The sequence below is a fragment of the Sinohyriopsis cumingii genome, chromosome 15, assembly GCF_028554795.1.
Source record: "Sinohyriopsis cumingii isolate HCF-2022 chromosome 15, ASM2855479v2, whole genome shotgun sequence".
In the NCBI taxonomy this organism is placed as follows: domain Eukaryota; kingdom Metazoa; phylum Mollusca; class Bivalvia; order Unionida; family Unionidae; genus Sinohyriopsis; species Sinohyriopsis cumingii.
In genome coordinates this window covers 26,973,108-27,261,465 of record NC_142975.1, presented here as the reverse complement: position 1 = coordinate 27,261,465, position 288,358 = coordinate 26,973,108, and the positions used below count along the sequence as shown (strand labels likewise).

Below are 288,358 nucleotides of genomic sequence, written 5' to 3'. Positions count from 1 at the left end.
CTACATCTGAAATTTAAACGTAATTTTTGTCCTGTTTCAATGGAGTAATATGGCTACATCTTAAACGTAATTTTAGTCCTGTTTCCAAGGAGTAATATGGCTACATCTGAAATTTAAACGTAATTGTAGTCCTGTTTCAAAGGGTTAATATCGCTACATTTGAAATTTAAACGTAATTTTAGTCCTCTTTCCATGGAGGAATATGGCTACATCTTAAACGTAATTTTAGTCCTGTTTCCATGGAGTAATATGGCTACATCTGAAATTTAAACGTAATTTTAGTCCTGTTTCCAAGGAGTTATATGGCTACATCTGAAATTTAAACGTAATTGTAGTCCTGTTTCAAAGGGGTAATATGGCTACATCTGAAATTTAAACGTAATTTTAGTCCTGTTTCAAAGGAGTAATATGGCTACATCTGAAATTTAAACGCAATTTTAGTCCTGTTTCCAAGGAGTAATATGGCTACATCTGAAATTTAAACGTAATTTTAGTCCTGTTTCAAAGGGGTAATATGGCTACAGCTGAAATTTTAACGTAATTTTAGTCCTGTTTGAAAGGAGTAATATGGCTACATCTTAAACGTAATTTTAGTCCTGTTTCCAAGGAGTAATATGGCTACATCTGAAATTTAAACGTAATTTTAGTCCTGTTTCAAAGGGGTAATATGGCTACATCTGAAATTTAAACGTAATTTTAGTCCTGTTTCAAAGGAGTAATATGGCTACATCTGAAATTTAAACGTAATTTTAGCCCTGTTTCAAAGGAGTAATATGGCTACATCTGAAATTTAAACGTAATTGTAGTCCTGTTTCAAAGGGGTAATATGTCTACATCTGAAATTTAAACGTAATTTTAGTCCTGTTTCCAAGGAGTAATATGGGTACATCTGAAATTTAAACGCAATTTTAGTCCTGTTTCCAAGGAGTAATATGGCTACATCTGAAATTTAAACGTAATTTTAGTCCTGTTTCAAAGGAGTAATATGGCTACATCTGAAATTTAAACGTAATTGTCGTCCTGTTTCAAAGGGGTAATATGGCTGCATCTGAAATTTAAACGTAACTGTAGTGCTGTTTCAAAGGAGTAATATGGCTACATCTGAAATTTTAACGTAATTTTAGTCCTGTTTCAAAGGAGTAATATGGCTACATCTGAAATTTTAACGTAATTTTAGTCCTGTTTCCAAGGAGTAATATGGCTACATCTGAAATTTAAACGTAACTGTAGTCCTGTTTCAAACGGGTAATATGGCTACATCTGAAATTTAAACGTAATTTTAGTCCTGTTTCGAAGGAGTAATATGGCTAGATCTGAAATTTAAACGTAATTTTAGTCCTGTTTCCATGGAGTAATATGGCTACATCTGAAATTTAAACGTAATTTTAGCCCTGTTTCAAAGGAGTAATATGGCTACATCTGAAATTTAAACGTAATTGTCGTCCTGTTTCAAAGGGGTAATATGGCTACATCTGAAATTTAAACGTAACTGTAGTGCTGTTTCAAAGGAGTAATATGGCTACATCTGAAATTTTAACGTAATTTTAGTCCTGTTTCAAAGGAGTAATATGGCTACATCTGAAATTTTAACGTAATTTTAGTCCTGTTTCCAAGGAGTAATATGGCTACATCTGAAATTTAAACGTAATTTTAGTCCTGTTTCAAAGGGGTAATATGGCTACATCTGAGATTTTTACGTAATTTTAGTCCTGTTTCAAAGGAGTAATATGGCTACATCTGAAATTTTAACGTAATTTTAGTCCTGTTTCCAAGGAGTAATATGGCTACATCTGAAATTTAAACGTAATTTTAGCCCTGTTTCAAAGGAGTAATGTGGCTACATCTGAAATTTAAACGTAATTGTAGTCCTGTTTCAAAGGAGTAATATGGCTACATCTGAAATTTAAACGTAACTGTAGTCCTGTTTCAAAGGGGTAATATGGCTACATCTGAAATTTAAACGTAATTTTAGTCCTGTTTCAAAGGAGTAATATGGCTACATCTGAAATTTAAACGTAATTTTAGTCCTGTTTCCAAGGAGTAATATGGGTACATCTGAAATTTAAACGCAATTTTAGTCCTGTTTCCAAGGAGTAATATGGCTAGATCTGAAATTTAAACGTAATTTTAGTCCTGTTTCAAAGGAGTAATATGGCTACATCTGAAATTTAAACGTAATTGTCGTCCTGTTTCAAAGGGGTAATATGGCTACATCTGAAATTTAAACGTAACTGTAGTGCTGTTTCAAAGGAGTAATATGGCTACATCTGAAATTTTAACGTAATTTTAGTCCTGTTTCAAAGGAGTAATATGGCTACATCTGAAATTTTAACGTAATTTTAGTCCTGTTTCCAAGGAGTAATATGGCTACATCTGAAATTTAAACGTAACTGTAGTCCTGTTTCAAACGGGTAATATGGCTACATCTGAAATTTAAACGTAATTTTAGTCCTGTTTCCATGGAGTAATATGGCTACATCTGAAATTTAAACGTAATTTTAGCCCTGTTGCAAAGGAGTAATATGGCTACATCTGAAATTTAAACGTAATTGTCGTCCTGTTTCAAAGGGGTAATATGGCTACATCTGAAATTTAAACGTAACTGTAGTGCTGTTTCAAAGGAGTAATATGGCTACAACTGAAATTTTAACGTAATTTTAGTCCTGTTTCAAGGGAGTAATATGGCTACATCTGAAATTTTAACGTAATTTTAGTCCTGTTTCCAAGGAGTAATATGGCTACATCTGAAATTTAAACGTAATTTTAGTCCTGTTTCAAAGGGGTAATATGGCTACATCTGAGATTTTTACGTAATTTTAGTCCTGTTTCAAAGGAGTAATATGGCTACATCTGAAATTTTAACGTAATTTTAGTCCTGTTTCCAAGGAGTAATATGGCTACATCTGAAATTTAAACGTAATTTTAGCCCTGTTTCAAAGGAGTAATGTGGCTACATCTGAAATTTAAACGTAATTGTAGTCCTGTTTCAAAGGAGTAATATGGCTACATCTGAAATTTAAACGTAACTGTAGTCCTGTTTCAAAGGGGTAATATGGCTACATCTGAAATTTAAACGTAATTTTAGTCCTGTTTCAAAGGAGTAATATGGCTACATCTGAAATTTAAACGTAATTTTAGTCCTGTTTCCAAGGAGTAATATGGCTACATCTGAAATTTAAACGTAATTTTAGCACTGTTTCAAAGGAGTAATATGGCTACATCTGAAATTTAAACGTAATTGTAGTCCTGTTTCAAAGGAGTAATATGGCTACATCTGAAATTTAAACGTAACTGAAGTCCTGTTTCAAAGGGGTAATATGGCTACATCTGAAATTTAAACGTAATTGTAGTCGTGTTTCAAAGGAGTAATATGGCTACATCTGAAATTTAAACGTAATTTTAGTCCTGTTTCCATGGAGTAATATGGCTACATATTAAACGTAATTTTAGTCCTGTTTGAAAGGAGTAATATGGCTACATCTGAAATTTAAACGTAATTTTAGTCCTGTTTCCAAGGAGTAATATGGCTACATCTGAAATTTAAACGTAATTATAGTCCTGTTTCAAAGGGGTAAAATGGCTACATCTGAAATTTAAACGTAATTTTAGTCCTGTTTCCAAGGAGTAAAATGGCTAGATCTGAAATTTAAACGTAATTCTAGCCCTGTTTCAAAGGAGTAATATGGCTACATCTGAAATTTAAACGTAATTGTAGTCCTGTTTCAAAGGAGTAATATGGCTACATCTGAAATTTAAACGTAACTGTAGTCCTGTTTCAAAGGGGTAATATGGCTACATCTGAAATTTAAATGTAATTGTAGTCCTGTTTCAAAGGAGTAATATGGCTAGATCTGAAATTTAAACGTAATTTTAGTCCTGTTTCAAAGGAGTAATATGGCTACATCTGAAATTGAAACGTAACTGTAGTCCTGTTTCAAAGGAGTAATATGGCTAGATCTGAAATTTAAACGTAATTTTAGTCCTGTTTCCATGGAGTAATATGGCTACATCTGAAATTTAAACGTAATTTTAGCCCTGTTTCAAAGGAGTAATATGGCTACATCTGAAATTTAAACGTAATTGTAGTCCTGTTTCAAAGGGGTAATATGGCTACATCTGAAATTTAAACGTAATTTTAGTCCTGTTTCCATGGAGTAATATGGCTACATCCTAAACGTAATTTTAGTCCTGTTTCCAAGGAGTAATATGGCTACATCTGAAATTTAAACGTAATTTTAGTCCGGTTTCCAAGGAGTAATATGGCTACATCTGAAATTTAAACGTAATTGTAATCCTGTTTGAAAGGAGTAATATGGCTACATCTGAAATTTAAACGTAATTTTAGTCCTGTTTCCAAGGAGTAATATGGCTACATCTGAAATTTAAACGTAATTGTAGTCCTGTTTCAAAGGGGTAATATGGCTACATCTGAAATTTAAACGTAATTTTAGTCCTGTTTCCAAGGAGTAATATGGCTACATCTGAAATTTAAACGTAATTGTAGTCCTGTTTCAAAGGGGTAATATGGCTACATCTGAAATTTAAACGTAATTTTAGTCCTGTTTCCATGGAGTAATATGGCGACATCTTAAACGTAATTTTAGTCCTGTTTCCAAGGAGTAATATGGCTACATCTGAAATTTAAACGTAATTTTAGTCCTGTTTCCAAGGAGTAATATGGCCACATCTTAAATTTAAACGTAATTGTAGTCCTGTTTCAAAGGGTAATATGGCTACATCTGAAATTTAAACGTAATTTTAGTCCTGTTTCCATGGAGTAATATGGCGACATCTTAAACGTAATTGTAGTCCTGTTTCCAAGGAGTAATATGGCTACATCTGAAATTTAAAGATAATTTTAGTCCTGTTTCCATGGAGTAATATGGCTACATCTTAACGTAATTTTAGTCCTGTTTGAAAGGAGTAATATGGCTACATATGAAATTTAAACGTAATTTTAGTTCTGTTTCCAAGGAGTAATATGGCTACATCTGAAATTTAAACGTAATTATAGTCCTGTTTCAAAGGGGTAATATGGCTACATCTGAAATTTAAACGTATTTTTAGTCCTGTTTCAAAGGAGCAATATGGCTAGATCTGAAATTTAAACGTAATTTTAGTCCTGTTTCCATGGAGTAATATGGCTACATCTGAAATTTAAACGTAATTTTAGCCCTGTTTCAAAGGAGTAATATGGCTACATCTGAAATTTAAACGTAATTGTAGTCCTGTTTCAAAGGGGTAATATGGCTACATCTGAAATTTAAACGTAATTTTAGTCCTGTTTCCAAGGAGTAATATGGCTACATCTGAAATTTAAACGCAATTTTAGCCCTGTTTCAAAGGAGTAATATGGCTACATCTGAAATTTAAACGTAACTGTAGTCCTGTTTCAAAGGGGTAATATGGCTACATCTGAAATTTAAACGTAATTTTAGTCCTGTTTCCATGGAGTAATATGGCTACATCTGAAATTTAAACGTAATTGTAGTCCTGTTTCAAAGGAGTAATATGGCTACATCTGAAATTTAAACGTAATTTTAGTCCTGTTTCCATGGAGTAATATGGCTACATCTTAAACGTAATTGTAGTCCTGTTTCAAAGGAGTAATATGGCTACATCTGAAATTCAAACGTAATTGTAGTCCTGTTTCAAAGGGGTAATATGGCTACATCTGAAATTTAAACGTAATTTTAGTCCTGTTTCAAAGGAGTAATATGGCTACATCTGAAATTTAAACGTAATTTTAGTCCTGTTTCCATGGAGTAATATGGCTACATCTGAAATTTTAACGTAATTTTAGTCCTGTTTCCATGGAGCAATATGGCTACATCTGAAATTTAAACGTAATTGTAGTCCTGTTTCAAAGGGGTAATATGGATACATCTGAAATTTAAACGTAATTTTAGTCCTGTTTCCATGGAGTAATATTTCTACATCTTAAACGTAATTGTAGTCCTGTTTAAAAAGAGTAATATGGCTACATCTGAAATTTAAACGTAATTTTAGTCCTGTTTCCATGGAGTAATATGGCTACATCTGAAATTTAAACGTAATTTTAACCCTGTTTCAAAGGAGTAATATGGCTACATCTGAAATTTAAACGTAATTGTAGTCCTGTTTTAAAGGAGTAATATGGCTACATCTGAAATTTAAACGTAATTGTAGTCCTGTTTCAAAGGGGCAATATGGCTACATCTGAAATTTAAACGTAATTTTAGTCCTGTTTCCATGGAGTAATATGGCTACATCTTAAACGTAATTTTAGTCCTGTTTCCAAGGAGTAATATGGCTACATCTGTAATTTAAACGTAATTTTAGTCCTGTTTCCATGGAGTAATATGGCTACATCTGAAATTTAAACGTAATTTTAGTCCTGTTTAAAAGGAGTAATATGGCTACATCTGAAATTTAAACGTAATTGTAGTCCTGTTTGAAAGGAGCAATATGGCTACATCTGAAATTTAAAAGTAATTTTAGTCCTGTTTCCAAGGAGTAATATGGCTACATCTAAAATTTAAACGTAATTGTAGTCCTGTTTCAAAGGGGTAATATGGCTACATCTGAAATTTAAACGTAATTTTAGTCCTGTTTCCAAAGTGTAAAATGGCTGCATCTGAAATTTAAACGTAATTTTAGTCCTGTTTCCAAGGAGTAATATGGCTACATCTAAAATATAAAGGTAATTGTAGTCCTGTTTGAAAGGAGTAATATGGCTACATCTGAAATTTAAACGTAATTGTAGTCCTGTTTCAAAAGGGTAGTATGGCTACATCTGAAATTTAAACGTAATTTTAGTCCTGTTTCAAAGGAGTAATATGGCTACATCTGAAATTTAAACGTAATTTTAGTCCTGTTTCCAAGGAGTAATATGGCTACATCTGAAATTTAAAGGCAATTGTAGTCCTGTTTGAAAGGAGTAATATGGCTACATCTGAAATTTAAACGTAATTGTAGTCCTGTTTCAAAGGGGTAATATGTCTACATCTGAAATTTAAACGTAATTTTAGTCCTGTTTCCATGGAGTAATATGGCTACATCTTAAACGTAATTTTAGTGCTGTTTGAAAGGAGTAGTATGGCTACATCTGAAATTTAAACGTAATTGTAGTCCTGTTTCAAAGGGGTAAAATGGCTACATCTGAAATTTAAACGTAATTTTAGTCCTGTTTCAATGGAGTAATATGGCTACATCTTAAACGTAATTTTAGTCCTGTTTCCAAGGAGTAATATGGCTACATCTGAAATTTAAACGTAATTGTAGTCCTGTTTCAAAGGGTTAATATCGCTACATTTGAAATTTAAACGTAATTTTAGTCCTGTTTCCATGGAGTAATATGGCTACATCTTAAACGTAATTTTAGTCCTGTTTCCAAGGAGTAATATGGCTACATCTGAAATTTAAACGTAATTTTAGTCCTGTTTCCAAGGAGTTATATGGCTACATCTGAAATTTAAACGTAATTGTAGTCCTGTTTCAAAGGGGTAATATGGCTACATCTGAAATTTAAACGTAACTGTAGTGCTGTTTCAAAGGAGTAATATGGCTACAACTGAAATTTTAACGTAATTTTAGTCGTGTTTCCAAGGAGTAATATGGCTACATCTGAAATTTTAACGTAATTTTAGTCCTGTTTCCAAGGAGTAATATGGCTACATCTGAAATTTAAACGTAATTTTAGTCCTGTTTCAAAGGGGTAATATGGCTACATCTGAGATTTTTACGTAATTTTAGTCCTGTTTCAAAGGAGTAATATGGCTACATCTGAAATTTTAACGTAATTTTAGTCCTGTTTCCAAGGAGTAATATGGCTACATCTGAAATTTAAACGTAATTTTAGCCCTGTTTCAAAGGAGTAATGTGGCTACATCTGAAATTTAAACGTAATTGTAGTCCTGTTTCAAAGGAGTAATATGGCTACATCTGAAATTTAAACGTAACTGTAGTCCTGTTTCAAAGGGGTAATATGGCTACATCTGAAATTTAAACGTAATTTTAGTCCTGTTTCAAAGGAGTAATATGGCTACATCTGAAATTTAAACGTAATTGTAGTCCTGTTTCAAAGGGGTAACATGGCTACATCTGAAATTTAAACGTAATTTTAGCACTGTTTCAAAGGAGTAATATGGCTACATCTGAAATTTAAACGTAATTGTAGTCCTGTTTCAAAGGAGTAATATGGCTACATCTGAAATTTAAACGTAACTGAAGTCCTGTTTCAAAGGGGTAATATGGCTACATCTGAAATTTAAACGTAATTGTAGTCGTGTTTCAAAGGAGTAATATGGCTACATCTGAACTTTAAACGTAATTTTAGTCCTGTTTCCATGGAGTAATATGGCTACATCTGAAATTTAAACGTAATTTTAGCCCTGTTTCAAAGGAGTAATATGGCTACATCTGAAATTTAAACGTAATTGTAGTCCTGTTTCAAAGGGGTAATATGGCTACATCTGAAATTTAAACGTAATTTTAGTCCTGTTTCCATGGAGTAATATGGCTACATCCTAAACGTAATTTTAGTCCTGTTTCCAAGGAGCAATATGGCTACATCTGAAATTTAAACGTAATTTTAGTCCGGTTTCCAAGGAGTAATATGGCTACATCTGAAATTTAAACGTAATTGTAGTCCTGTTTGAAAGGAGTAATATGGCTACATCTGAAATTTAAACGTAATTTTAGTCCTGTTTCCAAGGAGTAATATGGCTACATCTGAAATTTAAACGTAATTGTAGTCCTGTTTCAAAGGGGTAATATGGCTACATCTGAAATTTAAACGTAATTTTAGTCCTGTTTCCAAGGAGTAATATGGCTACATCTGAAATTTAAACGTAATTGTAGTCCTGTTTCAAAGGGGTAATATGGCTACATCTGAAATTTAAACGTAATTTTAGTCCTGTTTCAAAGGAGTAATATGGCTACATCTGAAATTTAAGCGTAATTTTAGTCCTGTTTCCATGGAGTAATATGGCTACATCTTAAACGTAATTTTAGTCCTGTTTCCAAGGAGTGATATGGCTACATCTGAAATTTAAACATAATTTTAGTCCTGTTTCCATGGAGTAATATGGCTACATCTTAAACGTAATTTTAGTCCTGTTTGAAAGGAGTAATATGGCTACATCTGAAATTTAAACGTAATTTTAGTCCTGTTTCCAAGGAGTAATATGGCTACATCTGAAATTTAAACGTAATTATAGTCCTGTTTCAAAGGGGTAATATGGATACATCTGAAATTTAAACGTAATTTTAGTCCTGTTTCCAAGGAGTAAAATGGCTAGATCTGAAATTTAAACGTAATTTTAGCCCTGTTTCAAAGGAGTAATATGGCTACATCTGAAATTTAAACGTAATTGTAGTCCTGTTTCAAAGGAGTAATATGGCTACATCTGAAATTTAAACGTAACTGTAGTCCTGTTTCAAAGGGGTAATATGGCTACATCTGAAATTTAAATGTAATTGTAGTCCTGTTTCAAAGGAGTAATATGGCTAGATCTGAAATTTAAACGTAATTTTAGTCCTGTTTCAAAGGAGTAATATGGCCACATCTGAAATTTAAACGTAACTGTAGTCCTGTTTCAAAGGAGTAATATGGCTAGATCTGAAATTTAAACGTAATTTTAGTCCTGTTTCCATGGAGTAATATGGCTACATCTGAAATTTAAACGTAATTTTAGTCCTGTTTCCAAGGAGTAATATGGCTACATCTGAAATTTAAACGTAATTTTAGTCCTGTTTCAAAGAGGTAATATGGCTACATCTGAGATTTTTACGTAATTTTAGTCCTGTTTCAAAGGGGTAATATGGCTACATCTGAAATTTTAACGTAATTTTAGTCCTGTTTCCAAGGAGTAATATGGCTACATCTGAAATTTAAACGTAATTTTAGCCCTGTTTCAAAGGAGTAATGTGGCTACATCTGAAATTTAAACGTAATTGTAGTCCTGTTTCAAAGGAGCAATATGGCTACATCTGAAATTTAAACGTAACTGTAGTACTGTTTCAAAGGGGTAATATGGCTACATCTGAAATTTAAACGTAATTTTAGTCCTGTTTCAAAGGAGTAATATGGCTACATCTGAAATTTAAACGTAATTTTAGTCCTGTTTCCAATGAGTAATATGGCTACATCTGAAATTTAAACGTAATTTTAGCACTGTTTCAAAGGAGTAATATGGCTACATGTGAAATTTAAACGTAATTGTAGTCCTGTTTCAAAGGAGTAATATGGCTACATCTGAAATTTAAACGTAACTGAAGTCCTGTTTCAAAGGGGTAATATGGCTACATCTGAAATTTAAACGTAATTGTAGTCGTGTTTCAAAGGAGTAATATGGCTACATCTGAAATTTAAACGTAATTTTAGTCCTGTTTCCATGGAGTAATATGGCTACATCTGAAATTTAAACGTAATTTTAGCCCTGTTTGAAAGGAGTAATATGGCTACATCTGAAATTTAAACGTAATTGTAGTCCTGTTTCAAAGGGGTAATATGGCTACATCTGAAATTTAAACGTAATTTTAGTCCTGATTCAAAGGAGTAATATGGCTACATCTGAAATTTAAGCGTAATTTTAGTCCTGTTTCCATGGAGTAATATGGCTACATCTTAAACGTAATTTTAGTCCTGTTTCCAAGGAGTAATATGGCTACATCTGAAATTTAAACATAATTTTAGTCCTGTTTCCATGGAGTAATATGGCTACATCTCAAACGTAATTTTAGTCCTGTTTGAAAGGAGTAATATGGCTACATCTGAAATTTAAACGTAATTTTAGTCCTGTTTCCAAGGAGTAATATGGCTACATCTGAAATTTAAACGTAATTATAGTCCTGTTTCAAAGGGGTAATATGGCTACATCTGAAATTTAAACGTAATTTTAGTCCTGTTTCCATGGAGTAATATGGCTACATCCTAAACGTAATTTTAGTCCTGTTTCCAAGGAGCAATATGCCTACATCGGAAATTTAAACGTAATTTTAGTCCGGTTTCCAAGGAGTAATATGGCTACATCTGAAATGTAAACGTAATTGTAGTCCTGTTTGAAAGGAGTAATATGGCTACATCTGAAATTTAAACGTAATTTTAGTCCTGTTTCAAAGGGGTAATATGGCTACATCTGAAATTTAAACGTAATTTTAGTCCTGTTTCCAAGGAGTAATATGGCTACATCTGATATTTAAACGTAATTGTAGTCCTGTTTCAAAGGGGTAATATGGCTACATCTGAAATTTAAACGTAATTTTAGTCCTGTTTCAAAGGAGTAATATGGCTACATCTGAAATTTAAGCGTAATTTTAGTCCTGTTTCCATGGAGTAATATGGCTACATCTTAAACGTAATTTTAGTCCTGTTTCCAAGGAGTAATATGGCTACATCTGAAATTTAAACATAATTTTAGTCCTGTTTCCATGGAGTAATATGGCTACATCTTAAACGTAATTTTAGTCCTGTTTGAAAGGAGTAATATGGCTACATCTGAAATTTAAACGTAATTTTAGTCCTGTTTCCAAGGATTAATATGGCTACATCTGAAATTTAAACGTAATTATAGTCCTGTTTCAAAGGGGTAATATGGCTACATCTGAAATTTAAACGTAATTTTAGTCCTGTTTCCAAGGAGTAAAATGGCTAGATCTGAAATTTAAACGTAATTTTAGCCCTGTTTCAAAGGAGTAATATGGCTACATCTGAAATTTAAACGTAACTGTAGTCCTGTTTCAAAGGGGTAATATGGCTACATCTGAAATTTAAATGTAATTGTAGTCCTGTTTCAAAGGAGTAATATGGCTAGATCTGAAATTTAAACGTAATTTTAGTCCTGTTTCAAAGGGGTAATATGGCTACATCTGAAATTTAAACGTAATTGTAGTCCTGTTTCAAAGGAGTAATATGGCTAGATCTGAAATTTAAACGTAATTTTAGTCCTGTTTCCATGGAGTAATATGGCTACATCTGAAATTTAAACGTAATTTTAGCCCTGTTTCAAAGGAGTAATATGGCTACATCTGAAATTTAAACGTAATTGTAGTCCTGTTTCAAAGGGGTAATATGGCTACATCTGAAATTTAAACGTAATTTTAGTCCTGTTTCCATGGAGTAATATGGCTACATCCTAAACGTAATTTTAGTCCTGTTTCCAAGGAGTAATATGGCTACATCTGAAATTTAAACGTAATTTTAGTCCGGTTTCCAAGGAGTAATATGGCTACATCTGAAATTTAAACGTAATTGTAGTCCTGTTTCAAAGGGGTAATATGGCTACATCTGAAATTTAAACGTAATTTTAGTCCTGTTTCCAAGGAGTAATATGGCTACATCTGAAATTTAAACGTAATTGTAGTCCTGTTTCAAAGGGGTAATATGGCTGCATCTGAAATTTAAACGTAATTTTAGTCCTGTTTCCATGGAGTAATATGGCTACATCTTAAACGTAATTTTAGTCCTGTTTCCAAGGAGTAATATGGCTACATCTGTAATTTAAACGTAATTTTAGTCCTGTTTCCATGGAGTAATATGGTTACATCTGAAATTTAAACGTAATTGTAGTCCTGTTTAAAAGGAGTAATATGGTTACATCTGAAATTTAAACGTAATTGTAGTCCTGTTTGAAAGGAGTAATATGGCTACATCTGAAATTTAAAAGTAATTTTAGTCCTGTTTCCAAGGAGTAATATGGCTACATCTAAAATTTAAACGTAATTGTAGTCCTGTTTCAATGGGGTAATATGGCTACATCTGAAATTTAAACGTAATTTTAGTCCTGTTTCCAAGGTGTAATATGGCTACATCTGAAATTTAAACGTAATTTTAGTCCTGTTTCCAAGGAGTAAAATGGCTACATCTAAAATTTAAAGGTAATTGTAGTCCTGTTTGAAAGGAGTAATATGGCTACATCTGAAATTTAAACGTAATTGTAGTCCTGTTTCAAAAGGGTAATATGGCTACATCTGAAATTTAAACGTAATTTTAGTCCTGTTTCAAAGGAGTAATATGGCTACATCTGAAATTTAAACGTAATTTTAGTCCTGTTTCCAAGGAGTAATATGGCTACATCTGAAATTTAAAGGTAATTGTAGTCCTGTTTGAAAGGAGTAATATGGCTACATCTGAAATTTAAACGTAATTGTAGTCCTGTTTCAAAGGGGTAATATGTCTACATCTGAAATTTAAACGTAATTTTAGTCCTGTTTCCATGGAGTAATATGGCTACATCTTAAACGTAATTTTAGTCCTGTTTGAAAGGAGTAATATGGCTACATCTGAAATTTAAACGTAATTGTAGTCCTGTTTCAAAGGGGTAAAATGGCTACATCTGAAATTTAAACGTAATTTTAGTCCTGTTTCCATGGAGTAATATGGCTACATCTTAAACGTAATTTTAGTCCTGTTTCCAAGGAGTAATATGGCTACATCTGAAATTTAAACGTAATTTTAGTCCTGTTTTTAAGGAGTAATATGGCTACATCTGAAATTTAAACGTAATTGTAGTCCTGTTTGAAAGGAGTAATATGGCTACATCTGAAATTTAAACGTAATTTTAGTCCTGTTTCCAAGGAGTAATATGGCTACATCTGAAATTTCAACGTAACTGTAGTCCTGTTTGAAAGGGGTAATATGGCTACATCTGAAATTTAAACGTAATTTTAGTCCTGTTTCAAAGGAGTAATATGGCTACATCTGATATTTAAACGTAATTTTAGTCCTGTTTCCATGGAGTAATATGGCTACATCTGAAATTTAAACGTAATTTTAGCCCTGTTTCAAAGGAGTAATATGGCTACATCTGAAATTTAAACGTAATTGTAGTCCTGTTTCAAATGGGTAATATGGCTACATCTGAAATTTAAACGTAATTTTAGTCCTGTTTCCATGGAGTAATATGGCTACATCTTAAACCTAATTTTAGTCCTGTTTCCAAGGAGTAATATGGCTACATCTGAAATTTAAACGTAATTTTAGTCCTGTTTCCAAGGGGTAATATGGCCACATCTGAAATTTAAACGTAATTGTAGTCCTGTTTCAAAGGGTAATATGGCTACATCTGAAATTTTAACGTAATTTTAGTCCTGTTTCCATGGAGTAATATGGCTACATCTTAAACGTAATTTTAGTCCTCTTTCCAAGGAGTAATATGGCTACATCTGAAATTTAAACGTAATTGTAGTCCTGTTTCAAAGGGGTAATATGGCTACACCTGAAATTTAAACGTAATTTTAGTCCTGTTTCCATGGAGTAATATGGCTACATCTTAAACGTAATTTTAGTCCTGTTTCCAAGGAGTAATATGGCTACATCTGAAATTTAAACGTAATTTTAGTCCTGTATCAAAGGAGTAATATGGCTACATCTGAAATTTAAACGTAATTGTAGTCCTGTTTCAAGGGGGTAATATGGCTACATCTGAAATTTAAACGTAATTTTAGTCCTGTTTCCAAGGAGTAATATGGCTACATCTGAAATTTAAACGCAATTTTAGTCCTGTTTCCAAGGAGTAATATGGCTACATCTGAAATTTAAACGTAATTTTAGTCCTGTTTCAAAGGGGTAATATGGTTACATCTGAAATTTTAACGTAATTTTAGTCCTCTTTCAAAAGAGTAATATGGCTACATCTTAAACGTAATTTTAGTCCTGTTTCCAAGGAGTAATATGGCTACATCTGAAATTTAAACGTAATTTTAGGCCTGTTTCGAAGGAGTAATAAGGCTACATCTGAAATTTAAACGTAATTTTAGCCCTGTTTCAAAGGAGTAATATGGCTACATCTGAAATTTAAACGTAATTGTAGTCCTGTTTCAAGGGGGTAATATGTCTACATCTGAAATTTAAACGTAATTTTAGTCCTGTTTCCAAGGAGTAATATGGCTACATCTGAAATTTAAACGCAATTTTAGTCCTGTTTCCAAGGAGTAATATGGTTACATCTGAAATTTAAACGTAATTGTAGTCCTGTTTCAAAGGGGTAATATGGCTACATCTGAAATTTTAACGTAATTTTAGTCCTGTTTCCAAGGAGTAATATGGCTACATCTGAAATTTTAACGTAATTTTAGTCCTGTTTCCATGGAGCAATATGGCTACATCTGAAATTTAAAGGTAATTGTAGTCCTGTTTCAAAGGGGTAATATGGCTACATCTGAAATTGAAACGTAATTTTAGTCCTGTTTCCATGGAGTAATATGGCTACATCTTAAACGTAATTTTAGTCCTGTTTCCAAGGAGAAATATGGCTACATCTGAAATTTAAACGTAATTTTAGTCCTGTTTTTAAGGAGTAATATGGCTACATCTGAAATTTAAACGTAATTGTAGTCCTGTTTGAAAGGAGTAATATGGCTACATCTGAAATTTAAACGTAATTTTAGTCCTGTTTCCAAGGAGTAATATGGCTACATCTGAAATTTAAACGTAATTATAGTCCTGTTTCAAAGGGGTAATATGGCTACATTTGAAATTTAAACGTAATTTTAGTCCTCTTTCCAAGGAGTAATATGGCTACATCTGAAATTTAAACGTAATTTTAGTCCTGTTTCCAAGGAGTAATATGGCTACATCTGAAATTTAAACGTAACTGTAGTCCTGTTTCAAAGGGGTAATATGGCTACATCTGAAATTTAAACGTAATTTTAGTCCTGTTTCAAAGGAGTAATATGGCTAGATCTGAAATTTAAACGTAATTTTAGTCCTGTTTCCATGGAGTAATATGGCTACATCTGAAATTTAAACGTAATTTTAGCCCTGTTTCAAAGGAGTAATATGGCTACATCTGAAATTTAAACGTAATTGTCGTCCTGTTTCAAAGGAGTAATATGGCTACATCTGAAATTTAAACGTAACTGTAGTACTGTTTCAAAGGGGTAATATGGCTACATCTGAAATTTTAACGTAATTTTAGTCCTGTTTCAAAGGAGTAATATGGCTACATCTGAAATTTAAACGTAACTGTAGTCCTGTTTCAAAGGAGTAATATGGCTACATCTGAAATTTTAACGTAATTTTAGTCCTGTTTCCAAGGAGTAATATGGCTACATCTGAAATTTAAACGTAATTTTAGTCCTGTTTCAAATGGGTAATATGGCTACATCTGAAATTTTAACGTAATTTTAGTCCTGTTTCAAAGGAGTAATATGGCTACATCTGAAATTTTAACGTAATTTTAGTCCTGTTTCCAAGGAGTAATATGGCTACATCTGAAATTTAAACGTAATTTTAGCCCTGTTTCAAAGGAGTAATATGGCTACATCTGAAATTTAAACGTAATTGTAGTCCTGTTTCAAAGGAGTAATATGGCTACATCTGAAATTTAAACGTAACTGTAGTCCTGTTTCAAAGGGGTAATATGACTACATCTGAAATTTAAACGTAATTTTAGTCCTGTTTCAAAGGAGTAATATGGCTACATCTGAAATTTAAACGTAATTTTAGTCCTGTTTCCAAGGAGTAATATGGCTACATCTGAAATTTAAACGTAACTGTAGTCCTGTTTCAAAGGGGTAATATGGCTACATATGAAATTTAAACGTAATTTTAGTCCTGTTTCAAAGGAGTAATATGGCTAGATCTGAAATTTAAAAGTAATTTTAGTCCTGTTTCCATGGAGTAATATGGCTACATCTGAAATTTAAACGTAATTTTAGCCCTGTTTCAAAGGAGTAATATGGCTACATCTGAAATTTAAACGTAATTGTCGTCCTGTTTCAAAGGAGTAATATGGCTACATCTGAAATTTAAACGTAACTGTAGTACTGTTTCAAAGGGGTAATATGGCTACATCTGAAATTTTAACGTAATTTTAGTCCTGTTTCAAAGGAGTAATATGGCTACATCTGAAATTTAAACGTAACTGTAGTCCTGTTTCAAAGGAGTAATATGGCTACATCTGAAATTTTAACGTAATTTTAGTCCTGTTTCCAAGGAGTAATATGGCTACATCTGAAATTTAAACGTAATTTTAGTCCTGTTTCAAATGGGTAATATGGCTACATCTGAAATTTTAACGTAATTTTAGTCCTGTTTCAAAGGAGTAATATGGCTACATCTGAAATTTTAACGTAATTTTAGTCCTGTTTCCAAGGAGTAATATGGCTACATCTGAAATTTAAACGTAATTTTAGCCCTGTTTCAAAGGAGTAATATGGCTACATCTGAAATTTAAACGTAATTGTAGTCCTGTTTCAAAGGAGTAATATGGCTACATCTGAAATTTAAACGTAACTGTAGTCCTGTTTCAAAGGGGTAATATGGCTACATCTGAAATTTAAACGTAATTTTTGTCCTGTTTCAAAGGAGTAATATGGCTACATCTGAAATTTAAACGTAATTTTAGTCCTGTTTCCAAGGAGTAATATGGCTACATCTGAAATTTAAACGTAACTGTAGTCCTGTTTCAAAGGGGTAATATGGTGACATCTGAAATTTAAACGTAATTTTAGTCCTGTTTCAAAGGAGTAATATGGCTAGATCTGAAATTTAAACGTAATTTTAGTCCTGTTTCCATGGAGTAATATGGCTACATCTGAAATTTAAACGTAATTTTAGCCCTGTTTCAAAGGAGTAATATGGCTACATCTGAAATTTAAACGTAATTGTCGTCCTGTTTCAAAGGAGTAATATGGCTACATTTGAAATTTAAACGTAACTGTAGTACTGTTTCAAAGGGGTAATATTTCTACATCTGAAATTTAAACGTAATTTTAGACCTGTTTCAGAGGAGTAATATGGCTACATCTGAAATTTAAACGTAACTGTAGTCCTGTTTCAAAGGAGTAATATGGCTACATCTGAAATTTTAACGTAATTTTAGTCCTGTTTCCAAGGAGTAATATGGCTACATCTGAAATTTAAACGTAATTTTAGTCCTGTTTCAAAAGGGTAATATGGCTACATCTGAAATTTTAACGTAATTTTAGTCCTGTTTCAAAGGAGTAATATGGCTACATCTGAAATTTTAACGTAATTTTAGTCCTGTTTCCAAGGAGTAATATGGCTACATCTGAAATTTAAACGTAATTTTAGCCCTGTTTCAAAGGAGTAATATGGCTACATCTGAAATTTAAACGTAATTGTAGTCCTGTTTCAAAGGAGTAATATGGCTACATCTGAAATTTAAACGTAACTGTAGTCCTGTTTCAAAGGGGTAATATGGCTACATCTGAAATTTAAACGTAATTTTAGTCCTGTTTCAAAGGAGTAATATGGCTACATCTGAAATTTAAACGTAATTGTAGTCCTGTTTCAAAGGGGTAATATGGCTACATCTGAAATTTAAACGTAATTTTAGTCCTGTTTCAAAGGAGTAATATGGCTACATCTGAAATTTAAACGTAATTTTAGTCCTGTTTCCAAGGAGTAATATGGCTACATCTGAAATTTAAACGTAACTGTAGTCCTGTTTCAAAGGGGTAATATGGCTACATCTGAAATTTAAACGTTATTTTAGTCCTGTTTCAAAGGAGTAATATGGCTAGATCTGAAATTTAAAAGTAATTTTAGTCCTGTTTCCATGGAGTAATATGGCTACATCTGAAATTTAAACGTAATTTTAGCAATGTTTCAAAGGAGTAATATGGCTACATCTGAAATTTAAACGTAATTGTCGTCCTGTTTCAAAGGAGTAATATGGCTACATCTGAAATTTAAACGTAACTGTAGTACTGTTTCAAAGGGGTAATATGGCTACATCTGAAATTTTAACGTAATTTTTGTCCTGTTTCAAAGGAGTAATATGGCTACATCTGAAATTTAAACGTAACTGTAGTCCTGTTTCAAAGGAGTAATATGGCTACATCTGAAATTTTAACGTAATTTTAGTCCTGTTTCCAAGGAGTAATATGGCTACATCTGAAATTTAAACGTAATTTTAGTCCTGTTTCAAATGGGTAATATGGCTACATCTGAAATTTTAACGTAATTTTAGTCCTGTTTCAAAGGAGTAATATGGCTACATCTGAAATTTTAACGTAATTTTAGTCCTGTTTCCAAGGAGTAATATGGCTACATCTGAAATTTAAACGTAATTTTAGACCTGTTTCAAAGGAGTAATATGGCTACATCTGAAATTTAAACGTAATTGTAGTCCTGTTTCAAAGGAGTAATATGGCTACATCTGAAATTTAAACGTAACTGTAGTCCTGTTTCAAAGGGGTAATATGGCTACATCTGAAATTTAAACGTAATTTTAGTCCTGTTTCAAAGGAGTAATATGGCTACATCTGAAATTTAAACGTAATTTTAGTCCTGTTTCCAAGGAGTAATATGGCTACATCTGAAATTTAAACGTAACTGTAGTCCTGTTTCAAAGGGGTAATATGGCTACATCTGAAATTTAAACGTAATTTTAGTCCTGTTTCAAAGGAGTAATATGGCTAGATCTGAAATTTAAACGTAATTTTAGTCCTGTTTCCATGGAGTAATATGGCTACATCTGAAATTTAAACGTAATTTTAGCCCTGTTTCAAAGGAGTAATATGGCTACATCTGAAATTTAAACGTAATTGTCGTCCTGTTTCAAAGGAGTAATATGGCTACATCTGAAATTTAAACGTAACTGTAGTCCTGTTTCAAAGGAGTAATATGGCTACATCTGAAATTTTAACGTAATTTTAGTCCTGTTTCCAAGGAGTAATATGGCTACATCTGAAATTTAAACGTAATTTTAGTCCTGTTTCAAATGGGTAATATGGCTACATCTGAAATTTTAACGTAATTTTAGTCCTGTTTCAAAGGAGTAATATGGCTACATCTGAAATTTTAACGTAATTTTAGTCCTGTTTCCAAGGAGTAATATGGCTACATCTGAAATTTAAACGTAATTTTAGCCCTGTTTCAAAGGAGTAATATGGCTACATCTGAAATTTAAACGTAATTGTAGTCCTGTTTCAAAGGAGTAATATGGCTACATCTGAAATTTAAACGTAACTGTAGTCCTGTTTCAAAGGGGTAATATGGCTACATCTGAAATTTAAACGTAATTTTAGTCCTGTTTCAAAGGAGTAATATGGCTACATCTGAAATTTAAACGTAATTTTAGTCCTGTTTCCAAGGAGTAATATGGCTGCATCTGAAATTTAAACGTAATTGTAGTCCTGTTTCAAAGGGGTAATATGGCTACATCTGAAATTTAAACGTAATTTTAGTCCTGTTTCAAAGGAGTAATATGGCTACATCTGAAATTTAAACGTAATTTTAGTCCTGTTTCCAAGGAGTAATATGGCTGCATCTGAAATTTAAACGTAATTGTAGTCCTGTTTCAAAGGGGTAATATGGCTACATCTGAAATTTAAACGTAATTTTAGTCCTGTTTCAAAGGAGTAATATGGCTACATCTGAAATTTAAACGTAATTTTAGTCCTGTTTCCATGGAGTAATATGGCTACATCTTAAACGTAATTTTAGTCCTGTTTCCAAGGAGTAATATGGCTGCATCTGAAATTTAAACGTAATTTTAGTCCTGTTTCCAAGGAGTAATATGGCTACATCTGAAATTTAAACGTAATTATAGTCCTGTTTCAAAGGGGTAATATGGCTACATGTGAAATTTAAACGTAATTTTAGTCCTGTTTCCAAGGAGTAAAATGGCTAGATCTGAAATTTAAACGTAATTTTAGCCCTGTTTCAAAGGAGTAATATGGCTACATCTGAAATTTAAACGTAATTGTAGTCCTGTTTCAAAGGAGTAATATGGCTACATCTGAAATTTAAACGTAACTGTAGTCCTGTTTCCAAGGAGTAATATGGCTACATCTGAAATTTAAACGTAACTGTAGTCCTGTTTCAAAGGAGTAATATGGCTAGATCTGAAATTTAAAGGTAATTTTAGTCCTGTTTCAAAGGTGGAATATGGCTACATCTGAAATTTAAACGTAATTGTAGTCCTGTTTCGAAGGAGTAATATGGCTAGATCTGAAATTTAAACGTAATTTTAGTCCTGTTTCCATGGAGTAATATGGCTACATCTGAAATTTAAACGTAATTGTAGTCCTGTTTCAAAGGGGAAATATGGCTACATATGAAATTTAAACGTAATTTTAGTCCTGTTTCCATGGAGTAATATGGCTACATCTTAAACGTAATTTTAGTCCTGTTTCCTAGGAGTAATATGGCTACATCTGAAATTTAAACGTAATTTTAGTCCTGTTTCCAAGGAGTAATATGGCTACATCTGAAATTTAAACGTAATTGTAGTCCTGTTTGAAAGGAGTAATATGGCTACATCTGAAATTTAAACGTAATTTTAGTCCTGTTTCCAAGGAGTAATATGGCTACATCTGAAATTTAAACGTAATTGTAGTCCTGTTTCAAAGGGGTAATATGGCTACATCTGAAATTTAAACGTAATTTTAGTCCTGTTTCAAAGGAGTAATATGGCTACATCTGAAATTTAAACGTAATTGTAGTCCTGTTTCAACGGGGTAATATGGCTACATCTGAAATTTAAACGTAATTTTAGTCCTGTTTCCATGGAGTAATATGGCTACATCTTAAACGTAATTTTAGTCCTGTTTCCAAGGAGTAATATGGCTACATCTGAAATTTAAACGTAATTTTAGTCCTGTTTCCAAGGAGTAATATGGCCACATCTGAAATTTAAACGTAATTGTAGTCCTGTTTCAAAGGGTAATATGGCTACATCTGAAATTTAAACGTAATTTTAGTCCTGTTTCCATGGAGTAATATGGCGACATCTTAAACGTAATTTTAGTCCTGTTTCCAAGGAGTAATATGGCTGCATCTGAAATTTAAACATAATTTTAGTCCTGTTTCCATGGAGTAATATGGCTACATCTTAAACGTAATTTTAGTCCTGTTTCCAAGGAGTAATATGGCTACATCTGAAATTTAAACGTAATTTTAGTCCTGTTTCCAAGGAGTAATATGGCTACATCTGAAATTTAAACGTAATTATAGTCCTGTTTGAAAGGGGTAATATGGCTACATCTGAAATTTAAACGTAATTTTAGTCCTGTTTCCAAGGAGTAATATGGCTAGATCTGAAATTTAAACGTAATTTTAGCCCTGTTTCAAAGGAGTAATATGGCTACATCTGAAATTTAAACGTAATTGTAGTCCTGTTTCAAAGGAGTAATATGGCTACATCTGAAATTTAAACGTAACTGTAGTCCTGTTTCAAAGGGGTAACATGGCTACATCTGAAATTTAAACGAAATTGTAGTCCTGTTTCAAAGGAGTAATATGGCTAGATCTGAAATTTAAACGTAATTTTAGTCCTGTTTCAAAGGGGTAATATGGCTACATCTGAAATTTAAACGTAATTGTAGTCCTGTTTCAAAGGAGTAATATGGCTAGATCTGAAATTTAAACGTAATTTTAGTCCTGTTTCCATGGAGTAATATGGCTACATCTGAAATTTAAACGTAATTTTAGCCCTGTTTCAAAGGAGTAATATGGCTACATCTGAAATTTAAACGTAATTGTAGTCCTGTTTCAAAGGGGTAATATGGCTACATCTGAAATTTAAACGTAATTTTAGTCCTGTTTCCAAGGAGTAATATGGCTACATCTGAAATTTAAACGTAATTTTAGCCCTGTTTCAAAGGAGTAATATGGCTACATCTGAAATTTAAACGTAACTGTAGTCCTGTTTCAAAGGGGTAATATGGCTACATCTGAAATTTAAACGTAATTTTAGTCCTGTTTCCATGGAGTAATATGGCTACATCTGAAATTTAAACGTAATTGTAGTCCTGTTTCAAAGGAGTAATATGGCTACATCTGAAATTTAAACGTAATTTTAGTCCTGTTTCCATGGAGTAATATGGCTACATCTGAAATTTAAACGTAATTTTAGCCCTGTTTCAAAGGAGTAATATGGCTACATCTGAAATTTAAACGTAATTGTAGTCCTGTTTCAAAGGGGTAATATGGCTACATCTGAAATTTAAACGTAATTTTAGTCCTGTTTCAAAGGAGTAATATGGCTACATCTGAAATTTAAACGTAATTTTAGTCCTGTTTCCATGGAGGAATATGGCTACATGTGAAATTTTAACGTAATTTTAGTCCTGTTTCCATGGAGCAATATGGCTACATCTGAAATTTAAACGTAATTGTAGTCCTGTTTCAAAGGGGTAATATGGCTCCATCTGAAATTTAAACGTAATTTTAGTCCTGTTTCCATGGAGTAATATGGCTACATCTTAAACGTAATTGTAGTTCTGTTTCAAAGGAGTAATATGGCTACATCTGAAATTTAAACGTAATTTTAGTCCTGTTTCCATGGAGTAATATGGCTACATCTGAAATTTATACGTAATTTTAGCCCTGTTTGAAAGGAGTAATATGGCTACATCTGAAATTTAAACGTAATTGTAGTCCTGTTTGAAAGGAGTAATATGGCTACATCTGAAATTTAAACGTAATTGTAGTCCTGTTTCAAAGTGGTAATATGGCTACATCTGAAATTTAAACGTAATTTTAGTCCTGTTTCCATGGAGTAATATGGCTACATCTTAAACGTAATTGTAGTCCTGTTTCAAAGGAGTAATATGGCTACATCTGAAATTTAAACGTAATTTTAGACCTGTTTCCAAGGAGTAATATGGATACATCTCAAATTTAAACGTAATTTTAGTCCCGTTTCAAAGGGGTAATATGGCTACATCTGAAATTTAAACGTAATTTTAGTCCTGTTTCCATGGAGTAATATGGCTACATCTTAAACGTAATTTTAGTCCTGTTTCCAAGGAGTAATATGGCTACATCTGAAATTTAAACGTAATTTTAGTCCTGTTTCCAAGGAGTAATATGGCTACATCTGAAATTTAAACGTGATTGTAGTCCTGTTTCAAAAGGGTAATATGGCTACATCTGAAATTTAAACGTAATTTTAGTCCTGTTTCAAAGGAGTAATATGGCTAGATCTGAAATTTAAACGTAATTTTAGTCCTGTTTCCATGGAGCAATATGGCTACATCTGAAATTTAAACGCAATTTTAGTCCTATTTCAAAGGGGTAATATGGATGCATCTGAAATTTAAACGTAATTTTAGTCCTGTTTCCATGGAGTAATATGGCTACATCTTAAACGTAATTTTAGTCCTGTTTCCAAGGAGTAAAATGGCTACATCTGAAATTTAAACGTAATTTTAGCCCTGTTTCAAAGGAGTAATATGGCTACATCTGAAATTTAAACGTAATTGTAGTCCTGTTTCAAAGGGGTAATATGTCTACATCTGAAATTTAAACGTAATTGTAGTCCTGTTTCAAAGGGGTAAAATGGCTACATCTGAAATTTAAACGTAATTTTAGTCCTGTTTCCATGGAGTAATATGGCTACATCTTAAACGTAATTTTAGTCCTGTTTCCAAGGAGTAATATGGCTACATCTAAAATTTAAACGTAATTGTAGTCCTGTTTCAAAGGGGTAATATGGCTACATCTGAAATTTAAACGTAATTTTAGTCCTGTTTCCAAGGAGTAATATGGCTACATCTGAAATTTAAACGTAATTTTAGTCCTGTTTCCAAGGAGTAATATGGTTCATCTAAAATTTAAAGGTAATTGTAGTATTGTTTGAAAGGAGTAATATGGCTACATCTGAAATTTAAACGTAATTGTAGTCCTGTTTCAAAGGGGTAATATGGCTACATCTGAAATTTAAACGTAATTTTAGTCCTGTTTCAAAGGAGTAATATTGGCTACTTCTGAAATTTAAACGTAATTTTAGTCCTGTTTCCAAGGAGTAATATGGCTACATCTGAAATTTAAAGGTAATTGTAGTCCTGTTTCAAAGGAGTAATATGGCTAGATCTGAAATTTAAACGTAATTGTAGTCCTGTTTCAAAGGGGTAATATGTCTACATCTGAAATTTAAACGTAATTTTAGTCCTGTTTCCATGGAGAAATATGGCTACATCTTAAACGTAATTTTAGTCCTGTTTGAAAGGAGTAATATGGCTACATCTGAAATTTAAACGTAATTGTAGTCCTGTTTCAAAGAGGTATTATGGCTACATCTGAAATTTAAACGTAATTTTAGTCCTATTTCCATGGAGTAATATGGCTACATCTTAAACGTAATTTTAGTCCTGTTTCCAAGGAGTAATATGGCTACATCTGAAATTTAAACGTAATTTTAGTCCTGTTTCCAAGGAGTAATATGGCCACATCTGAAATTTAAACGTAATTGTAGTCCTGTTTCAAAGGGTAATATGGCTACATCGGAAATTTTAACGTAATTTTAGTCCTGTTTCCATGGAGTAATATGGCTACATCTTAAACGTAATTTTAGTCCTGTTTCCAAGGAGTAATATGGCTACATCTGAAATTTGAACGTAATTTTAGTCCTGTTTCCAAGGAGTAATATGGCTACATCTGAAATTTAAACGTAATTGTAGTCCTGTTTAAAAGGGGTAACATGGCTACATCTGAAATTTAAACGTAATTTTAGTCCTGTTTCCAAGGAGTAATATGGCTACATCTGAAATTTAAACGCAATTTTAGTCCTGTTTCCAAGGAGTAATATGGCTACATCTGAAATTTAAACGTAATTTTAGTCCTGTTTCAAAGGGGTAATATGGCTACATCTGAAATTTAAACGTAATTTTAGTCCTGTTTCAAAGGAGTAATATGGCTACATCTGAAATTTTAACGTAATTTTAGTCCTGTTTCCATGGAGCAATATGGCTACATCTGAAATTAAAACGTAATTTTAGTCCTGTTTCCAAGGAGTAATATGGCTACATCTGAAATTTAAACGTAATTGTAGTCCTGTTTCAAAGGGGTAACATGGCTACATCTGAAATTTAAACGTAATTTTAGTCCTGTTTCCAAGGAGTAATATGGCTACATCTGAAATTTAAACCCAATTTTAGTCCTGTTTCCAAGGAGTAATATGGTTACATCTGAAATTTAAACGTAATTTTAGTCCTGTTTCAAAGGGGTAATATGGCTACATCTGAAATTTTAACGTAATTTTAGTCCTGTTTCAAAGGAGTAATATGGCTACATCTTAAACGTAATTTTAGTCCTGTTTCCAAGGAGTAATATGGCTACATCTGAAATTTAAACGTAATTTTAGTCCTGTTTCAAAGGGGTAAAATGGTAAATCTGAAATTTAAACGTAATTTTAGTCCTGTTTCAAAGGAGTAATATGGCTACATCTGAAATTTAAACGTAATTTTAGCCCTGTTTCAAAGGGGTAATATGGCTACATCTGAAATTTAAACGTAATTGTAGTCCTGTTTCAAAGGGGTAATATGTCTACATCTGAAATTTAAACGTAATTTTAGTCCTGTTTCCAAGGAGTAATATGGCTACATCTGAAATTTAAACGCAATTTTAGTCCTGTTTCCAAGGAGTAATATGGCTACATCTGAAATTTAAACGTAATTTTAGTCCTGTTTCCAAGGAGTAATATGGCCACATCTGAAATTTAAAGGTAATTTTAGTCCTGTTTCCATGGAGTAATATGGCTACATCTTAAACGTAATTTTAGTCCTGTTTCAAAGGAGTAATATGGCTACATCTGAAATTTAAACGTAATTTTAGTCCTGTTTTTAAGGAGTAATATGGCTACATCTGAAATTCAAACGTAATTTTAGTCCTGTTTCCAAGGAGTAACATGGCTACATCTGAAATTTAAACGTAATTTTTGTCCTGTTTCCAAGGAGTAATATGGCTACATCTGAAATTTAAACGTAATTTTAGTCCTGTTTCCAAGGAGTAATATGGCTACATCTGAAATTTAAAAGTAATTTTAGTTCTGTTTCCAAGGAGTAATATGGCTACATCTGAAATTTAAACGTAATTTTAGTCCTGTTTCCATGGAGCAATATGGCTACATCTGAAATTTAAACGTAATTGTAGTCCTGTTTCAAAGGGGTAATATGGCTACATCTGAAATTTAAACGTAATTTTAGTCCTGTTTCCATGGAGTAATATGGCTACATCTTAAACGTAATTTTAGTCCTGTTTCCAAGGAGTAATATGGCTACATCTGAAATTTAAACGTAATTGTAGTCCTGTTTGAAAGGAGTAATATGGCTACATCTGAAATTTAAACGTAATTTTAGTCCTGTTTCCATGGAGTAATATGGCTACATCTGAAATTTAAACGTAATTATAGTCCTGTTTCAAAGGGGTAATATGGCTACATCTGAAATTTAAACGTAATTTTAGTCCTGTTTCCAAGGAGTAATATGGCTACATCTGAAATTTAAACGTAATTTTAGTCCTGTTTCCAAGGAGTAATATGGCTACATCTGAAATTTAAACGTAACTGTAGTCCTGTTTCAAAGGAGTAATATGGCTACATCTGAAATTTAAACGTAATTTTAGTCCTGTTTCCATGGAGTAATATGGCTACATCTGAAATTTAAACGTAATTTTAGCCCTGTTTCAAAGGAGTAATATGGCTACATCTGAAATTTAAACGTAATTGTAGTCCTGTTTCAAAGGTATAATATGGCTACATCTGAAATTTAAACGTAATTTTAGTCCTGTTTCCATGGAGTAATAATATCTACATCTTAAACGTAATTTTAGTCCTGTTTCCAATGAGTAATATGGCTACATCTGAAATTTAAACGTAATTTTAGTCCTGTTTCCAAGGAGTAATATGGCCACATCTGAAATTTAAACGTAATTGTAGTCCTGTTTCAAAGGGTAATATGGCTGCATCTGAAATTTTAACGTAATTTTAGTCCTGTTTCCATGGAGTAATATGGCTACATCTTAAACGTAATTTTAGTCCTGTTTCCAAGGAGTAATATGGCTACATCTGAAATTTAAACGTAATTCTAGTCCTGTTTCAAAGGTATAATATGGCTACATCTGAAATTCAAACGTAATTTTAGTCCTGTTTCCATGGAGTAATATGGCTACATCTTAAACGTAATTTTACTCCTGTTTCCAAGGAGTAATATGGCTACATCTGAAATTTAAACGTAATTTTAGTCCTGTTTCAAAGGAGTAATATGGCTACATCTGAAATTTAAACGTAATTGTAGTCCTGTTTCAAAGGGGTAATATGGCTACATCTGAAATTTAAACGTAATTTTAGTCCTGTTTCCAAGGAGTAATATGGCTACATCTGAAATTTAAACGCAATTTTAGTCCTGTTTCCATGGAGTAATATGGCTACATCTGAAATTTAAACGTAATTTTAGTCCTGTTTCCAAGGAGTAATATGGCTACATCTGAAATTTAAACGCAATTTTAGTCCTGTTTCCAAGGAGTAATATGGCTACATCTGAAATTTAAACGTAATTTTAGTCCTGTTTCAAAGGGGTAATATGGCTACATCTGAAATTTAAACGTAATTTTAGTCCTGTTTCAAAGGAGTAATATGGCTACATCTTAAACGTAATTTTGGTCCTGTTTCCAAGGAGTAATATGGCTACATCTGAAATTTAAACGTAATTTTAGTCCTGTTTCAAAGGGGTAATATGGCTACATCTGAAATTTAAACGTAATTTTATCCCTGTTTCAAAGGAGTAATATGGCTACATCTGAAATTTAAACGTAATTGTAGTCCTGTTTCAAAGGGGTAATATGTCTACATCTGAAATTTACACGTAATTTTAGTCCTGTTTCCAAGGAGTAATATGCCTACATCTGAAATTTAAACGCAATTTTAGTCCTGTTTTTAAGGAGTAATACGGCTAGATCTGAAATTTAAACGTAATTATAGTCCTGTTTCAAAGGGGTAATATGGCTACATCTGAAATTTAAACGTAATTTTAGTCCTGTTTCCAAGGAGTAATATGGCTACATCTGAAATTTTAACGTAATTTTAGTCCTGTTTCCATGGAGCAATATGGCTACATCTGAAATTTAAACGTAATTGTAGTCCTGTTTCAAAGGGGTAATATGGCTACATCTGAAATTTAAACGTAATTTTAGTCCTGTTTCCATGGAGTAATATGGCTACATCTTAAACGTAATTTTAGTCCTGTTTCCAAGGAGTAATATGGCTACATCTGAAATTTAAACGTAATTCTAGTCCTGTTTTTAAGGAGTAATATGGCTACATCTGAAATTTAAACGTAATTGTAGTCCTGTTTGAAAGGAGTAATATGGCTACATCTGAAATTTAAACGTAATTTTAGTCCTGTTTCCAAGGAGTAATATGGCTACATCTGAAATTTAAACGTAATTTTAGTCCTGTTTCCAAGGAGTAATATGGCTACATCTGAAACTTCAACGTACCTGTAGTCCTGTTTGAAAGGGGTAATATGGCTACATCTGAATTTTAAACGTAATTTTAGTCCTGTTTCAAAGGAGTAATATGGCTACATCTGATATTTAAACGTAATTTTAGTCCTGTTTCCATGGAGTAATATGGCTACATCTGAAATTTAAACGTAATTTTAGCCCTGTTTCAAAATAGTAATATGGCTACATCTGAAATTTAAACGTAATTGTAGTCCTGTTTCAAATGGGTAATATGGCTACATTTGAAATTTAAACGTAATTTTAGTCCTGTTTCCATGGAGTAATATGGCTACATCTTAAACCTAATTTTAGTCCTGTTTCCAAGGAGTAATATGGCTACATCTGAAATTTAAACGTAATTTTAGTCCTGTTTCCAAGGAGTAATATGGCCACATCTGAAATTTAAACGTAATTGTAGTCCTGTTTCAAAGGGTAATATGGCTACATCTGAAATTTTAACGTAATTTTAGTCCTGTTTCCATGGAGTAATATGGCTACATCTTAAACGTAATTTTAGTCCTCTTTCCAAGGAGTAATATGGCTACATCTGAAATTTAAACGTAATTGTAGTCCTGTTTCAAAGGGGTAATATGGCTACACCTGAAATTTAAACGTAATTTTAGTCCTGTTTCCATGGAGTAATATGGCTACATCTTAAACGTAATTTTAGTCCTGTTTCCAAGGAGTAATATGGCTACATCTGAAATTTAAACGTAATTTTAGTCCTGTTTCAAAGGAGTAATATGGCTACATCTGAAATTTAAACGTAATTTTAGCCCTGTTTCAAAGGAGTAATATGGCTACATCTGAAATTTAAACGTAATTGTAGTCCTGTTTCAAGGGGGTAATATGTCTACATCTGAAATTTAAACGTAATTTTAGTCCTGTTTCCAAGGAGTAATATGGCTACATCTGAAATTTAAACGCAATTTTAGTCCTGTTTCCAAGGAGTAATATGGTTACATCTGAAATTTAAACGTAATTGTAGTCCTGTTTCAAAGGGGTAATATGGCTACATCTGAAATTTTAACGTAATTTTAGTCCTGTTTCCAAGGAGTAATATGGCTACATCTGAAATTTTAACGTAATTTTAGTCCTGTTTCCATGGAGCAATATGGCTACATCTGAAATTTAAACGTAATTGTAGTCCTGTTTCAAAGGGGTAATATGGCTACATCTGAAATTTTAACGTAATTTTAGTCCTCTTTCAAAGGAGTAAGATGGCTACATCTTAAACGTAATTTTAGTCCTGTTTCCAAGGAGTAATATGGCTACATCTGAAATTTAAACGTAAATTTAGTCCTGTTTCAAAGGAGTAATATGGCTACATCTGAAATTTAAACGTAATTTTAGCCCTGTTTCAAAGGAGTAATATGGCTACATCTGAAATTTAAACGTAATTGTAGTCCTGTTACAAGGGGGTAATATGTCTACATCTGAAATTTAAACGTAATTTTAGTCCTGTTTCCAAGGAGTAATATGGCTACATCTGAAATTTAAACGCAATTTCAGTCCTGTTTCCAAGGAGTAATATGGTTACATCTGAAATTTAAACATAATTGTAGTCCTGTTTCAAAGGGGTAATATGGCTACATCTGAAATTTTAACGTAATTTTAGTCCTGTTTCCAAGGAGTAATATGGCTACATCTGAAATTTTAACCTAATTTTAGTCCTGTTTCCATGGAGCAATATGGCTACATCTGAAATTTAAACGTAATAGTAGTCCTGTTTCAAAGGGGTAATATGGCTACATCTGAAATTGAAACGTAATTTTAGTCCTGTTTCCATTGAGTAATATGGCTACATCTTAAACGTAATTTTAGTCCTGTTTCCAAGGAGTAATATGGCTACATCTGAAATTTAAACGTCATTTTAGTCCTGTTTTTAAGGAGTAATATGGCTACATCTGAAATTTAAACGTAATTGTAGTCCTGTTTGAAAGGAGTAATATGGCTACATCTGAAATTTAAACGTAATTTTAGTCCTGTTTCCAAGGAGTAATATGGCTACATCTGAAATTTAAACGTAATTATAGTCCTGTTTCAAAGGGGTAATATGGCTACATCTGAAATTTAAACGTAATTTTAGTCCTGTTTCCAAGGAGTAATATGGCTACATCTGAAATTTAAACGTAATTTTAGTCCTGTTTCCAAGGAGTAATATGGCTACATCTGAAATTTAAACGTAACTGTAGTCCTGTTTCAAAGGGGTAATATGGCTATATCTGAAATTTAAACGTAATTTTAGTCCTGTTTCAAAGGAGTAATATGGCTAGATCTGAAATTTAAACGTAATTTTAGTCCTGTTTCCATGGAGTAATGTGGCTACATCTGAAATTTAAACGTAATTTTAGGCCTGTTTCGAAGGAGTAATATGGCTACATCTGAAATTGAAACGTAATTGTCGTCCTGTTTCAAAGGAGTAATATGGCTACATCTGAAATTTAAACGTAACTGTAGTACTGTTTCAAAGGGGTAATATGGCTACATCTGAAATTTTACCGTAATTTTAGTCCTGTTTCAAAGGAGTAATATGGCTACATCTGAAATTTAAACGTAACTGTAGTCCTGTTTCAAAGGAGTAATATGGCTACATCTGAAATTTTAACGTAATTTTAGTCCTGTTTCAAAGGAGTAATATGGCTACATCTGAAATTTTAACGTAATTTTAGTCCTGTTTCCAAGGAGTAATATGGCTACATCTGAAATTTAAACGTAATTTTAGTCCTGTTTCAAAGGGGTAATATGGCTACATCTGAAATTTTAACGTAATTTTAGTCCTGTTTCAAAGGAGTAATATGGCTACATCTGAAATTTTAACGTAATTTTTGTCCTGTTTCCAAGGAGTAATATGGCTACATCTGAAATTTAAACGTAATTTTAGCCCTGTTTCAAAGGAGTAATATGGCTACATCTGAAATTTAAACGTAATTGTAGTCCTGTTTCAAAGGGGTAATATGGCTACATCTGAAATTTAAACGTAACTGTAGTCCTGTTTCAAAGGGGTAATATGGCTACATCTGAAATTTAAACGTAATTTTAGTCATGTTTCAAAGGAGTAATATGGCAACATCTGAAATTTAAACGTAATTTTAGTCCTGTTTCCAAGGAGTAATATGGCTACATCTGAAATTTAAACGTAATTGTAGTCCTGTTTCAAAGGGGTAATATGGCTACATCTGAAATTTAAACGTAATTTTAGTCCTGTTTCAAAGGAGTAATATGGCTACATCTGAAATTTAAACGTAATTTTAGTCCTGTTTCCATGGAGTAATATGGCTACATCTTAAATGTAATTTTAGTCCTGTTTCCAAGGAGTAATATGGCTACATCTGAAATTTAAACATAATTTTAGTCCTGTTTCCATGGAGTAATATGGCTACATCTTAAACGTAATTTTAGTCCTGTTTGAAAGGAGTAATATGGCTACATCTGAAATTTAAACGTAATTTTAGTCCTGTTTCCAAGGAGTAATATGGCTACATCTGAAATTTAAACGTAATTATAGTCCTGTTTCAAAGGGGTAATATGGCTACATCTGAAATTTAAACGTAATTTTAGTCCTGTTTCCAAGGAGTAAAATGGCTAGATCTGAAATTTAAACGTAATTTTAGCCCTGTTTCAAAGGAGTAATATGGCTACATCTGAAATTTAAAAGTAATTGTAGTCCTGTTTCAAAGGAGTAATATGGCTACATCTGAAATTTAAACGTAACTGTAGTCCTGTTTCAAAGGGGTAATATGGCTACATCTGAAATTTAAACGTAATTGTAGTCCTCTTTCAAAGGAGTAATATGGCTAGATCTGAAATTTAAAGGTAATTTTAGTCCTGTTTCAAAGGTGGAATATGGCTACATCTGAAATTTAAACGTAATTGTAGTCCTGTTTCAAAGGAGTAATATGGCTAGATCTGAAATTTAAACGTAATTTTAGTCCTGTTTCCATGGAGTAATATGGCTACATCTGAAATTTAAACGTAATTTTAGCCCTGTTTCAAAGGAGTAATATGGCTACATCTGAAATTTAAACGTAATTGTAGTCCTGTTTCAAAGGGGTAATATGGCTACATCTGAAATTTAAAGGTAATTTTAGTCCTGTTTCCATGGAGTAATATGGCTACATCTTAAACGTAATTTTAGTCCTGTTTCCAAGGAGTAATATGGCTACATCTGAAATTTAAACGTAATTTTAGTCCTGTTTCCAAGGAGTAATATGGCTACATCTGAAATTTAAACGTAATTGTAGTCCTGTTTGAAAGGAGTAATATGGCTACATCTGAAATTTAAACGTAATTTTAGTCCTGTTTCCAAGGAGTAATATGGCTACATCTGAAATTTAAACGTAATTGTAGTCCTGTTTCAAAGGGGTAATATGGCTACATCTGAAATTTAAACGTAATTTTAGTCCTGTTTCCAAGGAGTAATATGGCTACATCTGAAATTTAAACGTAATTGTAGTCCTGTTTCAAAGGGGTAATATGGCTACATCTGAAATTTAAACGTAATTTTAGTCCTGTTTCCATGGAGTAATATGGCTACATCTTAAACGTTATTTTAGTCCTGTTTCCAAGGAGTAATATGGCTACATCTGAAATTTAAACGTAATTTTAGTCCTGTTTCCAAGGAGTAATATGGCCACATCTGAAATTTAAACGTAACTGTAGTCCTGTTTCAAAGGGTAATATGGCTACATCTGAAATTTAAACGTAATTTTAGTCCTGTTTCCATGGAGTAATATGGCGACATCTTAAACGTAATTTTAGTCCTGTTTCCAAGGAGTAATATGGCTGCATCTGAAATTTAAACATAATTTTAGTCCTGTTTCCATGGAGTAATATGGCTACATCTTAAACGTAATTTTGTCCTGTTTGAAAGGAGTAATATGGCTACATCTGAAATTTAAACGTAATTTTAGTCCTGTTTCCAAGGAGTAATATGGCTACATCTGAAATTTAAACGTAATTATAGTCCTGTTTGAAAGGGGTAATATGGCTACATCTGAAATTTAAACGTAATTTTAGTCCTGTTTCCAAGGAGTAATATGGCTAGATCTGAAATTTAAACGTAATTTTAGCCCTGTTTCAAAGGAGTAATATGGCTACATCTGAAATTTAAACGTAATTGTAGTCCTGTTTCAAAGGAGTAATATGGCTACATCTGAAATTTAAACGTAACTGTAGTCCTGTTTCAAAGGGGTAACATGGCTACATCTGAAATTTAAACGAAATTATAGTCCTGTTTCAAAGGAGTAATATGGCTAGATCTGAAATTTAAACGTAATTTTAGTCCTGTTTCAAAGGGGTAATATGGCTACATCTGAAATTTAAACGTAATTGTAGTCCTGTTTCAAAGGAGTAATATGGCTAGATCTGAAATTTAAACGTAATTTTAGTCCTGTTTCCATGGAGTAATATGGCTACATCTGAAATTTAAACGTAATTTTAGTCCTGTTTCAAAGGAGTAATATGGCTACATCTGAAATTTAAACGTAATTGTAGTCCTGTTTCAAAGGGGTAATATGGCTACATCTGAAATTTAAACGTAATTTTAGTCCTGTTTCAAAGGAGTAATATGGCTACATCTGAAATTTAAACGTAATTTTAGCCCTGTTTCAAAGGAGTAATATGGCTACATCTGAAATTTAAACGTAACTGTAGTCCTGTTTCAAAGGGGTAATATGGCTACATCTGAAATTTAAACGTAATTTTAGTCCTGTTTCCATGGAGTAATATGGCTACATCTGAAATTTAAACGTAATTGTAGTCCTGTTTCAAAGGAGTAATATGGCTACATCTGAAATTTAAACGTAATTTTAGTCCTGTTTCCATGGAGTAATATGGCTATATCTGAAATTTAAACGTAATTTTAGCCCTGTTTCAAAGGAGTAATATGGCTACATCTGAAATTTAAACGTAATTGTAGTCCTGTTTCAAAGGGGTAATATGGCTACATCTGAAATTTAAACGTAATTTTAGTCCTGTTTCAAAGGAGTAATATGGCTACATCTGAAATTTAAACGTAATTTTAGTCCTGTTTCCATGGAGTAATATGGCTACATGTGAAATTTTAACGTAATTTTAGTCCTGTTTCCATGGAGCAATATGGCTACATCTGAAATTTAAACGTAATTGTAGTCCTGTTTCAAAGGGGTAATATGGCTACATCTGAAATTTAAACGTAATTTTAGTCCTGTTTCCATGGAGTAATATGGCTACATCTTAAACGTAATTGTAGTCCTGTTTCAAAGGAGTAATATGGCTACATCTGAAATTTAAACGTAATTTCAGTCCTGTTTCCATGGAGTAATATGGCTACATCTGAAATTTAAACGTAATTTTAGCCCTGTTTGAAAGGAGTAATATGGCTACATCTGAAATTTAAACGTAACTGTAGTCCTGTTTCAAAGTGGTAATATGGCTACATCTGAAATTTAAACGTAATTTTAGTCCTGTTTCCATGGAGTAATATGGCTACATCTTAAACGTAATTGTAGTCCTGTTTCAAAGGAGTAATATGGCTACATCTGAAATTTAAACGTAATTTTAGACCTGTTTCCAAGGAGTAATATGGCTACATCTCAAATTTAAACGTAATTTTAGTCCCGTTTCAAATGGGTAATATGGCTACATCTGAAATTTAAACGTAATTTTAGTCCTGTTTCCATGGAGTAATATGGCTACATCTTAAACGTAATTTTAGTCCTGTTTCCAAGGAGTAATATGGCTACATCTGAAATTTAAACGTAATTGTAGTCCTGTTTCAAAAGGGTAATATGGCTACATCTGAAATTGAAACGTAATTTTAGTCCTGTTTCAAAGGACTAATATGGGTAGATCTGAAATTAAAACGTAATTTTAGTCCTTTTTCCATGGAGCAATATGGCTACATCTGAAATTTAAACGCAATTTTAGTCCTATTTCAAAGGGGTAATATGGATGCATCTGAAATTTAAACGTAATTTTAGTCCTGTTTCCATAGAGTAATATGGCTACATCTTAAACGTAATTTTAGTCCTGTTTCCAAGGAGTAATATGGCTACATCTGAAATTTAAACGTAATTCTAGTCCTGTTTTTAAGGAGTAATATGGCTACATCTGAAATTTAAACGTAATTGTAGTCCTGTTTGAAAGGAGTAATATGGCTACATCTGAAATTTAAACGTAATTTTAGTCCTGTTTCCAAGGAGTAATATGGCTACATCTGATCTTTAAACGTAATTTTAGTCCTGTTTCCAAGGAGTAATATGGCTACATCTGAAATTTCAACGTAACTGTAGTCCTGTTTGAAAGGGGTAATATGGCTACATCTGAATTTTAAACGTAATTTTAGTCCTGTTTCAAAGGAGTAATATGGCTACATCTGATATTTAAACGTAATTTTAGTCCTGTTTCCATGGAGTAATATGGCTACATCTGAAATTTAAACGTAATTCTAGCCCTGTTTCAAAATAGTAATATGGCTACATCTGAAATTTAAACGTAATTGTAGTCCTGTTTCAAATGGGTAATATGGCTACATTTGAAATTTAAACGTAATTTTAGTCCTGTTTCCATGGAGTAATATGGCTACATCTTAAACCTAATTTTAGTCCTGTTTCCAAGGAGTAATATGGCTACATCTGAAATTTAAACGTAATTTTAGTCCTGTTTCCAAGGAGTAATATGGCCACATCTGAAATTTAAACGTAATTGTAGTCCTGTTTCAAAGGGTAATATGGCTACATCTGAAATTTTAACGTAATTTTAGTCCTGTTTCCATGGAGTAATATGGCTACATCTTAAACGTAATTTTAGTCCTCTTTCCAAGGAGTAATATGGCTACATCTGAAATTTAAACGTAATTGTAGTCCTGTTTCAAAGGGGTAATATGGCTACACCTGAAATTTAAACGTAATTTTAGTCCTGTTTCCATGGAGTAATATGGCTACATCTTAAACGTAATTTTAGTCCTGTTTCCAAGGAGTAATATGGCTACATCTGAAATTTAAACGTAATTTTAGTCCTGTTTCAAAGGAGTAATATGGCTACATCTGAAATTTAAACGTAATTTTAGCCCTGTTTCAAAGGAGTAATATGGCTACATCTGAAATTTAAACGTAATTGTAGTCCTGTTTCAAGGGGGTAATATGTCTACATCTGAAATTTAAACGTAATTTTAGTCCTGTTTCCAAGGAGTAATATGGCTACATCTGAAATTTAAACGCAATTTTAGTCCTGTTTCCAAGGAGTAATATGGTTACATCTGAAATTTAAACGTAATTGTAGTCCTGTTTCAAAGGGGTAATATGGCTACATCTGAAATTTTAACGTAATTTTAGTCCTGTTTCCAAGGAGTAATATGGCTACATCTGAAATTTTAACGTAATTTTAGTCCTGTTTCCATGGAGCAATATGGCTACATCTGAAATGTAAACGTCATTGTAGTCCTGTTTCAAAGGGGTAATATGGCTACATCTGAAATTTTAACGTAATTTTAGTCCTCTTTCAAAGGAGTAATATGGCTACATCTTAAACGTAATTTTAGTCCTGTTTCCAAGGAGTAATATGGCTACATCTGAAATTTAAACGTAAATTTAGTCCTGTTTCAAAGGAGTAATATGGCTACATCTGAAATTTAAACGTAATTTTAGCCCTGTTTCAAAGGAGTAATATGGCTACATCTGAAATTTAAACGTAATTGTAGTCCTGTTACAAGGGGGTAATATGTCTACATCTGAAATTTAAACGTAATTTTAGTCCTGTTTCCAAGGAGTAATATGGCTACATCTGAAATTTAAACGCAATTTTAGTCCTGTTTCCAAGGAGTAATATGGTTACATCTGAAATTTAAACATAATTGTAGTCCTGTTTCAAAGGGGTAATATGGCTACATCTGAAATTTTAACGTAATTTTAGTCCTGTTTCCAAGGAGTAATATGGCTACATCTGAAATTTTAACCTAATTTTAGTCCTGTTTCCATGGAGCAATATGGCTACATCTGAAATTTAAACGTAATAGTAGTCCTGTTTCAAAGGGGTAATATGGCTACATCTGAAATTGAAACGTAATTTTAGTCCTGTTTCCATGGAGTAATATCTCTACATCTTAAACGTAATTTTAGTCCTGTTTCCAAGGAGTAATATGGCTACATCTGAAATTTAAACGTCATTTTAGTCCTGTTTTTAAGGAGTAATATGGCTACATCTGAAATTTAAACGTAATTGTAGTCCTGTTTGAAAGGAGTAATATGGCTACATCTGAAATTTAAACGTAATTTTAGTCCTGTTTCCAAGGAGTAATATGGCTACATCTGAAATTTAAACGTAATTATAGTCCTGTTTCAAAGTGGTAATATGGCTACATCTGAAATTTAAACGTAATTTTAGTCCTGTTTCCAAGGAGTAATATGGCTACATCTGAAATTTAAACGTAATTTTAGTCCTGTTTCCAAGGAGTAATATGGCTACATCTGAAATTTAAACGTAACTGTAGTCCTGTTTCAAAGGGGTAATATGGCTATATCTGAAATTTAAACGTAATTTTAGTCCTGTTTCAAAGGAGTAATATGGCTAGATCTGAAATTTAAACGTAATTTTAGTCCTGTTTCCATGGAGTAATGTGGCTACATCTGAAATTTAAACGTAATTTTAGGCCTGTTTCGAAGGAGTAATATGGCTACATCTGAAATTGAAACGTAATTGTCGTCCTGTTTAAAAGGAGTAATATGGCTACATCTGAAATTTAAACGTAACTGTAGTACTGTTTCAAAGGGGTAATATGGCTACATCTGAAATTTTAACGTAATTTTAGTCCTGTTTCAAAGGAGTAATATGGCTACATCTGAAATTTAAACGTAACTGTAGTCCTGTTTCAAAGGAGTAATATGGCTACATCTGAAATTTTAACGTAATTTTAGTCCTGTTTCCAAGGAGTAATATGGCTACATCTGAAATTTAAACGTAATTGTAGTCCTGTTTCAAAGGGGTAATATGGCTACATCTGAAATTTAAACGTAATTTTAGTCCTGTTTCCATGGAGTAATATGGCTACATCTTAAACGTTATTTTAGTCCTGTTTCCAAGGAGTAATATGGCTACATCTGAAATTTAAACGTAATTTTAGTCCTGTTTCCAAGGAGTAATATGGCCACATCTGAAATTTAAACGTAATTGTAGTCCTGTTTCAAAGGGTAATATGGCTACATCTGAAATTTAAACGTAATTTTAGTCCTGTTTCCATGGAGTAATATGGCGACATCTTAAACGTAATTTTAGTCCTGTTTCCAAGGAGTAATATGGCTGCATCTGAAATTTAAACATAATTTTAGTCCTGTTTCCATGGAGTAATATGGCTACATCTTAAACGTAATTTTAGTCCTGTTTGAAAGGAGTAATATGGCTACATCTGAAATTTAAACGTAATTTTAGTCCTGTTTCCAAGGAGTAATATGGCTACATCTGAAATTTAAACGTAATTATAGTCCTGTTTGAAAGGGGTAATATGGCTACATCTGAAATTTAAACGTAATTTTAGTCCTGTTTCCAAGGAGTAATATGGCTAGATCTGAAATTTAAACGTAATTGTAGCCCTGTTTCAAAGGAGTAATATGGTTACATCTGAAATTTAAACGTAATTGTAGTCCTGTTTCAAAGGAGTAATATGGCTACATCTGAAATTTAAACGTAACTGTAGTCCTGTTTCAAAGGGGTAACATGGCTACATCTGAAATTTAAACGAAATTATAGTCCTGTTTCAAAGGAGTAATATGGCTAGATCTGAAATTTAAACGTAATTTTAGTCCTGTTTCAAAGGGGTAATATGGCTACATCTGAAATTTAAACGTAATTGTAGTCCTGTTTCAAAGGAGTAATATGGCTAGATCTGAAATTTAAACGTAATTTTAGTCCTGTTTCCATGGAGTAATATGGCTACATCTGAAATTTAAACGTAATTTTAGTCCTGTTTCAAAGGAGTAATATGGCTACATCTGAAATTTAAACGTAATTGTAGTCCTGTTTCAAAGGGGTAATATGGCTACATCTGAAATTTAAACGTAATTTTAGTCCTGTTTCAAAGGAGTAATATGGCTACATCTGAAATTTAAACGTAATTTTAGCCCTGTTTCAAAGGAGTAATATGGCTACATCTGAAATTTAAACGTAACTGTAGTCCTGTTTCAAAGGGGTAATATGGCTACATCTGAAATTTAAACGTAATTTTAGTCCTGTTTCCATGGAGTAATATGGCTACATCTGAAATTTAAACGTAATTGTAGTCCTGTTTCAAAGGAGTAATATGGCTACATCTGAAATTTAAACGTAATTTTAGTCCTGTTTCCATGGAGTAATATGGCTATATCTGAAATTTAAACGTAATTTTAGCCCTGTTTCAAAGGAGTAATATGGCTACATCTGAAATTTAAACGTAATTGTAGTCCTGTTTCAAAGGGGTAATATGGCTACATCTGAAATTTAAACGTAATTTTAGTCCTGTTTCAAAGGAGTAATATGGCTACATCTGAAATTTAAACGTAATTTTAGTCCTGTTTCCATGGAGTAATATGGCTACATGTGAAATTTTAACGTAATTTTAGTCCTGTTTCCATGGAGCAATATGGCTACATCTGAAATTTAAACGTAATTGTAGTCCTGTTTCAAAGGGGTAATATGGCTACATCTGAAATTTAAACGTAATTTTAGTCCTGTTTCCATGGAGTAATATGGCTACATCTTAAACGTAATTGTAGTCCTGTTTCAAAGGAGTAATATGGCTACATCTGAAATTTAAACGTAATTTCAGTCCTGTTTCCATGGAGTAATATGGCTACATCTGAAATTTAAACGTAATTTTAGCCCTGTTTGAAAGGAGTAATATGGCTACATCTGAAATTTAAACGTAACTGTAGTCCTGTTTCAAAGGGGTAATATGGCTACATCTGAAATTTAAACGTAATTTTAGTCATGTTTCAAAGGAGTAATATGGCTACATCTGAAATTTAAACGTAATTTTAGTCCTGTTTCCAAGGAGTAATATGGCTACATCTGAAATTTAAACGTAATTGTAGTCCTGTTTCAAAGGGGTAATATGGCTACATCTGAAATTTAAACGTAATTTTAGTCCTGTTTCAAAGGAGTAATATGGCTACATCTGAAATTTAAACGTAATTTTAGTCCTGTTTCCATGGAGTAATATGGCTACATCTTAAATGTAATTTTAGTCCTGTTTCCAAGGAGTAATATGGCTACATCTGAAATTTAAACATAATTTTAGTCCTGTTTCCATGGAGTAATATGGCTACATCTTAAACGTAATTTTAGTCCTGTTTGAAAGGAGTAATATGGCTACATCTGAAATTTAAACGTAATTTTAGTCCTGTTTCCAAGGAGTAATATGGCTACATCTGAAATTTAAACGTAATTATAGTCCTGTTTCAAAGGGGTAATATGGCTACATCTGAAATTTAAACGTAATTTTAGTCCTGTTTCCAAGGAGTAAAATGGCTAGATCTGAAATTTAAACGTAATTTTAGCCCTGTTTCAAAGGAGTAATATGGCTACATCTGAAATTTAAACGTAATTGTAGTCCTGTTTCAAAGGAGTAATATGGCTACATCTGAAATTTAAACGTAACTGTAGTCCTGTTTCAAAGGGGTAATATGGCTACATCTGAAATTTAAACGTAATTGTAGTCCTCTTTCAAAGGAGTAATATGGCTAGATCTGAAATTTAAAGGTAATTTTAGTCCTGTTTCAAAGGTGGAATATGGCTACATCTGAAATTTAAACGTAATTGTAGTCCTGTTTCAAAGGAGTAATATGGCTAGAACTGAAATTTAAACGTAATTTTAGTCCTGTTTCCATGGAGTAATATGGCTACATCTGAAATTTAAACGTAATTTTAGCCCTGTTTCAAAGGAGTAATATGGCTACATCTGAAATTTAAACGTAATTGTAGTCCTGTTTCAAAGGGGTAATATGGCTACATCTGAAATTTAAAGGTAATTTTAGTCCTGTTTCCATGGAGTAATATGGCTACATCTTAAACGTAATTTTAGTCCTGTTTCCAAGGAGTAATATGGCTACATCTGAAATTTAAACGTAATTTTAGTCCTGTTTCCAAGGAGTAATATGGCTACATCTGAAATTTAAACGTAATTGTAGTCCTGTTTGAAAGGAGTAATATGGCTACATCTGAAATTTAAACGTAATTTTAGTCCTGTTTCCAAGGAGTAATATGGCTACATCTGAAATTTAAACGTAATTGTAGTCCTGTTTCAAAGGGGTAATATGGCTACATCTGAAATTTAAACGTAATTTTAGTCCTGTTTCCAAGGAGTAATATGGCTACATCTGAAATTTAAACGTAATTGTAGTCCTGTTTCAAAGGGGTAATATGGCTACATCTGAAATTTAAACGTAATTTTAGTCCTGTTTCCATGGAGTAATATGGCTACATCTTAAACGTTATTTTAGTCCTGTTTCCAAGGAGTAATATGGCTACATCTGAAATTTAAACGTAATTTTAGTCCTGTTTCCAAGGAGTAATATGGCTACATCTGAAATTTAAACGTAATTATAGTCCTGTTTGAAAGGGGTAATATGGCTACATCTGAAATTTAAACGTAATTTTAGTCCTGTTTCCAAGGAGTAATATGGCTAGATCTGAAATTTAAACGTAATTTTAGCCCTGTTTCAAAGGAGTAATATGGCTACATCTGAAATTTAAACGTAATTGTAGTCCTGTTTCAAAGGAGTAATATGGCTACATCTGAAATTTAAACGTAACTGTAGTATTGTTTCAAAGGGGTAACATGGCTACATCTGAAATTTAAACGAAATTATAGTCCTGTTTCAAAGGAGTAATATGGCTAGATCTGAAATTTAAACGTAATTTTAGTCCTATTTCAAAGGGGTAATATGGCTACATCTGAAATTTAAACGTAATTGTAGTCCTGTTTCAAAGGAGTAATATGGCTAGATCTGAAATTTGAACGTAATTTTAGTCCTGTTTCCATGGAGTAATATGGCTACATCTGAAATTTAAACGTAATTTTAGCCCTGTTTCAAAGGAGTAATATGGCTACATCTGAAATTTAAACGTAATTGTAGTCCTGTTTCAAAGGGGTAATATGGCTACATCTGAAATTTAAACGTAATTTTAGTCCTGTTTCAAAGGAGTAATATGGCTACATCTGAAATTTAAACGTAATTTTAGCCCTGTTTCAAAGGAGTAATATGGCTACATCTGAAATTTAAACGTAACTGTAGTCCTGTTTCAAAGGGGTAATATGGCTACATCTGAAATTTAAACGTAATTTTAGTCCTGTTTCCATGGAGTAATATGGCTACATCTGAAATTTAAACGTAATTGTAGTCCTGTTTCAAAGGAGTAATATGGCTACATCTGAAATTTAAACGTAATTTTAGTCCTGTTTCCATGGAGTAATATGGCTATATCTTAAATTTAAACGTAATTTTAGCCCTGTTTCAAAGGAGTAATATGGCTACATCTGAAATTTAAACGTAATTGTAGTCCTGTTTCAAAGGGGTAATATGGCTACATCTGAAATTTAAACGTAATTTTAGTCCTGTTTCAAAGGAGTAATATGGCTACATCTGAAATTTAAACGTAATTTTAGTCCTGTTTCCATGGAGTAATATGGCTACATGTGAAATTTTAACGTAATTTTAGTCCTGTTTCCATGGAGCAATATGGCTACATCTGAAATTTAAACGTAATTGTAGTCCTGTTTCAAAGGGGTAATATGGCTACATCTGAAATTTAAACGTAATTTTAGTCCTGTTTCCATGGAGTAATATGGCTACATCTTAAACGTAATTGTAGTCCTGTTTCAAAGGAGTAATATGGCTACATCTGAAATTTAAACGTAATTTCAGTCCTGTTTCCATGGAGTAATATGGCTACATCTGAAATTTAAACGTAATTTTAGCCCTGTTTGAAAGGAGTAATATGGCTACATCTGAAATTTAAACGTAACTGTAGTCCTGTTTCAAAGTGGTAATATGGCTACATCTGAAATTTAAACGTAATTTTAGTCCTGTTTCCATGGAGTAATATGGCCACATCTTAAACGTAATTGTAGTCCTGTTTCAAAGGAGTAATATGGCTACATCTGAAATTTAAACGTAATTTTAGACCTGTTTCCAAGGAGTAATATGGCTACATCTCAAATTTAAACGTAATTTTAGTCCCGTTTCAAAGGGGTAATATGGCTACATCTGAAATTTAAACGTAATTTTAGTCCTGTTTCCATGGAGTAATATGGCTACATCTTAAACGTAATTTTAGTCCTGTTTCCAAGGAGTAATATGGCTACATCTGAAATTTAAACGTAATTGTAGTCCTGTTTCAAAAGGGTAATATGGCTACATCTGAAATTGAAACGTAATTTTAGTCCTGTTTCAAAGGACTAATATGGGTAGATCTGAAATTTAAACGTAATTTTAGTCCTTTTTCCATGGAGCAATATGGCTACATCTGAAATTTAAACGCAATTTTAGTCCTATTTCAAAGGGGTAATATGGATGCATCTGAAATTTAAACGTAATTTTAGTCCTGTTTCCATGGAGTAATATGGCTACATCTTAAACGTAATTTTAGTCCTGTTTGCAAGCAGTAATATGGCTACATCTGAAATTTAAACGTAATTTTAGTCCTGTTTTTAGGGAGTAATATGGCTACATCTGAAATTTAAACGTAATTGTAGTCCTGTTTCAAAGGGGTAATATGGCTACATCTGAAATTTAAACGTAATTTTAGTCCTGTTTCCATGGAGTAAAATGGCTACATCTTAAACGTAATTTTAGTCCTGTTTCAAAGGAGTAATATGGCTACATCTGAAATTTAAACGTAATTTTAGTCCTGTTTTTAAGGAGTAATATGGCTACATCTGAAATTCAAACGTAATTTTAGTCCTGTTTCCAAGGAGTAATATGGCTACATCTGAAATTTAAACGTAATTTTAGTCCTGTTTCCAAGGAGTAATATGGCTAGATCTGAAATTTAAAAGTAATTTTAGTTCTGTTTCCAAGGAGTAACATGGCTACATCTGAAATTTTAACGTAATTTTAGTCCTGTTTCCATGGAGCAATATGGCTACATCTGAAATTAAAACGTAATTTTAGTCCTGTTTCCAAGGAGTAATATGGCTACATCTGAAATTTAAACGTAATTGTAGTCCTGTTTCAAAGGGGTAACATGGCTACATCTGAAATTTAAACGTAATTTTAGTCCTGTTTCCAAGGAGTAATATGGCTACATCTGAAATTTGAACGCAATTTTAGTCCTGTTTCCAAGGAGTACTATGGTTACATCTGAAATTTAAACGTAATTTTAGTCCTGTTTCAAAGGGGTAATATGGCTACATCTGAAATTTTAACGTAATTTTAGTCCTGTTTCAAAGGAGTAATATGGCTACATCTTAAACGTAATTTTAGTCCTGTTTCCAAGGAGTAATATGGCTACATCTGAAATTTAAACGTAATTTTAGTCCTGTTTCAAAGGGGTAATATGGCTACATCTGAAATTTAAACGTAATTTTAGTCCTGTTTCAAAGGAGTAATATGGCTACATCTGAAATTTAAACGTAATTTTAGCCCTGTTTCAAAGGAGTAATAAGGCTACATCTGAAATTTAAACGTAATTGTAGTCCTGTTTCAAAGGGGTAATATGTCTACATCTGAAATTTAAACGTAATTTTAGTCCTGTTTCCAAGGAGTAATATGGCTACATCTGAAATTTAAACGCAATTTTAGTCCTGTTTCCAAGGAGTAATATGGCTACATCTGAAATTTAAACGTAATTTTAGTCCTGTTTCAAAGGGGTAATATGGCCAAATCTGAAATTTAAACGTAATTTTAGTCCTGTTTCCATGGAGTAATATGGCTACATCTTAAACGTAATTTTAGTCCTGTTTCAAAGTAGTAATATGGCTACATCTGAAATTTAAACGTAATTTTAGTCCTGTTTTTAAGGAGTAATATGGCTACATCTGAAATTCAAACGTAATTTTAGTCCTGTTTCCAAGGAGTAACATGGCTACATCTGAAATTTAAACGTAATTTTAGTCCTGTTTCCAAGGAGTAATATGGCTACATCTGAAATTTAAACGTAATTTTAGTCCTGTTTCCAAGGAGTAATATGGCTACATCTGAAATTTAAAAGTAATTTTCGTTCTGTTTCCAAGGAGTAATATGGCTACATCTGAAATTTAAACGTAATTTTAGTCCTGTTTCCATGGAGCAATATGGCTACATCTGAAATTTAAACGTAATTGTAGTCCTGTTTCAAAGGGGTAATATGGCTACATCTGAAATTTAAACGTAATTTTAGTCCTGTTTCCATGGAGTAATATGGCTACATCTTAAACGTAATTTTAGTCCTGTTTCCAAGGAGTAATATGGCTACATCTGAAATTTAAACGTAATTTTAGTCCTGTTTTTAAGGAGTAATATGGCTACATCTGAAATTTAAACGTAATTGTAGTCCTGTTTGAAAGGAGTAATATGGCTACATCTGAAATTTAAACGTAATTTTAGTCCTGTTTGCATGGAGTAATATGGCTACATCTGAAATTTAAACGTAATTATAGTCCTGTTTCAAAGGGGTAATATGGCTACATCTGAAATTTAAACGTAATTTTAGTCCTGTTTCCAAGGAGTAATATGGCTACATCTGAAATTTAAACGTAATTTTAGTCCTGTTTCCAAGGAGTAATATGGCTACATCTGAAATTTAAACGTAACTGTAGTCCTGTTTCAAAGGAGTAATATGGCTACATCTGAAATTTAAACGTAATTTTAGTCCTGTTTCCATGGAGTAATATGGCTACATCTGAAATTTAAACGTAATTTTAGCCCTGTTTCAAAGGAGAAATATGGCTAAATCTGAAATTTAAACGTAATTGTAGTCCTGTTTCAAAGGTATAATATGGCTACATCTGAAATTTAAACGTAATTTTAGTCCTGTTTCCATGGAGTAATAATATCTACATCTTAAACGTAATTTTAGTCCTGTTTCCAATGAGTAATATGGCTACATCTGATATTTAAACGTAATTTTAGTCCTGTTTCCAAGGAGTAATATGGCCACATCTGAAATTTAAACGTAATTGTAGTCCTGTTTCAAAGGGTAATATGGCTGCATCTGAAATTTTAACGTAATTTTAGTCCTGTTTCCATGGAGTAATATGGCTACATATTAAACGTCATTTTAGTCCTGTTTACAAGGAGTAATATGGCTACATCTGAAATTTAAACGTAATTCTAGTCCTGTTTCAAAGGTATAATATGGCTACATCTGAAATTTAAACGTAATTTTAGCCCTGTTTCAAAGGAGTAATATGGCTACATCTGAAATTTAAACGTAATTGTAGTCCTGTTTCAAAGGGGTAAGATGGCTACATCTGAAATTTAAACGTAATTTTAGTCGTTTCAAAGGAGTAATATGGCTACATCTGAAATTTAAACGTAATTTTAGTCCTGTTTCCATGGAGTAATATGGCTACATCTGAAATTTTAACGTAATTTTAGTCCTGTTTCCATGGAGCAATATGGCTACATCTGAAATTTAAACGTAATTGTAGTCCTGTTTCAAAGGAGTAATATGGCTACATCTGAAATTTAAACGTAATTTCAGTCCTGTTTCCATGGAGTAATATGGCTACATCTGAAATTTAAACGTAATTTTAGCCCTGTTTGAAAGGAGTAATATGGCTACATCTGAAATTTAAACGTAACTGTAGTCCTGTTTCAAAGTGGTAATATGGCTACATCTGAAATTTAAACGTAATTTTAGTCCTGTTTCCATGGAGTAATATGGCTACATCTTAAACGTAATTGTAGTCCTGTTTCAAAGGAGTAATATGGCTACATCTGAAATTTAAACGTAATTTTAGACCTGTTTCCAAGGAGTAATATGGCTACATCTCAAATTTAAACGTAATTTTAGTCCCGTTTCAAAGGGGTAATTTGGCTACATCTGAAATTTAAACGTAATTTTAGTCCTGTTTACATGGAGTAATATGGCTACATCTTAAACGTAATTTTAGTCCTGTTTCCAAGGAGTAATATGGCTACATCTGAAATTTAAACGTAATTGTAGTCCTGTTTCAAAAGGGTAATATGGCTACATCTGAAATTGAAACGTAATTTTAGTCCTGTTTCAAAGGACTAATATGGGTAGATCTGAAATTTAAACGTAATTTTAGTCCTTTTTCCATGGAGCAATATGGCTACATCTGAAATTTAAACGCAATTTTAGTCCTATTTCAAAGGGGTAATATGGATGCATCTGAAATTTAAACGTAATTTTAGTCCTGTTTCCATGGAGTAATATGGCTACATCTTAAACGTAATTTTAGTCCTGTTTGCAAGCAGTAATATGGCTACATCTGAAATTTAAACGTAATTTTAGTCCTGTTTTTAAGGAGTAATATGGCTACATCTGAAATTTAAACGTAATTGTAGTCCTGTTTCAAAGGGGTAATATGGCTACATCTGAAATTTAAACGTAATTTTAGTCCTGTTTCCATGGAGTAAAATGGCTACATCTTAAACGTAATTTTAGTCCTGTTTCAAAGGAGTAATATGGCTACATCTGAAATTTAAACGTAATTTTAGTCCTGTTTTTAAGGAGTAATATGGCTACATCTGAAATTCAAACGTAATTTTAGTCCTGTTTCCAAGGAGTAATATGGCTACATCTGAAATTTAAACGTAATTTTAGTCCTGTTTCCAAGGAGTAATATGGCTAGATCTGAAATTTAAAAGTAATTTTAGTTCTGTTTCCAAGGAGTAACATGTCTACATCTGAAATTTTAACGTAATTTTAGTCCTGTTTCCATGGAGCAATATGGCTACATCTGAAATTAAAACGTAATTTTAGTCCTGTTTCCAAGGAGTAATATGGCTACATCTGAAATTTAAACGTAATTGTAGTCCTGTTTCAAAGGGGTAACATGGCTACATCTGAAATTTAAACGTAATTTTAGTCCTGTTTCCAAGGAGTAATATGGCTACATCTGAAATTTGAACGCAATTTTAGTCCTGTTTCCAAGGAGTACTATGGTTACATCTGAAATTTAAACGTAATTTTAGTCCTGTTTCAAAGGGGTAATATGGCTACATCTGAAATTTTAACGTAATTTTAGTCCTGTTTCAAAGGAGTAATATGCCTACATCTTAAACGTAATTTTAGTCCTGTTTCCAAGGAGTAATATGGCTACATCTGAAATTTAAACGTAATTTTAGTCCTGTTTCAAAGGGGTAATATGGCTACATCTGAAATTTAAACGTAATTTTAGTCCTGTTTCAAAGGAGTAATATGGCTACATCTGAAATTTAAACGTAATTTTAGCCCTGTTTCAAAGGAGTAATAAGGCTACATCTGAAATTTAAACGTAATTGTAGTCCTGTTTCAAAGGGGTAATATGTCTACATCTGAAATTTAAACGTAATTTTAGTCCTGTTTCCAAGGAGTAATATGGCTACATCTGAAATTTAAACGCAATTTTAGTCCTGTTTCCAAGGAGTAATATGGCTACATCTGAAATTTAAACGTAATTTTAGTCCTGTTTCAAAGGGGTAATATGGCCAAATCTGAAATTTAAACGTAATTTTAGTCCTGTTTCCATGGAGTAATATGGCTACATCTTAAACGTAATTTTAGTCCTGTTTCAAAGTAGTAATATGGCTACATCTGAAATTTAAACGTAATTTTAGTCCTGTTTTTAAGGAGTAATATGGCTACATCTGAAATTCAAACGTAATTTTAGTCCTGTTTCCAAGGAGTAACATGGCTACATCTGAAATTTAAACGTAATTTTAGTCCTGTTTCCAAGGAGTAATATGGCTACATCTGAAATTTAAACGTAATTTTAGTCCTGTTTCCAAGGAGTAATATGGCTACATCTGAAATTTAAAAGTAATTTTAGTTCTGTTTCCAAGGAGTAATATGGCTACATCTGAAATTTAAACGTAATTTTAGTCCTGTTTCCATGGAGCAATATGGCTACATCTGAAATTTAAACGTAATTGTAGTCCTGTTTCAAAGGGGTAATATGGCTACATCTGAAATTTAAACGTAATTTTAGTCCTGTTTCCATGGAGTAATATGGCTACATCTTAAACGTAATTTTAGTCCTGTTTCCAAGGAGTAATATGGCTACATCTGAAATTTAAACGTAATTTTAGTCCTGTTTTTAAGGAGTAATATGGCTACATCTGAAATTTAAACGTAATTGTAGTCCTGTTTGAAAGGAGTAATATGGCTACATCTGAAATTTAAACGTAATTTTAGTCCTGTTTGCATGGAGTAATATGGCTACATCTGAAATTTAAACGTAATTATAGTCCTGTTTCAAAGGGGTAATATGGCTACATCTGAAATTTAAACGTAATTTTAGTCCTGTTTCCAAGGAGTAATATGGCTACATCTGAAATTTAAACGTAATTTTAGTCCTGTTTCCAAGGAGTAATATGGCTACATCTGAAATTTAAACGTAACTGTAGTCCTGTTTCAAAGGAGTAATATGGCTACATCTGAAATTTAAACGTAATTTTAGTCCTGTTTCCATGGAGTAATATGGCTACATCTGAAATTTAAACGTAATTTTAGCCCTGTTTCAAAGGAGAAATATGGCTAAATCTGAAATTTAAACGTAATTGTAGTCCTGTTTCAAAGGTATAATATGGCTACATCTGAAATTTAAACGTAATTTTAGTCCTGTTTCCATGGAGTAATAATATCTACATCTTAAACGTAATTTTAGTCCTGTTTCCAAGGAGTAATATGGCCACATCTGAAATTTAAACGTAATTGTAGTCCTGTTTCAAAGGGTAATATGGCTGCATCTGAAATTTTAACGTAATTTTAGTCCTGTTTCCATGGAGTAATATGGCTACATATTAAACGTCATTTTAGTCCTGTTTACAAGGAGTAATATGGCTACATCTGAAATTTAAACGTAATTCTAGTCCTGTTTCAAAGGTATAATATGGCTACATCTGAAATTTAAACGTAATTTTAGCCCTGTTTCAAAGGAGTAATATGGCTACATCTGAAATTTAAACGTAATTGTAGTCCTGTTTCAAAGGGGTAAGATGGCTACATCTGAAATTTAAACGTAATTTTAGTCGTTTCAAAGGAGTAATATGGCTACATCTGAAATTTAAACGTAATTTTAGTCCTGTTTCCATGGAGTAATATGGCTACATCTGAAATTTTAACGTAATTTTAGTCCTGTTTCCATGGAGCAATATGGCTACATCTGAAATTTAAACGTAATTGTAGTCCTGTTTCAAAGGGGTAATATGGCTACATCTGAAATTTAAACGTAATTTTAGTCCTGTTTCCATGGAGTAATATGGCTACATCTTAAACGTAATTGTAGTCCTGTTTCAAAGGAGTAATATGGCTACATCTGAAATTTAAACGTAATTTTAGTCCTGTTTCCATGGAGTAATATGGCTACATCTGAAATTTAAACGTAATTTTAGCCCTGTTTGAAAGGAGTAATATGGCTACATCTGAAATTTAAACGTAATTGTAGTCCTGTTTGAAAGGAGCAATATGGCTAGATCTGAAATTTAAACGTAATTGTAGTCCTGTTTCAAAGGGGTAATATGGCTACATCTGAAATTTAAACGTAATTTTAGTCCTGTTTCCATGGAGTAATATGGCTACATCTTAAACGTAATTTTAGTCCTGTTTCCATGGAGTAATATGGCTACATCTGAAATTTAAACGTAATTTTAGTCCTGTTTCCAAGGAGTAATATGGCTACATCTGAAATTTAAACGTAATTGTAGTCCTGTTTCAAAGGGGTAATATGGCTACATCTGAAATTTAAACGTAATTTTAGTCCTGTTTCCAAGGAGTTATATGGCTAGATCTGAAATTTAAACGTAATTTTAGCCCTGTTTCAAAGGAGTAATATGGCTACATCTGAAATTTAAACGTAACTGCAGTCCTGTTTCAAAGGGGTAATATGGCTACATCTGAGATTTAAACGTAATTTTGGTCCTGTTTCAAAGGAGTAATATGGCTACATCTGAAATTTAAACGTAATTTTAGTCCTGTTTCCATGGAGTAATATGGCTACATGTGAAATTTTAACGTAATTTTAGTCCTGTTTCCATGGAGCAATATGGCTACATCTGAAATTTAAACGTAATTGTAGTCCTGTTTCAAAGGGGTAATATGGCTACATCTGAAATTTAAACGTAATTTTAGTCCTGTTTCCATGGAGTAATATGGCTACATCTTAAACGTAATTGTAGTCCTGTTTCAAAGGAGTAATATGGCTACATCTGAAATTTAAACGTAATTTCAGTCCTGTTTCCATGGAGTAATATGGCTACATCTGAAATTTAAACGTAATTTTAGCCCTGTTTGAAAGGAGTAATATGGCTACATCTGAAATTTAAACGTAATTGTAGTCCTGTTTCAAAGTGGTAATATGGCTACATCTGAAATTTAAACGTAATTTTAGTCCTGTTTCCATGGAGTAATATGGCTACATCTTAAACGTAATTGTAGTCCTGTTTCAAAGGAGTAATATGGCTACATCTGAAATTTAAACGTAATTTTAGACCTGTTTCCAAGGAGTAATATGGCTCCATCTCAAATTTAAACGTAATTTTAGTCCCGTTTCAAAGGGGTAATATGGCTACATCTGAAATTTAAACGTAATTTTTGTCCTGTTTCCATGGAGTAATATGGCTACATCTTAAACGTAATTTTAGTCCTGTTTCCAAGGAGTAATATGGCTACATCTGAAATTTAAACGTAATTTTAGTCCTGTTTCCAAGGAGTAATATGGCTACATCTGAAATTTAAACGTAATTGTAGTCCTGTTTCAAAAGGGTAATATGGCTACATCTGAAATTGAAACGTAATTTTAGTCCTGTTTCAAAGGACTAATATGGGTAGATCTGAAATTTAAACGTAATTTTAGTCCTGTTTCCATGGAGTAATATGGCTACATCTTAAACGTAATTTTAGTCCTGTTTGCAAGCAGTAATATGGCTACATCTGAAATTTAAACGTAATTTTAGTCCTGTTTTTAAGGAGTAATATGGCTACATCTGAAATTTAAACGTAATTGTAGTCCTGTTTCAAAGGGGTAAAATGGCTACATCTGAAATTTAAACGTAATTTTAGTCCTGTTTCCATGGAGTAATATGGCTACATCTTAAACGTAATTTTAGTCCTGTTTCCAAGGAGTAATATGGCTACATCTGAAATTTAAACGTAATTGTAGTCCTGTTTCAAAGGGGTAATATGGCTACATCTGAAATTTAAACGTAATTTTAGTCCTGTTTCAAAGGAGTAATATGGCTACATCTGAAATTTAAACGTAATTTTAGTCCTGTTTCCAAGGAGTAATATGGCTACATCTAAAATTTAAAGGTAATTGTAGTCCTGTTTGAAAGGAGTAATATGGCTACATCTGAAATTTAAACGTAATTGTAGTCCTGTTTCAAAGGGGTAATATGGCTAAATCTGAAATTTAAACGTAATTTTAGTCCTGTTTCAAAGGAGTAATATGGCTACATCTGAAATTTAAACGTAATTTTAGTCCTGTTTCCAAGGAGTAATATGGCTACATCTGAAATTTAAAGGTAATTGTAGTCCTGTTTGAAAGGAGTAATATGGCTACATCTGAAATTTAAACGTAATTGTAGTCCTGTTTCAAAGGGGCAATATGTCTACATCTGAAATTTAAACGTAATTTTAGTCCTGTTTCCATGGAGAAATATGGCTACATCTTAAACGTAATTTTAGTCCTGTTTGAAAGGAGTAATATGGCTACATCTGAAATTTAAACGTAATTGTAGTCCTGTTTCAAAGGGGTAATATGGCTACATCTGAAATTTGAACGTAATTTTAGTCCTGTTTCCAAGGAGTAATATGGCTACATCTGAAATTTAAACGTAATTTTAGTCCTGTTTAAAAGGGGTAACATGGCTACATCTGAAATTTAAACGTAATTTTAGTCCTGTTTCCAAGGAGTAATATGGCTACATCTGAAATTTAAACGCAATTTTAGTCCTGTTTCCAAGGAGTAATATGGCTACATCTGAAATTTAAACGTAATTTTAGACCTGTTTCAAAGGGGTAATATGGCTACATCTGAAATTTTAACGTAATTTTAGTCCTGTTTCAAAGGAGTAATATGGCTACATCTTAAACGTAATTTTAGTCCTGTTTCCAAGGAGTAATATGGCTACATCTGAAATTTAAACGTAATTTTAGTCCTGTTTCAAAGGGGTAATATGGCTACATCTGAAATTTAAACGTAATTTTAGTCCTGTTTCAAAGGAGTAATATGGCTACATCTGAAATTTAAACGTAATTTTAGCCCTGTTTCAAAGGAGTAATAAGGCTACATCTGAAATTTAAACGTAATTGTAGTCCTGTTTCAAAGGGGTAATATGTCTACATCTGAAATTTGAACGTAATTTTAGTCCTGTTTCCAAGGAGTAATATGGCTACATCTGAAATTTAAACGCAATTTTAGTCCTGTTTCCAAGGAGTAATATGGCTACATCTGAAATTTAAACGTAATTTTAGTCCTGTTTCAAAGGGGTAATATGGCTACATCTGAAATTTAAACGTAATTTTAGTCCTGTTTCCATGGAGTAATATGGCTACATCTTAAACGTAATTTTAGTCCTGTTTCAAAGGAGTAATATGGCTACATCTGAAATTTAAACGTAATTTTATTCCTGTTTTTAAGGTGTAATATGACTACATCTGAAATTCAAACGTAATTTTACTCCTGTTTCCAAGGAGGAACATGGCTACATCTGAAATTTAAACGTAATTTTAGTCCTGTTTCCAAGGAGTAATATGGCTACATCTGAAATTTAAAAGTAATTTTAGTTCTGTTTCCAAGGAGTAATATGGCTACATCTGAAATTTAAACGTAATTTTAGTCCTGTTTCAAAGGGGTAATATGGCTACATCTGAAATTTAAACGTAATTTTAGTCCTGTTTCCATGGAGTAATATGGCTACATCTGAAATTTAAACGTAATTTTAGCCCTGTTTCAAAGGAGTAATAAGGCTACATCTGAAATTTAAACGTAATTGTAGTCCTGTTTCAAAGGGGTAATATGTCTACATCTGAAATTTAAACGTAATTTTAGTCCTGTTTCCAAGGAGTAATATGGCTACATCTGAAATTTAAACGCAATTTTAGTCCTGTTTCCAAGGAGTAATATGGCTACATCTGAAATTTAAACGTAATTTTAGTCCTGTTTCAAAGGGGTAATATGGCTACATCTGAAATTTAAACGTAATTTTAGTCCTGTTTCCATGGAGTAATATGGCTACATCTTAAACGTAATTTTTGTCCTGTTTCAAAGTAGTAATATGGCTACATCTGAAATTTAAACGTAATTTTAGTCCTGTTTTTAAGGAGTAATATGGCTACATCTGAAATTCAAACGTAATTTTAGTCCTGTTTCCAATTAGTAACATGGCTACATCTGAAATTTAAACGTAATTTTAGTCCTGTTTCCAAGGAGTAATATGGCTACATCTGAAATTTAAACGTAATTTTAGTCCTGTTTCCAAGGAGTAATATGGCTACATCTGAAATTTAAAAGTAATTTTAGTTCTGTTTCCAAGGAGTAATATGGCTACATCTGAAATTTAAACGTAATTTTAGTCCTGTTTCCATGGAGCAATATGGCTACATCTGAAATTTAAACGTAATTGTAGTCCTGTTTCAAAGGGGTGATATGGCTACATCTGAAATTTAAACGTAATTTTAGTCCTGTTTCCATGGAGTAATATGGCTACATCTTAAACGTAATTTTAGTCCTGTTTCCAAGGAGTAATATGGCTACATCTGAAATTTAAACGTAATTTTAGTCCTGTTTTTAAGGAGTAATATGGCTACATCTGAAATTTAAACGTAATTGTAGTCCTGTTTGAAAGGAGTAATATGGCTACATCTGAAATTTAAACGTAATTTTAGTCCTGTTTCCATGGAGTAATATGGCTACATCTGAAATTTAAACGTAATTATAGTCCTGTTTCAAAGGGGTAATATGGCTACATCTGAAATTTAAACGTAATTTTAGTCCTGTTTCCAAGGAGTAATATGGCTACATCTGAAATTTAAACGTAATTTTAGTCCTGTTTCCAAGGAGTAATATGGCTACATCTGAAATTTAAACGTAACTGTAGTCCTGTTTCAAAGGAGTAATATGGCTACATCTGAAATTTAAACGTAATTTTAGTCCTGTTTCCATGGAGTAATATGGCTACATCTGAAATTTAAACGTAATTTTAGCCCTGTTTCAAAGGAGAAATATGGCTACATCTGAAATTTAAACGTAATTGTAGTCCTGTTTCAAAGGTATAATATGGCTACATCTGAAATTTAAACGTAATTTTAGTCCTGTTTCCATGGAGTAATAATATCTACATCTTAAACGTAATTTTAGTCCTGTTTCCAATGAGTAATATGGCTACATCTGAAATTTAAACGTAATTGTAGTCCTGTTTCCAAGGAGTAATATGGCCACATCTGAAATTTAAACGTAATTGTAGTCCTGTTTCAAAGGGTAATATGGCTGCATCTGAAATTTTAACGTAATTTTAGTCCTGTTTCCATGGAGTAATATGGCTACATCTTAAACGTCATTTTAGTCCTGTTTACAAGGAGTAATATGGCTACATCTGAAATTTAAACGTAATTCTAGTCCTGTTTCAAAGGTATAATATGGCTACATCTGAAATTTAAACGTAATTTTAGCCCTGTTTCAAAGGAGTAATATGGCTACATCTGAAATTTAAACGTAATTGTAGTCCTGTTTCAAAGGGGTAAGATGGCTACATCTGAAATTTAAACGTAATTTTAGTCGTTTCAAAGGAGTAATATGGCTACATCTGAAATTTAAACGTAATTTTAGTCCTGTTTCCATGGAGTAATATGGCTACATCTGAAATTTTAACGTAATTTTAGTCCTGTTTCCATGGAGCAATATGGCTACATCTGAAATTTAAACGTAATTGTAGTCCTGTTTCAAAGGGGTAATATGGCTACATCTGAAATTTAAACGTAATTGTAGTCCTGTTTCCATGGAGTAATATGGCTACATCTTAAACGTAATTGTAGTCCTGTTTCAAAGGAGTAATATGGCTACATCTGAAATTTAAACGTAATTTTAGTCCTGTTTCCATGGAGTAATATGGCTACATCTGAAATTTAAACGTAATTTTAGCCCTGTTTGAAAGGAGTAATATGGCTACATCTGAAATTTAAACGTAATTGTAGTCCTGTTTGAAAGGAGCAATATGGCTAGATCTGAAATTTAAACGTAATTGTAGTCCTGTTTCAAAGGGGTAATATGGCTACATCTGAAATTTAAACGTAATTTTAGTCCTCTTTCCATGGAGTAATATGGCTACATCTTAAACGTAATTGTAGTCCTGTTTCCAAGGAGTAATATGGCTACATCTGAAATTTAAACGTAATTTTAGTCCTGTTTCCAAGGAGTAATATGGCTACATCTCAAATTTAAACGTAATTTTAGTCCCGTTTCAAAGGGGTAATATGGCTACATCTGAAATTTAAACGTAATTTTAGTCCTGTTTCCATGGAGTAATATGGCTACATCTTAAACGTAATTTTAGTCCTGTTTCCATGGAGTAATATGACTACATCTGAAATTTAAACGTAATTTTAGTCCTGTTTCCAAGGAGTAATATGGCTACATCTGAAATTTAAACGTAATTGTAATCCTGTTTCAAAGGGGTAATATGGCTACATCTGAAATTTAAACGTAATTTTAGTCCTGTTTCCAAGGAGTAATATGGCTAGATCTGAAATTTAAACGTAATTTTAGCCCTGTTTCAAAGGAGTAATATGGCTAGATCTGAAATTTAAACGTAATTTTAGTCCTGTTTCCATGGAGCAATATGGCTACATCTGAAATTTAAACGCAATTTTAGTCCTATTTCAAAGGGGTAATATGGATGCATCTGAAATTTAAACGTAATTTTAGTCCTGTTTCCATGGAGTAATATGGCTACATCTTAAACGTAATTTTAGTCCTGTTTACAAGGAGCAATATGGCTACATCTGAAATTTAAACGTAATTTTAGTCCTGTTTTTAAGGAGTAATATGGCTACATCTGAAATTTAAACGTAATTGTAGTCCTGTTTCAAGGGGGTAAAATGGCTACATCTGAAATTTAAACGTAATTTTAGTCCTGTTACCATGGAGTAATATGGCTACATCTTAAACGTAATTTTAGTCCTGTTTCCAAGGAGTAATATGGCTACATCTGTAATTTAAACGTAATTTTAGTCCTGTTTCCATGGAGTAATATGGCTACATCTGAAATTTAAACGTAATTTTAGTCCTGTTTAAAAGGAGTAATATGGCTACATCTGAAATTTAAACGTAATTGTAGTCCTGTTTGAAAGGAGTAATATGGCTACATCTGAAATTTAAAAGTAATTTTAGTCCTGTTTCCAAGGAGTAATATGGCTACATCTAAAATTTAAACGTAATTGTAGTCCTGTTTCAAAGGGGTAATATGGCTACATCTGAAATTTAAACGTAATTTTAGTCCTCTTTCCAAGGAGTAATATGGCTACATCTGAAATTTAAACGTAATTTTAGTCCTGTTTCCAAGGAGAAATATGGCTACATCTAAAATTTAAAGGTAATTGTAGTCCTGTTTGAAAGGAGTAATATGGCTACATCTGAAATTTAAACGTAATTTTAGTCCTGTTTCAAAGGAGTAAGATGGCTACATCTGAAATTTAAACGTAATTTTAGTCCTGTTTCAAAGGAGTAATATGGCTACATCTGAAATTTAAACGTAATTTTAGTCCTGTTTCCAAGGAGTAATATGGCTACATCTGAAATTTAAAGGTAATTGTAGTCCTGTTTGAAAGGAGTAATATGGCTGCATCTGAAATTTAAACGTAATTGTAGTCCTGTTTCAAAGGGGTAATATGTCTACATCTGAAATTTAAACGTAATTTTAGTCCTGTTTCCATGGAGTAATATGGCTACATCTTAAACGTAATTTTAGTCCTGTTTGAAAGGAGTAATATGGCTACATCTGAAATTTAAACGTAATTGTAGTCCTGTTTCAAAGGGGTAATATGGCTACATCTGAAATCTAAACGTAATTTTAGTCCTATTTCCATGGAGTAATATGGCTACATCTTAAACGTAATTTTAGTCCTGTTTCCAAGGAGTAATATGGCTACATCTGAAATTTAAACGTAATTTTAGTCCTGTTTCCAAGGAGTAATATGGCCACATCTGAAATTTAAACGTAATTGTAGTCCTGTTTCAAAGGGTAATATGGCTACATCGGAAATTTTAACGTAATTTTAGTCCTGTTTCCATGGAGTAATATGGCTACATCTTAAACGTAATTTTAGTCCTGTTTCCATGGAGTAATATGGCCACATCTTAAACGTCATTTCAGTCCTGTTTCCAAGGCGTAATATGGCTACATCTGAAATTTAAACGTAATTTTAGTCCTGTTTCCAAGGAGTAATATGGCTACATCTGAAAGTTAAACGTAATTGTAGTCCTGTTTCAAAGGGGTAACATGGCTACATCTGAAATTTAAACGTAATTTTAGTCCTGTTTCCAAGGAGTAATATGGCTACATCTGAAATTTAAACGCAATTTTAGTCCTGTTTCCAAGGAGTAATATGGCTACATCTGAAATTTAAACGTAATTTTAGTCCTGTTTCAAAGGGGTAATATGGCTACATCTGAAATTTTAACGTAATTTTAGTCGTGTTTCAAAGGAGTAATATGGCTACATCTTAAACGTAATTTTAGTCCTGTTTCCAAGGAGTAATATGGCTACATCTGAAATTTAAACGTAATTTTAGTCCTGTTTCAAAGGGGTAATATGGCTACATCTCAAATTTAAACGTAATTTTAGTCCTGTTTCAAAGGAGTAATATGGCTACATCTGAAATTTAAACGTAATTTTAGCCCTGTTTCAAAGGAGTAATATGGCTACATCTGAAATTTAAACGTAATTGTAGTCCTGTTTCAAAGGGGTAATATGTCTACATCTGAAATTTAAACGTAATTTTAGTCCTGTTTCCAAGGAGTAATATGGCTACATCTGAAATTTAAACGCAATTTTAGTCCTGTTTCCAAGGAGTAATATGGCTACATCTGAAATTTAAACGTAATTTTAGTCCTGTTTCAAAGGGGTAATATGGCTACATCTGAAATTTAAACGTAATTTTAGTCCTGTTTCCATGGAGTAATATGGCTACATCTTAAACGTAATTTTAGTCCTGTTTCAAAGGAGTAATATGGCTACATCTGAAATTTAAACGTAATTTTAGTCCTGTTTTTAAGGAGTAATATGGCTACATCTGAAATTCAAACGTAATTTTAGTCCTGTTTCCAAGGAATAACAGGGCTACATCTGAAATTTAAACGTAATTTTAGTCCTGTTTCCAAGGAGTAATATGGCTACATCTGAAATTTAAACGTAATTTTAGTCCTGTTTCCAAGGAGTAATATGGCTACATCTGAAATTTAAAAGTAATTTTAGTCCTGTTTCCAAGGAGTAATATGGCTACATCTGAAATTTTAACGTAATTTTAGTCCTGTTTCCATGGAGCAATATGGCTACATCTGAAATTTAAACGTAATTGTAGTCCTGTTTCAAAGGGGTAATATGGCTACATCTGAAATTTAAACGTAATTTTAGTCCTGTTTCCATGGAGTAATATGGCTACATCTTAAACGTAATTTTAGTCCTGTTTCCAAGGAGTAATATGGCTACATCTGAAATTTAAACGTCATTTTAGTCCTGTTTTTAAGGAGTAATATGGCTACATCTGAAATTTAAACGTAATTGTAGTCCTGTTTGAAAGGAGTAATATGGCTACATCTGAAATTTAAACGTAATTTTAGTCCTGTTTCCAAGGAGTAATATGGCTACATCTGAAATTTAAACGTAATTATAGTCCTGTTTCAAAGGGATAATATGGCTACATCTGAAATTTAAACGTAATTTTAGTCCTGTTTCCACGGAGTAATATGGTTACATCTTAAACGTTATTTGAGTCCTGTTTCCAAGGAGTAATATGGCTACATCTGAAATTTAAACGTAATTTTAGTCCTGTTTCCAAGGAGTAATATGGCTACATCTGAAATTTAAACGTAATTGTAGTCCTGTTTCAAAAGGGTAATATGGCTACATCTGAAATTGAAACGTAATTTTAGTCCTGTTTCAAAGGACTAATATGGGTAGATCTGAAATTTAAACGTAATTTTAGTCCTGTTTCCAAGGAGTAATATGGCTACATCTGAAATTTAAACGTAACTGTAGTCCTGTTTCAAAGGGGTAATATGGCTACATCTGAAATTTAAACGTAATTGTAGTCCTGTTTCAAAGGAGTAATATGGCTAGATCTGAAATTTAAACGTAATTTTAGTCCTGTTTCAAAGGGGTAATATGGCTACATCTGAAATTTAAACGTAATTGTAGTCCTGTTTCAAAGGGGTAATATGGCTACATCTGAAATTTTAACGTAATTTTAGTCCTGTTTCCAAGGAGTAATATGGCTACATCTGAAATTTTAACGTAATTTTAGTCCTGTTTCCATGGAGCAATATGGCTACATCTGAAATTTAAACGTAATTGTAGTCCTGTTTCAAAGGGGTAATATGGCTACATCTGAAATTTAAACGTAATTTTAGTCCTGTTTCCATGGAGTAATATGGCTACATCTTAAACGTAATTTTAGTCCTGTTTCCAAGGAGTAATATGGCTACATCTGAAATTTAAACGTAATTGTAGTCCTGTTTGAAAGGAGTAATATGGCTACATCTGAAATTTAAACGTAATTTTAGTCCTGTTTCCATGGAGTAATATGGCTACATCTGAAATTTAAACGTAATTATCGTCCTGTTTCAAAGGGGTAATATGGCTACATCTGAAATTTAAACGTAATTTTAGTCCTGTTTCCAAGGAGTAATATGGCTACATCTGAAATTTAAACGTAATTTTAGTCCTGTTTCCAAGGAGTAATATGGCTACATCTGAAATTTAAACGTAACTGTAGTCCTGTTTCAAAGGAGTAATATGGCTACATCTGAAATTTAAACGTAATTTTAGTCCTGTTTCCATGGAGTAATATGGCTACATCTGAAATTTAAACGTAATTTTAGCCCTGTTTCAAAGGAGTAATATGGCTACATCTGAAATTTAAACGTAATTGTAGTCCTGTTTCAAAGGTATAATATGGCTACATCTGAAATTTAAACGTAATTTTAGTCCTGTTTCCATGGAGTAATAATATCTACATCTTAAACGTAATTTTAGTCCTGTTTCCAATGAGTAATATGGCTACATCTGAAATTTAAACGTAATTTTAGTCCTGTTTCCAAGGAGTAATATGGCCACATCTGAAATTTAAACGTAATTGTAGTCCTGTTTCAAAGGGTAATATGGCTGCATCTGAAATTTTAACGTAATTTTAGTCCTGTTTCCATGGAGTAATATGGCTACATCTTAAACGTAATTTTAGTCCTGTTTCCAAGGAGTAATATGGCTACATCTGAAATTTAAACGTAATTCTAGTCCTGTTTCAAAGGTATAATATGGCTACATCTGAAATTCAAACGTAATTTTAGTCCTGTTTCCATGGAGTAATATGGCTACATCTTAAACGTAATTTTACTCCTGTTTCCAAGGAGTAATATGGCTACATCTGAAATTTAAACGTAATTTTAGTCCTGTTTCAAAGGAGTAATATGGCTACATCTGAAATTTAAACGTAATTGTAGTCCTGTTTCAAAGGGGTAATATGGCTACATCTGAAATTTAAACGTAATTTTAGTCCTGTTTCCAGGGAGTAATATGGCTACATCTGAAATTTAAACGCAATTTTAGTCCTGTTTCCAAGGAGTAATATGGCTACATCTGAAATTTAAACGTAATTTTAGTCCTGTTTCCAAGGAGTAATATGGCTACATCTGAAATTTAAACGCAATTTTAGTCCTGTTTCCAAGGAGTAATATGGCTACATCTGAAATTTAAACGTAATTTTAGTCCTGTTTCAAAGGGGTAATATGGCTACATCTGAAATTTAAACGTAATTTTAGTCCTGTTTCAAAGGAGTAATATGGCTACATCTTAAACGTAATTTTGGTCCTGTTTCCAAGGAGTAATATGGCTACATCTGAAATTTAAACGTAATTGTAGTCCTGTTTCAAAGGGGTAATATGGCTACATCTGAAATTTAAACGTAATTTTATCCCTGTTTCAAAGGAGTAATATGGCTACATCTGAAATTTAAACGTAATTGTAGTCCTGTTTCAAAGGGGTAATATGTCTACATCTGAAATTTACACGTTATTTTAGTCCTGTTTCCAAGGAGTAATATGCCTACATCTGAAATTTAAACGCAATTTTAGTCCTGTTTTTAAGGAGTAATACGGCTAGATCTGAAATTTAAACGTAATTATAGTCCTGTTTCAAAGGGGTAATATGGCTACATCTGAAATTTAAACGTAATTTTAGTCCTGTTTCCAAGGAGTAATATGGCTACATCTGAAATTTTAACGTAATTTTAGTCCTGTTTCCATGGAGCAATATGGCTACATCTGAAATTTAAACGTAATTGTAGTCCTGTTTCAAAGGGGTAATATGGCTACATCTGAAATTTAAACGTAATTTTAGTCCTGTTTCCATGGAGTAATATGGCTACATCTTAAACGTAATTTTAGTCCTGTTTCCAAGGAGTAATATGGCTACATCTGAAATTTAAACGTAATTCTAGTCCTGTTTTTAAGGAGTAATATGGCTACATCTGAAATTTAAACGTAATTGTAGTCCTGTTTGAAAGGAGTAATATGGCTACATCTGAAATTTAAACGTAATTTTAGTCCTGTTTCCAAGGAGTAATATGGCTACATCTGAAATTTAAACGTAATTTTAGTCCTGTTTCCAAGGAGTAATATGGCTACATCTGAAATTTCAACGTACCTGTAGTCCTGTTTGAAAGGGGTAATATGGCTACATCTGAATTTTAAACGTAATTTTAGTCCTGTTTCAAAGGAGTAATATGGCTACATCTGATATTTAAACGTAATTTTAGTCCTGTTTCCATGGAGTAATATGGCTACATCTGAAATTTAAACGTAATTTTAGCCCTGTTTCAAAATAGTAATATGGCTACATCTGAAATTTAAATGTAATTGTAGTCCTGTTTCAAATGGGTAATATGGCTACATTTGAAATTTAAACGTAATTTTAGTCCTGTTTCCATGGAGTAATATGGCTACATCTTAAACCTAATTTTAGTCCTGTTTCCAAGGAGTAATATGGCTACATCTGAAATTTAAACGTAATTTTAGTCCTGTTTCCAAGGAGTAATATGGCCACATCTGAAATTTAAACGTAATTGTAGTCCTGTTTCAAAGGGTAATATGGCTACATCTGAAATTTTAACGTAATTTTAGTCCTGTTTCCATGGAGTAATATGGCTACATCTTAAACGTAATTTTAGTCCTCTTTCCAAGGAGTAATATGGCTACATCTGAGATTTAAACGTAATTGTAGTCCTGTTTCAAAGGGGTAATATGGCTACACCTGAAATTTAAACGTAATTTTAGTCCTGTTTCCATGGAGTAATATGGCTACATCTTAAACGTAATTTTAGTCCTGTTTCCAAGGAGTAATATAGCTACATCTGAAATTTAAACGTAATTTTAGTCCTGTTTCAAAGGAGTAATATGGCTACATCTGAAATTTAAACGTAATTTTAGCCCTGTTTCAAAGGAGTAATATGGCTACATCTGAAATTTAAACGTAATTGTAGTCCTGTTTCAAGGGGGTAATATGTCTACATCTGAAATTTAAACGTAATTTTAGTCCTGTTTCCAAGGAGTAATATGGCTACATCTGAAATTTAAACGCAATTTTAGTCCTGTTTCCAAGGAGTAATATGGTTACATCTGAAATTTAAACGTAATTGTAGTCCTGTTTCAAAGGGGTAATATGGCTACATCTGAAATTTTAACGTAATTTTAGTCCTGTTTCCAAGGAGTAATATGGCTACATCTGAAATTTTAACGTAATTTTAGTCCTGTTTCCATGGAGCAATATGGCTACATCTGAAATTTAAACGTAATTGTAGTCCTGTTTCAAAGGGGTAATATGGCTACATCTGAAATTTTAACGTAATTTTAGTCCTCTTTCAAAGGAGTAAGATGGCTACATCTTAAACGTAATTTTAGTCCTGTTTCCAAGGAGTAATATGGCTACATCTGAAATTTAAACGTAAATTTAGTCCTGTTTCAAAGGAGTAATATGGCTACATCTGAAATTTAAACGTAATTTTAGCCCTGTTTCAAAGGAGTAATATGGCTACATCTGAAATTTAAACGTAATTGTAGTCCTGTTACAAGGGGGTAATATGTCTACATCTGAAATTTAAACGTAATTTTAGTCCTGTTTCCAAGGAGTAATATGGCTACATCTGAAATTTAAACGCAATTTTAGTCCTGTTTCCAAGGAGTAATATGGTTACATCTGAAATTTAAACATAATTGTAGTCCTGTTTCAAAGGGGTAATATGGCTACATCTGAAATTTTAACGTAATTTTAGTCCTGTTTCCAAGGAGTAATATGGCTACATCTGAAATTTTAACCTAATTTTAGTCCTGTTTCCATGGAGCAATATGGCTACATCTGAAATTTAAACGTAATAGTAGTCCTGTTTCAAAGGGGTAATATGGCTACATCTGAAATTGAAACGTAATTTTAGTCCTGTTTCCATTGAGTAATATGGCTACATCTTAAACGTAATTTTAGTCCTGTTTCAAAGGAGTAATATGGCTACATCTGAAATTTAAACGTCATTTTAGTCCTGTTTTTAAGGAGTAATATGGCTACATCTGAAATTTAAACGTAATTGTAGTCCTGTTTGAAAGGAGTAATATGGCTACATCTGAAATTTAAACGTAATTTTAGTCCTGTTTCCAAGGAGTAATATGGCTACATCTGAAATTTAAACGTAATTATAGTCCTGTTTCAAAGGGGTAATATGGCTACATCTGAAATTTAAACGTAATTTTAGTCCTGTTTCCAAGGAGTAATATGGCTACATCTGAAATTTAAACGTAATTTTAGTCCTGTTTCCAAGGAGTAATATGGCTACATCTGAAATTTAAACGTAACTGTAGTCCTGTTTCAAAGGGGTAATATGGCTATATCTGAAATTTAAACGTAATTTTAGTCCTGTTTCAAAGGAGTAATATGGCTAGATCTGAAATTTAAACGTAATTTTAGTCCTGTTTCCATGGAGTAATGTGGCTACATCTGAAATTTAAACGTAATTTTAGGCCTGTTTCGAAGGAGTAATATGGCTACATCTGAAATTGAAACGTAATTGTCGTCCTGTTTCAAAGGAGTAATATGGCTACATCTGAAATTTAAACGTAACTGTAGTACTGTTTCAAAGGGGTAATATGGCTACATCTGAAATTTTACCGTAATTTTAGTCCTGTTTCAAAGGAGTAATATGGCTACATCTGAAATTTAAACGTAACTGTAGTCCTATTTCAAAGGAGTAATATGGCTACATCTGAAATTTTAACGTAATTTTAGTCCTGTTTCAAAGGAGTAATATGGCTACATCTGAAATTTTAACGTAATTTTAGTCCTGTTTCCAAGGAGTAATATGGCTACATCTGAAATTTAAACGTAATTTTAGTCCTGTTTCAAAGGGGTAATATGGCTACATCTGAAATTTTAACGTAATTTTAGTCCTGTTTCAAAGGAGTAATATGGCTACATCTGAAATTTTAACGTAATTTTTGTCCTGTTTCCAAGGAGTAATATGGCTACATCTGAAATTTAAACGTAATTTTAGCCCTGTTTCAAAGGAGTAATATGGCTACATCTGAAATTTAAACGTAACTGTAGTCCTGTTTCAAAGGGGTAATATGGCTACATCTGAAATTTAAACGTAATTTTAGTCATGTTTCAAAGGAGTAATATGGCAACATCTGAAATTTAAACGTAATTTTAGTCCTGTTTCCAAGGAGTAATATGGCTACATCTGAAATTTAAACGTAATTGTAGTCCTGTTTCAAAGGGGTAATATGGCTACATCTGAAATTTAAACGTAATTTTAGTCCTGTTTCAAAGGAGTAATATGGCTACATCTGAAATTTAAACGTAATTTTAGTCCTGTTTCCATGGAGTAATATGGCTACATCTTAAATGTAATTTTAGTCCTGTTTCCAAGGAGTAATATGGCTACATCTGAAATTTAAACATAATTTTAGTCCTGTTTCCATGGAGTAATATGGCTACATCTTAAACGTAATTTTAGTCCTGTTTGAAAGGAGTAATATGGCTACATCTGAAATTTAAACGTAATTTTAGTCCTGTTTCCAAGGAGTAATATGGCTACATCTGAAATTTAAACGTAATTATAGTCCTGTTTCAAAGGGGTAATATGGCTACATCTGAAATTTAAACGTAATTTTAGTCCTGTTTCCAAGGAGTAAAATGGCTAGATCTGAAATTTAAACGTAATTTTAGCCCTGTTTCAAAGGAGTAATATGGCTACATCTGAAATTTAAACGTAATTGTAGTCCTGTTTCAAAGGAGTAATATGGCTACATCTGAAATTTAAACGTAACTGTAGTCCTGTTTCAAAGGGGTAATATGGCTACATCTGAAATTTAAACGTAATTGTAGTCCTCTTTCAAAGGAGTAATATGGCTAGATCTGAAATTTAAAGGTAATTTTAGTCCTGTTTCAAAGGTGGAATATGGCTACATCTGAAATTTAAACGTAATTGTAGTCCTGTTTCAAAGGAGTAATATGGCTAGATCTGAAATTTAAACGTAATTTTAGTCCTGTTTCCATGGAGTAATATGGCTACATCTGAAATTTAAACGTAATTTTAGCCCTGTTTCAAAGGAGTAATATGGCTACATCTGAAATTTAAACGTAATTTTAGTCCTGTTTCCAAGGAGTAATATGGCTACATCTGAAATTTAAACGTAATTGTAGTCCTGTTTGAAAGGAGTAATATGGCTACATCTGAAATTTAAACGTAATTTTAGTCCTGTTTCCAAGGAGTAATATGGCTACATCTGAAATTTAAACGTAATTGTAGTCCTGTTTCAAAGGGGTAATATGGCTACATCTGAAATTTAAACGTAATTTTAGTCCTGTTTCCAAGGAGTAATATGGCTACATCTGAAATTTAAACGTAATTGTAGTCCTGTTTCAAAGGGGTAATATGGCTACATCTGAAATTTAAACGTAATTTTAGTCCTGTTTCCATGGAGTAATATGGCTACATCTTAAACGTTATTTTAGTCCTGTTTCCAAGGAGTAATATGGCTACATCTGAAATTTAAACGTAATTTTAGTCCTGTTTCCAAGGAGTAATATGGCCACATCTGAAATTTAAACGTAATTGTAGTCCTGTTTCAAAGGGTAATATGGCTACATCTGAAATTTAAACGTAATTTTAGTCCTGTTTCCATGGAGTAATATGGCGACATCTTAAACGTAATTTTAGTCCTGTTTCCAAGGAGTAATATGGCTGCATCTGAAATTTAAACATAATTTTAGTCCTGTTTCCATGGAGTAATATGGCTACATCTTAAACGTAATTTTAGTCCTGTTTGAAAGGAGTAATATGGCTACATCTGAAATTTAAACGTAATTTTAGTCCTGTTTCCAAGGAGTAATATGGCTACATCTGAAATTTAAACGTAATTATAGTCCTGTTTGAAAGGGGTAATATGGCTAGATCTGAAATTTAAACGTAATTTTAGTCCTGTTTCCAAGGAGTAATATGGCTAGATCTGAAATTTAAACGTAATTTTAGCCCTGTTTCAAAGGAGTAATATGGCTACATCTGAAATTTAAACGTAATTGTAGTCCTGTTTCAAAGGAGTAATATGGCTACATCTGAAATTTAAACGTAACTGTAGTCCTGTTTCAAAGGGGTAACATGGCTACATCTGAAATTTAAACGAAATTATAGTCCTGTTTCAAAGGAGTAATATGGCTAGATCTGAAATTTAAACGTAATTTTAGTCCTGTTTCAAAGGGGTAATATGGCTACATCTGAAATTTAAACGTAATTGTAGTCCTGTTTCAAAGGAGTAATATGGCTAGATCTGAAATTTAAACGTAATTTTAGTCCTGTTTCCATGGAGTAATATGGCTACATCTGAAATTTAAACGTAATTTTAGTCCTGTTTCAAAGGAGTAATATGGCTACATCTGAAATTTAAACGTAATTGTAGTCCTGTTTCAAAGGGGTAATATGGCTACATCTGAAATTTAAACGTAATTTTAGTCCTGTTTCAAAGGAGTAATATGGCTACATCTGAAATTTAAACGTAATTTTAGCCCTGTTTCAAAGGAGTAATATGGCTACATCTGAAATTTAAACGTAACTGTAGTCCTGTTTCAAAGGGGTAATATGGCTACATCTGAAATTTAAACGTAATTTTAGTCCTGTTTCCATGGAGTAATATGGCTACATCTGAAATTTAAACGTAATTGTAGTCCTGTTTCAAAGGAGTAATATGGCTACATCTGAAATTTAAACGTAATTTTAGTCCTGTTTCCATGGAGTAATATGGCTATATCTGAAATTTAAACGTAATTTTAGCCCTGTTTCAAAGGAGTAATATGGCTACATCTGAAATTTAAACGTAATTGTAGTCCTGTTTCAAAGGGGTAATATGGCTACATCTGAAATTTAAACGTAATTTTAGTCCTGTTTCAAAGGAGTAATATGGCTACATCTGAAATTTAAACGTAATTTTAGTCCTGTTTCCATGGAGTAATATGGCTACATGTGAAATTTTAACGTAATTTTAGTCCTGTTTCCATGGAGCAATATGGCTACATCTGAAATTTAAACGTAATTGTAGTCCTGTTTCAAAGGGGTAATATGGCTACATCTGAAATTTAAACGTAATTTTAGTCCTGTTTCCATGGAGTAATATGGCTACATCTTAAACGTAATTGTAGTCCTGTTTCAAAGGAGTAATATGGCTACATCTGAAATTTAAACGTAATTTCAGTCCTGTTTCCATGGAGTAATATGGCTACATCTGAAATTTAAACGTAATTTTAGCCCTGTTTGAAAGGAGTAATATGGCTACATCTGAAATTTAAACGTAACTGTAGTCCTGTTTCAAAGTGGTAATATGGCTACATCTGAAATTTAAACGTAATTTTAGTCCTGTTTCCATGGAGTAATATGGCTACATCTTAAACGTAATTGTAGTCCTGTTTCAAAGGAGTAATATGGCTACATCTGAAATTTAAACGTAATTTTAGACCTGTTTCCAAGGAGTAATATGGCTACATCTCAAATTTAAACGTAATTTTAGTCCCGTTTCAAATGGGTAATATGGCTACATCTGAAATTTAAACGTAATTTTAGTCCTGTTTCCATGGAGTAATATGGCTACATCTTAAACGTAATTTTAGTCCTGTTTCCAAGGAGTAATATGGCTACATCTGAAATTTAAACGTAAATGTAGTCCTGTTTCAAAAGGGTAATATGGCTACATCTGAAATTGAAACGTAATTTTAGTCCTGTTTCAAAGGACTAATATGGGTAGATCTGAAATTTAAACGTAATTTTAGTCCTTTTTCCATGGAGCAATATGGCTACATCTGAAATTTAAACGCAATTTTAGTCCTATTTCAAAGGGGTAATATGGATGCATCTGAAATTTAAACGTAATTTTAGTCCTGTTTCCATAGAGTAATATGGCTACATCTTAAACGTAATTTTAGTCCTGTTTCCAAGGAGTAGTATGGCTACATCTGAAATTTAAACGTAATTCTAGTCCTGTTTTTAAGGAGTAATATGGCTACATCTGAAATTTAAACGTAATTGTAGTCCTGTTTGAAAGGAGTAATATGGCTACATCTGAAATTTAAACGTAATTTTAGTCCTGTTTCCAAGGAGTAATATGGCTACATCTGATCTTTAAACGTAATTTTAGTCCTGTTTCCAAGGAGTAATATGGCTACATCTGAAATTTCAACGTAACTGTAGTCCTGTTTGAAAGGGGTAATATGGCTACATCTGAATTTTAAACGTAATTTTAGTCCTGTTTCAAAGGAGTAATATGGCTATATCTGATATTTAAACGTAATTTTAGTCCTGTTTCCATGGAGTAATATGGCTACATCTGAAATTTAAACGTAATTTTAGCCCTGTTGCAAAATAGTAATATGGCTACATCTGAAATTTAAACGTAATTGTAGTCCTGTTTCAAATGGGTAATATGGCTACATTTGAAATTTAAACGTAATTTTAGTCCTGTTTCCATGGAGTAATATGGCTACATCTTAAACCTAATTTTAGTCCTGTTTCCAAGGAGTAATATGGCTACATCTGAAATTTAAACGTAATTTTAGTCCTGTTTCCAAGGAGTAATATGGCCACATCTGAAATTTAAACGTAATTGTAGTCCTGTTTCAAAGGGTAATATGGCTACATCTGAAATTTTAACGTAATTTTAGTCCTGTTTCCATGGAGTAATATGGCTACATCTTAAACGTAATTTTAGTCCTCTTTCCAAGGAGTAATATGGCTACATCTGAAATTTAAACGTAATTGTAGTCCTGTTTCAAAGGGGTAATATGGCTACACCTGAAATTTAAACGTAATTTTAGTCCTGTTTCCATGGAGTAATATGGCTACATCTTAAACGTAATTTTAGTCCTGTTTCCAAGGAGTAATATGGCTACATCTGAAATTTAAACGTAATTTTAGTCCTGTTTCAAAGGAGTAATATGGCTACATCTGAAATTTAAACGTAATTTTAGCCCTGTTTCAAAGGAGTAATATGGCTACATCTGAAATTTAAACGTAATTGTAGTCCTGTTTCAAGGGGGTAATATGTCTACATCTGAAATTTAAACGTAATTTTAGTCCTGTTTCCAAGGAGTAATATGGCTACATCTGAAATTTAAACGCAATTTTAGTCCTGTTTCCAAGGAGTAATATGGTTACATCTGAAATTTAAACGTAATTGTAGTCCTGTTTCAAAGGGGTAATATGGCTACATCTGAAATTTTAACGTAATTTTAGTCCTGTTTCCAAGGAGTAATATGGCTACATCTGAAATTTTAACGTAATTTTAGTCCTGTTTCCATGGAGCAATATGGCTACATCTGAAATGTAAACGTAATTGTAGTCCTGTTTCAAAGGGGTAATATGGCTACATCTGAAATTTTAACGTAATTTTAGTCCTCTTTCAAAGGAGTAATATGGCTACATCTTAAACGTAATTTTAGTCCTGTTTCCAAGGAGTAATATGGCTACATCTGAAATTTAAACGTAAATTTAGTCCTGTTTCAAAGGAGTAATATGGCTACATCTGAAATTTAAACGTAATTTTAGCCCTGTTTCAAAGGAGTAATATGGCTACATCTGAAATTTAAACGTAATTGTAGTCCTGTTACAAGGGGGTAATATGTCTACATCTGAAATTTAAACGTAATTTTAGTCCTGTTTCCAAGGAGTAATATGGCTACATCTGAAATTTAAACGCAATTTTAGTCCTGTTTCCAAGGAGTAATATGGTTACATCTGAAATTTAAACATAATTGTAGTCCTGTTTCAAAGGGGTAATATGGCTACATCTGAAATTTTAACGTAATTTTAGTCCTGTTTCCAAGGAGTAATATGGCTACATCTGAAATTTTAACCTAATTTTAGTCCTGTTTCCATGGAGCAATATGGCTAGATCTGAAATTTAAACGTAATAGTAGTCCTGTTTCAAAGGGGTAATATGGCTACATCTGAAATTGAAACGTAATTTTAGTCCTGTTTCCATGGAGTAATATCTCTACATCTTAAACGTAATTTTAGTCCTGTTTCCAAGGAGTAATATGGCTACATCTGAAATTTAAACGTCATTTTAGTCCTGTTTTTAAGGAGTAATATGGCTACATCTGAAATTTAAACGTAATTGTAGTCCTGTTTGAAAGGAGTAATATGGCTACATCTGAAATTTAAACGTAATTTTAGTCCTGTTTCCAAGGAGTAATATGGCTACATCTGAAATTTAAACGTAATTATAGTCCTGTTTCAAAGTGGTAATATGGCTACATCTGAAATTTAAACGTAATTTTAGTCCTGTTTCCAAGGAGTAATATGGCTACATCTGAAATTTAAACGTAATTTTAGTCCTGTTTCCAAGGAGTAATATGGCTACATCTGAAATTTAAACGTAACTGTAGTCCTGTTTCAAAGGGGTAATATGGCTATATCTGAAATTTAAACGTAATTTTAGTCCTGTTTCAAAGGAGTAATATGGCTAGATCTGAAATTTAAACGTAATTTTAGTCCTGTTTCCATGGAGTAATGTGGCTACATCTGAAATTTAAACGTAATTTTAGGCCTGTTTCGAAGGAGTAATATGGCTACATCTGAAATTGAAACGTAATTGTCGTCCTGTTTCAAAGGAGTAATATGGCTACATCTGAAATTTAAACGTAACTGTAGTACTGTTTCAAAGGGGTAATATGGCTACATCTGAAATTTTAACGTAATTTTAGTCCTGTTTCAAAGGAGTAATATGGCTACATCTGAAATTTAAACGTAACTGTAGTCCTGTTTCAAAGGAGTAATATGGCTACATCTGAAATTTTAACGTAATTTTAGTCCTGTTTCAAAGGAGTAATATGGCTACATCTGAAATTTTAACGTAATTTTAGTCCTGTTTCCAAGGAGTAATATGGCTACATCTGAAATTTAAACGTAATTTTAGTCCTGTTTCAAAGGGGTAATATGGCTACATCTGAAATTTTAACGTAATTTTAGTCCTGTTTCAAAGGAGTAATATGGCTACATCTGAAATTTTAACGTAATTTTTGTGCTGTTTCCAAGGAGTAATATGGCTACATCTGAAATTTAAACGTAATTTTAGCCCTGTTTCAAAGGAGTAATATGGCTACATCTGAAATTTAAACGTAATTGTAGTCCTGTTTCAAAGGGGTAATATGGCTACATCTGAAATTTAAACGTAACTGTAGTCCTGTTTCAAAGGGGTAATATGGCTACATCTGAAATTTAAACGTAATTTTAGTCATGTTTCAAAGGAGTAATATGGCTACATCTGAAATTTAAACGTAATTTTAGTCCTGTTTCCAAGGAGTAATATGGCTACATCTGAAATTTAAACGTAATTGTAGTCCTGTTTCAAAGGGGTAATATGGCTACATCTGAAATTTAAACGTAATTTTAGTCCTGTTTCAAAGGAGTAATATGGCTACATCTGAAATTTAAACGTAATTTTAGTCCTGTTTCCATGGAGTAATATGGCTACATCTTAAATGTAATTTTAGTCCTGTTTCCAAGGAGTAATATGGCTACATCTGAAATTTCAACATAATTTTAGTCCTGTTTCCATGGAGTAATATGGCTACATCTTAAACGTAATTTTAGTCCTGTTTGAAAGGAGTAATATGGCTACATCTGAAATTTAAACGTAATTTTAGTCCTGTTTCCAAGGAGTAATATGGCTACATCTGAAATTTAAACGTAATTATAGTCCTGTTTCAAAGGGGTAATATGGCTACATCTGAAATTTAAACGTAATTTTAGTCCTGTTTCCAAGGAGTAAAATGGCTAGATCTGAAATTTAAACGTAATTTTAGCCCTGTTTCAAAGGAGTAATATGGCTACATCTGAAATTTAAACGTAATTGTAGTCCTGTTTCAAAGGAGTAATATGGCTACATCTGAAATTTAAACGTAACTGTAGTCCTGTTTCAAAGGGGTAATATGGCTACATCTGAAATTTAAACGTAATTGTAGTCCTCTTTCAAAGGAGTAATATGGCTAGATCTGAAATTTAAAGGTAATTTTAGTCCTGTTTCAAAGGTGGAATATGGCTACATCTGAAATTTAAACGTAATTGTAGTCCTGTTTCAAAGGAGTAATATGGCTAGAACTGAAATTTAAACGTAATTTTAGTCCTGTTTCCATGGAGTAATATGGCTACATCTGAAATTTAAACGTAATTTTAGCCCTGTTTCAAAGGAGTAATATGGCTACATCTGAAATTTAAACGTAATTGTAGTCCTGTTTCAAGGGGGTAATATGGCTACATCTGAAATTTAAAGGTAATTTTAGTCCTGTTTCCATGGAGTAATATGGCTACATCTTAAACGTAATTTTAGTCCTGTTTCCAAGGAGTAATATGGCTACATCTGAAATTTAAACGTAATTTTAGTCCTGTTTCCAAGGAGTAATATGGCTACATCTGAAATTTAAACGTAATTGTAGTCCTGTTTGAAAGGAGTAATATGGCTACATCTGAAATTTAAACGTAATTTTAGTCCTGTTTCCAAGGAGTAATATGGCTACATCTGAAATTTAAACGTAATTGTAGTCCTGTTTCAAAGGGGTAATATGGCTACATCTGAAATTTAAACGTAATTTTAGTCCTGTTTCCAAGGAGTAATATGGCTACATCTGAAATTTAAACGTAATTGTAGTCCTGTTTCAAAGGGGTAATATGGCTACATCTGAAATTTAAACGTAATTTTAGTCCTGTTTCCATGGAGTAATATGGCTACATCTTAAACGTTATTTTAGTCCTGTTTCCAAGGAGTAATATGGCTACATCTGAAATTTAAACGTAATTTTAGTCCTGTTTCCAAGGAGTAATATGGCTACATCTGAAATTTAAACGTAATTATAGTCCTGTTTGAAAGGGGTAATATGGCTACATCTGAAATTTAAACGTAATTTTAGTCCTGTTTCCAAGGAGTAATATGGCTAGATCTGAAATTTAAACGTAATTTTAGCCCTGTTTCAAAGGAGTAATATGGCTACATCTGAAATTTAAACGTAATTGTAGTCCTGTTTCAAAGGAGTAATATGGCTACATCTGAAATTTAAACGTAACTGTAGTCCTGTTTCAAAGGGGTAACATGGCTACATCTGAAATTTAAACGAAATTATAGTCCTGTTTCAAAGGAGTAATATGGCTAGATCTGAAATTTAAACGTAATTTTAGTCCTATTTCAAAGGGGTAATATGGCTACATCTGAAATTTAAACGTGATTGTAGTCCTGTTTCAAAGGAGTAATATGGCTAGATCTGAAATTTAAACGTAATTTTAGTCCTGTTTCCATGGAGTAATATGGCTACATCTGAAATTTAAACGTAATTTTAGCCCTGTTTCAAAGGAGTAATATGGCTACATCTGAAATTTAAACGTAATTGTAGTCCTGTTTCAAAGGGGTAATATGGCTACATCTGAAATTTAAACGTAATTTTAATCCTGTTTCAAAGGAGTAATATGGCTACATCTGAAATTTAAACGTAATTTTAGCCCTGTTTCAAAGGAGTAATATGGCTACATCTGAAATTTAAACGTAACTGTAATCCTGTTTCAAAGGGGTAATATGGCTACATCTGAAATTTAAACGTAATTTTAGTCCTGTTTCCATGGAGTAATATGGCTACATCTGAAATTTAAACGTAATTGTAGTCCTGTTTCAAAGGAGTAATATGGCTACATCTGAAATTTAAACGTAATTTTAGTCCTGTTTCCATGGAGTAATATGGCTATATCTTAAATTTAAACGTAATTTTAGCCCTGTTTCAAAGGAGTAATATGGCTACATCTGAAATTTAAACGTAATTTTAGTCCTGTTTCAAAGGAGTAATATGGCTACATCTGAAATTTAAACGTAATTTTAGTCCTGTTTCCATGGAGTAATATGGCTACATGTGAAATTTTAACGTAATTTTAGTCCTGTTTCCATGGAGCAATATGGCTACATCTGAAATTTAAACGTAATTGTAGTCCTGTTTCAAAGGGGTAATATGGCTACATCTGAAATTTAAACGTAATTTTAGTCCTGTTTCAAAGGAGTAATATGGCTACATCTGAAATTTAAACGTAATTTTAGTCCTGTTTCCATGGAGTAATATGGCTACATGTGAAATTTTAACGTAATTTTAGTCCTGTTTCCATGGAGCAATATGGCTACATCTGAAATTTAAACGTAATTGTAGTCCTGTTTCAAAGGGGTAATATGGCTACATCTGAAATTTAAACGTAATTTTAGTCCTGTTTCCATGGAGTAATATGGCTACATCTTAAACGTAATTGTAGTCCTGTTTCAAAGGAGTAATATGGCTACATCTGAAATTTAAACGTAATTTCAGTCCTGTTTCCATGGAGTAATATGGCTACATCTGAAATTTAAACGTAATTTTAGCCCTGTTTGAAAGGAGTAATATGGCTACATCTGAAATTTAAACGTAACTGTAGTCCTGTTTCAAAGTGGTAATATGGCTACATCTGAAATTTAAACGTAATTTTAGTCCTGTTTCCATGGAGTAATATGGCTACATCTTAAACGTAATTGTAGTCCTGTTTCAAAGGAGTAATATGGCTACATCTGAAATTTAAACGTAATTTTAGACCTGTTTCCAAGGAGTAATATGGCTACATCTCAAATTTAAACGTAATTTTAGTCCCGTTTCAAAGGGGTAATATGGCTACATCTGAAATTTAAACGTAATTTTAGTCCTGTTTCCATGGAGTAATATGGCTACATCTTAAACGTAATTTTAGTCCTGTTTCCAAGGAGTAATATGGCTACATCTGAAATTTAAACGTAATTGTAGTCCTGTTTCAAAAGGGTAATATGGCTACATCTGAAATTGAAACGTAATTTTAGTCCTGTTTCAAAGGACTAATATGGGTAGATCTGAAATTTAAACGTAATTTTAGTCCTTTTTCCATGGAGCAATATGGCTACATCTGAAATTTAAACGCAATTTTAGTCCTATTTCAAAGGGGTAATATGGATGCATCTGAAATTTAAACGTAATTTTAGTCCTGTTTCCATGGAGTAATATGGCTACATCTTAAACGTAATTTTAGTCCTGTTTGCAAGCAGTAATATGGCTACATCTGAAATTTAAACGTAATTTTAGTCCTGTTTTTAAGGAGTAATATGGCTACATCTGAAATTTAAACGTAATTGTAGTCCTGTTTCAAAGGGGTAATATGGCTACATCTGAAATTTAAACGTAATTTTAGTCCTGTTTCCATGGAGTAAAATGGCTACATCTTAAACGTAATTTTAGTCCTGTTTCAAAGGAGTAATATGGCTACATCTGAAATTTAAACGTAATTTTAGTCCTGTTTTTAAGGAGTAATATGGCTACATCTGAAATTCAAACGTAATTTTAGTCCTGTTTCCAAGGAGTAATATGGCTACATCTGAAATTTAAACGTAATTTTAGTCCTGTTTCCAAGGAGTAATATGGCTAGATCTGAAATTTAAAAGTAATTTTAGTTCTGTTTCCAAGGAGTAACATGGCTACATCTGAAATTTTAACGTAATTTTAGTCCTGTTTCCATGGAGCAATATGGCTACATCTGAAATTAAAACGTAATTTTAGTCCTGTTTCCAAGGAGTAATATGGCTACATCTGAAATTTAAACGTAATTGTAGTCCTGTTTCAAAGGGGTAACATGGCTACATCTGAAATTTAAACGTAATTTTAGTCCTGTTTCCAAGGAGTAATATGGCTACATCTGAAATTTGAACGCAATTTTAGTCCTGTTTCCAAGGAGTACTATGGTTACATCTGAAATTTAAACGTAATTTTAGTCCTGTTTCAAAGGGGTAATATGGCTACATCTGAAATTTTAACGTAATTTTAGTCCTGTTTCAAAGGAGTAATATGGCTACATCTTAAACGTAATTTTAGTCCTGTTTGCAAGGAGTAATATGGCTACATCTGAAATTTAAACGTAATTTTAGTCCTGTTTCAAAGGGGTAATATGGCTACATCTGAAATTTAAACGTAATTTTAGTCCTGTTTCAAAGGAGTAATATGGCTACATCTGAAATTTAAACGTAATTTTAGCCCTGTTTCAAAGGAGTAATAAGGCTACATCTGAAATTTAAACGTAATTGTAGTCCTGTTTCAAAGGGGTAATATGTCTACATCTGAAATTTAAACGTAATTTTAGTCCTGTTTCCAAGGAGTAATATGGCTACATCTGAAATTTAAACGCAATTTTAGTCCTGTTTCCAAGGAGTAATATGGCTACATCTGAAATTTAAACGTAATTTTAGTCCTGTTTCAAAGGGGTAATATGGCCAAATCTGAAATTTAAACGTAATTTTAGTCCTGTTTCCATGGAGTAATATGGCTACATCTTAAACGTAATTTTAGTCCTGTTTCAAAGTAGTAATATGGCTACATCTGAAATTTAAACGTAATTTTAGTCCTGTTTTTAAGGAGTAATATGGCTACATCTGAAATTCAAACGTAATTTTAGTCCTGTTTCCAAGGAGTAACATGGCTACATCTGAAATTTAAACGCAATTTTAGTCCTGTTTCCAAGGAGTAATATGGCTACATCTGAAATTTAAACGTAATTTTAGTCCTGTTTCAAAGGGGTAATATGGCCAAATCTGAAATTTAAACGTAATTTTAGTCCTGTTTCCATGGAGTAATATGGCTACATCTTAAACGTAATTTTAGTCCTGTTTCAAAGTAGTAATATGGCTACATCTGAAATTTAAACGTAATTTTAGTCCTGTTTTTAAGGAGTAATATGGCTACATCTGAAATTTAAACGTAATTGTAGTCCTGTTTCAAAGGGGTAACATGGCTACATCTGAAATTTAAACGTAATTTTAGTCCTGTTTCCAAGGAGTAATATGGCTACATCTGAAATTTGAACGCAATTTTAGTCCTGTTTCCAAGGAGTACTATGGTTACATCTGAAATTTAAACGTAATTTTAGTCCTGTTTCAAAGGGGTAATATGGCTACATCTGAAATTTTAACGTAATTTTAGTCCTGTTTCAAAGGAGTAATATGGCTACATCTTAAACGTAATTTTAGTCCTGTTTGCAAGGAGTAATATGGCTACATCTGAAATTTAAACGTAATTCTAGTCCTGTTTCAAAGGGGTAATATGGCTACATCTGAAATTTAAACGTAATTTTAGTCCTGTTTCAAAGGAGTAATATGGCTACATCTGAAATTTAAACGTAATTTTAGCCCTGTTTCAAAGGAGTAATAAGGCTACATCTGAAATTTAAACGTAATTGTAGTCCTGTTTCAAAGGGGTAATATGTCTACATCTGAAATTTAAACGTAATTTTAGTCCTGTTTCCAAGGAGTAATATGGCTACATCTGAAATTTAAACGCAATTTTAGTCCTGTTTCCAAGGAGTAATATGGCTACATCTGAAATTTAAACGTAATTTTAGTCCTGTTTCAAAGGGGTAATATGGCCAAATCTGAAATTTAAACGTAATTTTAGTCCTGTTTCCATGGAGTAATATGGCTACATCTTAAACGTAATTTTAGTCCTGTTTCAAAGTAGTAATATGGCTACATCTGAAATTTAAACGTAATTTTAGTCCTGTTTTTAAGGAGTAATATGGCTACATCTGAAATTCAAACGTAATTTTAGTCCTGTTTCCAAGGAGTAACATGGCTACATCTGAAATTTAAACGTAATTTTAGTCCTGTTTCCAAGGAGTAATATGGCTACATCTGAAATTTAAACGTAATTTTAGTCCTGTTTCCAAGGAGTAATATGGCTACATCTGAAATTTAAAAGTAATTTTCGTTCTGTTTCCAAGGAGTAATATGGCTACATCTGAAATTTAAACGTAATTTTAGTCCTGTTTCCATGGAGCAATATGGCTACATCTGAAATTTAAACGTAATTGTAGTCCTGTTTCAAAGGGGTAATATGGCTACATCTGAAATTTAAACGTAATTTTAGTCCTGTTTCCATGGAGTAATATGGCTACATCTTAAACGTAATTTTAGTCCTGTTTCCAAGGAGTAATATGGCTACATCTGAAATTTAAACGTAATTTTAGTCCTGTTTTTAAGGAGTAATATGGCTACATCTGAAATTTAAACGTAATTGTAGTCCTGTTTGAAAGGAGTAATATGGCTACATCTGAAATTTAAACGTAATTTTAGTCCTGTTTGCATGGAGTAATATGGCTACATCTGAAATTTAAACGTAATTATAGTCCTGTTTCAAAGGGGTAATATGGCTACATCTGAAATTTAAACGTAATTTTAGTCCTGTTTCCAAGGAGTAATATGGCTACATCTGAAATTTAAACGTAATTTTAGTCCTGTTTCCAAGGAGTAATATGGCTACATCTGAAATTTAAACGTAACTGTAGTCCTGTTTCAAAGGAGTAATATGGCTACATCTGAAATTTAAACGTAATTTTAGTCCTGTTTCCATGGAGTAATATGGCTACATCTGAAATTTAAACGTAATTTTAGCCCTGTTTCAAAGGAGAAATATGGCTAAATCTGAAATTTAAACGTAATTGTAGTCCTGTTTCAAAGGTATAATATGGCTACATCTGAAATTTAAACGTAATTTTAGTCCTGTTTCCATGGAGTAATAATATCTACATCTTAAACGTAATTTTAGTCCTGTTTCCAATGAGTAATATGGCTACATCTGATATTTAAACGTAATTTTAGTCCTGTTTCCAAGGAGTAATATGGCCACATCTGAAATTTAAACGTAATTGTAGTCCTGTTTCAAAGGGTAATATGGCTGCATCTGAAATTTTAACGTAATTTTAGTCCTGTTTCCATGGAGTAATATGGCTACATATTAAACGTCATTTTAGTCCTGTTTACAAGGAGTAATATGGCTACATCTGAAATTTAAACGTAATTCTAGTCCTGTTTCAAAGGTATAATATGGCTACATCTGAAATTTAAACGTAATTTTAGCCCTGTTTCAAAGGAGTAATATGGCTACATCTGAAATTTAAACGTAATTGTAGTCCTGTTTCAAAGGGGTAAGATGGCTACATCTGAAATTTAAACGTAATTTTAGTCGTTTCAAAGGAGTAATATGGCTACATCTGAAATTTAAACGTAATTTTAGTCCTGTTTCCATGGAGTAATATGGCTACATCTGAAATTTTAACGTAATTTTAGTCCTGTTTCCATGGAGCAATATGGCTACATCTGAAATTTAAACGTAATTGTAGTCCTGTTTCAAAGGAGTAATATGGCTACATCTGAAATTTAAACGTAATTTCAGTCCTGTTTCCATGGAGTAATATGGCTACATCTGAAATTTAAACGTAATTTTAGCCCTGTTTGAAAGGAGTAATATGGCTACATCTGAAATTTAAACGTAACTGTAGTCCTGTTTCAAAGTGGTAATATGGCTACATCTGAAATTTAAACGTAATTTTAGTCCTGTTTCCATGGAGTAATATGGCTACATCTTAAACGTAATTGTAGTCCTGTTTCAAAGGAGTAATATGGCTACATCTGAAATTTAAACGTAATTTTAGACCTGTTTCCAAGGAGTAATATGGCTACATCTCAAATTTAAACGTAATTTTAGTCCCGTTTCAAAGGGGTAATATGGCTACATCTGAAATTTAAACGTAATTTTAGTCCTGTTTCCATGGAGTAATATGGCTACATCTTAAACGTAATTTTAGTCCTGTTTCCAAGGAGTAATATGGCTACATCTGAAATTTAAACGTAATTGTAGTCCTGTTTCAAAAGGGTAATATGGCTACATCTGAAATTGAAACGTAATTTTAGTCCTGTTTCAAAGGACTAATATGGGTAGATCTGAAATTTAAACGTAATTTTAGTCCTTTTTCCATGGAGCAATATGGCTACATCTGAAATTTAAACGCAATTTTAGTCCTATTTCAAAGGGGTAATATGGATGCATCTGAAATTTAAACGTAATTTTAGTCCTGTTTCCATGGAGTAATATGGCTACATCTTAAACGTAATTTTAGTCCTGTTTGCAAGCAGTAATATGGCTACATCTGAAATTTAAACGTAATTTTAGTCCTGTTTTTAAGGAGTAATATGGCTACATCTGAAATTTAAACGTAATTGTAGTCCTGTTTCAAAGGGGTAATATGGCTACATCTGAAATTTAAACGTAATTTTAGTCCTGTTTCCATGGAGTAAAATGGCTACATCTTAAACGTAATTTTAGTCCTGTTTCAAAGGAGTAATATGGCTACATCTGAAATTTAAACGTAATTTTAGTCCTGTTTTTAAGGAGTAATATGGCTACATCTGAAATTCAAACGTAATTTTAGTCCTGTTTCCAAGGAGTAATATGGCTACATCTGAAATTTAAACGTAATTTTAGTCCTGTTTCCAAGGAGTAATATGGCTAGATCTGAAATTTAAAAGTAATTTTAGTTCTGTTTCCAAGGAGTAACATGGCTACATCTGAAATTTTAACGTAATTTTAGTCCTGTTTCCATGGAGCAATATGGCTACATCTGAAATTAAAACGTAATTTTAGTCCTGTTTCCAAGGAGTAATATGGCTACATCTGAAATTTAAACGTAATTGTAGTCCTGTTTCAAAGGGGTAACATGGCTACATCTGAAATTTAAACGTAATTTTAGTCCTGTTTCCAAGGAGTAATATGGCTACATCTGAAATTTGAACGCAATTTTAGTCCTGTTTCCAAGGAGTACTATGGTTACATCTGAAATTTAAACGTAATTTTAGTCCTGTTTCAAAGGGGTAATATGGCTACATCTGAAATTTTAACGTAATTTTAGTCCTGTTTCAAAGGAGTAATATGGCTACATCTTAAACGTAATTTTAGTCCTGTTTCCAAGGAGTAATATGGCTACATCTGAAATTTAAACGTAATTTTAGTCCTGTTTCAAAGGGGTAATATGGCTACATCTGAAATTTAAACGTAATTTTAGTCCTGTTTCAAAGGAGTAATATGGCTACATCTGAAATTTAAACGTAATTTTAGCCCTGTTTCAAAGGAGTAATAAGGCTACATCTGAAATTTAAACGTAATTGTAGTCCTGTTTCAAAGGGGTAATATGTCTACATCTGAAATTTAAACGTAATTTTAGTCCTGTTTCCAAGGAGTAATATGGCTACATCTGAAATTTAAACGCAATTTTAGTCCTGTTTCCAAGGAGTAATATGGCTACATCTGAAATTTAAACGTAATTTTAGTCCTGTTTCAAAGGGGTAATATGGCCAAATCTGAAATTTAAACGTAATTTTAGTCCTGTTTCCATGGAGTAATATGGCTACATCTTAAACGTAATTTTAGTCCTGTTTCAAAGTAGTAATATGGCTACATCTGAAATTTAAACGTAATTTTAGTCCTGTTTTTAAGGAGTAATATGGCTACATCTGAAATTCAAACGTAATTTTAGTCCTGTTTCCAAGGAGTAACATGGCTACATCTGAAATTTAAACGTAATTTTAGTCCTGTTTCCAAGGAGTAATATGGCTACATCTGAAATTTAAACGTAATTTTAGTCCTGTTTCCAAGGAGTAATATGGCTACATCTGAAATTTAAAAGTAATTTTAGTTCTGTTTCCAAGGAGTAATATGGCTACATCTGAAATTTAAACGTAATTTTAGTCCTGTTTCCATGGAGCAATATGGCTACATCTGAAATTTAAACGTAATTGTAGTCCTGTTTCAAAGGGGTAATATGGCTACATCTGAAATTTAAACGTAATTTTAGTCCTGTTTCCATGGAGTAATATGGCTACATCTTAAACGTAATTTTAGTCCTGTTTCCAAGGAGTAATATGGCTACATCTGAAATTTAAACGTAATTTTAGTCCTGTTTTTAAGGAGTAATATGGCTACATCTGAAATTTAAACGTAATTGTAGTCCTGTTTGAAAGGAGTAATATGGCTACATCTGAAATTTAAACGTAATTTTAGTCCTGTTTGCATGGAGTAATATGGCTACATCTGAAATTTAAACGTAATTATAGTCCTGTTTCAAAGGGGTAATATGGCTACATCTGAAATTTAAACGTAATTTTAGTCCTGTTTCCAAGGAGTAATATGGCTACATCTGAAATTTAAACGTAATTTTAGTCCTGTTTCCAAGGAGTAATATGGCTACATCTGAAATTTAAACGTAACTGTAGTCCTGTTTCAAAGGAGTAATATGGCTACATCTGAAATTTAAACGTAATTTTAGTCCTGTTTCCATGGAGTAATATGGCTACATCTGAAATTTAAACGTAATTTTAGCCCTGTTTCAAAGGAGAAATATGGCTAAATCTGAAATTTAAACGTAATTGTAGTCCTGTTTCAAAGGTATAATATGGCTACATCTGAAATTTAAACGTAATTTTAGTCCTGTTTCCATGGAGTAATAATATCTACATCTTAAACGTAATTTTAGTCCTGTTTCCAATGAGTAATATGGCTACATCTGATATTTAAACGTAATTTTAGTCCTGTTTCCAAGGAGTAATATGGCCACATCTGAAATTTAAACGTAATTGTAGTCCTGTTTCAAAGGGTAATATGGCTGCATCTGAAATTTTAACGTAATTTTAGTCCTGTTTCCATGGAGTAATATGGCTACATATTAAACGTCATTTTAGTCCTGTTTACAAGGAGTAATATGGCTACATCTGAAATTTAAACGTAATTCTAGTCCTGTTTCAAAGGTATAATATGGCTACATCTGAAATTTAAACGTAATTTTAGCCCTGTTTCAAAGGAGTAATATGGCTACATCTGAAATTTAAACGTAATTGTAGTCCTGTTTCAAAGGGGTAAGATGGCTACATCTGAAATTTAAACGTAATTTTAGTCGTTTCAAAGGAGTAATATGGCTACATCTGAAATTTAAACGTAATTTTAGTCCTGTTTCCATGGAGTAATATGGCTACATCTGAAATTTTAACGTAATTTTAGTCCTGTTTCCATGGAGCAATATGGCTACATCTGAAATTTAAACGTAATTGTAGTCCTGTTTCAAAGGAGTAATATGGCTACATCTGAAATTTAAACGTAATTTCAGTCCTGTTTCCATGGAGTAATATGGCTACATCTGAAATTTAAACGTAATTTTAGCCCTGTTTGAAAGGAGTAATATGGCTACATCTGAAATTTAAACGTAACTGTAGTCCTGTTTCAAAGTGGTAATATGGCTACATCTGAAATTTAAACGTAATTTTAGTCCTGTTTCCATGGAGTAATATGGCTACATCTTAAACGTAATTGTAGTCCTGTTTCAAAGGAGTAATATGGCTACATCTGAAATTTAAACGTAATTTTAGACCTGTTTCCAAGGAGTAATATGGCTACATCTCAAATTTAAACGTAATTTTAGTCCCGTTTCAAAGGGGTAATATGGCTACATCTGAAATTTAAACGTAATTTTAGTCCTGTTTCCATGGAGTAATATGGCTACATCTTAAACGTAATTTTAGTCCTGTTTCCAAGGAGTAATATGGCTACATCTGAAATTTAAACGTAATTGTAGTCCTGTTTCAAAAGGGTAATATGGCTACATCTGAAATTGAAACGTAATTTTAGTCCTGTTTCAAAGGACTAATATGGGTAGATCTGAAATTTAAACGTAATTTTAGTCCTTTTTCCATGGAGCAATATGGCTACATCTGAAATTTAAACGCAATTTTAGTCCTATTTCAAAGGGGTAATATGGATGCATCTGAAATTTAAACGTAATTTTAGTCCTGTTTCCATGGAGTAATATGGCTACATCTTAAACGTAATTTTAGTCCTGTTTGCAAGCAGTAATATGGCTACATCTGAAATTTAAACGTAATTTTAGTCCTGTTTTTAAGGAGTAATATGGCTACATCTGAAATTTAAACGTAATTGTAGTCCTGTTTCAAAGGGGTAATATGGCTACATCTGAAATTTAAACGTAATTTTAGTCCTGTTTCCATGGAGTAAAATGGCTACATCTTAAACGTAATTTTAGTCCTGTTTCAAAGAAGTAATATGGCTACATCTGAAATTTAAACGTAATTTTAGTCCTGTTTTTAAGGAGTAATATGGCTACATCTGAAATTCAAACGTAATTTTAGTCCTGTTTCCAAGGAGTAATATGGCTACATCTGAAATTTAAACGTAATTTTAGTCCTGTTTCCAAGGAGTAATATGGCTAGATCTGAAATTTAAAAGTAATTTTAGTTCTGTTTCCAAGGAGTAACATGGCTACATCTGAAATTTTAACGTCATTTTAGTCCTGTTTCCATGGAGCAATATGGCTACATCTGAAATTAAAACGTAATTTTAGTCCTGTTTCCAAGGAGTAATATGGCTACATCTGAAATTTAAACGTAATTGTAGTCCTGTTTCAAAGGGGTAACATGGCTACATCTGAAATTTAAACGTAATTTTAGTCCTGTTTCCAAGGAGTAATATGGCTACATCTGAAATTTGAACGCAATTTTAGTGCTGTTTCCAAGGAGTACTATGGTTACATCTGAAATTTAAACGTAATTTTAGTCCTGTTTCAAAGGGGTAATATGGCTACATCTGAAATTTTAACGTAATTTTAGTCCTGTTTCAAAGGAGTAATATGGCTACATCTTAAACGTAATTTTAGTCCTGTTTCCAAGGAGTAATATGGCTACATCTGAAATTTAAACGTAATTTTAGTCCTGTTTCAAAGGGGTAATATGGCTACATCTGAAATTTAAACGTAATTTTAGTCCTGTTTCAAAGGAGTAATATGGCTACATCTGAAATTTAAACGTAATTTTAGCCCTGTTTCAAAGGAGTAATAAGGCTACATCTGAAATTTAAACGTAATTGTAGTCCTGTTTCAAAGGGGTAATATGTCTACATCTGACATTTAAACGTAATTTTAGTCCTGTTTCCAAGGAGTAATATGGCTACATCTGAAATTTAAACGTAATTTTAGTCCTGTTTCAAAGGGGTAATATGGCCAAATCTGAAATTTAAACGTAATTTTAGTCCTGTTTCCATGGAGTAATATGGCTACATCTTAAACGTAATTTTAGTCCTGTTTCAAAGTAGTAATATGGCTACATCTGAAATTTAAACGTAATTTTAGTCCTGTTTTTAAGGAGTAATATGGCTACATCTGAAATTCAAACGTAATTTTAGTCCTGTTTCCAAGGAGTAACATGGCTACATCTGAAATTTAAACGTAATTTTAGTCCTGTTTCCAAGGAGTAATATGGCTACATCTGAAATTTAAACGTAATTTTAGTCCTGTTTCCAAGGAGTAATATGGCTACATCTGAAATTTAAAAGTAATTTTAGTTCTGTTTCCAAGGAGTAATATGGCTACATCTGAAATTTAAACGTAATTTTAGTCCTGTTTCCATGGAGCAATATGGCTACATCTGAAATTTAAACGTAATTGTAGTCCTGTTTCAAAGGGGTAATATGGCTACATCTGAAATTTAAACGTAATTTTAGTCCTGTTTCCATGGAGTAATATGGCTACATCTTAAACGTAATTTTAGTCCTGTTTCCAAGGAGTAATATGGCTACATCTGAAATTTAAACGTAATTTTAGTCCTGTTTTTAAGGAGTAATATGGCTACATCTGAAATTTAAACGTAATTGTAGTCCTGTTTGAAAGGAGTAATATGGCTACATCTGAAATTTAAACGTAATTTTAGTCCTGTTTGCATGGAGTAATATGGCTACATCTGAAATTTAAACGTAATTATAGTCCTGTTTCAAAGGGGTAATATGGCTACATCTGAAATTTAAACGTAATTTTAGTCCTGTTTCCAAGGAGTAATATGGCTACATCTGAAATTTAAACGTAATTTTAGTCCTGTTTCCAAGGAGTAATATGGCTACATCTGAAATTTAAACGTAACTGTAGTCCTGTTTCAAAGGAGTAATATGGCTACATCTGAAATTTAAACGTAATTTTAGTCCTGTTTCCATGGAGTAATATGGCTACATCTGAAATTTAAACGTAATTTTAGCCCTGTTTCAAAGGAGAAATTTTTCTAAATCTGAAATTTAAACGTAATTGTAGTCCTGTTTCAAAGGTATAATATGGCTACATCTGAAATTTAAACGTAATTTTAGTCCTGTTTCCATGGAGTAATAATATCTACATCTTAAACGTAATTTTAGTCCTGTTTCCAATGAGTAATATGGCTACATCTGATATTTAAACGTAATTTTAGTCCTGTTTCCAAGGAGTAATATGGCCACATCTGAAATTTAAACGTAATTGTAGTCCTGTTTCAAAGGGTAATATGGCTGCATCTGAAATTTTAACGTAATTTTAGTCCTGTTTCCATGGAGTAATATGGCTACATATTAAACGTCATTTTAGTCCTGTTTACAAGGAGTAATATGGCTACATCTGAAATTTAAACGTAATTCTAGTCCTGTTTCAAAGGTATAATATGGCTACATCTGAAATTTAAACGTAATTTTAGCCCTGTTTCAAAGGAGTAATATGGCTACATCTGAAATTTAAACGTAATTGTAGTCCTGTTTCAAAGGGGTAAGATGGCTACATCTGAAATTTAAACGTAATTTTAGTCGTTTCAAAGGAGTAATATGGCTACATCTGAAATTTAAACGTAATTTTAGTCCTGTTTCCATGGAGTAATATGGCTACATCTGAAATTTTAACGTAATTTTAGTCCTGTTTCCATGGAGCAATATGGCTACATCTGAAATTTAAACGTAATTGTAGTCCTGTTTCAAAGGAGTAATATGGCTACATCTGAAATTTAAACGTAATTTCAGTCCTGTTTCCATGGAGTAATATGGCTACATCTGAAATTTAAACGTAATTTTAGCCCTGTTTGAAAGGAGTAATATGGCTACATCTGAAATTTAAACGTAACTGTAGTCCTGTTTCAAAGTGGTAATATGGCTACATCTGAAATTTAAACGTAATTTTAGTCCTGTTTCCATGGAGTAATATGGCTACATCTTAAACGTAATTGTAGTCCTGTTTCAAAGGAGTAATATGGCTACATCTGAAATTTAAACGTAATTTTAGACCTGTTTCCAAGGAGTAATATGGCTACATCTCAAATTTAAACGTAATTTTAGTCCCGTTTCAAAGGGGTAATATGGCTACATCTGAAATTTAAACGTAATTTTAGTCCTGTTTCCATGGAGTAATATGGCTACATCTTAAACGTAATTTTAGTCCTGTTTCCAAGGAGTAATATGGCTACATCTGAAATTTAAACGTAATTGTAGTCCTGTTTCAAAAGGGTAATATGGCTACATCTGAAATTGAAACGTAATTTTAGTCCTGTTTCAAAGGACTAATATGGGTAGATCTGAAATTTAAACGTAATTTTAGTCCTTTTTCCATGGAGCAATATGGCTACATCTGAAATTTAAACGCAATTTTAGTCCTATTTCAAAGGGGTAATATGGATGCATCTGAAATTTAAACGTAATTTTAGTCCTGTTTCCATGGAGTAATATGGCTACATCTTAAACGTAATTTTAGTCCTGTTTGCAAGCAGTAATATGGCTACATCTGAAATTTAAACGTAATTTTAGTCCTGTTTTTAAGGAGTAATATGGCTACATCTGAAATTTAAACGTAATTGTAGTCCTGTTTCAAAGGGGTAATATGGCTACATCTGAAATTTAAACGTAATTTTAGTCCTGTTTCCATGGAGTAAAATGGCTACATCTTAAACGTAATTTTAGTCCTGTTTCAAAGGAGTAATATGGCTACATCTGAAATTTAAACGTAATTTTAGTCCTGTTTTTAAGGAGTAATATGGCTACATCTGAAATTCAAACGTAATTTTAGTCCTGTTTCCAAGGAGTAATATGGCTACATCTGAAATTTAAACGTAATTTTAGTCCTGTTTCCAAGGAGTAATATGGCTAGATCTGAAATTTAAAAGTAATTTTAGTTCTGTTTCCAAGGAGTAACATGGCTACATCTGAAATTTTAACGTAATTTTAGTCCTGTTTCCATGGAGCAATATGGCTACATCTGAAATTAAAACGTAATTTTAGTCCTGTTTCCAAGGAGTAATATGGCTACATCTGAAATTTAAACGTAATTGTAGTCCTGTTTCAAAGGGGTAACATGGCTACATCTGAAATTTAAACGTAATTTTAGTCCTGTTTCCAAGGAGTAATATGGCTACATCTGAAATTTGAACGCAATTTTAGTCCTGTTTCCAAGGAGTACTATGGTTACATCTGAAATTTAAACGTAATTTTAGTCCTGTTTCAAAGGGGTAATATGGCTACATCTGAAATTTTAACGTAATTTTAGTCCTGTTTCAAAGGAGTAATATGGCTACATCTTAAACGTAATTTTAGTCCTGTTTCCAAGGAGTAATATGGCTACATGTGAAATTTAAACGTAATTTTAGTCCTGTTTCAAAGGGGTAATATGGCTACATCTGAAATTTAAACGTAATTTTAGTCCTGTTTCAAAGGAGTAATATGGCTACATCTGAAATTTAAACGTAATTTTAGCCCTGTTTCAAAGGAGTAATAAGGCTACATTTGAAATTTAAACGTAATTGTAGTCCTGTTTCAAAGGGGTAATATGTCTACATCTGAAATTTAAACGTAATTTTAGTCCTGTTTCCAAGGAGTAATATGGCTACATCTGAAATTTAAACGCAATTTTAGTCCTGTTTCCAAGGAGTAATATGGCTACATCTGAAATTTAAACGTAATTTTAGTCCTGTTTCAAAGGGGTAATATGGCCAAATCTGAAATTTAAACGTAATTTTAGTCCTGTTTCCATGGAGTAATATGGCTACATCTTAAACGTAATTTTAGTCCTGTTTCAAAGTAGTAATATGGCTACATCTGAAATTTAAACGTAATTTTAGTCCTGTTTTTAAGGAGTAATATGGCTACATCTGAAATTCAAACGTAATTTTAGTCCTGTTTCCAAGGAGTAACATGGCTACATCTGAAATTTAAACGTAATTTTAGTCCTGTTTCCAAGGAGTAATATGGCTACATCTGAAATTTAAACGTAATTTTAGTCCTGTTTTCAAGGAGTAATATGGCTACATCTGAAATTTACAAGTAATTTTAGTTCTGTTTCCAAGGAGTAATATGGCTACATCTCAAATTTAAACGTAATTTTAGTCCTGTTTCCATGGAGCAATATGGCTACATCTGAAATTTAAACGTAATTGTAGTCCTGTTTCAAAGGGGTAATATGGCTACATCTGAAATTTAAACGTAATTTTAGTCCTGTTTCCATGGAGTAATATGGCTACATCTTAAACGTAATTTTAGTCCTGTTTCCAAGGAGTAATATGGCTACATCTGAAATTTAAACGTAATTTTAGTCCTGTTTTTAAGGAGTAATATGGCTACATCTGAAATTTAAACGTAATTGTAGTCCTGTTTGAAAGGAGTAATATGGCTACATCTGAAATTTAAACGTAATTTTAGTCCTGTTTGCATGGAGTAATATGGCTACATCTGAAATTTAAACGTAACTATAGTCCTGTTTCAAAGGGGTAATATGGCTACATCTGAAATTTAAACGTAATTTTAGTCCTGTTTCCAAGGAGTAATATGGCTACATCTGAAATTTAAACGTAATTTTAGTCCTGTTTCCAAGGAGTAATATGGCTACATCTGAAATTTAAACGTAACTGTAGTCCTGTTTCAAAGGAGTAATATGGCTACATCTGAAATTTAAACGTAATTTTAGTCCTGTTTCCATGGAGTAATATGGCTACATCTGAAATTTAAACGTAATTTTAGCCCTGTTTCAAAGGAGAAATATGGCTAAATCTGAAATTTAAACGTAATTGTAGTCCTGTTTCAAAGGTATAATATGGCTACATCTGAAATTTAAACGTAATTTTAGTCCTGTTTCCATGGAGTAATAATATCTACATCTTAAACGTAATTTTAGTCCTGTTTCCAATGAGTAATATGGCTACATCTGATATTTAAACGTAATTTTAGTCCTGTTTCCAAGGAGTAATATGGCCACATCTGAAATTTAAACGTAATTGTAGTCCTGTTTCAAAGGGTAATATGGCTGCATCTGAAATTTTAACGTAATTTTAGTCCTGTTTCCATGGAGTAATATGGCTACATATTAAACGTCATTTTAGTCCTGTTTACAAGGAGTAATATGGCTACATCTGAAATTTAAACGTAATTCTAGTCCTGTTTCAAAGGTATAATATGGCTACATCTGAAATTTAAACGTAATTTTAGCCCTGTTTCAAAGGAGTAATATGGCTACATCTGAAATTTAAACGTAATTGTAGTCCTGTTTCAAAGGGGTAAGATGGCTACATCTGAAATTTAAACGTAATTTTAGTCGTTTCAAAGGAGTAATATGGCTACATCTGAAATTTAAACGTAATTTTAGTCCTGTTTCCATGGAGTAATATGGCTACATCTGAAATTTTAACGTAATTTTAGTCCTGTTTCCATGGAGCAATATGGCTACATCTGAAATTTAAACGTAATTGTAGTCCTGTTTCAAAGGGGTAATATGGCTACATCTGAAATTTAAACGTAATTTTAGTCCTGTTTCCATGGAGTAATATGGCTACATCTTAAACGTAATTGTAGTCCTGTTTCAAAGGAGTAATATGGCTACATCTGAAATTTAAACGTAATTTTAGTCCTGTTTCCATGGAGTAATATGGCTACATCTGAAATTTAAACGTAATTTTAGCCCTGTTTGAGAGGAGTAATATGGCTACATCTGAAATTTAAACGTAATTGTAGTCCTGTTTGAAAGGAGCAATATGGCTAGATCTGAAATTTAAACGTAATTGTAGTCCTGTTTCAAAGGGGTAATATGGCTACATCTGAAATTTAAACGTAATTTTAGTCCTGTTTCCATGGAGTAATATGGCTACATCTTAAACGTAATTGTAGTCCTGTTTCCAAGGAGTAATATGGCTACATCTGAAATTTAAACGTAATTTTAGTCCTGTTTCAAAGGAGTAATATGGCTACATCTCAAATTTAAACGTAATTTCAGTCCCGTTTCAAAGGGGTAATATGGCTACATCTGAAATTTAAACGTAATTTTAGTCCTGTTTCCATGGAGTAATATGGCTACATCTTAAACGTAATTTTAGTCCTGTTTCCATGGAGTAATATGGCTACATCTGAAATTTAAACGTAATTTTAGTCCTGTTTCCAAGGAGTAATATGGCTACATCTGAAATTTAAACGTAATTGTAGTCCTGTTTCAAAGGGGTAATATGGCTACATCTGAAATTTAAACGTAATTTTAGTCCTGTTTCCAAGGAGTAATATGGCTAGATCTGAAATTTAAACGTAATTTTAGCCCTGTTTCAAAGGAGTAATATGGCTACATCTGAAATTTAAACGTAACTGCAGTCCTGTTTCAAAGGGGTAATATGGCTACATCTGAAATTTAAACGTAATTTTGGTCCTGTTTCAAAGGAGTAATATGGCTACATCTGAAATTTAAACGTAATTTTAGTCCTGTTTCCATGGAGTAATATGGCTACATGTGAAATTTTAACGTAATTTTAGTCCTGTTTCCATGGAGCAATATGGCTACATCTGAAATTTAAACGTAATTGTAGTCCTGTTTCAAAGGGGTAATATGGCTACATCTGAAATTTAAACGTAATTTTAGTCCTGTTTTCATGGAGTAATATGGCTACATCTTAAACGTAATTGTAGTCCTGTTTCAAAGGAGTAATATGGCTACATCTGAAATTTAAACGTAATTTCAGTCCTGTTTCCATGGAGTAATATGGCTACATCTGAAATTTAAACGTAATTTTAGCCCTGTTTGAAAGGAGTAATATGGCTACATCTGAAATTTAAACGTAATTGTAGTCCTGTTTCAAAGTGGTAATATGGCTACATCTGAAATTTAAACGTAATTTTAGTCCTGTTTCCATGGAGTAATATGGCTACATCTTAAACGTAATTGTAGTCCTGTTTCAAAGGAGTAATATGGCTACATCTGAAATTTAAACGTAATTTTAGACCTGTTTCCAAGGAGTAATATGGCTCCATCTAAAATTTAAACGTAATTTTAGTCCCGTTTCAAAGGGGTAATATGGCTACATCTGAAATTTAAACGTAATTTTTGTCCTGTTTCCATGGAGTAATATGGCTACATCTTAAACGTAATTTTAGTCCTGTTTCCAAGGAGTAATATGGCTACATCTGAAATTTAAACGTAATTTTAGTCCTGTTTCCAAGGAGTAATATGGCTACATCTGAAATTTAAACGTAATTGTAGTCCTGTTTCAAAAGGGTAATATGGCTACATCTGAAATTGAAACGTAATTTTAGTCCTGTTTCAAAGGACTAATATGGGTAGATCTGAAATTTAAACGTAATTTTAGTCCTGTTTCCATGGAGTAATATGGCTACATCTTAAACGTAATTTTAGTCCTGTTTGCAAGCAGTAATATGGCTACATCTGAAATTTAAACGTAATTTTAGTCCTGTTTTTAAGGAGTAATATGGCTACATCTGAAATTTAAACGTAATTGTAGTCCTGTTTCAAAGGGGTAAAATGGCTACATCTGAAATTTAAACGGAATTTTAGTCCTGTTTCCATGGAGTAATATGGCTACATCTTAAACGTAATTTTAGTCCTGTTTCCAAGGAGTAATATGGCTACATCTGAAATTTAAACGTAATTGTAGTCCTGTTTCAAAGGGGTAATATGGCTACATCTGAAATTTAAACGTAATTTTAGTCCTGTTTCCAAGGAGTAATATGGCTACATCTGAAATTTAAACGTAATTTTAGTCCTGTTTCCAAGGAGTAATATGGCTACATCTAAAATTTAAAGGTAATTGTAGTCCTGTTTGAAAGGAGTAATATGGCTACATCTGAAATTTAAACGTAATTGTAGTCCTGTTTCAAAGGGGTAATATGGCTAAATCTGAAATTTAAACGTAATTTTAGTCCTGTTTCAAAGGAGTAATATGGCTACATCTGAAATTTAAACGTAATTTTAGTCCTGTTTCCAAGGAGTAATATGGCTACATCTGAAATTTAAAGGTAATTGTAGTCCTGTTTGAAAGGAGTAATATGGCTACATCTGAAATTTAAACGTAATTGTAGTCCTGTTTCAAAGGGGCAATATGTCTACATCTGAAATTTAAACGTAATTTTAGTCCTGTTTCCATGGAGAAATATGGCTACATCTTAAACGTAATTTTAGTCCTGTTTGAAAGGAGTAATATGGCTACATCTGAAATTTAAACGTAATTGTAGTCCTGTTTCAAAGGGGTAATATGGCTACATCTGAAATTTGAACGTAATTTTAGTCCTGTTTCCAAGGAGTAATATGGCTACATCTGAAATTTAAACGTAATTTTAGTCCTGTTTAAAAGGGGTAACATGGCTACATCTGAAATTTAAACGTAATTTTAGTCCTGTTTCCAAGGAGTAATATGGCTACATCTGAAATTTAAACGCAATTTTAGTCCTGTTTCCAACGAGTAATATGGCTACATCTGAAATTTAAACGTAATTTTAGACCTGTTTCAAAGGGGTAATATGGCTACATCTGAAATTTTAACGTAATTTTAGTCCTGTTTCAAAGGAGTAATATGGCTACATCTTAAACGTAATTTTAGTCCTGTTTCCAAGGAGTAATATGGCTACATGTGAAATTTAAACGTAATTTTAGTCCTGTTTCAAAGGGGTAATATGGCTACATCTGAAATTTAAACGTAATTTTAGTCCTGTTTCAAAGGAGTAATATGGCTACATCTGAAATTTAAACGTAATTTTAGCCCTGTTTCAAAGGAGTAATAAGGCTACATCTGAAATTTAAACGTAATTGTAGTCCTGTTTCAAAGGGGTAATATGTCTACATCTGAAATTTGAACGTAATTTTAGTCCTGTTTCCAAGGAGTAATATGGCTACATCTGAAATTTAAACGCAATTTTAGTCCTGTTTCCAAGGAGTAATATGGCTACATCTGAAATTTAAACGTAATTTTAGTCCTGTTTCAAAGGGGTAATATGGCTACATCTGAAATTTAAACGTAATTTTAGTCCTGTTTCCATGGAGTAATATGGCTACATCTTAAACGTAATTTTAGTCCTGTTTCAAAGGAGTAATATGGCTACATCTGAAATTTAAACGTAATTTTATTCCTGTTTTTAAGGTGTAATATGGCTACATCTGAAATTCAAACGTAATTTTACTCCTGTTTCCAAGGAGGAACATGGCTACATCTGAAATTTAAACGTAATTTTAGTCCTGTTTCCAAGGAGTAATATGGCTACATCTGAAATTTAAAAGTAATTTTAGTTCTGTTTCCAAGGAGTAATATGGCTACATCTGAAATTTTAACGTAATTTTAGTCCTGTTTCCATGGAGCAATATGGCTACATCTGAAATTAAAACGTAATTTTAGTCCTGTTTCCAAGGAGTAATATGGCTACATCTGAAATTTAAACGTAATTGTAGTCCTGTTTCAAAGGGGTAACATGGCTACATCTGAAATTTAAACGTAATTTTAGTCCTGTTTCCAAGGAGTAATATGGCTACATCTGAAATTTGAACGCAATTTTAGTCCTGTTTCCAAGGAGTAATATGGTTACATCTGAAATTTAAACGTAATTTTAGTCCTGTTTCAAAGGGGTAATATGGCTACATCTGAAATTTTAACGTAATTTTAGTCCTGTTTCAAAGGAGTAATATGGCTACATCTTAAACGTAATTTTAGTCCTGTTTCCAAGGAGTAATATGGCTACATCTGAAATTTAAACGTAATTTTAGTCCTGTTTCAAAGGGGTGATATGGCTACATCTGAAATTTAAACGTAATTTTAGTCCTGTTTCCATGGAGTAATATGGCTACATCTGAAATTTAAACGTAATTTTAGCCCTGTTTCAAAGGAGTAATAAGGCTACATCTGAAATTTAAACGTAATTGTAGTCCTGTTTCAAAGGGGTAATATGTCTACATCTGAAATTTAAACGTAATTTTAGTCCTGTTTCCAAGGAGTAATATGGCTACATCTGAAATTTAAACGCAATTTTAGTCCTGTTTCCAAGGAGTAATATGGCTACATCTGAAATTTAAACGTAATTTTAGTCCTGTTTCAAAGGGGTAATATGGCTACATCTGAAATTTAAACGTAATTTTAGTCCTGTTTCCATGGAGTAATATGGCTACATCTTAAACGTAATTTTTGTCCTGTTTCAAAGTAGTAATATGGCTACATCTGAAATTTAAACGTAATTTTAGTCCTGTTTTTAAGGAGTAATATGGCTACATCTGAAATTCAAACGTAATTTTAGTCCTGTTTCCAATTAGTAACATGGCTACATCTGAAATTTAAACGTAATTTTAGTCCTGTTTCCAAGGAGTAATATGGCTACATCTGAAATTTAAACGTAATTTTAGTCCTGTTTCCAAGGAGTAATATGGCTACATCTGAAATTTAAAAGTAATTTTAGTTCTGTTTCCAAGGAGTAATATGGCTACATCTGAAATTTAAACGTAATTTTAGTCCTGTTTCCATGGAGCAATATGGCTACATCTGAAATTTAAACGTAATTGTAGTCCTGTTTCAAAGGGGTAATATGGCTACATCTGAAATTTAAACGTAATTTTAGTCCTGTTTCCATGGAGTAATATGGCTACATCTTAAACGTAATTTTAGTCCTGTTTCCAAGGAGTAATATGGCTACATCTGAAATTTAAACGTAATTTTAGTCCTGTTTTTAAGGAGTAATATGGCTACATCTGAAATTTAAACGTAATTGTAGTCCTGTTTGAAAGGAGTAATATGGCTACATCTGAAATTTAAACGTAATTTTAGTCCTGTTTCCATGGAGTAATATGGCTACATCTGAAATTTAAACGTAATTATAGTCCTGTTTCAAAGGGGTAATATGGCTACATCTGAAATTTAAACGTAATTTTAGTCCTGTTTCCAAGGAGTAATATGGCTACATCTGAAATTTAAACGTAATTTTAGTCCTGTTTCCAAGGAGTAATATGGCTACATCTGAAATTTAAACGTAACTGTAGTCCTGTTTCCAAGGAGTAATATGGCTACATCTGAAATTTAAACGTAATTTTAGTCCTGTTTCCATGGAGTAATATGGCTACATCTGAAATTTAAACGTAATTTTAGCCCTGTTTCAAAGGAGAAATATGGCTACATCTGAAATTTAAACGTAATTGTAGTCCTGTTTCAAAGGTATAATATGGCTACATCTGAAATTTAAACGTAATTTTAGTCCTGTTTCCATGGAGTAATAATATCTACATCTTAAACGTAATTTTAGTCCTGTTTCCAATGAGTAATATGGCTACATCTGAAATTTAAACGTAATTGTAGTCCTGTTTCCAAGGAGTAATATGGCCACATCTGAAATTTAAACGTAATTGTAGTCCTGTTTCAAAGGGTAATATGGCTGCATCTGAAATTTTAACGTAATTTTAGTCCTGTTTCCATGGAGTAATATGGCTACATCTTAAACGTCATTTTAGTCCTGTTTACAAGGAGTAATATGGCTACATCTGAAATTTAAACGTAATTCTAGTCCTGTTTCAAAGGTATAATATGGCTACATCTGAAATTTAAACGTAATTTTAGCCCTGTTTCAAAGGAGTAATATGGCTACATCTGAAATTTAAACGTAATTGTAGTCCTGTTTCAAAGGGGTAAGATGGCTACATCTGAAATTTAAACGTAATTTTAGTCGTTTCAAAGGAGTAATATGGCTACATCTGAAATTTAAACGTAATTTTAGTCCTGTTTCCATGGAGTAATATGGCTACATCTGAAATTTTAACGTAGTTTTAGTCCTGTTTCCATGGAGCAATATGGCTACATCTGAAATTTAAACGTAATTGTAGTCCTGTTTCAAAGGGGTAATATGGCTACATCTGAAATTTAAACGTAATTGTAGTCCTGTTTCCATGGAGTAATATGGCTACATCTTAAACGTAATTGTAGTCCTGTTTCAAAGGAGTAATATGGCTACATCTGAAATTCAAACGTAATTTTAGTCCTGTTTCCATGGAGTAATATGGCTACATCTGAAATTTAAACGTAATTTTAGCCCTGTTTGAAAGGAGTAATATGGCTACATCTGAAATTTAAACGTAATTGTAGTCCTGTTTGAAAGGAGCAATATGGCTAGATCTGAAATTTAAACGTAATTGTAGTCCTGTTTCAAAGGGGTAATATGGCTACATCTGAAATTTAAACGTAATTTTAGTCCTCTTTCCATGGAGTAATATGGCTACATCTTAAACGTAATTGTAGTCCTGTTTCCAAGGAGTAATATGGCTACATCTGAAATTTAAACGTAATTTTAGTCCTGTTTCCAAGGAGTAATATGGCTACATCTCAAATTTAAACGTAATTTTAGTCCCGTTTCAAAGGGGTAATATGGCTACATCTGAAATTTAAACGTAATTTTAGTCCTGTTTCCATGGAGTAATATGGCTACATCTTAAACGTAATTTTAGTCCTGTTTCCATGGAGTAATATGACTACATCTGAAATTTAAACGTAATTTTAGTCCTGTTTCCAAGGAGTAATATGGCTACATCTGAAATTTAAACGTAATTGTAATCCTGTTTCAAAGGGGTAATATGGCTACATCTGAAATTTAAACGTAATTTTAGTCCTGTTTCCAAGGAGTAATATGGCTAGATCTGAAATTTAAACGTAATTTTAGCCCTGTTTCAAAGGAGTAATATGGCTAGATCTGAAATTTAAACGTAATTTTAGTCCTGTTTCCATGGAGCAATATGGCTACATCTGAAATTTAAACGCAATTTTAGTCCTATTTCAAAGGGGTAATATGGATGCATCTGAAATTTAAACGTAATTTTAGTCCTGTTTCCATGGAGTAATATGGCTACATCTTAAACGTAATTTTAGTCCTGTTTACAAGGAGCAATATGGCTACATCTGAAATTTAAACGTAATTTTAGTCCTGTTTTTAAGGAGTAATATGGCTACATCTGAAATTTAAACGTAATTGTAGTCCTGTTTCAAGGGGGTAAAATGGCTACATCTGAAATTTAAACGTAATTTTAGTCCTGTTACCATGGAGTAATATGGCTCCATCTTAAACGTAATTTTAGTCCTGTTTCCAAGGAGTAATATGGCTACATCTGTAATTTAAACGTAATTTTAGTCCTGTTTCCATGGAGTAATATGGCTACATCTGAAATTTAAACGTAATTTTAGTCCTGTTTAAAAGGAGTAATATGGCTACATCTGAAATTTAAACGTAATTGTAGTCCTGTTTGAAAGGAGTAATATGGCTACATCTGAAATTTAAAAGTAATTTTAGTCCTGTTTCCAAGGAGTAATATGGCTACATCTAAAATTTAAACGTAATTGTAGTCCTGTTTCAAAGGGGTAATATGGCTACATCTGAAATTTAAACGTAATTTTAGTCCTGTTTCCAAGGAGTAATATGGCTACATCTGAAATTTAAACGTAATTTTAGTCCTGTTTCCAAGGAGAAATATGGCTACATCTAAAATTTAAAGGTAATTGTAGTCCTGTTTGAAAGGAGTAATATGGCTACATCTGAAATTTAAACGTAATTTTAGTCCTGTTTCAAAGGAGTAAGATGGCTACATCTGAAATTTAAACGTAATTTTAGTCCTGTTTCAAAGGAGTAATATGGCTACATCTGAAATTTAAACGTAATTTTAGTCCTGTTTCCAAGGAGTAATATGGCTACATCTGAAATTTAAAGGTAATTGTAGTCCTGTTTGAAAGGAGTAATATGGCTGCATCTGAAATTTAAACGTAATTGTAGTCCTGTTTCAAAGGGGTAATATGTCTACATCTGAAATTTAAACGTAATTTTAGTCCTGTTTCCATGGAGTAATATGGCTACATCTTAAACGTAATTTTAGTCCTGTTTGAAAGGAGTAATATGGCTACATCTGAAATTTAAACGTAATTGTAGTCCTGTTTCAAAGGGGTAATATGGCTACATCTGAAATCTAAACGTAATTTTAGTCCTATTTCCATGGAGTAATATGGCTACATCTTAAACGTAATTTTAGTCCTGTTTCCAAGGAGTAATATGGCTACATCTGAAATTTAAACGTAATTTTAGTCCTGTTTCCAAGGAGTAATATGGCCACATCTGAAATTTAAACGTAATTGTAGTCCTGTTTCAAAGGGTAATATGGCTACATCGGAAATTTTAACGTAATTTTAGTCCTGTTTCCATGGAGTAATATGGCTACATCTTAAACGTAATTTTAGTCCTGTTTCCATGGAGTAATATGGCCACATCTTAAACGTCATTTTAGTCCTGTTTCCAAGGCGTAATATGGCTACATCTGAAATTTAAACGTAATTTTAGTCCTGTTTCCAAGGAGTAATATGGCTACATCTGAAAGTTAAACGTAATTGTAGTCCTGTTTCAAAGGGGTAACATGGCTACATCTGAAATTTAAACGTAATTTTAGTCCTGTTTCCAAGGAGTAATATGGCTACATCTGAAATTTAAACGCAATTTTAGTCCTGTTTCCAAGGAGTAATATGGCTACATCTGAAATTTAAACGTAATTTTAGTCCTGTTTCAAAGGGGTAATATGGCTACATCTGAAATTTTAACGTAATTTTAGTCGTGTTTCAAAGGAGTAATATGGCTACATCTTAAACGTAATTTTAGTCCTGTTTCCAAGGAGTAATATGGCTACATCTGAAATTTAAACGTAATTTTAGTCCTGTTTCAAAGGGGTAATATGGCTACATCTCAAATTTAAACGTAATTTTAGTCCTGTTTCAAAGGAGTAATATGGCTACATCTGAAATTTAAACGTAATTTTAGCCCTGTTTCAAAGGAGTAATATGGCTACATCTGAAATTTAAACGTAATTGTAGTCCTGTTTCAAAGGGGTAATATGTCTACATCTGAAATTTAAACGTAATTTTAGTCCTGTTTCCAAGGAGTAATATGGCTACATCTGAAATTTAAACGCAATTTTAGTCCTGTTTCCAAGGAGTAATATGGCTACATCTGAAATTTAAACGTAATTTTAGTCCTGTTTCAAAGGGGTAATATGGCTACATCTGAAATTTAAACGTAATTTTAGTCCTGTTTCCATGGAGTAATATGGCTACATCTTAAACGTAATTTTAGTCCTGTTTCAAAGGAGTAATATGGCTACATCTGAAATTTAAACGTAATTTTAGTCCTGTTTTTAAGGAGTAATATGGCTACATCTGAAATTCAAACGTAATTTTAGTCCTGTTTCCAAGGAATAACAGGGCTACATCTGAAATTTAAACGTAATTTTAGTCCTGTTTCCAAGGAGTAATATGGCTACATCTGAAATTTAAACGTAATTTTAGTCCTGTTTCCAAGGAGTAATATGGCTACATCTGAAATTTAAAAGTAATTTTAGTCCTGTTTCCAAGGAGTAATATGGCTACATCTGAAATTTTAACGTAATTTTAGTCCTGTTTCCATGGAGCAATATGGCTACATCTGAAATTTAAACGTAATTGTAGTCCTGTTTCAAAGGGGTAATATGGCTACATCTGAAATTTAAACGTAATTTTAGTCCTGTTTCCATGGAGTAATATGGCTACATCTTAAACGTAATTTTAGTCCTGTTTCCAAGGAGTAATATGGCTACATCTGAAATTTAAACGTCATTTTAGTCCTGTTTTTAAGGAGTAATATGGCTACATCTGAAATTTAAACGTAATTGTAGTCCTGTTTGAAAGGAGTAATATGGCTACATCTGAAATTTAAGCGTAATTTTAGTCCTGTTTCCATGGAGTAATATGGCTACATCTGAAATTTAAACGTAATTATAGTCCTGTTTCAAAGGGATAATATGGCTACATCTGAAATTTAAACGTAATTTTAGTCCTGTTTCCACGGAGTAATATGGTTACATCTTAAACGTTATTTGAGTCCTGTTTGAAAGGAGTAATATGGCTACATCTGAAATTTAAACGTAATTTTAGTCCTGTTTCCAAGGAGTAATATGGTTACATCTTAAACGTAATTTTAGTCCTGTTTCAAAGGAGTAATATGGCTACATCTGAAATTTAAACGTAATTTTAGTCCTGTTTCCATGGAGTAATATGGCTACATCTTAAACGTAATTTTAGTCCTGTTTCCAAGGAGTAATATGGCTACATCTGAAATTTAAACATAATTTTAGTCCTGTTTCCATGGAGTAATATGGCTACATCTTAAACGTAATTTTAGTCCTGTTTGAAAGGAGTAATATGGCTACATCTGAAATTTAAACGTAATTTTAGTCCTGTTTCCAAGGAGTAATATGGCTACATCTGAAATTTAAACGTAATTATAGTCCTGTTTCAAAGGGTTAATATGGCTACATCTGAAATTTAAACGTAATTTTAGTCCTGTTTCCAAGGAGTAATATGGCTAGATCTGAAATTTAAACGTAATTTTAGCCCTGTTTCAAAGGAGTAATATGGCTACATCTGAAATTTAAACGTAATTGTAGTCCTGTTTCAAAGGAGTAATATGGCTACATCTGAAATTTAAACGTAACTGTAGTCCTGTTTCAAAGGGGTAATATGGCTACATCTGAAATTTAAACGTAATTGTAGTCCTGTTTCAAAGGAGTAATATGGCTAGATCTGAAATTTAAACGTAATTTTAGTCCTGTTTCAAAGGGGTAATATGGCTACATCTGAAATTTAAACGTAATTGTAGTCCTGTTTCAAAGGAGTAATATGGCTAGATCTGAAATTTAAACGTAATTCTAGTCCTGTTTCCATGGAGTAATATGGCTACATCTGAAATTTAAACGTAATTTTAGCCCTGTTTCAAAGGAGTAATATGGCTATATCTGAAATTTAAACGTAATTGTAGTCCTGTTTCAAAGGGGTAATATGGCTACATCTGAAATTTAAACGTAATTTTAGTCCTGTTTCCATGGAGTAATATGGCTACATCTTAAACGTAATTTTAGTCCTGTTTCCAAGGAGTAATATGGCTACATCTGAAATTTAAACGTAATTTTAGTCCTGTTTCCAAGGAGTAATATGGCTACATATGAAATTTAAACGTAATTGTAGTCCCGTTTGAAAGGAGTAATATGGCTACATCTGAAATTTAAACGTAATTTTAGTCCTGTTTCCAAGGAGTAATATGGCTACATCTGAAATTTAAACGTAATTGTAGTCCTGTTTCAACGGGGTAATATGGCTACATCTGAAATTTAAACGTAATTTTAGTCCTGTTTCCAAGGAGTAATATGGCTACATCTGAAATTTAAACGTAATTGTAGTCCTGTTTCAAAGGGGTAATATGGCTACATCTGAAATTTAAACGTAATTTTAGTCCTGTTTCAAAGGAGTAATATGGCTACATCTGAAATTTAAACGTAATTTTATCCCTGTTTCAAAGGAGTAATATGGCTACATCTGAAATTTAAACGTAATTGTAGTCCTGTTTCAAAGGGGTAATATGTCTACATCTGAAATTTAAACGTAATTTTAGTCCTGTTTCCAAGGAGTAATATGGCTACATCTGAAATTTAAACGTAATTTTAGTCCTGTTTCCAATGAGTAATATGGCTACATCTGATATTTAAACGTAATTTTAGTCCTGTTTCAAAGGGGTAATATGGCTACATCTGAAATTTTAACGTAATTTTAGTCCTGTTTCCAAGGAGTAATATGGCTACATCTGAAATTTTAACGTAATTTTAGTCCTGTTTCCATGGAGCAATATGGCTACATCTGAAATTTAAACGTAATTGTAGTCCTGTTTCAAAGGGGTAATATGGCTACATCTGAAATTTAAACGTAATTTTAGTCCTGTTTCCATGGAGTAATATGGCTACATCTTAAACGTAATTTTAGTCCTGTTTCCAAGGAGTAATATGGCTACATCTGAAATTTAAACGTAATTTTAGTCCTGTTTTTAAGGAGTGATATGGCTACATCTGAAATTTAAACGTAATTGTAGTCCTGTTTGAAAGGAGTAATATGGCTACATCTGAAATTTAAACGTAATTTTAGTCCTGTTTCCAAGGAGTAATATGGCTACATCTGAAATTTAAACGTAATTATAGTCCTGTTTCAAAGGGGTAATATGGCTACATCTGAAATTTAAACGTAATTTTAGTCCTGTTTCCAAGGAGTAATATGGCTAGATCTGAAATTTAAACGTAATTTTAGTCCTGTTTCCAAGGAGTAATATGGCTACATCTAAAATGTTAACGTAGTTATGTAAATATGGGTTTAATAGACTTGGATCCTTAGTTTCCAATTAATTGTCAGTCGGTCTTTAAAGTGGCATGAATTCATGGTAAGCTGTATTATATTAAAAACCAGATATTGTCAACACGAAATGGATAATAATAATAATAATAATATGGACTTATTACAGCGCCTAATCTTTAGAAGCTGTAAGTGCTTTACAATAGATCGCTCCGGTCGCCTAGTGGTTAGAGCGTCCGCCTCGGATGCGGGAGGTCGTGAGTCATACCAAAGACTTACAAAATGGTACTAATAGCTGCCTTGCTTGGCGCTCAACATTAAGAGGTTAGTATTAGGACTGGTCGGCCTGGTGTCAGGATAATGTGACTGGTTGGGACATCATGCTACATGTCTGCGGCATGATGCCCCAGTGCTAGATATCACTATACACTGTCACACTGCTGACGTCGTAGCGATATGACTGAAAAATTATTAAAGCTACGTTAAAAATCCAAATAAAACACACACAGACACACGAGCGCTTTACAATAGTAGATAACACATAAAAACATATAAAACGACAAAATTATAAAAACAAAACATGCTGACAGTGATTAAGGAAGTAAACATAATTAAGTCTGTTATTGTAGTCGAGATCGATGAGTTTTAAGAGCAATCATGAATCTAATCACAGTTTCATTGTGTTTAAGATCGATGGACAATTTGTTCCACGTAGCTGGGCCCTAGTACGGAAAAGAACTTTGTCCGGATGACTAAGTTTCAAGACTGGGTGTTCACATGGATGAGGTCATATAGGTTTATTGGGCTGGAGCCAGTCAACGAAATGCAGCATAGTGAAAAGATTGTGTGTTTGATTCTGGATCGAACGGGTGGTCATGAACGTTATAGAGCAAGGGGAGGTGTGCTCACTTCTTTGTATTTCAAGGATGATCCGAGCAGCCGTGTTTTGAACTTTTTGAAGTTTCTGTATTAGATAATGAGAATAAGCAGACAGAAGTAAATTATAATAGTCCAGTTTTGAAAATAACACAATCTCCAGATATACAGCCTTGCATATATTCATTACATGTTGGTTCAATGAGAGCGTGCTGTACTAGGTTTCGTAGTGACTGTGTGAATTTAATGTTGGTATTACCGATGCTTATTGTTTGAGGTAAAGGATTTATTTTAAGCCGATGTACAATGCACCACGCTATTGGGTAGTTGGCATTACATACTAAGGGAGGCAACTCATGAAATCCAATAAATGTCGCTAGGACAAAGCACCAATATATCTGTTCGATCCGCCAAGGTGTGGATATGATTATGATATCGGAACCTTGGCTAGCGAAGATCTGCGAAGCTGTTCCCTAATACTACTACACCATCGAGAACACGTTTTAATTGATACTATGCACATGTTTGTCGTACAGTAAACGCAAATACTTATCACGTTTTACTGCTGTAGGAGGTAAAGACGTTGTTAGGTTGGCTTGGATGCCATACCTTAGTTGAGTTCCGTTTAAAATACGGAGGTTTCTCATAGCAGCAAACATACATGGAGGGTTACGGACTGATAAGTTGAGATGGCTTATGACGCATATGTGATCTGATGCATGTTCGTGGGACACCAATGAAGACTAGAATAGTATCATCATGTCTGTTAAGAAACCAGTTTAATTGTGACAATGTTTATTGGTGGGTTGGCTTACTGACTGTTTGAGGTTGAAAATGTAAATATAATCTAGGAGTATTGATCTGTATGGGTTTCCAGGACAGTCGAATTAAAACTTAAAATCTCAAAGAATACTCAGGTTGCCATCTATGAAATTTCCAGACTCCAGGAGGTTAAAACTCTGCTAGTAGTGTATGGGAGCCGTATATTCTCCTTGGGCATGTTTGGCGACAAGATTTCTCAGACAGCGACAAGGGAAAGTTGGGTTGTTGTATAGGGTAGCGGGTAGCCGGTAAATTCAGCCATTTCAGCGGCTAGCGGGTGTCGGGTAAGTTCAGCTAGTTCAGCGGGTAGCGAGTACCTTCAGCTAATTCAGTGTGTAGCGGGTGTCTGGTAAGTTCATCTAGTTCATAAACTATACTAATACAGCAATGCTTGGCGGGGGCGGGATATAGACATATACAATATATACAACACCTAATTTATAAAATCGACTAAAATCTTTAGGCAAGAAAGCATATCTTTTCGAGGCATATGAGTGGCCCTGAATTGGGCCTTTGGTTTTCTTCTTGTTGTTCTTTTAATTTTTTTTCTCCACCAACTTCTTCTTCTTTCTCCTATTTTCTTAACAAACCCAAATTATACTATCTTCAGACGGGAAGAGGAGAAGAAGAAAAAAAGACGAATATACTATTCACACACGGAAGAAGAGAAAGGAAGAAAAAAAAAACAAATATACTACCCACACACGGGAAGGAGCAAAAACAAACTCTAAATATAATATCCACATCCGGGAAGGAGCACAAAGAAAAACCAAAAATACTATCCACACACGGAAGAGGAAAAAAAAAGACTCCAAATATACTATCAACACCCGGAAAGGAGCAAAACAAATAAATAAAAATATACTATCCACACACGGGAAGGAGCAACAAAAAAACAGCAACAAACAAAACAAACCCCAAATCGACTATTCACACAAGGGAAGAGAAACAAAAACCAAATTTACTATCCACACACGGGAAGAGGAAAAAGAAAACAAACCCCAAAATATACTATCCACATAAACGTACGCGAACACATACAAGCACACACTCTACTATCCACGTATGGGAAAAAGAACAAAACAAACCCCAAATATACTATCCACACAACGTACGCGCACGCATACCCCCCCCCCCCCATCACATCAGCAAAGGAGTGAGTGTTTATAATCACACTACTTCATATTCACACAAATTGGCAATTAAATTAGTATCTCTTTTATAGAGTATTGGGATATCTCTGAAAAGGGCTGTTTTGAAAACGGGGAGTTTTGGAAATCTTTTATAGTCTAAGATTGCGTCCCCGTCTGGCGACAGGGTTTACCACAGGATAAGGTCTGCTTCTTCGAAAAGAGAAGGAGAACTCTTTCGTGTCGACACGGTAGTCAGTCAACAAACCCTCTGTCTGGCTCCTGCTGCTGTTGCTGCTGATGTTGTTGTTGTTGGTCTCTCTGCTCTCTTGCTTAAGAAGTCTGTACTTCTCCATCTACTCTTCTTGTTCTTTCTTGATTTCCTCTCTAAAGAGCTCTTCTATCAGGTCTTCGACCACTTTCAACATTCTGACATCCTCTATCTTTTCAGGTTTGGGTATCAGGCTTTACCTGACACGGTGTAAATTCACGTAAGCTTCGTTCAGCTTGGATATTCTTGAGCACATCTTCATACGAGGATGAGTCAACAATGGATGGTCAGACTGACTGACTGACTAATTGGATTTAAGTGGTTTACGGACATATGTACATGTACCACTGATTTCTGCCTGCAGTTTAGGCTATTTAATTAATCATGAGGGAAGGAATTGGTGCCACATCCCCCAGGCATTTATGTGCTCACAGAGCACTATTTAATTTAGCCTTCAGGTCGTAGGTCTAAATGTCCCTAACGACCTGAATGAAGGGCTTTCATGAGTGGGAATGGACCCAACACGCAGTCATGTTAAAAGATGTTATTTCAGTCTGTTATGAACTTAGCGAGGTGTTTACCAAAGCAGTATGTGACGCCCGAAGTGATTGGTCGCCACAGTGACGTCACATCGGGACACCTGGATTTGGACGGGCGGAAATGGTTCCACATCTCCGTCACGGTACAGTAAGTCCAGGAGAGGCTAGGGAGGAGAGGCACCCGGCAGCAGGCGCAAACTTACAGGGCCCTGAAACGTCAGCCCGCACTTAACCAAATCTAGTCCAGTTATTTTAATGGACAATAAAAATACCAATTGTGTGTAAGCCACCTGTGCGATTAATCAAATCATCCAAGTCAATTTTTTGTGTGCAAAGTGTACATACGATAAGCTAATTAAAAACCAATCAGTGAAGTCAAATTGACTTATTCATAGTTTGTATCACGCATAATAAAAATTGGAGAATAGTATTTTTGATGATGCTATCGAAATGATCAAATTAGGTTCAAATATAAAGATTTCATCTAAAGCAGTTTCCAGACAAATGGAAACTGTATGATTTTTAAGGCAATTTTGGTAGGTTGCTTGATCTTTTCAAATATCGAATATACCCGAGGTCTTCAGAAGTATGGAAACACTTGGTTCACTGGTAAGTATTTGCTTGAGTACTGCAGAGTAGGGTTCCTTTTACTAAGAGCAGTATACTCCACTATTATTCAATAGTGGAGACCCGTTGTCATGTAGGTATTTAGGGACAACTGTCTTTGTTCTTTCCTCAAATCTGCGGGTCCCCGTGTCCGCACACGCAGCATGTTATTCATGCTCCTATCATAAACATCGTCAAAGTACAACTTGGGGCCCTGAAAAAAAGACATCAATGGCGCCGTAGAAAACCACTGTTCGTCATTCACCAAAGGCAGCTTTCCAGTTAAGTAATTCTGTGGTGTCCTCGCTGTCCACTGCGAACAAATAGTCCATGAAGGGATGGTATGCCCCAGTGCTAGACATCACTATAAACTGCCACATTGCAGACATCGTAGCGATATGACTGAAAAATTGTTAAAGCTGCGTTAAAAATCAAAATCACATCACATCACATCACATGAAGGGATGGTGCCATTTTCTCCATATTGTATGGTAAGTCTCTGGCCGCACGTGGTAGCTCGTCACCGCTCTTCGATGTTCACTGGTCGATGTCCTCTTGATGAATGATGAAGATACTTGGAATGATGGTCAGACTAGATACTACCTCAGCTTATATGGTTCAAGCGCGGACGCAGCAGAAAACATCCTTACGATTTTTGTTGGGTCGGAATGCTAGGATAGTTGATTTTAGGGCGAGGGATACAGAAAGTCAAAGAGCATGTATAATAATACAAAATTGAAAACAAACGACAGATATATCATTTTCAAAACAGAACATTTTTTTTATTCAAACAACAAACAACCAACAATTAACAATAAAACAAACAAACTATTTTTGACAAGGTTGACAACGTTGTGAAGTGAAGTGAGATTTCTTCTGACGGAAGTCATTGGGCAATTGATGTACACTACGTTTCCTAGCTAAAGACAAAAGATAGCCAACATGGTCACAAAACCATCGTTCTACTTTGTCATCATTTATAGAAGAGTGGCGATCAAAATAAGTCACTAGATGTTCTAAAGAACATCCAAGACTGCATTGATGAAGAAAATACACACAATATTGTCCACACACCATGGAATATGTGCCTTGTAATTTCACATTATTGAATAGTGTCGTCTGTGCATTTCTTCCCATACAGTCGATGATGTCGTCTTCCAAAGGTAACAATCCATACAAATCAAAATACTCCACACAACCATCACGGGGAAAGTAGATGGTTACCCACTGGGTTTCTGGTTTCTGGGAGATGAGAGTTGTCCATGTTGATGACATAAGCTTAATGATCTTGAGGTTTGCGGTGAGGCAGTTCATCTTTAGCACACACGACAGTATTCCATGAAGCAGTGCAGGAACTGTTATTCAGAAGGTAATAAAGTTCCCAGGTATCCATTTTTGTGTCTCTGAAAAGTAACCGTTTCTTCGCTTCGTCTCCGCACTCTGAGCTAAGAGAGCTTCGATGTGATGGATCTCTAGAGCAATCATTGGAGAAGTGGAATGATCACGCAAGTCTTTATACCACTGATGCCACACTGCTTCTTCTGAGTTGAGATTCCAAGCTTCGTCCAGATAATCGTTGAATTTTTCTTTTTGACTCAGCATAAGACATTTATCGTGTTGAATTTGACTGTGATGATCGTTTTGACATCCATATCAATCTTTCTTGATCAATTCCGTAATTTTTTCTGCCAGATGTTTGGCAAAACAGGAGACTAAATGTTGTTTTTATTCTGGCCATCTGGTCTATGTCCTCTTCGTCTTTGTGCTCTACTTCCACGGTATCCTCCCATTCCCTTTCCATAGATTCTCCACCATTCAAAGTGGGATTACAGTCTTCCATTGCTTCTCATAGTCTAGAATGACTTCTCCAAAACTGCTGATTTCTATTGTATTATCAAATTCGTCATACAGGATGACGTTCACCGTCTCAGGTATAGCTTTAGCAAACAGAAGTTCCACACGAATTTGGCCTGATTTTATAGAGTGGTAATGTTCCTCGTTACTGCCTTGGTCTGGAGTGAAATAAAAAAGACCCACAACGCATAGCCTCCTGCATAATATTCGTACGTAATTCCGCAACTGGCGTTGGTTCCTAACTGTCCGGTGGCTTCGTACGGTGACAAGTACGAACTCAAGTAATTCATCTTGACACTAAAAAGTCAGATTCGAAGGATCTGGTATACAAGGTCTTGCCATCGCGACTGACTTCCATCTTGGACACGTATTAGTGCTGAAACTCAAAAGGATTTTGACTGGGGGCTCCGTTGAAGGCTGCATTGCTCACGATACCAATGATTAATCGCTTGGGTAGCTGCCCTTGGAACTGATGATCTTCAATATTGGAAGAGTTATGAACCAGCTGAAAACGTTAAAGAAAAAAGAGAAAGTACATTTAAAAAATGTAAGCTGCAGAATCAACAAGGTAAATCAGATTACCTGCATAATCAGCAGCAGAGAGATAATGATGGCAAGAAAATGTGAAAGGTAAAGAACCGTCACCCTCAAAAATGTGGTGGGTGGGGTTTATTTTAAATTGAATTAGAAAAGTAACAACGAGCTTGAACCCAGCGAAAGAGATAGCTACGAAAAAATACGTAGTGCTGCATATGTCCCAAAACCCAATTTAGTTCATAGGTTCTGATGAAAATAGTCAAAATAGTGAATCCGTAATATCCATACAAGCTTAAGACTTGAAACAAAGGCAATTAAATTAAATATATGACGCACGATTTAATGGTTTGAGGGCAACGATAAAGGGAAAGAGAATGCCACTGTAGGCAGAATTTCTTACCATAAATTATCTTATGTCAACAGAATGATCGTTGACATGCAGGTATATATCACAACCTAACCAGAAAGGTCGAAAGAAAAAAAAAAAAAAGATTCCATGCCACAGTTTGATGCTTCTGAACTACACGTGACATAACAAAAAGCGCCTACGACAAAATCGGTCATGGAAGATTCATGGAGTATCATTAAATTGTCTGGATTAATAAGAACAATCAGAGAGCCGTAGTCCATCGCGTAAGCCTTTAAAGTCTCGAAGAATGCATATTTAATCCAAGGAATTATTCCAAAGGATGTCTTTGTCGCATGTGGGATCTTTCAAGTTTTCACAATCGCATGTGCCTTCACTATCCAGCAGTGTCTATTCTAAATTCTAACAATGATGCCGTAACAAAATATAGTAATTGTATGAGCACGCCATCAATTCCAAATTAGGTTACGTTTGTTTTTAATGGACGTCATAAGAAACTATTCAAAAGACAGAATATAAATCTCTAAAAATTTATGGAAATGATATTACATCCTTCTGAAGTCTGGAACCGACAGATGTGTACCTCGCAAAGTCCATCGCCTTAAAGCGCTAAGGAAATAAAGTTCCAGGCGACCTAATAGACAAATCAACATAGTTGTAGATTCCAATGAGTCCCATAAGGTAGAAATATTAAAAGAAGAGAAAGAAGATGGTGATTAAAAAATGACAGAAAAGGACACAATTAACGGATTCAGAAAGTAGAAAGCTAAAAACTGTCTTGTGGCAAAAGATCTGGAGTCATTACAATATGGCGGTCTCAATCTGGTACAAACTAGAATCAAGTACTGGAGAAAATGACAAAAGGTACAGAAGACTTAACTCTCGCTATTAAATGAACTAAACTATTTCAGTGCAAAAGTTAGCTGATTTCGAAATATATTTAATTCCTTCTACGAATTTAACTTACTGTAAGACTAAGTTGGTTTAGGATGAGGTGATGTTTTACGACATAACAACAATTTGTAGTCAATATCCATGCCGAGGCGTTTATAGTAAACTGCTTTTCCCAAGGACACACTATTGTTCTGTTCCAAGCCGATTCGAGCTGATCTGAATGTGGCCTCCTTGGATATCGAACCAAAACCTTACATAAGAAGATCGAGACTGTGGCCTGGTGAAACGTGTAAGAGGAGGTAAACAGTTCTTATATTTTGTTCTTGAACGCGTACTGGTTGAACATAAGGTAAAAGGGCATGCTAAGGACAGAATAATATGGACTAAACGCGTCATTCATGAGCAATTTGTGATGGAAACAAACCCACAAAGCCATTGCAGAAACTGTTTGGTGAATGCAGCTGACCGCAATTAGGAAATCATGGACCAATATTTCCCTACTCTCTTCCAAATGTTTAAAACAATAATCCTTAGCCACCATGAACCAACTATCCATCAAATAATTGTTCAAATATGGATAGTAGGATAATGAATAAATATCTGAAAATCGGGGCATGCATACAGCTTTTTACAACCAGGCTTTTCGCACTAGTTTTCAAAAGCTGTTTTACTTACTGTGTATTATACGCTTTGCTTTTCATCTATCCTCTGGTATACAGTCTATTGAATAAACTTATGAAAATATTAAACTCAAATACTTAACTTTTATGATTTTTCACTTGAAGTCATTCAACTGTTTTAATTTAATCCTCGGTTCTACTCTCTAACCGAACCGGAAACGTGCAGAACATATCCATTTAATAAAGGCTGTTACAAAATACGGATGAAACCGTTTTATTAGAAAACATAGGAGATGTTAATTTTAACTAGATTTTCTTTTCGATTTAGTGATTAATTATATCATTAACTTTTGGTTTAGTCCATGTGTCAGCATTTATTCATTTTTTACAACAACAACAACATCAACAAAAAACACTCGCCTTTAAAAATAAACATCAAACCATCAACACCCTAATCTTAATTCCCATTTCTTTGGTTAGACGTTCTAATATTTTGTTTTGTTAGTGCGTATGACCTCTCTACTCAGTAACATTGTTTTGGCCAACTCTAAAAAAAAATAACAGAAAACTCCAAAAACATTTTATAAATCCAAGTATTTTGTTATAACTAAACTTCGTACCCAGACAGTGTGTATAGCCCCTCCACTCAGTAATCAGTATTAAAAATGTAAATACTATAAAATAAACAACACAGTAATCAAAAATAAGGCAGTTAGAAAAGCAACGACGAGAGGGCAATACAAAACAGGGACAAAATTAATGAAAATATTTAAACTGGGTATAAAACGTATTACACGCGAAGATCCTGGTTAATTAAAGTATTGTTACGACTCTATGGTCTTAAACTAAGTAACAGAAAGAAGCAAAGCCAACGAGTTTGGTAAAACTTAACAAATGATTTAATTCTCGAAGATATATAATGGAAATGTAAGAGGAACTTAGGTATTATGAATTAATTCTAAATATCATAAAAAGTTCTATCACTAAATCCAAAAGAATAGAGTGTTCCGAGTGAATTCCCGATCTCGAATAAGCTGATATGCCAGTATCGTTGAGTATAATGTAATGCCAAATAGTTTTGATGTATCGCAATGGCATTGTCCAACACAACTTTGACTGAATTCACAATAATCCCGAAATGTTGTTTTAGTCCAAACCGTAATATGAGCACTTTGAAATCCAATAAATGATTTAAACGAATGTCTCTTCTCAAATTAAATTTAAACACAACATTAAATACATCTGCAGACATATATACCCAGTAACAATGATTTATTCCTGCGATAAAATCTGGGCAAAAATCATTTATATTATTGTACTGAGATTTTGATTTTGGTGCAGTTATTTATTATTTTTTGGGAATACAAAGTATTTTATAATATTTTTGGAAAGAGACATTAACTTGGACTTATAGTGAATTTTAACAAGGAAACCTTGGATCATATTACGGAGATTCAACAAAATACTGCTGGCACATCAATACAATTCAGGCCATTGGTACATTAAGGACTACCGACCACCACAGGCATATCAAAACCTTCAGCACTGGATATTATTTTGAATACCGCCAAACGATTATTCAGAACTTTAACCATTATGACTTTTATTAGTAATTATATGATTATCTGGGATTTAGTAAGGTTCATTTTTACAATTTTACATTGGATTCATTGGAAATAAATTTGCTGAATTTTACAAAGCTTGTTGCTTCTCACTCTTTTCTATTACTTATTTTAAGACCAGAGTCGTAATAGAAAATGAATGCTAGTCCGGCATTTTAATTTCAATAAAAAGATTTTAGATGACATTGCTTTTGAGATTAAATTTATTTGTTTAGGATCTTTCCAAATAGCAGGTATTAATTTATATATTTGAGAAATCAATAGTGAAACCAACAAGCTCTCACAATGTCATCTAATATAGTGAACTTTATTTTAAATCCTGCCAAGAGAGAGTCCTTTACTAAAGAAAGAATTGCTCCAGCTTTCCATACAATATGATCTTTCCGAGGCGAAGGCTTCTTTATCGAAAACACAAATAAAAAATACATGTTCGCTCAGTATTTGGTCGAAGTAATTTTTGGGATAAATGCGCGTTGGGTTTGATTAATAACTCTCCATCTGGCTCTAGCTTGCAAGTTATGGAATTGAAATTAAAATACAAACATGAACTCAAATTAAGAATGGCTGAGTTCCTGATAGAAGAGAGACAAATGCTGCTGCAGAAAAAAAGGTAATTACAGTTGCATAATGAGGAGAGAGAGAGAGAGAGAGACAGAGAGACAGAGAGAGAGAGAGATTAATGCAGATGCAGTTGTAAGAAAAGGAAGAACGAGAATTTCAGTGTAGAATAAAAGAAATAGAGCTGGCAAGTGGACTAGACTGATTAGACTGATCATAAATCCTTATCTCTTCGTATGTGTACATGAGCAAAAAGTATGGACACGTTATTTCCGATTGCTACAAATTGAAAATAAGCAATAGACTCGAGACTTACCTATGCCAAATGCTTTTATTTTTAAGAGGTCAAGGGCATTCAATTATTACTAGGCAATGACCTAGCTAGAGAAAATGTTATGGCTAATCCACTTGTAACGACAAGCTTTGTTTTGCATTACAAAGTCGATCCTATTGCAAAAGAAATCCCTGATTCTTAACCAGTTTGTGCAGCTGCTAGAGTTATAGCAACAACACAAAACAACTGTTGAGAATGATATCCATCAAGACATTATTCCTTTAGCTGACACGTGTATTCGTCAGGCATTTGCTGATGTCATTTTGCTCCTCGTTGGGATCAAAGAGTATTGATTACAGTGATCCTCTTTTAACTACTCATTCTCTTTATTCTAATCCTGTTTGTTTCAGAGCGCCGTTAGTGAAAAGGAAGCCAAAGAAATACCTGTTTGTTATTTTGTAAAAAAATTGGGTCTTTATGAGAAAATGGAGACCAACTGAAGTATCTGCTTGTAACAAGTGGTCGGTGAACTATCAAATTGTAGTTCCAAAATCGTACAGACAGTATATTCTTTGTTTGCTCAAATCTCTCCAACCTGATCAAGGGTCAAATTTTTGTCTGGAATTTTTCAGCAAGTTATGAATGAATTAAGCAGCCAGCAATTCAAGTCTACTGGCCATCATCATGAAAGCCAATAGGCTTTAGAAAGATTTCACCAAACTTTGAAAAATATCATTCGGTCATAATGTTTTGATACAGGAAAATATTGGGACGAAGGTGTTCAGTTGTTTGCTTTTAGGGAATCAGTTCGTGACTCTTTGGGATACAGTTCTTTTGAACTAGTCTTTGGACACACTGTGCGTGAGCCATTCAAGTTGTTAATAGGGAAACTTCTTTCAAATGAAGATACAGAAATTAATCTTCTTGATTATGTTTCTAATTTTAAGTATAAATTGACAAAGGCTTGTGAGGTTGCAAGAACTAATCTGCACTGCACTCTATTCAGTCAAAAATGAGATTAAAGTACGAGAAAAATACAAAGGAAGAGTTTTCAGCCGGGCTGTCTTGGTGTAGAACAAAATAATCTTCTGGCCAAGTACTATGGTCCTTATATTGTTGAAAAGAAAGAAAGTGATTGAAAGTATATCATCAATAGTCCTGGAGACAAAGAGAAAAACAGCCTTGCAATATAAATAAGTTAAAGGAGTAGGTTGATAGAGATAGCCAGGGTAATCATGCAACCAGTTTAGTTGTTCCTGTCCAACACAGTGATGAATAAATGCAATCTGACTGTAGTGACTGTAGAGTAACCAATCTTCGGAATTAGAAAAGTATGAATGATCTGGACCAGAACTGCCACATCTGCAGCAACAAGAAAAGAATGAATTAAAACAACTATTATTTGAAGATAAGCACTTGTTTCCAGATATTCCTACATGAAAAAATAAAATTTACCATGACGTTGATGTGACATATTGCACACTAGTGAAACAGCATCCGTACAGGATGAACCCTCTCAAACAGGAATGTTTGAAAAAATAAGTTCGGTATTTGCTGGAAAATGATTTCATAGAACCTAGTAAAACCAAAAGTGGGAGATCACCATGTATACTAACTCCAAAACCAGATAATACTTTCCGCATCTGCACAGACTATAGAAAGGCGAACAAATTGACTAAAACATATTAATTTCCATTGCCAAAAAAAAAAAGATCACTGCATTGATAAAATTAAAAATACAAATGTGTCTCCAAATTTTACCTTCTGAAAGGATTCTAATAAACACCACTGACGGAAAGGGCAAAGAAGAACTTTTTCTCAGGGTGAGGATCATTTTATCTTAAGCTAAGTCACGGACGTTGTATTTTTATATCTAGACTACGTGAATGACTGTCATATTTTATTGTGATTTTGATGAGTGACATTCTAATTATAACTAAGATCACAACTAAAGTAATGTATTTTGTATCGTATTTAGATTATTGAACCGTCTCCCTTTCAATATAAATAATGTATTTGTTTCATTTCAATCAGGTAATCATTTTCTTGGGAAAAGATTTAAGGGAATCTATGATGAAGTCATCTATTAGATAGTACCTGTTCTGATTCAATGAAGGCCTTTTCTAGTTCATTTAGGAAGTTGTCAAACTTGTCAAAATCGGAAATTGGCGGTCTTTATACAGAACATATAAAGCCATTGCCCGAGTTAGATGGATGAACATGCAGCTAATCTATTATACATTAATGATGCTTGTTTGCAGGCTCGGCCCTAGGGCAAGGCGAAAGAGGCAACCGCCTTGGGCCCCGTTCTTTTAGGAAATCAACTCCACAATGTATTTTTTGTTTCTTTTTGCTTGGGGCCCCGCTCATCGCTTGCTGCTTTGTGTCCCACACATCTTAGGGCCGGGCCTGCTAGTTTGGTTCATTTTTCTGTATATATCTTCACCAAATGTAATTTTTGTATTACCATTGCATTTCTGTACAATTATTTACTGGAAGTATAATTGTACTTCTTTTATTTTTTTCATTATATACCAGCTAAAAATTTGTAAATATATAATTTGGTGAAATTACGATGCTTCTTATATTATTAGTGAATTTGCTGCATCTTTTTGTCTTAGTTGTTCATAGACTTTATTTTCGATTGCAAATACTCGACCAATTTATTTCCGCAATATGTTCCTCTATGAACTATATGCATAAATAATTCGATTGACCGTCCTTGCTTTCGCTCGTAGTCATTGTATAGTGATTCAACGTAAAGGCAAAATCCTGATGGTATGTGTTTTCCTCTTTCTATTGTCCATGATGTATTCAGGCTTTGTTTACAATTGCTAATTGGTAAGATAATACTTTCAAAATCAAAAAGAAAATTTTATTTTGTGATGGTAGATTTAAAATTTAAGAACAGAACGCTTTTTTTGGCATTATGTATATTATTTTATTTACTTTAAAGCACAATCGCTTTTAATTCAGAATGAAATAATTCACGCACTTATTATAACTTTTATGTTCAATTTTTTCTTTTTTTGTGGAGCCTTTTCTTACTGAGATTATACCAATTTTGACGAGTCATGCATTTCTACAACAATGATATTTTTCACTGCCAAATACACCTAGGTTATATACGTAAACGTTTCTTTGGTGTTTCCTTCGTTCTAACGGGCTTTATACGTTTGTGTACAATCTCTTAAATATTAACACATATTTTTAATTCTTATTTTATTTTTTATCCCGTATATTTACGAGACATTTATGAAACCACTGTTTCTATTTGTAACGGTTATATTTTTACAAGTTATACGGATGATATCTTCCTTGGAATGTAATACATTCGATGGCGTAGAAACGGTATTCTTAATTTGAACAATTATTCAGACCTTTGTTTTGTATATTGTGGTAAATTTAGTTGACATACTTCCAGTAGTTTATTACTAAATATAGAAGCAAGAGAACGCAGTAATGAAGTGAGGGAACGCATGTTACTCAGATACCCGGGGGGGGGGGGGACAATAACGAGCGCAAAAAAGTAAGGAAACGCCGTTCCAGCTGCGCTGTAAGTCTGCACATACCTGCTCAGTCATAACTTAAACAGCTTCATTTATAACCAGAAGGCACAGTATGAAATATCGGAAATTCCTAAATGTCACTTATGTCTACAGGAACAGATTCTGCTCGCACTCTGTCATCATTTGGAACAGCTTCCCTAAAGCCCTGATCAACCAGCCCGCATTGCAATCTCCTTCCAATTGATCCTGGATACATTTAGTCTTTAATGGCTGAAGTCTTGTTTTTAACCTGTAGAGTGGTATCTTAACCTCACACATGCCCAATCCCTATTGCATCTATACTCAGTTCTGAGGGACGCAATTAAAGCAGATGTTAATGAATTTGAATAGGTAAAAAGCCACATATTTGTGATAGGATGGAAGCACTTTCCTTTCATTCAAAGTTTGCATTTTTAACGTTTTTGCATGTTATACTTCTTACTTGGTTAGTTAAAAGTTTGATCAAGTTATCTCCCTTTCGACTACCTCTCTACACAAGGTATTTCTTCAAACGGACGAACGTATGTTGAAGCTGTTTTGAAACAGGTGAGAATACTTATGTTGTAACAGTTTGGGGATTTTATTATCTACATTTAAGAAAATATAGATGAATTGCTTAATGAATGAAAATAAACGTTTTTATAAATTTTCAGCAGCGTGCGAGGAATTTTTAATTTGCATTTATTAAGAAAGTGTAAAATAGGGCCATTGATTGCACCATCAATGACATCATTTGCATGACTTCGGTACTGTTTTTAATTTTTTTGATATATAATTAACACCAAGTTCAACACCATTCTTCTCGAGCGCATACAGCATTTTCATATCAGACAATGGTTTTTCATAGCTGGGTTGTGTGTAGGATGCGATAGAGAGTTGTCATTTTTCTTCTTTTTTCAGTTCAGTCCTATTTAGTGTTTAAATATACATTCCCAGTGAAGTGACAGCTGCAACTGTTAATATCAGGGACTTCATGCACATGCTGGCTAGTGTGGTGTATATACTGTGCTGCAAAGGCTTTGTGAGGTTCTGAGCTGTAATGAGACTTGATTATTTCAATAATGAATTTGTCATTTTCATTGACAAACATGTTGAATTTTAAACCCATGCTGTTATGAGATATTATTTGCAATAACTGGTAAACAGCTTTTCTTTATTGATTCATGTGATACATAATTCATGTGATACATAATTATCAGTCCAATGTGACTGAAGATGTCTCTATGAAGGTGTCATAATTGACATGTTTTGCAGCTGCAGTTTATCTTATGTCACTTTCTGACACTAACCTCCGGTGGCCTAGTGGTTAGAATATCCGCCTCAGATGCAGTAGGTTGTGGGTTCGAACCCTGGCTGAGTCATACCAGAGACTTATAAAAATGGTACTAGCAGCTGCCTTGCTAGGTGCTCAGCATTAAGCAGTTAACGTTAGGACTGATGAAATGGGAAGGTGGTAAAAACGTAGACAACAACTACTGTACATTTTTCCTAGAAACACTTGACACATTTAGGTCCAAAGAGTATAGCTAGATCTGCACCAACTCCTGCATTTTGAGGTTACAAATGCAAACATACATAATACAGTGCAATTATCTCAGTTTCTTTAAGCAGAAACATCATACTGGAGGCTTTCATGAATCACTAATTCCCTGACTTCTATGTGTGCAAGCCAGGATAGTTTATTATTGTTCATGCAGAGCTTGTGAGTGCTGAGTATATGTAACCAATGAAATGTGGAGAACAGAGACATTCCTGTTCCGCATTCATCAGTCATGTACTTTATTTTTGTTACAAAGTAAGAAGCTTTTGATAAACTTAAGCAGATTACCTTCATACGGTGTAGGGAGCTACAAATGGAGCGCTTGCAGGGGGCTGGGTATTAATTATTGACCATTGTCTTTCAAGAACATTGAAATGAAAATACTGCATTTCATTGACACTCAAAGTTTTTTCAAATGTATTAGAAAACTCTTTATCTTTTTGACAAGCCTGATGGGCACTTTTCATGGAATATGGGAGGGGCCCGTTTTAGCAGGGCATTGGGCTTAATACTATCTGATTTATTTTGTTTTGTTGCCGTTCATACAACTGTGCACATGCCTGGCTACTCCTGCCCATGGGTATTTTCAGACCTTGTCTTTTGGAATAGAACAGTTAAGCTCAGTCCTAATCTACTCTTATTAATCCTGTTTCATTAGGTTATTTTAATGCTTGATACAATACATGCAGAGCAGTGCATGATTATGATAATAATAATAATAATAATAATGCTTTATTTATAGAGGGTGACTCATTAGTCAAGGATTATTCTCCTTTGAGGCCCTCTTAAGGAGAGTATAACAATACACATTATATGAAGATAGCAATAATTACTGTTTATTTTAACATATTTAGTATTAAAATACTAAATTCCATTGTCTATTAGAAACACATACATGCTCATGATATATCTTCTTAATTACTCTAATAAGTATTGGAAGCTCTTTAAATTGTTCTAGGTTTTGGGGCAAGGTTTCCATGTGATACTGATCTCAACTGGTATTGTGTTGAAAAAAGCCTGAAGATACTCTGGTGCAGTTCCATGTAGACTTTTATGTAAAAGAACTGCCTTGTGAAAATCTATCTTGTCATATATTGTGACCCATGTGAGTTATTGTGACCCATATGAGTTCTGTAAATAATGCTTTTAAGGGATGATCAATAGATGCATCTAAAATTACATGTACTGCTCATTTCTGAAGTTTATAAATCCCTTCAAGCTCAGATTTAGCACAGTTTCCCCATACTTTTGAACAATAATCCATTGTTGGAAGAATATATGACTTGTAGTATAGATTGCGAGTTTCCATAGGTAAATATTTCTTGATTCTGCTGAGTAGGGCAATTTTGGATGACAGTGTTTTACAAAGCTTATCAGTATGGTCATTCCATAATAAACATTATCTATGGACCCACCTACAAGCCTTTCTATTTATTGCAAGAGATAGTTCTGGGTTCCATGACTTGTGTAGTTTTTTGATGTCCCCAAAATCATATAATTTGTTTTACCTTTATTAATTAGCATCCTGTTTTGTTATGCCCAGTTTTGGACTCTAATAAGATCTGCGTTTAATCTCGTTTTGATAACTTCAGTCTCAAAACTAGATGTATACAAGGTTACACCATCTGCAGACAAATCTATTTGTGGATTCATTTTTTAATGGTAGATCATTGATATAGATAAGGAAGAGGAGAGGGCCTAAAACTGAGCCTTGAGGGACTCCTGAATGAATAGTGCGAGTTTGAGAGCTAATATTGCCAGTGCTTACTTGTTGAGATCTTTGGTTTTGGTATGATCTAAACCAAAAGGATTGTCGAACCTGTAACATTTACATTTTTGCAGCAGTATTTCATTATCAACAAGATTAAAGGCTTTCTTGAAGTCAAGGAAAACAGTCCCAGTCATAGGTCCATTATCCATTTCCTTCAGCCAATGATCAATTAATTTTATTAAGTTCTGTTTGGCACGAGTGGTACTTTCTAAATCCTGATTGTGCTTTATGAAATAGAGAATATGTTTCAATAAATATATAGACCTGAATGGCTACATGCTTTTCAATTAATTTTGAAGATTTGATATTAGTCTGTAATTCCCTGGATCCTCCTTTACTCCTTTCTTAAAGATAGGCATAACCTTTGAACATTTCAATGTTTCTGGAAATTACCACTCATTATACTTAAGTTTATGATATGCATTAGTGACTTTGTTATTATTGGTGCAACAATTTTAAGCATTTGTGGACCAATACCATCCAATACAGAGGATTTATTAATATTCACCTTAATTAGCACATCAAAAACATCAGCTTCACTAACATTAGCTATTGAAAAATAATTATCATCAGAATTTTAGCTCTTTTAAATAATAGAAGAATATCAAGTTCAATTGGGATGTTAGTCTGGTTCTGAATACTGTTACTGGAGATGCTTATGAAGAAATTGTTGCTATGTCATCATTTTGCTTAAGTCTAGGGGAAGACAACTGTTCTTGGGTGGGTTCAGCTCTTTTAGATGCTTCCACAATGTTTTGGTACTCTTACTTTCATCAATAGCCTGTTTATAGTAGTTTTCTTTTGCCTTATCTATCGGGTGCTTAGTTTTATTCCTCCACTTTCTATAGCTTTTCATGTCTTTTTCTTGTGGAGATAATTTCTTAGGTGCCTAACCTTATTGATCTCAGTGGTAATCCACTTGGGTGTAATTCGGTGTTTAATCCTTTTTGCTTTAATTGAGGCATGCTTGTCTAAGGCTGCATTGAACATCCGATACCATTTGTCTAAGGCAGTGTTGACATCAGCTATATTGCAGACTGATTGGAAGGGTTTGCAAACTAAATCATTTAAGAACATTTCCTCATCAAACTGTTTAAAGTCCCATTGTTGTATTTCAATGTGTTGACCATTTTAAGATGATTTTGGGACATGTCTAGTTATACAGACTGGGTAGTGGTCAGTCAGCGCATATACTGGCACATTAATTTCACTTATGTTTTCAGGTTTATTAGTATAGACATGATCAGTGATCATAGTAGCACTTTTTTCCGTTACTCTAGTTGGGGTGTTAATTAATTGAGTAAAGTTGTAAGTTTCAAAGTTACTTACCCATGTTAATGTTGGAGTTTTCATGTAGTCAATGTTAAAATCACTTAATATGATAGTTTCTAAATCTTCCTTCAGTAATGCTTTTTGAATTTGCACCTCAAATCAATCCATTCAGCTGTGGAAGTAGGTGGCCTGCAAACTGAACATAAGAGTATTGGCTTTGATTGGGCAAGGGTTACTTCAACCCAGATACTCTCTACCCCAATAGTCTCTAGATCAACATGTCTGTTATAACTAATGGAACAGTCTACATAGAGAAGAATACCCCACCCCCCATGGATTCCCTTGCTTTTCTATCAGAGTTGAACCCCAGTATTTGGAGAGCCAAATCATCACTATCATTAGAAAGAAAGGTTTCACATAGACATAGAATATTGACTGATCTAGTTTGCTGTAATATTAACTTTATCTCATTCAGTTTAGGATGTGTTGAATATTTATGTTGATTACTTGCAGACCTCTTTTGAGGAGGCCAAACACATGACAATTTTGATCAAAGGATTGTTTTTCAGACAAGGTAGTATACAGTGTATTGTTTTTAGACTTGACAGATTTCTTTTCATCATCTTGATTGTTTACATACAAGATCCATCTGTTGTTGCCATGACCACATGTAGTGGATACATGAGAATGTTCAATATGAGACAGATTTACATACCTACAAGAAGACATTGGTATATTAGACACTTGAGGAGCCTCAGAGGGAGATGTAACTTGAACAGTATTACAAAGTTGTTTACATGTTAACAAGTTGCACTTTGTACATAAATCGGATAGTGCCAGAAACCTGTTTATAGAATTATAATTATTACATTGAAAAGTATACACATATTCTAATGCATTTTGTTGCTGGATATATGTTGCATAGGCCTGTACATCGTTACCTTCTACCTATTGGTTTGTGCACAACCTTTGCTTATGTCCTAGTTCATTACAAACATGGCAACGAATATGTTTTCCCTGCAGACACCACTGTGTTACATGAAAGTGCTCTCCACAATACAAGCAGTTTTCTGACTCATGCCTAACCCCTTTTATAAATCTTATGTACTGGTCTATATTCCTAAGGAGCAAGACAGTACTTCTGTTGGACAAGTGGATTTGGTCTCGCTGGTATAATTGTTGGTTCACTCGATTGTCTTTGAAGAAAGTCCTGTATTGCGTAACGAAGAGTATTTGGAAATTTCACACAACATACATATGGTATCATGTAGTGGAGTCATAAATATATCCCTTCTTGGTGGTAGACCTGAGGTGATTAGTTTACACTCTTGTGTTTTTGGACCTGATGGTATACAACAAGCTTTCATAATCATCCTCAATGCCCTTTTGGCCATTATGTAATGATCTAGGTATATAATTAGGTGTTTCATTACATTTTCAAATGGGTCTAAAACATATATAACAGCTACAAGGGATTTAGGGTGTATTTGTGCCCAGGTGTAAATTTGCTGTACAATAGGGCTCATGGGAATGTTTGTTTAAGTTAAAAATACCTGGACTCCCATTTAAACAGAGATGTTAATCCCTACCAGATGCAAAAGATGCAATCGGTATATCCCAAAAAGTTCTTCTATAAAAAGTGCTACTAGAGAACTCTGGATCAGATTTAATAATTTCTATTATTGGATATTTAACACAATCTGTGTTGTGGTTAGATAGATTAAAATGCTTAGACACCAGGGAATCTTTATGAATGCGCATATCACTCAAGTGTTCTTCAATGTCATCTTAGTTTTGATCTGTATTTGTGGTTCATAAATGTGCTTCTAAAAATTTTAGACTTAGAAATTTTCACACAAAAACTGGAATTAATGGTTTTGCAATCTAGTACTTTATTTGTGAATGTTTTTCCCATTAGGCCTGGATGATTGCCAGAAAACTTATCTCTTATTAGTTGGTTACTAAGTCCATAACCAATCCTCTGTGCAAAAACCAGTTGATCTTGGAACATCTCTGGTAGATTCAGTTTGATAATTGGCCAGAGAGTTTTAATTGCATGTGTGAAGAAATAATTATCTCTATCATATGTGAAGATAGCTGGTATTGCACTGCAAATTTTTAGGATCTTTTTAATTGGTTCAGTAGTTATGAATGATCCACCCAGCAGCAGAGGGGGCGAATCGGACATTTTGTCCAATCGTTATTTTGCTTAATTATTACTTTCTGCACTCAACGATCTAGTGTCGTCAGCGCCTGGTAAAAAAAAAACGACGTCGTCGTTGGGGGATCGTCCAAACGTCATTTGGTTTAATTAACACCTTCTGCGCGCCGATCCCCAGCGTCGTCAGCGTCCGGTAAGCACATCGACGACCGCGTCGATGTCATCGCCCCCTCTGCTGCTAAGTGGTTATTTACAATGAAAATTATTTACAACTAACCGAATATTTGGTCAAGTCCGATACGATATCGTGTCCGAGGATCATGTAAATTTATCGTTACGAATCCATGTGGGGTCGACTGAGCATGACTAAAAAAGTTTCGAAAAACATTAAAGTCCATGTCACCGCCGCACCATGTCTGCCAAATATTTCGTAGCGTGTGTGTATCAACGCCGTTGAACACAGCAAGAATATTACAGTTGTCTCTAATTACTTTTGGAATCTGAGTGTATCGTTGAGTGACATATATCACGTCAGTGTTTTTATGCCTGCCTCTGGAAAATATCCTAGCTGGGTTTTTTTGATTGTCTAACATAACATCATCGTACACGACTAGATTGTTAACGTCGCCATCAATATCATCAATACCCGGTGCATCATTGATATCCGTAATAAACTCAATAACATTTTTTTTAGCGATCGCTGATGCATTCTCGTTGAAATCTTTCAACACCTCGTAGCATCGTTGATCATCTACGCTAGGAGCAACCAAATACAACTTATCCCACTTCATCCATCTCATTATTAAATTGAGTAACAATTGCGTCTTGCCGGATCCAGATGGTCCGATGATAATCATCCGGATCGAGTTTGGTAACGCTGCAACATGCTTAACTGGTTCTCTTGTTTTAGTCGCCGAAAAATCAATTATATTCATATCTCTATACATAAATTATGGATCTATATTGTGTGAAGTGTAGAGTACGTACTGGCACAAATGATATGACAACCGTTACGACAAGAAATAACAGATCGGCCCTTACTGGCAAGTGTGTACAATGCGGTACAAAGAAATTTAGATTTATTTCTATTAGACCCGGAGATGTTTTAAAAAAAAGCGAGGAGGTGACATCGCAGCCAAATTGGCAAAACTCCCCGGAACACCGTGGGCAAAGTATCCAGGAGAAAAACACCTCCCAGGATATAACTACTGTGGCCCCGGAACACGATTAGATATCAGACTCGATGATCAAAATCAGCCCAAACCCGGTGAGTATCCAATAAACGCTATCGATAAGGCGTGTCATGCTCATGATGTTGCTTACAAAAGTAGCGATTTGCAACAGCGTCATATCGCGGATGTAAAATTAATTCACGCATTAAATGCTATTCCTGATAAATCCGTCAAAGAAAAATTGGCCTCATGGTTGGTAAAATCGGCTATGAAAGGTAAATTAATGATTGGCGCTGGTAATTAATAACAATCATCCAAGAAAAACGATGGATTCCATCTATTATTCTCCGAGAGGATACTGGAAGGGGAAGGCCGCAATTGGTAAGCTTGCAAGCGCTGCAAAGGTAACAAAGACCACTGCGGTTAATTGGTTATCCAAACAGGCTATATGGCAAATTTATCTACCACCGCCTAAACAAATCAACTTCTCTCGCTTTGATGTCGGCGTGCCTAATGAAGTTCATCAGGCTGATATACTATTTCTGCCGCATGACAACGGTTACAAATACGCGCTAACCGTAGTTGATGTTGCGAGTCGATACAAACAAGCGGAGCCGTTAAAAACAAAGTCAGCAACTGAAGTAGCCGCTGCGTTTGAAAGAATTTATCGAAGAGGCCCTCTGCGCTGGCCAAATCTATTACAAGTTGATCCCGGTAGTGAATTTCGCGGTGCTGTTTTATCAACGCTGAAACATCATAGCGTCGCGATACGACGAGGTCATACTGCGCTACATCGTGATCAGGCAATTGTTGAACGATTCAATCGGACTCTCGCTGAACGGTTATTTGGATATCAATACGCGAAGGAATTCATCCAAGAAAAACGATCTCGTGAATGGGTTAAAAGGTTGCCAGGTGTAATTGCAGCGTTAAATAACGAGATTACCCGAGCAATCAACATGAAGCCCAGCGACGCGATTAAATACGAGTATATACCCGGAAAATCAAAAATAAATAGCGTTTTCAAGCCGATTCTCGGCAATGTCACCGTGAGATATCTGTATGAACCAGGAGAGCTTGAAGGCGGTAAAAAAAGAGCTACTGATCCTATTTGGAGTGTTACCACACATAACATATCAACGATAACACGATCAACTGGTAGACCACCGATCTATAGGCTGGATTCAACTGCTCCTCAGCGCGGATTTACACGCGAGCAACTACAAGTGATACCTAACGATACTCAATTACCCCCACGTGGTCTTAACTAGCGCCGTTGCGTCTATTGCACTCAAGACAGGTCAACCTCACATTGTTTTTGACATGACCGAGACTGTTATCGATCCTATCCACGGTAAATTGGCGAGTGTCTTTATCCGAATAACGCCAACTCATTATACAATTGCAACTTGCGCAGTGATTATTCTGTTGTTGTCGTAGTGAGATTATTAATTCGGCATCAATATCAAAACGCCGCTGTTTTTTTTTATCCTGTTGGCGGTAACCCGAGAGTTTTCTATCAATGACGCTTGCATCGATGGTGACCTTGTCGCCGGCTTCGTCACCGGCTCCGTCAATAACAATTCTTCGAAGCTGATTTATCCTTCGTACTCTGGACACTGCAAGATAGACTAGATTTGACCATTCGATGCGATTATCAACTATCCAAACAATTGTGTCCGTGATGGTTAGTCCCTGCGAGGAATGTATTGTTGTTGCGTATCCTAGCGTCCACGGGGATTTATCAGCACGTAGCGCGTCCTCGACGACGCTGATATCAACGAGCACGATATCATTCAGCACGAGAATTTGTTTTTCTGTCTGGCCTGGAATTTCAACTTCAATGTTCTGCCGCCGTGTGTCCGCGGGTCTATAACATAACGGCACTGGACGCGTTGGAAACTTTTCCTTATGCAACGTAAACAACTTCCGCTGAAGTGTGTCTCTGACTATCTTTCTACTCGCTACAATCAAATCGTTTGGTCTCCATGTTTCCCAGAATTCATTCAACGGCGTTTCCGGAATCACCTCGCGGATTATTTCACACTGAACTCTATCCGGCTGTAACCTGATTAGTTTTTTAACCTCGCGCAGTTGTTCATCAAGTGCTCGGTAATCAGTATCGGTTTCTTCATAATAGTCCACGAACCCGCTCAACCAATCATGTGGACCCTCGCCGACAAATGGTGGTGGTTGGCCATGGTCCCCACACATGATTACCGCTGTATTCGCGCGCAGCAACCACTCAAGAAACATTTGTAAAGTATCTAACGAAACAGTACATATCTCATCCCAGATGATAATGTCGGGAATAAATTTTTCACCCATTCGATCAGGAGTCCACTCGCCGCCGCTGTATCGAAAAAAGCTGTGATAAGTAACGGCGTCAACATTTCGTTGTTTTATTTCTCGCGCTAGTCTATGGGTCGGTGTAAGCACGATTATACTTGCCCGCGTTCGAAATAATTCAATTGCCCGAGTCGTCTTTCCTGACTCGCCACAGCCGCTTAAATAAACCGTCTTGTGTCTACAAATTGGATCAGAACACGGTGGTGCATTAGACCATTCTGATAATTTATCACCGCGTAAGTAGTCGTTCTCAACGGTGACATCTGCTGACGGGGAATAATCGCGTCGTATTTCATTTTTAATTCTCCATGTACCCCAACTCTCGTCCGGACTAGTAAACTCGGCTACGTTTCCCTTATACGCTACGTCAATATAAAATGAATCAACGGCTACTCTAACCGCGGTGTCAGGAAATCTATTTATCATCGAGAATAAATTAATAGCGGCATAACCCAGCATAGACGCCCTCAAATGCGGGTATGCCGGGCTGTCTCCATCGCTGTAGGTAACAACTGTACCCAACCTTGTTCCATTGGACAAGAAAGCTGTTTTGCAGTTCACGTATCTATTTTTCGCCACTGCGTCCTTGATTACGAAATCATATTCTGCGTCATCTATAATCAGCCGTGAGCAATATCGTTTGTAATCGCAGTTTTTTCCACCTTGTGTAAACTTACCAATTATTCTTCTACCGAGATCTTTTGCCTCGTGGTTTCGTTGGTTGAATATCCTCCTGGACCATTCGATGATATATTCCTCGTCGGCATCAATGTTTTTTCTGGACTCGTCAATTATGCTGTCTAGACGCTCCGGTTCTGGTAACCAGACTTCAGTCTGCGCCCGGTATGATATAATCGCGTCACTGACAATCAACGAAACTAGCATGCTACAATCAATCATATACCGTAGCAGCGCTATTGGCAGCCACTTCTTTTCAGCCATGTGTCTACCGATCCAAATATAGCAACAGCGATGGAGTCCTGCCGCGAATTCAAATGATACTATGCGAGCGAATCCGGTTAAATCAAAATCAGGCAGTGGTCCATTAATAGCAACACGAGTCATTTCATGACTGGGGTGTCCAAATCGTTTGAAATACTCAGCGGCGGATCCATACCCGAGAAAACTCGCTGGATAACAGGCAACCATATCAACCGAGATCATAGCGTCGCGGTTGTATTCAGTGTTCCATAGTCCACCGTGATAATACTCCAAACAACTGGATTGTACATCCGGCAGAAATTCCTTGCGCGTTGGTCTCCACGCATTTTTCCTTGCTGCAACATGAGCCGCAACCGATGGAATCGTAAAACAATTTGTTAGCAGTTGTTCATCATGCTCCTCAAATTCCATGGCGGTTTTTTTCATCCTGTTGTGAAATGCTTCAGTGCGATATAATTCACCGTTTGGTCTTACAAACTGATCAAAGGTATCCGCATCGTTTTCAGCGCTGCGAAGTAACCACACTGATACAGGGTCGTTTTTACACAAGTAGGCAATAGCATCAAATAGTTTCCTCTCCGCGAGAAAACCATCCTTGGAGAATTGTTCTCCCAGGAATTCTTCGGGTATATACTTTACTGTTCTATCCCGTGGAAATATTGTGATCACGGGCGTCCATGCGTGTTCGTTATGATCGATAATTTTGATTGGGGCTCCCTTCGATTTATACTTCGATTCGTATAATACTTCACCGGTTATCGTTGTAACGGTTATTGGAAATCTCAACGACGTTTCTAATCTCGCTATGTCGCTGATGGTTGCTCCACGCTCTTTTACGGTTAGTTCCCACTGGTTGATTTTGCTACGTCGTAAATCAGTCAATTTGTTTCCTCGACATGCATTTGTAAAATGCTCTATTATTCGTTCTGCTACACAATTTATCCCAGTTGACTGTTTCATCGGTTTCAGTTTTCCGATATCAGGTTTCTTATTTAACGGGTATATTCCATAAACAACTGCTGTTTCAGGATACGCTCGTTCATAGTATGGTCTATCAATTCCGGTTAACAACCCCGGCTTGGAGTCGCGGCTGACAGTGACTGTTTTCTTGTCGCTGAGAACTGGTTCAAATTTATCACGTATGATCCAATCGCCTGATTCCACCCGGACAATGAATTTTACTCTGAAGAAATACCTTTTACCGTCAAGTTGTGATATTATCGTTGCTGCGCGGTTGTCGTTCATGGTAGCATCAACAACACCATCAATTCGAAATGTTGACCAACTATGAGATGCACCATCACGCTTGAATTCATTGATACAATCGCGTATTTTACTCAACAGGGTTTTATCGTTTATTAACGCTTTTGGTGTGTCCTTGAGGACTCTATCGAGATTGAACTTAATATTTTTCCAGGGTTTAATTACTGCTAATCTCTCAAACTCATCCATATAATTAAAACAAGTATTTAAATGAAAGAATATAGTATAATGAATAAATGCAAATGGTTGATGATTGGGTCGACAACCCCGTGCAATAAATCATGTAGAGGTGAATTCTGCGGGTATCATTTACAAAGCGTTCGTAATGGTTCTCTTGGCCCCCTCCCGTGCTTGGTTTGTCACGTTGGTGTAAGAGGAAAATCGCAGTTGTGTATTAATTGTGGCGGAAAGCGATACAGGGAACTAAAACGATATTACGATAAACGAATAAAAAACGCCGTCATTGACCCCACCGCTGACTTCGTCATCAAAACCCCCCAAGACTACGTTGAAAGATTTATAATTAAACCAAATAATAAATTAGACAAGTAGTATTATTATATAAATGGACCAAGAATTTCAGCCGCATCCCCTGCTCGTCAATTACGAGGCATCTCGCGACGGCATTGTTAGAAATCGTAGACTGAAGAAGCCGGTTGGATGGAAAAACAATCACGGATATTTGATGTTTACTGCTGGAGGGAAAAAATATCTCTGTCACAGAATCATCTATGAATGTTTCCACGGATTGATCAAAGATCGTCTCGTTATTGATCATATTGATGGATGTCCTCAAAATAACAGACTGTGTAATCTGCAAGCCATCTCTCAGAGTGAAAACAGTAAAAAAGGCCAAACTGGTAAGTACTCAAAAGCAACAAGGGGCGTCAAATCATTTGATACAACAACTCACGAGGAAAAAATATTTCAGTCGATGAATGAGGCAGGAAAATATTTTGACATTTGTATCGCCTCAATACAATTTGTTGCAGAACGAGTATATCAAACAGCGATCTCAAAAAAGACCGGACACAGAATTCGATTTTCATATATAACATCAAAGGGAGATAACTCGTTTTGTGATAGCGTCGCATGACAAGAGTTATACCCCTTGAAGTCCAATTAATGTTGCGATTAATTAATCATTTTACGATGAAAACTAATGAAATACACGCTGTTATCTAACAGCTGTATTCTTTTTTTTAATGTTTTATTTGAGTATTTGGTTTCATTTAAATGCCGTGAAACACCATTAATAAGTATTTAAGGATTTAACGATTCAAGGGAATTCAAATTAACACACACCTTGTGACTGACGCCGCTGTATTAGTCACTTTATATATAAGATGACTCGTTATAAGCCTGGGGCTTTCGAAAGCCAATTCAACTAATCAAAACTAACCCACGCTCTTGACCCGGGCGTGTGGTTGTCTTTTGTTCACAATCATGCAACCGGGTTAATTTAATTGGGTTGCTTTTGATTGGTTGAATTGGCCGTAGAGTTCCGCCCCGTCGTTTTATGTTTGTGCTGTCTTGTGTCGTCCCATCATCCATCAATCATTTCATTGTAAATATATTCATCCTTAATTAAGTACATGTAGTGATGTCCCCCAAGCATATCTTCTGGGCGGTCTACGATGACGTTTGTCACCCTAGGCCTCCCTCTCGGAGATGTATGCTTTGGGGTTCCCTTGGGTTCAGATGGATGCGAAGATGTGAATGTCCTTAATTAAGTATATGTATACAGGTATATGCCTGTAATCTGCCACAACACTCGAGTGGAGATCTACGGCATTGTACTGTCCATGTATGCCTGCAATCTGCCACAACACTCGAGTGGAGATCTACGGCATTGTACTGTCCATACAAAAAACGGGGTCAAAAATCAATAATATATTAGCCGAGATTTCAAAATTAAAAACTCAAGGAATTGAATTATCTGATGGTCTCGACAGTGAAAAAATATTATCCGATTATGAGATTATTAACGAACAGTCGAAACGGGGGCGTTTTACCCTGGCCCGCGAGTACTTTTTTATAAAACGATTACAACATACGATTAATGAGAACCTGTACCACAATGACGCAAATGCATTCATTGGACTATTCACTGCCGTTGAAATAATACGAAAAAAACTCGGACGTGTTTATGAACGACGCCGGGAGATTTCTAGTAAGATCAAAAACATTAGAAGGATTATAGACGAAAACTCCGTGGAGCTCCCGATGGTACACTCGGCGGAAAATTAGAAAATTGCGGATCAATTTACAATAATGGTAGGTGAATCACTTACTACTCGGTTAGCCAGAGAGCGGCTAGCAGCGCTTAAAAAGTTCATACCGTTACGAGACAGAGTGAGAGAGAAACTTCAAACGCGACAACAAATGCAAACCGATTTTACTGTTGGAAGCGAACAGTTATTTGCCCCGGTAACTAAAGCGACTAAGGATGTTACAGCTGCAACAGAACGAGCAATATACGGGGATATTCCTAAGGAGGGCGAACGGAAAGAGGCGCCTCTTCTTCCTGTACTTGAAAAGATATCAGCAGAGACAGAACAAACACAGCAACGGATAAAACAACTTTCCAGTGATATAAAAACCCAACGAGAGTATGAACGATTAGCTGATATTGATGATTCTGAACAGGGTGATGTTGGTGAACTTCAAAAAATTTCCACTCAAAAAGGAGTCCCCTTTATAGATAAACTCACTGAAGAGGCTATAGCACAAATAAAACGACCTCAATTACTGAAATCCGACGAGTATAGGGTTTTTGGTAATTTTGCCGCTCAAAGCTATCATTCAAGAAAAAACTTTTTAAAAGACGAGTATAAAAACAGTAATATAAAACGAGATGACTGGGTTAATTGGTTGTATAAAACGAATAAAGAGATTGATCGCTTGGATACAAAAGAATTGGGATATAAAGAATTTAAAAAAGGAATTGATGATTATGATATACGACAACAACAAGAAATACTACAACAGCAAAAAGAAGAAGTCCGAGAAAAACGTCAAAAAAAAGCTGGTTCTAAAAAAACAAGCGGAGAGGGGTATCCAAGTGGTAGTGGTCTAGTTGAAAACGCTAGTGTTACCTGCCCTAATAGTGTTCTCAGTGATATATCACGGCTAGAGGTACTAATCGGAGGAAAACGAGCCGGAAATAACTCTACGGAAATAATCAATGAGGCCGCTGATATTTGCAAGCGTTTATTTGCAGGCGGTATCATAGACATTAATGCATATCGAACGCTCATAGACGAACTCGTGGATGATTAATTGGAAAACTGGTGTTTTTAATAAGGATGATCATACACTACAACCATGATAAACCAGTACTCGTCTACGTGGTAAACTCGCGATTGCCTGTTTACCGCGCGTACTATGGAGATGGTCTCGGTAGCACCATTGCGGGGTTATTTACAAGAATGGCTCCAAAAGTAGCGCCGTTAGCCAAGCAATTAGGAATGAAGGCTATTGATGTTATTCGTGATAAGGGAATCAGCGCTATTGGGGATGTTGCCGGAAAGGCGCTTTCAGCCGCGCGGGACAAACTAATGTCGTTGGTGAGGAGAAAAAAAACAGAAACCACCGGTGATGCCATCAACGACAGTGATGCCTGCAAATGTCAGTAAAGTAATAAATAACGCCGTGGAAGAAAAACTAGAGTCGTTGGCGGCTCAGTCATCCACCAACGCACCCATGAACGCAATAGCGGGAGAGTGGTCTTAAACAGAATTCAAAGAATTTACGACGAAAAAATCGCAATTGAAAACATCAACATGATAAATAATAGAAATGTTTGCGCGAACCGCTGATCCCGCGTTTGATATGGACGCCCCAGTGCGCAGGGATGATTCTGTCCGTGATTATCAATATTATTCTTATTATGCAGCGCAACCCGACCTACGATCGCGAATTGAACTTCAGGTCCAAGATACCAGTAAATACTTTCTGCCGTGTGAAGCGTTTATCGAAATCGAGGGAGAACTCGTGACAAATGCCGCCGATAATGCACCGTACGCAGATGACGATCATGTTCGAGTTGGTTTCGTCAACAACGGTATCATGGCGTTATTTGAGAGCGCCAGATATCTTATTGACGGGCGAGAAATTGAATCAATAGAACGCGAGGTTGATGTTGCAACGACGATAATTGGGTTGGCGAGATACTCGGATGATTATACAAGATCGGCGGGTCCATCTATGATGTTTGCGAAGGACTCCGCCGATAACGCTGATCATTTTCAGTACATCAACGTGCTAATAAAAGAAAATACCACAATTGACCAGGATGAAGCAACCAATCCAGATCGCAGAGCAAAACCAGGCGCTAATTTCACTGTTATAAAAAGTCTTAACGATAATTACAATATGGGATTCGCAGCACGAATGTTGATGCTAAAAAGACCACGCCGACAGTTTTCATGCGCGATTCCACTCCATCACATATTTGGATTCTGCAGAAATGTTAGAAAAGTTATCTATGGGGCCAAGCATACAATCGCGCTGACGCTAAGGGGCGATGATAACAATGCAATATGGCATGCTGCTGGCGTCGCTGCCGGTAAGGTTGTTTTAACTAAAATGGCATTGTGGATGCCGGTGCTGACTCCATCAGTTACCACGGAGGCACGATTGTTAGCATTTATGGAACAGGGAGGGAAATCGTTGTTGAGTTGGCTAGCGGTAACAACTGATGCTAAAGAAGATAACGTCGCCGATACGTTTACATGGCACCTGGCATCAAAACAGGGTGTTTCGGCCCCACGTCATATATTCATAGCGCTACAGAATAGGGAACGATTGGGCAGTCAAGAACACAGCCATATGATATTTGATCAATTAGGAGTCAGGGATGTTTCGCTGAGAATAAACGGACAACAGGAACCATCCGAGGACATACAGCTTAATTACGGCGACAACCATATCGCACGTGTGTACCATCGATTGCTGTCATATATGGGTCGTGATCAAAACGTTGACACTGGTTTGCAAATATCACAACTTGATTTTAAAAAGCTGTATCCGATTTATTATTTTTCGTTGGAACATCTCGATTTAACGAGACAATCCGTCGTTGATATACACTTCCGAGCTCGTATAGCCCCCCGGGCTGGTGTTAATTATAGAGCGGTTGCTGTCATTCTCAGCGATAAATCAATGCTGCTAGAAGGTGTTGGTGGACGAATGAGAATCGTTGATGCGCCAGTGGAAAACATGTAATTGAAAGCACAAAACGCGTTTACAATAAAATGTCGTATAGTGTCGTCAGTGTAGAGTTGACCGATGGTCAAGTCAAGAAATTACGATCAAAGTCGGCTAAACAATGCGGGACCACAATAACGCTGAAGCCGTCGCAGATGGCAGGTGGTAATCATAAGATATCGTTGACGGCGCGTCAAATAAAACATTTCAATGATGCGATGAAGAATAAAAAGGGTGTTCAAATAGATTTTTCAGCCGCAGCAATTAAAAACATGGAAAAGACCGGTGGAATATTTCCGCTGTTAGCTGCGATTCCGGCATTGATTGCCGCGGCCGCACCAGCAGTGGCTAAGGCGGCTGCGTTGGGGGCCGTTGGTACCGCGGCGGGGATGGCATTGAAGAAGGCAACCGGGAAAGGCTACAAAAAAAAACGACCCGTAGCCGGAAAGGGTCTAAGACTACCGGGAACCCCGTATTCATGGTACTCGGGGAAGGGTCTAAGACTACCGGGAACCGTTTATTAACTCGGGAGTCAATGACTCCTGAGTCTATGACTCCTGAGTCTATGACTCCAATGTCTAATTTTGATTTAATAGACGCCGCAAACGCGCTAGCGATAAAAAACTTCAGAGGTGTTTTTATGAGGGATCAATTACCGGCGGCACCAAGGAATATTGAAACCGGTATAATTAACCTCGATGGGTCCTCCGGAGCGGGAACTCATTGGGTTGCATACGCGATTGATCCGCGTGCGATCGTCTATTTTGATTCATACGGGTTAGCCCCGCCGAAAGAGTTCATGCGGTATATCCGGGCGTGTTCAGCCCGGGTTTTTTATTCCACGCTGCCAACACAGCAATTAAGTGACCCACCGATATGCGGCCGTGAGGTATTGAACGTACTCGCGGCGATTTCATCATCGCGGAAACCACCTCATGTGGTTGTAAACGAATACACTAGTGGGGTCGTAGAGACCCGGCGGGTTAATTAGAAACGTCGTTTTTTTCTACAATAACGATGATTGATATTTGGGGACGACCGGTTTCGGCGCTGAAAGAATCCACGGAAACGGCCGCCGCCGACATAAAAAAACTAATTGAGGATGAAATCGCTGATATGTTGAATTTAACAAGTGTTGACCCAGGCGAAATAGTTGTATTTCAAGACCGCCAGGGTAAATTGAAATCCAGTAATGTGTCGCTGGATGACGTTTTAATACGACAGCGTGATGCCGCCGAGGACACTATCGCGTTGTATACCGTCGACGGACGACTCAAACCGGGTGAAGATATATCGATGATAACGGATAGGATAATATCCGCCCAGAACGGTTTTATAAGGTTGGATAGATTGGTAACCGATATACAACTCACTACCGCTAGTTTTTTTGGGACCCCGCCGGTAACCGAACCAAATATTGCAACAATAAAGAATACTATTTCGGAGTTTACGACGCTGTCGGGCCAATTTACCTCGATACGAAAAAATTTTAACAGGATTGATAACGCCGTTGATAAATTCTTTGGTAAAAAAAATGTCAAACCGGATGAGATTACAATAACTATAAATGATATCACTGCGTATGGACAGGAAATAAAAACAATCAACACTAATGTTGCAACCAACAAAAGGAGTATAGACGTGCATGAACGGGAAATAAATACACTCATTACTAATGTTACAACGATCATAAATAATGTGGACGCGCATGGACAGAGAATAGAAACAATCAACATTAATGCTATAGCGAGCAAAAAAAGTATAGACGTGCATGAAGGGGAAATAGAAGTACTCAAAATTAATGTTATAGCGAACAAAAAAAGTATAGACACGCATATACAGGAAATAAATGCACTCATTACTAGGGTTGCAGCGAACAAAAAAGATGTGGACACGCATATACAGGAAATAGGAACGATTAAAACTGATGTTGCGGCGATTAAAGACAGACTACCTAAAATGACAGAGCAACTCGAAAAAATAAAAATCCCTCACGAGAACACCGTCAACACAGTATACACAATTCGGCATGGATCATTCGCTTGGACTCCTACACGGAATACAGTAAATATCACCGCAACTGTTAAGGGTATTTATCGATTGACACTGGTTTCAATGATGCAGTTTAATATATTATCGTCGAGTTCATCCGGGTTTAACAATACAATATCAACAATTATAGACAGGAACGCAACTGAACAGTTTACAATTTATGCCGTTGATAGAAATCTAGCCGGGGCAAACATTACATGGTATGTGGAATTTGTAGCGAATCTAAGTAATTAAAAACACTAGCTCTTTTAAAATAAAAATGACCACCAAGGAAATTGAATCAGAGGTATCACCTACGTCACATCAATATCGATTCGATACCGCAAAAGAATTTTCCGCGAACTTGAAAACGCTTTCCGAACAATACCGTGCAAAAATAAAAAAATACCGTCGTAAAATAACCGCCATCGACGCGGTCGTGTACTCGGTGTCGGGTATAATAGCTGGCGCCGGTGTTATTTTATCCACGGTAACCACGATAGCCCCGATCGCTGTTCCAATCGCTGTCTCCGCGATGACAACAGTTGCTGGAGTCGCCAACGCAATCACTAGGAAGATATCATCGTGTTTTCAGAAAAAACTCAACGAGTATACAGTAAAACATCAAATAGTATCCGACGCATACTCGAAATTATCCGGGTTGATCTCGTTATCGATTGATAATTTGTTCGTATCCGATGTTGAATTCTCCACGATGGTCCAGTTGTATAGCTCCGCGATGTCAAAAATCGAGGATTTTCAACTGGAAGCCGGAACCACCTGGTTGTTGAAATTAGACACTAAAGACAACGAATAATAATAATGTCGCTGAAACCCGAAGGGTTTCAATTACTTCAGCGGATCGCGGAGAACACCACTCCGGTACAAACAAATATGATATCAATAACGTCAACGAAACCCGAATTCAGTGTGAACTTCCCGTCGCCGGTTCCAGTGAAGGAAATAGCGCTGGCAAAATTGCGAGTATATCACAGTTGGCCTAATATTCGAGCGGACGCATTTAACGGACAACAACCTAATAACTCGCTGGTTTTTGCACGGAAAAATAAACCCGATGGGACCCCAGACTGGGAGGAGGTTACAATACCAACTGGGTCATACCAAATAGAGCAAATCAATAAAGAATTTCAACGCAGAATAAAATCGATCACAGGAAAGGAATCAAAAATCGCTATTACGGTTCATGAACCGACGTTATCGTCGACGATTGAAATAAGCACACCGGGGTATATGGTTGATATTTATAACAGTTCAATAAGAACCATACTAGGATGGCCTAAGAATCCACCCGCGGATTTGCACACAAATGTGCAATCGTATCATGAGATTAATCCCAGTTATCGAGATGTTTTGTTTATTATGAAAAACGTGTCATCCCCCGACTGGTTTTCATTTCAAGACAGGAATACCATGTATTGGTATTTTCAGTACGAAGAAATCCCTAAATCGAGCATCAATGCCGAACTTAATTTAAATAATATCAATAGTTATTTTGCCGAGATTAATCGTATTTACCAATCACAACTAGAACAACTACGGGAAACAAAAGCACGAAAACACGTTGAGGTATTAAATCAACTTATATCAGACATGAAATATATCAATGAACGAATCGTCGAGGCAATATCCACTAACAGAACTAATGATAAACAAAAATTCCTAACCGAGTATAATATCGCAGAAGCCGATTTACCTGATTTCAAGTTTCCAGGATACAACGCACCAGAACTAAGAAAGTCTCTTAATGATTTTCTCGGTCCATCAAATATCCTCAGACACGATAACGGGGATGATGGTAGGCATATTGCCCCGTACAACGTAAATATTGCATCGGTGATAGCGATTAATCTAGTGTGTGATGTTATCGAAGGGAGTTACCAGGTAGATACCAATCAATCAAATCAAGCTCAACAGGGATATATCCTTTATTCATTTTCACCAACAGCCCCTCCGGGATTTTTAATCGTTGAGAATCCGATTAATCCGGTCTATCTGCGATGCCATGATCGGTTTTTAACGAGAATTAATTTTAAACTCACCGATCAGTCAAATAACCTAATTGATCTACAGGAGGAGGAGTTAGTGATCACTCTGTTTGTAAGATCATTGTAAATAACCACTTAGCAGCAGAGGGGGCGATGACATCGACGCGGTCGTCGATGTGCTTACCGGACGCTGACGACGCTGGGGATCGGCGCGCAGAAGGTGTTAATTAAACCAAATGACGTTTGGACGATCCCCCAACGACGACGTCGTTTTTTTTTTACCAGGCGCTGACGACACTAGATCGTTGAGTGCAGAAAGTAATAATTAAGCAAAATAACGATTGGACAAAATGTCCGATTCGCCCCCTCTGCTGCTCACCCAGCCTGCATTTTGAAAAGCTTCAGTTAGAATCATAGTTGGATAGCCCCTTCTTCCATAATATTGAACTAGATTGGAGACCTGTTTCACATAGTCCAATTGTTTAGTACAGATTCGTCTAATTCACAGTAGTTGACTACATCGACCAGATTTTTCATTGATATGGATGGTAGGAATAATAATGTGGATAACAATGTTTATCTGTAGATTTAAAGTATAAATCAAATGTTACTGTGTTATTTTCACAAATAACTGTAGAATCAAGGAATACGATTCTTTTCTTGGAATATTCTATTGTAAACTTCATTGTTTTATGGTAACTGTTACAGTATAGGTGGAATTCATTTAATTCAACTCCGAACCAATCCATATAATAAAAATATCTATAAACTGTAGATAAATGTAAGGTTTGTAAGGTGCTGATTTTAGCATTCTCAGTTCACCCATAAAAATATTGATGTACCATGGGGCTGCTTTAGTTCCCAAAGTGGTTCCTCCAGTTTGTACATGAAAGGTGTTGTTGAAGGTAAAGTTATGGCAGTGTAATACTAATTTTAATAAAGCTAAGAAACTCTGGTTACAGGAATGATATTTCGGTATTTTTAAAGCTAGTTTTCGAGCTATAGAAGTTAAACCTTCATGATTTGGTATATTAGTGTAGAGAGAGGTGACATACATTGTGACCAAAAAGAATTAATCAGGTAAATAATTTTTTTTTTGAATTTTAGAAACAAAGTCAGTCATGTCCTTGATATAAGAATGTATCAGTTTCATGAACAGTTTGATGTGTTTATCCATGAGACTACTGATTTTTTTCTGTTGGTGAATTGTTTCCACTATTAGTTGGTCTTCCAGGGATTTTATCCGGAATAAGGCATTTATGTATTTTAGGAAGGAGATAGGACTTAGAGCATGGACTTTTGTTATTGATTAGATTAAGAAAATCCTATCTTCTAATTCCCCTTTGTCATGAATTTGTATTACGAGGTTTTTCACCAAGTTGTGTATTTTTGTACGATCTTTCCTCAGTTTGGTATAAAAATTGTCATCTTTTAGTTGTCCTCGGGCATATTTGATGTAATTATCAGTGTTAATGATTACAATGGCAGAGCCTTTATTGGCTTTTTAATCACAATAATTTTTGTTACTGCTAAGTTCAGTGTGAGGGCCTGGTTTTCCTTTTTTGTGATATTCAGGCCATATCTTCTTTTTTGTTTAAAGTTTGACATTGATAATTTTACCAATTTGCAGTACACCTCATTATATTCATTTTGATTGCATGGAGTCCATGTGCTTGTTTGTTTGGATTTGCCTGTTATTTCATTTCCCTTACCTCAGACCAAGTCAGGTAACCAATACCTGTTGACCATTATGTGTGCATCAACAAGGTTTCCAGAAGCAATTCCCTTAAAGAATATAAAATCAAAAATAATAGTAAAAGCTACGATAAAGTCTTTTACTCAATTTGGCCTTTCTAACTCTATCCAATTGGGTCAAGGGTCAAATTTAAGGTTTGGAATGTTCCAGCCTATATTGCTTGAATCTGGCATTCAGCAATTCAAGTCAGAAGTGCATTTATGGTTTGACAGAACTAAAATGGAAAGAACTTTTGAGTTTTGTAATAATGGAGTTCTGTCTCTCTTGCTCATTCTTCAGATTGTTCTTCAGATTAGATATTACGGCCCTTAAAAGGTTAAGAAGAAAATGAATGAGTTAAATTATAATATTGGTGCAACTCAGATCTAAATAAATTATAGGAGTACCAGTATATTGAAAGAGATATCCAGGTTAAACATGTAATTAATTTAGTTGTACCTGTCTCACTTATTGAAGATTTAAGTGAAGGAATATCATCAAATTCTACTGACATTGGAGTGACAAATCTTCGGAATTCAGAAATTATGAAAGATCTGGACCAGAAACTTTCGCATTTGCAAAAGCAAGAAAGAAACGAACTTACCAGTAAACAGTTATTATTTGAATATGAGCACTTATTTCCAGATGTTCCTACAAGAACAAACAAAATTTTCCATGACACTGAAATTGTAAATTTCAAACCTGTCAAACAACACCCATACAGGATAAACCCTCTCAAACAGGAATACTTGAAAAAGGAAATCCAATATTTGCTGGAGAATGATTTTATAGAGCCCAGTAAAAGTGACTGGAGTTCACCATGCATATATGTTCCAAAACCAGATAAAACTTTCTGTATATGTACTGATTATAGGAAGGTGAATAGTGTGACAAAAACAGATTCATTCCCATTACCAAGAATCGATGACTGTATTGATAAGATTGGGAATGCCAAGTATGTCACCAAATTTGACCTTCTGAAAGGATTTTGGCAGATTCCACTAACGGAAAGAGCAAAGGAAATTTCGGCATTCATGACTCAAGATGGACTTTACCAATATTAAGTAATGCCGTTTGGGATGAAAGGGTCGCCGAGTACATTTCAACGCCTCATGAATATGATCACCTCTGGTCTAGACAATTGTGATGTTTATATCAATGATGTTATCATCTACAACAACATCTGGAAAGAACATTTAGCAACAATTAGGAAATTCTTTGACAGACTCACAGATGCATGTTTGACAATTAATTTATCTAAAAGTGAGTTCTGCTGTGCTAGTGTATCTTTTTTATGACATATTGTGGGACACGGACAAGTTAAACCTATATATGCTAAGATTGAGGCTATCTCTGAATTTACCGTGTATAGAAATGTATTATTTCATATACACTGTTTGTAATTCATAAGAGTAGTACTTACGTTTTTCTTAAAACTCATGTGTTAATCTATAGTAAAAAGAAAGCTTTATCATATAAATCTTTTTTTTATATGGGGAAGGTGTTACGTGTGTCTGATTTAATATATATTATAATTTAATTGTCAGTTTTAAATATTTTTTTTACATGCTATTGTAATGTAAATTTATTCGCTAGAGATGATACTTTTTCAGAAAATTGTTTGACCTTGACTGTTAGTTTATAAACACCAGTTGTTGATCTAAATTTTGACCTTGATTCAAAATTAGTAAACAAAGTTCTGCTTTATTTTAAAATGCCTACATGGTTTAAGATGTAAACAATTTTTTTTATTTTTTATTTTAGAGAAAATTATTGGTCTAATCAAGGCCATATTCTGTGTAGGTGATATAAACATGATCATGTGACCCCCCCCCCTTGATTTCGCAATTCTGGTTTTTCCATAACTACACATTTTTGTTAGTTTTAATAGTGATGTGTAGAGAGAGATTTCTCAGTTTTCGGACTTTTACACTTGGTATCAAGTTGTTTTCTTTGTTGTTGCCAGATTTTGAGTTAATTATCTCCAGATTGTTTGGATTTCAGAAGGATTAATTCTTTTTTCTCTGGAAATATTTGAAGAGTGCTCAGTACTGACTACAGCATACATTGTCATCCATCTTGGATTTTACATCAGGATTCGAATTTGAAATTATTAGAACATTTATTACTAGGACTTTTGTAATTTAATTCGTGGATTATTCTTAGATTGAATTCTTGAAACCATAAGTTCTTCTACTTTTTTTTATACAGAAATTTACAGGAAAATTATTTGTTAAATTTTAAAATACTTGTTGTTTTCACATTTTCTGTGTTACTGTTTATTCGAGACCAAACACGTAACACTTGGCAAGTATGATATGAAATATTGCATCAATAAATGGACACAAAATATAGATCCCAGGCAGTTCTTTTTACAACAGTTGCTGCAAAGCTAGAGATTTAAAAAAACACACCCAAAAACCTATGAATTTGAGCCACATTACTTCCTCCCTAAATGTTTCATTTTTTACAATATTGGCTTATTGTACTTTTTACAATATAGTTGATGTTTTTGAGAAAGGTAGTTATTGTTGGTTAAAAAATCATTTTCAGCACATGGTAGGCTATAGAAGGTAGCCAGTGTAACTAGTGGAGGAAGAACCTGCGAAAAACCCAGTAAGAACCACTGACATATGGGAAGCTATTGGCAATCTTCCTCACATACCCACACTGGCCCAGCCTGCTTTTGAGAAAAGAATACTTTCCTGTGTAATGCCATTGATACTGGGCAACATTTCTTTGTCATTGATAACAATGGTACCACACCTGCATGCCACCCACCCATTTTTAAAATCAAAATAATATTGAAGAAATACATGTATTTGCACTGGTTGTAGTGGAAATTACTTTTCTTAACCAGCCCCCCTCCTCCCAGCACATCTGATGTGTCTGATAAATTAACAATTACATGTATGTGGTTGGAGCAATGTTTACAGTGCCCAATTAGTGTCATTGGGTTGACTGTTTCTGTTTTCCTTTTAAATATGTTACTTCAGAGGATGCCACTGCAGCTGTGGTATACAAGCAGTACTAGAGCTTGTCTGCTTGCCACAGATATCAAAGCAGTACTAGAGCTTGTCTGCTTGCCATACATATCAAAGCATACACATGAAGAATCAACAGGAAGAAATCTTCTGTAGTAAAGTGCATTTTCCACAAAAACATTTTAATGGTCAATAAATGCTTTCAGAAGGAAGTCAACTGCCAGAAAATTGTCACCCAAAAATTGGTGCTGCACTTATTGAGGTGGTTGTGCTTATTTGGTCAAATATGATAATTTGCAGTTCATAAAGTCACCATGAAAATTCATGGTAGTAGTAATTTAATTACAGTTTGAATATCCTCTTTCTTCTCTATAAATGTTGTTATTACTTTTTAATGTTGTTTACACGTACATTTCTGACATTTAATCATTTAATGATAATGCGTACAAAGTAATTAGTTCACAAAACAAGAATTACTCTTTTTAGTCTTGATTTTATTTTTAAAAACAAAACAAACCATGTCTGTTAACATTATTACTATTGATTCGTGTTTTCCTTATAAATTCAAGTAGACTGGTAAATCTATAACTGTAACGATTTCTCTTTATTCTGATGGACAGATCTCAATAAAAAAAAATGTTATTGGGGATAGATGTATTAGTCTAAATTACTACTTGTCCATTGACTATTTGAGAAGAAAATATCGATGTAGATTTTTATTTTAACTTAAAAATATTATTTTGACACAATGACTCAACAAAGGTTCCTATGTTCCTATTTCACAAAAAGTATTCTTTAGGTAAGATGTACTGTAACCTTCCTGCACCTCTATAAGAAATTTCTGTCTGGAATACTGATAAATAAACATGTGTGTGTGTGTGTGTGTGTATATATATATATATATATATATATATATATATATATATATATATATATATATATACTTTTGTATGTAATATTATTTTGGGAAGAAACATTTCTGGTTGTTTGAACATTTTTGTTTGAACTATAAATTGCCATGGTAGTGTCATTAGTTTTACTGAATCTTTAATTTCAGCATAACAGCGTACAATAGAACCAAGTTATTAATTCGTGGTAACGGTTTCTCTCTGTTGTAACAAATGCTTTGTGCTTGCATACTACGATATGTGAACAGACAAAAATGTATGAGTGCATTATTTCAACACAAATGGATAATGAAACTGTAAATAACTTTGTTTTCAGCAGTAAGGAATATTGAAATAAAATTATAGACAAAACATTGATTTGCAGTGTTTGTTACAGACAACTTACACCGGTCTGTCTAGCACTTGAAGGATGATGACAGCTAATATCTAATCTCAATTCCAAAACTGTCCATCAAGATATATATTATAAATTTATCTTATATATATATTGTATGCATTATCTGTTCATTAAAAATATTTACTTTAGCAAAATTAACAAACATTTAGCAAAAATTTGGTGTTAGCTAAAACAATGGCACTTGCTAAAATGATGAGATTTACAGCATGTTTTCAAGTAGTTTTAATAATGGGCTTAATTCTGTTGATTTTCATTGCCTGTACATTGGATTTTTGACAATAAAATTCTTATCTGACTAATTAACCCAAATTGCAGAATTCAACAAATTGGCAATTTTTCATCTATCTGGTTCACATTCTGTTGATCTGTCTTCAACCCATGTAATGGACATTGTTGATCTGTCTTCAACCCATGTAATAGACATTGTTGATCTGTTTTCAACCCATGTATAGACATGGCTTAGATTAAGTAATATGTATTCAAGTAAATATCTTAACATGGTACTGAAAAGAAATCCAATATCTGAGGGTTCAGGAAAAAGCTAAAAGCCTATTGCAAATGTCTCCCCAATTACAAACTCTAACAATCCGTATTTATCTTCTATCTTAAATAGGCATCTTTTGTGTGTGGGATAATCCGATATTAAAAGTAATGTGAAATATCTTGAAGCAGGGCATATAGGAACTCACATTTAACCCCCAGAAAGAAACTATTGGATGCATGTATGTTGACTCTAATCCACAAAGTCATGAGTTGACACAAAACTTCTCAAAATTGGTTATAAGACAAATCTATTAATTTATCATTATTATCATATGTCGGATTCTTTTGCCTTTGGAATATCACAGATCACTTCAATTGCATTCTATATCATAACAAAACTGGCATTGGACCATCTGATATCCAGTTATATTCAATCTATGATATTTTTGTAGGCAGTGACATGCCTATTGGAGCTTAAGCATGATTGTCTAATATGGATATGATGCAATCCCCTTGTAGTGTTGCTATGCTACACTGGGGTCACAAACTCAAATCATCCTGAAGACCGTATGAGGGCATTTTCGATGGCCCAAGGGCTGCACCACCTTTGTTATCTCTCATGATGCCTTGTGATGCCAGTCATTTTGCTGGCCATAGGAGATGGCTTGGCAGGCCCATGCTTCCCATGTGTTTGAGACGTGTCATGAGTGATCAGTAAATGTCCAAAAGCAACATATATTTATTGTACCCTGTACAAACCAATCTTTTGTTAATAATTCTTTTTTGTGGTGACCAACTCCATATTCTTTTCTGTAGGTAGCTTGAATGATAAATGCAATACATGGCTGGTTTCTGATTTTATGTCATGAATAGCATTCTGATACTTTGTTCAGCATTTCCAAGCTTTATTGCAAGTAATTTGGAAGTGAATATTAAACAGGACTGTGATAAATATGTGTGCAAAGTGAAATTCTGTGTTTTGAAATAGAAGAAACCTCCTTTGGATAAATATATTATTAAACTTAAGGTAAGTCTAAGTAGTTATGGATATTAATATATAAGAGTTAGGTTGCAGTTAGGTTTGTTTGTAAACCATTTTGGTACTGTAAAATCATATACATGACTTATTCAGTGACACAGCCAAATAAGTTGTGAACCAGCATATAACATACATTAACCTGCATATAACATATGTTAAGTTGCATATAGCACATACATTAACCTGCATATAATGTATGTAAAGTTGCATATAGCACATATTAGAATGTTCACTGATGGCAAGGTATTACAGTTATCCCTGAATAACTCTAAATGCTGATGCCCATACAATGGACAAATCAAAAAGCATTTCTTAGAATGTTGCATGGTTGGAGTTTCATTTGGGCTTAATGTACATGTTTTATTACAGATCTCTCAACCCAGCATACCATACTGAGGTTCTTAAATGGCGTCTATTGAAAAAGACAATAGTGGACATGTGGAAGAAAGCATGGAACAGTCTGTTACTCTGCCAAATGAAAGAAATGAAGAAAAGACGATTTGTGATGTAAATATGTCACAGTTGGGGAGTGACTTAGAAAAAAATCCAGCCAAGGCTAACTCAAGTGAGCTTATTGTGTTTCCTATGCACATTTTCAAAATAGAATTCAGAATTTGAGGTTTGTTTCACAACAAGGCTGAAGAGGTCAAAATGAGTTTTATATGAAACAAAACCTTCAGTATATATTTGAAAAACTAACAAGGACCAATAAAATGGATAGCAGCAGCTAAATCTAGAATGCTATAGAGGCAGTCAGAAATGACTAAAATAATAAATAGAAATGACTTTTTTATGTTTAGACTGGTCTGAGGTTCCAAATGTTCCCAGAATATAATTTGTTGTAAAGAAACTTAACAACACCTGTGGCCATAAAGGCCTGAACATTGCAATAATATGGGGAGAAATAATTCATCGATGTATCATTATGTCATTACTTTTGCCGTATTGCCACAGATATCAATACAAGAGGTGAAGAATTTACCCACTCACCTTCTACAAAATAACACAAGGTGATGACATGGTTGATAATCTGTCTCCACCGATTGCCAATTCAGCACATATTATTTCATCTCTTCAACCTCTTCCATAAAGGAGACATTTCATATGTGTTCCCATCCCATAATAATAAAGTACTTCTTTAGTCATCTTCTAATAAACACTTTTACACAAAGTTTCTCTGTTGCTTCATATCTTGTCTCCTTGCATCAAAATTTGTAGGCTACACTTTTGTTGTGTGTCATGTAGTGAAATATGTTGCTTTCAGTTCTGATAGGTCTCGTTATTGTTTGTTCCAGTCCAGAGTAAGCAAAAACCACTAATCAGAATTTTATGTAGCTTATTCCATGTGTGATATGCAGGAAGTAGCGGCATCCAAACTCATCCAAGTAAATACCAATCAACTGTGAAACTTTGAGCAAAAGTGGTTTTTGTAAAGTACTTTAATCATACATGGAGAACAAGTTTGGAATATCTCTTGCTTATATATTTAATCAGTGACTGAATGTCCTGATGAGATAAATAGAATTAGCACAGAATTAGAGAGGAGGTAGATTTCAAACCACACAAGTCTATCATCTTGTGTAAATTTGTTCATTTTTTTAATAGAAGGGGAGTGGGTGCTGTCAATAGTTTTCCTTTTTCACTATCAAAAACATGTTTCTCTGGTTGCAGCAGTTACATTGCACCTGCAGGATGTACAGTGTGATAGATTTTGGTGGTATTCATCCCATTCCCACATCCATATTTGTTCTAGATGAGATTTTCTTTGCATGAGAAATCACACCAACACCTTATTGTCTTCCAGATATATAGTTTAAGAGACGAAATTGTTAATATGATGTGTTTTAAGCATTAATTCAGTGCAAAACAAAGGCTATGGTGGCCATGATGAATCTTGCATCAGATTACATGGAGCAACCTTTAATTGGCCCTATAGGTTAAATTAAAATCACTAACTACCAACTAACATATATTCAGTTTTGGAAGCATTTTTGATATCTTCTCATGGATGAGAATGGCATATAAGTAGATGATAAGTCTTTGTCGTTCAGTAATCTACATACTGGAATACAGCTACCATGTCAACACATATTAAGGGCAACACTGACAGACTTCTTGAAGATCTAAAGACCATCAAGTTGATATGTTGTCAATAAAATATTGTATTGTAAGCTGTCTATCATATAGAGACACATCAAAGGTGTGTTGTTTCACCCATAACAATGACTATACCATCAATGTATTGTAGGATGTTGCTTGGTACATTAATTTCCCATGACTGGTCAAGTTTTATCTCTTCATGCCCAGTCAGTCAAGCATGGCTGTACCTTCACTATATCAAGCTGATACAACTTGACTGGAAAATGTTTGCAAACCTGTCTGCCACAATGCTTTTTTCAGCAGCTTTGTCGTTGCCATGGTGTGCAGAACAATATTGCATCAGCAGTGGGCAAAATTCATTGACAGGTCATGCCGATTTGAAGTTTGAATAGTCATGGGATTTGTATGTATGAAGTAATACTATACATCGATGGTGCTGTTGTTGTAATGTTAGATGTTTTAAGTCCACAGGTTTATGTAGCAGCAAACTGAACATTTTCAGTTTAAGGTATCTTATGTATTGCAGATGAAAATGCAGGAACTAAAACAAGTAAGAAGAGAAGAAGGAGAAGAAGGAAAAACAAAGTTACAACAACAGAGGACTGTGATGATGACATAGATTGTGGGAGTACTGACATGAGGCAGCAGTCAGAATTCAGTGATGTAGCTATTTCCAAGAATTATGTCTTGCAGGAGCAGTATATCAAAGAGTCGGTGCTATGTGGAAAATCCAAATTTGAGACAGCTAGGCCAAAATCTTGTCATATATCTCAGACTCAAAGAGATGAATCAGCTGAGTTAATTGATTCTGTTAATGGGCAGAGACAGAATAAAAAGAAGAAAAAAAACAGGCATTTCATGAATTGTGGTCCTAGCACTGAAGAAATACATCATATGGATGATCCTGCTTGTTCTTTGCTTGACAGTGTATCAGTGGCAGAAATGACAATTGCAAATGAAACTCAAAATGCTGAGAGAGTTGATAGGGCAAGGAAGGATATGAAGAAAAAAATACTATATTCTGGAAAGAAAGGGAATGATCTGACAGTCAAATCACAAATAACAAATCCTTATCCAGAAAATGAGTTGGAATTGCATAATTCTGCAACATGTATGGGAAGTAACTCAGCAGAGCTTATGGACTCAAGTCTGGATGATGGAGAGAAAAAGCAGTCAGGTCACAAGTCCAAGGGACAACTGAGCAAGAAGGACATAAGTCATATAGAACAAATTGTCAGAGACATAAAACAGCTTCATCTTCAGCCAGAGGGAAAGCAGTCTGGGGAGATAGGCAAGTGCTCTTATTTGCAGTCATGTAATATTATATTGTATGTGTACTTGAGGTGGTAGCATCAGTCCTATAAATTAACTCTATCTCAAACCAAGCTAGGCAAACTCACTGATCAGTCATCCTATGTATTAGTTATCAACAGCTATCAAGTTTGACTGTTTCACACAGTTGATGGCCATTGCTACTGGGAATAGACTGGCACAAGATTATCAGTACTGAAATCAGTTCCTAAAATATGCAGGTATGTTCACTGAATTAATAAAAGTTGATTTCAGGATAATATGATATGCACTTTACATGCTGTATTGTGTGTGTACTTTCCATATATCTTAGAAAGGAAGCCAATTGAAATATCAGGTGATTGTAACCTAGAAACAAATTCATTAATTTTAATTTTTAGTGTGTAATGTAGAATCTCTCTCTTCAACTCTTCAAAGTACACCCAGTTCACCATAACATCAGAAGATCTGGAGTTTTCAGCATTACTCATTCTCTGGAAGGACATATATATATATATATATATATATATATATATATATATATATATATATATATATATATACACACACACACACACACACACACACACACACACATACAAATACACACACAGAGGAATGATAATCTTTGTTTCATAATGACTATGTTCAGAGTAATGTACATTCATGTTAAATGTTGTGACTTCACTTTTTTCTGTTTGTTTTGTTTGTAAGATACGTGCATTTAGATTGGTATCAAGTAGCTCAGGGCCTCAGTGGAGACTAGATACATCTATGTCTTTGAATGAAGTATTATTTTTATTATTATTATGATTCCAGTATTGTAAATTAACATGGAAGCCAGCCAGATATTTATTATAAAGAGCTTTGAAAAGAGGTATAAAATGTTATAACAAATAAGAAAACACTGATATACATAATTATTAAGTGTGCCAGAAAATGTGTCATTTTTGTTCCAAATGAACTGTTGTATCAGTTTTAATACCATCCTTCAGGATTACACATTTTCTAGGAAAAAGTTTTTACAAATAAATTTTATTTCTTTCAGTAAAAATTATACTAAGGAATATCATCCATGAACAATATTTTATGTCACTACTGTTTTAAACATTATGTAATTTTTGACAAGAAGTCTTACTGCTGGTACAGTGGCATACTAGAAAAAATAAGGACCATTTAAATAATGGACATTTCTAGACAAGCATAAAGTGGTAAAGTTATATTTGCTCAGGTCCTCAAATATGGGCTGGATCATGATGAAAAAAAGGTGAATTGTTGCTTTTGTACCTTTTTTTTGTTTTATTATTGTCCAAGCTACACATATTTTGTTCTAAATCTCTGATTTGTGCATCTACATTAACACATTGTTCAAAAGCAAATGGTGTGAGGGGCTGTTTATTGCAATGTCTATAGTATAGATTCTGGGTCAAACTTTCAGTTATAGGTTTTTTTTCTCTCAGTTTTTCCATTATTATTATTGGTACTTTGATTGACAGTGTCAGATGAAGCAATGACAATGCCATTTAAAAATGTTAATTTCATTGCAAAGGAAAACTTTCATGGCACGATATTATTTCCATCAAAAGCAGGAGCAGAAGAACAATGTTGTCAGTCCAGGTGTTTAAAATTTTTTAAAGTCGGCAGACCATGCAGGCTGTCATGAATGTATACATTCCTCAAAAGCAAAAAGCAGAACTCTTGTTAACCATGTTCATCAAAGTATCAGACAAGACAGAGGCCTATCAGTACATGAGCCTTTTCCATGTTGAGTGCTATTTCAAAATGACTTAGGTGGTGCTCTACAGTTGCGTATTCTGCATAGGGTTAGGATTTTAAAGAAAAAGAATTTCCCCAGCTTTCCTCACTGGTTATACTGGCTATTTAAAAAAGACCTTGTATATCTTAGGTATAATTAAAAGAACCTTTAATTCCCTTTATTTTGATGTATGATTGATGGGTGTACTATGGGTTATAGAGTATACAGCTTGGCCTTACTTCAAATGTGCACCTTTCAAAAAAGTGCTAGCTCTACTTGGTCATTTTCACTTCCTGAACTTAAGAGGTAAATTGTATAAAAAAGAGCCAATAACTTTTTTTACATTTGATATATTTGGTAATTCATTCATTGCACTTTCAGAAGCTGGTATTGTCTAGTCTGGCAAAATTCATTTTCCCTGTTTTAATAGCTGCAATGTATAGTGTACTTTAGACTAATTCAGGCTGATTTTTTAACACAAGGGAGCAGTCATTTTAGTTGGCAGTGTGCTTAAATCATGTAAAATTTCCAAAAGTACAATATCCAAAGAAATATCATCCACATTACATTAATGTAGCATATAGGTATGCCAACATTCTCTCCATTGTGCATGTTTTAAATGCGAACTACTTTACCTTACATACGTAACTCTCTCTAAAGTACATATTAATTGGTGAGCGCCCCCTTATAGTATCATTTAAAGTATGACTGATATTTCTGAAGGCCTCTTAGTACATGAGCCTTTTCCATGTTGAGTGCCATTTCAAAATGACTTATAGTATTACTTAAAGTGTGACTGATATTTCTGAAGAAATTTAGTACATGAGCCTTTTCCATGTTGAGTGCTATGTCAAAATGACTTATAGTATCACTTAAAGTATGACTGATATTTCTGAAGGCCTCTTAGTACATGAGCCTTTTCATGTTGAGTGCTAATTCAAAATGACTTATAGTATCACTTAAAGTATGACTGATATATCTGAAGGCCTCTTAGTACATGAGCCTTTTCCATGTTGAGTGCTAATTCAAAATGACTTATAGTGTCATTTAAAGTATGACTGATATTTCTGAAGGCCTCTTAGTACATGAGCCTTTTCCATGTTGAGTGCTATTTCAGAATCACTTATAGTATCAGGTGCAGTATCAGGTGCAGGCAGCTTAACATTCGTGAGAGAAAACATGTCACACAGATGAATCACAGGAGTTTGATGTATTATCCATAAAAAACATGATGAAAAGTTAGTAGGTATTCCAAGCACTTTTAGGATATCAGCAAATACAATTAAAAGCACAAAGTTGTTGTTACAATCCATAAGACCTGAATATAAAAATAAAATTTTGAAAAAAAATCATGTAAATCGGTCAAATACTTTTCAAGATATAACATTTTAAAGTTTTTGAGGGACTTAGGAAATTTGCAATCCCCACCGAAAATGCAGTTACCATCAACTTCAGATGAGTAAAAAAAACATAATTTGAAGCTATACAACAGTGGCATTTACTGCAAAGCTACAAAAGTTCCTTTTTATTAGGTTCACACTAAAAAAGTAAAACTAAAGAGGGTGGCCTTACTGGAAAAGCCAAAAATTGAGCTTTTCCATGATTTTGCAACCTTGCTATAATAAGACTATGACATTTAAATGCAAATTAAAGTATGTTCCTGTGAGAAAACCTTCTGAAAACAAAGCCCAATCTTTTCTGGGCCAGTGGGTATGAAACTTTTGCTGTACCAGATCACATAAATCAGGAAAAAGAGCAAAAATGTGAATGTCCGAATAAAATGACATTTTTCAAAAGGTCATGACTTTTTTTAATTTAACAGATTTTAATCATTATGTGAAGAATTCATGCAACATACAAAGTGTCAACATTAGTGTGAAAATAGGTTTTAAAGCAGAAGCAATATCTGAAATAAACAAAAATGGCAAAAACAAAAATTTTCAAAAGTTTACAACTTCATCAATTAGTAACTGATTTTGATAATTTTTGCACCAAAATGGAGCATATTACAGCCTTAATGCATGCATATTAAAAAAGCAAATATAATTATGATATAGAAGAGATAGGCTACAAAGCAAGTACCATTGACAAAGTTTCAAAATATTTCACTCAGATTAATGTTTTGAAGATAATGTTAGTTAGCAAATAAATGTTATTCCTGTATCTGTGCTATAAATGGATAATAGATATTTGGTTGTATTAAGTACATAATGTGGCAAAACAAGTTTATTTTTACTGATTACTATACTATACTGATTTACTATAAATATATACAAATAACTATCTATACTCTAAATGCAGAGGAGCCTCATTTACTACATTTATCTGGAAGCCTTGCAATCCATACATAGTTCAACAGGAGTGGAATTCCTAAATTTTAATTTGCTCCATTAATCCAGAAATGAAAATTGTGAGCCAAAGTTTAAAATTACTATAAAACATGCCTTGATATCCTGGAAATAATATTTACGAAGATAAGAAAATTCAAAGAATCTTGTATGAAAATACAGTAAGTCCAATAACGTAGATTCACCTACGCAAATTTGAAAGGTGTATCAGTGTCTGATTATTCAAATTCTTGTGGCACATTAAAGTTATAAATTGATCCCATAATCTTGTATGTTGAAAAGCATCAAGCAGCGTGACTTTATTGTAACTAATGATTGTATAAGAATGTATGTGTTTGCTACTCACTGAGTGCAGTGTTATTAATTAAATAAAATCATCCACACTTTTGACATAGCATATTGTTAATAAATAAGTGTCATTAAGTCTCTTTTGTTTACAGATTATTTGCAAAACTCAGATTGTTCATGGCTGCACAGATAAAGTTGATTGATTTTAGCTCTGGACTGTATAGAGCTTCATTTCAGAATTAAACACGACATCAATTATCGACTCATTAGCAGCTATAACAGTTGTTGAATATGACTTACAAAAAATTATTGCATTTCATTAATTTACCATAATGCATTTAAGTGCATGATATCAGTTTGTATTCATTGTCCATTTATACATTTTTATTGCAACACTGTCAAGCAAACCTAGATGATTAGAGATACCAGCTAGCATAAAAAGATTTGTCAGCACAAAGATCACCAAAAGCTACTATTTAAGATATCTGCTGGCAAGTATCTACAAGTCAGGGCATATCTACCATATAGTAAAAGTATGCAAAGCTTAGGGGCCAAAAATTATTTTGTTACACTATAGATTAGGCAGGGGTCCATAGGTAAGCTTTGCATAGGGGTCCACAAATTAATTTGTTACACTATAGATTAGGCAGGGGCCCATTGATAAGTTTTGCATAGGGGCCCATACATCCTACTGGTACAAATGCATATAATGAATTGAAATAAAGACAAGTAAATAGTTGTATGTGTATTCATTAATTTATTTTCACCATTATTGAATATAAAGTACATATACAGCTAGCAAATTATGTGTACATGTACATGTTTACATTATAGTGACATAGCAAAATAAAAATATGCAATATTCCTGAAAAATCATTAATCCAGACATGTTCAGGGTGAATGAAGGTCTTCAGATTAATGAGGTTCCACTATATATGCAAATAACTATGATATAAATATACACAATTAAGAATCTATACTAAATATATACAGAAAGCTATGTATGCAAATAGCTATCTATTCTAAGTATATACAAATAAGTATCTATAATATAAATATACACAAATAACTATCTATACTAAATATATATCAGTTCTATAGATACAGGTTTTCTGTACATTATTTTACTTCAAAAAGGGCAAAAAGTTAATAAATAATCAAATTATACTATTACTACTATAAATGTATACAGATAACTGTAGATTTGTAGTGTATAACTACTGTTCATCATAAATGGCTGGACATCTCACACACATATTTACAGTGAATTTTGACATTGATGATGATCAAGTACACTTATTTTCCTTTTTTTTTAAGATTAATTTTTTTATTCAGTCAAGTCTATAAATGCTTGTCTGTGTAATTCCATTTGTTAGGAAGTGTATTCCATTCAGCACCATTTAATCTACAGTCAGGAAGTTTTGGTAGGTAAATAATTTGGTTATAACTGTAGAGTGTGTAAGGAATATTTCTTCATCACTTGGAAAGGGGGGGGGGGGATGAGCGGTATAGGAATCAGTGAGAATAAATAACATAGGGACACTACATAATGTTTTACAGGTTCTTTGAAAAATGAAAGCAGCAGATTGTGGCCAAAACAAATTGTGGACTCATTTTAGAGCAATATATATGGATTCAACAGAAATCCGTGTAGTTCACATGCAGTGTCCTGTTTATAGATTTTCTGGTAAAAAGTACTTGTAGTTAAAAACAGAGAGAAAATATTAATACCTGATGAGCAGTACCATTGTTCATGAACAAAGACATTAAAAGTTTATGCATGTATCGTGTTCAGTTTCAATATTTACATTTATTGCTTGCTGGTTTACTTGTTTTAAATGGTATTTGTTTCAAATCATTATTACAAAGTGTACATAAAATCATTATCAAAAAGTGTACATAAAATCATTATCACAAAGTGTACATAAAATCATTATCACAAAGTGTAAATAAATTATTATCACAAAGTGTACATAAAATCATTATCAAAAAGTTTACATAAAATCATTATCACAAAGTGTATAAAATCACTATCACAAAGTGTACATAAAATCATTATCACAAAGTGTACATAAAATCATTATCATAAAGTGTACCTAAATTATTATCACAAAGTGTACATAAAATCATCACAGTGTACATAAAAACATTATCATAAAGTGTACTTAAAATCATTATCACAAAGTGTACAGAAAATCATTATCACAAAGTGTACAGAAAATCATTAGCACAAAGTGTAAATAAATTATTATCACAAAGTGTACATAAAATCATCACAAAGTGTACATAAAAACATTATCATAAAGTGTACTTAAAATCATTATCACAAAGTGTACATAAAATAATTATCACAAAGTGTAAATAAATTATTATCACAAAGTGTACATAAAATCATTATCACAAAGTGTAAATAAATTATTATCACAAAGTGTACATAAAATCATTATCACAAAGTGTACATAAAATCATTATCACAAAGTGTACATAAAATCATCACAGTGTACATAAAATCATTATCACAAAGTGTCCTTAAAAACATTATCATAAAGTGTACATAAAATAATTATCACAAAGTGTACATAAACCATTATCACAAAGTGTACATAAAATATATCAAGTGGATTGAGCAACAAACTTAAACTTATTACAAGCTCTCACCTCGTTATCAATAATCTTTACTTAGATGATATGACTGACATGAGGAATGAAAGACAACAAACATTTACATTTGATTGTAGCTAATTAAATATTCAAAGAAAATTGTAATAGTACCAAGTATAGCTATAAACAATTATTGATTGCAAAAGCATGTTGCTGTGTACTAATAAATGATATACACAAAAAGCTTACTGTGTCTGAGCAGTGTGGGTGGGTGGGTACATGAATTTTGAACTCAGCTGACAGCTTTGGAGTGCACAAACATATGCATCAGGGTTCATACCAGGAAAGTGTGAAGGCATAAGAAAAACTAGACAAATCTCTTGGCTTCTGTTTGGAAATTTCAGACCCGGCTAAATATCTCCTCATATGCTTCATGTGATTGCAAGGGGGGGGGGGGTACCCAATAGTAACCAATATATGTTTATATTTTGGGACAGTATGTAGGTAGTGTATGATTCCTTGTAAAAAATATATTTCATTGTACAAATTTACCTTAAACACTGATTTTTTTATTTGATAAGGAAAGTAGCACAATATACATGTTCCAGGAACTTTGGAAAAGTGATTTGTATGAACAGCTGACATGATCTTGACAGTTACTCTTACTAAATTATTATTTACAGGTTCAGAGGAAGTTGGTATAGATGTGAGAAATAGTGGTCAGTTATCTACAGACAGTCGTCAATCTGGGTCCTATACAAAGCTTCTACAGAAGTTGGGGAGATCTGGAGGTCATTACTGCAAGCAGAAGTCATTTTATATTCTGAACAATAAAGTTGACTATTTAAAATTGATTTTTCTGCAAATGGCATTCTCACATTATAAAGCAAAACTAAGGACAGTACCTGAATATTTTGTCTGATGAAGTTGTTGCAAAACATGTTAAAACCAAGTCATTTCTTTTTCTTAACATTATAGTTTGTATAGGGCAATTTTTTCATTTAAGAGAGAGAACAACCATAGAGAATATATCCATTCTTCTTCATGTCACTGTTGATTGGTACATCACTACTTTAGCTTAATTTTTGGACATAATTACGTCTATATTATCACATTCATTAGCTATTTTTCTATCAGTATAATTCAGAAGTTAAGAAATATTCTTTTTACCACTTGTCCAACTTTACACCAGATAATTTTAGTGTAAACCAGATTTTATATGCTTGCTCGAAATATCCACAAGGTTCTAATGTTTCATTTGTTCTCTTATTGCTTGTGATGAAGAGACGTAATTTTGTTTATAATGCACTTTTTCATCTGAAAAAATAATCAGTAATGAGCACTTTTGTAGGATAGGGAAATCACAACCTTCTGTGGGATAGGGAAAAAACGCTTGTGTGAAGAATTGAAAATTCTGCTTTTTGGGTCAGAATTCATGGGGAAAAACAAATCTTAATTTCTGCCCACAAAATGTGACTCCAGGGATTGGGTCTCCTTATCCCACAATAGATCAGAAGATAGATTCTATTAACCGATTTGGCCCCGATCCTGTCTGTAGGCGTGATGAGGCTGTACCCTGCTTCCAAGCTCTGCAGCATCAAGGTCATTTAAGATACACCAACGTGGGTGGTATTAAAAAAAAGCAGACAGATATAGCTCTAAAATGATATCAAATAATCTGGAAGTTCTAGTTGCACTACCAAATACAGAGAGAAAAAGCTCATTTTTTGGACCCGTTTTTTTTCTCACCCAAAATTCGCTTGAGATCGGAATGCGATTTTGGGTCTGGATTTTAGACCTTTTGGCCTCAGATCTAAGGCATACTGGTCTTAACTGCACATAGACAGGTGAACCTTTGCAAAAACTAGGATAAGGTGGGCATTTGGAATAAATTGCGGTCTCCATACGAAAATGATGGGTCCATTAAGCAAAAAAAAAGAAAAAAAAGAACTCCAACTTTAACCCTTCTGCTCATGCGCAAGCAAGATAACCAATGGAAAATGATGTTTCTAATACAACTAGGCATTAGTCTCATGGAAAATCTGTTGAAAGCCGATGTATTACGATGTATTCAGAAATAGCCCCCCAAATGTCTTTCCTACGCACTTTTCAGGCAAAAACGACAAAAACCTCTGGGGCCAAATGAGTTAACAGCTCTCATCTCCTTTCCATGTTAGTCTTAATTAGGAAATGATAAAATATTTAGTGGACATTTTCTTTTCCTAAGTTAATACTCATGATATTTTATTGATTGTGAAGCCAGGAGTTGAAATATCCCCTTTTCCCTTTTTATTTTTGATTGCTGTAGGATCCCAGATAAAAACTTTACGGAACCAAATTGTATCATTAAGTGTTGTATAGTCTTCTGTAATATCATTTTGTTCAAATCTTCAGGAAGAGAGCCAGAAAGACCAATGCCAGGCCAAGGTAGGGACCAAAAAGGTCATGTTCAGAGGGGCCAGGGTCAAAGAGGTAATGGTGGTAAGGGCCAGGTGGACATGGAAAATAAGGACCAGAGAGGTCAGGGGAGACAGAAAAAAGGTCCAATGGATAAATGTCAGGGGCCAAAGCATGACAAGAGGCAAAGGAAGGTATGTATCTAGATAAAATATTTTTTTAGATCACTGATTTCATGATGGTATAATCTTTGTAACTGTTTTATAAAGCTTTTTGTGTCTGTCAGTTGCCCACATGTTTCCTTCATTCATCCTTTGGTTAATATTGTAGTGTGTGATTGGTAATCACAGTCAAGAAAAACCTTGGTGTTTTGTATCAGGGTTAACTTCCAAAGTGTTGTTTCTTATTGATTTTATCAATACAATATTGATTTTAAAAAAAGAAGTGCTTTCCAGATCATTAACTTTTCCAACTTACAATTTGTTCCCATTTTTATAACTTCGACACTTCTAATTACAAAACCACACAGTAAAGAACTGTTCTCATTTCCCCTATCATCTGTAGCAAATTGGGGTTCTGTAGTTAGACCTGCATATTAGGATGGCTTTCAGAGCTAAAAAGAAAAGACTTATCTATTACCAAACTGAAATCATCTGAAAAGAGATTAATTATATGCTAGCTTCATTGCAGGCATTGCTTTAGCTTTTAGGATGCTATCTCACAAGAACTGTCTGTATTTGCCTTTAACCAAACATAATCTTGATTTGGAAAATGTATCAAATTTTCTGTTATACATCACATTCATTTTATTTGTATGTTCCCATAAGGTAGCTCCTTGTTAATCTACTAAACAAGATATTTGAAATTTGATGAATTCCGTAAAACTTTTCATATTTCATTATGTTCATCTCAGTGCATTTATGTGAGGTTTTATTTTTCTATGCAAACTTCCACTTAATTATGTATTAGAAGATTGATCCATGCTGTTAAACAAATAATATATTTCCTTAAAATAGAAAGAGAAAAGTTAAACATAACTTATAGTATGGTGAATGAAATCCAAAATAGTCCTAAAAAAGTTCTATCAAAATCCAAAAGTATCGAGTATTACAAAAATGAGTTTCATTAGTATTCTGAATGATGTTCAATCTGTTGTGCCAGTAGTCTTGATGTATCACAGTGATATAATCCAAAATGTCTTAAAATGAATTCACAGTAATGCCAACAAAGCTACTTAATCAGAGCCTGAGTACTTTGTAGTTCCAATGAATAGTTGAAATAAATCAATTGAATCCACACAAATATTCGACTACTCTAAGACTGTTTATGCTAGGAATAACTAATTTTCAGGTAAACATTTCTTATTTGAAAAACTAAGATGCAGTTTCTGAACCAGAATGAGGTTCAAATAATCATTTCTAGAATATTCTACTTTTCAGCAAGGTTAGATGCTTTAGCAGCCAACCAATCAGAAATAAGGTCACCAGGTTTTCCAAGGGGGAATCCCAACAATTTCATCACAAGATTTCTTACAGCTTTACAGGGTCAAAAGGCCACATTAACATGTCTACTTTAACAACATGACTTCATTTGAAAGTCTAAACCCACAATCTTGAAGCCATGCAATGTGTGTACTAAAATGACCACATCTTAAAGTACAAAACCAAAACCGTAAAGAAAATTACTGTTTAGTGTTATTTACTAAATGACCCACACAACCTATAATACAAAAAATGAACACATAATACAGATATACATAAGAGTATATTAATGACTATATAAGATGAATGTATTAATGAACATATGACTCATAAGATGAATGTATTAATGAACATAAGATGAATATATTGATGAACAAATAACTTTAAAATGAATAAATGACTATAAGATGAATATATTGATGAATAAAGAACTATATATTGATGAATAAATAACTATAAGATGAATATATTGATGAACAAATAACTATAAAATGAATATATTGATGAATAAATAACCTTAAGATGAATACATTGATGAATAAATAACTATAACATGAATATATTGATGAATAAATAACTATATTGATGAATAAATAACTATAAGACGAATATATTGATGAATAAAGAACTATTAGATGAATATATTGATGAATAAATAACTATAAGATGAAGTAATTTTTGAATAAATAGCTATAAGATGAATATATTGATGAATAAATAACTATATTGATGAATAAATAACTATAAGATGAATATATTTTGTTGTTGTTGTTGGGTTTAACGCCATTTTTCAGCACACGATAGCTATACATGGCAGCCAGTATTAATGGTGGAGCAAGAACCCGGGGAAACCCCAGAAAGAACACCGACCCACGAGATGAATACATAACTATATATATTGATGAATAAACAACTATATATTGATGAATAGATAACTATAAGATGAATATATCGATGAATAAATAACTATATATTGATGAATAAATAACTATATGATGAATATATTGATGAATAAATAACTATAAGACTATAAGATTAATATAATGAGGAATATACAACTTTTAAGAGCTCTCTCTATCTATCTCTCTCGCTCTCTCTCTCTCTCTCTCTCTATATATATATATATATATATATATATATATATAAAATCACTTAATAATAATATTTATATTTTGACTGTATAAGAACATGACATTATAGGCCATTGTATTTCCATACCTTGAAGTTTATTATTAGCAAGGTTTCAGGTAATTCTGCCATGTAAATTCTGAATTTAAAAATATGTCATAATTGGTGTGAGTGTTTAAACTACATATATGTTAGGCACATGGTATTTAAACCATAAATATTTTAATCATATAGTGTTTCTGTTATCACCAAATCCATTTTGTTCCACATTGATGTTTGTCATATTTAGCTAGCCGAAACTGTGTAGAACATGTGCCGTCTTAACAGTTGTAACAAGCAAAGCCAATTGACAAATCAGAGAGCTCATTCTGTGACCTGTTACGTATTCAAAGCAGCTACTTCACTGATACCAACATGCCTTGATAAAAAAAAAAAATGTGACATTTGTCATTGTCTACAGAGGCCACTACAATTTTCTCCTTCAAATACATTTCTTGATCACATTAACATTAGGAATATAAGCTCCACTACTTCCTAAATCCAGTCCACCCAAAAGATGGAAATATGTCTTGTCTGTTTTTATTATAGAGGCAAAAAGGCAATAACTCTTGCTCATTACCTCCCTGTGCCACCAACTGCTGATGCAAATTTTAAGGTTTTTCTGTAAACTGATAGTATTGTTCACATTGCTTCCTGAAATCCATTGGAAATTTGTGCTAAATTTATCCCATCCATTGAAGATTTTGTTATTTTCAGATGTATTAACATTTATTCTTACATTATTTTTTATTTTGACCATAATTATGTGAATTTTTGCACCTGTGCTGACTTTCTGTTTTGGGCCTTGAGTGGCCAAGTGGTCTAAAGCACACACCATTACCGATCATTGCCATTTCATCTCTGTATGCATGTGTTCGAGTTGCAGGTTCGGCCAATGTGGGTATGTGAGAAAGCTTGCCAGTAGCTTCTCGTGGGTCAGTGGTTCTTTCCTGTGTTTTCCCGGGTTCTTCCTCCACCATTTATACTGGCCGTCATGTATAGCCTATCTTGTGCTAAAAAATGGCATTAAATCCTACAACACCAACAATAGCAACAACTTTCTGTGTTCCCTGGCCACATGTTTCTACACAGCAGCATGGTAATATAACATGTTGTAGTTCTTGTTTATGCACGTTATTTGTGTATCACCCCTGGTGTAATGGGTGTGTCTTGTGTTGTTAATGCAGGTAACTATTAATTTCTTCTTTCTTATTTTACTTCATATTTTCAGAATTAACAATGATTACAGTGTGTCCTAGATGGAAGAAATTCAAAGCCAGTAAGGATTCTCATGACTTGTGTACATTTTCAACTACTTGCAGCATGTGTGCCACATGGTCGACAGTACTTAAGAAAACTGCAAAAAAGAGAGAGAGATACTTGGAAAATCAAAGACCATAATATTGATGTTTTGAGCATTAACCCTAATACTGAGTCTTTGAGCAACCTGGTGATGGATGCCATAGGGGCCCCACCCCCAACAAAGATGTGATGTACATTACCTGTTGCCACCATTACATCTGCGGAAATAGAGCAAATTGCAACTTTTCCTACACCATCAGTGCTATCTCATGAGTGATTAGTGCATCGTTTGGTACAGCAAGTGACAATTAGTTCTGACAATTTTTCCCTGTCCTTCTGACATCTTCTGTTTTAGTTGATTATTTCAACACTTTGGGAGTTTCCACCCAGTTCTAGACAGCCTATTGGGCATAAATCTCCCCTGCATGTCTGAACATTGCCTTCAGGCTTGTAAGTCCTGGTCCATGGGATTTATAAATAACATGAATAGCTGTGACATCTGTCTACACCTCATTTTGATGCCATATTGGCATTCCGACTCTAGATCCATACCATTCAGTGACTGTTTGACTTCATCTTCCTATGTCTCTTAAAGAAGAGCCATGGAATGTTAACATTGCCAGGGATCTTATTGATAGATCCATCTGTTTGCCTAACCAATACTGGCTGATTTTAATTTTAACATGCTGTCCATACTGATCTGATGACTACATCCTGCCCATAAGGCTGACCATTTTCTCACAACTTACCTTCTTTGACGGTACTGTGACAGCCTTAGATATGATGGCCAAGCCTCATCTATGTCTCTGGGAATATATTATTATACAGATATCAGTCTTGATTCTGACCAGGACAACTGCACACTGCATGTGGGGATAATCCTGATGATGGTTCATACTCAGATTCTACTATGAAGCAGAGTATAACTTTAAGGCAGTAATAGAGACAATATATCTGGTGTTGCCGAACTCAAAATGTCTGCCATTCCCATATTCTACATGGTCAAGGCCTCATTTGAACTTGAAGAGAAAGCCAGCCCTTTCTGCTGTCCTTTCCTGCAGCGGGAAAATCAATGAAATTGCAGAGAGACTTATCTGACAAGATCAGTGACCCGGCCAATTCGAAAGCCTTCTTTTTCTGAGAGTCCGTTGCATCTCGCTGGTATAAGACACATTCCAACACTTTATCTGCAGATCTCCTGGCATTAGACAAGAGCTAGGCTGCAGTCAATCTGACTTCACCTGCTTACTATAAAGTGGATAAAGGTGTTCTGCTTAAACTCATTTGCATTATAGTGGCCATGTATTAATTGTTGGACTTGGCATCTCTGGTGATTTTCAGGCTTGAAGAAAAGGCTGGCAATTAACACACCTGGGATTAAATGTCTAGAATATCAAAGATTATTAAAAGGGCAGCACACCATGCAGTGGCAAATGCTTTGATGGCATCAGCTAACCTTAATCTTGTGCAAATGGGTTGCATGCTTGCGCTTAACCCTGGCCCTGCGAACTTCACCCTTTTGATCATCTGATTGCATGATTGAGGAAGTGACTCTGACTCACCTTCAAAGACATGACAACCAGATATGATGGGTTTCAGGATCATTGATTACACAACCCCAGAACCATCCATGATCCTAATCTTATACACAGAGACAGTCTGCTAATAGCCTTGCAGGCATATTGAGGGGGTAGGAAACAAAGTTTCTCTACTTACAAGCCTCATCTCTCTTGCTGTTGATTCATGTCCCACAGACAACTATCCTGTAGGCACCAAGCTCTTGTTTTTCAAACAGCTTTGAATTGATCTCTTTCTGCCAGTCGACTTGACTTCCAAATTGTCTCAGATGGGCTTTGCATCTTGTTTTGCCAGCCTCCTCCCCTTTCATCCTTTTCGTTCCTGACAGAAGTAGCATTGGACTTGGTAAAAGACACGTAAAAGTGCAAGAGATTAGGGCGCTTATTGAGAAGCAGGTGGTAGAGGTTGTTTGGAATCCACTGTCTCCAGGGTTTTACTCTAAGCTTTTTTGGTCATTAAGTCCAATGGCAAGTTCAGACCAGTCATCAACCTTAGTCATCTAAACCAGTTCATACTTCCACCAAAATTTAAGATGGAATTAGCAAGATCAGTCTGCCTCTCCATCCATCTGAAAAATGTTGCCATTTGTCTCAATCTGTCAGATGCATATTTTAATATGCCCATTCATCCATCCTCACAGAAATTTGTGCAGTTTTCATACAGAGGAATTTTTTTATATCAGTTTCATGCTCTCCTTTTGTGGCTTGAACAAAAGTTCTAACGAAACTACTCAACTTTGTCGTCTCCCTGTTCCATATAACTACATTGACTTTCATGGTTGTGTATTTGGATGACATCCTCCAAAAACATATAAGTTCAATGCTTGACAAAGGAAAAAACGATCTCGTATCCCTTTTAAATCATTTGGTTTTCTAATCACTTAGGAAAAGTCCGATATTTGCCCATCTCAACAGTTCCTCCATCTAGGTATGGAATTTTCTTGCATATTTCAACCGGATATGTTTTTTCCACCTTAGGTGATCCAAATCATCAACCTTGCAGAGTCCTTTTCCAGCAAGAAATGGTTAACAGTCAGGGAGATTCTGTAATTCCTTGGATTGTTCAATGAAGCAGCAAATCTACTCCCACTGGGTTGCCTCTACATGCACCAGTTGCAGATGGCCTTATAGCTCAGTGGCATCCCTTTTTAATGCTGCTCAATTACAGGAAGAGTGTAATGAGCAAGATAGTGTCATTGGTGCAACCAAGCTTGGCTCAGGACAGGAATACCACTCAAACAGCTGCAAATGGATGTGACCATGTGTACAAATGCAAGACCTGTGGTTGAAGAGCCAGGCTTTGATGCTCTTGGCAGCCATTGGGGTCCTGAGAACACAGGTCTCCACACTAATCCCTTGGAGATAAAAGCTATCATCAAAGTCATTCATTTTTGTAGTGACTGTCTTCAGAGCAGGGTCATGCTCATCATGTCAGACAACTTGGTTGTAGTGATGTTCCTTCTTAAACAGGTAAATCACCCCAACTTTGCATTCTGGCTTGGGAATTCCACCATTGTTGTGCACATCGCAACATCAGCATTTGATCAGATATATTCCTTGCAGACTCATTGTCTTGGCCAATTCTCTGTGAAGGAATGACAGATTCTCAATACATAATGGTTTCTTCAAAGGTCATACATTCTGGACCTGTAAACCCAGTCTCATTCACTCAAGCAGCTACCAGACCCATTTGACATCAGCACAACCTCCAGATGGACGTGCTACACAGCTTTTGCTGGATTCACCTGGAAATTTTATGTTGTGACATCTATATGTAAATTGTTTGTTAGGTTTTTTAAAATTCATTGTATGCTTTGGATAATTGTATTTTGGACTTGACCTTGTTCAAAATCAAGTTAATTTTCTACCTGAATCATTGATTTTGGTTTTGTAAACAATATGTTTATCTCAATTGGAACCTTGGAAATTCCCCATGAAATGCTGGGTCGTCCTGCAGTTTACATTTTATATGATAATTTGAAACACAGACCTTCTAATTGTGAGTAAGATTTTTATCTTGTAAACATTTGGAACTTTACAGAATGAAATTTTCAATTAGGTAATAGTTTTTTTAAAAGAATAATGATTGTGACCTGAGGTCAATTAGAGGACTTTGTAATTTTGTTTTTCTAGAAAATTATTCATTCATGCTGTAAGATCTGAGCAGAATCAGTTGTATTATTGTTGTGTCTAGAAGTTCATTAGTACTGGAATTCATTTAATCAAATTATTGAATTCAAGTTATTCATCATGCAATATGTTCTTGGAAATAGCAACTTGGATTTAGAGTGAAATTTCAAATAAGGATATATTCTCCAATTGTATTATTTGATCCAACTAAGACTATTGGCACATCACCACAACACAGGCCATCACAGGCACATCAGTACTTACAGTGTTATGTTATTTATTTTGGAATACCACTAAAGTTTATTTAGAACATTAAATACTAGAACTTGCATTAGAAATTCTATGATTATTTGAGATTTGATTCACAGTAAAGTTCGTTTTAGATATTTCATTTTATATCCTAGGGAAGTAAATTATTAACTGAATTTTACAAAGCTCATTGCTTCTTACTCTTTTCTCTTAATCATTTTAAGACCATAGAGTTGCAATAGCGGTAAGAAGGTAAGAAGATCTAATTATTTCTTCTTCCCAGATATAAACCATGTCATTGGTTGTGCTGCTTGCAAGTTTGGAGTGTTGATTAACCTTCATATGGAGAATCCAATCTTCCCTCAATGGTCACCCAAGGTATAGATTGGATGCTCAACATTCCCTCCGCCTATTACCTTTATTCTCCTAACGTAAAAATGATTGTGGAAGGTGTGAATGAGAAAGCAAAAGTTTTGAGTAAATTATGTTTTTCCTGGAACACTTACCCAATCACATTACTTTAATACCCTCCCATCCTCTCAGTAATGCTAGCATCCCATTTCCAGACCTGCCAACTCTTGCGATTTTGCCATAAGTCTTACGAAAATTACCCTTAAAATACGAACTTGTGGCATACTAGCACAAACTACGGGAAAATGATGGTTGCCGAAAAATCCAGATGATTTGTTTATCCATGTTTTATTTGGATCCGGGTTTCATCTTAGAATTAGTAAAATTAGTCAGGGAACCAGACTAACTTTACAGCAGCACCCCAGACGCTTGAAACTGCACCTGTTTGTTCATGAGAAGCGTCTGCATGATCAAACTGTTGATTGTATAATTTTTTAAAATGGCGTCCAGAAAGTGATTATTGTTTAAAATGAAAGGAAAAAAAAAGCTTCAAGTAAAGTGTTAATAATCAACACGGAAGAATAAAAACAAGTATTCTGATTCTTGTGAATAAAAGCTGGAAAGGACACAATTATGTTTACTGGACATCACGTGCCAGTTTTAGTATGTCTCGTGCTGGGAGATATGATTGCCGTCGCATGTGAAATGGAAAAGAATTTCCAAGAATTATGTCAAGTTGAAAGATAGCAACAAGCCATTGAGCTGTGTAGGGTTTAGAACTAGAGTTTGTGCAACTGTACTAGTGGTAAATAAAGTCTACGCGTACTTTACAAACCTTTCACTTGAACTTACTGTTTATTGAACTTTTAATTACGTTTTCCAGCTTTACAATAGCAGTTATTGATATTTTGTTACACCTTACTGAAAACTGGTCAATCTTTCGGAAAAAAATCAACTGCCTTACTGAGACAGATTCATCAGGGTTGGCAGGTCTGCATTTCATGATGTTCCACTCGGCTTCAAATTAGCACCACCTTTTGGCAGCTATGGGAGGCAATATGCAACAGTTATTGCCCTTGGTATATAATATAATGAAGAAAAGATGAATTTTCGTAATTTGGAAGGTAGTGGGGTTTATATTCCTAACATTAATGTGATAGGCGAGTATTCTTAGGGAAACACAATTTATTGAACAAATTTTTTAATTTGGTAAATTTAATAAGCAGCCTGATTGAATCAGTTTCTTGCAGCTGCATCCAGTAACATATTGGATTGGTACACACTGTTTCGCTCATTATATATGCTATGGGTTGATGTGGAAAACAATGATTGATAACCCATGACTAGTACAGATATCAATGTTAATGCTTATGAATAATTAACACAGATGATGGAGTATGGTTTACTTAGGAGGGATAAATATATGCTGTAATACCACACTTTGAATATACTTTGGGAATCCTGCTTCTAAAATTTACAAGCTAAGAAAGAAGTACAAAGCAAGAGAAAAAATACATGTTGAAATTCCTTGCACTTGCATCCCAAATAATGCAGAAAAACTGCAAACTTTAAAAAAATTCTGAACAACTTCCAATTTATTTGGTGTTGCCTAATCATATCGTTTGTTGTATTGCTAATATTTTTTGTATCTATTATTTTTCAGATTTCCTATGAGCAATACATAAGTGAAAAGGAACTCATGGATGGACTCAAAAGAGGGTTGCTAATTCAGGTAGGCTACACTAAAGGTTAAGACAGAATAAAATATTAATATATGCATGATTCTTGTCATGAACCAATTACTACATGATTTATTTAGTTATGGATGAATCGTTTAAGATGAAAAATGTTTCTATTGGAATAGATTATGCTTTTCATCCATAACAGCTTTTGTATATTTATTTCACAGTTAGATGCTTCATTGGATTTTTATATGTTTAGTCAAGTTGCTACTAGGCTAGGGCAAATGGGTAACATTCTGAATGCTTTGTGGCATACACTACTAGGCATGGGCAAATGTGTAACATTCTGAATGCTTTGGGGCATACGCTACTAGGCTAGGGCCAATGGGTAACATTCTGAATGCTTTGGGGTATACACTACTAGGCTAGTGCAAATGGGTAACATTCTGAATGCTTTGGGGCATACACTGCAAGTATTTCAAAAGCTTGGCTCACATCAGCAGTTTAAAAGTAAACTTGTTATAACACCAAGTTTGAGATGAGGCCACAAATATTGCAGACAAGAAACAGCTACAGAAAATCAGATTTTATCGTGTCAGATCATTTGGGATAATTCCCACCACAAAATGGATAATTCCTTCTGCAACACCATTTAATTCATACTGCAGATATAATGGATAATTCCATCAGCAATACCTGGCTAATTGCAACCACCTGAGGATAAATTAGACCTATGTGCAGGTAAATCCAACCTGCCCGCCAAGTAATCCTGAGCATCCATTAAAATTTTTCATCCACATAGCTTTTTATTCCATTATTTTATTATGTTCTGATCAAAGTTTTGATATGGCAGCTTTTCTTACCATTATGATAGATAGTTACAGAAGTACTGTATATTTTCTGGTCATACATACCTCATAGTAACAAAGATAGCGTATTCCCTATGGCAGACTTGCACACATTCAGTAGATTATGTAAGTTTTTTCGAAAGCAATCAAAGAAAGAAATAAAGACAATTTTTTTTATATAAAAATTGTTTCATTCCCTAGTCATCATTGCCCATTGTCCATCATCATTGGTGGTTCTGAGTTATTTGATATCCAGGGTGAATCAACTTCTGTGTGTCTTATTGTAAGGCTAAGACTAGACTTGCGCACATTCAATATATATTGTAAAGTTTTTTCATACAAGTCAAGAAAGAAATAAAGACAAAATAATTTTTTTAGAAGTTTTTTTTTTCCTAGTCAGAAAAATGTGTGCCTGTCATCTTTGGTGGTTCTGAGTGATTTGGTATGCAGGGTGTATCTACCTGTGTCTTGTTGTATTGTTTTGTCATAAAAAGTCATCGTTGGTGGTTCTGAGTGATTTGGTATGTAGGGTGCATCTGCTTGTGTCTTATTATATTGTTTTGTCATAAAAAGTCATCTTTGGTGGTTCTGAGTAATTTGGTATGTAGGGTGCATCTACTTGTGTCTTATTATATTGTTTTGTCAAAACTGAGTGTTGTAACTGTACTTGGCCTATTTGACTTTATGTGTTTATTTATATTTTGTTGCCGTATGTCGTATGAAAGACAGTTCAGTTATTATTGTTATTATTATTATTATTATTATCACTTTTGAAACAGATCTCAGTTGAATTAAATATTGTCTAGTAATTAATCCAGAATGTTAGCATATTATCCAAAACAGAAAGGATACCCCCATCAACCTTCTCCATGCATAGGCTGGCATCCCCTTAGTGGGAGTCTTTTAATCTTCATGTGTTGACTTTCATTTTGATTTTACCCTGCACACTTTCTTTTCCTTCTTCAGTATAGACCCAAATGTCTGATGAACATATTAGCTCACATTAGCAAGAAAATTGTTCAAATGGTCCAGAAACTGATTAGCTATTTAATGAACTGATCTATCATTTTTTAGTATATTTCTTGTACAAACGTTTATGAAAGACATGCCACAGAATATTCTGGTAGCACTTCAGCTTAATAGTATAAAAGAATGTATTATGAGACAATTAATTAAAACAAACTCTAAATTTCATTGCCATTCAGTTCAGTCTGAATTAAGCTAAATCTGAATATAATTTTATTCCGTTGCTTCTAATATTCCTTTTCCTTCAATATCCTACTTTGATTTGGGGGTATTTTTAGTATCTTTTTTTAGCAAACTCTCATTAGTTTTTCTTTCCTATTTTCCATCTCTGCTGCTCTTTTATTTAAGAATGAGAGCCATGTTCTTTTCTTTGATTATTTAAGTTGTCAAAAGACAGTGAGATGTTATGGCATATTTTGACTATGGCCTTGGTTTTTCTCAGCAATGGTAGTACCAAAATTATTTTCTAATTTGGGATTTCAGGATACCACTATATACAATATTTCTGTCTCACCATCATTACTCGTTGATGACAATGCAATCTCTGGCAATTCTCTTTCTCACTTTCAACTTAAAGCAGAGATGTTCATTTGCCAACTCTAGGAGCAGTGCACTGACATCAAGCTTGTCTAGGGTTGGGCAAGGTGAAAGCATGTCTAAACCGTTGATGTATGGAGAATTCTGAAGGTGTTTTTTCTGTCTCTCTACCTCTACTTAAAATGACTCATTTGGCACTGTTTTGTGTGTGTGATTTAGATTTTTAACATAGCTTTAACAATTTTTCAGTCATATCGCTACGATATCTGCATTGTGGCAGTTTATAGTGATGTCTAGCACTGGGGCATCATGCCGCAGACATGTAGCATGATGTCCCACCCAGTCACATTATTCTGACACCAGGCCAACCAATCCTAACGCTAACCTCTTAATGCTGAGCACCTAGCAAGACAGCTGTTAGTACCATTTTTATAAGTCTTTGGTATGACTTGACCTGGGTTTTAACCCGTGACCTTCCATATCCAAGGTGGACACTCTGACCACTGGAGCGGTGCATTCTTTTTACATCACTGGAATCCTGCAGTGATATTGAAGATTGTGGAAATTTAATGACTGAAATTGTTTTATATGCATTGAAGATTCAGGGTGTGAATATGTTAAATTAAGTGGGAGGTGGTTGTGATAACTGATTGATGATGTTGAAAGGGTAGCCTGAGGCCTATCATATGGTGCTGATGGCAAGAAAGTAGACTCTGGTATAGATGCTTTGTTGATTGGGAAAAGAAGGCATTGAAGCCACTGGTTATATTGCTAGACATAATGGCAGTAATGCTAGAATATGTATATTTTCTTTTTCTTTGCCTCTTCTAGTAACCCACTGACTTAATTCACCCACAAGAATCAAGGATCAGAAACTGGTCGCTCAGGACCACACTGCCTGAAGACAATTCTCTTGAACCATTCTTCATCTAAAATGTTGTACATCCAATTTTTCTCCTGGTATGTCCATGTTTAGATTGCAAGTGTAAAACTCTCTTTGAAGAAAAATGTTTGATATATACTGTCAAAGGAATAATAAAACCTGGCATGGTGCCAAATGAAACTATCTGTCTTTGCTGAAACGTGAAATCTCCAACTTTTGAAGCTCTTGTGTGAGGTATCTTTGTATTAGTATGATCTCATAAGTATGTGAGCATCAGGGTAACAGCTCTAGGTTACACAAATGCTCTTCTTTTTTGGTTTGTGTTAATATGATTTAGGTATTTACTCCCTGTACATTCACATTATGAAATTAATGGAATTATCCCTGTGGTTGGAATTACACGTTTGATGAAAGATTAACCGGAGACTTAGCTGTCAGGTATCTCTTTTCATTTGGAGCTGTCTTATATTGAGTTTGGATTGTTAATGACATACATATATGCTTTGAACACATGATGCCTTAAGGATAAGACACAAATTCTAATTTGAACCTTCTAAATTTCGTCATTTGCCGTTGCACATCATTCTCTATCACAATACACGTTGATTTGTATAACACCAGTTTACAAAAACTCATGGGTTTAATATGCAAGCTGTGGTTAGCTTCTCTTTGTCTAGAGTATGAGTTTTCCATTGAGACTTTGTTTCATATTGACTTGTTAAGACATAAGTGATCTTTCCTGTAAGTGAAATAAAAATTTAAAGTATGGAAAAAGGACATATGCTTTGATTTTATATATAAATTTTATTTCCTTTGCATTTACAGGGACCAATAAGAATCAACCCTAGAAATTATGAAGAAAGCTACATTCCCCATCTGGTGAGTTTATATATCTATTAAAATAAAAAGCAGCTGTCAGCTGTCTATTTCTCTGATAGTACAATAAAGAAAAAACCTTGAAACATGAAGTTCATATTGACCAAACATAGACAAAGTGCATATTAGGTGGTATTTTGGGACAGCTAAAATTCCCAATTATCATAAATCTAAAGTGGTTTCCAAGTTGCTGTTGCCATCTGATGTTCTTTTGCTGGACAGCAAAATATGTTGTGATGAATCTCTTTCTTTTCTCTTCTCAGTCATTGTCAGTGTAATTAGGACTTCATTCTGTCATATCACCCCTTTTGTTTGGTTTCCTCTTGGCAAATATACTGGGAATTATTAAACAGATACAGTAGTCCCCCTCTTGAACGGCCCCCCTGACCAGTGGCCACCCGCTCCTTACGGCCAGAATCCGTTGGCACCGATGAGTTTGTGTTCAAAAGTACCCCTCGCGAAAGGCCACCCGCCTAACGCGACCAGCGGCCAGCATATTAGTGCAAAATTGTAAAATGTACCCCTCACAAGCGGCCGCATTTTATTTGAATATGTATCCAGAACCAGTATTGTATTCATAACGTATGTTAAGTAATCCGATTTCTGTTTCCTGATGTCAGGTTTTCGTTACTGAAAGTAGTGTTGAGTAAAGTACATTTACCACTAAGGTTAATATTATATCATTTACGCCTCATGAGAAGCCAAATTTATTCCATAAAAACCGAGAAAGACTCAAATTTTAATCCATACAAAAGGGTACGTACATGTAATCCAATTAGCCTTACTGCTGTGTTATCATAAGATGTCCGGTTTAGTCACTGTGATAATTGTAAAGATTACAATTATCAAACAGTAGTAACAGCTGAGAAGTGGCAGGATCGATGTACAATACCCTAGTCAGCAGGAAAATGGTTTAATAGCCTTTATGGCTTCCCTAAGTAAGATATTGAGCTTGTTCACTTTGGTAATCAGTGGCTATTACTACTGACAATAATTGTCAAAATTACGAATCCTAGCAGCCGCGAGGTCAAATCTGCGTGATGTTAATGGTACATATCGAAGCCGTTTTGGCTTCTCTCACTTAGTGTAAAGAAATGTACAAAAACAACAGGGTACCAGACTGCGACTAACGAATCACGTGACAAGATCACTTCCTTTAAAAACACGGCAATTTGTTTAGATGCATACAAAATTGTTTTATCAGTATTGTAGATGGCAAGATGAATAACAAACATGGGATGTAGGAGACCCTAGCAAGGTCACAGAGAAAACGAAATAGAGGAAGTTTAACCGAGAGGATAATTGAAATCACTCTCGGAGATACTCCTCTATAGATACACTAGCGATTGAATAAATACCCGAACTCCTAAATTCACGTTACAAAAACAATGAAATAATACATTACAACATATCTGGGGGAATACAAAAACACATAAATAATTTATGTAATTAGGAGGGGGGGGGGCATCTGTCTGGTGCCCCCCCCCCCAAAATGAATAACATACTGCAAAAAGACCAATATATCATCGAGAAAAATAAAAATTCTCAGTTTAGAGGAGAACGTGAAAGTTATTCAACTGACGGGGGTGGGGGTGTCGTTGAGGATCCTTCCTTGCAGAAAAATAACGTCGGGAACACTCAGATAAACAATATCGTGAAAGATAATGAAACAATTCTGCAGAAGTGGAAAGGTGAAATGGATGGAGAAAGGAAGATTGGTTGAGCCAGGAGACGTTAGTATGCTGATTTGAAAGACAAGAAAAAGCAAAACTTTTGTCAGTTGAATTGGGATATGACTTTACCGCAAGTAACGGATGGTTGCACAGATTTCAAGTGCGACACACTATCAAGCTGATGTTAATAATGAAGTTGTCGAAGATTGGAACAAAAGACTAAACGAACTATGCAGGGGATATGACAGCAAGGATATTTTTAATGTGACGAGACTGGTTGTTTTTTTTTTTAGACTGTTACCAACAAAGTGACAGATGATGTGAACTGTAACATAATTATAAAGACAGTTTTAAAACTGTATCAATGGTTATTCATAGCATTCTTTTGCAAATGATGACAAAGTTTGTTTTACATTTATTTCACATCATGCATGTGATTGTTTAATTAAAATATTAAATATTTAAAATTAAATGTACTTGTGACTTTTTTCATATGTATTTACTATTCGTATTTGTCATCCCCCTCTAGAAAGGCCACCCGCATTATAAGGCCACTTTCCTGCTGCATTAGGGGTGGCCTTATAAGAGGGGGACTACTGTAATTGGGATGTAGTGGTGAGACCTTGAAAAATCAAGATTTCCAGCCTTCCTTTTCATCACTTTGAAGTAATATGACCCCATATTGCTTATCACATGGCTTTTGTTTCCACAGTTAAATATTCCCAATGGTTGTTGGACATAAGCCAGAATTTGGCATACAGTTTTATATGAATGATATGCATATTTAATTTAATTATTTGTGTTAGTTTTATTTTTTTTAAAATTCCATTACATGCTATGGTAATGTAATATTGTTTACTGGATTTGACATTGTCCAGAATAGAATTCAGTTCTGTTTGACCTGACTGATTTTTTTAATATTTTTTTTTTATTTTCAATGTAAACAAATAATAGGAACATTGTATCTACTTGCTGACCTTGTTTCAAAATCAGTGACATCTTTAGTAAACAACTTTTTACAATTTTGTTTCTTTTTTTTAAATTATCCTTTAAGAGTCATTGAGTCAAGGTCATACATGGACTACGTGACATCAAGGATGTGTTAATTGATAAACAAACTTATATTTTTCCAGAAGGATGAACTCTTGGCCCCCCATCCAGGAATCTGTTTTGTGTTTTAGTTAGTCTTATAACTGATGTTATGATAAGAATTCTATCAGTCATGCCTTAACACTAAAGACATCAAGTTATTTTATGTTATGTCCAGTTTGGGTGTTTTTATTTTCTTCAAATTATTGAATTTCAAGTGATTATTTTCCCTGGAAATACAAAAGTATTCTGATAATTCTTGGACAAAGACATTTATTGGAATTTATACAGAATTCAAAAACTGGAATAGTATTTTCTGATATTCAACAAGAGACTGTTAACACATCAGTACAACGCTGACTATTACAGAATCATCACCTTCCATTTTGAATTTTCATCGGGATTTGAACTGTGATTCACTTAGAACTTTTCATTGATAGGATTTGTTTTAAATCTAGGATTAGTTTTGGATTTAATTCAAAATTTTACAAAGATTGTTGTCTTCACTCTTTTTTTATACTTATTTTAAGAGCATAGACTCATAACAGATTTCTTGAATGCATTTGATTTCCAGTGCTCTAAGACATTATGTACAGGAGCTATGCTTCTGCTTGCCCATCCCCCTGACTTTAGTTTCCACATCATTTCTTTACTATTTGTTTTTGGACTTGAATCAGATTTCATATACAGCTTTACATTGATGAGTCCTTATCATTTATAGCAATTTTAATGTCATCAACCTTTTATGTGAGCAGGCCTATGACGTGACTCACAGATAGCCATATTGAAATTCATTCATGTAAATTAACTAATTACCAAACTGAATTACTTGAAATACTCATTTTACCATTTCTTTGATGTTTTTAGGATGGCAAGTCAGACATCTTGATCAGTGGAATGAAGGACAGGAACAGAGCTCTGAATGGTGATATAGTCGCTGTACTTCTTTATGACAGAGATGAATGGAAGGTAAACAAAAACTGTCATTGCTTATCTTGTATAAACTGTTTCTAAGAACAGCAAACCACTGAGTTAAATGCTGCAGTTATCACCCTTTTTAAGAAATACTTCAAGAATGGGTACCACTTAACACAGGCCACCTTGCCTGACACCAGAGTAATATTTTTTTACCATTTTGAACCTGCTCATGAGAGGTCACCATATTTATGATAATAATAATGATAATAATGATAGCCAGTGTAGGGTACAGAGCAGCAGGAAGTGTGCTCTGATCATGGTACTCTGAGTATGATCCGAGCAGCTGTGTTTTGAACTTTTTGAAGTTTCTGGAGTAGATATTGAGTTGAACCAGACAGAATTGAGTTACAGTAGTCCAGTCTTGAAAGTACTAATGAACATACAAGTGTTTTAGTGGCATCAGTTGAAAGATATTTGCGAATGGAGCTGATGCATCTCAGCTCAAGATATGCAGCCTTGCATATGTTCATGACATGTTGATGCAGTGTGAGAGTACTGTCCAGAGTGACACCTAGGTTTCATACTGACTGTGTGATATTAATGTCGGTTTTACTGATATTTATTGTTTGAGGTAAAGGATGTGAATGAGAAAGTCTTTGTGTTGTGATCAGAATGGCCTCAGTTTTATCATCATCTGCAGCTTGTTACATGTCATCCATGATTTCACATCAGAAATGCACCTCTCTACACCTTGGATGGTAGCATCAACTTCAGTTGGGCAGCTAGCTTTGTATATTTGGGTGTCGTCAGCGTACAATTGGTGAGACACTGGATGATGACCTATGACACTTAAGAGCGGCTGAGTGTATAGAATGAAGAGAACAGGTTCAACAACAGACCCCTGTGTAACACCACTACATAGATTAACTGGGCTGGAGTGTATTCCATTTGCAGACACAATTTGTGTCCTGTTGACCAAGTAGGACTTGACCACAGTAAGGCTGTATCATGAATGCCAAATACATGCTGGAGACGGTGAAGTAATATGTTATGGTCTATTGTGTCAAATGCTGCAGACAAATCAAGGAGGGTGAGGACTGTAATCTTTCCGCTATCCAAAGCAGAGAGAATGTCATTAACTACCTTTAGAAGAGTTGTTTCAGTACTGTGGCAAGGGTGATATGCAGATTGCACATTGCTAAAAAGATTTTTTTATATGAATGAGAGATTAGAAACTGGGCGGTAGTTCTTTAAATCGTTATGGTCTAGTGTTGGTTTCTTCAGCAGAGGCTTTACAATGGCAGTTTTGAAAAATAATGGGAATTCCCCGGATGAGAGAGAGAGGTATTAATAACATAAGTTAGTGAAGGCAATACTGGATCTAAGCACTCATGCAGCAGTGATATTAGAATTGGATCAAGTTCACATGACTTTGGTGCACTCTTCATCATGATTGTACATACTAAATCCATGGAGACAGGTTCAAATGCTGCTAATGGTTGCCGCTGAAATTCTGTATCCCAACTGTATGGTGACGACAAGTCAATTGAAATTGTGTTGTCAAGCTTATCTCTAATGGTTTGTACTTTGTCACAGAAGAAATTTGCAAACATGTCCAAAAGGTCGACTAAAGAGAAGGCAGTTTTAAGTGGTGTACATTTGTTCCTTGACATTAGCTTGTTAGTAATCTCAAAGAGCTCTTTGCAACTGGAACTTTCCATGATCTTAGTAGTGTAGTGGGCTGATTTCGCTGCATGGACTATATTTATGACTTTCTTCTTAGCGGCTTCATAGATTTGCTTATGAATATTGAGCCTGCTGGAAAGCCAAGGCCTCTCAGCTATTCGGTGGTCTCTTTAAGCAGTGCAAAGCTGGTCCCTAACACTGCTATACCATGGAGAACATTTTTGAATTGATACTCTGTACTTGGTGCCTGGGGCATGTTTGTCGAGCAATGAATGCAGGCAGTTATCCAGTTGTTCTGCTGTAGAAGGTAAGCAAGTTAGGTTTGCTTGGATGTCTTTCATTAGTTTGGTTCTATTTATCATATGGAGGTTTCTGTTGGTAGCAAATAAAGGTGGAGGTTGGAGGGTTAGGGACTGATATGTCAAGATGGCATATAATGCAGAGGTGATCTGATGCAAGTTCATGGGATACCAGGGAGGAATGTAGAATATTATCATCAGGTCTATGAAGAATATATTAGGAATAAATTTATACCCTATTTATAAGGCCAGACTGCCATTTCAGATAGTGGTTTAATAAGTGGGTGTGCTACTTGAGTTTTAGCTTTGGAAGTTGTTTGAAGTTGGCAGACATATGGATGCCCATGAAATTATGCTTTGTTGTTTTATTTCCATGCTAAGTATTGCAATGTCTTGTCAGAAAAATCATCTGTTAGACAGGAATACCAATGATATCATCAATTCTCTTACTGGTGCTAAACCAAAATTTTAGATAATTCAGCAACCCCTGTCTATAGAGAATTTGCTTTTTTCTTCACATGGAAGGACGGTTACAAAAACTTTTTCTGTGGCAAATCAGTAAAGTTTACATTAGGTATATATATATATTGACAACACCAAAACAAATAGAATGCGTGACCGGTTTCGCTTTATTGCTTCATCAGACTGAATTCAAACTCTCTCTTTCTCTCTCTTGCTCTCTCTGGGGCTCCGAGTGGCAGAGTGGTCTAAAGCGCTCTCCGTTACGGATCACTGCCATCTCACCTCTGTCTGCGTAGGTTCGAGTCTTCGATTTGGCTGATGCGGGTATGTGAGAAAGCTTGCCAGTAGGTTCTTGAAGGTCGGTGGTTCTTTCCGGGGATTTCCCGGGTTCTTCCTCCACCATTAATACTGGCTGCCATGTATAGCCTATCGTGTGCTGAAGGGTGGCATTAAACCTACAACAACACCAACAACTCTTTCTCTGTCTAACCTGTCATGAAAGGTTCTACTATATGTATATATATATAGAGAGAGAGAGAGAGAGAGAGAGAGAGAGAGAGAGAACAACTGAATTTTAAAATGGTTATTTGAAAGTTTAATAAATGATGACTGTATTTTTAAATCTTTTATTTTTTCCATTTGATTATTATGTGATTTCTAAATGTTTGTTTTGCATTTTTACAAACCTGTGTTCATTTTTCAGATTGATAATAAGGAACTGAAGTATTTAGAGGAGTCATCCACTCCAATCAAAAGCTGTCATGATTCTGATACTGATTCTGATGTAGTCATAGAAAGTGAGGAGATTATAGATCTAACGGTTGTAAAAAATCCATTTCCAAACTCTGATAGTGGGGTGTTGAATAACAGAAGTGATAAAGGAGACAGAGGAACTAGTCTACCTGAAGGAACACGTGAAGCTGAAAGCAGTTACCTAGGTGTGGAAAAAGATTTGAATCTGACAGAAAATGAAGAGAGAAGCAAATCAGATAATAGGGAGAAGAAGGATGATGAAGGAAAGAAAAGAAATGACACAAAGATGACTCAGGACAAGGAAACACCACAGCAAAATTCAAAGCAGACACCACAGAAACAACGGTATACTAGTCTGAAGGATGCAATGGAGATATCCAGTCCAGTAGTCAAAGACCTGTTTCAAGCAAAGGGGCAGAGCGATTCCACACAGAAGGCTGAGAAGTTGCTGATGAGGACAGGAAAGGTATGGGTAAATCAAATATGGAAGGTGGATTTGTAATTTATGAGACATCTGACTAGTTTGCATTTTCTTTGATTAAAATCAGTCCTGTGAAAACATGTTATGAGACCAGTGCAGGTTAGTAGGAGAAAAATACTAAGTGATTGTGACATGACTTCATGAATGATGCCATTTTATAATGAAGTTGCTCAGTGTTTCCCAACTATGTTTCCACATTAACATGGTATGAAAATAACTTGAAAGAGAGCATTAAATTTGTCAGTGAGTAATTTTGTTGCATGGCTTGTTAGTGATGTGGTATGGAAAGGTAAGTATCCGGTAGAAAAGTTACCTTGTCCCATAGAGACAAAAATGCCTGAATAAAACAATTAAAGTCGTGCTCAAATTACCAGCTTTGATATTCTACAAATCTGCTGAAAATGATATTAGAGCTAAGAAAGTTTTGGTATGGTCTTGTAGACTGAATCCCTAAATACATGCCAGATTTGAATAATACTGTGATATTCCTTTTGGCATTTGTGTCTTAGTTCACTTTTTTTATTCAAATTGTTTTATGTGGCCTTGGTCTGGCACAAGTGTCTAGCATGACAAGTTTCCTATTCACTTAGTATCATTCTGTACTGGGTTCACCACTCTCTTGATAACTCGTGCCCTGATAACTCGTGCCCCCGCTTATAATGTGGGGTCAGGTAAGGATCCATTATCTTAAAACTAGAAAATACCAAAAAATTGTTCCCTATTTGTTCAGGTCAAGAATATATTGATCAAAATTGGTATCTGAAACATTGATATATCGTCTGTTTTATCATCAAAAACAGTAGATAGAACCTTGAAATTTTAATCAACATTATGAAATGATAAACTTTTATTAAGAAGTCATCTATTTTTGTTAGATTTTCACTCCAAATGACATTCTTAGTATGCCATAAACAGTTCAGTACATGGTGATTCTACTTGTCAATGAAGTTGATATAAAGTTTCAGTCAAGGAGGTGAAATATCAGAATGTGCTAGATATATATTTTTAAATTAATTTGAATAAAATTTTGATAATGAAAATGTTACTTATGTCCAGTGGAGGCAGTACTTTAATAAATAAACACCAATTAAATTAAGTTTTTTATCAAGTGAAATTGGTGTTTTAATTCTATTAGTTCTATATTTTAGTTTGGTTAAAGTGTAATCATCATAAATGCAATGTGCCCTCTTGTATTTAAACGTAAAGTGTGTCACTCTACCATATCGGCTATGTTCGCAAGCATTCCTTGGTGAATCCAATCATGTACTGTGTTTTGATAGCTGACTAGCAGAAGTATTTGTTTTATTGTTTCACTGAATTAAAAGCTGACTTTCTTTATATTATCATGTTGATTGCATCATTTGTATCAAATAAAGGTGGTAGAATAAACAATAAGTTAAAAGGCATGCAAATCCTACATGTGTAAGATATAGTGGCCTCAGTCGCATGCTGGGTGAACTCATTTTAATTGATCAATCAGATACTGTTATACATATTATTGTGTACATAATGCAATTAAACTACCTTAAATTAACCTACGACTCATAAATGTAATCAAAGATAGCAAGGCAACTAAGTGAAATGACTACTTTGTAAAATAAAGAGCTTTGTTTCACAGATACAGATCATTTGGAGAATTCCTGAATTGGCACTAAGATATCCTCAAGGATGAGAAGAGGTTTCAGTATTACTTCTTGTGAAATGACGGAAGGAATATTTTACTAATTTAAAAATACAAAAATTCAGTTTCCATGTAGACTATAGTTTCACAAAATAAATTTTGCTAGTTTAAAAAAAAGGAATCTTGTTTGGTTGATGTATCAAATGTTTCAGTTTCCTGCTTCGTGACTCTCTTCTTCACACTCGGTTATCACACACCAAGCAGGGAACCAGACTGATCAACAACAACAAAAAGCATTGAAGTAACACACTAATATTTTTGGGTACACATGAAGGGTTTTGAAACCAGTTGAAATAACATTAACGATCTTTCAGATGTCGGGCATCTTGAACATAAATGTATTTTATACGGAATAATAACAACTTCATTAGAAAAAGTGCTTTATTGATAATTATTCTCAACATGATTATAAAACAAGTATTCGGTCATTAAGCTGCCCAGTATCCACCCCTTGCAATTTTCATGATGTCTGGCCAGGATTACCATCACTGATTTATTTGGAGGTCCCTCGGTAACTTGCACTAATGCTTGTGGTGCAGTTTTTGCTTTTGGACACCTTTGTATTCAAGTTATCGAGGGAGAGGTGTAACTAACAAACCTTGTAACTAATAATACATTTCTCTCAAATATTGACTCTGTCTGGACTGAAGAATAAAGATGAAAATTGCAAAGTTAGGATTTGATTTTTACATTTTGTAGATTAGTAAGATTTTTGTTAGTGCATTTTGTTAAATTTTAATGAATCACATACATATTGAAAGATTTCCAGTCATCACTTACATTATAATTATAATGACTAGAGCACTTGCTCATTGGGCTTTACATTTTAGTTTATATTTGATCAGTCTAATTGTATGTCTGTGTGCTTATACTTTACAGACTCTTTTGTACTGTATGAGTGTTGATGACAATAATTTTATGTGTTTTAAAGAAATTTCTCTGTGTATAGGTTAATACCTCACAGTTATATGAACTAGTATTCAACAACATATTTCCAAACAGTATTATATTCTTAGCAAGCCTGTTGATATGATGACAATAACAACAAAAAAGTCACTGTAAGCTGCAACATTAATGCACAGAATACAAAAAAATATGATTAGGTGTGAACAATGGATTAACAATTATTCTCTTGGCAGGTTGTGGCCATTATTGAAAAAAAGCACACCCGTGCCTGTACAGGGCATATTCGTCCCCTTCCAGACAAGAACCCAGACAGGGCTTTGTTCAGCCCTATTGATCACCGCTTGCCTAGGATTCTGTTGCCCATGTCTGATTGCCCCCCAGGTATTCATTGATTTTACACAGTGATAGGACAGCCCATAAAACCTGGCTCCGGTTCAACTCACCTTGTCAGAGTTTCTCTGCAGATTCAGATTTTACCTTATAATGTGTATGATAAATGTACTTCTTCTATTTCGAAGATAACGCCTGGCTTTCTTCCAAGTTTAAGTGAAGAGATGAAATTGGTAATAAACTTTTTTAAAGTATTTATGCAGTGCAGAACAATGGGTGTGGTGAACAAGGTGAGTCCTGTATATGAGCAGTCTGAAATGACCTGTTTGTAAGAATTTTTTATATCTTGACATGGATGAAAGACCATCAAGTCCATATGTTTTTTGATAATGCATTTTATCTTAGGTTGTGTATCTTGAATCATACATATACATTGCACAAGTGTATTGTTTCACCTCTTGATGAGTGGGGACCAAGAGTCAAATTTTCATTGGTAATATAGGCTTGTGTTGTTACCTAAACTTCATAGACACTGATTGAAGGAAGATCATCATTTTTATTTTGGTGTGATATTTCACAATGAGAAGAAAACAGTGAAGGATTCAGAGTCCTGTACATGGAGTGAGAGGTCGATGAGAATGGTGGAAGTGGAGGGGGAAACAATCTTAAAAATTGCTAATTTGTTTTGTAGTTTTAGCTTTGCCAAATCTGTTGCAAATTATTCTGTTATTTAACAGACTTCAAGGAGAGGCCCAATGACCATGCCAACACACTGTATATAGCACGGATAACAGATTGGCCAGAGAACTCTTTAATGGCTTTAGGGTAAGTTCATGTTCTCCTGTATTTTTGACAAAATATTTTTTGAAAATACAGTGAATTAAAAAATATGGGAATTAATGGTTTTATTACCTCACCTGGTGGGGCCCCAAGTGGCCAAGTGGTCTAAAGCGCTTACCTTTCTGGATCAGTGCCATCTCACCTCTGTCTGCATGGGCTTGAGTTTCAGGCTTGGGTAACGTGGGTAATTGAGAAAGTCTGCCAGTAGCTTCTTGTGGGTCGGTGGTTCTTCCCTGGGTTTTTCAGTGTTCTTCCTCTGCCAGTTATACTGGCCACCATGTATATCCTATCTTGTGCTGAAAAATGGTGTTAAACCCTACAGCAACAGCAACAACAAACTCACCTGGCATAATAGTCCTGTAAGTTAATGGTATGACCCTATGTCTGGTGTGCATCATGAGTTGTGCATTGTACACCATCTTTCGTACATGAACATTTACTACTTTCATCTTTTTTTCTTAGCAACTACTGGACCAAATTTGGTAGAGAGTAACAGTTCATAATGACACCTCATGTTTTTACATGTGATGTTCCTCTGCATTCAGATATGACCACCATTACTGAAAGTAGAAAAAACTTTTAAACTACTTCTTCTCAGAGGGTGCTAAAAAAAGCAAAGGACTAGGTTTGCTTTTAACTAAAATTGGCTGTATGTCAGATTTAAGGATATTTTTTTAAAATGTATCTACTATATGGATATTTCATTAAGAAGTTTTGTTTTTGGATATTAGTCTTTACTGTGATTTTTTAATGCAAAATGACAATGACTTCATATACAGTAGAAAACATCAACTACCTTATATACTCACGTATAAGCCCATTCGCATATAAGCTGATCCCCCAAACTGAACAGGTATAAACACTAAAAAGTGCATGGCTTGCATATAAGCAGACCCACAACTCCAAGACATCTCAAGATGCACAAGGTAAGTTCTTAATGCATTTACTTAGGCAAACTTATATTTAAAAAAAATTACATATATGCTTATCTTGAGGTTGATTATTAAAAAGAAAAAGTATAAACTTGTTTGAAAAGTAATTTATTTAATTTTCTGTTTTCTTATTGTTTCTGCCTAATTTAGATTAGTGTATAATTTGATTGAACAGTGACAAGAATTTAGCAGTCACGAGTTGTTGTAACACTACCTTCCTCTTTTGACTCAATTATTGTTTGTTTTTGCATTATTGCATTGGACATTTTATATCAGTTCACCGGTAGTTACATTTTTACTTTGCCTTGAAATTGTAAAATACCTGACTCATTCAAATGTAATTCCAGTATTACACATTGAACAACAATACGGTTCGATTCAATGCTCGCAATTAGTCTCATGAACATATTTACATAATGGTGCCACTGCATGTACATTGTAGGTTTGATTATGCGCTGAATTAAGTACATCCCTTGGAGTCGAATTATGGGCACCATTGTGCTAAACTTTAATGATATTTCCAAAATACAATAATGAAGTTTAAGAATTTTTTTTCAAAAGTTATAATATTGTAAAAGCTGAGTTGTAGTTTGCTTTGATGAAAGCGACCTTGTACCATACCTGTCAACTTTCACACTGGGAGGGAAAAAAAACTCCAGATTTTTGGGGTCGATCCATGTCTACCTTCCTGTTTCATATCTTCTGTTTTTGCAGAAAACTCCCATTTATTACATTATGTCTTTGATTTTCATTCTTCTAAACAAGAAAAGTCCTACATGTTCTGTTGTATCACCTGTGAATTATTGTTGTGACAAAATAATTACTTTACTAGAAAGAATTTGCTTCTTCACTAAATAGAATGTTAAGTTTAAACATTACTCATGTAAATTAATGATTATTTTTTACCTCTACAACAATACAAAAATAAAAAAATAAACCAGAACAAAAAATAAACCACAACATATATCAAATCATCCACAATTAATTTCAGTCCCAAGAATGATCACTACGAATGATGTGGCTCCATATGTTTTAGCACTATTCCCACAAAAGAAATGTACACGAGTGAACACCTGGCATTTTTATACCATATATACCAATGTTAATTACTGTCGTTAAATTGAAAGAAGGAATGAAAATACATACCATGCAGCAAATGTGTCCTAAAAAACTAATTCAGAATACATGTTTTATAGTAAACAATACTAAATGCTTTATGAGTTGACAATAAGAGAATAAGGTTGGATATACAACGAGGGGAAAATAGTTGCCATATGTAAGGTACCATGAGGCTGCCTATTTAGGTACCTTTATGTCAACACAATTGGGAATCCTTTAATTGCCAATCAATTCCTGGTGCTTGCATAACACACAATAGCGTAGAACGTGGTTTCTTTGAATTACGATGTAGGGCCAGTCGTTTTCTCAAAATAGTTGCATCAATAAGGATTAACTTTTAATTAGTCGCACTGGCTTTCTTGCTTGTTTGTTTAAGACTAATCTTTAGCTATTGTGCAGTTTGTCCACAGCTGACCAGAATATGAAAATAGGGCACTTCATGGGGGAAAATATGTTGTGTCACAGGGAGAAACAGCAAGTCTTTTTGCGAATTTCATGCATATTTGACCATGACGATTGATCAATATTTATTGAAAACAAGGCCTTACAAATGCCATGAAAAACCTCTCAACTTTAGGTCCCAGTCTCTATTTTTTTATTCAGTCTCACTACTTTGCTTTTGAAAAGTTCATAGGTATGCTTTGCACCTCGTTTTACAAAACTACAGTAATCATGCTAATATTATGGAGTAAAAGGCAATTACACATCAGTGTACTGGTATAGTTGCTGGTCAAAATTCGCTCTTAACAGAGGCCAGTTTCACGGTTTTAATGACTAACTGGCCTGTACCGCTGTCGCAAAACAAAAGACAAAATCACTATCAACATAGGAGATGCTGAAACATCCAGCTTTCCATTGTATGGAACATTATGACGTTTGTTCAGCTTAAACACAAAACTATAATTGATGTTGATCTTAGTTGATCTTCATGGGAATTTTAGCCATTAATATTACCACTCTTTGTGAACATGTAAATTACGCTTGTTATGTGCCTTGTACAATTAAACCTTTTTTAAAAATATTACATTAAGTTATAGGATCACTTATATCATTGAAAATGAGTAACTCGTGAGTGCACAATTCAACATAAATGAAACAGTTATTAAGGACTAGCTGAAATGTTATCTGAAAGAATGCAATTTGGTTGAAACGATGAATAAAGCAAAATCTGCATTTAATATGTTTGGGAATAAATAAGGATTTAGGTGTAGGTACTGTACATTATAGGTCAGCCTGGTCTCACGAGTAAACTCAAGCGGCCTGCAAATTATGAAGTTTATATTTACCTTTATTTAATTTTGTGTTAGGGAAATCAGAAAATATGCACATGCCAAATAATACCAAATTCAATCATAGTACTTTATAACAGTTTAAAATAATTGTCAGGTCTCCGAAAGTTATTTCTTTTATATGCACTTGTCTTAGGTCATGGAAAAATTATTATCCCAAGATTTACAGCCATTACAGTAGTCATCAAAAAGACCTAAAAACTGTAAAGTTTAGACATTGGCCCGCAGATAAGCTGCCGCCGCCCCCCCCCCCCCCGTTTCCTTCCAGGCCTTTATTTTTTCCTAAATTATTTGGCTTATACGTGAGAGCAGCAGGGAGGGCAAATCGGACAAGTTTTTTTCGTGAAAAAACCATTCTATCAATAATTTTACAAAAATAACTCTTATTTTGGAAAACAAACCCTTATTTTAGTAAATATGACAATAAAGGTGTCTATTTACTAAAATAAAAGGTTTTATCATGTAAATCTAATCTTGGAAACGTTATTGCGGTAATGATTTCATGTCGAAACCATCGTGGATTTGCGCCCTCCCTGCTGCTCCCGGGGGGAATATTTTTTAACTAAATAACGTATCAAGTCCGATACGATACCGTGTCCGAGGATCATGTAAATTTATTGTTACAAATCCGTGTGGGTTTCGCTGTGCATGACTGAAGAAATTTCTGAATCTATTTATGTCCATGTCTCCGCTGCACCAAGTCTGATGAATATTTCATAGCGTGTGTACGTCAACTCCGTTGAACACTGCTAAAATGTTACAGTTATCTCTGATCACTTTTGGAATTTGTGTGTACCGTTGTGTGACATAAATGACATCAGTGTTTTTGTGTCTGCCTCGGGAAAATATTCTTGCAGGGTTTGTTTGTTTATCCAACATCACATCATCGTACACAACTAAGTTGTTAATTGATCCATCGATGTCATCAATGCCAGGTGCATCATTGACATCAGTTATAAAATCAACTACGTTTTCATCATTCTCACTGATTGCTTTTGCACTCTCGTTAAAATCTTTTAACACATCATAGCATCGCTGATCGTCCGCAGATGGAGCGATCAAATATAGCTTATCCCATTTCATCCACTTCATTATCAAATTCAACAACAGCTGTGTTTTACCTGATCCGGATGGTCCTATGATAATCATTCGGATTGAATTTGGTAGCACACTAACATGTTTAACTGGTTCTTTTTTCTTCATCGCAGAAAAGTCAGTAACTTCCATTTGTATACAAATAAATAATATTATGGATTTATATTGTGTGAAGTGCAAGGCACGAACCCCAACAAACCACCTAACAACCATTACAACAAAGAATAACCGACAAGCACTTTCTGGTAAGTGTGCGCGATGTGGCACAAAAAAATTTAGATTAAAAAAAAAAAGCAAGGTTTTAGCGGAGGCGACATCGCAGCCCAACTTGGAAAACTCCCTGGAACTCCCTGGGCAAAGTATCCCGGAGAAAAATATCTTCCCGGATACAACTACTGCGGCCCTGGAACCAGACTTGACATCAGACTCGATAGCGAAAATCGACCGAAACCTGGTGAATATCCAATAAATGCTATCGATGCAGCTTGTCATGTTCATGATGTAGCTTATAAAAACCCTAATTTGCAGCAACGACATATCGCAGACTTGAAATTAATTCATGCGCTAAACACCATCAAAAATAAATCTCTTAAAGAGTCACTCGCTAACTTGTTAATAAGATCCGCAATGAAATCTAAACTAGTATTAGGCGCTAGTAATTAATAACAATGCAAGCATTTCCAATGGAGGTGATTTATTATTCCCCAAGCGGATACTGGAGAGGTAACGCAGCAGTTAATAAACTTGCCAAGTCAGCGTCGGTGACAAGCGAGGTTGCCAAAAATTGGCTATCGAAACAGGCAATATGGCAAATTTATTTACCACCGCCTAGCCAAATCAACTTTGCACATTTCAATGTTAGTGTGCCCAACGAAGTTCATCAGGCTGATATACTATTTCTGCCACATGATACAGTTCGTTGGAAAACATATAAATACGCGTTAACAGTAGTTGATGTTGCAAGTAGATACAAAGAAGCAACGCCGTTGACAACAAAGACAGCATCTGAAGTAGCCGATGCGTTTAAACGAATTTATCAGCGAGGACCTCTGCGATGGCCACATCTGCTACAAGTTGATCCTAGCAAAGAATTTCAAGGTGCAGTATTATCGCTGATGAAGCAACAAATGTTACCATACGACGAGGACATACTGAAATTCATCGTGATCAGGCAATCGTTGAGAGATTTAATCGAACACTCCACGAAAGATTATTTGGATATCAATACGCGAAAGAATTTATTCAAGATGCAAGATCGCGCGAATGGGTTGCAAGATTACCAAGCGTGATAACTGCGCTAAATAGCGAGATCACCCGAGCCACCAACATGAAACCTGCCATCGCGATCACAAAAAAATATATACAAATACAACGAAATAATATTTCAACACAGCCAGTGTTGGGTAATGTCACAGTTAGATATTTATACGAACCAGGCGAACTTGAAGGTGGTAAACGAAGAGCGACTGAGCCCATTTGGAGTGTTACCACACATAGCATATCCACTGTGACAAGATCCACTGGCAGACCAGCAATCTACAGATTGGATTCGACTGCTCCTCAACGTGGATTTACACGCGAGCAACTTCAGGTGATTCCCGATGATACACAGTTACCACCAAAATCACTGAAGTGATCCACACTTAAAAAGCTGCAGCGGCGCCTCTGCGTCTATTACACTCAAGACAGGTCAACATGATATTTTCACGTGTGTGGCCAAGTTTGCTATTTTTTCTGTCTAACGTAAACTGTCTTGGGTCATTTTTCAAATATCGCCATAACATTACACAATTGCAATTCACGCAGTGATTACTTTGTTGTTGTCGCAGCGTAATAATAAATTCAACATCCAAACCTTGATCAAATTCCCGATTATTTTTTTTGTCGCAGTGTTTGCAATCGGTTAATTTTTTCTTATCGTGTCATTCGTCGTTGACTCATCAACGGCTGATGTCGTTGACGTATCTAATACAATTCGCTGCAGTTGATACATTCTTCGCACTCTTGACACAGCTAAGTAAACTAAATTTGACCACTCGATGCGATCATCAACAATCCAGACTTTTGTGTTTTCGATGGTTAAATTCTGCGCGGAGTGAATTGTCATAGCATATCCTAACATCCATGGGGATTTATTCATGCGCAGTGCAGCATCGACAACATCAACATCAACTAACACAACATCATTCAACACTAACTGCTGCTTCGTTGATTTTCCTGGAATATCAACATCGATATTTTGCAATCGTGTATCATCTGGTCTATAACACAACGGTACCGGCAACGTTGGGAATTTTTCTTGATGCAGTTGAAATAATTGCCGCTGAAGTGTGTCTCTGACTATTTTTCTACTTGTCACTATGAGATCACTTGGGTTCCATTTTTCCCAGAAGTCTCTCAAGGACGTCTCAGGGATTACCTTACGCATAACTATGCATTGAATTTTATTATTCTGCAGCCTAATCAGCTTTTTAAACATCTTTAAATTTTCATCAAGTGCTCTAACATCGTCATGTATTTCTTCGTAATAATCAACAAAATTCATCAACCAATCATGCGGAGATTCACCTGTAAACGGCGGTGGTTGGCCATGATCGCCGCACATAATAACTGCAGTATTCTTCGTCATCAACCATTCAAGAAACTGCTTTAGCGTATCCAACGGTACAGTGTCTATTTCATCCCACAGGATATTTGCGGGAATATACTTTGTGCCCATTCGTTCAGGAGTCCATGTACCTCCGCTGTATTTGAAAAAACTTTGATATGTACAAGAATTAACTCCGCGTTGTTTCATCTCCCTGGCAAGTCTATGTGTGGGCGTTAGAATTTCGAAATAACTCAATTACTCGAGTTGTCTTACCACAACCACCTGGCCCGTTTAGATAAACAGTTCTGTGTCTGGCAACAGGATCATACACAGATGGTAGCAACTTGTTAGAAGATATTTCAGTCATTGTTGATTCACGATAATCATCTTTAATTTCAACATCAGCTGATTCACAATATCCGTGTAATGTTTCATTTTTTACTCTCCAGCATCCCCATGAAGATTCCGTTACGATGCTATTCACCAGCGGTAAGTATTTGTTATTTATGTAAAATGAATCTGTTGCAACTCTCATTGCGGTATCAGGAAATCTATTTATCATCGACAACAAATTTATAGAAACATAAGACAGCATTGAAGATCTCAAATGTGTGTACTGACATGATTCTCCATCAAGGTAACTAACAACCGTGCCTAATTTTTTTCCGTTCGACAACAACGCATCTTCGCGGTGACAAAATACATCTCTTGCGGTGGCGTCAGCTATTATAAAATTCAATTCGGCATCATCGAAAATTAATCTATTGTGATGTATTTTGTGATCATACGCTCCTCCTTGAGTAAATTTCCCTATTAATTTTCATCCATGATCCTTCGCTACACTTTCACTGTTTTTAAGGTAAATCTTAAGCATTTCAGGAGCTCCCGCGATGATAACATCCATGGGGATTTCTGGACATTCTCGAGTCCATCTTTCGATAACTTCTTTTTCAGTAACAACAGTTGGTGTTGGTAACCAAACTTCAGTTTGACGACTGTAACATATAATTGCTTCGCTGACCATCAGCGATGTTAGCACGCCGCTGTCAAGCATGTATCGCAGCAACACCATGGGAACCCATTGCTTCTCTGCGAAATGTCTACCGAACCATACATAATTGATTGGATGCAAATTCTCAGCAAATCGAAATGATGTCACCCGGGCGAATCCAGTCAAGTCAAAATCAGGTAGCGGTCCGTCAACGGATACTCTTGTCATCAAGTTGGTCGGATGTCCAAATCTAGTAAAATATTTAGTACATTCGCCGTACCCGAGAAAGCTTCCCGGGTAACACGCAATCATATCCACGGATATCATATCGCGGTGATCATACTCGGTATTCCACAACCCGCCATGACCATATTCAACACAGCTCAGCTCGATATCCTCGAGGAAATTACCGCGAGTTGGTTTCCATGAATTTCGTTCCTGGCTATGTGAGCAGCAACACTTGGAACAGTAAAACAGCGCGTCAGCAACTGATCGATGAAAAACTCATCAGATGAAACTGAATATTTTTCCGCGAGTGTTTTCATTTCGTGTTGTAACGACTCAGTTCGGTATACTTCTCCGTTGGGTCTCACAAACTGATCATACTCGGAATCTTCATTACTTTTAAACAACCATACCGACACAGGATCGGTTTTGCTCGCTTCATAGATACGATCAAATATGTTTCCGTGATAATATCTCACAACACGGTCTCGCGGAAATATCCTAACTGATTCAGTCCAAGCATGACTGTTATGATCAATAATTGTTATTGGTGATCCACGACAGTTGTATTTTGATTTGTATAATTCTTCTCCGGTCAGCGATTTTACCGTTATAGGAAATCTCAATGAACCTTCTAACGCAGCAACATCCGCTATTGATGCTCCGCTATCTCTGACTCGATTAGCCCATGCTGTTATCTTGGATTTTCTCGACGGCGTTAAACCGTTGCCTCGCATTGCGTTGCTGAAATGTTCTGTCACTCGTTCGGCTACACAATTCAACGTCGACGCAGTCATTCGCATCGGGGCAAGTTTATCAATTTTTGTTTTTTTTACAGGATATATTCCGTAAACAACTGCAGTTACAGGATACGCTCTGGCATAATATGGAATATCAATTCCAACGAGCATTCCTGGTCTGCAATTACGACTTAACAAAACTGTTTTTCCGTTGGCAAGGACAGGATCACGTTTATCACGGATAATCCATGTATCTTCGCCGGTTTCATCGACGACACCGACGATAAATTTTATCAGAATATAATATTTTTATCATCAAGATATTTAACAATGTTGCCCGCGCGTGCATCGGTCATTGTGCCGTCGATGACATTCCCCCCGAAAAGATCTTCAAAGATATCTTCGGAACTCTTACGGATAATTTTATACGTCGAGAATACGTGACTTGCACCATCATCACGAAATTCCTGTTTCGCGCGTCCGATGATGCTATTCAGCGTTGTTAAATCCTTTCGTTGCGCATCGGCGGTTAATCTATCAAAATCAAATCTTCCCCCGGCTGGTCTTATCGATGACAATCTGTCAAATTCTTCCATATATAACATTAGGACAAATATGTTTAATTAAAAAAAACAAATTAAATATATGCCTGAAAACTATTGCAAGTGGAGAATCACAGGGACTAAACAATGTTGCCAGCGAAGATGCATCAATGAATATTGTGCATCTCATAATCAAAATTTCAAGCGAGGATCCAACAGTGGAGTTACTTGTATGGTATGCGGTATTGCAATCCGTGGAAAAACAAAAATATGTTCAGATTGTGGCGGTAAGAGATTTCGTGAACTTGCCAGGTATTATCGACGCAAGAATGGCACCACACTGACCGAACAACAATATCTTGCACGAACCAATAGACTCGCTGAAACATCTCCCACTGATTTTTGCTTAAGTGACAATGAATTAGAAACAAAAAACATATAAGTATATGAACAACGAAACCATTGCGCTGTTGTCTGCGGAACTTGATTTACTTAAAAAATTTACCACATCAAGTGAAATTTTCAGCTCAACATGGCTGAACAACGAATACGGCAAAGTCATTGATGCTCGTGCACAAGGTTATCGAACTCACAATAATGAATACCGGATAATGAAAATTCTCAATGAAGAACTTAGGACTAAAATTGTTTATCAGCACCGAGACAACATTGCGTTGTTCGTGCCAATAGCTCGCACGATAAAGAAAATTCTTGATGAAGTCGGTAAAATATTTGAACAGGAAAAAATGTCAAAGACTCTTTCTGAACAGCTCGATAAACTGCTTCTCGATAATTAATTATCCGATAATTAATTATTACCAGTAACAATTTCCCGATAATAATTATCGGATAACAATTTCCCGATAACAATTATTGGATAACGATTACTTCGACGAAAGTCAGTGTTTTTCATCGAAATATTTTTTTTTCATGCCATTTTTCAGCGACGTAAAAAATTATCGCGGTAATTATTATCGGGAAATTATTTTCCCGGAAATAAAATAATGAAGATCACTCTGTCGCCGACGCAGATCGAACAAATTCAACTTCAACGAAATGTTACTCCGATCGCTGAACTTGCAAAGCAGTTCCACATCGGATACAACAGAATGTACCAGATATGGAAACAGGCCGATCCTGATTCTATCATACCAAAGATATCAACGAAACCCAATCCCGAGATAGCATCGTTGACACGTCAGCGAGATGCCACAGAAGAAAAATGTCGACGTCTGCAACAACAACAACAACAGTTGAACGACGCCTATAACAAGCTCGTCATCGATGACGTGCAGTCCCGGGAAACAATAACGAAATTAACTGCGCAGATAGCATCCATGGATGCAAAATGTTTCCAATTAGGAGTAACCATGCACCTCGAAAAAACGATTCAACAGCTAAAAAAAACAGAGCGGCGATTGAAGATCAATTTACGCGTGAACAACAGCGCAACGCCGACCTTACGTTGAAGCTCAACGCGTTGAAATCTGATAACGAAGCAGCGCAGGCTGATCTCGCGAAACGGAAAAAGAAAAAACACAGCAAGGTAGCGCTGGATACACAACTTCCAAAACTTTGTCTTCCTGGACAACGAGCTGTCAAATACGCATCATGATCTGCATGATTTTATCAATGTATTTAAGTGCGTCAGTGGCATAACGCGGCTGAGGAATTTCAAGTTCTTCGCATCGATAACACTCTTGATAATCTGCGATGCCGCTCCAATCACACCTATACGTGATTCTGAAGAAAATGAATAAATTTTCATCGTCGTCGTATTCGCACATGCAACAAGGACCATCATCGAATATACCGCCGCGTTTTGGATCTAACCTGGTTAACATCGACGACGGCGAGTCAGAATCGTAATCATATCTGAGCTTGTCAAACACTGATTTATGTTTCAGAGAAATCACTGATATACAGCCATCACAACTATCGCATGGAAATCCATCAATGTAAGAGAATCTCATTATATGCTTGTGTTTTGTTTAATTGTTATATTATTTGTTGAACATACGTCAATGGCATCTTTCCGCGACAACATCGCGAAATGATATCCTTGTCGGCGAAGATACCACAGATCTGTATCTGTCAGCAGCATTGTTACGTCGTCGCCAACAGTTACACGTACACATACATGTTTGTCATCGCTGACGCATGCACGGCGAACTGCATCAATGAAAGCTTGTTTATCTTCAACGTGTACTGGATGTGCTCTTTTCATTATATGTTATACTTATGTCTAATTGTGATATTTAGGAATCTCTCCGCCTGCAAGAACTTCATCCAGCTGCGGTCGTGTCAAACATGAATGTGCATAATTTAAAATTTCATCATCGCTGAAGAACACGTAAATGTAATCGTGGTCACGCAACCGTGCTACATCGTCAGGACTCAGCAACATGACATCGTTGCCGTCGCGACGACACCGTATCCGGGTTTGTCCTAGCCGATGATGAAATGGTGCAGCAAATGCGGCTCTGATTGCATCGGCAAATTCTTTTCGGTCATATACATGCACGCGAACATGCTGGTAAGTCATTATATGTATTTTTTTATGTAATATAATTTATCACGACGGTGCTGTCGCTGATGGTAATGGCGTTTCCAACGCTGGCGTTTCCCACCGGGCTATCATCGGAATCGCTTTGTGATTGTGAATCACTGTCGGAATCACAGAGTGATTCACAATCACTGACAGCGAAATCACTATCAGAATCAATTTGTGTTTCAACGCTGTCTGAATCACTGACTGAATCAGAATCGTTGTCGTAATTCAAGGATTTCAGTGACATTATTATGATATGATATCGCTAATTGAAAGATTTCACCAGCAGGTTTACACTGATAGTCTCCCCACGCAAGTCTAAAAGTCTACCCTGTTGGTCAGTGACTTTAAAATTTATCCTTGTCAGCCACGGGTTATGACACCGCAGGAATACAGGATTAATTGGTTCTTGCACAATCAAAAATCCAGGTGGTTCTCTAGGAGTAAATGAATACAGTATAAACCCTTGCTGGGCCTGATTCGATGTTGTCGTGGTTACGCTGTAACTGCCATCGATTACGTCACATACAAGATTGACCACGACGACATCAGTGATATTTACAATCCCAGGAGAAATATGTCTGCCATCACCGCTGGTGGAATTATTGTGGGTTAAGATAGCAGGTTCTGGTAGTGTTCGCTTGTGCTGTTCAAGTATGTCATCGAAGTATTCATCGACGATATCAGTGACGTGTTTTCGTAGCGTGGCCGGGGAGACGTATCCTGGAAATTTATAATTCGGTAGCTCAGCTTCGGTCAACGAGTACTTATTGAGAAATAGTTGTTTATCACGGGGGCTACTATCAATTACTACCTGAATCATTCGCTGGTTAAGATATTTCACGTCGGTGGCAATCTGATTTAATATCTCAATTTGTTTAATAGTTCCGCTACGTGAACCTGTTACATCGGAAAGATGTATTCGGAAGTGTTGCCGTAGAATATCTAGTTGCGCATAGTACAACATGTCAGTATGCTTAAAATATCTAATAATTTCGTTTCGACGAATAATAAATCCAGTCCCTGGGGGGAGTGCTGGGTGAAAAAAATGCCACACAATATCAGTGCCATCTTCAGTGGTGGAAACCTGGCTACCAATCACAGTATGTCTCCCTTTTAGTTCATCCAGGAGGTTTTTGTATAGCGGTGTAATTCCGTGATATGACTGCGCGTCAGTCATGTAATCAGACTTTTTGGGTGCAGGTGGTATCGGTGGTGTCGGTGGTGGTTTTTCAGGCCATCCCAACACGGTTCTGATTGAACTGTTATAGATATCAACGGCGTAACCCAGTGTTGAGATTTCAATGACCGTGGACAGCGTTGGCTCGTGTGCGGTGATTGATATTTTTGCTTCTTTTCCGGTGATACGTTTTATTTGACGCTGTATTTCTTTGTTGATTTCTTCTATCTGATAAGACCCTGTTGGTAACAAAATGACGTCCCAATCTGGTGTGCCGTCAGATTTATTCTGATACGAAAATACAAATGAATTATCTGGCAACTGTCCTTGAAATGATGTTGACCTGATGTTGGGCCTGCTGTGATATACTCGTAATTGTGCCAGCGCTATTTTGGTAACTGGAATTGCAGTTGGAAAATTAACATTAAATTCTGGTTGCATCGAGGATATTGATATCATTGTGGTCCTTACTGGAGTTGTATTTGACACTACCAGCTGAAGTAATTCGTTCGGTGTTGACATGATTGCTATTTATTTGTTTAGTTTTCAAATTGGAATTGAAATTATATGTGTCTGACATCAGTTTAAACTCAGAATCTGATATTGTTGTATCGTCAAGGCTGGATGATATCAGCGATGACAGTTTCTTGTACGCGGCCGTGCTGCATTTAACGCTATCATGTAGTTGTGTAATTTTGTGTTTGTGCATGATATTTTTTTTGCGATGATCCCGAAAACTCCTGCAATTGTAGTTGCCATGGAAACACAGATCGTGGCGGCGATTACTGCGGTCACCGGAGTTACCGCTGATAGCACAACACCGGTAGATGCTACCACGGCAGATACCGAATAAACTAACACATCTAACACGGTAACGCGTCTACGGTATTTTTTTACCTTTGACTGGTACTTGTTGATGACAGTTTTTAACTCAGATTGCCATTCGCGTACCTGATCATACCAGTATTGTTGAGCATCTAATGTTGTCGTTGATGCTGATTTCATTTTTGCTATTCAAAATCACTGGTGATTTTCAATTACGCGGTAACCAATTGAGGTGTTTCTGCGACGAATTCCAAACACCACCAGTAAGATGTTGCGGTTAATTTCTTGTCTGCGGCTTCAAGTATAAATATTTCTTCGGTTCCGCTGTTTAATATTACAGTTACAACCCCAGAAAACCTGTCGGTGGAATGTCTCCAGGGATATGTTGTAAATATTTCAAACTTAGCGGCGGAAAACACAGACAACCTGTACACGCCAGTGGCTGTTGCTGTATATTTGATAGTATTATTTTGTCGGGACCATGTTGCAAATCCCGATGATACCGTGAATACGATGTTGATGATATGCCCCGGCGTAATTCCAGTGGGGACTTTAATCAGATTGGTTTTGTTAACGATATCAGGAATACCCGCTACGATGTTTTGCTGTGTTTGTTTGATCGTGTTAATGTCGGTCTTGATTTCAGAAAGTTTCATGTCGATGACTGGAGGAGCCCCAAAGAACTTATCAATGGACTCATCATCTTTTGCGAAGTTTCTTCGAAGTCTTGTAAACGAGCCCACGTGAACATCATACTCTGCCCGCAACGTGGCTAGTTTACCGTCAATGGTGTCTACATATTTTTTGTTGGTGGCATCTTCGGGGGCTTCCGGACCCGCTAACACAGTTATTTTGTTACCGTTCATGCTGAGTTCACCTGTCATTGTATCACCGGTCTTTGCTACACGTCTTTCTGCAGCATTCTGTGCATCATCTCGAAGCGCCGCGATTGATATCGATGAATCTCTGATTCTGCCGCTGTCAGTGAATACAATGATGTTGTCCGTGACAGCTCCAATAACCCTGCGAATTATGTCATTCCACTTAATGTTACTGGTTTTTAGTTTGCCGTGCCTGTCCTGAAAAATAACAACCTCATCTGGATCTATCCCGGTTAACGTTAAAAGATAATCAATTTCATCTTTGGTCGCATACTTCGATAAATCGATATCTTCTTTGCTTTCCTTGGGTCTGCGTGATCTTCTGTAAATATCAACCATTATCAGTTACAGAGTTGTTTAAATTTGGAAATCACAGATGTGATTTCAGCGTGTATTCATGCACGACTTTGTGAGGAGGACTCGCTGATTTTGAGATCGCATCAAGAACATTTAATACTTCACGGCCGCATATCGGAGGATCGGTTAGTGTTTGTGTTGGTAACGTTGACTGCCAAACTGGAATGTTGGAAAATCTTTGAACGTACCTGAAAAACTCTACTGGCGGTGCTAGCCCGTACGAATCGAAATAGATAATTCCACGTGGATCGATCGCGTAAGCAACCCAATGAGTTCCAGGACCTTCCTTGTTCTCGAGATTAATAATACCTGTTTCTGTGCTATTCGGTCGTGCTGGTAATTCATCTCGCATAAATACACCTCTGAAATTTTTTATACGTAACTGCGCGACAGCATCAAGTAAATCAAAATTGCTTGCTGGAAGCGTTTTTAAAATCTTTTTGGGTACCATGACGCGGGAGTTCCTGGGAGTCTGAGACCACGGCCTGTTTTTTTATAACCTGATCCTGTTTGTAGTTGTCTTGACGCTAATGCTCTTGCTAGAGCTGATGCTGCTGCTGCTTTTACTTTACTTGCTAGAGCTGGTCCAAAATTTCTAGATGTTGGGATACTAGATTGTTGAAATGCTCTAGCAGCAAGCAATGGTCCCGCTAGGAGTGGTGCTATCATTTGTTTTATATTTCCTCCTCGTTTGTTATATCCGTTTCCGGTTGCTTTCTTAAGGGCCATTCCTGCTGCGGTTCCAACAGCTCCTAGCGCTGCGACTTTTGCTACAGCTGGTGCTGCTGCGGCAATCAGCGCTGGTATCGCTGCGAGAAAGGGAAAGATTCCGCCGGATTTAGTCATGTCGCGGACAGCTGTGGCAGTAAAATCAAGTCTGATTCCTCTTCCTGATGCTCTTGCGCGATTGATTTGATTAAGCTGTGTTTGAGTAACCGATAACTTATTTTGACCACCACTAAGTTGCCCGTGTTTAAGTGTTATTGAAGTTCCTGACGCTGATGCTTGCTTGGATTTCAGTTTGTTGATCTGACCAGGGGTCAGAGCGACATTAGCGTGATGATATGACATTTTATTTATCAGAGATTGATCTAATTGACATGTTTTCGAAAACTACATGTTTTCCACGGGAGCATCGATGACTCTCATTCTGCCGCCAGCACCTTCAAGCAGCATTGCTTTATTGGATAATATAACCACGATAGCTCTGAAACCGGCTGCAGGTGTAACACCTATACGAGCTCGAAAATGCAAATCTACCACGGATTGTTTAACCAGATCAAGATGTTCCAGCGAGAAGTAATAAATCGGATATTTTGTTGTAAAATCCTTTTGTGATATTTGCAGACCGGTATCCACGTTGAGATCGCGTCCCATAAATGACATCAAACGATGATACGCACGTGCGACTTGATTCTTGTCGTAATCTATTAATATATCCTCAGACGGTTCTTGATGTCCGTTTATTCTTAATGAGACTTCTTTGACTCCAAGCGTATCAAATACCATCGGATTTCTTTCCTGACTGTTTAATCTATTAACATTCTGAAGTGCGATAAAAATATGTCGTGGTGCTAATACTCCCTGTTGCGATGATATATGCCATGTGAATAACCTAGTAGCATTACTTTGAAGAGTGTCTGTGGTTGTCGTTTTCCAGAATAACAGTGACTTACCACCTGCGTTCATGAAAGAAAGTAACTTCTCTTCTTCGATGATTGACGGAGATAACACTGGCATCCACAACGACAATTTGGTCAATGTTACTTTACCAGCGTCAGCAACAGTATTATCTCACCAGATAGCATCGTCACTATCGGGTTTTCGAACAAGTACAACTGTGTGTTTGGCACCAAATATGACCTTGTGAACATCTCTGCAGAATCCAAATATGTGAGATAACGGTATCACACACGAGAAATTTCCGTCGTCGTTTAACATTGATTTACGTGTTGCAAATCCTAGATTATAATTCGGGTTTGGAAATGATAAATCTTCAACGTCGGCATCAGCGGCTCCAAGACCGTTCCGTGGTTTTCTTACAATATAAGGACTTTGATCAGCAGCATCAACGATATCTTTTGCGAACATCATTGATGGCCCAGCTGATCTAGTGTAATCGTCTGAATATCTTGCTAAACCGATAATTGTTGTAGCGACGTCGACGTTATCGTGAATTGTTTCAATTTCCCTCCCATCTATCATGTAAATAGCGCTTTTAAATAACGCCATGATGCCGTTGTTGACAAAACCAACTTTATCAGCTGCGTCATAAATGGTGTTATTATTTTTTGTAAGTTTACCTTCGACTTCTATGAAAGCCTCAGCGGGCAAGAAATATCTACTTGTATCCTGAACTTGCAGTTCAGTTCGGCCGGGTTGATTAGCATCACGTGCATCATAAGAATAATATTGAAAATCACGCACAGAATCATCTCTCTTTACTTCTCTGAACATATTAAACGCGGCGTTGGTTTCACGCACAAACATTTTATTATAAATACAATGGTCTAAATAAAAAATGTTATCGTCGTCGGAAGCCACTACCAGCTATCAAATTAGCGGTTACACTATCTTGCAACGCCTTGGAGGTAATTCCTGTTGTTGCGAGCTCAGCTAATTTCTGATTTACAGCGCTATTTACTACTTTGCTGACATTTGCCGGCATAGCTTCAGTAGATGGTAGTTTTACTGGTGGTTGAACCACATGCGGTTTTCCTCGTATTAGCCGTGATATTCTGTCCTTGATTGATTGAAATGCTTGTCCGGCAAGATTGCCAATGGCGCCAAGAGCTTTATCCTTAACCCTTTACCTCATACAACCGTCTTTGGACGCCTTTACAAAAGTCGCATAGAAGCGACTATTGACGCTTCTACAAAAGTCCCATAGAAGCGCCTTTTTACGTCTGCTGTAAACAACGGCCATTTTAAGCCGGTTTTCGTAGCGCCACCTTCGGGGAAAACCCCTTATTAGATACTACATTCATTTCTGTGAATGACAATTACGTCAGATCACGTGGTCACTGTTTATGTACTGGTCGATATCTGCTATTTAAAGTAACTGGGTCGTAATCTCCACTCTCCAAAATGGCGGTCGCGGATTTCATTCAGTACTTACGAAGTTTTCATGATTAGAATCACAACTATGAAAGATTCAATAACCTAGGTAAAGGCTCTGATATTGATATAGGCTGCAATTAGTTTTTATAAATTATCAAATTTAGGTGACTTAGTGATGTAGACACAGATGAAAAACTTGTAAATTTCGAGTATGAGAAATGGCAGCTCTACGGTTGGTCACACGGCCTCACTGATATGACGGTGAACGAATTCTCTCCAGATTTTAAAGCACATAACAAATTCTTCCGTGATAAATAATTACACAGCTGTAACAATCGGACTTTACTCTTAAATTGTTCCACATGTAATAGATGTGTACCAAAAATGTAAAATGGTTAAAATTGCTGTTAAACGTAACATACACTACATTGCTTAATAGTTCACAGGCAAGCTATGCGTATGCGGTCGACTAGGTAACCTGTGTTCTATGTACAGCGAGCTGCACTTTGTCACAATGCTCTATGAGGTAAAGGGTTAACAACATCAACAGCTTTCATCGCAAATTGTTTTACTAACGGTCCAGCTTTTGGTGCAATTCTTGTGACTAAATCTCTGACAACATTACCAAATCCATCTCCGTAAGTAACCTCGTATACTGGTAATCTTGAGTTAACCACGTTGACCCTTCTTGGTCTATGAAAAGAATCGAGTATTATCATTTTATTTAATTGTTGTTTCTCTAACTAAAATTATTAGTCACTGTAATAACCGTCTACGAGCTCGTTAATAAGTTCGCGATAAATGCTGATATCCATTATACCACGCTGAAATAGTCTCTGACAGATACTTGCGGCTTCATTTATGATTTCGGGAGAGTTGTTTCCGGCACGTTTTCCTCCGATGAGAACTTCCAACCGAGATACATCATCGATGATATTGTTAGGGCAGGCAATAAAACCGCTTCCTGTTTTTAGACCATCTCCGTTTTTTTCGGGTCCTTCAGAAGATAGCAACCCTAGTTCTTCAAGTACATCTCTGCTTTCTTCCGGAACTTCTTCTACTTCTAGAACAGAGTAAGATGGCGCTGGTTTCTCTTTTTTAGGTCTTCCTTTTCACTTGGATTCCTGCTGTTGCTGTTGCAACGGAGGAGGAAGTCTATATTCTTCATCCTGTAACATAAATTGTTCAGGTGGCGATTGTCCTTTTTGTTTTGTAACTCTCTTTCGCTCTTGTGATCGCTGTTGTTTTTCTTTTTTCTTCTCATCTTCTAATTGTTTTTTATACGTGAAAACACCAGCTTTTACAACATTGTGATCCATATCTTTACCGGATATCAATGAAATATCTCGTCGTATTTTATACACATAATCAGTCCACTCTTTTTGAGATATTCCCTTGTCAGCTCCCGGTTTTAAAAAGTCACGCTTGCGATAAAAATTTTCAACAATCCAAACAGGAAGCTGTATTAAATCTTCCTTGGTACTCAACGGAATAGACTTTATTTCTTCGATACCTCTTTCGGTAAATTTATCTATAAATGTTCCTTTGATTGCTTCTGGTTTTTGAAGTTCTTCTATCGCCTGAAGTAAACTTTTTTGTGGTTGATCAGGATCAGGTTTTCCTGCGATAGCCGTTGTAACCGCTTGAGCGGCTGCAGTTACTGGTTTAAATAATTCTTCCGTGGCCTCTGCGAAATCTTCTTTTACTTGCTGTCTTACCTGCAATTTTTCTCTAACAGAATCTCGTACAGAAAGAATTTTTTTTATTGCTTCTAGTCGCTCTCGAGCTAGTCTAGTAGTAAGTGCTTCTCCGATATTTGCCATTATTGTTAACCTGAATTTTTAATTCCACTGATAAACTTTTTAGTTAAAAAATATTCCCCCCGGGAGCAACAGGGAGGGCGCAAATCCACGATGGTTTCGACATGAAATCATTACCGCAATAACGTTTCCAAGATTAGATTTACATGATAAAACCTTTTATTTTAGTAAATAGACACCTTTATTGTCATATTTACTAAAATAAGGGTTTGTTTTCCAAAATAAGAGTTATTTTTGTAAAATTATTGATAGAATGGTTTTTTCATGAAAAAAACTTGTCCGATTCGCCCTCCCTGCTGCTGTGAGTATATATGGTAATGTGCATCTGTGTTATGAGTGATGTGTTGTGTACTACAGTGTATACATAGATGTTCAAGAGAAAGACGTTCACATTTTCTTTTCTTTTCATATTTATTGAAAGTGAAACGATTCTTATTACTTATATTATTCTAAAACATTCTTCTATATGGCAAACTTTTCTCATTCATTTTAAGACTTGTTGCACCAGGTACTGATGGTTCTCGTTTGTATCATTTGGAATTGTTACACATATAAGCATCTCTAAACAACATATTGTACTAGTTATATTATGCATGTGAGTTTAATACTGAAAATCATGTAAATATTTTGGGATCCATCTCTGTGCCTGGTCTTTTATTTTTTTTTGTACACAATCTCATCCCCAAAATGAAAATTATTGTTTTCATACATTTTTATACTATGAAAAAATTATTGATGTTTTCATGTACAAAACAATTACATGAAATTCAGTAAGTCACTTTGACCTACATTTCTCAGTTTAGTGATTGGTTTTGTTTTACATTTATGTGACTTACTCGGACAAGATTAAGTCTAATGCTTTTTTTATGAGAGGATATATTTGGGTCATTACAATAACCAATAAGTCACTGGGATCAATGTTTCTCACTTTGGCAAGATAATGACTGTTTGGATGTGGAGGTGAACCCTCCCATCTGCTGGGGTGTCCTAGTCACCCCCCATCCCTGACTAGTTTTGTTACTATTGTAACTCATCAAAGGGAATAATATGGGTTGATTCGTTTGTTCAACTGTTCACTGTATTATGTCAGCGTACAGTTTATATACTCTTTTGTTGCTGGTGACACCAGTGCACCTGGTATAGCTACTTGTAAGGTCATGTGACTGGTATTGTCATGCCTTATAATTGTAATATCCAAGTTCCGAAACAAACCATTGTATTGTAGCCAATTGTTTGGATACATTAAGATATATGATTTAAAGAGGGATATAAAAAGAAAAAAAAAGAAATGACTTGCAAACTCTAAGAATATTTATTTTGATCTACATAAACTTTGTTCTCTTTATAATGCCACAAAGTTAATTTCTGCAAAGCAAAACACAGAACTGCCATGCTATTGTATAAATCATCAGTAGAAGTGAAGTCCGCTGGAGTGTTGAATTGGTTATTGATTTAAAGTCCGTGTGGAATCTTGAGGTTATCAAAGAGGTTTACATACTGTTGGTGTATGATTTCATCCAACTCTAACATGGTTCCACTAGGTTTACTTTCTTGTTCTGTAACTGATGTGTGCTCCAGACGATTGTTGGAGTTAAAGATGTCTTCAGCTACCACCCAGTTTGAAGAATTAATTTCAAGCTCCATTTGACAACAAATCTGTATTCAGTAGTTTATTTAGTTCATTTGTCAGTATAGTCCAGTCTGTTGATTGGCCCAAGGGGTCCTTGGAAACATACTGTTCCTCTAGACAATGCAGGGGTATATACTCCTGTCAGTATCAACAAGCAATGTTCATTAATTAATCTGACTTTTCTGGATGTTACCTTTTGGATTTTTGTGGAGTTAGACAAAGAGCTTTTCGGTACATGATGAGATCGATTTTCTTTTGTTTTAAACATTTTTTTACAGCTACTGCAAGTCACTATGATGCCGATATGTGTGATGTTGACATGTCTAGCTAAAGATTGGCGATATTTAAATTGGCATTGTAGTACACACATTGGTAGTTCATTTTGCTGTGAAGCGGTAGCGCAACATTGTGATTGCATTGTAATTTGTGACATAATCCAAAGCTGGGGCATTATTTTGAGGTTAGTGATTTTCAGATGAGTAGAATATTCCAGCATGATGACTATGGAACAGAAACATCATAGCTCGCATGAGAGGGAAAATAATAATAAATTGAGTTAAAAATGACAGAATTCCCATTTAGACCAAGATGTTAATCCCTACTTTCTGTAGAGTATACAATTGGTATATCCAGTAAAGTTCTCTATCTAAAAATAGTGCTACTGGAGAGCTCTGGATCAGATTTAATAAATTGTATTATCAGATATTTAACACAATCTATGTTGTCGTCAGATAAATTGAAATGCTTAGACACCAGGGAATCTGTATGATTATGGATATCCCTAAGTGCTCTTTCGTTCTCATTTAGAATTCCATTTTACACTACCAAACGCATGTCATCTATTTACTCTCCTGCACAAAATATATGTATGTGAGACTAAAAGGGAATTCCTTGAACTCCTCCCACACCGTTAAAGCAAGACATGCAAATAGGGCAGTTACAGTCCTATTAGTGTAGATTGTGCCAACATCAATCCTTGGGGGTGGTCTCTGGGTGGCTGGGTGGACTAAGGCACTTGCCTTTAAAGATTAATGAACATCTGACATCAGATCTGTGTCATTTGGGGTGTCAGCTTGGCCAGACATGGGTATAAGAAAGCTTGCTAGTAGCTTTAGCTTTCCTTAGGTTGGTGGGTTTTCCTCCACAAGATATACTGGCCACCATATGTAGCTTATCATATGCTGAAAAATGGCATTAAACCCATGAAAACAAAATCCAACCAAGCCTTTTTGAATTTTGATATTGCCATGGGGGGTTTGGGCCAGAGGTAATTTTGCATAAATTGCAAATGTCCCCAGAGTTGTTTATTGCACATGTACGACAAATTGGCACGTGTGATCAGTGATCCAAAAGTTGACACATTGAAGATTGCCACAGAGTCTTCCCAACAACCAAGAACTTGGTCCGGGATCATAACATACACTATAATTGTGATTCCAACCCTATAACTCTTTAATTACTTAGTTTTGGGGCATCAAAATGCCTATTGTACATATGCAGCTAATATTGACCCTGGGAGTCCATCCCTACATCAGGGACATATACCCTAGGTAATAACTTGGAAACTGTTGAGATCCCCTCCTCATAGCCATATATAATACTCAGTGAACATCTAAAGGGAAATTTATTCATGCAAATGATCTTGAATCTGGAGTTGATTTCATCCTGAGAAGCTTAGCCCAATGGATGTAATAGGAAACTGTTGAGATCCCTACCGTACAATCATATTTACACTTAATGGGCATGAAAAGATGGATTTATAAATGCAACTGACATTGGCATCTGGGCCATAGTTTGAAAACCATTGAGATCCCACTCTATAACCGTGTGTATTCTTATTGGTCATGAAAAGACCAATGCACATACATAATGGATGACCAGTTGTCTATTGTCTGACACAAGTTTGTTATTGCTGCTCCATCAAAACTATTTAGAGGATTGCCATGAAACTTTACACACAAGGTCTGATTGCCCATATATGAAATTAATACTGCATGGACATAAGAAATGGCCACTACAGCAGCCATTTTTAAACTTTTAGTATTGCTGCTACTCTTGAAAAGATGGTCCAATGAACCAAAAGACTTCCTGTGATATATGAAATGTCCATTGAACATGGTGTTTTCACCAAAGACTTCCTATGGTATCTAAAATGTCCAATGAACAGGGTGTTTTAACCAAAAGACTTCCTATGACATCTAAAATGTCCTAATTGAAAATGGTGCTGATCTGCCATTTTGAAAATATTTTAATTCTACTCCTCCTTAATGGAAAATCATATCAACAAGAGGTTTTCACCAGAAGACTTTTTATGTTGTCTTTTTGGTTCTAAATGTAATCAGTGCTATTCAGACCTCCAGTATGGTCACCCTGGCTGCCATCTTGTTATTGCTGCTCCTTCTAAATATGTGATCATATCAGCATGGGGTTTTCACTAAAAGACTAGTTCTAGATTATATCTTCTCATGCGTTATGGATTTTCAGAAAGCATTTGATTCAGTCTGGTAGACAATAAGATAAAGCATAAAATCACAGGGAAATTCATTAATTTGATAAATTACCTATATAAATATATAATACATGACACTGAAACATGAAGTTAGCAAAACCATAAAATCTAATATTGGTGTCAAACCAGTTATAGTTTATCTATGGGAGTATTTATCTAATCTGGGATGATTTTTATAAGGATTGTATTTGATTGACATTTTATGTTAAATTGCTGTACATTACTATTACTATTTTCTTAGAATGTGGATGCAGTAGTGTTTCTTGACAAAAGAAAAGGTTGAAAATAGTTATGTCAGGTTTCTAAAGAGATTTCCATATCACTTTCAATGTTTTTCTAATCAATTTCCCATAATCTATAGGATTTTCAGACTATAAAGTACTTAGTTTTTTATTAGCAATATTTTTATATTATTTTTGCCAGCTGATTGAGACCAGAAAAGCTTATGGGTGGCCTGTTATCCTTTGTCAGATGTCCCTCCATCCATTAACACAAGTCATTATTGCTACTTCTAAACTGCTAGAAGGATCCATACTAAACTTTACACACATATTCATCCAAAGATCTAATTGGTCATAAATGAATATGATGCTGCTCAGGTGTCCATCATTGTCACTACAGGAGCCATCTTGAAAATCTTGTTATAGCTATTTCTCCTGAATGGATGGTTATATCAGCGTTGACTTTTCATTAAACACCATCTTATGATGTTGAGATCATCCTAACTGAAAATAGTGCTAATCTGACATCCACTATAACCACCATGGCAGTCATCTTGAAAACATTGTTATTGCTGCTTCTCCTGAATAGAAAAATAAATCAACACAGAGTTTCACCAGAAAACAAATTATGATATGTAGGATATGCTGATTAAAAATAGTGTAAATCTGCCCTCAACCACTATGGTAGCCATTATGAAAATCTTGTCCTTAATCCTCCTAAATGGAAATTCATATTGACATGGAAATTTTCACCACTTTAATCCTCCTAAATGGAAATATATATTGACATGGACATTTTCACCACCGTAATCCTCCTAAATGGAAATTCATATTGACATGGAAATTTCATTACCTTAATCCTCCTAAATGGAAATTCAAATTGACATGGAAATTTTCACCAGAAGATTTTTCATGGTATCTTGTTGGTCCTGAATGAAAATAATGCTGAATTGATTGCATGTATGGCCACCATGGCAACCATCTTGAAAATCTTGTTATAATTGCTCCTGCATAATTCATAGTCTTATCAACATACGGTTTTCACCAAATATTTCTCATGAAACCTAGTTGGTCCACAGTAAAAATAGTACCACAATGACTGCCACAATGAACAATTGAAATTTTGTTTAGTAATTATCCTGAATGGATGTTCATTCCATATTCACCGGAAGACTGTAAGATTTACTAGCAATATGCATACATGCCAACCATTACACTTTTGGCGTAATCATATCGCTTTTTTTCCCCACTAAATTATGCCTTACACATAACTGTATTCAGATTATGCGTTTTCGATAGATCCCCCTCCATAAAAATTAATACTTTGTTTTCTCATTTTTATTAATATCCCATTAATCTCACAGACCATATTCTCGAAAAGATGGCTTCTATGTAACTAGGACATAAGGGTACGCTTTTCCGAAGACTTGCATGCACTTTCCTAACGGTATTATGTTCTATTTATAACAGTTGCCCTATTTCCAAGAAACATGCTGGTTTCTACTTTTGACCTCTGTTTCTATTTATAGCAGCTGTATGACTTAGGAGAGAACAGACTGCTTTTCTAACTTTTAATATTTGCTCGCTGATTCTTTGTTCTAATTTATATCTGGTACAGAACCAGTCTGTAGATATTTGCCGCTAAAAGTCAAGTCAGATTTATTCTAGTCGATGTGTGTGTTAGAGAAAAAATATTTTTCAAACAATTTCACAGATGGATTAGCAAAAGAAAAAAAAAAACAATTTAGTGATGAATACGTGAATTACACAATACAGCGTTCCATTCTAGGGCAGCTTCAACCCCTTGCAGGCTACTTGGAAAGGATTTTAATATTGGTCATTGGTGGTAAAACAAAGAAACCTTGAATTAGCTCCTTTTTATAACTCCAGTACTAAGGTAACTTCTTTTTTACAGCAGAACTTAATCGTGGACACATATTTTATAAATGCAGAGGCGTTATCTGCCGAGTTCTTAATAGAACATGGACTACCCCTAGCGGTAGAAGACTACAATTTGGTCCTTCGTTCAAACGGATGTTTCCTGATTCCAAAATTGCAGAAAATATAAATGTACAAGAACAAAATCATCTAATATTGTTAGGTGTTTAGCAGAAGATACTTCACTTAAAATTGCAGAAGCCATGAAAATTGGGCCATTTAGTTTTGCAACAGACAGGAGTAGTGATTATGACAAAAAGTTGTACCCAGTCTGTGTAAGAGACTTTGACAAGAACAGGGCAAAGTCAGAGTGTTCTTTCACTACCAGAATTAACAGTTGATTGATTCCACTGGAGAAAACTTTTTTTTTTAATTGCTTGATAATGCTTTGAATAAACATAAGTTGGCAGAACTGGATGGTGTTTTCAGCTGATACTGCATCAATGATGAATGGAATTCATAAAGGAGTTTCATTCTATATTTTGAAAAATGGCTCCATCATTGTACTTATCAGTTTGTCTCTGTCATATGATGTACCATGCTGCAGGAAAGGCTGCTGATAAGTTAGGAGAACTTCTGAAGTATCAAACTGGCACTCTACATGACAATGTACTTCATGCGGACAGAATTGATTTTTTCATCTTATTTCCCAACTAAAAGACCCAATAACTGGAAGATATAAATTTCCTCTTTGTCAAGTTATGAAAGGAATATTGGTTCTTTACCATTCCTAATGCTGACTGTGAGAGATTGTTCAGTATTGTTAACAAATAAAAAACTGAATTCAGATCCAGGCTCTGTAACCCAGCACTTAGTGCTATACTGGTGTGCAAAATGTTCATAGTCTCAACTGGTCCAAAGTGTTTCGAAAACCAATATGAGAGTCTGTTGCTTTTTAAAGCTTAAAGCGTTATATATGAAAACTTGAAGCAGTAATCGATGTTAAAAGTCCAGATGGATAAATAACTCATTTTGTACATATCCTCATTGAATTTTTATCATGTTATATGTGGATTACTCTTATTCTGCTCGGATTACTCTTTTTGTCCACTTAGATTACACTTTTTCCTCGCCGGGGGTTGGCATGTATGAATATGTCAGATTAGTTTTCCAAAGGTCTGTTGCTAGATCACTTGATTCTTGAGAGGAGCCAAATAAAAAAGTTGTTTGTGGTTGGTTAAAAATGTTAGGAAATGGAGACCATGAAGCTTCTGCCTAAACAGCATTTCATTTTTGAACGTTTACTATGTGTCTTTAACTTATGCATGGATAGGTCAGTAAAAGTGGATATATGGTAAGATTAGATAAACAGGTGTAAGGAGTCACCTTTATTCATTTTTATAAGCTGTAACTGGTCACTTAGTACAAAGTTGACAGTATTACATTTGTTATATTTATGAAACAAAATATAGCCTCTGTATATATATCATAGAGTTCATTTAGAATTAAAATACCAGTATTAATGCATCACACTTAGTCAGACAGTTGGGTCTTACCATATTTGCCGGCCTATTTTATTTGATCATTAGGTGCAAGAAGAAAATTGTGATGGAAAATGTCTTTGTCATGGTTATTCATCTTCTGACTTGTAAATTCTAATGCACATATATGTAATCAAATTTAAACAACATTTATTGCAAACAATGTACATTACTGGCACATGCTGCTTAGTGCAATTACATTGGATCTGTGTTAATTTTAACACTGATATTTTTTCACACTTGATCTCTTCCCCAAAATGGAATATTTTTTACACATTATTTTTCATACTCTTGGACAACTATTTTCCATAAGAAAAATATGATAAGTGATTTGGATGACATAATCCACATATAAGTTGATTCGGAGTATAAGACAAACCTAAGATTTTCTGGCCAAAAAGTATCGTCTTGTTTGTACAAAGTATAAAAAAATCTTTCCCATTAATTTTTCATTCACCATTAATCTTAAAATGTTTGTAATTATGCACTGTCTTCCAGATTTTTGTATTGGGAATTTTTTCTTATTAAATTTTGGCAAGTTTTGTCCTGAAGAAATAGTATTTTTTTACCAATAATTATTTTTACAGCTGAATTTTTTTTAGTAAAAAGTGTTTGACCGCTCTGGTGGCCTAGTGGGTATCTTTCCTGATAAGTCTTTCCACTTTTGCGAGGCCTCCTTGATCCTCTGCTTGACATCTTCCTTGCATCCTCCTTAACTTTTACCACTGATCCCAGACACTTGAAAGACTCCACTTCAACACATTTCCTTTGCTGTCAGTGATTACCAATGGTTCCTCAATTTTTGATCATATGATGGTTTCTGTTTTGCTATCACTGATTTTAAGGCCTTTACTTTCTAAGGCACTTAGTCATCTGATGAACCTTGTCTGAACGTTTTTTACAGAATCTTTTTGCCACAATCAGATCATCAGTGTACAGCATGTCCCATGGTACTTCTTTCCTGGCAATTTCACTGGTGTCAGTCATTGCATTTATGAACAGTAATGGACTGAGGCAAGAGCCTTGATGAACACTAACTTGGATTTCAAATCCCACTGTACATCTCACACTGCTTCTCACCATCATTCTTGCTCCTTCATACAGGGATTTAATGACTCATATAATCTTTCTCTCGTGCCCTTTTATCTTAAACTCCAGTACACAAATGCTCTTGGCACTCGATCAAAAGCCTTTTCCATATCCATGAGTCCAGTATCTCTTCTTGTCCTGTTCTGGAATATTTTCTTGAACCTGCCTGAGAATGAAAATTGTATCAGCTGTGCCCCTGTCGGGCATGAAGCCAAATTGATTGTCATGAATGTTTACCCATCCTCTGATAGTCTTTCAAGCACACTTTCATACCCCTTCAACACAATTTCCAAAAGTTTCATCCCTCTGTAGTATCCACATTCAAGTGCATCTTCTTTTTGCTTGTAGATAGTCACCATCTCACTCTTCTTTCATATCATCTGATAACTTTTCCTGCTTAAGGAAGTCATTCAGGATTGTGTACAACCAGTCTATACCATTGTTTGTCCATATGTTTGTCCCAATATGTTTTATGATTACAGCACAGAAACTATTAACGTATAGCTTTAATTACTTTATGAAGGTTATAAATAGATAACCTAATTGTTTTATCAAGGTTATAAATAGATAACCTAATTATATTTGCAGGCTTCATTGTGACATCATTTTAATTTAGCACCAATTAATAAAAGTTACAGGAAATAGTAATTTTTCAATTTTTATTTGTTTGTTTGGTAGGATAAACCAAAGAAAGCTATACCTGCAGAGATATTGCTACAGATACATGTACTGGTATTGTTTGTAAAAGAAAATATATTAGTCTATTGAAAGTGAGTTTGTTGTTACTTGTTACTGTGTTCTCTACAGAATTGAATTAGTTATCCCCATTTCTATTGCAAATTTCACACTCTTGTCCAGTTCATATCTCTAGAACCACCTGAGATATTTCCATGAAACTTGGTGTGAATTTGCATCTAACAAGATTTTGTGTCCCATACATAATTTGGCTTTAATGTCAGATTACCATTATACCATTAAAGTTATCTTACGATAAGCATTTGCATTATATATAGATTATGAAAGAATTATCGCAAATTGTTGATATAGCCAAGTAACTTTTAGTATCTTAACTCATTCAGCCCCAGACCCGTTATCAGTATCACTGCTGCTATGCCCCAGCAGCGCTAAGCTGTGTCTAGCTGCGTGTGCCCCAGAGTTTTTACCTGTTTGAAAAATTTTGTAAACATCGTGCACATGCATTCACTCTTACCTTAATTTCTCTGCTTATATCCAATTAAAATCCAAGAAAGTTTCACCATTTATTGCAAATGAATTTGTCTACACAGTGATGTATTTTTTTCCCCTATTTGTCCAAGTCTTTCACGACGTATTTATACAGAATTTACAAAATTATGGGCAACGTTTATCCGCAAGAACTCGATCATCATCGCTGTCAGCATCCTCATCTTCGGACGATTCAATCTCAGAAACTTCTATGTCCGAATCGAAATCTCACAAATATCCAACTGCCGAACATATCTTTCCTCAGCTTGCTCAGTATTTTCAAGATCAAACCCGAGAAACTCCTCATTTTTGCTCTCATCAAAAATCACTCTTACGTCCGCCATCATTTACGATTTTTCATGACCAGAACACGTGTAGTTAAACCGCTTTCAAAACAGGAGCCCTTAGCTTCTGAACAATTCAAATTTCCGCAAATGAAAGTAAAATCATTTCTGATTGGTTTAATAGTTGTTAGTTCTTGGAATAAACCCATTTCTAACCAATCAGAGACGTTGAATCTAACACACATTCATCACGCTTGGAGACGGGATCGGCCATTGAATGCAGTAAAAAAATCACGACTACAGGCGGGATCGGCCATTGAATGCAGAAACCGGATCACGCCTACAGACGGGATCGGGGCTTAGATTCATTATACAAATTTTTAATTGTAATGTTTTTTTGTAAAGGTTCTAGATTTTTTTTCATAATAGACTTTCAGAAAAAGAATCACGTCTTGTTTACATGTATGGACTGGATTATTATGCAACTTTACAAAGTACAAGAAGGGCAGAAAATTGTTTGTCGTTAGTCTACATGAGTGATCTTGTTGCAGGCTAGTCAGAAAAAAATTATGAATTTTTCAATTTTTTTTAGGCGTTTAGCAAGAAGTCTTGGCGAGGCTGGTGAAATAGAGCCCGAGACAGAAGGGATACTGATAGAGAATGGCGTGGACTACAGTGAATTTTCAGAAGAGGTTAGTTTGTTAAATTGAATGGTTGATATGTTGGACACATTTTGGAGGACTTAAAGTCAAATGCAGAAGTTGACCAAGATCTCTGAGATCGATAGAGGAAAGCTGGGCAGCTGTGGAAATATTTTCTTCACTGAATGAGTGGCCATGTAAACTAATATTGGTCTTTGAGTTCTATCAAGCAGAAGATTAAAAATCACATTGAATTGAAAGTTAGACAATGCAAAGTGACATAAAGTCAGACAGTGCAGGGTGACATGAAGACAAGAATTAGCATCAAACTGAGAAAGATTTTTATCTTCTCCTCCATGTCTTCATCATTTAATGGTATTTTCACAAATTACTTCATTCTGTCTGCGGCGGTTCGAGTCTAAGATTCAGCCAATGTGGGTATGTGAGAAAGCTTGCCAGTAGCTTCTCGTGGGTCGGTGGTTCTTTCCGGGGTTTTCCTGGGTTCTTCCTCCACCATTAATACTGGCCGCCATGTATAGCCTATCGTGTGCTGAAAAATGGCGTTAAACCCCACAACAATAACAACAACAACAACAAATTACTTCATCATATAATGGTATTTTCGCAAATTACTTCATTATTAAATGGTATTTTTGCAAATTACTTCATCATTTAATGGTATTTTCACAAATTACTTCATCATTTAATGGTATTTTCACAAATTATTTCATCATTTAATGATATATTTCACAAATTACTTGATTTAATGATATTTTCACAAATTATTTCATCATTTAATGGTATTTTCACAAATTACTTCATCATTTAATGGTGTTTTCACAAATTGCTTCATCATTTAATGGTATTTTCACAAATTATTTCATCATTTAATGATATTTTTCACAAATTACTTCATCATTTAATGATATTTTCACAAATTACTTCATCATTTAATGGTATTTTCACAAATTACTTCATCATTTAATGGTATTTTCACAAATTACTTCATTATTTAATGGTGTTTTCACACATTACTTCATTTAATGGTGTTTTCACAAATTACTTTTATCATTTAATGGTGTTTTCACAAATTACTTCATCATTTAATGGTATTTACACAAATTACTTCATTATTTAATGGTGTTTTCACAGATTACTTCATTTAATGGTGTTTTCACACATTACTTCATTTAATGGTGTTTTCACAAATTACTTTTATCATTTAATGGTATTTTCACAAATTACTTCATTATTTATTGTTGTTTTCACAAATTACTTTATCATTTAATGGTATTTTCACTAAATAAATGCTTCAGTTAAGTTATATAACCAAATAATAACTTGCATTTCCATTTGCCTCTATCACTGGAGTTAAATAGTTACTGTTTACCAATTAGTATTCAGTGAAAAACAGAAATTTGTACATACTGCAAGATTATAAAGTTTCATTCAAAGTATATCAACACATAGAAATACTTTGACTAATGGTACTTTTGACACTAATTTCTTTCCATGTACATTGCAAAATATCTTGGGGTCCCGAGTGTCCAAGTGGTCTAAAGCGCTCTCCGTTAAGGATCACTGCCATCACACTTCTGTCTGCGTGGGTTCGAGTCTCAGATTCGGCCAATGTGGGTATGTGAGAAAGCTTGCCAGTAGCTTCTCAAGGGTCGGTGGTTCTTTCCGGGGATTTCCCGGGTTTTTCCTCCACCATTAATACTGACCACCATGTATAGCCTATCATGTGCTGAAAAATGGCATTAAACCCTACAACAACAGCAACAAAATATCTTAACATCTAAATTTGCTTGTAGTATGGTGTGTTTGTATATGTGTTTGCATGTGCATGTGTGTGTATGTGTGAATCTTATCTGAAGTACTTAGGGAAAAATTGCATTCAGTGACATCTTTACCTTGGGAAGGGGGGCCCCGAGTGGCAGAGTGGTCTAAAGCACTCTCCGTTACGGATCACTACCATCTCACCTCTTTCTGCGTGGGTTCGAGTCTCAGATTCAGCCAATGTGGCTATGTGAGAAAGCCTGCCAGTAGCTTCTCATGGGTCAGTGGTTCTTTCTGGGGTTTTCCCGGGTTCTTCCTCCACCATTAATACAGGCCGCCATGTATAGTCTATCGTGTGCTGAAAAATGGCGTTAAACCCCACAACAACAACCACCTTGGGAAGGATCCTTAAAATGAACTTTTGCTGCAGGAGAATTCTACCCCAGAGCCAGTTTTCTGAGGTGAAAATGAATAAATGGAGAAAAACGTCTTTAACAAAACAAATTTTTATTTTACTTAGCCACAAATGTTTTCAGGGGGTCGTGGTCTAAAGCGCTTTCCATTATGGACCACTGCCATCTCAACTCTGTCTGCATGGTTTCTAGTCTAGAATTCGGCCAATGTGGATATGTGAGAAAGCTTGCCAGCAGCTTCTCATGGGTCGGTGGTTCTTCCTGGGGTTTTCCCGGGTTCTTCCTCCACCATTAATACTGGCCACCATGCATAGCCTATCGTGTGCTGAAAAATGGCGTTAAACCCCACAACAACAACAACAATTGTTTTCATGCATTGTTACTGCCAGAATACGTCACACAAGAAACATAATGTTTTACTTCTAAACTCCATTGATGGTTGTGCTTTGAAAAACGTGTATTTTTCCTAATTTTATGAGATTGGAGAGAGAGAGAGACCTTTCTTTGCACCAAGATATATGCTCATGAACAATAAACAGTTGTACTTAATGCTCATGGAAAATATCACCTTACAGCAGTTTGTTGATTCCCATAGAAATGTTTGAAAGGTTAGGTGGTCAGAGAATTAAGAGTCAGCTATTGCAAAGACAACTTAATGGACTGACAATATATATTGTGTTAAACATAGCTGTGAGAGAGCACAAGCCAGCAAAACTAAATTTAGAACTCGTGGTTGACAAATTTTGAATTTTGGTAAGAACTTCAGGAAGTCATAGCATAATATCCTTTACATGCCACAAACACTGCCATAGTAAAACCACCCAGCATCTAAAGAATGAATGCACAAATGCACAGCTCAATCCCAAAAGTAACTATTATGTTTAAACATGCAAAATAGTGTGGCCTTTGCATGTTTGACACTCCCTCTCAGCAGTGCAGATATGGAAAGAAAATTTTCTATTGCTGAGAACAATAGTACCATCCAGCTTCTGATTAGTGCATAAATGTATTGTGATGACACATCATGTTCAAACCCACTACTGATCTTTTGAGAGCAGTGAAGACTATATGTGGTTAGGGATTGATCAGTTGTTGGTGTGGGGGTGGTAGGGTGTGTTGGGGGGGGGGTAAGAGCCTTTAATATTTTTAGAAAAAATATGCAAACACTATGTTTGTTTTGATTTGTTGAAAAAAGAAAACAATTATATGCATTACAAGAGTAAATTATATCTTGAGGTGAAATAAAAATAAATATCCTGGTTTGAAAGAAAATCACGTGACCTCCTCTCTCTGAAAATTAAATGGTCAATCCCTTAAGACAGTATGCCACAATTGCATGAATTTTTTGACTGAAACTTGGCATAATTTAAAGTATGCAAGATTTTGTCTATGTTTATACACATGCGTTTGTATGGTGATTACAGTTGACAATCTTAATTTTTGTTTTAAAGTGCAGTAAATACTTCAAAGAAAACATATTTGTTAAGTTTTTTGTGGTTATTACATTCCAATTTGAATTTCCAGTCAGTTTTTATATTATTTTATGAGTAGGTAACTTAATTTCAATTGTACAACTTCACTTTGTTGGTATGTACATGGATCAATCTATGAACCTTAAAACACTGTTTTTGAGTCTCATCACCTTCCCCCATACACTGTCTGTGAGATTGGCAGGTATGTATTGCAGCACCTGAACAAATATTTTGCATCTTATTGATACAAGGGTTGATCTAACAGTTTTTAGACTTTGCTTATACAAATAAAATGAAACTTTGTCCTGATTGTGTATTAAATGTATTGGCTTGGATTGCCTTATTTCTACAAATATTGGATTACCTCTCATGCATGGCGCTTTGTGTCACACTTCATCAGACTGTCAACATTAGCAATTTTGTGACCTGCTTGACCTGTTTAACCCCCAATGATGGTTTAAAGTTATGGTTTGAGGTCCACAACTCTGCATTTTATGCTGTGCTGTGATAAAATTGATAAACATCTGCATCCTGAGGACTGCTATGCTGCTTTACCAAATGTAAGTCACAGTGACATACTCTTCAGGCTTATAATGAAATAAAATAATTGCTTAAAAACATGCAGACTGGTAAGTGGCATTGTTTTCTGAAGCTAAATTTCTTGTTTCAAGGCTAATATTAAAAAATTTCTGTTCCAGGCTTTGGAAAGTCTTCCCCAAGGGTCACCATGGAGCATACCAGCAGACGAGATGTCAAGAAGGCGAGATTTTCGTCAACAGTGTGTGTTTACCATCGACCCAAGCACAGCTAGGGATCTGGATGATGCTGTATCTGTGGAACAGCTGGATGATGGCAAGTATTTTAATTAGGTATTGAGTGTGACTTTTGAAGAATTTATGAGGTGATGGAATCGTAACCAAGAAACAAGCATCCAGACTTAAAAGTCTTCACAGCAACATGACTGTTGTGGGTGTTTTGGTTGACATATGACCTTGGGTATGGTTTATTGGCTTATCACGTGCCTTGGCTTGAATGGTATTTTCAGTGTTAAAACTGAAAATGAAGCATGCATTCAGTACATACCCAAATGCATCAGTATCAGTAAATGAACTATGGTTCTTCTTTAACTACATTACCTAATCATAATACCTTAGGAGAAATACTACTTCCTTGCAAATCCAGTCATCCAATGTTAAAAACTATAACTTACCTGCCCACCTAGGAGGCGGTAGGACAGAGTGATCTCCCCTTGTTACAAGTATTGGCATCAGATCCCAGTAATATCTCAGTTACTGCTTTTGCTTGTGCTAAGAAGCACACTCTCATCATGACCTCGTAAAAGCCAGAATCTACTTGAAAGATATACCACTTAAAGTTGGAGGAGTTTTTCACTTTAGAGGTAAGTATACTCTATCAATATTTCCAACTTTTTCTATTCCTATGCTGACAAAGTTCTGGCTTTACAATTTTCTAAGACTTTGTCTTCATCTCACATTTATGTACTTGCTTGGGTAGCCTATGCAACTTCATATTAAGTCGTGACTATAGTTATTATATTTATGTGCATGCAAGTCTCAAGTACTTATAGAAAACTCTCATGTATGTGTAATTCCACTATGAATATCTACATACCAGTCAGCTTTCTATACCAGGCATTCTTAGCTTCTGGGCAGCAAGCTTTAATGATTTTACTTATATAGGTCACCCAAGCCATTCTATAGGTAGTATTGAAAAATTATATTATACCTGGACACTTCATAGCATTATTAGCTCATCTGCTATCACTAATTTCCAGGTAAAACATCATATGGTTTAGTTCTGTACCCACCCAGTGTTCAAAGACAGGTGCAATGAACTTACTGTAAAGGCTGTCTTTGAACCTTACTACATGTCATATTGTGAACTGGTTAAAAAATATATTGACTCTTCATTACCCTCATTAGATCATCTGCCAGCACTAATTCATAGTTATATATGTGATACTTTATTGATTTTACCTGTAGAACATCATTGGGACTTTTTCTACAGGTAAAATTCTCATCTTGGATATTATCGCACATCCTGCCTTTTCGGACTGACATAAGACAATTGAACCATCCCTCTGTTGGCAACCATTCAAGGTTGCATCATGAAGGCACTTTGGACTCGTATCAGCCATACCTCTGCAAACACATCCTCTGGCAATCACAATCCTTATGGATGCGCACAGACATTTGGACTTGGAGGGGGGGGGGGGCAAGTCTCCTTTTCAGACGGACATAGGAATGTTGACCTCTCAGGGTTATTATTTATTTGTCCACACCATTGAAATGGACACCATTTTTTAAAGCCTGTCATTGGGGCTGGCAAACCTACATGGAAATATTGTTCTCATTCTCTCCAGTAACATCACTGTGATGACTGAGCTCAAATGGCAAAGCGAAGCAATTACTTGGACCTTTGTATTCTAATTTGGGATTTTCTAAATGTGGTGTCCTCATTGACAGTCCCGGTTTCCATCTGACATACCCTAGGCTGGCTTATGTTTTGGCAGACTATTTTTTCTGCTAGCAGGACCTCATGCAGTGGAATGGACTTCTCATCCCTCACTTTCATATGATACATGCTCGATGGGATCAACTTATGATGGACCCTAATGAGAAAGTGGAATGCCAACAGCCCCAACCTTTGTCACACCAATCCTGGGCCCTAACATCTGGCTAACTGCTGGTTCCTACACATTGGAATGGCCAAATATGTATGCCTTTAAATGCCCTGGATTAAATATGTGATACAGGAACCAAAAGTATCTAAGTTTCTCTTCATCCTGATTACTCTACTAATACAGGGAATACAGGACCAAGCAGTTCAATCCATGAAGGCACTGGAATATATCTCAGTGTTTCAGTACTTTATTCCAATTGAGACATCCATACCACAATAGCTAAATTTCTAGGCTCTTCAATGAGCAACAGTTAGCATCTATACAGCTAAACTTCCCATTCCACGATCACTAGCTCACTATGTTGCCATAGAAAGAGGATATCACATGAATCAAAGACCTGTCTGATCTTCTACTTGTTTGGATTTCACCTGGCCAGTTGTACTAGACCCTTGCCCACATGGACATTTCATGGGGATTAACCTGGCAGAACATGACACAACTGAACTGCTCTCACCTCTCATACAAACCCAGTCTTCGCACTACTTTTGCAGTCAGCAGGCAAATCAGCAATACATTTCTTAGTCAACCCATCTACTTGACATTCTGACATGATGATCAGTATTGCTCATGAAACTTCCAACTGGCAAGGATATCATTGACTCACCTCCCTTGCAAGACCTGCTTCCTCTTTTGCATTAGCTAGAGCAGGTAGACTCAGTGCCTTATCAGTGGACCTGAATTCCATATAGTTCTGACAATACAGGTCAGTTTCACTCATGACGATACCCTGTTTCATTGCCAAGGACAAGCTCCCATCCATGGGTAATGGATGGTTTTAATGAAATCGCTGCCGACTCTGGATACTTCAGCTCAAGACCACCTACAAGATCCAGTATAAGCTTGAAGTGGTATCTCAGAATGAAAGCTGTCGCATTGAGGGAGATCACACTTGTTATTGTCTCAACCAGGGACTGAAAGATATATCAACACAGACCCTTCATCCCAGAATAAGTGGGTTATGCATATTGAGAAATAACCTCAGCTGAAATGAATTTTAGATGCCTTACGAGGTTAAAGCAGTTGCCACAAGCATTACTTTTGTCCCAAACTGTTCTCTAACACATTATTCAGGCTGTGGGATGGAGATCAGAATCCACATTCTCTAGCTTTTTTCTCTGAGATCTGTAATCCCAAAGGGCTCAATTCAGTCTGTTAGGATATATATCCACAGCTCAACAGGTCACCTTTCCAGGTTGCTTCACAGCTATTTAAGACATGGCTGTGCAGCTTTGCTGGATTTGCAGAAGGAAAATTTTCGCTTTCAAAACTGCTCCCCATCAAATGGAATCCCCTCCAGTTGGGTTAAGCTGTCTCACATACCTTAGGGTACCAGAGATGGTACACAGCTGCCAACTCTCACAAATTTGGTGTGAATTTCATGACTTTTTCAGCGATTCACAGATTCCCATCACAAGCCAAAAATTCACGAATTTTCCATTCTCAATTGTTTTAAATCTTTAATAAAATAACCGATTTCCTGTTAAGCGCTAGTCGTGATATTCGCATTTGCCGAAACGGTCCAGTACTGCTGGTCACGATATTAGTAAATCTACAGCCTATTAGTACAGTTGGCCTGGTAGCAAGCATTTTAGCCTGTTTTAATCTATATGTATAAGTGTAGTTTTACAAATGATTTTGAGAGAAACTGGGGTCTAACCGGATTTTGCTTAGCGTATGCGTCACCAACACTGATGCATCGCATTTAAGATCTTGAAAAGGTCTTCACCACCAAGGAAAAAGACATGTATTGCTCAAAAAGTGAAGTCTAATTTGGAATATATCAAAAATTGGCTGTGCATTCTGCCATTAAACATTGATATTGATCAGACTTTTTGCACTCAGTGTGCCATCGCAGAGATGATGCGAGTAAGCACATCGGTTGCAAAAAAAACACGTAGAAGTTGGGAAAATTAAGAATTCGCAGATTTCAGCTCTGGAATATTTTAAGTCATTGGTGGAAAACCTGCAAGCTACCAACGCTGAAGCATTATTTGTAGTTTTCTTGTCAAACACAATCTACCTTTATCAGCTGGAGACCATGCTAAACATTTGTTCCGACAAATGTTCCCGGACTAAAAAATCGCTTCCAAATCTTCCTGTGAATGAACCAAAAGTGCTGCAGCTCCTGTGCATTCATCACAGCAACAGTGACAGTGAAAGAGTATTTTCTCTAGTGAGGAAAAAAAAGACAGACTTAAGGGCCTCCTGGGCCTCCTTAGCTGCAGAAAATTTGTCAGCAATTTTAGTCACCAAGATCAACCAGCATTCAAGAAGTCTGAAGTGGTTTAGAAAACAAATTTACGTTCAAGCAGTTGAGGAAGTTCAAGTCTGCCACAGTATCATGTCTTGATAAATAAATATTTCTTCATATATTTAGTGTTTTAATTTTATATTGCGATCTTGATATAGTGAAGTATTGATGGTCAGAGTGGTTGGAGTTATTATCATGGTATTTTTCACTAATTCATGTCCAAATTCATGACTTTTTATCCCTATTTTCACTAATTGTGAGCCTGGAATGTTGGCAGCTATGGATGGTATTTCCAGGTAAGAGGATACATCCCTCTTCACCTCTTACCTATTCTGCTAAGGTATTGTGATTGGGTAACATATTAAAAAAAGAAAACAATTTTTCTTGTAAAATATGTTTCTTTGAGAATAATTACCCAGTCATAATATACATTCATCCTCCCAGCCTCCCTGCAGTTACATCCATATAAAGGGCATGCCTTCCACTCCAGTAGTAACTGAAATATACTTTGTGATTTGGAGCCAATCTCTATACCAAGGGGAGATCACTCTTCCCAACTACCACCTAGCTGGGTGGATAACTTTTAGATTTTTAACTAAAAGTTTTTTATACCTGGAAGACTGGATTTGTGAGGTATTATGATTGGACAAATATTCTCGAAGCATCATATTTTACTCGAAAAAATTAGTTTTTGTTTCCAGTATTATATAAAAGAAATTATTTTGTTAATTAAATATTTTTAATTAAATAAAAATATCAGAACTAAAAGAAATCTGATAACCTAATACCTGGGGTACCCCTCAAATCTGGGTGAGTTGCCTGTAGGACCAGTCATCTATATTGCCTTTGAAGATACCTTGATCTTGAATGCAGTATTTTCATTTTGAAGTGCTTGAAAGACACTGATAAATTATTAATACTCAGTTCCCAGCTGGGATCATATGTAAATACCTCCACATTATGATGATGATCTGCTTGATTCTATCAAAAGCTATAAACCTTGTGTGCACAAAAGTGAACTCTTCACCAAGATCAAGAGGGGATCATTGAACACATTCACCAAGGGGGCGCTCACCAGTTAATATGTACTTTTGAGAGAGTGACGTATGTAAGGTAAGTATTTCGCATTTAAAACATGCACAATGGAGAGAATGTTGGCATACCTCTATGCTACATTAATGTAATGTGGATGATATTTCTTTGGATATTGTACTTTTGGAAATTGTACATGATTTAAACACACTGCTAACTAAAATGACTGCTCCCTTGTTCTAAAAAATCAGCCTGAATTAGGCTAAAGTAGGCTAAAGTACACTATCCATAGCAGCTATTAAAATAGGGAAAATGAATTTTGTCAGACTAGACAATACCAGCTTCTGAAAGTGCAATAAATGAATTACCAAATATATAAAATGTAAAAAAGTTATTGGCTCTTTTTTATACAATTTACCTCTGAAGTTCAGGAAGTGAAAATGACCAGGTAGAGCTAGCACTTTTTTGAAAGGTGCACATCTGAAGTAAGGCCAAGCTGTAAACTCTATAACCCATAGTACACCCATCAATCATACACCAAAATAAAGGGAATTAAAGGTTCTTTGAATTATACCTAAGATATACAAAGTCTTTTTTAAATAGCCAGTATAACCAATGAGGAAAGCCGGGGAAATTCTTTTTCTTTAAAATCCTAACCCTATGCAAAATACATAACTGTAGAGCACCACCCAAAGAGGAAATATAATAGGTTTGCCTGGTACCATTAACCCAGTGGGCAGTTATGGGATGACCAAAACCCTATTTCTTTCTAACCAGAGACAGATATCAGGAATGACAATTCTGTTTCACCTCTGGAGTGAGTTCAGGATGACAATGACCTTCACACCATGGTGAATTTCAGTGAATTCCTGGAAGAACCAGTGGTAGTTTTGGCAGGTGTGTCCCTTCCATTAGGCTTCCCCTGCTTATTTCTACCAGTTTTGGGTAATGAAGGAGGAGCAAGAAGTATGGACATTTTATAATGCCGTAAACCTTCCCACTGACCAGAGCCCTAAGTCTTCAGGGACACTAGAATTCTCTCTAGTCTGGAGAAGCTTTCTTGGGTTTAATCTTGTTCTGATTGTCTACTGCTCCTGGATGGTTTGGAGCTGTTGCAGAAGTTTTCCCACCAAATGGCAGAAGGTGTAGTCCATCTCCCCTTAAGTTCTAGCCGCTTGTTTCTGCCTCCAGTTTATTTATTACTTGGCTCCTAGACCTTAATCACCACTGAATTTGATGGTCCCTGAGTGGCATATCAGCTGGAACCTGGGCTTGTCTCCTAGGGAAATCACTCAAACCTTGGAGCCAAAGCCTCAAACCTAGGTGACAGTATCCTCTCATGCTGATATTCTTTTATTCATTTTGCCCTTTTTGAATCAATTGAAGGAGGAATTATTGTCTCCAGCAGCTCTTAAACACTTTCTGGTGACTGTTGCAAAAACACTGAGGCATGTTCTGTCAAAGTTCATGGTGCTTTCTGCAGAGCTTCTCCACCTCTGAAAATATACCCCCTTGGAAACATCCATGGTTTTACTGGACATCAGCAAAAACCTGTTGAAGACTGCACCACTTCATGCAGAGATTCTCTTTGTAGGTTTCATCCCCTCTTTAGCAGCATGGGATATTAAGTATCAGCAAAACCAGGCCCTGGCCATGACTCTAGGCCCATTAACCCACTCAATATTTTAAAACTGGCTATCTTCAGCAGCGGCACAAGCAGCCTCAGTTCAGAACTCTCCCACCCATCCGTTGCTAGATGATGTCACAGAGGCCAAAGCCCTCTCCTGCATTGTTTTCCTCTTCCTAGTGTCCTCATAGGTGGCTGAGTAGCCCTTGTTTCAGAGACATCTTTGGGCATAATGAAGTAGATGTCCTTCAATTTTAAAAGATGTTACCTACTTCATTCTGGGAACCTCCTCCTTTGTCATAGACCTCATTTTCTTCCACCAGGCATATGCAGTTTCCTCCAGGGCATGGGCTAGATAGTGGCTTTGAAATACACCTAAATGATTAAATGTAACTGGATAAAACTAGGTCACATGCCATAGGTTGCACATGCCTGCCTTTCACAATCCAAATTGGGTCATTTAAGGGATGAGGTGTACACCCTTCATTGGAAGGGTGCAGTTGAGAGGGTAGTAAGCAAACAATCACAATCCAGGTTTCTGTGCATGAAAATTTTGATTTTATAAAACATGGAAAAGGTTTGACTCATCATCAATCTTTCTGCCTTAAACAAATTACTTCAGGAAAATCAATTAAAAATAAAGACTTCATCTTTGGTTAAGAACATCATAAAGGTCTTTGACTGGCTGGTCTCCATAAATCTGCAGGATGCACACTTCCACATCTCCTGCTTCCTGTCTCACAGAAAATACCACTGGTTTTGTCTCAGCCAGGAGGTATTTCAGTTTTGGGTACTCTTGTTCAGCTTCACCACCACCCTGTGACTCTGCCCCACCCCTAGTTTCAGTTATAAGCACATAATGCAGGAAAAAGTTCTGGTAAAAAGTATTAACTACTGTATGTATAAGTATACATTTTTATACATAGTTCCTGTAAGAATGCCACAAATAACCCAAGTACTATGGGAGTGATGGTTAACGTCATCTGTGTGGACTTTTATTGTGCAAGACCACCATATTCTGATATTGGTTTCCAGAAGTGTATGAGGTTGGGGTCCACTCTGCTGATGTTAGTTACTTTGCGATATTGTTTTCCAGGTTTGTATGAGGTTGGGGTCCATATTGCAGATGTCAGTTACTTTGTGAAGGACGATACAGTACTGGACAGAATAGCTGCCTCCAGGTCTACCAGTGTATACCTTGTACAAAAGGTGCGTAGAAAGAAAAACTTATTTTTATATGTTTGTTTGTCTGTCTGTCTAGATAGCCAGCTGGAAGAAATAACCTATTAGCTAGTCAGACATCATAGTTAAATTGCTAGTCCATTATTTAGAGTTATAGTTAGTCTAACTGTAAACTGAAATGATAGCTTTGACAACATGAATAATTTATTATTATTTGTCCCTAATTCCAGAAAATATTGTCTGGTTCCTGTACAATAACAAGTTCTCCACCATGTACAGTTAGCTAAGTTTGTGGACAGCTTTTACTTGGAGTGAAGAAGATTCCAATTGATTTTAGATCCAAATTGACCATATTACTAGGAGTGAAAGAAGAAAAACAATTTCCACACAATAACTTGAGCTCTCCATCTCAACAGTTACCAAACTTTGTGGAGGCTTGCACTTGGGGGTAAATAAGAACCCTATCGATTTGGGGTCAAAGAAGTCATGATTAAAGTGGCTTAATGAATAAAGATGGTTTCTGTACAGAAACTAATGTTTTTCACAATCTACAGATACCAGATATTGTGGAGTCTTACACTTGGAGTAACGAAAAACCCAATCAGTTTCAGGGTCAAATGTTTAAAGGTGAAGGTCACTGCCTGAAAGAATAAAAAAGGTTTCTGCACAGATATTTCAGTTGTCTACATAGGGCTGTAATAAACATGGGGTTAACTGCTGTAAACCATGTTAAAGTTTGAATCTCAAATATTGTCAACTTTAGTTGTTGTGTTTAACTGAAACTTTAGGATAACTTTTGCTATAGGTCTAAAGTTTGTATGTTGAAACTTTAAGATAATTTTACTACAGGTCTAAAGTTGGTATATTGAAACTTTAGGATAATTTTTACTCTAGGTCAAAGTTGATAAGTTTAAACTTTAGGATAATTGTACTTCAGGTCTAAAGTTTGTATAATGAAATTTTATGGTAATTGTACTACATGTCTAAAGTGATTATGTTGAAACATTAGGATCATTTTACTATAGGTCTAAAGTTTGTAAGTTGATATGTGAGGTCAGCACAGTATTAAAGTTTTGTATGAACATTTATGAATTTCAGATACAGGGGTGTTAGTGACAAGCATATTTATCTAGATGAGATACCAGGTTCTAATGAACAGTTATTAACAACGCTGAAGTCACCTGATCAAAGTCAGTTTTTGAAATTGTAGGTCCATCAGAGATACCCTTATGGTCTGTCAACACTCTCTTACCCTATGGCTTTACCATTTTTTAGGTGATTCCTATGCTACCTAGACTACTTTGTGAACAGCTCTGTAGTTTGAATCCTGATGAAGACAGATTAACTTTCTCAGTTGTTTGGAAAATGACAGATGATGGAGAGGTAACTAAATTTCTGAGTTCTTCTTGTTAGTGATAGCATATGATGTGCAGTAGTTTTGTTTGTATGTTTTAAGTGACAGAATTTTTCCCATCACTGTTTAATGCATGGTTTAAAGTTCAGGAGAAGACCCAGTATAATCTAAATAGAGGTTGTTTAAATACACTAAATAACTCAGATTAAAATCAGGTATGAAACCTACTTGCTGTTCTGACTTGTTGCCTATTTAAGATCTAAGTTATGGGACTTGTTTTCATGAAATCTTTGAGTCAGCCAATGATATTGATGTATAAATGGACACAATTAATACAACCATGATAAATCTTTGAATTTTAAAAACATTTTATTTGTAAGAAGGCCTTCATTGTATCAGAGGAAATGCAAAACATTAAAACTGAATAAAATGTCATTTTACAGAAATAAATAATAAATCATATAATATGTGATAAAATTATAAATATTCGATGTTATTTTGCTGTAAATGTGTTTTAATTACATCTTTTGCATTATTTAATAATGTTCTGGGCTGAGAAAATCTCATTGCCGGATGTTCCAGACTTTTCATTTTTGAAGTCAGTAAATAAAATTGTCCAAGTCGCTATTCCAGGACAAGTGCTTTTTCCAGTTCATAAAAAGTCAGGCAAGTGTTTATTTTGATGCGGCAATTCATGCCCTCCAGACATACTGAATACTTGATTATACATGCTTTATCACACCTACCCATGGTCATTGATAACTGTGTACATTCTATTTACTGCTTGACTGGGCAAAGTGACCAAATTATTGGCCAAATCGCAACATTCAAAAAACAAAATTATGCCAGTATGATTAATTGGCAGAGTTTTAAATAGCTTTAGGTTTGCTAAAACAGATACATTTGAATGACTCACTTGTTGATTTTAATCCAGCGAGTCAGTCCAATAAAGTTAATGAAAGGCACTTTACTGACATTATTGTCAGTTCTGTCCATGAACTGAATAAATGGCAGTGATGGTTCTTTATTTTTCAAATTAAAATACAGAGGATCATAATGCTTAACATGCTGATATTGCATTTGAAATGAAATGAAGTTAGAAAAGGTACTGTCTCTTTTCATATTTTTTGACAAAATGTATATTATAATGACTTTAAAAGTAGTTGTCAAGTACATTGATATTTATTATGTGGATAAAATGAGTTTACTAAATTATTTTTGCAAAGAAATTAATAAGGAAGAACTGGAAAGGAAAACTCAAGTGAAAGAGGAGCGGTAAAACCTAACATTGTTACTGAGTGTGAGGTAACTATTTCTTGAAGAAGACACAACTCGGACTCTGTGGCAAGAAAAAAAGTTAGATATGACATTATTAAGACACTGATAAATTTAGATAGTTATCCATGGCTTGAATTCATTTGGTCAGAAGGAAAAATGTTTTGCAGTTATTGCAAACAATATTCCAAATGGGCACAGGATCAAAATTCTGTCAGTTATAGTTGTCACTTTTGAACTTTAGGATTGAACCAGTCTAGTCTTTTGACAATTCTGGACCTCACAAGGCCTGTGTAGCATGATATATCCATGACACTAGCAAGCATGAGAAGAAAATTCCAAAAGTTCGAGTTGCTGATTCTCCATTAGAAAAGGCTTTTTCAAAACTAAATGAGACTGAAATGGAAAATGGAAAAAGAGTTTTCTTTAACACAACCTACAATTGGGGTCTCAAACATGCAGTTCAGATTCCTGGACAAAGAAAAACAGAGAAACTTCAATGTAATGAAATGTGTAATATCAGCCTGCATTTTTCAAAAGTTAAAATTTTTGAAGAAATATGGTGCATAAAACGTTTATTATTTCTGTGAATTAAAGTGCATACATATTAAAGTCTTGACCAGTGATTTAAATTTTGTGACATGTATAATGGTTGGAGGGACAAGTGAATGTGTAAAACCACTTGCCCCAGACAAGATGATGAAACAAAATTTGCTTAGCCCTGATGTTAACATTGAATTAAATAATTTTGAAATATATAATACAAATGATAGTACATTATTCTCATTACACTTTCACACATTTAATTAATTCAGTATATACTTGACAAAATAATATCTGTTGAAATTGACAAAATAATATCTGTTGAAATTCAGTTTTCTCAATATCTTTGCAAAAGAATTTCAGCTTGTAAAAAAATCTGAGGACACAGTTGTTTTCACATTCTTTTATTTTGTAATTTTTCAGATAGAAGAAGAGTGGTTTGGTAGATCTGTCATACGGTCCTGTGTTAAGCTGAGTTATGATCATGCTCAGGTTAGTGACTGCAAAGTCATTGGATTAATAGTATACACCTGTTTTGTGTTTTGAACGTTGCCTTGATTGACCAGAGTTTCATGGGGTGTTTTACTTCTATTACAATAGATTTTTGTTATAGTCAGCTGTGTGGTATGGTTTATGAAAATGAGCATGCTGCAAGACTGGTGGACATGGTAGAAAAATACATAAGGCATATGATGGAAATAGAGGACATTTCTGATCCCTGTAAATATATGCAGTTTATGAAAAATTTATATTTTCTGACATAATTCAGAAGTGTTTTCCAATTAAAACAATGGGATAAGATCAAGGTGTCTACTGGAGTGTTATCACCAGTTTGTTATCATAGGAACTCACAAATATGAGCACACTCGTTAGAGGGGTGTAGGCTTCATTAATAAAATGAATCAAATTGGTGGCTTTAGTTTTTAGTTCTTCCTCATTTTGATGCTTTCTGGACACTCTCTGATGATTTGTATTCAGCCATTGTAAATGTTAGGATTTGTAGCAGTTTGTTGACGAAAGTGTTTAACATTTTTGCAACCATGTTTCAGACATTCTTTCTTTTATCAGAGAGAGCAAAAGAGAGAGTTCCTCTAGTTCCACCTAAATCATTCAAGAACATATCCAGATGTCCTAAGGGAGAATGAATGTGCAAAAACAAATCCCGCTGTCACCGTAATTGTTTATTTCTCATACAATATGTTTAGCAGGGAATATTGCCTGTATATGTCCGTTTCCCTTCATGTCTTTGAAAGTGGGGGGTATATAGTGTTACCTGTATCTGTCCATTTCATATCATGTCTATGGAGGGGACATAGTGTTACCTGTATCTGCTACCTGTCATGTCTGTGGGGGGAACATTTAGTGTTATCTGTATCTGTTACCTGTCGTGTCTTTGGATGGGGCATATAGTGTTACCTGTATCTATTACCTGTCATGTCTTTGGAGGTGGGGGCATATAATGTTACCTGTATCTGTCCATTTCCAATCGAGTGTCTGTGTGATCTAAAGCACTTTCCTTTACCGATCAGTACCATCTCATCTTTATTGCATGGGTTCGAGTTACAGGCTTATCCAATGTGGGTACGTGAGAAAACTTCCTGATAGCTTCCTGTGGGTCGGTGGTTCTTATATGAGTTTTCCCAGGTACTTCCTGCACCAGGTATACTGTTCCCATTTATAGCCTATTGTGTTTCCTATGTGTATTTGGAGGGGGTGGCATATAGTGTTAACCACGTATGTCCATTTGCTGTCATGTCTTTGGAGGGGGCATTTAAGGAAAGAAAGGGGGCTCCTACAAGTAATTATGATACATTAGAGGAGTTTACCCTCGTTTGTAGGAAGCCTAAATTGCATAAGTCCCCTGCATGTCTTGGCATGGCCTTAGGGCTTGTAATTCAGTGCACAGGGGTTTATAATGGATCTAATGGATCCGTCCTGTATTACCATATTGCTGACTGGAGCCATCCACAATTGTCTAATCAGCCATCCAGCCAGTCCAGCCATCTCAATTAGGTTATCTTACTGAAAGATCTGTCCTTCTTGCCAGGTCTGTGGCTTCATCTGTCTATAATTATGGAGATCCTAATTATATGAACAATTACGGGGATCTTAGTGATAGATTTTTCTGTCTTACGGTTTATGGCCACATATATTTTGAAGGGGATTTTAGTAATAGGTCTGACTGTCTAGGAATGCCCATAGCATGGCCAGTACCAGTATCAACCTGATCACCTTATACAATATGGATAACCATGCTGACCATACTTCTGGTGAACCAGCCGTCTATACTGATGTGACAAAGATTTATAGCTGAGCCTGCTAATCCTATATTCAAAGCTTACTCACAGGCTATTGGCCCTGAATCATAGAGAGTAGTTGGCACTGCATCATCATTGCCACAAGGAATGGTTTATCCCAATATGAAAGCTGACCACATGTGTTTATGGGTGTCAGGGTCCTGCAGTTCCAGTCACTCTGGATCAGACTATTTCAGCAGAATGATAATTTTGGAGAGGCCTCAGATTTTGTTTTTCTAACTCTCTCCTCTTTTTTCCTCTCCACTTCTTATGATTTTCTTCAGCAGGAGATATAGTCACTCATTGATAAATAGGTGGTAGAGATTGTAAGTAAACCACAATCTCTGGTGTACTTTACATGTTTTTTTTCTTGTCAAAATGGCAAATGGCAATTTGAGGCCAATCATTGATTTTTCCGCTGAGGCTCAAGATGGAAATGGCAAAATGTATTGACTCTCAATCTGAATGGATGAGTATGCCATCAATCTCAATTTCACAGATGCCTACTTTCATGTCCTGTTTACCCAGCATCACAAAGGTTTCATCAATTTGCTTAGCACAACAAAGTTTAACAATTTGAAGTTCTTCCATTAAGTCAAGATATCAGCCGCTGGGTATTCACCAAAACTTATGGTTTGCATCAGCAGCATGTTCTGGTCAACTTCATGACATCGGTGGTGTTTCTGGATGATCTCCAGAAGAAATGTGTGGTAGGTTATGTTCTTCACAGGGGCAGAAACAATCTCTTATCCCTTTTGAACCATCTCGGTTTTCTGATGAACTGGAAAAAATCTGACCTTTGCTTATCCTAGAGTTTTGTCCATATGTGTATTGAGTTCATAACCAATTTTTAATCAGGTATGTCTCCTTGTCCACGTCACACAGATCATCAGACTTATTGAAACGTATTTCATGGGCAAAATTATATCTGTGAGCAATGTGAAATTGTATTTGGAAGTGAAGCATCTGCCAGAATTTAGAACCTTGATTAGCTTTTGTATACTTTATCTACATGTACATGGTATGCTTTTCAAGATCTACACTTACTGAAAAACCATGTAGTCTCATCCATTCTTCTTGTTATGTGTATTTAATTTGTATTATTTGTTGGCTTTTCTTGATGATTTTATGTTATGTACATCTGTATTTTATCTGTATTTTGTACTTAACCTTGTCCAAAATCAATTTGTCAGTGTACCTGCCCAGTGACATTTGTTTGTAAACAACAATACATAGCTAATATTTCTCTGTGAGAATAGATTAAATATTCAGATCATTGTTAATAGCCAACATGCTTGCATTCAATTTGAGTTAAAGATACAGTCATGATTCTGACCTTAGAATCTTCCAGAATGTAAAATTTCTATTAAGTTGACAGAGTATTTTTTTTAAACTTTAGGTCAAATAGCAGGTTATATAATTTTGTTTACACTGGGATTGTTAATTATTAAAATTTTTATTCACTGGAATTAAAAAGTCTACTTGGACGAAAACATTAATTTGGAATTGATAGTGAGTTCAGGCAAGGTCATTTTGGATTATATTATTGTGATACAACAGAAGACTGTTACCATCTAACCTATTTCCAAATTTTGGCACATAAGCACATTTGAGACTACATGCACATAAGCTCATTCAAGATTATACAGGCATATCGGCACATTCAGTATTGGAATTTATTTGGAATACCACTGGAATTCAGTGGGAACTTTATACATTTGGACTTGTAACAGAACTTTTTAGACTGTTTGGGATACTTTAAGATCATTTGAAATTTCACTTTGTATTCTTGGGAAATAAATTGTTTGTTGAATTTTACAAAACTTGTTGGTTTTGACTCATTTCTGTTGCTTAGTTTAAGATGATAGAGTCGTAACATGCTCTAGAAGTGTACCAGAGTTACGAGTAGGATGCCCAACATTCCCATCTTCTAGTGTCTGTTCTCTTAATGTTAATGTAATTGGGGAAGGTATATATAGGAGAAAGCAAATTTTTCTAGTAAATTCTCTGAGAGAAGTAATGAGCAAGTATTTTTGCCATTCGTCTATACAATATAGCTGTCTGCGTGGGTTCGAGTCCAAGGCTCGGCTAGCATGGTTACGTGGGAAAGCATGCCAGTAGCTTCTCGTGGGTCGGTGGTTCTTTGCTGAGTTTTCCAGGGTTCTTCCTCCACCAGTTATACTGGCCGCCATGTATAGCCTATCTTGTGCTGAAAAATGGCATTAAACCCTAGAACAACAACAACAAAAAAATACAATATAGACAGAAGAGATAAATTTTTGTCTTTTAGTTGGGCTGGATTTGGAAGGTAGCAGGCTTATATTTGGTAATATGATTCAATGAGTATTCTTGGAGAAAAATTTGCTTTCTTCTTTAAATGTATTTTTGTTCTCATAAATGTCAGAATTTATATACAGGACTTTTAAATACATTGCGGGTATATAATCTGCCATTTATGGTACTCGTATTATTTGTTCAAAGTCTGATTTTAGTACAGTTGTTAACTTTCTTACTCAGGGATTCATAGAGGAGCCAGAGAGGGACTGGACAAGAGAGGAGTTACCTCCCATCACAGAGGGATTTTCTGTACAAGACATCAAAGACAAAGTTTTGATATTGGAGAAGGTCTGTTTGTGATTTTTAGTTTATTTTTATCTTTGGTTATTTCATGTAATAAGACCATTACTGGCTAGTCATATGATTTCATGTAAATTTATTGCTGTGTAGCATGATAGTCTATACCTATGGTATGCTTTCTGTATATGCCAATGTAAGAACAGTCTCAGGTTGAGAGTTGTGATGTTTAATTGCTCTTGCTGCACAGTAATAATTGGAAATCTCCGATTTGGAAACCTTCACTTTTACCCAAGTTACTAATGGTTTTGGGCCAGTGATATGAGGAGATGGTTATTGTTGTTGAGGTTAATAATTTTGATTTTATTTATTTATTTATTTATTTATTTATTTATTTATTTATTTATCACAGATTGCTAAGAAACTGAGGAAGAAAAGATTTGACAGTGGTGCTTTGCGACTGGACCAGGTCAAGCTTCAATACAGCCTGGATGCACAGACTGGTCTTCCAAATGGTTACTGGGTTTACCAACAGAAAGACAGTAACAGGTATACCAGTTATAGATTTAGGATCTTACAAGCTAGGAGGTCTGGAAATTGAATCGCTGATATTATGTACAGAAGATGTAAAATACATGTATTACATTTTCAAGGCTGTTTCTAAAATTGTCAGCTTGGTTCACTAAAAGTAATATTAGGAACAAAACCAGTCAGAGTTTGATCAGTTAATCAAATGGAGTGTTTGTTTGTTGTTTGGGATCCGACATAGAATATGAGAGAGAGAGAGAGTCCATTGAAAACTGACCCAGGTGAATTTTCTGTGCTTGATATCATTTCATATGATGGCTTCAGAAAAAAGCCAAAAGAGTTTTTGAATACTTCCCCACTTTTCACTTCAGCATGGTTGCATCTAGGATACCCAATTACAAGATATCTGCAAATCTGTAGTCTCCTTGCTTATATGAATTCTACACACACTTTTTGTTTGTTATACACAGATCTTAAGTCTACACTGGCATTGTCTGAAAATCATTGCACCATTCAATGACATGATGGTCATTCTGTGCTTACTTTGGTCCCCAGACCTTCTCTTTGACAGAATGAAGTAAAATCCAGACTTTTTTCACTTTATGAGAGAGAGAGAGAGAGAGAGAAAGACTGTTTCAAAATAGGGACTGAGGATGAATGGCTGAAGGAAGCATGCAGGAAAAAAATCGAGTTGTTGTTGAATGATTTTATGTCAGCCCATATTGTGTTTCCTGATGATTCACACTTTTGACATTATTGTATTTATCTGATCACCAGTTGATGGTGTATATTAGTTATTCTGTGACTTTATGTCCATTTCTGCATTAAATGTGTCCTTTTCTATATGATCTTTTAAGTTCTGCAGTATATACCTTCACCAGATTTTGTGGATAGCTTGCACTTTGGGTAAGAAAAAGTATTTTGAATTTGGTGTCAGAAGGTCAAGATTACTATCATTGAAAGAAGACAGTGGTTTCTGAAGAAGAAATGTGGACCGGACTTTGAGTTTTGCAGATTTGTTAAGAAAGAAGCCTAGTGAGTGATTTTGGGGTGAAAAGGTCAAGATCATTGTAACTAAAAGAAGAAAGATCAAAGGTCAGGGTTTTGTAGAGAAATTTTTATTCTAGAGTAAGTTCCTTGACCAGAATTTGTGTATGGCTTGGACTTAGGATGAAAGAGAAATCTACCATATTTACCATATATGTTGGGACACTATTTGTTGGGACACCACAGTTTAATTTTAAAAGTAATTATTTTGTGCACTCTATGTTCTGGGACACAGTTTTTTTTGAGTCGTAAGTTGTCAGACACTTTTCAAATCATTGGAAAATCATGTCAGAAAATACACTCATACTGAAATTTTATTTTAAAAATTATAAAACTGTACTTGAGATAACACTCTTTAATCCACTGCTGCAGCATCTTATCAACACAACCCTTCTCCTGCACACATACAATCAATTCTTTTTGTGCATGAATATTTGTTTTAGCTTTCTCATACCATTAAAAGTTGTTAGAGGCAATACATCACCTGAAGCAGAAACTGCAAGGACTAACTAAAGTCAGATTTTTTCAAATCTGCACCAGTCGTACTAATTTCACACTTTTGACCCCCATCTTACCACCAGCCCATCCAGGAATGCAATCAAAGTAAACATGAATTTCATCCATGTTAATGATCATATTGTCAGTGAAAACGTCTGCTTCTCTTCTTGCCTTCACAAATTCATCACATGATTTTATTTTCTCCAATTATTCTGGGTGACGCTGGGTCATTGATGTCCATGCACGAAGCACTATATTGTTTCACTTCAAAAATCGTTACATTGTTTCAGTTTATTTTCAAAATTCCCATGAATACCAGTGAAAAGGAACCAAAGTTAGCTTCCATGTCTTGGCCATCTTTGTATATTCCCAACAAAATAAATCGTCACACTTAAAAGAAACCAAAGTTGGTTCCGAGGTTGGCTTGCTTTACAATAAAATAACTTTTGTGTTGATATCCTTTAAAAAAGGAAAAACCAGCTTCAAAGTATCCAAAGTTGACTTCTGAGGTTGGCCTGCTTCATAATAAAAATGACCTTTGTCTTTGATGTCCTGTTGGTAAGTTCAAAGAAAGAGTTTACTGCTCGCTGCCAGTTGTGTTTATTCACAACCTGGGCTTCTATGTGCTTGGCATCTGTAGTTATAATTAATACAAAGGGGCATTGATGTTTGAGGATAAATAGTATACACAGCAATAACTTCCTTTAATGATACTTTTGTAACCCATACTAGCGAAAAGATTGTCACTTGCACTCAAGTGAATGTGTTTTCAAATAATGATTTTTTTCATACATTTGATGTGGATATATTTCAATCTTGGTTATTTTCCACCTAATACTGTGTCATGCATGAATTACAGTTGTCTTTAAGATATCGGTTGATTATTTCCCACTTGTTGGTGATTTTGTTGGATCCAGTTTTCAGTTGGATAACATATTAAAACCTTTGAGCACAACTAAACACGATTTGTTTCTCAATGATCATGTCAGTTAACAACTTGTCGTGTGTTATCGGACATAAGTGATACACATTACAGTATGGATTTCATGGATATATTTTATTCTTTTATGCTCATTTTAAAAAAAGGAAAAAATGATAACAATACAGTGTTATTTTTAAAAAAAAATCAAATAAGTGTTTTGTTTATCTATTTTATTGCAACGTTTATTGGGGGGGTAAGCACATTGCATTAGAAATTTATTTCGTTTCTTAAGTCTTGTGAAATGACGTAGTTGAAAAAAGTTTCACCATAAGTTCTGGGACATGATTTTTTTTATTGTATTGTGTCACAATATATATGGTAAATACGGTAATAATCCCGTGGTCCAGAGGTTAGATGTCATGGTCATGGTAATTCTAAAAAGAAAATAATGTTTTCTGCATGGTAACTTTAAGACTACATAAATAGACCCAATGGTTGGCATACTCCCATATACCCAAGTTCATCACCTATATTGTGTCAGCACAGGGAGCTGGACTTAAACTTAGTGGGTTGTCTAGATCTTTGCAATTTTGTCATTTTTGCGTGTCGACGTCCTTGTTGAAAGATATTTATGGATCATATTGATCACCCTCGATTCATGGTCTCTGTTGGCATTTGTCTGCAATGTATCATCTGTACGAAGCAATTTAACAGATGGAGGGTAATGCATTTCTATATCCCAGCTAAACTAGATAACGAGTCTGAGGGAGGGTGTAAACTTAAATTGTCTTGATCACTAGATTTGGATCAATTACTTCTTTCCTTGCCCTTGAAGTTTTCTTTAATAACAATATGTCTTCTGTCCATAAAAAACAGAACTTACAGGATCAAATATTAAAAAAATGAATGTATAATTTGTTAGATGTCCTAAATGAAGAATAGAATGCAAATGGAAACAGAAAAATAGTTACCAATCAAATTAACAAGGATTGAATGAAACAGTGATTAAATATATTCAGGTGATGCTCAATTTACACCATAGACGTTATTGTGTAAATTGAAATTGGCATAAATTGAAAGTAATTTTTCCATAGGATACTTGCAAATTAAGGAAGTTCTTGGGTAGTTTTCAGTTTATACATTATTTTCAACCCATTGTGAGCCGTGCATGAGTCACAGCACATGGTGCCAGTGGTGATGTAAAAACAAGCACAGTGAAGCAGATTGAATGTTATTTCTTCATTGTAAATTATGTTAAAATGAAAGCATGTAAACCGAATTGGCATAAATCAAGCATAGCTTGTATTGATAATATTATAAATATATTACAAATATATCAGAATAAAGTGGTAATATGTTTGTATACTGCTGTACTATTTAGCTGCAATATGTAAACATGTCATATGAAGCTGCAATAATTCACACAAAATATCTGAAATTTCACAAAAGTGTTGTCTGCATTACATGGTACAATTGTTTGACTTCTTGATGGCTAACAGAAAAGTGTAAAACCCCACATATTCTTAGAGGCCTGTTGACAATTGCAGTGAAAGCTAAAACTGATGATTTCTGGCATATAAAGTGCCACGGAAGATTTTGAGGGGAAGTAATCAGTAAGAGTTACTTCCCTTTGTCTATACAGCTATGTTTAAGTCTCTGGGATGACTGGATTCATGAACGTAAACAGAAGTAATTCCTAACATTAATTTGATTGAATAAGTATTTTTCAGAGAAACGTAATTTTCTATAAAAATTTCTTTTTAACAATTAAAAATAAATGTTACATTATATTCTTGGCAGTTCAGGAGGCTGTATGATGTAGTTTTGATAGTGGAGAAAAGTATGGAGCTTTTCCTCCCTCCTACTTCTCCCCTCCACAATGCTTTGTCAAAGTCTCACTTGTGCGGCTTGTAATACTAAACTTTTGCAGTGTGCACCCTAAGAGTTTTGACCATTTTTCACTATCCAGCCCCCTCCCATGTACACACTTTTAAAATGGTGCATTCTTTTACTATATCATTCAAATTAATATCATTTTCTATACAAGTTGAAGAGTCACATTTATAATGTTGCATTCAAATTAATGATTTCATTTTCTATACAAGTTGATGAGTCACATTTATAATGTTGCATTAAACTTAATGGTTTCGTTTTCAAATTAATGATTTCATTTTCTATACAAGTAGAAGAGTCACATTTATAATGTTGCATTCAAGTTAATGATTTCATTTTTCAAGTTAATGATTTCATTTTCAATATGAGTTGAAGGGTCACATTTATAATGTTGCATTCAAAATAATGATTTCATTTTCTATACAGGTTGAAGAGTCACATTTATAATGTTGCATTAAATTTAATGATTTCATTTTTTAAATTAATGATTTCATTTTTCTATACAAGTTGATAAAGAAGCTAAAATTTATCTTACAATATAGAATTCAGATGAATGATTTCTATTTCTATACAAGTTGAAGAAACAGGTAACATTTTTCTTCCAGGCTGATAGAAGAATTTATGCTTCTGGCCAATATGGCTGTTGCCCACAAAATCAATTCTGCATATCCTGAAAAAGCCCTCCTGCGACGACACCCTCCACCCCAGTCCAAAATGGCTGATGATTTGGTAAGGCTTACCATGCACATGTAATATGGACAAACATAGTCATCGACACATCTGTCTTATTGGAGTATTTATCGTTCTTTCAGTTTTGGCGTCATTTATTTCTGTATGTATCATATCATACCTATCAACTTTCCAAAAGCAAAGTAGACAGAATGAACAAAAAAGATAGGGTGGTTGGGACCTAAAATCAGGTTTTCACAGTAATTTTAAGCAACTTTTTCACTAAATATCAACTGATCTGTGTCCAGTACATGTGAAATTCTCCAAGGATGCACTTTTTGTCCTGTGAAGCACCTTATTTTCCTGCATGACATGCCCACTTTCCATATTGTGATCAGCAGTGGCCAAACTGTACAGTATATACAGGTTAGACTTGAGTATTTGAAACAAGAAACACCAATGAACAGTCAATTCTTATCTTTGCAATTATCTTGCAAAAATGACTGCCCCTCCAACATAATTCAGAGAAACCATGTAATATCTTTTTATGGTGTGGTCATTTTCTTTTTCGAAATATATCATTTAACTGAATATTACAAGCTGAGGAGAGAATTACAGAAGAAGGCCATGAAATTCATATTTAGTGAAATTTATACTGTTACTATTGACTTCTTATAAATTTCATATGCAGTTGGATTGTTAGCACGGAATGTGGAAAAAGTTAAGATTTTATGCACAGTCTGGTCACGTTGCTAGAGATCAGTGTTGATTTTAGGCTGGTAGGGACCCTTGGGCTGCACTTTTTCCATTTCATGGAGTGAACAAATTTTTATCATTTTGAACCTACCATGTGTAACTTGGTGATCATTTCAGACAATTACCATGTTGATAGGTTACCGTTGAAAATTAGTCACTGACAATCAAGGAAATCCTAGATGAAATTTTGAATAAATTCATATCAGACTGATAATTGTCATAGAAGTCCAAGCCTCTTCCTTTAATATGGTGAAATTTTGAATAAATTCACTTATCTTTATTAGTATTAAGCCAGACCAATTCCATGGAAATAATTATCTTGTGTTTGGGCTTCAAAAGCATGAAGATAGCCTCAACAGACATTTGGATACATTTGACTAATGTATAATTGACATGCGTTCATTTGGGGCCCTGAGTTGCTGATTTATCTAAAGTGCTCACCATTCCAGATCACTGCCATATCACCTCTGTCTGCATGGGTTTTGGTCTTACATTCGGCCAGTGTGGGTATGTGAGAAAGCTTGCAAGTAGCTTCTCGTGGGTCGGTGGTTCTTTCCAGGGCTTTACCAGGTTCTTCCTCAACCATTTATACTGGCCACCATGTATAGCCTATCTTGTGCTGAAAAATGGCATTAAACCCTTCAACAGCAACAACAACATTGTTATGTTTAATTCATTTACTTGTATCTGATTTAATGTATATTTATTTCAGTTTAATTGTTTGTCAGTTTTTAAAAAAATTATTTTTCATTACATATATTGTAATATAAATTTATTCACAAGAGATGATACTTTTTTCAGAAAATAGTATAAACACCAGGTGTTGATCTAAATCCTGACCTTTTTGAAAATTTGTGGCAATCACGTAAACAAGTTCTATCTTTATTTTAAAATGATTGGTTGTTGTCAAGGTCATGATGGGACTTTGTGCTTAAGATGTAAACAATGTTTTGTTATTTTTTATTTCTTAGAGTAAAGTGATTGGTTTTTGTCAGGGTCACACTGGTTGTACGTGATCTATAACAGGTACTTGCTTTCTTTAAGCTTCCAGAAGATGATTACATGACCCCTTGTTTACATTTTACAAGACCATATAACCTCTGTTTTGGAGAGTTAATATCAGTAGAAGCTGGGCTGTTAAACTGTTAGTTGTATGTTGTGCTGTTTGGAGTTATTTCAAATTACTTGGTTTGGAGTTATTTCAAATTACTTGGATTCAAAAGGATTAATTCTGTTATTTTTCTGGAAAATACATGTGCTTATGTAATATTTTGGAACAAGAACACTTTTTGTAAAAATGTATTCAACTATCAGAAACCGGAGTGATAATTCTTGTTTCTACAAGGAACTGTAGACTTCAACACTACAGATTGCAGTGTACGTCATCATCTTCCATCTTGGATTCTTCATTGGGATTCGAACGTGAAATCAGTAGAACATTTTGTTATTAGGACTACTAAAATTTCATTTTTGGATTATTTTTGGATTTGATTTTATAAAACCGTAAGTTCATATTTTTTCATTTTTACAGAATTTTTCCAGGGAAATAAATTAGTGTATTTTTTCCAAACTTGTTGTTTTCACCCTTTCTTGTGTTATTGTTTTTTTGAGCCTAAACAAGTGACATAAGAACATGTATTAATTCTGTTGTGCATCTACCATTGGGAATTTGCTACTTATAGGATGAAAAGTTCATAATGGGGTCTCCACATTGAAAATAGATTCATCAACATGAAGAATCACACATCAGTCTCAAAATCTGTACATATATGATCTGAGGTCCCACATTGCTAAGATCACTTTTAGGGTAGCTGAAAAATATTTAAAGACCAAATTTACAAATTTAGTTAGAGTGACATGATCAGAATTTTCACTCTTTATATATGCAGGTTTGGTAGGAAGATACATCATACATGTTAGTGTTTTTAGATTTTGATATGGGATCAAAGAATTTTACTGTTTTAAACATATTATTTTTTAAAGAAATAGCAGAGGTTCACAAAGATCAGCCATGAGAATGGACTAGTTTAAAATTGTAAAAGATATGGGCAGAATATAAATCATTTTTAAGATGATATTTGAGAACGTTAAATTAATTGCTCATGATTTAAAGAATTTATTATGTTCCATGACAGCAGTGGTGGAGGCACATTGTGTTACCTTGTTCATCCATCCATCTGACATGATTCTCTCCATCATACCTTCATTATTGCATTGCATTCAATTTTTAGGTGCAGTGCATGTTCCATAAACTCAATTCATGCTTATTAGTTTAAAAAACAAATTGTAATGTGTAGATAAGAATGAAAGCTTGAATGTTTGTTTATTTTTTGTATTTTATTTCCTCAGCATTGGCATTTGTATCTTGTTCTAATATGTCATGATTTGCTGATTCAAGATGTCCATGCTACTGGTATATGTGGTTTTCAAGAAATACTATTATGCCATTATTCAGAGTTCAATTAAAAAATACAAATTTGCCTTTTTAAGCATGATTGGTTACAAAGTTGAATATAATAGTGTAAATAACAGGTTCATCAGAAAGATCTTTTAAATAGTTGAAATCTTTGCCTTCTGAGGTGGGTTCTGATTGCTCAGATCTCCACTTTGAAGTCTTGTGAGCTAGTAGGTTTATTTGTTCTCCTTTTGACAATAGTTACTCTTAAGATGATATTTGAGAATATTTGCATTCATTCTCATTTTTTCTTACACTGCTATCAAACGTCTCATGTTCTGACATGGATCCTGTCATACAGGCTTCTGTAATACAATATACACAAAACATGTGTTAGTATATGTTTTCCACTCTTTCTTATAACAGTATTCTCCTATTTTGTTACCATGACAACATGTTTAGCTTCTTGTTTGATATGACTCAAAGTAGTGTTATAATTGAAAGTTATTCCTATTAAATTTTGTTGGCCAGTTAAGAGATATCTTCGATTATTATGCCTAATTTATAGTTCAGATACCGAAATGAATAACGAAACATTCAAATCAGAATACTTGTTTGTGCATATTCAGATATAAGAAAAGTATTATTTGAATTGTGTATCAAGTTTGACAATATGTAAAACAAGAAACAAACAAGATGACATGTAAATTATGTAACATTGAATTGGTTTACAAGGGAACAACATCAAAGCTGCTAAATCAATTGAAATTAAAATTTCAGTTCACAGTGTTGTTGTTGATGTTGTTGTAGGGTTTAACACCATTTTTCAGCACAATATAGACTATACATGGTGGCCAGTATAAATGTGGAGGAAGAACCCGGAAAAACTGTGAAAAGAACTACCGACCCACAAGATGATCCTGGCAAGCTTTCTCACATACCCACATTGGCCGAACTTGAGACTTGAACCCATGCAGACAGAGGTGAGATGGCAGTGATCCGTAACAGTGAGTGCTTTAGACCACTCGGCCACTTGGGGCCTCAGCTCATGATGTAATCATAATGTTCAAAGTATGGATAGTAAGATTCCTTCTAATCATTGTCATTCAGGTACTCTTGAAAAGATGATGTGTAGTAGGGCATGTTGATAAATAACATTATAGAATGGGGACCATGTCAAAGTCAACGAAGTCTTTGCATAATATTCATGTTCTACAGCTCTGAACAATTTGTAAACTGTTGTTGGACATTGGTTCCATCAAGAAATGTTGTAGTCAGTCACTCACACTATTAATGAAAATCCAGTCACTGACCATCTTGCCTTAGAAAGTTAACCATAATATATTTCCATATTTGGTCTTTTGTTCAAGTTTTGAGGCCATTACACAGCTTTTGGAATTACTAGTATGGTTAAAATCATGTACTATTCTTTTCTTTATTTTCATAAGTCAGTATCGAAGATGTCAGCTTCACAATACTGAGATGTACATAGACCAGTTGACATGGTTCCATACATAGACCAGTTGACATGATTCTGTACATAGACCAGTTGACATGATTCCATACATAGACCAGTTGACATGATTCCATACATAGACCAGTTGACATGATTCCATACATAGACCAGTTGACATGATTCTGTACATAGACCAGTTGACATGATTCCGTACATAGACCAGTTGACATGATTATGTACATAGACCAGTTGACATGATTCCATACATAGACCAGTTGACATGGTTCCATACATAGACCAGTTGACATGATTCCATGCATAGACCAGTTGACATGATTCCATACATAGACCAGTTGACATGATTCCATACATATACCAGTTGACATGATTCCGTACATAGACAAGTTGACATGATTCTGTACATAGACCAGTTGACATGGTTCCGTACATAGACCAGTTGACATGATTTCAGAACAGAACCAATTAGATTTTAGGGGGTTGTTGCTTGGTTATTGCTTGCTATACTTTCTGTGTTTGCTGTACATTATTACAAAGCCATATGTATTAGCATATATTTTAATTTGTGTAGAGGTTATTTCACATTTTACTTCCTGTGCTTTTTCAAAGATGACTTAATTGTTTGCTTAAAATCCCTTTTTACTTGTAAAACCAATAAGTCTGCCCCCAAACTTGACCAAGGCAATGTACTATTTGCCAGTAACTATGTAGAGGGGACATAATACTGTTTACAGAAGCCACTTGACACGTAATGCAGTGTATATCTTACATATAAAATGAAGTCAATACACTGTACCTGTATATTGGTTTCACTTGAAACAATCATTTTTAATTTTGAAAATGAGTTTTTTATGGTTCAGCCAAAATACTATGATTTAAGCATTGCATAGTTGATTAGAAAGTGAGTCCTGTTGGACATGTTTGACATGTATGTCAAATTCCAGATACCAGCAGTGAATATATCCTAATTAAATTTAATTAAATTGGCCATATGTCTGAGTTGGATTGTAAATCACTTCCCAGAGAATACAACATCCTTATAATGTTATTTAGTTAGATTTAAATAACTATGTCAGTGTTTTTGTTGCAACTTGGTGAGGATTTGGGGTGAGGCAGCAGGCATTAAACTTTACATCCAAAGTATAGTTGGTCATAAATAAATTAGTGTCAATATGACCACCATTAGGGGTTTCGCCAGAAGACTTTATATGATGTCTAGTTGGTAATAAATGATATTGAAGTGGAAATAAGACCACCATGGCAGCCATTTTGAAAAACCTGTTATTGCTATTCCCTCAAAAGAAATGGTCACCATAAAATCTCCCTGTTGCAAACATTTGTCACCCCACCACAGTAGGCAGAGGGACAAGAATTCATAGAATTTGGTTGTGTTTAGGTGTAATAAAGAAAGCTAACATAAGCATATTTTACCAATAATGTAGTTTATCTGCCTTTCCAGTTCCTTACAAATGTTTTCATTCTTTTATGATTTTTAAAATTTATTTCAGAGAGAATTATGTGAAAATCTTGGAGTGTCCATCAGTATAGGCAGTGCAGGAGATCTGCAGGTAAATTGTCATCATTACATAGAAACAGAATTAAAACAAGGCTTCTGTATTACAATATACACAAAACTCTTGTGCAAATTTATGTAACACCTCATCTTTCTTTGTGGTTAGACTATATAAATTAAAGTATTAAACCTTTTTGACAATAAAACTTTAATTTTGAAAAATCGGATGGAAATGTGACAAGGAAAAATTGCCAGTACCAACAAGAGGCTTACTGTATTCATGATTTTCAAACATTCACTAGATTAACAATTACAGTATTATTTCATTAGATGCAGACTATATAAAGAATGTAATTGTAAATATGTAAACATCAGTATATGTGAAATATGTCAAATCATTTCCATGATTCATGTATATCACGGTCATTTTCATCTTGTCTCTTAATGGCAAGACAGGTATCAGTTTTACCACTGACAATGGTCATCATAAGCAATATTCAGGTCATGTGTTCAGGGGTTTTGAAGATCACATCTGCTACATCAGCAATATTCAGGTCAAGTGTTCAAGGGTTTTGAGGATCACACCTGTTACATAAGCAATATTCAGGCCAAGTGTTACAGGTTTTAAAAGTTTTATCTGTTGTTATTGTTATTGCTGTTGTTTTGAGTTTAATGCCATTTTGTAGTGCATGATAGACTGTACCTGGTGGCCAGTATAACTGGTGGAGGAAGAGCTTGGGAAAAAAAATCCAATAAGAACCACCAATCCATGAGAAGCTACTGGCAAGCTTTCTCACATACCCACATTGGCCAAGCCCGAAACTTAAACCCATGAGGATAGAGGTGAGATGGCAGTGATCATTAAAGGCAAACACTTGAAACCACGTGGCCACCCAGGGGCCCCCAGTATTATCTGTTACATCAACAATATTGAGATCCTGTGTTCAAGGTTTTGAAGAGTATATATGCTATATTAGCAAACAGAGATCCTGTGTTCAAGGTTTTGAAAATCATTTGAAAGTCATATCCTCTACATCAGCATTATTCAGGTCCTATGTTAAAGGTTTTGACAGTCATATCCCTTTTATCAGCAATATTGAGGACCTGTGTTTAAGGTTTTGAAGATGATATGTTCAACATAGCAGTATAGATGCCATGTGTTCAAGATTTTGAAAGTTATATCTGCTGCATCAGCACTATTCAAATCCTGTGTTCAAGGTTTAAGGATCAGATCTGCTACTTCAGCAATATTCAGGTTCTCTGTTAATAATTTTGAAAATTATATCGCTGCATCAGCAATATTCAGGTTCTATGTTACTAATTTTGAAAATAATTCCTGCTACATCACCAGTATTTGGGTCCTTAAAAGATTAAATGTCGTCTGCTAGATCAGTTGTTTTCATACACAAGCAAGAAAATTTATTCGTAGAACTCTTGTTTTTCTTAGACTTTACATTTTCTTGAGATTTATTTTATACTATGCAATGACGGGAATTACAGAGTAATTACTGGCATTTATTTAAATTTCAGCGATCACTTTGGAGCTATTCTGACCCAAATGATGAATATTCAGTGGCACGAATGCAGGTTCTGGTGTCACTTTGTGCCAGACCAATGCAGGTAAATTAATGAGTTATCTTTCCCTATAAAGTTGTTGATGCAGATATAAAGTTTTAAATGATGGATGCAGCAATGTAAATTTCTATCAGAGATGTAAATTGGTAATGATTTTTAGCTCATGTCTACAGTCATACCTGCAATAGCATGTCACATGAAAGACACAATAAGTCCTAAGCTATCAGACACTTATGTTTAGAAAAACATGGTTTCCTTAATCTTAGCAAAGACAAAATAAAACAAAAACATAAAGAGAGACCTTTCTTTACCACAATGATACATGCTGATAAATAGAAAATAGTCCTCCTTTGTAAAACTTTCCATGGGCAGTTCATATACTGTAGTATCAGAAAATGGGGTCCAAATTTCATTGTTTTCATTGTTTCCCCTAACCCCAGATTTAAGTATCCCAAAAAAGTATTATCCACATATGATGATGACCACCTCCTTAGCCCATTTTCTTACAATCTTTTGTTGCTTGAGACATATAGGCACAGTTTTCAGGGACCAAGTGTTCACAATCCAGGAGATTGTGTTCAAATCAGGGACATTACCATAACAACCATTTGTCATAAATTAAAGTGTGAAAGTGTACATCGTACCAAAACTAAGTAAATTAACTACAGTGAATAATAGTTGCTCAACTGTAATAATTTTATTATATGTTATTTTCACTATGCTTCACATTTAAATTCATCTATCCGAGCACTGTTGAACTTGCAAACATGTTTCTTTTATTTTCTGTGGCATATTTTCCTTTGAATCTGTTAGCAAATGTTTAGCATGGTCCCAAAATTATTATATTTCAAATAGTTGAAGAACTGTTGTATACATGTCAGGTTGCCTGCAATACATGACACATTACTCGATAATGAAATATTGATGAGTAAAACAATTTACCTTTGTACAGTAAATGCATCAGTGCATATAATGCACCATGATTTTGTTTGATTGTTTGGTTGATAACAACTTGATTGATGGATTCCGAGTCATAAATAGTCAAAAACAGTCTATTGAATGTTGTCATAGCTGGAAATACCTATGCTTGGTGGATGTTGTTTTAGCTTGAAATACCTATGCTTGGTGGATGTTTTTCTAGCTTGCAATACCTATGCTTGGTGGATGTTGTTTTAGCTTGAAATACCTATTCTTGGTGGATGTTTTTCTAGCTTGCAATACCTATGCTTGGTGGATGTTGTTTTAGCTTGAAATACCTATTCTTGGTGGATGTTTTTCTAGCTTGCAATACCTATGCTTGGTGGATGTTGTTTTAGCTTGAAATACCTATTCTTGGTGGATGTTTTTCTAGCTTGCAATACCTATGCTTGGTGGATGTTGTTTTAGCTTGAAATACCTATTCTTGGTGGATGTTTTTCTAGCTTGCAATACCTATGCTTGGTGGATGTTGTTTTAGCTTGAAATACCTATTCTTGGTAGATGTTGTTTTATCGTGAAATACCTGTGCTTGGTGGATGTTGTTTTAGCTTGAAATACATATTCTTGGTAGATGTTGTTTTATCGTGAAATACCTGTGCTTGGTGGATGTTGTTTTAGCTTGAAATACCTATGCTTGGTGGATCTGTAATTTCTAGGAGTTTGTGTCAGCAAATTGGTAGATCAAAAGATTGGGGCCAAAATCAAAAGACTACTAGACAGTCCAGGGGGCTTGGTATGTAGGTACAAAGCTACTATTATTGATAAATCAGTGTCAGTGTGGTAGTAAGATATTAGCTCTTACATGTATTTGCTTTATTTTAAACCTTAGAAAAAGAATTATGAAGCATTTTTAAATTGTTGCAATGCACATGTATAGATAAGGTATCAGGTAGCTGTAATTTCCACTTGCTGTATAAAATCAATATGAGATAAGTAAGGACAGAGAAACAATTAGAATCACAAGGTATCCAAACACTAGCATTACTGAAAATTTAAGCAATTCTTCATCTGATTACAACTGTTGTTTGAAAAATTTAAATCCTTACAGACTACTTGATTGGCTGAAAATAGCTAAATGTTTGTCCATAAAGCACTGTTGTGGGAGAGCATATTAGATTAATTTACATAGGTGAAGCACACTAAGTGGAACAACCCAGTTAATTTGAAGCAAGTAAATCCCAAGAGAATTGTGCTGAAGAACAAAGTTATTACATATCATTATCATGTTGAAGCCATCTTCATTAAAGTAAATTATTCACAATCAGTGGCAATGTTTCTTTGAAGTTGGATTTGACTCCATATGTAAAATGTAAAACTTGATTATTTTGATAGTTGGAATAGTGTAAATGTGTGTTTGATTTTTTAAACAGTCTTAAAACACAGGTGTGATTCAAGGAATGATGGGCCATCTGTAAAGAAAGCCCAACAAAACTGAATTTCATCACTCCTGGTTGACAGAGTTTCATTTTTTGAAGTACAGCAGCAAGGAGGAACATTTTATTCTTTGCACTTATTGCAAACACCATATCAACATAAGTAATTTAGGACTGAATGATATTCATTGGCATTACAGTACCACCCAGCATCAGGAGACTGCATAAATGCAGAGCTCAGTGCCAAAAGTAATATGTTTCATCAACAGACCCTGTCACAAGAGTTGCAGTACTTTTCTGCAATTTCATTGCAGAGCACAATCTGCCATTTGCAGTTGAAGACTATTTTTCAGACATGTATGTTTGACACTCCCTCTCAGTAATGCAAATGCAGTAAAATCATTTTCTATGCTAAAAAATACTCACCAAGATCTATGGGGAAGTTTGAACAACAGTTCCGTCCAGTCTCTAATGAGTGCAAAGATGATCACAAATGACACTTATATTACATTTAAACCCCCTGTTGAACTATTGAGAGCTACAAAGACTGCATTTAGTTACACCTGTATTCCACTGTCCAATGGATTCTAAAGACAGAATCTTGGGATATTTTTTAATCTAATGAATGTTTGGTTGTGGTTATATGTGTGTGGGCACATGAGTGTGATGATATTTAATAATGTTAACTCTACCACCTGTTTTTTGTTTGTGTATTAAATGCTTCAAAGAAAACATATATGTTATCTCCTTTATTCAAATTTAAATTGTCCAGTCATTTTCTATTGGCTGATATAAGTGGACCACTTAGTTGTATGATGTTGCTTCTTGGGGGTCATATACACTGTCTTCCCCATCCCCTTGGGAGATGAAAACACTTTTTGAGTCTCAAAAAGCCCTAAAGACAGAGGCTGGCGGGTATGCAAAGTAAAAGAGAGATATTGAACCCCTTGTGTCTGTGTCTGTATCCAAACAGAAAAAGCATATGCTTGCAACAAAAGAAAAATAACTTTAACCTACATTCACATGTTACTGGCTCGAGTGCATTTAGCTCATGACCAAGTAGGCTTTTTGCATGCTGTATACATTTTAATATACCTAGAATCATTAAACCTGGTGGGAGGATGCATCTTGAGGAGTACTACATACTCATCACAAAAGTAGGTCACTGTGACAGATACTTCACACTTCAGTAAGGTCACATTTTGGGACTTAAGTTAATTTCTCAAGCTCTGTTCATGCTAGAATCATCAAGCTGGATAACTATGCACATCTCACAAAGTACCACACTCTTACAGTACACTGTGACATGCATTTCATATTTTACTGGCTTAGGTTAAGTTTTTGCAATGAGCCGATGGCCACATGTTGTTTGCATAGCATGTCATACTTTTCCATCTAGAAACGTTGAAACTTGGCAATGGGATGCATTTTGTTGAGCACTACTCCCACATTTCAGTGGTAGGTCATTTAATTTTATGTTTGATGTTCATTACTTGGCACTGTTTATACTGGAAAGTGATGATGATATAAATCTCTATTGGTACCACATCCTTACATCATAAGAAGACCATCATGATCTGTATTTCATCTTTTACTGGGTTTTGTTAAATTTGTATGTTGAGACCAAGACCACATTTAGTTCTTGGCATATTGTATGCATACCTTCCTAATCAAGAAACATTTTGTGGGAATGTATCTTGATAAGTACAACACCCTTATTACAAAAAGAAGTCTCCAGGAATAATATTTCATGCTTCATTGACTTTGTTGAAATGTTGTGTTTAAAGTTCATTTGTTGTATGATATTTATGGTCAGATATTGGAAATTGATGAATGGATATATCTGTTTACCCTTCCATCAAAAGAAAGTCCATGTGACCTACATTTTATAGGTTAAGTATTTCTTAGCTTATGACTGCTTAGATTCTTCAGCTATTTACAACCTAGAGGGCCCATTCTGATCAGTGCAGCTGGAAGTAGGAATACATATTTTTATCATTGGTAAACATTGCAAATTAATGACTATATATTGTGATAGATTAACCCTCATTAAGTTAACTATACATTGTATTGGTAAATGCATACTGGAATTACATGAGATTACATGTTCTATCAGATTACATGCTGCATGCATGGCATGTGAGGTAACCCTTATTAAGTTAACGATACATTGTATTGGTGAATGCAAATTGGAATTACATGAGATTACATGTTCTATGAGATTACGTGCTGCATGCATGGCATGTGAGGTATCAGATGTAGTGACTGTTACCCAGTAAAATCTGGCTTCTCAGGGTACACAATAATAATAGTGAAGCAGATTTTAAAAAACCAAGTGTTTAATAAAATAAAATGAAGACAAAAACACAATTATTCTGATTATTACACACTTTATTCCACCACATGTTATCATAGAAAATAATGTACCGTATATTCTCACATATAAGCCCATTCGCATATAAGCCGACCCCCAAACTGAACAGGTATAAACACTAAAAAGTGCATGACCTGCATATAAGCCAACCTACAACTCTGAGACATCTCAAGATGCATGAGGTAAGTTCTAATTGCATTTATTTAGGCAAACTTATATTAAAAAAATTACATGTATACTTATCTCAGGGTTGGCATGCATGATTATTAAAAAGAAATGGTATAAACTTGTTATGTAGTACTCCTCAAGTAATATATTTAGTTTCTTTTTGTTTCTGCCGAATTTTGATTAGTGTATAATTTGATCAAACAATGACAAGAATTTAACAATCGCGAGTTGCTGTAACACTACCTCTCCCTTTTGATTTGATTATTGTTTGTTTATGCATTATTGCATTGGACATTTTATATCAGTGCACCAGTAATTATGTTTTTACTCTGCTTTGAAATTGTAGATACCTAACTTGTTAAAATGTAATCCCAGTATGACAACACAACAAAAAAACAATATGGTTCGATTCAACCCTCGCAATTAGGCTACAGAACGTATTTACGTAATGGTGCATGTACATTGTAGATTTGATTATGCACTGAATTAAGTACATCCCTTGGAGTCGAATCATGGGCACCATTGTGATAAACTTTAATGATATCTCCAAAATACAATAATAAAGTTTCAGAAATAATGCTTCGAAATTTCTGCTAATACCATAAAAGCTGAGTTGTAGTTTCCTTTGATGTAAGCGACCTTACACCATACCTGTCAACTTTTACGCCGGAAGAAAAACAAAACTCCCAATTTTTGGGGTCGCTCCACACCTACCTCCTGATTTCATAATATTTTCCGATTTGTTCAGAGAACTCCCAGTTATTACATAATGTCTTTGATTTTCAATTCTTTTAAACAAGAAAAGTCCTACATATTCTATTGTATCACCATTGAATTTATTGTTGTGACAAAATAATTACTTTACTATAAAAAATTAGCTTCTTCACTAAATAGTATGTTAAGTTTAAACATTAATCACGTAAATTAATGATCTTTTTACCTCTACAATAATACAAAAACAATAAAATAAACCAGACAAAAAACAAAAAAACCACAACAATAAAATTGTCCACGATTAATTTTAATCCCAAGAATGATCACTATGAGTGCTGTAACTCCATATGCTATAGCGTCATTCCCGCAAAAAAAAACCTTACAGGAGTGATCACCTGGCATTTTTATACCTTATATACCATATTACCATTAAATTAAAAGAAGAAATAAAAATACATACCATGCAGCAAATGTGTCCTCAAAAAACTAATTTAGAATACATGTTTTATAATAAACAATTCTAAATGCTTTATGAGTTGACAATAAGGGAATAAGGCTGGATATACAAAGAGGGGAAAATAGTTGCCACATGTATGGTACCATGAGGCTGGCTATTTTGGTACCTTCAGTTCAACAAAATTGGGAATCCTTTGTTTGCCAATCAGTTGCTGGTGCTTGCATAACACACAATAGTGTAGAACATGGTTTCTTTGAATTACGATGGTGGGCCAGTTGTTTTCACAGAATAGTTGCATGGATAAGGATTAACTTTTAATTAATCGTGCTGAATTTCTTGCTTGTTTATTTAAGACTTCTCTTTAGCTATTGTGCAGTTTGACCACAGATGACCAGAGTATGAAAATAGGGCACGTCACAGGGAGAAACAGCGAGTCTTTTTGCGAATTTCACGCATATTGGACCAGGAAGATCGATCAGTATTTAGTGAAAACAAGCCTTTAAAAATGCCACGGAAAACCTCCTGATTTTAGGTCAGAATCTCTATTTTTTAAAATTCATTCTCCCTACTTGGGCTTTTGAAAAGTTCATAGGTATGCCTTACACCCTGTTTTACAAAACTACGGTAATCATGCTAATATTATGGAATAAAAGGTAGTTACACATCAATGTACTGGTATAGTTACCGGTCAAAATTCCCTATTATCACAAGCCAGTTTCAGGGTTTTAATGATTAACTGGCCTGTACTGCTGTCACAAAACAAAAGACAAATTCGATGACTATCAGCATAGGAGATGCCGAAACATCAAGCTTTCCATTGTGTGGAAAGTTATGTTTGTTCAGCTAAAACACTAAACTAAGATTTATTGATGTTGATCTTAGTCGATCTATATGAGAATTTTAGCCATTATTATTACCACTCTTCATGAACATATAAATTATGATGGTTATGTGCCTTGTGCAACAAAAAGTGGGTAACTTTTTTAAAATATTACCTAAATTTGTAGAATCGCTTCTATCATTGAAAATATGTAACTCATGAGCACGTGATTCAATGTAAATGAAAGACCTATTAAGGACTAGCTGAAATGTTATCTGGAAGAATGCGATTTGGTTGAAACAATGAATACAGCAAAATCTGCATCTATGTTTGGGAATAAGGATTTAAGTAACACTATGCACACTTTGTACTGTGTAAGTACTGTACATTATAGTTCAGCTTGGTCTCCCTGGTAAACTCAACCGGCCTGCAAATTATGAAGTCTGTATTTACCTTTATTTAACTTCGTGTTGGGGAAATCAGAAAATACGCACATGCAAAATAATAACAAAATCAGTCATAGTACTTATAACAGTTTAATAATTGTCGGGTCACTGAAAGTTACATTTTTTTTTACATGCCTGTGTTGTAAGACATGGAAAAAAATTTTGTTTCATGTCCCAGGATTTACAGCAATTAAAGTAGTCAACAAAAAGACCTAAAAACTGTGAGGTTTAGACATTGCCTGCGGATAAGCCGACCCCCCCCCCCTCCAGGCCTTTATTTTGTCCTAAATTATTCCACTTATATGCGAGTATATACAGTACTTTTTTTATTTTATGTATTGTATGCCCTATGTATGAATGTATGTATGTATGTATGTATGTATGTATCTTTGTACGTATGTAATATATGTATGTATGTATGTTTTTATATGTGTATGTGGTTTGATGTCATGTCAGCACAGTACTGGTCATGTAGTCTCAATTAAAACTTTTAAAAATGTAATCATAAAAAGCTCTGATGAACAACAGCTAGAAAAGGGACAAGCTTTCATTGTCAGGATCACTTGATGATGAATTTATTTTCTCTATATCACTAAATGTTTACAATGGCCATTGGAGACTACTAAAAGGTTCACAGAGGTGAGCTGTGTAATTATTGATTAAATTAGACTGGTTATATACCTACCATAAGGTTGAGCACATTATGTTATGTCCATCTGACCATTTGGTAATAGTTTTGTTCTTGCACAATAACTCAAGTTCTGCACCATCTAGAGTTACCAAACTTTGTACATGGTTTGTACTGGAGTACAGAAGGAGCCTGTTGGATTTGGAGTCAAAAGGTCAGAAATCATGGTCACTGTGACACAAAGAAGAATAATGGTTTCTTTAAAAAGATTCAAGTTCTCAACCAAGTACATTCACCAAAGTTTGTGAATAATTTGCACATTTTGTAAGAAAGAGGCCTGTTTATTTTGGGGATCAATGGTCAAATTTTACAGTCACTTACTAATAGTATAAAAATTCATTTGCATAAATTGCAACTTACCTTTAAGAATGAATGTCCACGCTTGCACTGGCTGAATATTTCTACAAAAACGAAGGATCCAATGATTACATTGAACACACAAATGTAATTAAAGTTAAACTCCATGAATAACAACATTACAGATTTAAAAAATATTATTTATCTTTATATTATTGTTAAGTGTCATGTAGGCAAAGAAATAATAATATATAAAGAAACTATTGTCATTATTATTATTTTTATTATTATTGAAATATTACTGATTTTAAAAAAGTTTAAATGTTCTGGTTTTCCTATTTGTGTATGCTAAGCATGATCATAAGCATTGTTTTGTCAATTTTGGTCCATATTGGCTATCATGGAATGAAATTCAAAGCTTAACCTTGTAAGGACATGGACATCACTGTTGGCATATGACCTATAATCATCAAACAGCAGATGATACTCTGGGCATATTTCATAATCAAAGCCAATGCAGGTATAGTAAGTTCGACAGGAGTTTTGTATATGATGGTGAACAGAATTGCATGCATTTACATAAAGTGATGTTCATTGTTTTTCAGTGTGGACTTACGTACAAATGTTTAATTTTGGATGAAATTGTGCTAGGACATATATGCATCTTTACTGGCGACAGCTTTACATCTGTAAACAACAGCTAGATGGCATTTGTTAAGAATTAATCGGGGAATCTTGTTTGCCATGATAACATAGAGTCAGTGATAATACAATGTTGGAATATACATTGCTAGATGTGGCCTTCGAATTGACCTAATTTAATCAGCAATTATTTCAGAGGTTTTATGAATATTGCGTTGGAGCAATTGTTTCAACCATGTGATGCCTTTTTAGAATGCAAAGTATTTCAGTACAGGTTGTTTGTACCTATGCATGCCCAACTATTACCTACAAAGAGGACTCTTAAACAAGAGCAGATAAATAATGTGTCATTGTGTTGTTATTAGCCAGTATGGACCTTATTTAATGCACAATTATTTCATGGACTTTGTAAGTATTGCATAGGAACAATTCAACTATTTTATACCTTTTCAGAATGCAAAGTATTTCTGTGCGGGTTGTTTGGATGATGAGAACCTGTACCGTCACTATGCCCTTAATGTACCATTGTATACACACTTCACCAGCCCCATCAGGCGTTACCCAGACATCCTTGTACACAGACTTTTAGCTGCAGCTCTAGGTAAGGATAGACTATTGTTACACTTAACATTTTGCTAGTCCAGAAATCGAACGAAGATCAGTTTGTTGTGAAACATTTTAATTTGCAGATTAATATCCTGGCAGATATTTTTGAGTAGCGGATAAAGCCAGAAATTATTGTAAGAAGGATTTACCACTAACAAGTGGTTTTAATCTGTTGTCATGTCTAATGGTGTAGTATGAGTGTTATTGTATCCTTCAGTTACCTTTCATAAGATGTAAAACCATTTTTTGATTCTGTTTTGAGTCAAATACAAAGAATATACTAGTAACAAGTGATTTAAACCAGTCACTTTGTATCTTTGTATGTATACTTTTGTTTATTAATCACATGTATATATATTCTAAATAATTGTTGTTTGAAAGTCACAGAGTGCATATCTTAGCATGGCTCCAGGTTCATGACACAGTGTTATTTGAAAGTCTTGGAGCTTATATCTTAGAATGGCTCCAGGTTCACAACACAGTGTTTTTTGAAAGTCTCAGAGTGCATATCTTAGCATGGCTCAAGGCTCACGACAGTGTTATTTGAAAGTCTCAGAGTGCATATCTTAGCATGGCTCCTAGTTTATGACACAGTGTTATTTGAAAGTCTTTGAGTGCATATCTTAGCATGGCTCCTAGCTCATGACACAGTGTTATTTGAAAGTCTTTGAGTGCATATCTTAGCATGGCTCCTAGCTCATGACACAGTGTTATTTGAAAGTCTTGGAGTGCATATCTTATCATGGCTCCAGGTTCATGACAGTGTTGTATATAACCTTTGTCCTTTTCTTCTCTTGTTAATGATAATATGCTATATATACCTCTCCCTTAACTCGTGCACAACGGGGTTCACAAACATAGACTGCACTATAAGCGAGGCGCAAGTTACTGAGGGACCTCCAAAAATATAAAAAAATCGCTTTGACGTCGTGAAAACTGGGGGCAGGGGGTGGCATTAGGGAACAGGGCTGTTTAATGACTGAATGTTCATTTTACAATCACGTCAGTAATAATTTTTAATAATGTGCTTTTTCTAATGAAGTTGTTCATTATTCTGTTTAAATAACATTTATTTTCAAAATGTCCAACATATGGAAGATCGTTCCAACGGGTTTCAACAACCATCACATGTATGCGAAAAATCTGTGTATTACGTCACTGCTTTTTGTTTTCTTGATGAGTCTGGTTCCTGTACTGGTGTTTAATATTATCCTGTCAAATTGGGAGTACATATACATAGAGCAGGGAACTAGACTAACTGTTTATATACCACCAAACAAGATTCCTTTTTTTAAAAACATGCAACATTTATTTCCTGAGACAATCGTATATGTTGAAACTCAATTTTCCTATTGTTCAATTAGTACAATATTGATGTCGTGGTTTCATTGGAAGTAATAATGAAATTTCTTATCATCCTTGAGGATATCTCTAAGTATCTGTGAAATTAAGCTTTTTATTTTACAAAGTATTCATTTCACTTGGCTGTCTTGTTATCTTTGATCACAGGTATGGAAGAGTCGGTTAATTTAAGGTAGTTTATGTTACATACACAATAACAGTGTTCAAGTGATCAAATGAAGTGAGTTCACCCTACATACGACCATTGCCACTAGATTTTAAGTTTGTAGGATTTTCGTGCCTTTTAACTTTTCTTTTATTACACCTTGTTTTTTATATTTAAAAAGACATAATTAACGTGATAATACCAAGGAGGCCAGCTTTTAATTCAGTGCAACAATACAACAAATACCACAAGTCAGTTATTAAAACACGGTCGGCACTTAAATAGGTTCTCATAGAAATGCTCGCAGACATAGATGCTACGGTAGATTCAGACCTGCCAGCTCATGATTTTGCCATAAGTCTTACGAAAATTACCCTTAAAATACAGCTAAATGGTGGTTGGTGAAAAATCTTGATGATTGGTTCATCCGTGTTTTAATTGGATCCAGGTTTCAGCTTAGAATTAGCGAAATTCGTCAGGAAAGCAGACTAACTTTACAGCAGCACCCCAGATGCTTTAAGCTGCACCTGTTTGTTCATGAGAGGCATCTGCATGATCAAACTGTTGATTATAGAATTTCTAAAAATGGCGTCCAGAAAGAGATGCATGTTTAAGACAAAAGGGAAAATAAGCTTCTAGAAAAGTGTTAATAATCAACTCAGAAGAATAAAAAGGAGTATTCAGATTCTTGTGAATAAAAGCTAGAAGGGACACAATTATGTTTATTGGATATCACATGCCAATTTGAGTATGTCACGTGGCAGGAGATATGATTGCCGTCGCATGTTAAATGGAAAATAATTTCCAATAATTGTGTCAAGTTGAGAGATAGCAACAAGCCAGTGAGCTGCATAGGGTTTGGAACTAGAGTTTGAGCAACTGTACTAGTGGTAAAAAAAAGTATATGCATACTTTACAAACTTTGCATTTGAACATACTATTTATCGAACCTTTAATTACGTTTTCCAGCTTTACTATAGCAGTTACTGATATTTTGTTACACCTTACTGAAAACTGGTCAATTTTTCGAAAAAAATTCAACTGCCTTACTGAGACAGACTCGACAGGGTTGTCAGGTCTGTAAATTGACACATTTTACGTTTAATTACAAGAGGACACCTTGCATTTATAATGATTACACTTAAAAGGAACTAAAAGATAGAACTCGAACAAAAATTTCAGTTGATAAAAAAAATTATTTAATTTGTATTTATTTATTAAAGTACTGCCTCCACTCAGCGTAAGTGACATTTTCATTGATCAAAATTTCCTTACATATCGTTAATTGTGGTGTACTAGGAATGTTGTTTGGAAAGAAAATGTAAAAAATTGTATGACCTATTATTAAATTTGATATTTCATAGTGTTGATTAAAATTTCCAGGTCCTATTTACCATTTTTGACGATAAAACGAGCAGTACATCAAAGGTTCCATTACCAATTTTGATCGCGACTTTTTTTAATTTCAACAAATAGGGATAAATTTTTGGGGTATTTTCGGGTTTAAAAAATGGGATCCATACCTGACCCCGCATTATAAGCGGGTTCGCGAATTATCAGGGTGCGAGTTTTCGAGGGAGTGGTGTACAGAGTTACAGTCACTGATAACTTATTCATGATTTTGGTCTGAGTTCCCTGATTGAATTCATAGAGAATACTCCTTGGTTGATGTGTGTGTGTGTGATTTTGGAGTTTTAATGTAGCTTTTAAAAAAGTTCAGTCATATCACTACGATGTCTGCAGTGTGACAGTTTATAGTGATGTCTAGCACTGGGGCATCAGCCAGTCCTAACAATAACCTCTTAATGCTGAGCGTCAAGCAAGGCAGCTGTTAGTACCATTTTTGTAAGTCTTTGGTGTGACTCAGCCAGGGATTGAACCCACAACATCCTGTATCCGAGGCGGACAATCTAACCACTTGGCCACCGGAGCAATACCCTTGGTTGATTATTAATCATGTTGAGTAATAACTGATTAAGCATGATTATTGCCTATATGTTAAATTATGTAGATTACTGAGTGGTAGATTTCTTCATGTCAGATTTTGGTTATATGGGTCAGTCCAGAGTTCTTATGCTACTGGAAAATGGAGAAAAGTTGGAAGACATAATATATTTTTTTCCCAACTCAGAAAATCCCATTAATTTTGTAAATATTGATCAAAATTAGGGGAGAAAAGGGGGAATTTTCAGCTGCCACTTGAACGCAGACAGAATATATAATTTGGTCCAAATTGAACTGATTTATGATTTAAATTTATTGATCTTTTACATAGTTTGATCACCAACATTCACTCAAACATTACTACGATGTTCAAGACATGAAGATTTTTGATGCAGTAAATGTGTCTTGTATTTTGCTGTGTATATTTAATTTGGATTGTTTGTTGGTTAGTTTTTTATTGTGTTTTTTTTTCTTTCTTCATTATATGCTATGGAAAATTGTATGTTGGACTTGACCTTGTCCAAAATCAAGTTCATTTTCTACTTGACCTGAATCATTGATTTTTTTTTTTTAAATTCTGTAAACACCTAATACATAGCAAATAGTTTCCTATGAGAATGGGTTAACTTATTAGGATTATTATCTTGGCCTGAGTCAAGGACATTGTGTTTACCACATCTCATATTCTAATTACAACTAAGATTTTTTTTGTAAACATTTAAGAACCTTCATTTATCCATTACATATACCATGTACATCACCCATTGATCAGGAACCTTTGTGCATTATCCTCACCATCTTATTGTGGTTTTTCTTCTTTTTTTGTACCACCATTTGATTGGGAACCACTTTTCATTCATAAATGTAATGATGTATAATATATCCTTTTTTTGTGATGCTGTATTGAGTGCTCATGTTCAGTAAAATCCCAATCAATCAGTCAGGCAGAATGTTTTGAGGTTGTGGAACTCTCAAGTCACTTGAGGAAGACTGTTGTATCGATCATATATGAGCCAGTTTTAACATATTTGTTGATCAAGTGCTCAGGTGATCAGAATGGTCAAGTAAACTGGTTATCCCCATATCAGTATCTTTTCTTTTATAGAAGTTATGAAAACCAGTCAAGCATCTCATTGTGCCATCATGTGAGAGAGTTGCCTGTGATGTGTGATCTCAATAGAAATAAGAGAAAAATAATAAAGATTATATTCTACAGTTCCTCTTTTGGCTTGCAAAATTTGCAAAATTTTATTGTGATATATTTTTGCTTTGTATTTGGTAGTTCACAATGGCAACATGGTGTTAAACATTAACATTAATAGTAACCATTGACACCACTCCCACCCCCAACTTTGCAGTGAATCATACCATCAGAACTTGGTAAACATGTGCAAATCTATTTGCAGAGGCAGTTTTCAATGCTCTGGTGTACTTGATAATGACTATTAAATAAACAGTTCATAGTAGGATTACATTGATTGGGGCACCAACCAGATGTAAGTGGACTTTAAAACAAAAATTCAATTTGCCTTTTTACAAAAAGGTATATTATAATTTTATGAAGGCTTTGTGTCAGAATGTAAGACAACCCTTTTCCTAATAATGTTCTTTGTACCAACATACAGTTATGCTGAGATAATGTTCACATTTTCATTCACACCAACATACAGTTAGGCTGAGATAATGTTCACATTTTCATTCACACCAACATACAGTTAGGCTGAGATAAAGTTCATTTTCATTCATACCAACATACAGTTAGGCTGATATAAAGTTCATTTTCATTCACACCATCATACAGTTAGGCTGAGATAAAGTTCATTTTCATTCACACCAACATACAGTTAGGCTGAGATAAAGTTCATTTTCATTCACACCAACATACAGTTAGGCTGAGATAAAGTTCATTTTCATTCACACCATCATACAGTTAGGCTGAGATAATGTTCACATTTTCATTATGTACAATTCAATTAAGTTACATGCAACTTTACAGGATTTTAGTAAATATATTTGTTTATAAGTGATACATCATCTGAGTACATGGTCATATGTCTAATTATGATGTTTGGGACAGCTTTTGATTTTAAAAATGCATATTGTTGAAGCTAATTTTTTTTTAAATTTCATTCAGTGACATCATAAAAGTGAAACATGACAAAATTCATTTTACACAGGAAAATTGCTGGAAAAGATTGGAATTTTTTGTTTAAATTAAGTGGGGATACCCTGTTAATCTCTTGTAGATTACTGATATAAACTTATAAAGACAGATTTCAACCAGATGTACTAGGTAGATCACTGGATTTCATTTATCCAACCCACTCTTTCTTCCTCCAAACTTCTGACAGGCATATTGTCAGATTGGAAGAAGGACAGTCTTCTATAATAGGAGATGTGATGACTCATCAACAGACTTCTGCTGAAGTTTAAGGTGGAAATGGTGAGATCAATACAACTCTCCATCAGAAGCGATGAGTATGAGATGGAGATGGTAAGATCAATACAACTCTCCATCAGAAGGGATGATTATGAGATGGAGATGGTGAGATCAATACAACTCTTCATCAGATGGGATGAGGATGAGATGGAGATGGTGAGATCAATACAACTCTTCATCAGATGGGGTGATTATGAGATGGAGATGGTGAGATCAATACAACCCTCCATCATTACAGATGAGTATGAGATGGAGATGGTGAGATCAATACAACTCTCCATCATTAGAGATGAGTATGAGATGGAGATGGTGAGATCAATACAACTCACCATCATTAGGGATGAGATGGAGATGGTGAGATCAATACAACTCTATTATTAGGGATGAGTATGAGATGGAGATGGTGAGATCAATACAACTCTCCATCATTAGGGATGAGTATGAGATGAAGATGGTGAGATCAATACAACTCACCATCATTAGGGATGAGATGGAGATGGTGATATCAATACAACTCTTCATCAGAAGGGATGAGTATGAGATGGAGATAGAGATGGTGAGATCAGTACAACTCTCCATCAGAAGGGATGAATACGAGATGGAGGTGGTGAGATCAATACAACTCTTCATAAGAAGGGGTGATTATGAGATGGAGATGGTGAGATCAATACAACTCTCCATCATTAGAGATGAGTATGAGATGGAGATGGTGAGATCAATACAACTCTCCATCAGAAGGGTTGAGTATGCCATGAGTCTTGATCTGACAGATACATACTTTCACAACCTTGTCCATATGGCATCACAGAAATGTCTTCATTTTAAGATAGATGCTTTCACAACCTTGTCCATATGGCATCACAGGAATGTCTTCATTTTGAGATACATACTTTCACAAACTTGTCCATATGGCATCACAGAAATGTCTTCATTTTGACAGATACATGCTTTCACAACCTTGTCCATATGGCATCACAGAAATGTCTTATTTTGACAGATACATGCTTTCACAAACTTGTCCATATGGCATCACAGAAATATCTTCATTTTGCTTACCTGGACAAGATTTATCAGTTTCAGGGTCTTCCATTATTTGAAAACATCAGTCGATGGGTCTTTAACAAAATCATGGATTTGTGTATTCACCCAGTTCACATCAATTTTATCTGCAGTGTACTTTGATAACATTCAGAAACATATGTTAAGTTATATTCTTCTCAGGAACAATCTCTTATCCCTTTAGAATCATCTTCATTTTCTTGTGAAATTGGAAAAGTCCAACATTCATTCATCCCAGTGTTTTGTCCTCTTGGGTATGGAGTTTATCAACAGTCACAATCTAATATGGCTCCCTCATATTTCTGTAATACAGATGATTGAACATGTCGAGTCTTTTTCCAACAGGACTTGGATTTCAGTGAGAGAGTTCTTATAACTCCTCAGATTGTTCAATGTGGCAGTAAACTTGGTCCTGCTGATCCATCTTTTATGCACCCTAAATAGATGACCTTGCTGGATCAATGGTGCCCACATTCCAGCCAACTCGCTCACAAGTTTAGGATCACAAATAAAGTATGATAATTCCTGGGTCAGTGTTGCAACTCCATTTGGCTCACAACATAAATTCCTCTGGAGAAGTTCCATTCAGAAGTGACAGTATGTATGGTTGGAAAGTCCACCTGTTGCCAGGCTTCAATACAGTCAGCAGCACATGGCAGTCAGGAAACTACCTCACCACATGAGCCTTCTCAAAATGAAGGATGTCATCAGTGCCTTTCATTTTTGGAAGGATTGTTTCTATTGGAAACAGAGCTGATTATGCTGGAAAACTCTAGAGGTGACCTTTCTCCTCAAATGGGGGGGTGGGGGGTGACCCAGATCACCAAACCTGTACATTCTGGTTTGGCAGTTTCTATATTGGTAAGACCAATTCCATATGAACATAAAGGTCAAGCATATTCCCAGCAGACTCAGCTCCCTCTCTGACATTCTATACAGAATGGGTCAAGTCATTCATATGGAAAGATTCCTCCATCAATCAATTTGTCATCAGATTTGCACATTTTGGTGGTGGTGGGGGCGTTAAATGATCAATCTTATTGCAAGGTAGAATCTCATGTTGCTCACCTTTGTCACCCCAGCTCTGGACCTAGAGGCTCAGGCCATGGACATGCTGTAAATCAGTCAGGAAGGGCTGTAGGCCTCCCTCTAAGATGGGAGAAGCCCTGTGTCAACAATTTACCTGATCTAGCAAACAACCAGTTGTAAGTTTTCCATCATCAGACCACATTCTGTTTCATACCTGGCTCTTGTCAGGACAGTCATGTGAGAGAAAGAATTTAGACTTCAGTTGTGGAGAGAATATTGCAAGCAAAAAGGCCCTCCAATATGAAGACTTTTCAAGGAAAGTGGAGTGTTTTTTTACAGCTTGTGCCAAGTCAAGTTACTTTTTACCACTCAATGGGCCAACATTTTTCTCAGGCTCCACAAGAAGAAAAAGTTGGTCCCAATTTCCCATAAAAAAACTACCACTCCAAGCTTTATGACACATTCTGGCATCTTGGCAGAAGAAATATCAGTCAGGAAATATGTCTATCAGACCTACCAGCTAACTTTTATTTGACTTGACCAAAATCCCTCAACTTGATTCCAAAATGGAACTTCTCCAGGATTTTAAATGGCTCACTTCAGATAAATTTCATCCTTTAACCCAAACCTCACTAAAGCTTCTATCTTACAAAACATGTTTCCTTATAGCCTTAGCTTCATCATGTGGAATGATTGAGTTCAAACCTTTCAGTTGACCCAAACTATCTTTAGTTCCAATTGGAATTTGATGCAATCTGGTTTTGAGACCAAAACTAGGTTGCCATAAATGGGCAATAAGAGAATCATCATATGCTCTCTCTTTTTAGTACACATACATACTTAGAACAACAGCCATTCAAGACCCTGTCTATACCCTAAAGCAATATTTGAAGAGCACAGAGGCAAGATGTGGCAGACAAGTCTTTCTTCCTGTAAAAGCCAGGAAGCTGGATATAACCTTTCAATCTCTATCATTGTGGCAGAAATGGGTTATATGCTCAGCATACCCTAAATCATAGTGATCTCACTCAGCACAGCTTTTGAATGTAACCTTTTGATCTGAGACATAATAGATGACCAGCAGACCGAGTTAAAGCCAACACAGCTTTTGAATGTAACCTTTTGATCTGAGACATAATAGATGACCAGCAGACCGAGTTAAAGCCAACACAGCTTTTGAATGTAACCTTTTGATATGAGACATAATAGATGACCAGCAGACCGAGTTAAAGCCAACACAGCTTTTGAATGTAACCTTTTGATCTGAGACATAATAGATGACCAGCAGACCTAGTTAAAGCCAACACAGCTTTTGAATGTAACCTTTTGATCTGAGACATAATAGATGACCAACAGACCGAGTTAAAGCCAACACAGCTTTTGAATGTAACCTTTTGATCTGAGACATAATAGATGACCAGCAGACCGAGTTACAGGCAACACAGCTTTTGAATGTAATCTTTTGATCTGAGACATAATAGATGACCAACAGACCGAGTTAAAGCCAACACAGCTTTTGAATGTAACCTTTTGATCTGAGACATAATAGATGACCAGCAGACCGAGTTAAAGGCAACACAGCTTTTGAATGTAATCTTTTGATCTGAGACATAATAGATGACCAACAGACCGAGTTAAAGCCAACACAGCTTTTGAATGTAACCTTTTGATCTGAGACATAATAGATGACCAACAGACTGAGTTAAAGCCAACACAGCTTTTGAATGTAACCTTTTGATCTGAGACATAATAGATGACCAGCAGACCAAGTTAAAGGCAACACAGCTTTTGAATGTAACCTTTTGATCTGAGACATAATAGATGACCAACAGACCGAGTTAAAGCCAACACAGCTTTTGAATGTAACCTTTTGATCTGAGACATAATAGATGACCAGCAGACCGAGTTAAAGCCAATACAGCTTTTGAATTTAACCTTTTGATCTGAGACATAATAGATGACCAGCAGACCGAGTTAAAGCCAACACAGCTTTTGAATGTAACCTTTTGATCTGAGACATAATAGATGACCAGCAGACCCAAGTTGAAGCCAACACAGCTTTTGAATGTAACCTTTTGATCTGAGACATAATAGATGACCAGCAGACCCAAGTTGAAGCCAACACAGCTTTTGAATGTAACCTTTTGATCTGAGACATAATAGATGACCAGCAGACCCAAGTTGAAGCCAACACAGCTTTTGAATGTAACCTTTTGATCTGAGACATAATAGATGACCAGCAGACCGAGTTAAAACCAACACAGCTTCTTGGCTTTTCTGGAGTATCCAGTGAAATTTTGTCAGTAAGAAGAATTCAGTACTCATCATATTAACCTGTTATATAGGGGTCACAGATCACATGATAGGCTGTGTTACCTTCAGGTTTAGGAAAGCAGGTTATCATTCGCATAGAAAATCCAAGTATTTATTCCCCTAAAAGATAACCAAGGTAGAGGTTAGATGCTCAGTATTCACTCGTCCTATTACCTAATCTCTTAATATTAATGTGGTTGAGGAATGTATTTGAATGAGAAAGTGAATTTTTCTGTAAAGACTTGGAGAATACTTACCTTATCACATTACTAAACCCTCCAAGCCACCCTGCCATGTGAGCATTTTTGTTGGTATTTCACTCAGTTAAAAACTAGTGACACCTGGTGGCAGCAAGTGGAGGTAATGGGCTAGATTCATTGTCCTTTGTCTATATGATGTTAACAGAAAAGATGAATTTTCATCTTTTAGTAGGACTATAATTGGGAGGTAGCAGGCTTATATCCTAGCATTAATGTGATTTGGTAAGTAATCTTGGAGAAACATAATTTACCAAATTATTTGCTGTGTAGATTACTGTTATGAGCCAAATGAGACACCTGATTTTATCCAGAAGTATTTTGACCACAGTTGCGTAGATTACTTTCTTGTGGGATACTGTCATAAACCAAACAAGACACCTGATTTCATTTGGAAGCAATCAGAGAACTGTTGAATATATTACTTTCTTGTACATTATTATCATGAGCCAATTAAACAATAATGTCACCTGATACCATCCTGAAGCAATCAGACCACTGTTGTATAGATTACTTTCTCGTAGATTACTGTCATGAGCCAAACAAGACAGCTGAGTTCATCCAGAAGCAGGCAGATCACTGCAATGACAGGAAGCAGGCATCCAAACGTGTTCAAGATCTCAGCTCAGAGCTTTACTTTGCAGTTTTTGTAAAGGTAAGACAGATTAGAAAATTTTAAATTGTGTATCTTATTCATTTAACCACATCATTTATTAATTAGTTGAAATGTGTCCTTATTTCTGCTCAGAATACATAGATATCTTCTCTATTATTGCCTTGATTTTTGAGTTGTTGAGATTGTCCTGAGCTAAGCTGCACAGAAAAAATATATGAATAAGTTTTCTGGTTACTGGTTTCCTTATATGTATTAGTAGAGGTTTTTTTTAATTATAGATTGTTAACCAGACTTAAGTACATGTGTTACAAACTGCCACTGTAATAAGGTAGTGATCAAAATTTATATTTTGATTAGCAATTCTATCTTTTAAGGATATAATCAACATTGTTCATTTGCTTGTTTGTTTATAGCAATTCTATCTTGTAAGGATGTAATCATGGACACACATTAGTCAGCAGTTCATTTTGTTTGCATAGCAATTCTATCTTGTAAGGATGTAATCATGGACACACATTAGTCAGCAGTTCATTTTGTTTGCATAGCAATTCTATCTTGTAAGGATGTAATCATGGACACACATTAGTCAGCAGTTCATTTTGTTTGCATAGCAATTCTATCTTGTAAGGATGTAATCATGGACACACATTAGTCAGCAGTTCATTTCGTTTGCATAGCAATTCTATCTTTTAAGGATATAATCAACATTGTTCATTTGCTTGTTTGTTTATAGCTATTCTATCTTGTAAGGATGTAATCACGGACACACATTTTTCAGCAGTTCATTTTGCTTGTAAAGCAATTCTATCTTGTAAGGATGTAATCACGGACACACATTTTTCAGCAGTTCATTTTGCTTGTAAAGCAATTCTATCTTGTAAAGATTTAATCATGGACACACATTAGTCAGCAGTTTATTTTGCTTGTAAAGCTATTCTATCTTGTAAGGATGTAATCATGGACACACATTAGTCAGCAGTTCATTTTGTTTGTTTATAGCAATTCTATCTTGTTAGGATGTAATCATGGACACACATTAGTCAGCAGTTTATTTTGCTTATAAAGCTATTCTATCTTGTAAGGATGTAATCGTGGACATGCATGCATTAGTCAGCAGTTCATTTTGTTTGTTTATAGCAATTCTATCTTGTTAGGATGTAATCATGGACACACATTAGTCAGCAATTCATTTTGTTTGTATAGCAATTCTGTCTTGTAAGGATGTAATCATGGACATGCATGCATTAGTCAGCAGTTCATTTTGTTTATTTATAGCAATTCTATCTTGTTATGATGTAATCATGGACACACATTAGTCAGCAGTTCATTTTGTTTGTTTATAGCAGTTCTGTCTTGTAAGGATCTAATCATGGACATTCATTAGTCAGCAGTTTATTTTCCTTGTTTATGTGATGTGAAGATACCTACAATGCCAGTGTTATATAAGAGGTCTTCTAACTTTTATAGTTTTCACTGTAGCCCATTTTACAGTAGCCTGTCAGGTACTGTAGCCCATTTTACAGTAGCCTGTCAGGTACTATAGCCCATTTTACACTAGCCTGTCAGGTACTGTTGACCCTTTTATGGTAGCCTGCCAGGTACTGCAGTATATATATCATTTCTTTGTAGAAGTACAATACATAATAATAAGGGTGAATTAGGTCTATACCTTTTTTGTCTTAATAAGTTATGTGTATTTTCTGGAACAGTTAGTTTTGTAATTATTATAAAGGTTCATTTTCTTTGGTTTTTTTTTAATCATTGATCGTATTCATGAAACCTGTATACAATGCGGAAAGTATTATTGTCATAAATATTTTGATCTTTCACCTTAGTGTGCATGTTACATTTTTGGGGTAATTGAGCTGATTCATGCATTATTCATGTTATAAGTGACTTAGAGTTTAGCTTTTGGCTCTGAAATAAATTTATTGAGCAAGTTTTATCAAATCTTACTTTAAAATTTATGGATAGGATAATTTGTTACCTTAATCATTAATTAACTTTGTAGTTTATTCACTAATAGCCAACTTGTAAACTTAAAAAGCTGTAAATGTTATGATCAATATATATTGTTTGATTTACATAACTTTCTAGATGAATGCATATAATAGTTTGGCAGAAAGATGAATAAGGAATAAATTAAATGTACAGTATATATACATATGTAAATTTTCTTCTTAAATTAAATTTAAACCCAGAAACCTGGTCTACATGAGAGACCACCTCTCTTATGTGACCATTTTTGTTGGCAGAAGTGGTGGTCTGCACTCAAGACAGGTTTTTACTGTACCAGATACCCAGTCTTTTGTTTGAGATCTTAGTCTTTGCATGATATGTATGTATGTGGTTTTATAGCATGTAAGCACAGTACTGGCTCTTTGGTATTGGAATCTTTGCTTTGAAAGTAGAATGTTTCTCATGTTTTTGTACCTGAATCTTTCTGATGTTTTTCAAAATGGAAAACACTGACAAGTAAATTTTAAAAAAGTTACAAAAGACAAATAAAACTAGAAAATATGTGATCATTTTTAATGAGGGAAAGCATTACTACTGCCACTCCTCCTTTTCTACTAAACCTATGTGTTTATTAACAGATGGCGGGTCCATTGGAAGAAAAAGGAATGGTGATGGGAGTACTTGACAAAGCTTTTGATGTGTTTGTCCTCAATCTGGGTGTCAGCAAACGAGTTTACCTCGATGTAAGATAGCTTTTTTCTTACCCACATGAACGTTTGTGAGATATCTTATTTCTGACCTTAATGTCAATGGCACTGGTAGCATATTCATCAGTAACATTGTTGTCCAAGGTCTTCATAAAGTAAGTTTTCACACTCTGGTGGGGGAATTTTGGATAGCTGTAGGAACAACAATGGTGCAGATGAAACAAACAAAGCAAGAAAATGTATTACCTGTATGTCATGCAATAGCTGGCATAGATTAAACAAACCAACAAACATTGGAAAAGTGTAAAATATAGAACAAATCACATAGATGAATTGGTATTTTCTCAGTCATGTATAGGACATTCATACCTGAATTATTCATACTTACTAATGGGTTACCAAAGTGCATACCCTATCAGTGTCCACTGACAGTGGAAATTAAAATTTCTAAAATGTTTAATTTTTATTGACATTATATAAATTTGAACTTAGAGGGAGGGAGCTAGGAATGCATGTAGTGCCCTCCTTCTACATGGTTACCTTATGAAAAGGAGGACTATCAGGATTTCAGAAATGTGGTAATGGACAGGCAGATGAGTCAACAGACCAACAAGGAGGGTATCACAATTAAAATACATGATTATGTACCTGTTGCATGATTTCCAATGCAAATGTATTGCCTGGGTTGATCAAATAAATTTTCCACTTACTGGATGTTGTCTTGCACTTATTTGTTGTTCTTAAGCACATATGGTATGCAAAAAGTTTGTTGCTATGTAACATGATGTCACAATACAGTGGTACCCCTCATAAATGCTCCCCCCCCCCCCGAATTCCTTGGCAATGATGAGACTGTGTTAAAAGTACCCCTCAAGAAAGGCCACCCCTCTAATGCGACAGCAGACAACATATTAGTGCAAAAATGTAAAATTTACCCCTCACAAGCAGCCACATTTTATTATTACTTACGCTCCTCTTCTGACAATCGTATACTTATTATTCCCACTATGAAAACAAGGTCATATGGACAGCATTCTTTTGCATACCAGGGCCCAGCAATGTGGAATGAATTGCCCACTGAACTTAGACACAAAGACACAGTGATCACATTGAAGAGGGCTCTCAAAACTCACTTATTTCGACAGCAAGAACGAACTTAAAGACCTAATAATGTTTCCTATCTGAAATATTCTCAGCATGTTTTTTATTTTTTAATGTTTTTCTAATTTCATGTTGTTTTTGTAATAATATTATTATGTTTCTTATATTATAGGTGTTGTCTAATGTTGTAAAGCACTTAGAGCTTCTAAAGATTAGGTGCTATACAAAGTCATTATTATTATTATTATTAGTATGTGTCAATAACCAATATTTAATTCATATGGTAAGGTAAGTAATCGATTATCTTTCCCATGATATCTGTTTGTTTTGGGATGTCAGTTTTTCTTTTCCCAAAGAAGTGTTGGCTAAAGTACATGTACCACTAAGGTTAGTATTATTAAACCCATCATTTAGAGGAAATGGGGTCAGCAATGCTTCAATAGAGCTTTGGGCTTCACACAGCGTTCTTAATTTTTTTTTAAAAGTTTTATTATGGTCATAACATGGTCAGCATAGGCTGTAAAAAGATAACTGGGTGGGACTTCAGATTTACAACAGAACACTTTTGATGGTGATACAAATACAATGTTTAATGACAAATGATTTGAATGAGAAAAGAATTACGATTAATATGTGCATAAAATGTCCAAATATTGGATCAGTTAACACAATCCACACAAACTAAATAATGAGAATACAAATAAATGACCTTACACAGTACAAGGACAAGGGGTGAATGATTCACAGTGATTTCACAATGAAAGAATGATGTGTTTTACCTGTAGTAAATAGTAAAACTGGTATTTTACTAATATAGTAAAAATGTATTCACTCAAATAGTGAAAATGATGAAAACAAAGGGACAGATGTACAAAATATTTTTACACTCCCCAAAACACACTGGGTATTACAAACCCCAAAGATTAGTCCACTGCTAAAAGATTACATGTATGGAGCTACACACTCCGTCACCAGCACACTTGGCTACCAGTCACACTGGTCAGTCAAGCAGTCAGTATTCCAGGTTGGTCAATCAAGCAATCAGTGCCCACTAATCTCAGCTTGAAATACCTGATCACCTGCTACTCGACCAGCAACACTGTTAACTCAGCTCTATGGCTGCTGTGGTCAACATCTCTGGTTAGCTCTGCAGCTGGTACCACGTCGACTCCAATCACTCCAATAACTCTGGTCACTCTAGTCAGCTATGCAGCTGTGACTCCAATCACTCTGGACAGCTCTACAGCTAAAGATGTGCAAGTCCTTAAAGTAGAGCACTCCCTGAGAAGACGTTCCTTAATGTCAATTTTTTACCTATGGTGAGGTATTTATACACAGACAATGCCACAGTACATTGTCTCAGCGCTGGAAGTATTTGGTTCTTCCCATCGAAAGCACTTCGCACATGCAGCATAGGATGAATCAAACTCACTATTTCGAAATATTTCTAGAATATGCATAAATCACCCTTGGGTATTGTTGTACACAAAAAATGAAACCTGAGTACATGTATTTAATAAATAAAAGGATTTATACAATTGCGTGACATAGGCTAAATATAGATTTTGTGGATTAACACACACAGATAAATTAACCTTGAACAAAACAGGGTACCAGACAAAGACTGCAAACTCACATGTCAGTACACGTATCACGTCCTTGATAAACTAGAAATTTTGTTTACTGTACAAAAGTTTCATCTGCATAACTAAATTGCAGTTCTGTACAATATGCAACATACAAATAAATTGTTACAAAACTTTAAAATGTCACCACCTAAATGGAGAAATAATATTCCAAAAGGAAAAGTAAAAGTTATTTGATCTGACGACATTGGGGAGAGTTCACTTGCCGCTAAATTTTATGACAGGAAGACTCAAATAAGCAACATCATAACAGATAAGGAGATTATTCTGTAGCGGTGTGAAAATGGAGTAAATGGAAAGAGAATTATTTTAAATATAAAACAATGTATGTACCAAGACTTAAATAACGTTTTTGAATGGTTTTGCAATGTGCATGCCAACAATATTAAAATCACATTTCACGCCTAAGAATAAGAACTATTAATTTATGTTACCGTGAAATAACTCTGGTTTTAAGACAAGAAGAACATTTTAAATATTAATGCTACTTTTAAATGAAGATATTAACTGCTTTAAGTCATATGTTGTTGTTGTTGTTGTTGTAGGGTTTAACGCCATTTTCAGCACACAATAGGCTTTAAATAGCGGCCAGTATTAATGGCGGAGGAAGAACCTGGGAAAACCACCGGAAAAAAACACCGACCCACGAGAAGCTACTGGCAGGCTTTCTCACATACCCACATTGGCCGAACCTGAGACTCAAACCCACTAAGTCATAGGTAGATTTCTTACTATATACACATACATATACGTGCACATAAATCTCACAAATATAGTTCCCCTCTGGAAAGGCCACCACCTGGAAAGGCCACCCCTCTTATACGACCACTTTCCCGGTACAGAAGTGATCACCGTATAAGAAGGGGGCCACTGTATGTAAAATCATGTCACATCATACTATGTATGTGAGATAAATTCCTAAAAATAATGAGCAGGAGATTTCTGTTGAATTATATTTGTGTTCACTTTTAATTTTGTTTACAGCAGGTTGAATACAATTTATTATTTAATAAGTATAATAAATGAATTGTAGTGATTGTACTGTTGGATATTTGATCTTGCCTCAGCAAGCTGTCCCTGTTGTATCATTCTTGCCCATAACATTCAACAGTACAAACACTTTTAATTATAGTGTCAGTTACAGGTGAGGCATAGTGTACTGTTCAGTCATTTTTAGTCAACACTTGTCTAAATTTGTAGAAACTGCCTCTGAAGCACTCATCATATACATGCGAGAAGAAAGTACCAAAGCTGACCTTGACCTGGAAGGCAGAGGCCGATGGGACAGAATTAGTTCAGGATATAAAGATTTTCTCCCATGTAGACTGTGTCCTTCAGAGTGGAGAAGTGCCTTTACAGTGGATGGTAAGCATGTATTATAGAAGGATTTAAATTTATCCAAATGGCATTTGGTAAATGGGTTTTACATAATGCAGCATTTAGATAATGAAATTTAGGAAAGAACTTAATTAATACAATATTACTGGAGCTGCTTACTACAAGGGTCATATTTTACTATTTAACAAGTGTCATACATTTTATAGCTAATCAAAACCAAATCTGAGATTCATTTTATCACATGAGTTACATGACTTGAAATAATGCAGTGAATTTGCTGTTCTGATCCTGTAATTATTCGAAAGCATGCCTAACAGACACCTTTTTTCAAGGTTGCTGAACAGAAGTCTAAACATTGCAGAATCCATGATTTTTTCTATGTAAATCATTTCGTCAGTTATAATAATAATAATAATAATAATAAATAATAATAATAATAATGACTATTTAGAGAAGAAGCTTATTTGGATAACAGATCAAATTGTCCATGAGGTTTTCTACAGTTACATATATTTTGTTTACAGTTTTTACAGTCATGTCTTTAGACAACAGTGCTATTAAAAGCCATATAATTGATCAACAAATACAACAATGCATTAAGGATGAGTACATACAGGATACATTCAAAGGACATGATAGATCCATTGTCAGGATAGCTGTAAATGGCATGTTAAGAAGCTGTACAGAATTCAACTGAAAAGATGCCTTTGAAAGAAACAGTTTCTATTTAATATGCACATTTCTGATGCAGATTGTCTCCAATTGGCTCTATCCTTCAAACAATCATAATCAATAACTCAGTACAGACTCTCTTGCTATTTTTAGACCATGTGCAAGTTGTGTTTCAATTTGCCAATAAATCGAGTATTTCTAACTACAGAAATCTACCTGATGTCCAAATTCTCTCTATGCAAAAAGCCACGTCAGTTGTTTAAAAAAAAATGTTCGCATGAGCATGCAGCAGATACCACTTTGGATTGGAATAGTATATTCTCTGATATCTCTTGCTTTGAAAGCCATCATTTTTCTTCATTTTTTTAATTGCACTTTTATTTTATTCTTTGAATACATTTCCTTATCACATTAACATTATGAAAATTGCCCTGTTTCCCAATTCCAGCCCTCCCAAAGATGAAATTTGTCTTTAATAGCTACATTATATAAACAGAGGGTAGTAACTCTTGCCCATGTCCTCCCCATTGTTCACATTGCCTACTGAAGTCAGTGAAAGTTTGTGCTACTTTTCATTCCATTCATTGAGGAGTGAGTTACTTTTGGATGCAGTGGGGATTATTCTACAAGTGGTACATATTTTTTTTGTTTGTGGGGGCTCATCTGTTCCCAGACTTTGGCACTCAGTGACCATTGGAGTCTAGAGGACATGGGTTCAACATCAATCTCTGCATTCTGGTCTGGATATTCTGCCATATATGCATACAACAAAACATCGACATCCTGATCAGACACATTCCTGGCAGACTCAGTGCCTTGGCTAATTTCTCTGTCAAGGAGGGAACATATCCTCCATGCAGAATGGTTCCTCTATCTGTCAGTTTATCATCAGATTTGTTAGCTATGGGGGACTCCAGTGATCAGTCTTTTTACAACCACGTGGAATCACAAACTAACCACCTTCGTTTTCCCCATTACCGGATCCCAAGGCTTAGTCCATAAAATCTTTCTTTCAGTTGGGAGGATCCATGGATCTTTGTCTATCCCCCCAACAATCATATTTCCAAATATTAGAAAGAATTTAAGGGGCCAGAAGTGAAAAATGGTTGCTTGTCCATTTTTACTGGGACAAATCCTGGAACAACAATCTTCTCAAAGTAGCACTAGATCTACTCAGGAGGATCCAGGCCGGGCCAAATCTTCTCAGACAGACCCATGTGTTCCATCTTCTCCTTCACACTTATTTCTTGTCTAGAGGGCCTTGCAGCAAAAACAAATAACCCATCAATCATGGAAAGAATTTCAGGAGCTAGAAGGCACTCTACTTTAATGGCTTATGAAGGGGAAGTGGTGTGTTTTCAGGGACTGGTGCAAGTAAAAAACATAGTCTCTTTGAGTGCCACTGTCCCACAGGTTGCTGATTTTTTTCTTTGGATGTTAGAGGAGAAAAAGTTGGCTGCAATTACTGTTAAGGGCTACTGTTCTGTGATATCAGAGACATTCCATCATCTTGGCAGAGAGCATCTTGGTCAAAACAAAGACCTCTCAGACTTCTTGTCACATTGTTTTCTTAAGTGGAATCTTTCCTGGGTTCTGACTTGGCTGAATTCATACCAGTTTGAACAAGTTTCAACCCAGACCTCGCTGAAGCTGCTTCATACCAAACTTGTTTCCTGATAGTGTTCACTTTAGCTTGCAGAGTCAGGGAGTTGCATGCCTCTTTGACCCAGCCTACCTTAAGTTTTATCAACTGGCTTGGCAAAAAAATCATCATACAACCTCTCTCCTGTATTGACACAAGCCATGAGGCTTTCAGACAGGACCCAGTATGTGTGCTCAGACTTTATCTGAGCCAGTTGATGGAGCTCAAAGACATCTCTTTCTCTCAGTTAAACCTGGGAAAGAAGACATAACCCCGAAAGCCCTCTCATTGTGGTTGATGTGGGTCATATGTATGGCAACTCTGACTTACCACTAGAACAAAGCTGCTCATGAAGATTTCTTCTTTGAGCCTTACCTGGACCATCATATCTTAATCATTAAACCTTCTCGAGTTTTATTAGATATGGCTTCACAGCAACAACTCTGGATCTGGTAGACCCAGTCTCAGGTGCACATGTGGCTACCAGACCTATTTGACATAGCAAAACCTCTGGATGGGTACCCTGACTTAGCCTTGTTGCCTCCATTTGTGCTGCTCACAAGCTATGAGAGTGGGTTAACCTTCATATGGGTAATCCAGTCTTCTTCCCTCAGATGTTAACTGATTTATTGGTAGGATACTCAACATTCCTGCTACCTAATACCTATTTTAACATTAATGCAATCAGGAAACATATTTGAAAAAGAAAGCACATTTTTCAGTAAATTATGTTTCTCCTAGAAAACTTACCTAATTAGATTACTTTAATAACCTTCTATCCTCCTCGCAAAGCAGGCATCCTTTTACACAATGTCCCTCTAAGCTTAAAACTAGCACTAACAGTAGGTAGGTTGCTCGGGGATGTAATAAGCAAGAGTTATTACCCTTTTTCTTTGTAAGTAGACAGAGAAAACGAATTTTTGTCTATGGGAGTGCTGGATTTTAGTAGGGCTTATATTTACATTATTTTATTCATGGATTAAGATCAGCTCTCAACTTTTACTTTTGGCTCAAATAACTATACATGTTATACAGAAGACCGCTTACTACTTTTGGAAGGTTGTTATGAATGCATTTCAAAGGGTAAAATGAGTAAGTAAAGTAAATGAAATAGTAGCTATCATCAATAAGACAGGGGACTTAGTCCAAGACTTGTATTCCATTCGGAGGTGGTTTCCTTCTGAAGTGAGTATAGTTTCTAAATGGGCTGTTTGGATGACATGTAAGAAAGAGAAGGCCCTTTACATGGTAGTGTTTGTTTGACACATAAAAAAGAAAAATTTCAAAAACAAATCTCTGCTACATAAGCATTTGTTGTTGTCCCATATTTTTTCAAAGAAAAGCATGAAATATATTTATATTTCTGTTCATTTATCCACATGTTTGTCCATCACTTTCTTTCTGCTCCTTAACTTCAAATCTGTTTGTGATTAAGGGGTTAAACTTGTTATGTGGGATCCAACCTTTAAAGTCATGGTCATGGTTAAATATTTTACATTTTCATAACACTTATCTTTCTGCTCTATAACTTTAAGGCTGTTTGATATTGAAGGGATGAAATTTAGTATTGTTTTCATCACTGGGAGACATCTTGCTACCATCCTACCAATATCAGAGTAGTTACAGCTCAGCATTTTAAGTTTCCCATCACACTTTCCCATCTGCTGTATAACTTTAGTGCCTTTTGAGATTAATGGCTGAAACTTTGTATACTCTAACACTAACATGTGTGTTACATGCTACTACAGGTTTCATATCTTCAAGGTCAAGGTCACGACTAAATATTTATATTCTCCATCACACTTTTCGGCTTTATGAAATTAAAGCTGCAAGAGTTTATGATTTTTAATCAAAGTTTGTTGGATTTTAAATTTAATTGGTATGTGGGTTTTACAAGTTCAGTTTTGAGTATTCTGTTATATTATTTTACAGGAGTTATAATAACTCTTTGCCCATCCTCCCAACTTTCTTTTGCAAGGAATGTTGAATTTCATCCAAATTTTGCATTTGAATTTATTTTGATTAGACTTTGTATGAGGTCATTTGCAGCATTCCAGAACATCATATTATTTATAACCTAGATTTTCAATTTGCCAAACTTTGGGTTCTAGAGTGTAATTTTGGATTTTAACTAATTTAGGATGCACCTTTGTGTTCAATAGACCTTGTGTGAGTTAATTTTTTAGCATTCCATAACATCATTTACACAGTTATGACCTCAGATTGCCAGTCATCCCAACTTTTTGTTATCAAGGTTGTTTGGCATGCAGCTTTTAACTCCTAAAACCTTAAAAGAGAACAATAACGTTAGTTCAGTATCATGTATCTCAGCAGAACTTTGTGGATGACCTTAACTTGGAGTAAGGAGAATGGCTACTGACCTGGACAGTCAAAAGGTTAATAGTCAAGATCACTGACAGAAACAAGAACTATGATTTCAGCACAGTATCATTAGAGGACTATTAAATATGGAGTGGGAAAATTAATGTGCCATCCCTAATACTCTTGCATTTACACTTTTTAATATTATTTATTCAAGTGTATAATTAAAATTAACAAATAATCACCATTTTCTTGGGTATCAAAATTGTGCTCAGTTTTAATAAGAAAAACATTATCTGTGCCAGAATTTAGAGAACATCATGTATAATAAGTAGAGAACATGGCATATAACAAATTAGAAGACATGTTGTATAACAAAATTAGAGGACATAGTGTATAGAAAACCAGATTTGGTGTATATCAAAAATTCTAAAGCATACAGAAATATGTTTGGATATGCAGATACAGGGCATGACTTTTTACTTACGGTAAATATACAATAAATTCAAAGTTTTCTTGAATGCGGTTGTATTATTTTTCCAGGCTGTAATAAAGCGTCCACAGAACTCAACAAAATCCTAGTGCAATATGAGGATAAAGCTGCTATGTGTTGGTCTGTTAATTCCAGAAGTGAGCGAAGGACAAAGCTTGATAAGACTGTTATTGGATGACTGTATTGCAACTAGACAAAAAGAAAAATCTGGTCAAAAAGAGCGAGCCGAATCCTTGTGCATCTGACAGATCAATAAAGTGTGATCATTACATTTGAAGTTTATCAATAAAGAGGGAGATGATAATACCAGTAATGCTGTATGTATACATTTTATAATGAGATGAAAGAAGTCTGAACCCCAGGGTCATCCATGAATCTCAGAAGGGAAAAATTTTGTTGTGAGAAAGATGGACTTGTCATGTCTCAATTGCTTCACAGATCTTCACATTGTATCTTCAGAATATTTAAGGAAATGATGAAATTGTCAGTTGATAAATACATTTCTTAGTTTTGTAAAACAATCAATTATACATACTGGTATTCTATGATTATTTATTACTTCCCTTCATTTTTTCATTCTTTATTTGCTTTTAAAATGAATGTTGATAGGTTGGTTTTTAATAACATCTTCAGCACTTTGTTAGGCTATATCATGTAATGGGGAATTAAGTGTCAAAGAGGCAGATAACATGGGGTGGTCTTGGCAGGTAATGAACCCATCATTATTTAAATAGAGTCAGACACCTTATCAGCTAAGTTAAAGTGAATTGTGAATAATATTCTTAAAAGTAATTTTATTTCAAATATAAATATCAGTTCATTCCACAATATTCTTCATGATTTTTAAATGTGCTTGTATTAGCATATTGGGCAGTATAGATTATCAATGCAAGAGGAAACATAAATGAAAGTCCAGGACTGCTTTTACAGCATCTAAGATATATAGATTATCAATACCCTAAATAGCTTTAAAGAAAGCTGCAGCTTGTATTAAAATAATTTGTTATTTTTTATCAGGTTACTGTTGTGAGGGCTTACTTTTGAAATTTGAGTACATTTCAGTAAAAATATCCTTCGATTGTTGTAAAAGTAAACACTTTCTGGTGCATCTTATCGTTTTGATATACATAACAAGCAGTTTGGATTCTTTTTAAAATTCAAATATTTCAATTTAGCATTGATGAAGACTACTGCTTTCAATCAGTTATAATTAATTTTATCATAATATTCCTTACTTTTAAGGTTGGCTAAATTTGGACTTCTGTTGGTTTTAAACTAAAATGTGCTCACTCTTTTGTATCTATGAACTCTGTGTAGATTGTAGCAAATAATTTAAAGGTGGTATCATGCATTGTTTGGTAAATAATTTTTAAGTCCCTTAAATGCCATTAGTTGTTGGCTTGCATGGGATAATCATTAATAAGGAAACACAGATATAATTTTACATGTGTCACGGTTTTAGACAATGCCCAGTAAAAATTACTTTTTAAAAATGGTTGCTTGGCATCCTATTTAGATATAAAGTCATCATTTCCTGACAAAACCTAAAGGAAATTTTTTGGACCATATAGATTGGCCTTTTTTTAATAAAGATTTTATGAAAAAATATTTGATATAGAAGGCAACTGTATTTGTGATGTTTTCATTATTAGTTTTTAACAGAATTTTGTTATTGACAAGGAACTGCAGCTTTAATATGGTATCTATAACAAGATTTTTGCTTTCACCTGAATTCAGATTAAAATGATTAAACAAAATTGTGAGTTTAGATATTTGTGAACTGCTGGTTTAATAGTTTTTTAAAGGAATATTTTTAGCTGGTTCTTTATACAGTAATGATTTGCTGATTGGGTATGATGAAATCTGTTTTAGCTGTGGGGTTTAAATTTTTGTGGACTATCTATACTTGTATGGACTAACCACTAACCACAGATTTGAAAAAACAGTGAACAAGTATCTATCGGTGATGTGATAACGACCCCCCCCCACTGACACCTGCACCCACCCATTTCCCATCAGAAATAGGTCAAATAAATGCCAAGGCAAATGTTATATTTTTCAAATATTTGCCTGATATCATCAGAATTATTTGATTCAATGCATATGCCTGGCAGACAAGATATGGTCTTGTGCATGGTGGAGTTGGACCGATTAATTGAAGCGGAAACTTGTTGTGAATCATTCACTTATTCAGTCCAAGTATTTATCATTTTAAACTTTGTAAAACTGATAGTCTTTTAATTTTTGCTAGTAAATGAGCAACAGATTGCACATGACAATCTTTTATTTATTGTTCGTCTTCATCTGTCAGTTATCATCTGAATAATTTGTCTTCATGATTCCTTTGATGTTCAATTGGACCATTTGGATGCACCCAGTTTGTATGATAATTTTATGCACTTTTCTTAAAATCTTCAAATTAAATTTAATTTTGGTAATGATAGATTCTTTGAATCAATCTGTATGAGCTACATTTCACTGGATATTGCAATCTCTAATGCATGTTTGAGATTAGAGTTACATGGATCTTGTTAAGGGGGGAGGTATTTACCACAGCACATGCTTTAATTGTTTTCTATGTAATGTAAACAAAGTCAAATGAAATAAATATAATCACCATTTTAAAAGAAAATGTTTTGTCTTTTCTTTTCTCACTCTCTGCAGTGCCTGTATCATATTGAATGTCATTCAAAAATAGTTTAACCAAAGCCCACTCAATCCTGAATGTTGACTGCTATCCACCTTAAATGTCATCAGAAGACTTTTCAAAGA

The 288,358-nt window shown here is 34.8% G+C and overlaps 1 protein-coding gene across 2 annotated transcripts; it reads left to right on the top strand.

Annotated features, from left to right (window-relative positions):
* Positions 1–121,184: 121,184 nt before the first annotated feature.
* Positions 121,185–287,737, top strand: LOC149781450 (DIS3-like exonuclease 2). Of its 2 annotated transcripts, none has more exons than XM_089935532.1 (26): positions 121,185–121,266; positions 150,354–150,549; positions 152,611–153,375; positions 161,051–161,158; positions 162,762–162,958; positions 172,685–172,753; positions 176,823–176,876; positions 180,503–180,604; positions 183,704–184,219; positions 187,055–187,202; positions 187,889–187,976; positions 219,157–219,256; positions 223,568–223,721; positions 231,580–231,692; positions 232,941–233,048; positions 235,261–235,329; positions 239,652–239,759; positions 240,121–240,257; positions 245,202–245,325; positions 251,399–251,458; positions 252,934–253,023; positions 262,389–262,536; positions 273,615–273,745; positions 276,304–276,408; positions 280,320–280,484; positions 285,637–287,737. In XM_089935532.1, exons 2-26 carry the CDS (start codon positions 150,390–150,392, stop codon positions 285,673–285,675), a joined length of 3,858 nt encoding a protein of 1,285 aa, XP_089791658.1. In that variant the 5' UTR covers positions 121,185–121,266; positions 150,354–150,389; the 3' UTR covers positions 285,676–287,737. The 2 variants fall into 2 exon arrangements, with proteins under 2 accessions (XP_089791658.1, XP_089791659.1); XM_089935533.1 differs by lacking the exon at positions 121,185–121,266 and adding an exon at positions 149,796–149,972.
* Positions 287,738–288,358: the final 621 nt, after the last annotated feature.

Bases quoted from the DNA above. Each gene is read 5' to 3' on its own strand.
- LOC149781450 (XM_089935532.1), top strand. From the start codon at position 150,390: ATGGCGTCTATTGAAAAAGACAATAGTGGACATGTGGAAGAAAGCATG. The intron at 150,550-152,610 runs GTGAGCTTATTG...TATGTATTGCAG, and splicing joins TCCAGCCAAGGCTAACTCAA to ATGAAAATGCAGGAACTAAA. The intron at 235,330-239,651 runs GTTAGTGACTGC...TTTCTTACTCAG, and splicing joins TGAGTTATGATCATGCTCAG to GGATTCATAGAGGAGCCAGA.